Raw genomic sequence first — 287,496 nt, forward strand, 5'->3', positions numbered from 1 at the left:
GAATTTCTGTAGGTCAGGAATATCGAAGCCTCTAGACTCGGTGGCCCAGGATTTCTTGTGAAGTTGCATTTGAAGGCTCAAACCATACTGGAGGCTCTCCTTCCAAAATGGCGTGCTCACGTGGTTGCTGGCAGGAGGCCTCAGTCCTCAGTGCATGGGGCCTTCTGTAAGTTAGCTGAGTGTCCTCACTGCATGGCAGCTAGCCTCCTTCCTGAGGGGAAGAGTGTCAAAGAAAGTGTGGGCACCTTTCAAAGCACCACTGTTCAACGCAGGGTGGAGATTCTGCCAGCTGTTTCCTGCCCCCGCCCTTCACACCTGTTCAGCTGGGTCCCCGACCCCTCTCTCATCGTGCGGGGACCACATGATCGATGAAAGCAAGTGCAGAAGTAGGCATGGCTTGTCTCAAGAGTGGCCACACAGGTCACGCAGAAGAACCAGGAAGAGCGGAGTGCTGCGGGCTGTGGGTGGTGCCCCGGGTGGGGAGCCTGAGGCATTGATACTACTGTGCCTCAGATGGCTAACAATCCAGGGCACATTGTGACTACATTTTTGTACTGCACATCTGGGTGTCCTCCATGCTTCCAGCACCCATGGTTGCGCAATCACAGGACAAAGGCTGTTAAACTGCCTACCCTAGTGGCTTTAATGGGCCCTGCCGGCGGCTAGGCTCAAACTGAATGGCTCCTATGCTGAGCAGCATCATGGGGTTGTCAGCTCAGAGTTAAAGCACACGAGTCCCAGTGGTTCCCAAGGGTAGGCAAGCTTGGTCTTATAAGGAAGAAGTTGGTAACAGTCTCATTTTACAGAGGAAGAAATTGAAGCTCAGAGAGGTTGAGCAACTCACCCGAAATCACACAGCCAGTAAGTAGCAGAGGTAGGCCTCAAAGCCCAGCCATGCCTCTTGCACTAAACCGTTTCTACATTGCATTTAACATCATTTAGGGCAGGGCTTCTAAAACCTTGTCCCCAAAGGGCTCTAACAGCCTCCTGAGGGTCTCAAGTTTGAGCTTAAAGTGGTACCTCAGCAAGTTGGGCATGTCTTTGGAGGTCCATGTTCAGCTATGACATTGATACTTCTCTTCATTCTATTCTATCAGACAGCCCTGTGCCTGTTTTAATATAAAAGCAACATTGAGAGGCACTCAAAATCAAATAAAATCGATCCTCAGGAAGCACTGTCACCCTGACCCTGCAGTTCCAAGTGCCCGGGCATCCCTGCATAAACCGGAATACAGGGACCACAACTTAAAATCAACAGACGGAGGCCCCAAGGGTGGCTGCTCTTCCTGCCCCCGTGGCCTGAGTCCTGCCCAATGCTAACACGGCTCCCTTCCCTTTTGTCGCCACCATCCCTGGGAGAGTCCCAGCAGCTCTAAACCGAGGCAGAAAGAAGGAGGAAAGGATTGGGGGCCCCTCTCACCTTGCTGTTTCACTCACACACACCCTTCCTCCTCTTTTCTCTTCCAGCCCCGCAACAGAACTTTGAACATTCTGGAACTGAGTGGTTGCAGCTGCCACCGACACCTGAGAGGAAAGGGTTAAAAACATCTTTCATCTCTCCGCAGCGCCTTTATATAGTCTACGTGTGACTCTGAATGGTTATGGCTTTATATAGAGCGTTCTCTGTGCAGAGGGGAGAAACCGCCGTAGTCAAGAGAACAAAGACGATTCTAGTCTGATGACCTGCTTTTATTTTGTAGGGACAGAGTCTCCAAAGGGCAGCCTTCAGGTGACATCTGCCATGTTGAGTGGGTGCCTGAAGAATTATACCGACAAACGCTGGGGATGCAAATAGAAGAGGGTAAGAACGTGCACAAATAAACTAAAGCCACTCCTGTTTATTGTTTCTGGAAAAAAGGAGAAATCACACGCTTGCCTTTGGATGTTTTCACACATAGCCAAACCTTCAAATGTCAACTTCTGCAGGGTGTTTGACCTAAAAATAGTATAATTTTTGTGTCATTTGAAAAGCCGTTTAAAAGGACAGACTTAAGCCTGATTTTTCAAACATACATCTAGGATGAGAAACCGAAGTTGCATTATTTGGGGCACAGTCTCTGAAAGAAGCAACGATGCCTTCATTTTACTGAAATGGGCCTGTTCCTGTGGTTTCTCATAGGTAAAATCTGCTTGGGATTTTTTGCCGCCAGGTCTCTTCTTTGTCCCTTGGTGATTAAGAGAAACTGGGAAAAAAAGAAAGAAAGGAACAGCTTGGGGGAAGTGGAGGGAGCTGGGGCCCCACACACATTTGCATCTTAGTAAAGCCAGCCTCTGCTCGCTCTGGGGAAGCAAAGGCTGGCGCTCTGCATTCATGCTCCTGAGCTCTCCAAATGAGCCAAGCCAGGAGTTCCGCCCGGCCCACCTCGCCAGAGGACATCACACGCACCCTGGCAGGCAGGCCGCCAGAAGCTCGGGGTTTGTTTAGACAGCACAGGTCATTCCTGTCCACACCCCAAGCTGACACGGCTTTATAAACACAGAGCGCAGAATGCAGTCTGTGAAGTAACCGGGTCAGAGATCCGTGCTCCAGACAGGCCAGGGTGCTGGGGACAGGTTCAAGTGTGAGGGGTCTAACCTGTTCTGCTCAGAGAGGGTCATTTCTACACACACACCCCACCTGATGCGAAGTGTACCAGGCGATGCTGTCCCCGTTCCACAGCCAGCAGGGAGAGGTGAGCACCGTCCCAGAGAACTGTTCTACATGCAACCTGTAATCCTGGGGCTGGAACATCTCTGGAGGCAGGGGCAAGCTGGGCACCTTCCGGCAACCCCCACAAACCCAGAGAGCACAGGACTGTAATGCAGGAGGCCAGAGTTCAAATCGTACACTGCTGGTAACTGGCTGTGTGACTTCGAACAAGTCATTTAACCTTTCTGAACCTTCGTTTTCCAAACACAGGGCTTAAACTAGTTCCAGCTCCAAAGTCTGATCATTCTAGTGGATCTTCAATTCACAGTCATTAAATGTATGAATGAACAAATGAATTAATGAATAAACAGTCTAATAGGGGCCCCAAGTCCAAGTCACCTCTGCCCTGCACCCAGCTTCACACTAGCTGTCTGCATCTCCCTGAGGGCCTCTCATCCCAGAAAAGGTAACCACTAGAAAAATGTTTCCTATGAACATGAATTCACAGACACATTTTCAATGTTCCAGCGCCCAAGCCTCCCCACAGACACACAGCCCTGGATTTGCCCAAGGCTGTGCTCCCACCACTTTCTCCCCCCCGCCCCAGGGAGCCCCAGAGAGCCGGGAAGCCCCATCCCACGGAGCTGCAGCACAGAGCTCGGGTGCAGAAACAAACCCGCCACCCTCCCCCTCCTTGCACTTCACCAGTAGGTTTGTTTCAAAGCCTGTGGGTGTATTTCAATGAGAACAACATGAAAACATGGGCGGATTCTTTTATCTCTAAAACAAAAAACCTGGAACAATAGCTGAAGTAATACTGCAAAATGTGGACATCTGCTCCCCACCCTGAATAACTCCCCAGCTCACTTCTTTCTGGCCTTGTCACATCCCCTGCCCCCCCCAGGCACAGATTGCTGAAAAGTCCAATTTAATTCACCTGCATTGAGTAGGCATTGCTACCTGCTAGTATGTCGCTTGTTACTTATTTGTTCATTCATTAAACTAAAATGCAGTGCACCGTTCCTAGGTGCGGGGTGCTGTGTATGGGGGCTTTGGAGGCTTCATTCTGAATGAGACTTTAAGGAAGCCTGCAGTCTAATGGGGAAGCAGAGACAAGTCCATTAATAACTATGATACAGGAAGAAACGAGGTGCAGCATAAATGCAGAAAGTGCTGGCGAAGAAAAAAGAACAAGAACATTTATTTATGTGTGTTTGGGGCTGGAAGTGATAGGCAGGACAGCTTCATGAAGGAGGCAGCAGCTCCCCAGGGCAACAAAGTCTGGGTGAGGTTGCACAAGCATTGCTGGAAAGGAAAGACTTCTGGGCAGAAGACACCGAGTGAAGAAGGGCACAGAGGTGGCAGATGTTAGCAGCAGGGGTCCCAACATCATCTATACTCAGGGTGAGTGTACAGGGACAATGGCAGAGAAGGTCAGCAAAGCGGACAGAAGAGGACCCAAACTATGTGTTAAGACTGAGGAGTTTGGAGTTTATTCAGTGGGAAAAGGGGAACTACCAAGTCTTCTTTGCCAGGGACTGTGGATATTCATTTGTTTGTCTCCTCTCAGATCCACTCCTTGCCATTCTCTTGCTCTGCTCAGTTTGGCAGGGAACTACATCTCCCAGGATGCTTTGCAACTGGCCTTTCTCTATCTAGGTTCAGCCAATGGAAGATACTGGTGGGAGATTGGAGGACAGCAAGACAGAGAAACCAGGGTATTTGTTCCCACTCTCTTTGCCTTGGGCAGCATCTCCAATATCAGTTGCTTCTCCTTCATCTTCTCTGTGGATCCGGCTCCTGTTGGCTAACTACAGCTCCCAGGTTCCTGTAATACTCCTCCCTTTGTCCCTCCAGCCCTAGGGATGCTAGCAGCTTCCTGCTATTACTAACTTCTAGGTCTCTAACTCTGTTACCTCACTGTGCCCTCTTTGGCTTTTGGGTTCCTTGAGCCTCTGTGAGGCCAGTTTCCTGGATTAAATTCCCTATGTTTAAATACCTAGAGTGGTTTCTATTTTCTTGGCCAGACCCTCACTAATACAGGGTAATTGGATCCAATTTGGCTTCAGAAGAAGGCTCACGTTGACTGCAGAGCCCTGTGTAACAGTTTTTGCAATCTTCTAGGACAAGGGTGAGGAAGGGTGAGGAAGGCCTCAAGCAAGGCAGTGGCATGAGAACGGACAAGGCGAGAATTTCAGGGAGCCTCCAAAGAGGCAATGCAGCTGCACCTCACAGGGACAGGGGCAGCGCACCGCAGTGGAAACCGATCTTCAGCCGGAGCACCCCGGGGACCCGCTGGGCCGCCAGCAGAGAGAGGAAGAGCGCGAGAGAGGCTGATACGGAAAGGAGCTGAGAAGCCGGACTTTTCTTTATTCTTTTTCTCCTTTTGATTGCTTTTTTTCCTTTAACTAATCCATGCACTTGACTCTTGGGCTTTTCCTCGCCGCTTCTCAATTGAGGAGATAGATGGAGGAATCTCTAAAGGGGAGAGCGCCCAGAGACACAAGGAGAGGAGGCTAAGGATACGTTCAGGCCAGTAAGAGGGCTAAGCCGTAGTATGGGACCTGAACAGAAGTGGGGAGGGGAGACACAGGAGCTGGAGAAGAGCCACAGGAGTGCAGGGCTTGTGCACGGACAGACCGGGCAGCGGCCAAGGAGACGAAGTGGGGAGAGCAGCGGGGCTGGGCGCGCAGGCTGTCGGGGCCTGCGGGAAGCAGCGTCAAGAGTGCGAGGGAGGTCACAATATGGGAACTGGGAGCACAGAGGGGTCTGGCAGGGGAAAACAGGAAAGGGAAGGCAGGCGAAGGCTTGCTCAGGGACAAAGTAGTTTTGAACCTACGGGAAGGGGCCCAATCATGTGGGCCCAAAAATGCCAGAGTAAGTGTGCTCATTCATTTATTTGTTCATTCACTCAACAAGTATTTATCAGGTGCCTTTATATGCCAGGCACTGTTTGGAGCTCTGGGCATGGAGCAGTGAATCAAAGAGCTGAAAAGCCCCTACCTGCTTAGACCTTGTAGTTGGATGAGAGAAGATAGATGATAAACAAAGACACACGGATGGTGTTGCACTGAGATGGTGGTGACGGCTCTAGAAGGGGACGTGCAAGAAGCAGGAGTGGGGGAGGGGTGTTTGATTTCAGGTGGGTGGTGCGAAAGGCCTTCTGGAGAGGAGACTAAGGAGGTGAGGAAGCAAGCTCTGAGAATCTCTGGAGGGAGCACCTGCCAGGCCCTGAAGTAGAAGTGTGCCTGAGGTGATCCAGCAATGACACCCTGTCAGTGTGGCTGGAAGGCAGGGGAGGGTTGGGGTTCAGGGAGGTACGGAGACCTCGTCAGGCAGGGTAAGGGCTTCACATTGTATCTGAGGGGAACGGGGAGCCACAGGAGGGCTCTGAGCTGTACAGAGATGGGGTCCCACTAGGGGTAGTGACTGAGGAAGGGAGGTGAGCAATCTGAAGACTAGGAAGCTGTACCAATGAGGACCTTCCTGTGGGAACTGCTGTTGCGGAGGCTCAGGTGGGGAGAGGGATGGCTTTCCTGAGAGCAGGCGGGGAGGGGACAGAGCCAGGAAGTACCTGAGGCCTTTGCCACGACTGTGACCATGGTATGCGAGTGCCCTGGGATGTGACAGATAACAGGAACCTCCCATCCCGTGAACACCCTTGAATCCCAAGCTCATCATTTCATGGTACAAAGTGTTCATGAGCCCTACGGTCCTCGAGCCCTCTGGACTCCTCTGCTTTCCAAAGCCCTGCACTGAAGCCTGCCCTCACATCTGCCCCTAGGGTCGCCAGGCCCCCCACTGGCCTGTCAAAGAGGCATTCTGCAGACCAGGGTAACTTCAATGCACTGCCCACAGCCTGGCCCTGCCCCCAGAGCTGTGCCTTCCCCCTACACCTGCCCACCAATGTGTGTGAGCCTTAATAAGAAGACCCATCACTCCTCACTCCTAAGATGATCTGCCTCTGGGAAGGCCCTGACTGTGGCTTCTATAAACCTCTGATCAGCAGTGAAACCCATAGAGCCAGAGCAGTCAACCTTGTGGCCTTGGCTGGCTCCATTTTATTCTAGAACTTCAGCCTAATCTCTTCCCCCTGCCCCAGTCTTTGGGCATCCACAAAAGTATATCTCTCTGTGCTCTACTGGACCACTCCTTTATAAGAGTGGCTCCTCGCAGCCTGAGACAGCAATTTCCCCTCAGAACTCTGAGGGCAGCAGCAGTCCCTGTGGGTACTCAACAGCACTAATTGGCAGCCATTTTGGAACTGGTAGCCATGCTGGAAAAGGTACCTACAAAAACAGGCACTGAGATCTCATCTCTGTGGACCTGGAGCTCTTTGTAGAAATGCTGCTACTACTCTCTGTCCTCACGACCCCAAACTGTCTCAGGCAGTTCAGGTGTACTCAGCTGAGTGTGAAACGCACTGCCTTCGACTTTAGAGTCTGTTCCTAAACCCTCCGAAACAATAAAGTTTAGTCTCCTTCCTTGCCTTATGAAAGTCAACACTTTTATACTTTCATAACGTACATAAAGGTGAATGTTAAAAATAATAGCTTTTGTGTTGGGGTATATACACTTTCAATATTCATTTTCCACACTGCAAGATAAAATATGTGACCATTAAGTGACTACAATAAGTTGAAAAACAAGATTACTGCTTTGACGTCCTGTGTGAGTTGCTAATAATCTTGCTGTTATCCTGACGTTATGGTCAAAAGATAATTGCTTTTAAAGTTCCTGGGACAGAATGTGCCCAACATGATGCTTTTTTGAAAGGGAAGACGGAGAAAGGGAGACTGATTTTACTGGGGTGAGTGTAATGTCTTTTAAAACTTTTATTTTGGAGAATTTCAAACATATGCAAAATTTTTGAGAATCCTATTAGGAACTGCTGGGGCCCATCCCCAACTTCAACACCCTGCAAGCCAGGGCCAGTCCTGCCGCACTCTCACCCCGGCCCCAGGATGCTTTGAAGCAAGTCCCAGACACCAAAGACTTCACTGCACAGACCGGGTTTTGTTAATAATGTAGAGGACTATTGTCAAGGGTAAGACCTCTGTCTGTAGCCTTTCCTCTCTACTTCCACGAAACTGAGAGATGAACTTTTCAGCCCGGCCAATCCCCAGGAGGCCAGAGACGTGGGTTTCCAGACCTGGACCGCCTGGACCTTTGCAGCAGGAACAGAAGGCGTGTCTTCAACTTAATGAGGGCCGAGAGGGGAGCAGGGATGGAGGGCTGCATGCAAGGCCTTGCTTCAAGTGCCCCCCTGGATCCCTGCCGCCGGTGGGAAAAACACTCCATCTGTAAGAAATGACCTTTCAAAAAAAGCTCATCTGATCTTGTCATTTAATATCAGCTTAAAATTATTCCTGAGGCTTTCCACTGCCCTCAGGAGTGAACTCGGACTTGTCTTGTGTGCTCCAGCTCCGACGGTCTGCCCCACACATCACCCCTCCACCTTCATCTCTCCCCAGGGCCTACACACACACACGCACGCACGCACACACGCACGCACGCACACACACACACACGCACGCACGCACGCACGCACACACGCACGCACGCACACACACGCACGCACGCACGCACACACACACGCACGCACGCACGCACACACGCACTGACCAGATCACTCCAGGCACCAACAGGAGGCTCCCTGGTGGGTCCGATATTCTAGGTCCGTTCCCCTTCATACCCTCTGACCTCTCCCCATCTGGAATACACAAACCTCTTCTCACTGGTTATACATCTGATCCTTAAAAGCTCAGCTTTTGTCACCTCCTCCAGGAAGCCTTTATTGGGCTCCCAAAGAGAGCCACCCCTGTGCTCACAAAGTACCTCATATTGCTTATCACTGAATCATTTCTTTTTAACAAATATTTACTGGACTCCTACTATCTTTCAGGTACTGTTCTAGCCATTAGTGATATAAAAGTGTAAAGAAAAAAAACATAAATAAGTATGTGCCCTCCAGAACCTCTGTCCCAGTGGAGGAAGAGAGAAAAATAAGTTTGTAGTAAATTAAATAAGATAACTTTAGGTTCTCATAAGTGCTACAAAGAAGATAAAATGAAGTAACGTGGTAAATATGGAACAGGGGCTACTGATTTAAGTACCGTGGCCTGAGAAGGACATTTCATTTGTATAGTTCTTTAAAAAATGGCTGCAAAATTCTTTAATATCTTCTTTTGAATTGAGCAGTGGTATCTATGTCCCCTCCCCTTGAATCCGGTATGTTTGTGGCTACTTCAATCAACAGAGCATGGCAGAAGTGACACCAAGAGAATTCCAATGCTAGGTGACAAAAAAATACACAGTTCTTCTTTTTTTTTTTTTTTTTAGAGATACAGGGAAAAGGGAGAGAGAAAGAAGAAACATCAACTCATTGGGACACCCATTGGTTGCTTCTCATATGTGCCCTGACTCTAGGCTTGAGCCAGCAACCTCAGTACTCCTGATGACACTCTATCCACTGCACCACCAGCCGAGGCACTGTGGAGCTTCTGCTTGGTTCCCGAGAATGCTCACAGTGGAGCCCCAAGCTGCTATGTGAGAAGTCTGAATAGCCTGAGGCTGCCATATTGTGAGGAAGCCGAAGCAACAAAAGAAGCCACACAGGCCCTGGCCGGTTGGCTCAGCGGTAGAGCGTTGGCCTGGCGTGTGGGGGACCCGGGTTCGATTCCCGGCCAGGGCACATAGGAGAAGCGCCCATTTGCTTCTCCACCCCCCCCCCTTCCTCTCTGTCTCTCTCTTCCCCTCCCGCAGCCAAGGCTCCATTGGAGCAAAGATGGCCCGGGCGCTGGGGATGGCTCCTTGGCCTCTGCCCCAGGCGCTAGAGTGGCTCTGGTCGCTTGCAGCAGAGTGACCCCCCGGAGGGGCAGAGCACCGCCCCCTGGTGGGCAGAGCGTTGCCCCTGGTGGGCGTGCCGGGTGGATCCCGGTCGGGCGCATACGGGAGTCTGTCTGACTGTCTCTCCCCGTTTCCAGCTTCAGAAAAATACAAAAAAAAAAAAAAAAAGAGGCCACATATAGGTGCTCTGGTCAGCTGTGCCAGATGAACTGAGGATTTGACCTTTCCCAGCACAGGTGCCAGGAGACTCCAGAGAAGTCCAGTGCCCAGCTGCAGGTCACCCCCAGCCTTTATGCCTTCTCAGCTGAGACTCCAGTCATGGTGGAGCAGAAGCAAGCCATCTGCTATACCCTATCTGAACTACTGACTCCCAGAACCCACACATAATAAAATTCTTGTTTTATGCCCGAAGTTTTGGAGTGGCTTGTTATGCAGCAACAGTAATGAAACACACTGAGTCTTGAATGATGACAAAAGGCAGGCATGCAAAGAGCTGGGTGTGAAGATCACAACGAGTGCAATTAGCCTGAGACAGGACAAAGCCTGGCCTTTTGAGGAATATTAAGGCCCTGTAGGCCATGTAAAGAGCTATGTACTTAGGGTATAAAGTAGAGCATAAGAAATACAGTCAAGACTGACCATTGGTGGTGCAGTGGATAGAGCATCGACCTGGGACACTGAGGTGCTTGGTTCGAAACTCTGAAGTTGCTGGCTTGCATGCGGGTTTGTCGTTGTGAACATGGGGTCACTGGCTTGAGCACGGGATCATTAACATGATCCCAAGGTCACTGGCTTGAGCCCAAAGCTCTCTGGCTTGAGCAAGGGGTCACTGGCTCAGCTGGAGGCCCCTGGTCAAGGCATGTATGAGAAGCAATCAATGAACAACTAAAGTGATGCAACTACGAGTTGATGCTTCTTATCTCTCTCCTCCTTCACTCTCTCCCTTTTTGTCTCTCTCTCTCTCTCAAAAAAAAGGCCTGGCTGGCTGGCTCAGTGGTAGAGCGTCGGCCTGGCTGTGGAAGTCCCGGGTTCGATTCCTGGTCAGGGCACAGAGAAGCACCCATCTGCTTCTCCACCCTTCCCCTTCTCATTCCTCTCTCTCTCTTCCCCTCCTGCAGCCAAGGTTCCATTGGAGCAAAATTGGCCCAGGCACTGGGGATGACTCCATGGCCTCTGGCTCAGGCACTAGAATGGCTCCAATTGCAATGGAGCAACACCCCAGATGGGCAGAGCATCACCCTCTCCTGGGCATGCTGGGTGGATCCCAGTCAGGCACATGCAGGAGTGTGTCTCTCTTGCTCCCTGCTTCTTACTTCAGAAAAATAGAAAAGAAAAGAAAAGAAAAGAAAAGAAAAGAAAAGAAAAGAAAAGAAAAAGAAAGAGAAAGAAAGAAAGAAAGAAAGAAAGAAAGAAAGAAAGAAAGAAAGAAAGAAAAAAGGAGGGAGGGAGGAGAAGGAGGAAGGGAAGGAAGGAGGGAGGGAGGGAGGGAGGGAAGGAAGGAAGAAAAGGAGGGAGGGAGGGAGGGAGGGAGGAAGGAAGGAAGGAAGGAAGGAAGGAAGGAAGGAAGGAAGGAAGGAAGGAAAGAAGGAAGGAAGGAAGGAAGGAAGGAAGGAAGGAAGGAAGGAAAGAAGGAAGGAAGGAAGGAAGGAAGGAAGAAGGGAAGAAAGAGAAAAGAAAAAAGAAATACTGTCAGCTTGACTAGGCAGTGAATTAAGTGTCAAACTGGGATGTGGAGGACCCAGATTCAAAGCCCCGAGGTCACTGACTTGAGCACAGGCACACCAGCTTGAGCATGGGGTCGCTGGCTTGAGCATGGGATCATAGACATGACCCCATGGTCGCTGGCATGAGCCCAAGGTTGCTGGCTTGAAGCCCAAGGTTGTTGACTTGAGCAAGGGGTCACTCACTCTGCTATAGCCCCCAGTCAAGGCACATATGAGAAATCAATCAATGAACAACTAAGGAGCCTAAAGAGCTGCAACAAAAAATTGATGCTTCTCCCTTCCTGCCTGTCTGTCCCTCTCTCTGTCACACACACACACACACACACACACACACACACACACACACACACACAAGAAATACAGTCAATGATATTATAATAACTATATGTGGTACCATCTAGGTACTGGAAATATCAGGGGGACACTTTGTAAAGTATATGACTGTCTAACCACTATGCTGTACACCTGAAACTAATACAAAATAATATTAAATGTAAACTGTAATTGAAAAAAATTAAAAATTTTAAAGAGTTAAGTATTTTATTCTAAGCATAGAAAAAGGGTTTGAGCAAGGCAGAGATATGACCTGATTTATGCTTTAAAAAGGTCCTTCAACCAGACCAAGTGTTGAGAGGATATGGAGCAAGCGGAACTCTTTCTTCCACTGCTGACAGAGGTGTAAATTCTCTCCGAAAGAAATGCCATTCTGAGTCAGGGAAATTGTCCAGTGTCATCTCTCTCACAGTCTCATGAAGACATTGGCTGTGAGGGGCAGGCCACCCTGCATGGCTTCTCCCTCCGCCCCTTCCTAGTGCTCATGGGACCTCCCCCACTGCGCTGGGAACCTCTGAACACACTTACCATCCCACCAGTGGGGCTAAGCAGTCTGCCTTTTCCTCACTCCCTGCCTTCCCTGCCTCCCTCTCCCCTTCAAATTCTCACCTGTAGCCCAGGTGAGCAGCTTCTACCTTCACCTTATTGCCTCGTTACTCACCTGGACTATGGCATCAGCCTCCTCAAAAGCTTGCCTGCCTCTACCCTGATGCCACACCCATTCTCCATACGACAGCCTAAGGGAGTTTTTGTAAATAAACTTGCACTTGCAGCAAAATGTACAAGAAAAGTGCACATGTCATAAGTGAAAGCCTGGTGACATTTCACAAAATACACTTACACCTTTGTCACCAGCATCCAGATCAAGAAGCCAAGGAGCACGACCAACACTCCAGAAGCCCTCCCCATGACTACCTACGTCCCCAAGGCTAACCATTGTCCCGGCTTCCAACAGCAGAATTTAGTTCTGCCTGGCTTGGAACTATGTATCAGTGAAATCTACAATATTTGTTCTTTTGTCTCTGGCTTCTTTTGCTCAATAGTGTGTTTCTGAAAGTTCTCGTGTGTTGCGCTGTTCGTTCGCTTTCATTTCTGGCTACTCTTCTATTATGTGACTAGCGTGAGTTATTGATCCATTCTACTGCTGATGGGCACTGGTGTCGTTTTCAAGTTATTTTGTTTGTTTGTTTGTTTGTTTGTTTCTTTTACAAGTAGTACTGTAATCATCTATTGACCCCGAAGGAAGTTTTCTTGAGGAATAAGGTGGCATACACGCAAAAAACAAGCCAAGAGATTGCAGATAAATAGAGTTGGAACTATGATCACACTGCACCGGAAGCTCATCCAAAGGCTGGATTTTTCAGTTACTCAAACCATTACATCCAGGCTGAGCTGGATTTTGTCACACGCAGTTGAAATCGTTCTAATTGGTACAGAAGGCTGAGGAGGTAAAAGGAGTGCCGCAAAAGCATATATAGAATGGGAAGAAGTGAGAGGGCTTGGGTAAGTCAAACAGGAAAGAGAGTATGTGTGTTCGTCCCAAAGCCAGCGCTCCTCTAAGGCAGGGGTCTCAAACTCAACTCAGCATGTGGGCCACAGAGCAAGATCACAGCCATTCGGTGGGCCGCACTAGGTCTACAAAAGGCAACTGTTACGCAACACTTTTCTCACTGCAGTTGAAAACAAAAAAAAAATCAGTACAACAAGCACAATCATACATGCAGTTTACTCAGTGTCACAAAACGACCAGAAACTGTAGTTCGCATCACAACTGCTGTTAACTAAGCTAATATCTAGCTAGGATGCTAGAGAAATGAAAAATACAAGTAGGCCCCTAGGCTTACTTAATTTTATCCAAACTATTTTGAACTTCGTGGGTTAGTCTGAGGGCCGCACAAAATTGTTCAGCGGGCCGCATGCGGCCCGCGGGCCGCGAGTTTGAGACCCCTGCTCTAAGGGGAGTAATGTGAGTTACAGTTCAGTAAATATTCACCCCCTTCCCTCTCTCTCTATGGGTCAGAGTATACTGCTGCCCCCTCCCACACCCCTGCATTGATGTTGTGCTGGACCACAAGACCTAGTTCAGTCAAAGAGGTGTTAGCAGATTCTAATGCGAGCAAAAGTTTAAATTGTGCTGGCGTGACTGGTGTGCAATGTCACCATGAGAAAAAAAAAGTGTCCCAAGTGGCCTGACAGTCTAGTAAGGATGCGAGATACACAGAGCAAACCTGAATCCAACCTGCAGCCTAGATCTAAACCCAGCTGACCAACAGATGCATGCGTGTGAATAAATGCTTGTGGTTATATGCCATGGATTCTGGGGGTGGCTCGTTACACAGCTCAATTGCACTAGCTGATACACAAGGCAAGAGGGGTGATCAATAAGAACAAGAGAAACTGACCTAGGGCGACAGATTCGTTTTCTTGAGTTGCTGTGACAAGGTACCACAGATTGAGTGGCTTAAAAAACATAAATTTATTGTCTCACAGTCTGGAGGCTGGAAGGAAGTCCAAGATCAAGTTGTCAGCAGGGTTTGTTCTTTTTGAGGGCGGACCTGTCCAAGCCCCTCTCCTTGGCTTGTAGATGGCCTTCTTCTCTGTGTGTCTCTTTATATCATCTTCCTTCTATGAGTATCTGTGTCCAAATGGCCCCTTCTTATAAGGGCACCGGTCATAGTAGATCGGAATGCACACTTGAACTTGAATATCTCTATAAAGACTTCATTTTCAAATAAGGTCACACTTTGACATACTGAGGGTTGGGATTTCCAACATATGAAATGGGGGGATGGGCACGATTCAACCAGAACAGAGAGCATGTTTGTGATCATAGCAAAAACACTAAACCCAATGGCAGGGGAAATTCTCACTGCTACTCATTAGCTTCATACAAAACATCTGTGTCCCACTCCATACCTTAGGTGGGTTTCTACCACTGGGCTGGTGTGGTGGGTTTTTTACTGAATGGAAGGAGGCAGTACAGAAAGTTTTCGGAGTCAGATAGTCCTGCATTCAAACTCTAACTCTGCAACTAACTAGTAGTCTGACCTTGATTAATTGAACCCCCTGAGCCTCAGTTTTCTCATCTGTAAAAGAGAGCTCAATTCTATCCCACTGAGTTGTTCTGAGGACAAAATCATGTGTGTCATTTCGATTCACACTTGGTAAGTTACAGAAAACCCAACAAGCCATAGCCTACACAAGTAAAGGATGTGTCTACTTAATACAAAAAGAAATGAAGAGGGTGGCTATTTAGGACTAGTATGGCAGCCCAACAATATCTCTGAAGACCAAATTTCTTCTTTCTCTCTAGCACTGTAAGCATGTGGCTTCTGTCCTCACAATCACAACATAACTGCTGTACCTCCAGGCATCAAGTCTGCATTACAGGTAGGAAGATGGGGAAGAGGAAGGACAAAGAACTAAAGGGGTGTGCCAGCTGAGCTGGTCCTTTATCAACTGCTTCTTCTAACATCCAGTCGGCCAGATTTGGGTGACATGGGCACCACCGGCTGCAAGACCCACGTTTTTGCCTTCCAGCCTCTATCATAGAAGAAAGTAAGGGAGAAGGTAGTATGTATAGACAATCGGCCACGTCAGAAAGGCCAAAACTCTAAGCACGGTACCAGTACCAACAGGTATTTGAGAAACGTTTGCCCAAGTTAATTTTGTGGAAGAAAATATTCCAGATAAAGCATGGGATCTCACGCGTCTCCCCACCTACTCGAGTCACTGTGATTGTTCTAAATCCCACACCAGCCTTTCCCCACCGCCAGTGGGCGAGACAAGTGCGAGCATCCTTGAGTCTGATCTGACTGCTTCCTCTCCTTCAAGCCCAGGGTCACCGGCAGAGAGTCTGGATCCTGCAGGGCATTGTGAAACCTGTCTCAGTGCCCCGGGACTGCATCCAAAATCTGCAAATGTCAGCCAAGAGCTGGGGACATTTGAAGGTGCTGGGCTGTGGCAGAAGTGGCCCCAGTTGCAGAGAACCAGCTGGCATCCCAGAACACTCTCTCAGACAATAGCTGTCGCCTAACCACAGAAACATCACGGTTCCCAACTCAAAGGGGTCAGCTCTCAGAATGCTGCTTCCCAACCTGCTCATACACAAGGCCCTCTTCTTATAAAGTCCAAACACTTCTCCTTGCGGCATTTTTAGACCTGTAAAAAACAACACACAATGACATAAAGCAACTGGGAATTCTGTAAAGCTTAGTAGTACCATATTTTACTCCTCACAACAGCACTGTAGACATTTGGAAAATAGTCGTATTACTACGTGCAAAACAGAATGTTTATTCAGCCTTTGTACATACAGACTGCCTGGCCCAGATATGGATCAGAGGACCCTTGCTCTAACCAGACAGTCTACACACTCAGTAACAGAAGTCAGATGCCACGGAATCCCAGGAGCTGGAAAGAGAAGACTCTGCGGCAATGGACGAGAAAGGCAGACAGGCTCTCAGAAAAGCCAATGTGTGTTGGGACGAGGCTGCAGCAGGGCGAGGGATCGCATCGGAGAAAATGTCCTATGAAAGCCTTCTCAGGAGAAGTGTGAGATTGCACTAAATATGTCAGAAAAGGTCAGAAACCAAATAACGAGGCTGTGGCACACTGCATTTTGTAGCCACTTGATTAATGAACATCCCCATCTCTAAAATGTTCTGTAGTTACCCCACCACCACCATGTCTTGAACTGTTTTAGGTCTCTAAGGCGGCTGGGCAAGTCAACGCTTTCCACTATGTAGTTTGAGGCCTTGACTCTGGGGAGGGCAGCCACACCGTCCCTTTGTGCTTTGCGAGCCAGACTCTCTCGGCTTCCCTATTCTCTTCTTTTTTTTTTCTTTTTTGGTGTGTGTGTGAGAGAGAGAGAGAGAGACAGAGAGAGACAGAGACAGAGACAGAGAGAGTCAAGGAGAGAGACAGACAGGAAGGGAGAGAGATGAGAAGCATCAATTCTTTGTTGCAGCACCTTAGTTGTTCACTGATTGATTTCTCATATGTGCCTTGACGGGGGGGGGGGGGGGGGGTGTTCCAGCAGACTGAGTGACCCGTTGCTCAAGCCAGCAACCTTGGGTTCAAGCTAGCAAGCCTTGCCCAAACCAGATGAGCCCGCGCTCAAGCTGGCGACCTCAGGGTCTCGAACTTGGGTCCTCCGCGTCCCAGTCCAACGCTCTATCCATTGCGCCACTGCCTGGTCAGGCCCTTCTTCTCTTGATTTGGTCATTCTTGGGGCCTATGGTTCAGACAAGCTTCATGCTACAGGGGGCTTCTTCTCCTTTTGCTCAGATCAGCTGAGGCCGAGTTGGAACTAGCCATTGAGTCAGCAAGAGAGAGCCAGGTAACCATGCAGGCTGCAAGAGCCCCAGGGCACACAGCCACCAGCCACCCAGAAGCCCTTTTGCATGCTGAGGTGCAGCTGGGTCTCTAGACTCTAGCACTTCCCCTGTCTCCCCTCCCCACCATGGTCCAGGCCTCTTGGGCCTCCTAACAGATCTCTCTGCTTTCTGTCTTTCATTTTCCCAACTGTTCTCTTACAGTTACTTTTAAATGTACAATTTACCACCTTACCTCTTTCTCTAAAAACTTTTTGGTGGCATCCCACTGATAAAGCCATAAACTAAAAAAAGCCCTAAAATCCCCCCTTCTGTGTATTTCTCTATCCTGCCCCAGGGCCTTTGCACCACCCCTCCAGAGCCCTCTGCATAATATTCATCTAGTTAACCCCATCTCACTCTTCCCATTTCAACTCAAATATGGCTTCTGTAAGACAGACTTCTCAGAGGCCCCAGACCAAGTCAGGGCCTTTATACCCTCTCAGATGCCCCAATGTCCTGGCCACGTGGGAGATGGCAAGTTTATACACTCATAGGTCACCTGGTGACTGTGTCTCCCTTAGGCTGTCAGTTCCAGGAGCCCAGTCACTGGGTCTATTTGCTTTTGCTTTTTTTCTTACTGTGTAGTCCCAGTGCCAATCACTGTCTCTTACCTAGTAAGTGCCCAAACCATATTTATTGAAGAATTAAAAGTAGAAATAAAAATACATCCATTTTCAATTGCTCTTTTCCTAATTTTAAAAAACAACACATTCCTTTAGAAAATGTTAAAAAAAGAAAGAAAATTAAATCAACCATATTTCTAGACATAGCACTGATAATAATTTTGTCTTTTCCATCTTTTATACTTTTTGTTTTACTAAACTGAGAGTCTATTGAATACACAGTACAAAGCATTACAGAACAATTATCTCTCAAAAAAACGTGAATGTACTATTCTATTCTCTGTCACTTTTTTCTGATTTAACAATACCATGTAGCCACTGTAGAAAATTTGGAAATTATCAAAAAAGTATAAAAAAGAAATGTAAATTACCTATAATTGCAAGCTAAGGATTCTCCCCTGCTAACCTAGCTCTATGTTTCCTTTCAATATTTTTTTATGAATAAATTTCACTGCCTTTATTTCTGATAAAAATCACAACAACACATTTCCAGGGGCTTTCCACCCAGGGAGAGAAAAGGGACATTTCAGGTGGGATTTTACCTAGGCCCTTCCCCTCCAAGCTGCTTAAAGTACAGGGTGTCCCGGGGTGGGCGCCCCTCGGGCCTCATTGGAGTCGGCTTCCTGGCCTCAGCCCCACACCCACCCCACCCGCCCAGGCCCGGGGGCGTTTTGTGTGCCCCAGGCCTCCGGTGAAGCCAGGGAGGCTTGGTGTGCTTTTGTAACCTGATCACCTTCATTCCCCCCTCCCATTCCCGCAGGTTTCTTAACAAGGCCAAATTTATGTGCCCTAAAGGGAGCAGGAGCTGCCAGCCTCCCCTGCCTGGAGCCCACCCACCAGCACCCCCAAAGCCACAGGGCGTTTACAACGGGGTCGGTGGGCTTTGATAAAACTGAAGCAGTCCCCGTTGTCAGGTCGGAAACTCCACCTCTCTGAGTTCTAGGGACACAAGACAGGGAATCATAAACAGGAAGCATTTCCACCGCGCCTAGTGGGAGGTAGGCGGGGCTGCCGGGTGGATTTGAGTCTGCAAAATAGAGAGGCGCTGGGTGAGCGCTTGGGGCCACCTCAGTCTGGCACTGCCAGAGTTCCGGTTGTCACTGCTACGGGGATTCGGCAGGCCAGGTGGGGGAAGTCAGGGCCGCAATGGTGCTCAGCTCAGCTGGAGGACAGAGAAGGGGCAGGGGGACAGCCCTCGAACCCGGGAGGCAGGGCAGCAACACAGGTATCCACATAGGTTGGGAACGAGAGTAACCTCAACCCCCAGAGCTCTGTCTTCAAGGTCAGGAACTCGGCCGCCAGCTAAGCCCAGGGAAAGGCAGGAGGCACCATGCCCATGCCAGAGAAGGCTGTCTCACACTCCAGCCTCCGGAAAACGCCTTCCTGGAGTAACGGAACACAGGAAAAATGAATTTCCGGGCCCAGCCATACAGTTCCTAGAACTACGCCTCTCCAGGAAGTCATGCTTCCAGAAGGGTCTGCACACCACTAACAACAGTTGGACAAAAGATTGGTGGTCAGAAGAGGTGGAGGTGAAGAAGAGGGCCATAATGGGAACAGCTGGTAGGGAACTTTCCTGAAGGGGTCTTCCCCAATGGAGTGTGGTAAGTACCTGCCTCCAGTTACACCTTCTGCCACCTCTGGTCAAATCTCATCCCATCTGCCTGATCCAGATTTGCTATCACCTCCTTCCTGAAGCCAATCAGGGTGCAGAATCAGAGTGTCAGAACGTCAAAGAAACTTTAAGCATTGCTTATGTAGTGTTTCCCAAAGTGTAGGTGATGAAAGCCAGTCGGTTGCACAAAGGAGTTCCTTAGTCAGGTGACTTTGGGAAGCAGTGCTACAGTACCTTGGTGACCCCAATTCTTGATGACCCTTCAAGAATCCACACCCTGTTCCCTGGAGCCTTGCAGTACCCTCTCACTGCAGGCAGGGTGACCTGGCTGGCTGTTGGCCAGCTGGCCAGTAAGATACAAGCCGACCTTGAGGGAGCGGAAGCTTGCAGTGGCTGGGACTTTGGAGCTTGTTCTCTTGAGCCTCTGCCATTGCCATGAGAACACGCCCAGGTGGCCTGCAGGAGGATGAGATACAGGTGGGACAGAGCAGACCTGTTGTAGTCATCCCAGCTTGGACGCTCTTCCAGCCAGCCGTGGTCAGACATGGGAGTGTGCCCAGCCAATCCCCAGGCGATTCTAGACACAGGAGCAACAAATCCATAATGTAGGCTCTTGAAGTTTTGCAGCATTATTGAAGCTAAAGACACTGATACAGGCCCTGGCCGGCTGGCTCAGTGGTAGAGCGTCGGCCTGGCGTGCAGAAGTCCCGGGTTCGATTCCCGGCCAGGGCACACAGGAGAAGCGCCCATCGGCTTCTCCACCCCTCCCCCTCTCCTTCCTCTCTGTCTCTCTCTTCCCCTCCCGCAGCCGAGGCTCCATTGGAGCAAAGATGGCCCGGGTGCTGGGGATGGCTCCTTGGCCTCTGCCCCAGGCGCTAGAGTGGCTCTGGTCACGGCAGAGCGACGCCCCGGAGGGACAGAACATTGCCCCCTGGTGGGTGTGCCGGGTGGATCCCTGTCGGGCGCATGCGGGAGTCTGTCTGACTGTCTCTCCCCATTTCCAGCTTCAGAAAAAAAAAAAAAAAAAAAAAAAAGACACTGATACAACACCGTATACTAGAAGTCACAATGCACATTCAAGGCCCTGGGAAGTGCCATAGTAGAAATACCTGTTTACCTTTGCTGAACCCAAACTTTCCCAAATTCATTTGCTCACAGAACCCCGGTCTCTCAAGTTACACTTTAAGGAAGTAATGTTCAGAGGAATGTGCAGCAGGAAACACTAATGAAGTCCTACCCCTCATTTTATAATGAGGAAACCAGATCCAGAAAAGGGGCTCTCCTGGCTCTAGATCATTAATTTCTTCTCCTTGATGACGTTGCCATTTGGTGGTATCTCCCTTTACTGAATTCAGGTCTGAACCACACTATTCCTCATCTGACTATTTACCATATGTTGTTTTCTAATCCAAAGAGAAAGTTATATTGAGTACCTACTATGTGCAAGGAACTGCGCCAAGAAAAGACAACATTTACCTTAAAGCTGCTCACAGTCTAGTGGAGGAGAAAAGCAAAGAAAAAGATGGTGACCAATGGGAAGCCAATCCAATGTGAAAAGTGCTGTGAAGGGATGCATTGGGTGCTATGAGGCACACAGGATGGGGAGGTGACATACAGGTTAGGGAAATCTTCATGGACGTGACATCTGAACTGAGTTATGAAGAATGAGTAAGAGTTACCTACACAAGAGTTATCGGATGGGGTGGGGTGGGGTGGAGGCATAGGGGGAAAACTGGAGGCAGTGGGGGTAGAAGAAGCAGGAGTGAGCAGAGCTGTACTCTCTCAGGGGTCAGTTAGAGAAAAGAGAATTCACTCTAGCTAGTTTAAACAAAAAGGGATTCCTTATAGGCTATTAAGAGGCTAATAGGATTATTTGGAGGGCTGAAGAGATCCACTCAATGCTGAGCTTGGGGACTCAGATGAGTCCCCCAAGACCATACCATAGAACTGAGCTGTCATGATCGAGGAGCCAGTACAGAATTGGAAGCCACCACTGACGGCTTGAGAACCATGTGGCCTCAGTCATGATCCACATCAGCAAAATGCATGCCTCTTCCCTCTTTAACTGAGATCCAAACTTTCACACAAGAACATCTCATTGGCTGAATCTCATCATAGCTGGAACCCTAGCTGCAAGGGAGTCTGAGAAATGTGCTATTTAGCTGTCTAACTGAAGTTCAAATAGATGCTGAATGTCAATCCACCATATCTCTCTCAAAAATGTACTTAAGGAAAGCAACTTCAACATGTATGCAGGGCTTATCCTCTTAAACTATTCTCTGCTCTTAAGGCTTCTTTTTTGTCTCCCTCATGGCACCTCCCCCACTTATGGGCATACCATAGGTGCTCATTAAAGACCTTTAAAATGCCTGAGCTTATTAACCAGCCTCCTCACTGCTTGATACCTGGGGTGGGCAGGCATCAAGATGAATAAAGGAAGCCTTTTTTTTCCTTTGGTCCTGGAATAAATTGCTACTTTCTTGAACACACAGAAGGTTGTATTATTATGAACATGTTCTGTATTATTACTGAGAACAATTATTCAGAAGCCAGAAGCCTAGCACTGACGAGGCTATATTCTCTGAGGAGAAATCCCAGAAACCATTCATTACTCATTAACTATTTTGCTTGTGAAAATAACCTTTTCCTTCTCTTGACTGGCTTTCCACCCAAAGAAGGACTCAACCTTCCATGTTCGTACTGCATTGGTAAGCCAACAACTAAGAAAGCAGTAGTTTCCATTCTGATGCCAAAGCTAGTGAGTAGTCACCCTGGTGGGGCTTAGTTGTAGCACTTCACAGAGGGGGACTCTGGAAACGAAGCTTCAGCTTGGGAATACTGAACAAGTGTGTCTCCATAGAAATCCCACGATCTCACCTAACGAGTGAATCCCATCTGCTCAGCCTTTTCTGGCAGTGACAGGTCAGGTGGGCTGGTGCTTTCCTCCCTGTCCAACTAAACCCCTCCCACTCTGCTCTGATATAGGGACGACAGGGCCCCTGGAATCAGACATCTGTCCAAACCCCACAGGAGGCGCGGGAGGCTTAATTAATTAATGTCTGTGGAGCACCTGTACAGCCTCAAATGAGAGGTGTGAGGCGACCAGAAGCCCAATTAATTACCACCACTGATGGAGCCTTCCAGCCCCACCTCTTCTCACTTCAGCCCACATGGCCTCTCTCAGGACAAAGTCAAGCAAGGGCTGACGGGGCTGTGGAGCGGGGAGAAGAGGCAGCGAGGAGAGATCCTGCCAGGGCCTCCGCTTCCCACTGCTGAAGGCCCTGAGCTCCTAGAGTCATTGGAGGTTTTCTGGATATGACCTTCTTCCTCAGAGAAAATAGCTGCATTCTTCAGAGTGTATGAGTATCTTCCTCAGATTATGTGCCTTTTCTCTCTGACCAAGGTACTAGTGCCAAGTGGAAACACTTACCTAAAACTCTGGCCTCTTGGCCCTGGCCGGTTGGCTCAGCGGTAGAGCGTCGGCCTGGCGTGCGGGGGACCCGGGTTCGATTCCCGGCCAGGGCACATAGGAGAAGCGCCCATTTGCTTCTCCACCCCCCCCCCCCTCCTTCCTCTCTGTCTCTCTCTTCCCCTCCCGCAGCCGAGGCTCCATTGGAGCGAAGATGGCCCGGGTGCTGGGGTTGGCTCCTTGGCCTCTGCCCCAGGCGCTAGAGTGGCTCTGGTCTTCGGCAGAGCGACACCCCGGAGGGGCAGAGCATCGCCCCCTGGTGGGCGGAGCATCGCCCCTGGTGGGTGTGTCGGGTGGATCCCGGTCGCGCGCATGCGGGAGTCTGTCTGACTGTCTCTCCCTGTTTCCAGCTTCAGAAAAATACAAAAAAAATAAAAATAAAAAAAATAAAACTCTGGCCTCTACTTCAGAGTGGACTGGATCCTCCAAGAATGTCTGCAAAGCCTGACCTGTGGTGGCACAGTGGATAAAGTGTTGACCTGGAATGCTGAGGTCACCGGTTCAAAACCCTGGGCTTGCCCAGTCAAGGCACATATGGGAGCTGATGCTTCCTGCTCCTCTCCCCTTCTCTTTCTCTCTCTTCTCTCTAAAATCAATAAATAAAATCTTTTTAAAAAAAATGGAAGTGTTTATCATGTTAAAAAAAAAAAAAAAAAAAAGAATGTCTGCAAAGACCGTATTTAAACTCACCACAGTTAAATGCAGATTCCAACACCCATCTAGTGCCTGCTCTTCTGTTTCACTCCTCCACTCTACCCACTCCCCCTGGGGAGAGCACAGGAGGAAAAGGAGAAAATGTACAGACAGGAGGATGTGATTTTATCAAAGAAAAGTGAATGCACGATTGTCCATAAATGGAGTGTGGAAAATGAGAGGCTATTTTACATTGGAGTCCTTGTACACGTTATTGCATAAGAGAGCACTGAGTGTTTCATTTCCCAACTCCAAACGCAGGCTTCAGCCAGCCCAGCTGCCTGGACATAAGTTCAAGGCTGCCTTGGCGTTCCTTTGTGCACAAGTCACCACAGCTGAGCAGGCCTGGCAGCTAGCGCGGCCGACACTGGAGCATGTGGAGAAGCTCGGGATGCCCTGCAAGGTGGGGCTTAGTGAGGCCAGAGCCTGTGTGGCCCAGGACTGTGTGGCACAGACACTGCCAGCCCTTTAACCAATCCAAGGCCTCCTGACCCAGAAGAGGGAGACAGGAGATGCTGCTCAGCTTATAACAAAGCTATAAGCCCTGGCCGGTTGGCTCAGCGGTAGAGTGTCGGCCTACCGTGCGGAGGACCCTGGTTCGATTCCCGGCCAGGGCACATAGGAGAAGCGCCCATTTGCTTCTCCACCCCTCCGCCGCGCCTTCCTCTCTGTCTCTCTCTTCCCCTCCCGCAGCCAAGGCTCCACTGGAGCAAAGATGGCCCGGGCGCTGGGGATGGCTCCTTGGCCTCTGCCCCAGGCGCTAGAGTGGCTCTGGTCGCAACATGGCGACGCCCCCTGGTGGGCAGAGCGTCGCCCCTGGTGGGCGTGCCGGGTGGATCCCAGTCGGGAGCATGCGGGAGTCTGTCTGTCTCTCCCTGTTTCCAGCTTCAGAAAAATGAAAAAACAAACAACAACAACAAAAAATAAACAAAGCTATAAGGCAACCATAGTGGAGAGCACACTGGGGAAGTGTTGGGTTGTATCTGAGCACCCTCAGGGAGACACGTCCGCCCCTCCACTATCCACCGGAGAGGGTTCCCAGCCCCCCTCCTCTTTAGTCCAGAAGCTTCCCCCCAGCTGTCACCTCGCCACTTCTGACACGAGGCAGTTTCTGTTCCCCAGCCCCTGCGGTCAGTTCCACCTCCCGCGTCCACCTCCTGCTTTCCTCTGGCCTCCGGCACTTTCCTGTGTCGGGAGGACGGTGAGCTGGAGCAGGCAGAGCGGCCCAGGGAACCAATCTTGCCTCTGGGTGACAACCGAGGCTTGTTTTTCTTACCTCCCCTGACCTCAGAGAGCAGGGGGTCCCAGCCACATTGCTCAGGCTGGGGAAGGGCCTGGGCCTGCTGGCTTTGCAGGCTGGGAAGAAACACGCTCAGAAACACGGCGAAAGGAACTGTCAGCCTTCATTATTAATGCCCAGTGTTAATATTTAATGTCAGAAAACTGCAGCTCGCTTCCCTGCACTGTCACCGGACCTGCACGGGTCATGCCAGCCCCAGCCCTTCCATCTCAGCTCTCCCAGAGCCGCGTGCCAAGGCCAGCAGAGCAGTTTAGCTTCGCCTAAAATACTAGCTGTAAAGTGAATTTTTAAAGAAAAAAATTAAATGAGACTAAAAAATGATTTTATTGCTTTCAAAATCAACCATGCTCTTTAAACATCTCTAATACCCTGTTCAAATGCCAGAAAGTTTCGGAATGAGGCAAGGCGTAAGTGTAACCTTTAAGATAGGGAAGATTTTTGTGTGTTGTTGATACTCCAGCCGTATTTCTTCATCAGCACCAGCAGTACGGTATGGGCTTCGACCAACAAACTCTGAGGGATCTGATGAACACCCTAAGATGAATTCAAGCTATTGAAGGAATAGGAATATCTGCCACTTAAGCAATCAACTAATTCTTTTTTATTTTATACTTTTTTTTTTTTTTTTTTTTACAGAGACAGAGAGAGGGATAGACAGGGACAGACATACAGGAATGGAGAGAGATGAGAAGCATTAATCATCAATTCTTCGTTGTGACACCTTAGTTGTTCATTGATTGCTTTCTCATATGTGCCTTGACCGTGGGGCTACAGCAGACTGAGTGACCCCTTGCTCGAGCCAGCGACCTTGGGTCCAAGCTGGTGAGCTTTGCTCAAAATAGATGAGCCCGCACTCAAGCTGGAGAGCTCAGGGTCTCAAACCTGGGTCCTCCGCATCCCAGTCCGATGCTCTATCCACTGCGCCACTGCCTGGTCAGGCAGCAATCAACTAATTCTTACCTATCAAAACCAACTTCTTTCTCAAACTGGGATACAGTAGTAGCATTTGGAGAGGGACAGTCCTTCATTGCACAGGGTTGTCCCACACAGTCCCTGCTCACTCATCCCAGATGGCCTTCTGACATCATGACCAGCAACAACAGGCTGAGCCATCTCCAAACACCCCAGGGTGGTGGGGAGCGCAGCCCTGGGCTGGGGAACCCCTGGTCCAGGTGAATTGGACCACCAGCATGGGTTTTGGGCAGGCACAGAGGTTTAAAGGCTAATTCAGAAATGACCAAAGCACCAGGCCAAGCTAGTAGAGCCCAGCCATCCTCGAGCTGAGGCCTTGGAGAAGGCAACAGGGTCTGGAGTTTGCCTCCACAAGGTGAGACGAGGGGGATCCTCTCCCCAGTGCATCCCGCCCACACCCCACCCCTGCCCTAGGGCAGTGGCATCCACCCTCCCGCTAAGAGTGGGCTTCCATCTCCATCTGCAGATGGGGAGTGGCCACAGCTTACAGAGCTTTCATCTCCATGACTTCAAAGAACAGCCTGGCAAAAAAGAGCCCAGGGCACAATTTTCCAGGATCCCGGAACCTGGATGACTCACCTATCCTGGCAGCAGTCTGGGGTCCCGGCTTGCTTCCCTCCACTTGAAGCGCACCTCCCAGGACCAAACGTCACCTGCCACCGGCAACACCTAGGCATTTTTTAAAAATGTTTATTGCATCGATTTGAGAGAGAGAGAAAGTAAGAGAGGGAGATAGAGACAGGAACATCGATCTGCTCCTGTATGTGCCCTGGCTGGGGATCGAACCAGCAACCTCTGCACTTTGGAACAATGATCTAACTCAGTGGTCCCCAACCTTTTGGGGGGCACAGACTGGTTTACTGTCAGAAAATATTTTCACAGACCGGCCTTTAGGGTGGGATGAATAAATGTATCATGTGACCGAGACAAGTGTCAAGAGTGAGTCTTAGACAGATGTAACAGAGGGAATCTGGTCATTTTTTAAAAATAAAACACCATTCAGACTTAAATATAAATAAAACGAAAATAATGTAAGTTATTTATTCTTTCTCTGCGGACCGGTACCAAATGGTCCATGGACCGGTACCGGTCCGCGGCCCGGGGGGTGGAGACTACTGCTCTAACTAACTGATCTATGCAGCCAGGGCTCATAGGCATTCTTAAAGGGCCCATTACCAGAGCTGGGTCTCTGACTTGGTTGAAAAAGCCATTTGGAGGGATAGAAATGACAGATGGTTTAATTTCAAGGAACTCTTCTCCCTCTAAAGTTTTTTATAGTATTTTATTGAGAAATAATTTACATCTAGTAAAAGGCAGAAATCTTAAGTGTACCACTTGATGAATTAAAAAAAGAAATTTTAATTAAAACACACACACACACACTAGCTGAAATAGCTAAAATGCGAAAGAATGAGAACACCCAATGTTGGCCAGGAGTCAGAGCAGCACAAACTCCCATTCATCTTTCGTAAGAGTGCAAAATGGTACCACCACTTTGGAAAATGGTTTGTCGGTTTCTGATAAAGTCAAACAGATACCTACCATACGACCTAGGAATATTCCCTCCTGGGTGTTTACCCAAGAGAAAGAAAAGTATACGTACATGAACATTCACAGAAGCTTGATATATAAGAGCCCAAAACTGGAAACAACCCAAACATCTACCAAATAAACAAATTGTGATATATCATACAATGAAATACTAAGCAACTAAGGGAACAAACCCCTGCTACACATACCCTAAATGAATTTCGAAATAATCATGCTGAGTGAAAGAGGCCAGGGAGTACATACTGCATGATTCTATTTATATGAAACTCTAGAAAATGCAAACTATTCTCCAGTAACAGGAAACAGATCAGTGGTTGGTTGCCTGGGGGTGGGGGGCAGGGAGAGGCAGGCGAGAAGGATTTACAAGGGCACACGAGGAAACCTTGGGGGGCAACAGATATATTCACAATCTTGATTACAGTGATGGTTTCACGGGTGGATGCATGTGTCCAAACAGATCAAATTGTATAATTTCAATATGTGCAGTTTATTGTATGTCAATTATAACTCAATAAAGCTGGGTGGGTTTTTTTTTTATATGTTTTACTGTATGAAAATTATACTACAATTCTTTTTAATGCTGGAATTCTCCACTATTCTCTCCTTCAAACAAACAAACACATACAAGAAATCAGGGATCTGAAATTCCATATATCTTCTTGTCTTTGGGATCAGGCAAGAGAAATCCTACTTAAGCCCAAGGCTGTATGACAGGAGGGTGGGCAACACATTGCAGCAGCGGCGAGGAGGCGAGTCAACGTGCCCGAGCCCAGACCTGCCTGCCCACGACGTGGCGCCGGCTCTTGTTTGCACGGTGAAAACCAGGCCATTATTCCCAGGGTGAACCACGTATAGTACACACATTCCCACCTTTTCCTCTCCGTTTCTTCCTTCTCGGGTAACTATTCATGGCTGGAGCACGGCAGGAACTCCAAATCAGCCACCAAAATACTGCACCGTGACAACTTCATCTCTTAATTACAGTAAACATTTACATAATGCTCAGGCCCAGCCAGCACAGAAAGATTCGTTAATGCAGAAACATGCCCTTTAACCATCCTGTTTTATTACACAAACCCCCCGGGGACCTGAGCAGCCCAAGATTTGCAAAAGATGATGGAGAAATTGGCTGAGATATTAAGCCCCTTTCCAGGTGCAATTAAAAGTGGGATGGAGAACCTCCTGCTCTCACAGATAATATATTTTTTTCATTCTGAATTCACACTGTAAGGATTCCAGGTACCTAGCTGCCGTCAGAATTCTACCATTCGCTTGAAAAAGGGTTTTGTTTTTTCCTCTCATCTTCCCCTCTCTGCTTCTGAATTGACAAGCCTTCAGGTTTTGCTGGGAGGTCTAATATTTCCACGGCTGCCCAAGCACAAGGCCAGTTGGAAATAAACCCAGCTGCAAAGACCCCCTAAACACTATGAACATTCTTGCTTCGAGCCTTTGATTATTTAAAACAGACCCTCTCTGGAGAGACCAACTTTAATCACATTTCCTCGAGCCAAACCCAGCTGGCTTGGAGAGGGACAGCCCAGGCCAGGCTTATGATGGGTCAGGACGCGCTGGAGGGCCACCGCGGGGCTCCCCACTTTCCAGAGGACTTGCGCTAGTGGACAAGGAAGGTCGCCGTCCACTGGGAGGAGGGGGAGGAAAGATACTGGGTTTGGGGAAACAAACCTGAGTATCCTCCCAGCCTCTTCCTGGCTGTATGATCTTGGAAAAGTGACTCTGTGCCTCAGTTCTGTCATCTTTAAAGCAGGGGTAATGGTCCCTCCTCTGTAGGGATGTTGTGTGGTTTTGGTGAGGGAGCTCTGTACAGCTCAGCACCACACATGCCATGCTCAGTAGCCACTCACAGGTACCACTATGATTTTCTCGCCATCGCTAGCATCACAGCTCATTCGGCTCAAACCTGAAGCAGCAGAGGTCCCTCTGACACCTTCCTAGCAATGAAATGGGACTCAAGCGTTTTTGAAGCCCTTCCCCCCCCCCCTTGTGACGGAAAATAGGAGGCTTACACTAAATCAGCTTGTGCAAGCCACCTCCAGGGTTTCCACTCAAGGTCAAGAAAGGCACCGGCCGAAGCTGGGGATGGGACAACGCTGAGCAGTGAGCAGCTTGGGGGCAGGCAGGGCTACCAGATAGGAGAGTGGCCAGATGGGAGCGGGGGAGGCAGGCAAGCTGAGGACAAGGCCAGCCAGGAACCTAGAGAGAAGTTCAAGATCCAGGAACAAGAGACCTGAGACCCAAGGCCAACCCTGGGGAGAGGCAGGAGCCCAGGTGTGGGTTCTGCTCATGCGCAGACACATACAATAGCAATATCATACCCGATGACAACTTTCAGTTATGTCATTTATTCCAGAGACATTTATAAAGCACTTTGACTGTGCCGGGCACTGTTTTAGCATTTTAGAAACATTACTTCACTGAACCCTTAGAACCACTCTGTGAGATTAACTCTGTTACGATCCTCATTTTACAGTGAGACAACGGAAACTCAGAGAGGTTCATTAGCTTGTCCAAGGTCACACAGTAGATGGCAGAGTCAGAATTCAAATCCAGGGAGTGGGGCTGCAGAGCCCACACTCTTAACCACTGCGGATAATACGTGCTGTGGGGTCCACAAAAAGCAACGACCCAGTCAAGCTTGAGCTAGCGCTTGAAGAATCTGATAGGGCAGATGGGGAGAGGAGAGAAAGGCAAAGGGCTTTGCAGGGAGGGGGCAGGAATGTAAAAGAAGACTCAAAGCAGAAATGAGGGCCACATGGCTGGTGGGAAAGAATAGGAAGAAGAGTTTGTGTCCCTGAGTGGCAGATGGAAGGAGAGGGTGCCATGGATACTTTCAACTACACGTTACAGAAAACCTCAACTCCAACTGGCTTCAACCAGTGGCTTTAGAACTCTCAGGCCACGATCCACAGTAAGAAATGCTCTTTCCGTGTTGGCTGTGTACACCCAGGTCTGTATCACCCTGACCAGTCCGTGGAGGCTGGTTCTCCAGAACAGCCTGGACACCAAAGGACAGTATACACATCAGAGGTGGGGGGCAGAGGCACGGGGCCAGTCCTCCCTCAGGGTAAAACCAGCAGGGGTCACCCAGTAGAGGCAATAGAGCCAAGTGTCAGTATGTGGGCCGTTGAGGGCAGGAGCACGGTCCAGAGGAGCCAGGCCTGGAAAAGCGGGTGCTAAGAACTAGACTGAGTTTGAAGTGGGGCTCAGTCTGCAAGGAGGAACACGGAACATGATTTGAGTGGTTCCCCCAGAGACAGGCTTTAAGACAAGGATTCCAAGGCCAATAGTTCATGTGTGTTTCACTTATCTACTGCCTCGCTCATACGCGGCGGCTTAAAATAAATAACAATCATTGATTTGCTCACAATTTTATAATTTAAGCATTAGCTGCAGCAGCTCCCCTGGGGCTCGAAGACCCATTTCCGAAAAAGCCAGGAAGTTGATGCAAGCTATTATCTGCCAACTCAGAAATTCATTCTTTCACAGGTCTGGGGGCCAAAAGCCCAAACTCAGCGTGGCAGCAGGGTTGGTCCTTCTCAGGGGCTCAAAGGGAGAATCGGATCCTGGTTTGTCTCTGAGCTTCTGGAGGCTGCTGGCGATCCTTGGCATCCCCTGGCATCTGCCGCATCACCCCGACCTCTGCCTCTGCTGTGACCTGGCATATCCATGCATCTGTCTCTTTAGCTTCATCTTCTCTTCTTGAAAGGACACCTGTCATTGGATTGAAGTCCCACCTCATCCAGTATGACCTCATCTTAACTTGATTACGTCCGCAACCACCCCCTTTCCATATTCATAGGTACCAGCAGTTGGGACTGCAACGTATCTTTGGGGAAGGGAGCACAATTCAATCTGTAACAACACCCAACGTGAGTCAAGGACATGACAAAGAATTTGCAGCCATCTTTAATCCACCACAATCTCAGTGACGGTAACAGGAAGGGAAATGAGGAAGTGAGCAGGGAAGGGAAAGAAGTCGTGAAATGTATGTTATCAAAGCAGTTGTTACTGTGGGCAACTGAGTAGAACTCAGCCTCACTGGGGACCTCTGGGAGACAGTGTAGAACAGGGGTCCCCAAACTGCGGCCCCCTGAGGCCATTTATCCGGCCCCCACCGCACTTCCGGAAGAGGCACCTCTTTCATTGGTGGTCAGTGAGAGGAGCATAGTTCCCATTGAAATACTGGTCAGTTGGTTGATTTAAATTTACTTGTTCTTTATTTTAAATGTTATATTTGTTCCCGTTTTGTTTTTTTACTTTAAAATAAGATATGTGTAGTGTGCATAGGGATTTGTTCATAGTTTTTTTTATAGTCCGGCCCTCCAACGGTCTGAGGGACAGTGAACTGGCCCCCTGTGTAAAAAGTTTGGGGACCCCTGGTGTAGAACATGCCTCAGGTTCCCCAGCTGAGGGAGGAGCTGCTGAACTATTGATACTCATCCGCTGATTCCGCCTTGTCGGCGCAGCCCTGCTAGCCTGCCCTGTGCCCTGAGCCGTCCCCTGAGCACAGACACAAGGGCTATACAGGCAGGTGGGTGGGGCACCCCGTGTCTACTACTCAAGACAGGTCAAGACACGCCAGCAGGAGGAGCAGAGCTGCCCCATGGCAAAATTCCAAGCCCACCCTAAAAGTTTAGTCACCAGTAAAAAGAGGAAGGGTATATGGGACTATATAGATGAACCCCAGGAGCCATCCCCCGGGTGAATGAGACCCAGGGAGCCAGCAAGGGCGTGACCTCATCACGGTATGCCGCTGGAAGCCAGGTTAGGGGCAGGTCTAACCCTGCCACTGGAGAGGAGGGGTTCAGGCTGCGGCCTCAGCCAGGAGCTGGAGCAGGCCTGAGGCTCCAGGCTGAGCCTTGGGGGAGGGGGAGAGAGGGGAAGGTTCCAGGCCTGGGAAACAGAGGTGGCAGTGGGGAGAGGACCCGCCACAACCACTCCAGCTGCGGAGACGCCTGAAGCTCAGCACGCTTCAGATCGAAGCGTGGTCAACCAAGCAGCTTTCCCTGGCCAGACCAGCAGCTCTTTGGTTCCAGGTCTCGGGAAAAACTAGAAGAGATGGGAACGTGGGCAGAACGCTTTTCTCCCGTCTGCTTTTTACCCCCACTACCAGGTGCTCGTGGCCTGCAAAGCCGCCTGCAGAAAACACAGCCATGAGTCTCTCATGAATGATTTTAAATGATTCTTGTTCTGTCCATGGGGGGAAATCACGTATTGAAAATCCAGCAAAAGCATAGCCAACTGAGAGCTGCTCCGGATGGCTGCTGAAAACCAGACAGCGTGGCCACCGGCGTTCAAACTGCAAGGGGTCCTGGGAGAGAAACCGGTTCCTCAGGCCAAGGCAGGCATGAGCCCAGGGCGATACCCTCTGAAAATCAGACCGCTCTGGGCCTCACATGCATGGTCCTATTTAATCCTTCCATCGTCATTCACTCGCTCATTCATTCATTATGCAACAAATAATCACTAAGTACTTGCTATATGTCATTCGCTCTTCTAGGCCCTGGGAAACTGTTGTGAACAAAACAGATTTTTTAAAATCCCTGTAGTCATGGAGCTTACATTCTTGTGGGAGAGAAAGGTAGAAAACAAATAAACAAAACATTCAGTGTGTTTTATGGTGGGAAGACGGAAAGAGGAAAATAAGGCAGGGGAAAGAATAGAAAACATAGAGCCGGGTAGGGGGAAGGTTGCAGGTTTCAAAAGCGTGATCAAGGATGTACTTCCTGAGAAACTGACACTTTAACAAAGACTTTGAAGAGGTAGGGAGGGAACCCTGTGGATTATGGAGAAAGAATAGGCCAGGGAACAGCCAGTGCAAAGGCCCCAAGGTGGGACTGGCCCAATGTATTCCAGGAACTGCAAAGAGGGCAGGCTGGCTGACATGGAGTGGGGGCGGGGGGGGGGGGGGGGGGCGGGGGTAAAAGGCCATGAGCTCCGAGAAATGGGGAAGGCGGACACCAGATCAGGCCGCGTCTTCCCAACATCCTCAGCTTTCATTCTGATGACATAAGAAGGCTCTGGAAGATTCTGTGCCAAAAAGGACAGTATCTGACTCAGGTTTTAGGGGACGTCTCTGGCTGTTGTTTTCAGAGCAAACTGTAGTGGGGTGAGAGCAGAAGTGGTGACACCAGTGAAGAGACTATACAAGTGACTCTCCATACACAGATACTGAGAACCACAATGGTAGTAAATATGATTTTAGCAGAACTTGTTTTTTTGTTTGTTTGTTTGTTTTTGTTTTTTTTTTGTATTTTTGTATTTTTCTGAAGCTGGAAACGGGAGGCAGTCAGACAGACTACCGCATGTGCCCGACCGGGATCCACCCGGCACCCCCACCAGGGGGCGATGCTCTGCCCATCTGGGGCGTCGCTCTGTTGCTACCAGAGCCAGTCTAGCGCCTGAGGCAGAGGCCATGGAGCCATCCCCAGTGCCCGGGCCATCTTTGCTCCAATGGAGCCTTGCTGCGGGAGGGGAAGAGAGAGACAGAGAGGAAGGAGAGGGGGAGGGGTGGAGAAGCAGATGGGCGCTTCTCCTATGTGCCCTGGCCGGGAATCAAACCCGGGACTCCTGCACGCCAGGCCGACACTCGACCACTGAGCCAACCGGCCAGGGCCAGCAGAACTTGTTTTTAACTTCATCAACAGCATTCTGCAAAAGCCACTTCTGCCTGGCCTGTGGTGGCGCAGCAGATAAAGCATCAACCTGGAACGCTCAGGTGGCCGATTCAAAACCCTGGGCTTGCCTGGTCAAGGCACATATGGGAGTTGATGCTTCCTGCTCCTCCCTCCCCCTTCTCTCTCTCTCTCTCTCTCTTTCTCTCTCACTCTCTCTAAAAATGAACAAATAAAAAATATTTTTTTTAAAAGTCCACTTCTTTTATTATTCTCAATTCAAAGATAAAGAAACAGAGAAGTTAAGTAACTTACTCAAGTTACCCAGCCAGTAAACACTTTGATCAGGAAAAATCTGGTCTAGGTTTCCCATGAGGCCTACTCATATTAAAACCCAAATTTACATAACTCCCTCTTTCTGCTGTTTCCACCTTCCTAGGAATAAAACAAAAGTGGACAAAAAGCCCTGTTTTGTCCACTGGTCTCTGGGTAGATGCCTGACTCCTGGGACTTCTCATGCTTTCGGTGTTTTTCCTCAGGAGACAAAGCGACGTGAGCAGGGGCGGAGGAGTGGGGCGGGCTGGGCCAGTCCGGGCTCTGATGCTCATCCGGCAGGCCAGTTTCCAGAAGCCCATGTCTGCACTTCACCTCCTCCTGCTGCGGGTTCCCTTTCCCTCCGTGGCCCAAACAGCAGCCAGGCCTTGGCGTCAGCAGCCTTTGGACTTCTGTGGGCAGGGCCGCACCAAGTTGCCAGGCACCCAGGAGCCAACCCCCTCCCAGGCTTTTGTTTTGCACTGAAGGCAAAGCGATGAAAGGATTATATGGGATCAGCTGTTCCCGGAGCCTGTTTTGTATACTGCTGGAGGTACACAGACCCGTATTTTTAAATAATTATTATGTATTTTGATGTGCTAGGAAAAAGAGAACCGACCCAGCCAACCCACGACTTCATGAATATTATTACCCCGGAGAAAGCTAAAGTATTTAGGGTTGTTGTGTTGTTGTTTTTTAAAGAGAAAAGATGATTTAAATAAAAAATATTATGTTAATAATAACATAGGTGGTACAAAATACAGGAAATATCATGGAGGAGGTATGGAATAAAGCTGTGGTGGGTTGTCTCAGGTGTGGAGAAAATGGAGGGGAGGGCTTTCCCCCCAGTAATCTGAAAGCTTTTTAAAAATATCCTTTTACTATAACAGAAAAACAGGCACACTATAAACCGTAAGAAAATACAGACCACCAAAAATGTTAAAATAAAAATCTCACACTCTCACTTCCCAGATATCACCACTATTTTAACACCTACATACATATCTATCTTGGTTTTCTACTGCTGTGTAACAAATTACCACAAATTCAGCAGCTTAAAACACCACCCATTTATTACCAGCCACTTCTGCAGGTCCGAAGGCCGGGTGGATTTGGTTGTCTGCTCTGGGTCACAAAGCCAAAGTCATGGCCTCAGCCAAGCTGGGCTTTCTCTGGAGTGTTAGACCATCCACTCTCAAGCTCCTTCAGGTTCTTGCCAGAACTCAGGTCCCTGTGGCTGTAGGACTGAGGTTCCCATTCCCTTGCTGGTCATTCTCTGAGCCATGCACATCTTCAAGCCAGGAACAGCACACCTAACCTTCTCATGCTTCGAATCTCTCTGACTTCTCTTTCTGCCTTCATATTTTGCCAACAACCAGAGAAAACCCTCTCCTTTCAAAAGACTCCTGTGATTAAATTAGACAGACTAGAATAATCTCCCTATTTTAAGGTCCACAGTGCCATATCACATGACACAATCACAGGAGTGAAATCTCATCACATTCACCAGTTCCAGGATGAGGGTGTAGAATCTTGAGGGGCCATGTGTTTAGAATTCTGCTTCCCACAATATTTTTCGGGACCTTTCTCTGTATATAGATATTTATTTATAAATACATATTTGTATCATAGATGTAATAAGCAATCTGCTTCTTCCAAAGATCTCCACCTTGCCATTTCAATAAATACTCATCTCATCGAAGACCCAGAACATATTTGGATTTCCTCAGTGGGCCCAGTATCGTCTAGGCTGACACTGCTCCTAGTTATGTCACTTAAGTCTTTCTGGCTAGTCAAGTCCTTTTTTTAGTGATCCAGATGTATTAAAGAGAGCAAGCTAGCTTTCTCAAATGTTTCCACTTCTAAATTTATCAGATAGCTTCCTTGTGATGTCATTTATCCCAGTGGTCCCCAACTCCCGGGCCGCAGACCAGTACCGGTCCGTGGGCCATTTGGTACCAGTCCACAGAGAAAGAATAAATAACTTACATTATTTCCGTTTTCTTTATATTTAAGTCTGAACGATGTTTTATTTTTTTAAAATGACCAGACTCCCTCTGTTACATCCATCTAAGACTCACTCTTGACGCTTGTCTCGGTCACGTGATACATTTATTCGTCCCACCCTAAAGGCCGGTCCGTGAAAATATTTTCTGACATTAAACTGGTCTGTGGCCCAAAAAAGGTTGGGGACCACTGATTTATCTTACTTCTCTAGCCCCGGTATCTCCTCTACATTGGAAGTTATACACTGGTGTGGGGTCAAATGTTTGACACCTAGATCTCCAGGGGGAAAAGCCCTGATCTGGGGCATTGGCCAATTTCTGTGGTGTAAATCCTTTCACCCTGGCCAAATGCAAGCTATCAGAGTGATACCCCTGAATTCAGAGTAATAAAGAGATGCACACCATCCGCCAACTCAAACCACGGCAAACTAGTTCCAGCACACACTGCCTGATGGATAAGATAGAGGAGGAGGTGGGGGAGGCTATAAGGAAAAAGACTTGAAGAACCTTCCCACTCTCACCCCCATAATACCAAGGAGACGGGATGATATGTGCTCCAGGAGTGGCAGTGACTGGCACCCTCTCACCTCCAAAAGGAATGTCTGAGGTGAAATGAGCCAAGCAAGCTGTTGTCTCAGGAATCACGGCAAAGATCCCCATCACGGAGCCCGGCCAGGAAGCAAGCATGGTAGCTGAATCCGCCAGCGCCCTGTTTCCTTGGGTGAGTCATCCCACTGACTCCCATAAGTCCCCAGCAAGACCGAGCCTCAGCTGCCCACAGTAACAACTCGCTTGATCACCATTCCTTCATTGGTTTCCTTTCCTTCCCTCCCCTGGCTCTTCTCTGCACCCTCCTACTGGGGCTTCCTGGGGCTCCCTCCCAAATAAAGGACAGGCCCTCGGATCCTTGTGTCAGGCTTCTTTCGGGGACCCAGGCTGAGACAGAAGGCCACAGGGGATTAGAATCAGCATGAGGTTGTTTCAAGGTTTTACATATTTTACAAAGGGATGTATTCATTTATTATTAATGCAATTAAAAAGCAATTTTAAATAATAAATTTTTAAGAGGAAAACCTATGGCTAGAAGACCCAGAAGACTCAATGAGACCACAGCCTGCCTCTCTCTCTTCTTGCCCTAACTGAGAAGCCACTGTCCCCTGCCCGCTACACCTTTCTCCACACACCCCAAGACATGACAACGGCAGGTGATAATTTTAAGAGGAGCTGACATTTGTTGAGCAGATACTGTGCAGAATGCGTGTAGATTATCTGTTTTACATACTCAGAGCACACGGACTTATCTCCCCTTCCTCCCAAGCTCCCTTTAATATGATCGCTAAGGAACAAAAAAGGTAGAAACCCACAATAAGGAAGGAGGGGGGCGGGTGTGAGCAGATGAGGGATTTCAACACATTTCTGGAAGACAGAGAGCAGAAGGAAGGGTGGTGACAGGTGGCGCAGAGCAGAGTGAGCCGCAGCTGGGATCTTCCCTGGAGGGAGGTGCAAGAAAGAGGTTCCAGGCTGAGGCTGGGGGCGGGGTGCCTGAGGACAGGAGTGGGAAGTGCAGCTGGAAGCGGGAAGCGGGATTGACTGAGGGTCTGCAGCCCAACCTGCTGGCCCCCCCTCCACCAGCCCCAGCGCTGGGGTTAGGGAGGCCAGGAGCAAACTTTTTGGTTTCTTAGAGTCGACACTGGAGTTCCTGCCTGCACTTCCCAACAACCACAACTAAAGTGGTGAAGACTCATTTCGGAAGAAATGGAATACATTTCTGAGACCTGGAGCAGCTTGTGTGTATATTATTAGCATTTTGGAAGAAAGCCCCCATGGTCCATCGTTTGGGAGACCCCGTAAGTGGAGTTCCCCCACCACCAACCCCCACATGTGCACACAACGCTGATGGTCACGTTCCTGGGCTACATGGAAAGAGGTGGACTCTGCGGCTGTTCATCCAGAGAAAGCCTGCAACATCCAGAGAACAACAGGAAAATTGATCCTAGAGTAAACAGATAATTTAGTGAACAGAGGTGAACTTTCAAAAGGAGGAGGGCGGGGAGGAGGAGGGGGAAGCTTTACCTGGTACCCTCAGAGAGATGTGAGAAGCTATTGCAACCATAAAACCAGAAGGCGGTACAAACAATTAGAGAAAATAAGAGCACTTGGAAATTAAAAATATGGGGACAGAGTCAAAGAAATCGATTGAAGGTCTGACAGAAAAATATCAAAAGATTTTTCCACAACATGAAGCATAAAAGAAGAGACAGAAAACAAGAAAAAAAGACACTTGGAGAATCAGTCCGGGAGATCCAACAGGTGAGGGAAAATGTGATTTTCAGAAATAAAGACTAAAAGAGGCCAGAGGGAAAGAGCCTGCAAACCATCCCAACCCTTGTGGCTTAGGACGGGGCTGGAAGAGGTAGGCTCTGTGAGGCTGTGTGTGACCCCGCACTCCCTAAGCCAGGCTGCTTTAGGTTTCGTGTATCCTGTATCGATTTCCCTTTTGGTTTTTTTGGTTTTTTGTTTGTTTTTTGTATTTTTCTGAAGCTGGAAACGGGGAGGCAGTCAGACAGACTCCCGCATGCGCCCGACCGGGATCCACCCGGCATGCCCACCAGGGGGCGATGCTCTGCCCACCAGGGGGCGATGCTCTGTTGCGACCAGAGCCACTCCAGCGCCTGGGGCAGAGGCCAAGGAGCCATCCCCAGCGCCCGGGCCATCCTTTGCTCCAATGGAGCCTTGGCTGCGGGAGGGGAAGAGAGAGACAGAGAGGAAGGAGAGGGGGAGGGGTGGAGAAGCAGATGGGCGCCTCTCCTGTGTGCCCTGGCCGGAAATCGAACCTGGGACTTCCGCACGCCAGGCCGACGCTCTACCACTGAGCCAACCGGCCAGGGCCTCCCTTTCATTTTTAAAAGTCTCAGAGAGCCAAGGGGAGCCAAGTGAGTGAAGAGGGTGCCCATGCAAGGGACCCAAGGGTAAAATGGAGAGGTGGTAACATGGGGGACTAGTGTGGTGAAAGCAGTGGAGCTCTGCCGCGGACCAGCGCGGCTCCTAATACTAGTGCAGAATTAAGGAAACATACTCATCAAGAAAAAATGGGACCGAGAGGACTCTTCAAATGCTGATGGCAATATCCGAGTGCCCCCTAGCCCCAGTTTGCTTTATTATATAGCCATATGCAAATCAAGGAAGTTCTTGATACAAAGTTACACATCCAGGCTAAAACGAGAATTCTCCCAAGGCATAAACAGGAATCCCCCTACCATGCATAAGTGAAATCAACCAACATCTGAGCAAACAAAGAGTAAGGGGAAGGGCACGTAAATTGCTTCCATCAACTTAAGGAAGCAAGTGAAGTGGGTGCAAATACTCAGCATCATAGCCAATATGGAGGTGAAGGGAGGAGAATTTAGCCTTTTGCTAAGCCTCGAATCTACAAAGGCTTTTTGCCATTTAAGGTCCACAACAGACCTCAAATGACAGCTTTCCAAGGGACGGGGATTCTGGGAGGCACGGGGTCAGAGCCGCTGCTCCCTGCTCATGCCACTAAGAAATTGTCTCTCCAGAGCTAGATCCTGGAGGGCCCAGGTTTTGCTTGAAAAAGGCCTGACATCTTCTCTTACAGTTTATTTGGGGAGGGGGGGAGAAGTCAACTGGTTTGAGAAGTCTTCTATCCAGAGGTCAGAAGACAAGCCTAATGGGAGCTGATTGGGGCACACGTTATAAGAGACTTGTCAATACACGGTTTCAATACTGAAATGGGATGCCTGGCAAAGGAGTGAACCCCATCACTGAAGGTATTTAAGCAGAATTCAGGCAAACGTGTCAGAAAAACTATAAAAAGAATTGATCCTGTATATAAAAAGCCCCGAAGACTCCACCGAAAAACTATTAGAAACAATAAACCAATATAGTCAAGTCGCGGGATACAAAATCAATATACAAAAGTCTATTGTTTTGCTATACACCAATAATGAAATTTCAGAAAAGGAATTTTTAAAAAAATTCCTTTTACAATTGCAACAAAAAATGAGATACCTATTAATAAACTTAACGAAGGATGTGAAGGACTTACATACTGAAAACTTCAAAGTATTATTAAAGAAATTGAAAAAGACACAATGAGGTGGGAAAATATTGCACGTTCATGGATTGGAAGAATCAACATAGTTAAAATGGCCATATTACCCAAAGCAATATACAAATTTAATGCAATACCCATTAAAATTCCAATGTTGCCTGACCTGGTGGTGGCGCAGTGGATAGAGCATTGGACTGGGATGCGGAAGGACCCAGGTTCGAGACCCCGAGGTCGCCAGCTTGAGTGCGGGCTCATCTGGTTTGAGTGAGGCTCACCAGTTTGGACCCAAGGTCGCTGGCTCCAGCAAGGGGCTACTCGGTCTGCTGAAGGCCCGCAGTCAAGGCACATGTGAGAAAGCAATCAATGAACAACTAAGGTGTTGCAATGTGCAATAAAAAACTAATGATTGATGCTTCTCATCCCTCTCCTTTTCTGTCTGTCTGTCCCTGTCTATCCCTCTCTCTGACTCACTCTCTGTCTCTGTAAAAAATAAATAAATAAAATTAAAAAAAAAATTCCAATGTTATTTTTTAAAGAAAGACAACAAAAAACCACCAGATTTGTATGGAACCATAAAAGACTTCGAATAGTCAAAGCAATCCTGAGGAAAAAAAGAATGAAGCTGGAAGTATCACACTACCTAATTTCAAGTTATACTACAGAGCCATGATAATCAAAACAGCGTGGTATTGGCAGAAAAACAGACACACAGACCAATGGAACAGAATCCAGAGCCCAGAAATAAAACCACTATATGGACAAATTTTCTTTGACAAAGGAGCCAAAAATACACAATGGAGTAAAGAAAGCCTCTATAATAAATGGTGCTGGAAAACTTGGAAAGCCACATGCAAAGGAATGAAATTTGACTACAGTTTGTCCCCCTGCCTATAAATTAATTCAAAATGGAGCAAAGAACTAAATATAAGACCTGAAATCATAAATTACATAGAAGAAAACATAGGCATTAAACTATGGACCTTGGCCATAGAGAACAATTTTATGAATTTGACACCAAAGGCAAGGGAAGTAAAGGCAAAAATAAATGAATGGGACTACATCAAATTAAAAAGCTTTATGCCTGGCCTGTGGTAGCACAGCAGATAAAGACCTAGAACACTGAGGTCGCCGATTTGAAACCCTGCGCTTGCCTGGTCAAGGCAAATATGACAAGCAAGCAATGAACAACTAAAGTAAAGCAACTATGAGTTGATACTTCTCACTTTTCCCTACCTCCTCTCTTTGTAAAATCAATAAATAAAATATTTTTAATTTAATTAAACTTTTTTAGGTGAGAGGAGGGGAGATAGTGAGGCAGACTCCCACATGCACCCCAACTGGGATCCACCTGGCAACTCCATCTGGGGCCAATGCTCGGGTGCTGAACTACTTTTAGCACCTGAGGCGGATGCACTCTAACAGAGCTATCCTCAGCACCTGGGGCCACGTTCGAGCTACTGGCTGAAGGAGAGGAAGAGAAAGAGAAGGGGGAGAAGGAGGAAGGAGAAGAAGAGGGGGAGAAGCAGATAGTTGCTTCTCCTGTGCACCCTGACCAGGAATCGAACCTGGGATGTTCATACGCCAGGCTGACGCTCTATCCACTGAGCCACTGTCCAGGGCCAATAAAATCTTTTTTAAAAAAGCTTCTGCACAGCGAAAGAAACCAACAAAACAAAAAGACAACCAACCAAATAGGAGATAATATTCACAAACAACAGCTCTGATAGAGATTAATATCCAAAATTTATTAAGAACTCACAATGTCCAGCAACAAACAAGCAAACAATTCATTTAAAAAATGGGGAAAGGACGTAAACAGACATTTCTCCCAAGAAGGCATACAAATGGCCAACAGATATACAAAAAGATGTTCATCTTTGCTAGGCATTAGAGAAATGCAAATCTAAACAATGAGATACCACCTCACACCTGTTAGACTGGCTGTTATCAACAAGACAGGTCATAACAAGTGTTGGAGAGGCTGTGGAGAGAAAGGAACCCTCATTCACTGCTGGTGAGAATGCAAACTAGTACAACCATTATGAAACACAGTATGGTGGTTCCTCAAAAAATTAAGAATAAAATTACCGTATGGCCCAGTAATCCCTTTACTGTGTATCTACCCAAAAAACTCCAAAACATTGGTACAGAAAGACACATGCACCCCCATGTTCATCGCAGCATTATTCACAGTGGCAAAGACATGGGAACAACCAAGTATCCCTTGACAGAGGGTTGGATAAAGAAGATGTGGTACATATGTACCAGGGGTCCCCAAACTTTTTACACAGGGAGCCAGTTCACTGTCCCTCAGACCGTTGGAGGGCCAGACTATAAAAAAACTATGAACAAATCCTTATGCACACTGCATATATCTTATTTTAAAGTAAGAAAACAAAATGGGAACAAATACAATATTTAAAATAAAGAACAAGTAAATTTAAATCAACAAGCTGACCAGTATTTCAATGGGAACTATGCTCCTGTCACTGACCACCAATGAAAGAGGTGCCCCTTCCGGAAGTGCAGCGGGGGCCGGATAAATGGCCTCAGGGGGCCGCATGTGGCCCGCGGGCCGTAGTTTGGGGACCCCTGATATATACAATGGAATACTACTCAGCCATAAGAAATGATATATTGCCATTCACGACAACATAGATGGAACTTGAGAACATTATACTAAGTGAAACAAGTAAATCAGAAAAATTGAGAACTGTATGATTTCACACATAGGTGGGATATAAAACTGACACTCATGGACATAGATAAAAGTGAAGTGGTTACCCGGGGGAGGGGATACAGGGGGGCAAATATATGGTGATTGAAAATGAGTTGTCTTTGGGCAATGGCCACACAACACAATCACCAGTTCAAATGCCATGGAGTTGTTCACTGAAACCTATGTACTCTAACTGATCAATGTCACCCTATTAAATTTAATGTCTAAATTAAAAAAAAATAGAATTGGAACCCTACAACAGGTAAATTCGTCAAGACAGAAAGTAGAATAAAGGATACCAGGGGCCGAGGGGAGAAGGGAATGAGGAGTTAGTGTTTAATGGGTACAGAGTTTCTGTTGGGAAGATGAAAATAGTTTGGAAATAGACAGTGATGATGGTTACACAACACTGTCTATGTTCTTAGTGCCACTAAACTGTATGCTTAAAAATGGTTAAAATGGTCACCCTGGCTGGATGGCTCAGTTGGTTGGAGCATCGTGCTGATACTTAAAGATTGCCAGTTCAGTTCCTGGTCAGGGCACATACAGAAACAGATAGATGTTTTTGTCTCTCTAAAATCAATCAATTTTTTGTGGGTCATGCTTTTTTTTTTTTTTTAACAGAGACAGAGAGAGAGTCAGAGAGAGGGATAGACAGGGATAGACAGACAGGAACGGAGAGATGAGAAGCATCAATAATTAGTTTTTCGTTGCACATTGCAACACCTTAGTTGTTCATTGATTGCCTTCTCATATGTGCCTTCAGCAGACCGAGTAACCCCTTGCTGGAGCCAGCGACCTTGGGCTCAAGCTGGTGAGCTTTTGCTCAAACCAGATGAGCCCTCGCTCAAGCTGGTGACCTCGGGGTCTCAAACCTGGGTCTTCCACATCCCAGTCCGATGCTCTATCCACTGCACCACCGCCTGGTCAGGCCAATCAATAAATTTTTTAATGGTCAATTTTATGTTATCTGTATTTACCACAAATTGTAAAATTTTTTTAAAAAAGGAATTGGAACTCACATACACTGTTAGTGGGTTATAAAATGGTGCACCCACTGTGGGAAACAGTCTGGCAGTTTGTCAATAAAGCTAACCATAAAGTTACCATATGACCCAGCAGCTCCACTCCTAGGTATAGATGCAAGAGAAATGAAAGCATACGTCCACAAACGTTCAGAGCAGCCTAATTCATAGAAGCCAAAAGGTTGAAACAACCCAAATGTCCACCAACAGATGAATGGATAAACAAACTGTGCTGTATCAATACAGTGGAATATTATTCTGCCGTGAAAAGGAACGAAGTGCCCACCCGTGCTACAACAATGGATGAGCCTTGGAAACATTGCGCTAAGTGAAGGAAGCCAGGCTCAAAAGGACATGTGTTACATGATTCCATTCGTATGAAATGTCCACAATAGGCTCATCTTTAGAAACACAAAGTGGTTGCCTAAGGTTGAGGCAGAAGAGGGGAGGTTGGAGGGAAATGGGGAGTGACTGCTAATGGATATGGGGTTTCTTTGGGGGGATGATATAAAATGGTAATGGTTCCATTTCTCTGTGAATATACTAAAAACCATTGAATTGTATGGGATGCAAATTATGTCAATAAAGCTGTGTGTGTATGTGTGTGTATTTTATATATGAGGAATAGAGGCTTCCCATCAAGATGGAGCTGAGGCCAGATGACCTCTTGCCATTCTAAGCCTTGGAGACCTTCCGACACCTCGCTCCTCAAGGTTCAGCCCCAGAGGGCTTTCTCAGCAGCCCCCAGACGTGCTCCCCCATTGCGGTGCCTGCTCGTGGCTGAGTCAGAAGCTTCGGGCCAGCACGGAGAAGACACCCCCTGCATCACACTGTCAGCCTGGCCCCCTGGGTTGGTTTGTTTTTCCAGGGCATAAACGTATTTTATGGAGAAATAAAATGCACGATAATAAAAAGGGGGAGGGGAGTGTTTCCACAGGATCACATTTTATCCAAAGGGGTGGTGATTTGGCATCCCTGGCTCGAATATGAAATTATTACACAAGAATTGACTCTCGGTGTCGCCGATGCTCCCTGGGATGATTGCTTCTATAACTTATGGAGACAGCTGAGCGTTTGTATTCAAGTGATCACATAAATTAATATCCATATGTGGAAATGGTGTGCGGGGAGCAGGCCTGGTTTAAGAATGCATTCCTTGTAATGATCCTTGCACCTGGAGAAAAATGCCCATCGCGGGCTGCGAGTGCGGGTCTGGAATGCTCTAGTCGCGGTTCATAAGGGTTGGAAGTAAAATACAGCCGCAGAACGTCTTCCCTCTAAAGTGGCGAAGAACTGTGTGCTGTGTTCAGCCGTGATGTCATTAAATAAATAAATAACTAAATAAGCATGTGCCTTAAAATGTAATGTTTTGCTCCTCGGGGATGGGTTTAACCCAAAATTCTAATTATACGTGTGGCAGTAAAGGCCTCCCAGGCTTCGTGCTTGCCAAAAACTTTTTATTTTGCTACGTGACAGGAGACAAAATTATTCCTTTCCCCTTACGAGATTGCCGATACCATGCCAAAGGCTTGACAGAGGTGGCGGTGGCACCAGCAGGAATTAATGATGGGTTTTGTGGGGGCAGACAACCTACACCCTGCCCTCCGATCCTAGGCCACTGATCACATAGCTGAGGCTACATGCCCCAACCAGCCGGGGCCCAGGGAGTCATAGTTGCTCGGTGTCCTGCACAAAGTGGATCCTCAAAAACCATTTGCTGAATGAAAATACAGAAGGATAGGACCAGAGACGCACAAAACTACTTCCGCCTTCACCGACTCACTGACTCATTCATGCATTCATTCGTTCAGTAAATGTTTCTTGAAGTCTCATTGTGTGTTGGCAGAGCCCTAAACATCTGAGGAGAGATGCAGAGAAATCAGCCAGCAGAACCCTCTCACGTGGCACACATTTAATTCCATTCAATTCATTCTGGGGCTTTTCAACACTGGGTAGATTTATAACCTTTTCAGGTGATGGATGACAAACGTGCGCTCAATAGAAAAGGATAGATATGGACGGCGCCTGCAGATTCGGCCACTTCCTCCCGTCCTTCCGTCACAGGCCTTCCTCTGCCGAGCAGCAGCCGAGCGGCCTCACGCAGGACTTGCTGGATTTAAAAATAAAATGTTTGAAGGCCCTTTTCTATATTAAGAGCTGCACAAACACGGGACAGTACAGTTCCTTCATTTGCACACACACTCCATCACCCCTTGGTTCACCTATCACATGATCGTTTTGCCTTTGCAAGGAGGACAGTAGACTTCTGAGAAACCTCGAGAAAGACTCTTCTATGGTTTCGCTTATCCCTCCGCAGAAGTGATAGGCTGGTGACTGACAACCGACTCTGGGGGTGGGGGTAGGGGTGGGGTGGGGATATCTGCTTGCAGCGTTTGCTGATTTTTGTGGTGTAAATCCTCCCACCATGGCCAATTTCAAGCTACCAATTTGACATCACCCACTAAAGAGGTGGGAAGAAATGTGTGTCATCGGTTCTCATCGGCTGGTAAGCACTGGCTCCCGCAGCCTCCTTCAGAAGAGAGCCCTGAAACGAAGGCAAGGGGCAGAAGCTAAGGGGGTGTGCGAGTGTCTCCATCAGCAGCCAGAGGGGCCAGTCTCTCCCTCGCGCCATACTGACTGTGAGACACGGTAACACACTCAGCCGCCTTGCTCCTCCCTAGACTCTGTTTCCATGAGAAGCAGCGAGGAGAACTGGAAAAATCCCAGCAAAACCTCAGCTATTCCCCCTAACCTAGAGAAGCTTCCTGGCTCCCCTATCTTCCGGCTTGCCAAGGACTCACACTGTAGACACATGAGAGAAAAGATTCCACACTCCAGAGCTTAATTGTGATTTCTTTTAAAAGGTTACGGCTTCCTACAATCCAATATTTCATAGTAAGAAAACGGGAATCAAAATTCTTCCCCACTAAGGATGAACAGTGGAATGAGAGATGGAGAAATCACTGAAGGGGAAAAATTGATTTGCAATATCCGCAGCAGTCAGTGTCCTTACCTGCACCTGGATGCATCCTCCACTTCTGCCAGAGATTGGATTTTTTCAGAGCAGTGTGAAGTTTTACTATGCAAGCCATAAAGGACACCCAGCAGGTTGTGATACCACCTCGTCCTCACTGAGGTCCCAAGAATAGCCCCTACCTATTACTCTTTCCTTCCAGATCTTCTGGAAGCAGGTCAGTTCCACCCCCTCGGCTTCAGGCCTTTGTAGCTGGGCCCTCAGTCTCCGCTTATGCACTGTGGTAGACTGTATTATTGCTCAGCAAATATGCCCTCCCCTCCTCACTCCAGCCCCTCCATGGAGGAGGACATCTGGCCCCACTGAGGTTGGCTCCAGCCATATGATTCTTTTTGCTCCATGAAATATAAGTAAACATGATACAGAGGTTTTATAAATGTGCTCGCTTGGTTTGGCCTGGCCTCCCGCCCTCCCAGCACCACCCGAAAACACACCTCCAGGCAGCTGCTGCTGCTGCTGCTTCAACCTGGGACCCCGGAATGAGAGATGCATGGAGCTGACCTAAATTCAACCCCTAGCCTGGAGCAGAGAAGCCACAACCAGCCGTGGGTGAGAAATAAGTGTTTGTGGTAAGCCACTGGGATTTGGGGTCGTTTGTTATGCAGCTGGGCTACAGCAATAGTTAATACATCCACTCCAGGTTATGTTTCAATAGAGAGTCTTTATCAACTTGTTTGTACAGAAGACTTGGCTTCCCACCAGTATGGTGTCAGAGACCTTCTTGCAAGTCAACTTCTAAGTATTCCGGTACCCAAAGGATGCTGGCATCCTTTTGGCCACTCGTGATTCCACACACATGTGACTTCCTGAATTAGCAAGAGTTTGCTTTGTTCTTTCTCTCCAGTGATGATCATTTTACAAGCTATCTACTGTATAGCAGACATTGTGTGCCAGGTACCTGGAACGCATAATCAAGAAGGCACAGTTATGCCCTGGGCAGGTAGCTCAGTTGGTTGGAGCGTCGTCTCAATACGCAAGGCTTATGGGTTCCATCCCCAACCAGGGCACATGCAGGAACAAATAGATGTTATTCCCTCTCTCCGTTCCCCCATCCTCGCTCTCTAAAATAAAGAAATATAACTTAAAAAAAAAAAAAAGAAGGTGGCCCTGGCCGGTTGGCTCAGTGGTAAAGCGTCGGCCTGGCGTGCAGAAGTCCTGGGTTCGATTCCCGGCCAGGGCACACAGGAGAAGCGCCCATCTGCTTCTCCACCCCTCCCCCTCTCCTTCCTCTCTGTCTCTCTCTTCCCCTCCCGCAGCCAAGGCTCCATTGGAGCAAAAGATGGCCCGGGCACTGGGGATGGCTCCTTGGCCTCTGCCCCAGGCGCTAGAGTGGCTCTGGTCGCGGCAGAGCTACGCCCCGGAGGGGTAGAACATCGCCCCCTGGTGGGCGTTCCGGGTAGATCCCGGTCGGGCGCATGCGGGAATCTGTCTCTCCCCGTTTCCAGCTTCAGGAAAAAAAAAAAAAAAAAGGAAGAAGGCACAGTTATATAAAGCCCCAGTGAATGGTAACAGAGTGAAAGGAATTCAAGAGGGAAAGAACGCTGAGGACTGGAGTGAGGAGCAGTGGAAACCAAGAAAGTTTTCACCAAAAAAGTAAGAAACTGGGATCAATCTTTTTTATTTTATTTTATTTATTTATTTTTAGAGAGGGGAGAGAGAGAGAGAGAGAGACAGAGAGAGAGAGACAGAGAGGGAGAGAGAGGAGAGAGAGACAGAGAGAGAGAGAAGGGGGGAGGAACTGGAAGCATCAACTCCCATATGTGCCTTGACCAGGCAAGCCCAGGGTTTCGAACCGGCAACCTCAGCATTTCCAGGTCAACGCGTTATCCACTGCGCCACCACAGGTCAGGCCTGGGATCAATCTTAATGGAAGAGTCGGTCTGACATGCAGGCTGGGGCTCAACCTTTCAGGCAGGCAACCATGAGTTTAAGTTTGTTCATAGAAGGTGTGAGGGACAGTGCCCAGGACAGACCAGTTAGAGAAGATGGTAAACTCAGCTCACAGATGCTTTCAAGGTCAAAAGACAGGATTGTCACTCTACCTGATGTGAAGGCTTATTATAAAGTGACAGTAATCAAGACAGTGTGGTCCAGATAGAGGAACAGACACATATAGCAATGTTGGAAAGAATACATAAGCCAAAAATATAGCCACACTTTGTGTAAATGTTGCCTGTATTCTTATGTCAAAACATAGTATTTTATCCTGGTCATTTTCTATGAAGTCCACCTTACCCTCATGCAGATGCTATAAATATGCTTCTATTTACTTCTAGTGTTTTTGTTGTTTATATTTTTACTTTGTTTCTATATTTAACACTAACCCATCCGGAATTTCTTTTTTGGCAGGGTCTGGTGTGGGATACAAATTCAAATGAGCTCATGGATAAGTTCTCATAATATTTTAAATCTCTTTCTACTCTTTCTTTCTTTTTTTAGAGAGGCAGAGAGAGGCGGAGACAGGAACATCGAGCTGCTCCTGTATGTACCCTGACTAGGAGATCAAGCCCAGCACCCAGCACAGACAACACTCCAACCAGCCGAGCCATCCGGCCAGCGCTTAATTATTATTGATTTATAGAGAGACAGAGAGAGGAAAGGAGAGAGGGGAGGGAAGCATTTGTTGTTCCATTCAGTCATCATGCTTTTTTTTTTTTTTTGGTTGCTTCCTATGTGTGCCCTTACTGGGGATCAAACCCACAACCTTGTCATTTCAGGATGACACCAGTAACTGACTAAGCTACCCGGCCAGGGCCCTGGAATCTTTTCTACTGAAATGATCAGTTCTTCGCTTTAGAGACATTTTCAAAGGATCTTGGTTATTAGAGTGGTATCTTCAGCTTTTGACATTTGTAGGGAATAAGAAAAAAGACTCAGGACTCTGTTTCATGGCTAAGAAGAACCATGAGAATTTTTTAGTATAGCCTGGCCTGTGGTGGCACAGTGGATGGGGCATCAGCCTGGAATGCTGAGGTCGCCAGCTCAGGAGCCTGGGCTTGCCTGGTCAAGGGACATGCAACAAGCGAGCGATGAACAACTAAAGTGAAGCATCTATGAGTTTATATTTCTCGCTCCCCACCTCCTCCTCTCTCTGTAAAATCAATCAATAGAATTTTTTTTAAAAAAAAAAAAAAAAGAAGAATGTTTAGACTGACCAGGTGGTAGCGCAGTGGATAGAGCATCAGACTGGGACACGGAGGGCCCAGGTTCGAAGCCCTGAGGTCACCGGCTTGACGGGAGCTCACCAGCTTGAGCACAGGATCACTGGCTTGAGCATGGGATCATAGACATGACCCCATGGTCGCTGGCTTGAGCCCAAGGTCGCTGGCTTGAACAAGAGGTTACTCACTCTGCTGTAGCCCCCCTGTCAAGGCACATATGAGAAAGCAATCACTGAACAATTAAGGAGCTGCAGCAAAGAATTGATGCTTCTCATCTCTCTCCCTTCCTGCCTGTCTGTCCCTATGTGTCCCTCTCTCTGTCTCTCTCTCTGTCTTTGTCACAAAAAAAAAGAATTTCTTTAAACATTTTTTGTTATTTTTTTTTCTTTTTCTTTTTCTTTATTCATTTTAGAGAGGAGAGTGAAAGAGAGAGAGAGAGAGAGAGAGAGAGAGAGAGAGAGAGAAGGGGGGAGGAGCAGAAAGCACCAACTCCCATATGTGCCTTGACCAGACAAGTGCAGGGTTTCGAACCAGCGACCTCAGCGTTCCAGGTTGACGCTTTATCCACTGTGCCACCACAGGTCAGGCCAAAAAAGAATTTTTAAGTACAACAAAGCAATCTTCCTATATTTTGGGTTAATCCGGCGGTTATGTAGGAAACTGGGAAGATAGAGCAGACCTGGAAGCTAGGGGACTGGGCGGCAGTCTGAAGTGATCTACACAGGGGCAGAGACAACAGGGGAAGATACAAGCTACATTTATAAAATCAGAGTATTAGTTATAAATGTCTTCTAAAGCATGTTTTCACAAATATTCACTCGATGAATGAGGAAACAGCGGTCCAGAGAGGTGAAGTTAGTTTTCCAGGGCCACACAGTGAGTTAAAGGAGAGCTGGGAACAGAGCAAAACTGTGTCGATTAAGAATGCTACAAGTGCCCTGGCCGGTTGGCTCAGTGGTAGAGCGTCGGCCTGGCGTGCAGAAGTTCCGGGTTCGATTCCCGGCCAGGGCACACAGGAGAAGCGCCCATCTGCTTCTCCACCCCTCCCCCTCTCCTTTCTCTCTGTCTCTCTCTTCCCCTCACGCAGCAGAGGCTCCATTGGAGCAAAGATGGCCTGGGCACTGGGGATGGCTCCTTGGCCTCTGCCCCAGGCGCTAGAGTGGCTCTGGTCACGACAGAGCTACGCCCCAGAGGGGCAGAGCATCGCCCCCTGGTGGGCGTGCCGGGTGGATCCCGGTCGGGCGCGTGCGGGAGTCTATCTGACTGTCTCTCCCCGTTTCTAGATTCAGAAAAATACAAAAAAAAAAAAAAAAAAGAATGCTACAAGTAATAGAAATCCTGAAGAACATGCCTTGAGTAAGGACCCTGTTTTTCTCTTGTAACCAGAAGTCCAGAGAAGCACACAGAATCCAGGGCTTATGCCTCTGCTCAAGTTTTCAAGGACCCAGACCCTTTCTCTATTATTTTTTGTTTTGTTTAAGTGAAAGGAGAGGAGATAGACAGACTCCCGCATGCACCCCAACCGGAATCCACCCCAAAACTCCCACCTGGGGTGGATGCTCAAACCAATCGAGCTACTGGCTGCAGGAGGGGAAGAGGAAGAGAAGGGAGAGAGGGAGGGGAAGAGAAGCAGGTGGTCACTTCTCATGTGTGCCCTGACCAGATATTGAACCCAGGACTTCCACACGCTAGACCAATGCTCTATCCACTGTGCAAACCTACCAGGGCCAACCCAAACCCTTTCTATCCTCCTGCTCTGCTGTTCACTGAATGTGGGTTCCATCCTCATGGTACCAAGATAGCTGCTGCACCTCCGAGCACAGCATTCCTGTTCTAGGCAGGGAAGACAAAAGGATTAAAAGTCTTTTCCATTCAAGATTTTGTACTCTTTGGAAGTCACATGGCCATTGCTAGTTCTAAAGAAGCCTGGCAATTAAGGAATATCACTATGTAGCCTCTGTGGTAGAGAATGAGAAACTGGAAGGGAGTTGGAATGGGTGTGAGTGAGGCTAACTAGAGTCTGACACCAGGTCTCTTATCTCCTGGCCCAGGGCTCTTGGTATTTTACACTGTGACAGGGCTGGCTGGCTGGAGGAGGGAAGAGAGAGGACCACACAAATTTATCAAGACCAGAGCCAAGGAAGATGGCCACCTCTTTCTCAAATACAGATAAGGCTTGCAAAGAACTGCTCAAAAGAAAGGAGACAAAGTATCAGTGTCTGGTGGACAAGGAGAAGGAAGCAATGTACTTCATACAACAACAAACTAACAATTGCCAGATACTTACCCCTGTCTGCTAAGCTTCCAGACACAGGCCTGGGAAGTATATTTAAAGTAGAATATAGAAAATCAGATTAAGGGGACAGATGGGAGTCAAGAAAATGTCCTTGGAATGAGGGCAAGAAAATAAAACAGAAAACCAAAAGAAAAGAAGTTAATCTTGGGAGAACATCTTAGGAGAGAGTCTGGGAGCAAAGCGTGAAATCCTGGGCAGGCTCCACCAGAAAGAAAAGCAAACACTCTCCCCCGGCACCAACCAGGCTGGAGATGCCCTAGCACACCAGGTTCACTTCTGGGCGGGTCCTTCGTAAAGATGTATATAGATGGTCCAAGCGCTCTGGTAGGACAGATCTGGGTTCCCATCCTAGTTCCGCACCTTCCGGATTTAACGTCTCTCAACCTGTCTGGGGCTAGTGACCTCTATGCAGGTAAATCAAGACTCTCTCCACGGCAAGTGACAGAAAACCCAGGTCAAAGTGATTTAAGCAAAGAAAGGGAATTTATTGGCACACAACTGAACTCTCCTGCGGCAGCGCTAGCCTCGGGTTCAGTGGGATCCAGGAGCTCAAACAATGGAGACTGTCACCTGGCTCTGCCCTGCCTTTGTTGGCTCCATTCTCAGGCAGCCAGCCAGCCCAGGCTTATAGCCTATCTTTTTGGTAACCCCAGTAGAAAGCATGATTTTCTTTCCCACTAGAAACAGCGAGTTCTGAAATTGTGTCTCTGAGATCCACTTGGTCACACATCCACGTCTGAACCAATCCCCAGGCCAAAGTGGGGGGAGGGGCAGGTTCAAATGCTCCATTCATCCGGCCTCTGCAGCCAGGAGATAGAGTCAGTCCCCTCCCACAAAGCACCGGGACTGAGCGTCAGAGAGGAGTGGTTCCCCCAAACAAGATGTGGGTGGGACTGAGCGTCAGAGAGGAGTGGTTCTCCCAAACAAGATGTGGGTACTGAATCTGGAAGACGGAGCCAATGTTGGATAAGCAAAGCTCAAACTCTACCATAGTGTTCTGAGGAGCTGCCAGCAAAGCCATAAACACATCCGGATCAACCAAAAACTGCCATTTCCCTATATCTAGCTTCTTCTAACCTTGTTAAAGAAAATGCCAGAATGTCCAAGCTGAAAGGGCCCTTTGAAACCATCTTTCCCACGCCAGGGCGCAAAGAGGGAAAAGGGCCTGCCTAAGCGTGTAGGGTTAGGTCAGCGACAGAACAGAATGAGAAATCACCTACAAAAATTCAGTTCAGGCCCTGGCTGGTTGGCTCAGCGGTAGAGCATTGGCCTGGCGTGCGGGGGACTCGGGTTCGATTCCCGGCCAGGGCACATGGGAGAAGCGCCCATTTGCTTCTCCACCCCCCCCCTTCCTCTCTGTCTCTCTCTTCCCCTTCCACAGCCAAGGCTCCATCGGAGCAAAGATGGCCCAGGCGCTGGAGATGGCTCCTTGGCCTCTGCCCCAGGCGCTAGAGTGGCTCTGGTAGCGGCAGAGCGACGCCCCGGAGGGGCAGAGCATCGCCCCCTGGTGGGCAGAGCATCGCCCCTGGTGGGCATGCCGGGTGGATCCCGGTCGGGCGGATCCCGGTCGGGCGCCTGCGGGAGTCTGTCTGACTGTCTCTTCCCGTTTCCAGCTTCAGAAAAATACAAACAAAAGAAAAAAAAATTCAGTTCAGCATTCATTTACTTCCTCCTGCAGCTTCTCTGGGGCTTGGCGTATAAAGGACTAAACAAACCTTAGAGAATGTCACTAGAAATGGAACAAGCCTGGCCAGCCCACTGTGATAGCTCCCTGGAATTTCTTCAGAGGAAAAACATCCTCTTGGACTGAAGGAGGCCAGGCTGCATACAGGGCTAGGATGTCTGCTGCCCTCGGGCCCGGATCAGGGACAGGGTGGCTAGGAACAGACGTGGGAGCAGAGCACTTTTCCACGGCAGGCTGATTTGGGCACCAGTGGGAAGGTCAAAGGCTGAAGGACCCCTTGGGGAAATCATGCAACAGACACCAATAAAAAGAAGTTGTCTGAAGGAGTTCCAAGAAACCACACACCTTTCTGATTCCAATAGCCAGGTGTCTTATCAGCAGAACCTCAAAGGTCGACCACTCTGACCTGCTCCCCACAGTGAGATACGCTTCTCCCTGGCTTCCCAAGGAGGACAGGTGTGCCCTTCATGTTTTCACCAAAAGGGAAAATATGGCCCCCTCACCTGGCTTCCCTTTGATCTTTCTCTTCCCTGTCAACACCCAGGCCTGGCGGTACCATTTCTCAGAAACTCAGGACACACTTAGTAAGTTTATCTGGGCAATATAGGCAGGTCAGGGAGGAAAGTTTTCAGAGGGATATGTTGCAATGCTCTTTATGATAGGCTGCCTTTTTCTCTCCTTATCTTTTTTTACAGGACTCAAGTGGGAACACCAAATGGCCTCAGACCCTAAGGAATTTGAAAGGATTATCGTGATTACTTACGCAAGGGTTTTTCTGAAACTCCCAGCCAAGCAGGAGAAAGAAACTTCTAAAGTTATACCCTTTCAGGGACTGGTTAGATAAGTGTGGGGCCTGAGCAAACAGACAAACCAAGAACAACATTTCTCCCATTAACTCTTTCAAGGCCTAGATAACACACACTGGAGGCCTCCGGATGGGCCCCGGGGCCCCTGTACTCTGTAATTTACCAAGACAAGCCCTCATTCCTCAAATAAAAGCTCATGAACCAATCCTTTCTTCATGTGCTCTTCCTCCTCCCAGTCCCGCAATCCACTACAGCTCCAACTGTGTCAGGTCATCTCCTTCTTCCAGGTAGAAAGCAGCCCTTTAGGAGAGAAAGCCTCCATCTGAGGGGTTAGCAGGGAGCTCTGCATTTGGGTCGCAGGAGCACCCAGCCCTGCCCTGCTCCTTTCTCAGCTGCTGGACGGTTGGGCAGAGACTGTCCAAGAGGCCTCACATCTGGTGGCCACGAGAGGCCCCCCCACCTGCCAGTCACCCTGGCAGCAAAACCAGATGGAAGGCTTGGCCTGGTGGCCTTTCTGCCTAGCCTCCAAGATGGTATCATATGCCCACCTGGGTCTGAAGAGTACCTAGGAGGGAACCCCAAGCCACATACATTATCAGGGCTTTTGCTGGAAAAAGAAAACTGGAGGAGACAGATCTCCCCAGCTCCGCAGACATCAGCAGGGACCAGCACTAGTGAGGTGGCTGCTGACCTGTACTCGGGCATGCTGACACAGAGCAGGGCCCCAATGTCAGAGCAAAAAGGCAGGGAGCCTGACTGGTGGGGAGATTGTTGACCTGGGACGCTGAGGGCCAAATTTCACAACCCCACCTTCAGCCCAGGCTTATCTGGCTTGAGCACAGGCTCACCAGCTTGAGCACGGGGTCACTGGCTTGAGGGTGAGATCACTGACATGATCCTATGGTCCCTGGCTTGAGCCCGAAGGTCGCTGGCTTGAGCAAGAGGTCACTGGCTGGGCTGGAGGCCCCCCCACACACACACACACACCGCCAAGGCACATATGAGAAGCAATCAGTCAACAACTAAAGTGATGCAACTACGAGTTGATGCTTCTCATCTCTCTCCCTTCCTGTCTCTTTCTTAAGAAAAAAAAGGGGGGAGGCAGGGAACCTCTGCTTTCAATTTTGCCTAGAATTTGCAAAAAGGAAAAGGAAAAAGAAATTCCACAAAAAGTGAGCTGAATCTATGTAAACCCGAGGGTTCAGGACGCAGAGCTCAGGCCTGCTTGGGTCTAAAAGGCCCTGGCTGCTTCACAGGATGGGTCTTATGTCAATGAGGACAGGGCCAACCCTGGAAGCTTGGGCAATTGAAGGGAAATGGGTACTATAAATTACCTTAAAAAAAATAAACGGGTGCCATTGAATTCTGGAACAACCCTTACAACTCAGGAGTGCACCAGGACAAGAAGGAGTAGTAAGTTTCCCAGAAACTGGCAAACCCTGTGGGTACTGCCAATCCCGGCCCGGAAAGGAGGAGGAAGCTTTATCAGCCCCTCTGCAGGCCTCCTGTGACTGCGCCCACCAGAGTTAGCCCTTAACCTCCACAGACTGCCTCAAGCCTCAAGTCCCACCGCCCAAAGGCCCCAGGACCCACCCCCACCCCATCTCCAGTCCTCCGGGCAAGGTGGTGGTGGGGGGGTCAATGTCGTTCAAGTAATTTTTCTGCGAACACAAGATGGCAGCCTTAAATAAATGCAACCCTGCGCAGCTTTTAATCTTACACATCATTAAATTCCTAATTTACACATTATGTTTTCGTGGGCCAACCCATAACTCATTAGTGTTGAACTCACGAGGTATAAAGACCAACGCACGACGGGTGCCGAGGCGCCGTCACCTGCCTGGGTTAACAGGCAAGAAGGAAAGAGCGAGAGAGACGCCAAGACGGCCGCGGGTCCGAGGCTGCAGCGCGGGCGAGCCCCGGGAGCCAGGCCCTGTGCCGCACGACGCGCTCGCAACACTGCCGCGGGGAAGTACCGGCCGGCTCCCTCCTTCCTCTCCAGAGTCGCGCGCGCGCGCGGGCGCACACACACACACACACACACACACACAGGCGCGCGCATATCCCGCACACTCACACAAGCGGGTGGCCGCGTGGGGCTCCGAGCTGCTCAGGCCTCCTTGGCAGATATCTTCCTGTGGGAAGATTTCAAACGAGCCGTAAAAGCCAGAAACTACACGGGTTACAAACCCCGGAATCCCCGGCCGGAGCCCCATTCCCTATCTCGGATCCGGCCCCTTCTGCTCGGGAGCCCGGAACCTACCAAAAGACCAAGCACACTGGCCGAAGGTGCGGGAAGATCAGAGAGGTTTAGGGACCTCCTGAAGTCCCATCTCCTTTCGGACCCGGGGACCCTTGCTGAGCTGAGGAGGCCCAGGACAGTCACTCGAAGCGCGCGGGTATCAGCCCCCTACACACACACACACACACACACACACACACACACACACACACACACACCAGGCCGAGGGTGGAGTACAGGGTCTCAAAGGCCATACACACACACACACACACACACACACACACACACACACACACACACCAGGACGAGGGTGGAGTACAGGGTCTCAAAGGCCATCCGCCACCCGAGGCTGGCCGGTTTTCTGGGAAGGACGTCACAAGGGCGCAGCTGACTGCCTCAGGCCATGGCCAGGGCGCAGCCTGGAGAGAGGGAAAGCTGGTGTCTGAAAGGGCCTGGCAACCAAAGGAAGTGGTCTGCACGCAGGGGGTAGGCCCCAGGGTGCGAGGGATTAGACTGGCTTCGCCTTGCGTTCAGCCCGCCAGGCCCTCAAGGTGCTCCACACCCTCCCAGCCAAAACCAGCTCCGTGCCAGCCGCGGAGTGGGAGGGAAAAGGCCGGGCGCGCGCCCCGCCCTCGCCGCCCGCGGTCACAGGGGCAATTACACTCCTCGCTGCAGACGGTTACCAGCTCGCCCGCGCATCCCTCTCCCCGCTCCCCTCCTCCCCTTCCCTCCTCTCCTTCGCGGAACTGCTAGCTCCATCTTAGCGAGCGTCCCCGGGAATCGCAGCCGAGGCCAACTGCCTCTGGGGACCCTCCGAGGTTTCTCGCACGCTGCATTCCGCCCCGGGTCGCTGGGGCGAGCCCTCCGCCTCCTGCAACGCGTCCTACGAGCGCCACAGCCCTGGAAGCAGCTGTCGTGATACCTAAGGTTTGAAGACAGGACCCTTCTGCACGCGCTGCAAGACCCCCGCAGCAGCTATTTGCCCCTCAACCCTGCCCCCAGGCAATGCAACCACCCTCGCACTCCAGATTCCAGGCGCGCCTGTTTCCAGGGTCTCTCCCGCGTCCTTTGGTGTGCTTTCCAACTCCCAACTCCCAACTCGACGCCTAGATCACTGGCCTGAAACCGCCGAGGCCTTTGCGCTGCCAGGCGTCCTCTGCTGCACGAAAACCTCTCCCCTCCAGTTCCTCTATGGTTTATGATATCCTGGAAGGTGTCTTTGAAGCTGTGGATGAAAACTCAGGTTTGGGGTTGAGGACTTCATTTCCAATTAACTGCGTGATTTGAGCCAAGTTTCTTAACCTCACTTTCCTTATCTGCAAAATGGGAGAAATGAGGCCCATATAAAAGCGTGGCTGCTGGGTTTAAAGAAGACATATGTGTATGTAAACTGCTTGGCACCAAGTCCTGGCAGTTAGCATCACCATTACCATATGGCCAGAACTGTGGCAGCATTGAAAGTAAGGAGGCCTTTTTTCAAGCAGCTCCCGCGGAGTCCAGGGCCACATCTCACAAATCGAGGTGAACCCCAGCCATCGGCTAGGCCTGAAGGGAGGACAGAGGAGTCGCGGGACAGCCAAGCGAGCGAATCACTCACTCAGCCTTCCGCCTTTTCAAATGAATAGGGCTCTGTCTCCGGCTTCCGCCATTCCTGCGCCAGGTCTGCAACGCCTTAGGCTGAAACCTGGCGCGGCGGTAAATTTAGCCTGAAGGCAGCGCCTCCTAAGGGGCGGGAATGTCTCCTTGGAAGAAGGAAAGGCAACTGGATAAGAAAATGGAGTTGCCTCTAGGAGGAGGAATCAGGGATAGAAAACATTCAGGGCCGCTGGCGGACCACTGACAAAAAGAAATCTGACGCAAAAAAAAGGCTCCCCAGAAATTGGGCCACCGTGGGAGCGGCGAGACAGACTTTCCATCTGGGAAGGGCTGCCTACGGGTAATTGGGTTTACTCGAGTTGCCTCTATAATTAATAAGTGATTTGACTTGGAGATTGGAAATAGTCGTTGAAAGGAAGCCGCAGGCGTAGGGGTGCGAAGCCCGCGAGCCTCCCTCCAAACTCCAATGACCGCGGAGGAGGATGGTTTAAGGAACACGAGGAATGTGATAATATTGGCATCTAACCTTCTAGTGTTTGAGTAATTCGTTGCTTAGCTACTTTGGATAGGCCATTATTTTGCAAACTGGAAACATTTGCAAGTGGTGATATTTTGCTCCTGCCTGACGCAGGGGCTGCAAACCTACCCCGGCTCTGCTGAACTCTTCGAAATATATATGCATAAATTGTTCCTAATGAGACCATCTGTTTTTTATGGCCCCTCTGGAAGCAGGAGAAACCCGAAGACTGCTCTGTCTTGCAGAAATCTGTGGCCAGGCAGGCCCAGGAAATAAATAGAGAAGATTAGAAGGGTGTGCGTGATTTAACAATATGCCGACAAGGGGGTTCGGTGGTCGAGATGTGTGCTTGGGTTCCCAAAGGTGCAGGCAATTCAGGATGGCTCTGGGCTGCTTGGGGCATAAAGGATCCAGCCACTGGGCCTCCTAGGGACTGTGCGGTGTTTCACAGAACACACAAACATCACTTTTCCATGCCTGGAACATAGCCAGAGCCACCACGCCAAAACTCGAGTCTGCCACTGCTCCTGGGGTCCAGGACATGTACCCGGCGGTGGGTGGCCCGCGGTGTCGCCCTAGAAGAGCCGAAGCCTCCCCTGATGCGGAGGTGAAGGGAGCCAGGCCTAGGGCACAGAGCCCGAGAACGTGCCTCACTCTACCCCACCCCCCGAGCCGGAGCGCGGCGCTCACCCGGAGCCTGTTCCAGAGGCTGAGTTTTCCGCCCGACGCGCGTCTGGCAGGCCCAGCGGCGCGGCCTGAGCCCTCACCGAGGGTGGCAGGGCAAGCACTTTTCACATTACCCGGCGACTATTAATTGGGGCAGTGCAAAAGACGCCGAGCCTACCCCTTTGTGGCGGGGGGAGGGGGTTCAGGAGTGGGCAGTGGGGGCTGCTTAATAACAGAGGGGCTGCCCTGGGGAGCCTCAGATATCGGTAACCCCCATGATTAATTCATAACTCTCCACTGCGCCTGGCACCGTCTCGGGTCTTTAATCGGTTCTGAATGTCAGCGAGGCTTCCCCGACAGGCTGAGCGCAGCCTTTTGAATGTGTTGAAAGTCGCTGCGCGCACACCAGGAGACAAAGTTGCCATCTGCTCCGGGGACCACGGCAACTGGGCGCTGGGAGGGGCCTTTCTCCCGCAACTCCGGCTGCCTGGGCAGCCTACTCTTCTCGGCCAGTCCCAATCTTGCCCAGAGCCAACACGGTCCCCCACGGCCTCCCCGCCCCCGGCCCAGGGCGCAAGCCTGCTGGAACCTCCGGCTAGCTGTGAAGCCGAGCGCGGCGCCGGGGTGCGCAGGGAGCCTGGCGGTCACCCAGACCTAGGCCTATGCTAATGAGATTATGAACCGGGGTTGTTTGTGTGCGCAGACGGGAAGGGGGGCAGATAAAATGTAGGGACCGGGATGACTTAGAAGGGGGAGGGGGAAGCCCCGGGAGAACAAAGCTCCAGGCCGTCGACCTCTAGAGACGAAGTGACTGCTACTCGCTTGTACACAGGCGGAAGTGGGGGGTGGAGAGTAGGGGGTTAGGCGAAGGGGAGAGGCCGGACCTAAAGCGCCCTCGAGGCTTTAGAGAACGCAGAAGGGGCACTGGGAGGTGGGGAACCTGTAGCTCAATGTTTGGTCCTTAGGCTATTTTTAAGGAAATGGCTCTTAAAGGGGGGGGGGGGCATCGCTCCCCAGAGAGGTAGGCAGGAGAACCTGTGTCCTCTTTCTACCCCGCTCCCTCCCGCAGCCAACAGTAGGTGTGCGGTGAACGATCCTCCGGGTTTCGTACGGGGGGTGGGGAGGGACAGAGCCGCAGGGGACCGACTGCTATCAAGAGCTGGCCGGGTGTCTCGCCGCTGCGGGCCTGTGCTTCCGCGCTCCTCGGATCTGCGCGTTGCCTCTCGCTGCAGCACCTCGCCTCCCAACTGTAATTCCACCCTCCCGCGGGCGCTGGGGCTGTGGAACCGTCTGACGGAGTTGGAAAGGCATCAGATGAGCACACCGGGAGGTGAGATCGAGTAGGAAATACCGAAACTTAGAATGGTGCGCCGCCGCACCCCCATACACATAATTTCCCCTCCCCCTTCGCAGCCGCCACCTCCCCTCGCTTCTTCCAGGTTTGCAGCCCAGTCCTGTCATATGGTTTTGTTTCTGTGCTGCTGCTGCTTTTTTTCAGACACGAAAATTGGACACGTGGAAAATTAGCCCGGCTGGAGAAGCGCTGGGTGCAGACTCAAACAATGGTTTCCAGCAGCGAAGCTCGGGCAGCACCTTCTTCACCTCACTCCCAAGTGTCAGCGGCACAACCCATTCCTGCCCACCCCTCCCCCAGAGCCGGGTCAGCGACCACCGTGGGCTGCACGTTGCACAGACGCGCTGGGAGAAACACACCCCTAGGTGGGCCCATACCGCTGGCTCCGATCATTGTGCCTGAGGTCTTTGGGGACTGAACAGTAGTAAAGGGCCTGCTATTTTTCCGTGAGAAGATGCTGTCTCAAAGATGTCACCCCAAGTATTAATGTTTAAAACCCAACCCGGGCTCCAAGCTCTCCGCCCTTTAGCAATTCTACCCTTCCTCGCTTCCTGGAAGGGAGATTATAGAATTTCCATGAGATTCTTTTTCTTCTAATTGTTTTTATTGTGGCTAAATACACATAACATACAATTTACCATGTTAACCATTTTTATGTGTACGGTTCAGTACATTTACATTGTTTTGTAACCATCACCACCATCCATATCCAGAATTTTTCACAGTCCCAAACTGAAACTTCATATCCAGTAAACAATGACCCTATTCTCCCCTTTCCCCAGACCCTGGCAACCACCATGTCACTTCCTGTCTCTGATTTTGACTACTTATGTTCCTCATATAAGTAAAATCATACAATATTTGTCCTTTTGTGACTGGCTTATTTCACTTAGCATAATGTCTTTAGGGTTCATCCATGATGTATCATGTGTCAGAATTTCCTTCCTTTTTAGAGATTTTGTAAAAAAAACAAACCCTGTACTTTCCTAAGATGCTTGGAGCCCCTCCCACCCCCATCTGAGGAGCCAGTCTCCAGGTGGCTGGGCCTCTTAAAAGCAGCGTTCTTTACTGATTGTCTTCTTGAGAGGCCCGATCCTTTGTGACAGCCCCAATCTTGGCCCCCAGCCTCTATGAGGCCCTCCGGACTGCACTGCACTGGCAGCAACCGCAGCCCCCACAAGCAGTTCCTCTCATGCCTAGACGCTTGTGCTCTCGCCTGAGCACAGACACACAACACACAGAAGCTCTCTGCCTTCTGGAGCCGGTTTCCTCTTACAGGCTCCCGTCAGTGCTGCTGGGGCTGTGGCAACGCCTGCGGCTCCCTGTGCTGCCCTAGGTCTCCCTGCAGCGTTTCCAGCTGTGAATCGGCCATCACTTCCCTTCCTGCAAAGGTCAAGCCAGCTCCCTCTCTTGCTCGCCACAGTTCCATCTGACCTGCGGAGCTTCTGCACTGAAGCTTGGGTATGAGGATGGGGTGGGCATCCCTGTAGGGTAGAGTCACCCCCAGGCCAAGGGGCAGGGACCAAAGGGTGTGCGGAGTCAGTAAGGGAAACGCTGCAAACAAACCTCAAAGAGCAGTTGAGAATTTTCAGCCAGAGACTCAAGAGAGGGAGAGAAAACCAGGCAATGTCAGGCCTTAGCCTTAGCTCCTGCAGGGGAACCTTTCCCTTCAGGGGCTGCCCCAGGGAAAGGCCGGAAAGGGCCCCAGTGTCTGCACTGTGTCCCTAGCAATTCCTAGGGCTGGAGCACCAAACAAGAGTCAGAGGCAAGCACATAGGCTGCCTTAGAGTTCAGTGGCCACCAGAGATCAAGTCAGCTGCCATTCTTGCAAGACCCACGATAGGCCTTTCTGCCACCCCAACCTCAGAGACGCTACCGAGCTCAGCAAGCAGCAGTGGGGACGATTGCAATTTCTCGAGGTGGAGAAAAATGAGAGGAAAGGCCATTAAACTTGCTTCCTCTAAAGAGCGAGCGCTACCTTAGTTTTCTCTGAACTGTACCTAAAAAGTCAGGAGAGAGAACTCGTTAACTTGTGTTTGGTTTAACATTGCCAGCTTCAAGTCAACCGTAGGCCCCCCGAAGGTTTTGTAAAATATTTAATCTAGTTCAGACAATTTCCTGCAGTCCCTAACCGGACCACCCCACTTACTGAGCTGCTGCCAAAAAGGAGGCTTGGCTGCAGGTTGGCCACCCCAGGCCTTCCAGCCGCCTAGCTGGCCTGACTCAGGAGTCAGGACAAGGCTCTTTCACAGACCCAGGGAGCAACAAACTGGTAATGAAGAAACCCAGGAAATGGAGTAAAAGATGCTTTTCTCGCTAGGCTGGTGTTGTCTGACCTGCATCTCTCGCTCTCCCACAAGTCTGTAAAATGGGCATGCAGAAGTCCCACCTTTCTCGAGGTGTCATGCATTTTGAAGAGCACACTGTGGGAGTGGATGACCCCTCTGTACCGCCTCCAGCGCCCTCCAGATCCACCCATTCACTGTTTTCTTACACATCATTGTACTAGGGAACATAGCAAGCAGGAGTGGGATCCTTCGACTGCGCTGAGCTTCAGCCCCTTCCAAACGTGAGGCTCACAGGGAGAACTCCTGCTCTGCCCAGTTTCCATTCCCGCCTCCAAAATAACGAGCCGAAAACATGTGTACTGTAAATAAAGCCTGTCTAAATAAAGCATTCGGGTAAAGGCTGCCGAGAAAACACTCAGCAGCGCTCGGCGCTCAGAGCGTGAGTCAGCTTCCCAGCTCCCGGGGAACAATGGGGACCTTGCCAAGGGTTCCTATCTGCCGACCCCTGACGGCCCTCAAATCCATTTAGGTGGTGGAGGCGCCTGCCAATTGGGACCTTCGGCATCCGGGTCCGAAGGGGTAGGGGTGCTCCCGACAGCCAGAGATTGGGGTCCAGCCCCAGGATTAGCGTGGCCAGGAATCCCTCTACCCACGGTTACCGCGGAGGGGTTGAGGGTTAAACAAACACGGGGCAAAGGAGCGAGCCTGGGTCGCTGTGGGGCTGCGGCCCGCGCAGCACCGGGTTGGGGGGAGGGCAGGGGACGCTGGAGGCGTTCGCTACAGAGCCTCCGGGAGGGAAGACGCCTCCTCTCCGTTCCCAAGCCAGGCTCTCGCCCACTCGGCTGGCCGCCTCTCCTCCGCGGCCTCTTAGTCTCAGCGGAAACGAACGTAGCTGCTGCCACAGTCACCCCACTAGCCACACACACACACACACACACACACACACACACACACACACGTGTGCTGGCGATTCACCGAGGCCCGGGCCCAGCGCTCGCTGTGTTGGCACCAAGGCCGAGTGAAACGGCCCCTCTTTGATGGAGGGCAGTGTTGGGACTTGTGGTGGCCTCCGTGCTACGTCTTCTGTCGTGTCCTCTGTGTTCCCTTGAGGAACTGTGCACTCCTCAGTAAGGTTCCGACTGGAGCAGTGGCCTCTGCCCTGGCGTGGGCCGGTGGTTTCCTCGCGCCCGATGACCTTGAAGGTCAGTGATCCACCCCGCAGGTCCGTGGTTTCCGGAGTCGCGCGGCCAGCCCCTCCTTCCCGCTTCTCCAGCCAAGGCCGCCCCCGGTCGCCTCGTCTGGTAGATCTCGGGGAAGGGGCGCCCAGATGGAAGCACCGAGGGCTTCACCTACGCCCTGCGGACACGCGCCCCACCAGGGCCAGTGTTGGCGCTCCGGCAGCCAGAAATTGCCAAATCGTCGGTGGGCAGGGTTGGGAGCGAGGCCTTGAGAACCGGGTTTGAGCTGGAGAAGACGAGGAAAACAAGTGAAACGGGAGGGGCGGGGTAGGGTGACGGCTCATAAATCACCCAGCCCCACCCTCGGGCCTCACCGCACAGGCGCCCCAGCCCCGCAGGGGATGGAGGGTCACCCGGCCACTTCTGGCCGACCTCTGAGCTCTCCCGGAGCCAGCGCCCCACCCTAGGCTCAGGCCTCGTTAGGACCAGCTCCGGCCCAGATCGTAAACCACCCGCCTGATTCGGCGGGAAGCCGCCCTTGGACGCAGCGCGCATCCGCCCAAGGGGAAGTTTATTTATAGCTTGTAAACGTAAAGGAAACCAGACCGCGCTGGCTCGCCGCGCTCGGGCTCCTACGCTCCCCACCTGCCCACCAGGGAGGGCGCGGCTGGAGGCGAGAGGCCGCCTTGGTCTTTCCCTCCCCCGCCCCCACCCCCGCTCAGCTCCCGGGAAAGAACAAAGTAGGGTCTTAAGAGGCTAGCAAGCCCTGAATTCCTATCCAGTGCCGTGAAAGCTGGAGAGGGTGGAGGACAGGGCCGGGGTACTGGCGTGGTGAGGGTAGGGCGGTCGAGCTGTCCCACTTGGCACGCACCGTTGGGCAGCCCGGCAGTGCGGCGCGAAATGACGCAGCTCCCGCTCCGGGCCCAAGAAGTCCTGGAAAGCCCGGGATGGGGGTGCTCCGGGAGCCTCTCTTTGGATGCTTCCCTATCCCTCCCAAGCACGTGTCTTCAGCAGGGCAAGCAAGAGCTGCGCGCCTGGGGCTGAGATCCTCGGGTGACAGCGACTGAGAGCGCTGCCGCCCCAACCGCCACCCCCGCCGTCGCCGCCTCTCCCGGGGAGCTCTAGGCTCCGGGGTGTGCTCGGGGCAGGCCCGAGGAACCTGAGAAAAGGAAAAGAGCAGGGGAGGAGATTAGGGAGAGAAGACATGAAAGAGCCCAGCCCTGAATAGACAAACAGCCGTGCTTAAAGACGCCTACGAGCCCCCCCCTCACCCCTCCCCCGCCCCAGTGGCCTCTCCCAGTCCCGGCGGAGCGCACCCACCCCCGGCCTCGGCCCGGGCGAATTCGGATGTGTGTGTGTGTGTGTGTGTGTGTGTGTGTGTGTGTGTGCACGCGTGCGCGCGCGCGGCGGGCGGGCAGTTGCGAAACGGGCTCTTGGCTGCGGCGCGGCATAATGGAGATGGCTGGAACAATGCGCGCTTTGTGCGCGCGGTGAGTTGTTTTCCACCCGCCTCACCCCCCTTGCTCCGGCCGTATGGCACTTTAATCCCCGCCACGGCTCGACACAAATGCACTTGTGTCCTGCAGGTCACCGGGGCCGGGCGGCTGGAGCCGACCCCCCACACCCCCGGACCCCAACGCTGGCCGCCACATCTCCTTTCCTGCGCACCCCACTACCACCACTACCTCGATTCCCAGCCTAGGACAGTGAACGGGTTTGGAAGCTTCCGGGCCCGCGGGCCACTTTTATTTTCCGTGGAGATGACGCACCCCCCACCCCTCGAGCTCACACAAACACACTCAGGCCAACGCAGGCCCCACACTCTCCGCCCTCTCTCTCCTCGCTCGACCGCCCCCGCCCCGTGCTCCGGACTCCTGCGAACAATAGTAAATGTCAACAGATTCCGCGCGGCGAGCGTCTGACTCGGCCGAGATAAGGGTGTGCGGTTGGCCCCGCGCTCCGCGCTGCCGCGGGGGGAGCCTGTCCTGACCCCAGCAGGACAGAACCGGCTGTGACGAAAGCCGTACCGGAGCGGGGTGGGTGGGACGGGAGGCCACTAGTCCCAGCCGGGTGTAAGAGCCTCGCCGGGAGACCAGGCCCCGCCCCGCCCCCCATCCCATTAACCCGGTGCTGATAGGGGGGCCGCTGGACACAGTGAAAGCGGCGGGGTAGACCTGGCGCTCGGGCCTGCTTTCAACTCACAATTCCAGTGCTTTACGGACGCCAGAAAAACGCTGATCCCGGGCAGGACACGACCTACTGAGAGCTGGCCCCCGAAAGACGCGAAGGCTTCCAGTGCTTATTATCTCCAGAAACTCCTTGAAATACATTTTTAAGCGCGCACATACTTTGGTCCTCCAGAACCCAACCGAGTTTAAAATTCGCAAATTGATTCTCACGCGTTGGTATTAATGGGTTGCTCTTCTTAAATTGTTGCCAACTTTGCTAATGGATTATTATTTAAATGATTTCTTTTTTATAAAGTACGTGTTGTTTTATAGATGCGTATTTACTTAAAGAAATCAACTGCATCTATTAACATATTAAAGAGAGAATAAAGCATCGGGGCCAGTGTAATGTACTGTTCTGCCTTACTTTGGGTGCTCGCGAAGATAGGAAAATCTTATTTGTTTAATAATAAGTCACTCATGAATATGCAAATGACCTCAGTGCAGTACCTCACTTCTGTCACTATTAATGAGTTGCAAATTAATGTGACAACAAAAGGAAAATCTATTTAGTGGAGGAACTCAGGTTCCTACCTGGGGAGATCTCAAGCCAGCGTGGAACCTGCCTCTCCTGGAAGGAGAGAAGTGGGGATGGACATTTCCTCATCCAGTCTTTTCCTGGAACTTCCGCTATTGTTTGGTCTTAGGGACTTGCTTTGTCAGGAGCCCCTTAAAATTCCTACTCCAGGCCTAAGGAAGAAAGGCTGCTCCAGGGTAATTAGGGCCAAGTGTGATAAATGGAAATCAGCCCACAGTTTGAAGTAAACAGTTGGTGAAGTAGATTTGGGGGGGGGGGGGATCTCCCTGCCCAGTTTACAGATTCCCCAAAGCCTTTTGGCCTCAGTTGCTTTGGGCAGCTAGGACTGTAAGTAGGAAATCAGGCCTCAGAGGCCTGACCCCAGGAATTAAGACAGCACCCTATGCACTTGCACTTTACGAGGTGACTCTGTTGATGGGATGTTTAAGAGCAGATCAGCTCATTTTCCTGCCGACCTACTTCCCAGAGGTTACAGACTGAAATCTGGTTGTCTTCCATTTGAGCCTTCGCTTATTTCTGGCCCACACATCACAGCCTGTTTTTATTTCATCAGTGGATGCTAGAGAGAATGTTTCTAATCCAGTTAAGTTTGGAAACGTCTCTGAGAAAAAATAAATGCTAGATGCTGAACTGCCCAGAGCTGTGAGCTAATAGTTCAGGTGTCATGTATCTCAAGAAGCTGTTCAACTAGGGACACTTTGGGTGAGATGCAAATATTCTCTATCTAACCTGAGTGATGGCTACATGGTTATATACAAAATGTAAAAATTCACTAAGGTTTGCACACTTTACTATGTGTAATTAATATCTTGTTTTGGTTATCTATTACTGTAAAAACCACCTTGAACCAACCATCACTGCACCTGTGATGGTGCAGTGGATAAAGTGTCGACCTGGAACGCTGAGGTCGCCGGTTCAAAACTTGTCTGGTCAAGGCACATTTGGGAGTTGATGATTCCTGCTCCTCCCCCTTTCTCTCTCCCTCTCCCTCTCCCTCTCCCTCTCCCTCTCCCTCTCCCTCTCCCTCTCCCTCTCCCTCTCCCTCTCCCTCTCCCTCTCTCTCTCTCCTCTCTAAAATGAATAAATAAAATAAAGTTTAAAAAAATAACTTTGAGCCTGACCAAGCGGTGGCGCAGTGGATAGAGCGTCGGACTGGGATGCGGAAGGACCCAGGTTCGAGACCCCGAGGTCGGCAGCTTGAGCACGGGCTCATCTGGTTTGAGCAAAGCTCACCAGCTTGGACCCAAGATCGCTGGCTCCAGCAAGGGGTTACTTGGTCTGCTGAAGGCCCGCGGTCAAGGCACATATGAGAAAGCAATCAATGAACAACTAAGGTGTTGCAGCATGCAATGAAAAACTAATGATTGATGCTTCTCATCTTTCTCCATTCCTGTCTGTCTGTCCCTGTCTATCCCTCTCTCTGACTCACTCTCTGTCTCTGTAAAAAATAAATAAATAAATAACTTTGAAAAAAACAATAGCTTTAAAAAAAAGAATCTGAAGTATGGCAGGGCTTGGCAGAGATAGCTCACCTCCACTCCACAGTGTCAGCCGGGACAGCTGAACTGGGGCTCCAGGATCCATTTTCAAGATGGTTCACACACATGGTTGGCAGGTTGGCGCTGGCTCTGGTTCTCCTCCATGTGGGCCTCCCACAGGATCTCTTGGGCTTCCTCACAGCATGGTGGCTGAGTGCCAAGAGTAAGTACCCAAAAGAGAGAGGAAAGAGAAGCTGCCATTTACATAAGGCCTGAGCATGGCAACTAAGAGTGGCATTTCCACCATAATCTATTGGTCAAGGTGCCACAGACCCATAATTCGAAGGGAGAAGATGTGGACCACTCCATCTTATCTCTCAATGGGAGGTATGTCAAAGAATCTCAGGGCTATGCTTTAAAACTGCCACATATCCATTTTTAAAGACAACAGAATATGTGACTTCATTTTTGTTTTATATCCCACCCCACCTTTACCTCATTCCACATCTCTTTCCTCTCAGTCATCAGTCGGAATTATCTGATATTCCAGTATATTTGTGTGGGTATATATAGAAAAGATGATTTACATTGAGGTTTTAAATTAATATTAATTTGTTAAAGTACCAGATTTTAAAATCTAGACTTTCACAAGTCTTTAACTTCTGTTTATTTACCTTGTTATTTTTATATAAAATCAAAGCAATCATTTTTAAAGAGGGCTTTGATTAAGGCTTAATTAAAACAAGTTGAATGGACTACATGTTCTTAAACTGTTGCCCTCATTTATAAATGTAGCTAAATTTCCCTAAATATTTTAGACTGCAACATGTCTATTGAATTCATTTTATTTTCTTTTTAAGGATTTAAATGCTTGAGTGGACAAACTTATGACCCTACGAAGCAAAACCTTCTCAAGGACTTAAGCATTTGTAGGTCGAATAAATTAAATTTATGAATATCCTGTTGTCTTAAACATTGCAACTCTGCTTTCCAAATAAAATTTTAATTTCTTTTACCTTAAAATTGAAAGCCTCAAGTCTATTATACAATTTTAAGTTGGAATCACAAGGCTAAGCTGTCTGATTCTTTACTACCATCATTTTCATAAACACTACAAATTAAATTACATTCATAGATTCTTTCTGAACTTAACACCAAAATATCACCACAGTATATTTGATTGATTTCATCTTCTCCATATTCAATTCTCAACCTTCTCAAGGTTAAAAGGACACCCTCTGAAGAATGTGTTTTGCCATCTCAAGGGAGTGAGGTTACTCGCTATAAGGAAAAATTTAAGGCTTTGGAACAAGCAAAAGCGATTACTGGCTCTTCTTTCAATGGAATGGTGGATCCTAAGGAGGGAATGGGTTGTTTGAACCTATAGTAACACAACCCATTGTCTGTGCCTTGGCTATACAACTCTATAAGGTGTGGCTATCTAATATTATTGTGAATATTTCTTGCCTATGGATAAGCAAATAATTTCTATCTGGGGAAAGGACCACCCCCCACTCCCACCACAAAGGCCAGTTTTGCTTCCATTTGCAAATTTATTTCAATATCCTCCTGACCTATAAATATTTTTGTGCTTGGGATTCTCCTTTAAACTATCTCACCTATTCCTTCACTTAACTAGTGAGTTAAGTAAAACCTTTGTCATGCGTTCATTTTATATTTGTGTGAGAGTCGTGATTTTGCCTTCTTTTGAGAATTAGGCTTTAACATTGGTCAATGGTTCACCACACTATATAGATAATATTTGTGGCCAGCTAGAAATTGAAGGCCAGCATGCAGGATATGGACTCTACAAATCTCCAGGGAGAATTTGCTTATACCCCAGATAGACCCACAGAGCCCTTTTTAAATCCTGTTTATAGTTGCTATGACAACTGAAAATCCAAGGCCATACCCTTCCACTGGAATTTTTTTTCTCAACCTCAGGTTCCAAGTTCAAGTTAAATCCTACCCTGATTCTTTTTTAATCTCTTATCTCTCTCCACTTTGTCATTTAAGTAGAGGAGACAGAATTATGTAACTACCACCCACATTGACCCAACACTTGATTGGGTTCAATTAAACTATTTTCTACCTGTGGTAGTTTTTAAAAACGTTAACAAATTCTTTGATTTTGCACACTGCAAAAGGTGGAGCCTGATTTTCCTTTCCTTAGTTGTGGGCAGTGCTTAATGACTCAGTTGTAATGAACAGAATACGACGGAAGTTAACTCTTTCTGACATCCATTATTAGAATATAAAAGGCGTTGTGGCTTTCTCGTTGCTATCTGGGGGAAACCAGATGCCATGGCATGGGGACATTCAAGCAGCCCAGTGGAATGAGCCATGTGTCGAAGAACTGAGGCCTCCTGCCAACAGCCATGTGAGTAAGCCATCTTGGAAGCAGATCCTGCAGCCCCAGTGGAACCTTCAGATGACTGCGGCCCCAGCAAACATCTTGACTGCAACCTCACAAGAGTCCCTGAGCCACAACCATTCAGCTAAGCAACTCCTGAATTCCTGACCCCGTAGCAAATCTGAGATAATAAATGTGTGTGTGTTAAGCCACTAAATTGTGGGCTGATTAAGTTATACAGCCATAAATAACTAATACAGGAGTCAATCTTGCATTTGGACATAGCTCTGAAGCATTCTAATGACACCAAACACATTTCTATTTTGTCTAGATGGGTAGATGTGCCTCTGTCAATCCCCAAAGGAAGACACCCATTCATTTTTCTCAGACTTGAGAACCATTTTCTAAAAGCCATGAGGACTAACTTAAACCACATTGCGGGGAGTAAAAGAGTGAACTAAATATATATGGCAAAATAATATTTCTAGCAATAAGAGTGATGATAAACTAGCAGGAGCAGTAAAACAGTTTCAAATAGTTCTTTTGATCACTTTGTAGTTGAAAGTCAGATCTTTGTAAGAATTCATTACTGTTTAACTTACAGAGACGGACCATTCTGGGAGATAGAGTCAAAATGAAACAAAACACACATTCAGTACTTTACAAGAAGCCACCAAAAGTGTGAAAAGCAAAACTGGAATGATTAAGTTCTGGAGGAGTGAATCTCCTCTAGGTATGCCCCAAAGTGCTACTTAAAGATAAAATAACTTCCTTTCTATCTGCGTGGTATTTTTCAACAACTGAAATGATAAAATTTTTGGAGTGTGACCTAGATGACTCAGGTTGCTTCCTGTCCCAGGAACAGGGACTTGGTGTTATAGCTAAGACTTTCCTCGAAAAGAGTAGTAACTTATCACATATTCAAATGACTTAGTGAGCTTAGATGGGAAAAGGGAAACCGTGTATATGTGTGTGTGTGTGTGTGTGATCTCACGTTTTTCTTACAAAGGATTTGTGAACATTTATAATAAAAATGTAACAAACTGATAGAAAAATATAAATAGTAAATAACCAGAATCCAGAAGAAGCTAAGAATAGAAGGATGAGACAATATGAAGGCCGTAGGAGGAATACTTTTTCTGAGCAATTTGTTAGTATTCATTCATTTAAACAATGTTTCTTGAACAGCTACTATAAGCTAAGTGGTGATGAAATAGCCCATTGTTAAAGATGTTCCCAGTCTAGCAGAGGGAAACAGCTACACAAATTATAGTGATGTGTAATAAAGTTGTAGTTGTTTCAAGAAGTCTTTGTAGGTTACTAAGTATATTTGCAACCAGAGTTATGTACCCACGGTCCCCAAAGCACAGGGTTCCCTGACAGACTTCTGGTAATGGGCCCAAACTGGAAACTACTCAAATGTTCATCAACAGGAGAATGGCAAAACTATGTTGTCTTCACCCAGTGAAATATGACAGAGCAGCGAAAATAAACATCTATAATCACATATAACAATACGAAGGAATCTCACAAATATGATATCGAGCAGGCGAAGCCAGACATCAAAAGGCACACACTGTCAGAGTCCAGACCAAACTAAGCTTTGCAGTAGAGGTCAGGACAAGTTACCCTCTGGGGGGTGGAGCGTAGTGACTGGGCGGAGGAACAGAAGGACCTTTTGGAGACCAAGAAGGTTCTGTTCCTTATTCTGGGTGCTGCTTATTTGCAAATGCAACAAGTCCCTTCAGTTTATGAAGATCCATTGAGCAATACACTTATAATACAGTTTTCTTCACATCTGCTGCCCTTCAATAAAATGTGTAAGGGAAAACGCCCACCCTTCCAAAGAGCGGGTGGGGCAGTGAAGAAGGAACGGTTAGTTCATCTCAGGGTGGGACGTTTAGGAAGAGCGTCCTGGAGGACGTGATATGGGTCTTTTCTTCACTTGTAAATCAGTCTTAGCCTTGGGGGATGAATGTACGAAGGTGTTCAGAGAAAGCAGAAGTGCAAGAGCAAACCCGGAGAGGCCTGAACTGTAAGGGAGGTGCACAAAATCACAGTGGCCAGGAGAGAGGGGCCTGCTTCTGGAATGTCTTCTTCCTAGAAGCTTTTCTCCCTCTTGCTCACCAGTATGCACTTGGCAGCAGGAGCTAGAGAAAACGAGATGACATTTGTGTTCTAGGACACTCCCTCCAGCAGGAGGGCAGTGGGTGGGTGGCGACAGGCACGACTGAAGGCTGAGAGAACCCTCTCTTTTGTCCAGGCTAGGGACAAGGGGGCCTGACCTGCTGAGTTCGGGGACGAGGAGGAGCAGAGAACACTAAGAGGCAGCAAAAGCTGCTGTAGAAGAAAAATGAGAAAGAACATCAGAGAGCAAGAAGAAGAATGAAAGAAGGGGTATTTTTAAAGCTTCTGGTAAAACACATTTAAAAATACAGTCTGTTCTGCTGCCTATAAAAGCGGCTTCCCTGAATTCTTAAGAAGGATAGAATCAGTCATCAAAGGGATGCCCCGATTTCTCTCTAAAATAGGGCTTCTTAACTTGGGATAGAATTCTTGGCACTTGTGAACTGGGATGGGAAATCATTTTACTTTTCTTTTCATTAACCTTTAACTGTAGTTTAGCATGAGCTTCAGTCATGCACGTAGGCAATTGCGTTAGCAGCACCTGACATCTATGACTTGGTCACTAATCAAAATCACACATATTTTCATATCATATTACAGTTGATGCCCATCTCTCAATGTATTGATCACATCACTCATTTGAAATTATATCTGTTAGGTCTGCTGCTAAATCTTATCATTTATTTCATAATTTAGAGACACATTCGTTAATGTTCTGGTTGCTTATGGTATGTAACAAGTTGCCTCAAACTTTAGCGGCTGAAAGCAACTGTTTCTTTTGCTCTTGAACCTGCACTTTGGGCAGGGCTTAGCAGGCTGCCTGGTCTCCGCTCCAGGCAATGGCAGAGGCCTCAGGTGGCATGATCCAAACGACTGGGAGCTCCTTAAGCGTCTTCATGTCTCTGTCCCTCCAGCCAGTCTCCCAGCCTGTCCATCCAGTCAATGAATGAAATGCCTTATATGGCCAAATGTAAAATGATCCCGTTTTTCTAGTAAGAAGCCCCCTAAATACCTTTTGTGTCTACCTTTTAGTTTTAGGCCTAAAATATTAGATGCAGCAGACCAGGACTCCAGGGCTGAAGGGGCCGGGGAATCATGCAGTTGCTGGCAGGTCTCAGCTCCTCACTGGCAGTGACTGAAGGCCTCCCTCGCTCAATCACCACATGGGCCTCTTCATAGGGAAGCTCCCAACATAGTAGCTGGCTTTCCCCAGGCAGAGTGAGCCAAGAGGAAAAAAGACACAGAGCAACCAGATGTCCACAGTGCCTTGCCTCAGGACCTAGCCTCCAGAGTCACACATCATTATGTCCCTTATTCTATTCATTTTAGAGGCCACAGACAAAGGAAAGAGAATTTGGCTTCACTTCTTTAAGGGAAGTGTCAAAGAATTGAGGACATATTTTTTAAAACCATCACTCTAGCCTGACCAGGCAGTGGCGCAGTAGATAGAGTGTCGGACTGGGACGTGGAGGACCCAGGTTTGAAACCCCAGGGTCGCTGGCTTGAAAGCAGGCTCATCTGGTTTGAGCAAGGTTCACCAGCTTAAGCCCAAGATTACTGGCTTGACCAAGGGGTCATTTGGTCTGCTGTAGCCCCCCCCCCATCAAGGCACATATGAGAAAGCAATCAATGAACAACTAAGGTGCCGCAACGAGGAGTTGATGTTTCTCATCTCTCCCTTCCTGTCTGTCTGTCCCTATCTGCCCTTCTCTCTGTCTCTGTCTCTGTCACAAAATAAAATAAAACCATCACTCTATCTATCTCTATCTATGTATATTTAAAAGCACATATAGTCCTGGCCAGATAGTTTGGCTGGTTCAAACATGGTCTTGAATCACAGAGGTTGCTGGTTCAATCCCCAGTCAAGGCACATACAGGAACAGATCGATGTTCTTTTCCTTCTCATTCTCTCCCTCTCTCTAAAATCAATTTTTTAAAAATTGTTTAAAGCACATATAACTAGGCCCTGGCCAATTGGCTCAGTGATAGAGCATCAGCTGGCATGTGGATGCCCCAGGCTGGATTCCCGGTCAGGGCATGCAGGAGAGGCAACCATCTGCTCCCCCCCTCCCCTTCTGCGCTCTCTCTCTCTCTCTCTCTCTCTCTCCCCTTCCCATAGCCATGGCTCAATTGGTTTGAGCGCATCGGTCCCAGGTATTGAGGATGGTTGTGTGGAGCTTCCGCCTCAGGTGCTAAAAATATCTCGGTTGCCAGCATGGCCCCAGATGGGGATTGCCTAGTAGATCCCAATCAGGTGCATATGGGAGTCTGTCTCTCTATCTCCCCTTCTCTCACTTTGAAAAGAAGAAAAAAAATTAAAGCACATATTACTAAACTAACCTATTAGTTGAGATTATATTACCTTTTCCACTCTCACAGCCCAAAGTTATTTTCTTCAAGCTTCCCGCAATCTTTGACACTAGTGATTTCTTTGGCACTATACTGCATCTGTCACCTGACAAGGCTTCCCTGAGCATGTCACCTGCCCTGCTCACTGAGTAGTTTAAGACTTTACTCTTTCTGTGTGGAAATTTTATCTAAAGCTATAAGTACTTATTGCCCAGGCTCTCTTTTTCTTTCATGCTTTCTTTCTGTGTACATCTCCACAACAGAACCACTGACTTGTTTTTTAAAGCAAGCATTAAAGAAGTTATTAAAGCCTGACCAGGCGGTGGCTCAGTGGATAGAGTGTCGGACTGGGATGTAGAGGACCCAGGTTCGAGACCCCGAGGTCACCAGCTTGAGCGCAGGCTTATCTGGTTTGAGCAAAGCTCACCAGCTTGAGCCCAAGGTTGCTGGCTCAAGCAAGGGGTCACTCGGTCTGCTGTAGCCCCCTGGTCAAGGCACATATGAGAAAGCAATCAATGAACAACTAAGGAGCCACAACAAAAAATTAATGTTTCTCATCTCTCTCCCTTCCTGTCTGTCTGTTCCTATCTGTCTCTCTCTCTGACTCTCTGTCTCTGCCACAAAAAAACCCCCACAAAACTTATTCAAGACAATATTCAATATTTGTGTTGGAACCAGGAATGACAAAATCTTAGTTAACTTGCTTTGTCTTTCCAATAGACTGAATGTTTGTCTTTCCCCACCCCCACCCCACCACCAATTCCTATGTTGAAATCCTAATCCTCTGTATGATGGTATGTGGAGGCGGAGCCTTTAGGAGGTGATTAGGTCAGGAGGGTGGAACCCTCCTGAATCAGATTAGTGCCCTAAAAGAGACCCCAGAGAGCTTGCAGGTCCCTTCTGCCAATGAGAACACAGAAAAAAATGATGATTATCTATGAAACAGGAAGTGAGTTCTCTCACCAGACACCAAATCTGTCATTGCCTTGATCTTGGGCTTCCCAGTTTCCAAGACTGTGAGAAATAAATATGTGTTCATAAGCCACTCGGTCTATGGTATTCTGTAATAGCAGCCTGGACATACTGACAACATTCTTTTATTCTCTTCTTCTTTTCTTCCTTTTTGTTTTTGATTTTTTTCTTTTTCTGTTTTCCTTTTGTAAACCAATTTTGTCAGTTGACCTTTCTAAACATTATAAACCAGCACTGATTAAAACCATTTCCAGTTAATGGGTCTTCCCCAAATACCACTTTGTTGTTAAAAATCAAGTCATTGAAAGTGTCCTCTAAAGCAAGAGATTTTGTTGGGACTCAAATATGATACTATAAGGCAACTGCCACCAGTCAAATGGATCAATATGTAGTGGACTGTTCACAGAATGGAACACTACACAGCAGTGAGAGTGACAAACTACAGCCACGCAAACCACACAGGTGAATCTCACAAATTAAATGTTAAGCAAAAGCAGCCAAACACAAAAGAATATGCCCAGTAGGATGCCATTTATACAAAACTATTAAACCCAGTCAAACTAATTAACGTGTTAAAAAACCAAGCTAAGTGTTAGGCTTGGTGGGGAGGCGACTGGAAGAGGGCAGTCATCAAGGGTCTTCTTGGTGCTAGTTATGTTCTGATGCATTGGGGTGCTGATTACACGAATGTGTTCAATTTGTGCAAATTCATCTGTTCATCATATATATATGATTTGGTACTTTTTTATATGTTACATTTCAATTAAACAGTTTTTATGGAAAAACTCTAAGGTAACATCTTTCTGAAGGAAAATACATATATCTGCGTGGTACTCAGGCCTGGTGCTAAGGCAGAGGGAATACAAAGAAAGCTCTCTCCAACCTCAAAGGTCTTGTTATTTAGTGACAGACAATACAAATTCCTACAGGTAGATTGCCCGACTCTGAAGGAAAAGCCATTGTGTGCAGACAACTAAGGAGACTCTATGCTCAGGTGGGCTGCTGTCTTCAAAGAATTTAGGATATCACAGGGAGGAAATATAGTATGCCTGTCTTGTTCCAGGGACCGGAAAAGAAATGAGGCCCTCCTGGATCTCTGGAAGTTTTATTTTAACTATGGATTTTGGGTGCTGACCTACATTTGACTTCATCTTGTTTGTTTGTTTGTTTGTTTGTTTTTTCATGTAAATTGTTTTATTGATTTGAGAGAGGGAGAGGAACATCAATCTGTTCCTGTATGTGTCCTGACCGGGGATCAAACCAGCAACCTCTGCAATTCACAACAAAGCTCTAACCAACTGAGTTATCCAGCCAGGGCTGTTTTATTTCTTTTTAGAAGTGTGATGTCAAAATTAAGACTCACAGACATAGATAAGGGTGCAGTGGTTACCAGGGGAAGGAGAAGGGAAGGGGGGGTGAGGGAGGGGAGGGGCTTAAAGAGAAACAAATACAGTACTGGGTGATGGAGGATGATTTGACTTCGGGTGGTGGGTATACGGCGTAATTGACTGTCCAAACGATGTGGAGATGTTTTCTCTAAATCTGTGTACTCTGGTTGACCAGTGTCACCCTGTTAAATTTAATTGTTTAGATTTAAAAAAAAAAGAAGTGTGATGTTGAGGGAGGTTTCTGAAAGCACTAAAGGAGGGGGCAGGTGTGAAGGTGAAGCCCCACCTCTGGGAGGAGGGAAGATTTGGGAGGGTTGGTGCCGAAGGGTGGGTGGTGGCGGTCTGACAGGAATTGGGAATGAAGAGCTCTGAAGGCTTTGGAGGGAAAGAGTGCTGGGGGGAAGGGGTGCATATATTTGAAGCTACCCAGCCTTGCCGCCGGGCACTGAATAGCCTGGCTTCTGGCCTTTGGCCTGGGGGAATAAGAGGAGAGCAGTTCTGAAGGGCATCACAGCCAAGCCCGGGTTGATTTGGAGGGACAACCTAGAGGTCCTCAGAGAAGGAAGAGCTATGAATGGAAGCTGACAGGTGGTGGGGGGAGTGCTGGGAGAGGCGGAGTGTCTGACCAGGGGTCTCAGTTATCAGATAGGGCGGGTTGAGCTGGAGACTCCGGAACATGACATGGGCTTCGGCCAGGGAGAGATTGGAGTCAGAAACGGGGAAGTGGGATCAGACTGGGCCTATTCTGTGGAAAATAATGCTCCTTCAGTCTCCAGAGAGTTCCTGGGAGTGAGACTGAGTGCTTGCCTCACCTCGGTGTTCCTGGGCACCCAGTCTGCTCAGAACAGCCGCCTCCCCTCCTCAGTGAGCCTGTCGTGAAAGCCGTGTTCTGAGAGAGGCAGAGCCAAGAGATGGTATGCGGCCATCGACATTTCCCCGATGTGAATGAGATCGAAACCGCTGTCTTACTTAAGCCACTATTAGTTTATTCATGTGTGCTTGTTCACTTTTGTGTGTTTGGCCCTCAAGTCCAAAGCTATTCCTGACAGGTACCGTAAGGCATTAATTAAATAAATCCTAGTACAGCCCTGGACGGATAGCTACGTTAGTTAGAGCATCATCCTGATGCGCAGAGGTTGCTGGTTCAATTCCCAGTCAGGGCACGCACATATAGGAACAGATCAATGTTTCTTTCTATCTTACTTTCTGCCTCTCCCCCCTCCTCTCTCTCTCTAAAGTAAATAAATAAATGCAATAAATAAATAAATAAATCTTAGTACAGTAAATTACCATGTGAACCATCAAAAAGAATAACAGAAATATACTTATTAACATGGAACAGTGTTCACTATATATTATGTATAACATGCTACTTATAAAACACCTGTATAAGAACCTGACCTGTGGTGGCGCAGTGGATAAAGCGTTGACCTGGAACACTGAGGTCGCTGGTTCGAAACCCTGGCTTTGCCTGGTCAAAGCACATATGGGAGTTGATGCTTCCTGCTCTTACCCCATTCTCTCTCTCTCTCTCTCTCTCTCCCTTTCTCGCTCTCTAAAAATGAATAAATAAAAATCTAAAAAAACACCTGTCTGAAATGAAAAAACGAAACAGATACACACACTCATACACACGCATGCGCGCGCACACACACACATATACACGCATGCGCACACACACAGGGACAGAAACAGTTGAAAGGATATTCACCAATACCTGGCATCCCCAACTCCTATGGGCTTGCTTGCAGTTCATTTGTGTAATAAAAAATTAAAAATGTTTAAATTAAAAGAATTTTTTAAGTTCATGTTCTGCACTGGCTTCACTTATTTAGTTACCAGGAAATTAAGCAGGACCCCAGGCTCAGTGGTCTCACTGCACTGTTTCTCTGGGGAGCATTTGCGCTGAAGCTCTTGATAGGGTCTCTTTGTCCCTGCAGTGGGGGTGAATCATCCGGATCAAAGGGGAGCACAATTCTGATAACTTTTATTCCATATTTCTGTGCAAGTGAAAAAAAAAAAAATCTCCATGAATTAACACCAAAGTTTGCAAACTGGTGGGCCCGGACCTAACTGGACTGGGGTTTTTTTGTTGTTTTTTTTTTGGCCTACGTGATGTTTTATCAATATCATGAATGATTGTGAGAGTTCACATACAAATCCAGATCGCCGGCTTCTCTCCTGAGAACGCAGGAGAGCTGGCAACCCAAAGATCGGTGCAGCAACGGCCTGTTCAGACAGGACACTGTTCGGTTGGCACAGCCCCTGCCACCCTCTGGGTAACCCCAAGACATGTGCACGTGAGCATCTGGTCCAGACTGCTCCCTTACTTTGCCCTGTGGTCTCGACAAGCACTTCAGTGTGGTCCCTTGGTTTACACTCACAGAATGATTTCCTGTCTGTAAAGTTTTGGAGCCTGTGTGGGGCAAATGGAGTGTGATGGCTTTAAAGCAGGCCTCCCAATTCTTTGACCCTCTTCCTGCAGAAAACGGAATCTAGTTGGTCTCTTCTTGAACACGGACTGGCCTCAGTTACTCGCTTTCTAGCACACAGAATGTGGTGAGAGTAACAATCAATGTATGACTTTCTGAGGTAGGTCCTAAAAGGAAAGAGGGCTTCTGCGTGGTCCCCTCTCTTCGAGGGATGCTTGCCCACGGAAGCCGGCCACCATGCAGGGAAGCATCTCAGGCCACATGCAGAGTGTAGGTGTTCCAGCTGACAGCCCCAGCTGGAGTCCCAGCCAGCAGCCAGCATCAGCCGCCAAACCAGACAAGTGAGTGAAGGAGCCTCTGGACGCTTCCACCCCAGCCTTTGAGCCACCCCCGCACACGCCAAGTGGAGCCCAGGTAGAGCTGTCCCCAAAGAGGCCTGTTCAAGCTACGGATTCCTGAGCAAAATAAATGTTGTTTTGAAGCAAGAAGTTTCTTTTTGACATCTTTATTGAAATATAATTCACATACCATAAAATTCACTCATTTAAACTGTATAATTCAATGGTTTTAATATATTCAAAGTTGTACAACCATCACCACAATTTGAGAACGTTTTTATCACCCCCCAGAAAAGCTCCATACTACCCCTCCCAGCCCCTGGCAACCATTCATCTACTTTCTGTCTCTATGGATTTGCCCGTTCCAGACATTTCACACATGTGGAATCACATATGTGATCTTGCGTGTCTGGCTTCTTCACTCAGCAGAGTGTTTTCAAAGTTTATCCAGGTTGTAGCATGTGTCATTACTTAGTTCTTTTTATTGCCAAATAATATTCCATTGTATGGATAGACTACATTTTTACATTTATCAGTTCATCAATTGATACACATTTGATTTCTATCTATTTTTTGGTTTTTATGAATATTCGTGTACAGGTTTTGCTGTGGACATGTTTTCATATCTCTTGGGTCTATACCAGTGGTCCCCAACCCCCGGGCCGCGGACCGGTACCGGTCCATGGGCCATTTGGTACTGGTCTGCAGAGAAAAAATAAATAACTTACATTATTTCCGTTTGATTTATATTTAAGTCTGAATGATGTTTTATTTTTAAAAAATGACCAGATTCCCTCTGTTATATCCGTGTAAGACTCACTCTTGACGCTTGTCTCGGTCACGTGATACATTTATCTGTCCCACCCTAAAGGCCGGTCCGTGAAAATATTTTCTGACATTAAACCGGTCCGTGCCCCAAAAAGGTTGGGGACCACTGGTCTATACCTAGGAGTGGAGTTGCTGGGGCACTTGGAAAATTCTCTATTTAACATTTTAAGTGCTGTCAAACAGTTTTACAAAGTTGATGCTTCATTTGAACTCATCTCTCATTGTGGCTTTGATTTGCATTTCCCTGATGACTAATGATGTTGAACATATTTTCTTGTACTTATTGGCCATTTGCATATCTTCTTTGGAGAAAGGTCTATTCAAATCCTTTTCCCTCTTTTTTTTTTTTTTTTTATTTGAGCAAGGAAGAAACAGGAAGAGAGAGAGATGAGAAGTATCAACTCATAGTTGCATCGCTTTAGTTGTTCATTGAGGCTCTTATGTGCCTGGACCAGGGCAGGGCGGAGGGGGGGGCTTCAAGCTGAGCCAGTGACCCTTTGCTCAAACCTTAGGCTTCAAGTCAGCGACCTTTGGACTCAAGCCAGTCACCTCGGGATCATGTTGATGATACCATGCTCAAGCCAGCAACCTCAGGCTTAAGCCGGATGAGCGAGTGCTCAAGCCGGCAACCCTGGCGTTTTGAACCTGGGACATCAGCATCGCGGTCGACACTCTATCCACTATGCCATCACTGGTCAGGCTCGTTTTTTCCCCATTTTTTATTTATTTATTTATTTATTTTGTATTTTTCTGAAGCTGGAAATGGGGAGAGACAGTCAGACAGACTCCCGCATGCGCTCGACCGGGATCCACCCGGCACGCCCACCAGGGACGATGCTCTGCCCACCAGGGGGCGTCGCTCTGCCCCTCCGGGGAGTCGCTCTGCCACGACCAGAACCACTCTAGCGCCTGGGGCAAAGGCCAAGGAGCCATCCCCAGCGCCCAGGCCATCTTTGCTCCAATGGAGCCTTGGCTGCGGGAGGGGAAGAGAGAGACAGAGAGGAAGGAGGGGGGGTGGAGAAGCAAATGGGTGCTTCTCCTGTGTGCCCTGGCCGGGAATCGAACCCGGGTCCCCTGCACGCCAGGCCGACGCTCTACCGCTGAGCCAACTGGCTAGGGCCCCATTTTTAAATGAGTAATTTAATTTGTCCTTTTATTATTGAGTTGTAAGAGTTCTTTATATATTCTTTATATATCTCCTATCAGATATATGACTTGCAAATATTTTCTCCTAGTCTGTGGGTTGTCTTTTCATCTTTTTTTTTTAATTTAAATCATTTTTTATTTTTCAATAACGGTTGGCATACACAATATTATGTTAGTTTCAAGTATACACCCCCGTGATTAGACATTACGTAACTTACTAAGTGATCATCCCAATAAATCTCGCACCCACCTGACACCATACATAGTTATTAGAACATTCCCTAGGCTGTGCTTTACATACCAATTGTACTTCTTAATCTCTTCACCTTTTCATCCATCTCCCCAACCACCTTCCCATCTGGCAACCATCAAAATGTTCTCTGTATTTATGAGCCTGTTTCTGTTCTGTTTTTTATGTTTGTTTGTTTATTTTGTTTATTTTTAAAGACTCATTTGCCGATAAATATATATTTATATTATTTTATTGTTCATATTTTTTCTATTTTTTTTTATTTTTATTTTTTACAGAGACAGAGAGTGAGTCAGAGAGAGGGATAGACAAGGACAGACAGACAGGAATGGAGAGAGATGAGAAGCATCAATTATTAGTTTTTCATTATGCGTTGCGACACCTTAGTTGTTCATTGATTGCTTTCTCATATGTGCCTTGACCGCGAGCCTTCAGCAGACCTAGTAGCCCCTTGCTCGAGCCAGCGACCTTGGGTTCAAGCTGGTGAGCTTTTGCTCAAACCAGATGAGCCTGCGCTCAAGCTGGCAACCTCGGGGTCTCGAACCTGGGTCCTCTGCATCCCAGTCTGATGCTCTATCCACTGCGCCACTGCCTGGTCAGGCTATTGTTCATATTTTAAACTTTTCTTCTTCTTTTTATTCTTTTTATTATTAAAGAAAATCCTTTAACATTTTATGTAATGATGGCTTGGTGGTGATGAACTCCTTTAGCTTTCCTTTGTTTGGTAAGTGCTTTCTTTACATGTCCTTTGATTCTAAGTGATAGCTTTGCTGGGTAGAGTCATCTTGGTTTAGGTCCTTGCTTTTCATCACTTTGAATATTTCTTGCCAATCCCATCTGCCCTGCAAAGTTTCTGTTGAGAAATCAGCTAACAGTCTTATGGGAGCTCCCTTTTAAGTAACTTAACTGCTTTTCTCTTGCTTCTTTTAAGATTATCTGTTTGTGTTTAACCTTTTGCATTTTAATTAGGTTGTGTCTTGGTGTCAGCCTGTTTGCATTCATCTTGTTTGAGACTCTCTGTGCTCCCTAGACTTGTGTATCTATTGCCTTCACCAGGTTAGGGAAGTTTTCTGTCATTATTTTTTCGTATTTTTTTTTTTTCTTTCTGAAGTTGGAAATGGGGAGAGACAGTCAGACAGACTCCCGCATGCACCCGACCGGGATCCACCCGGCACGCCCACCAAGGGGCGACGCTCTGCCCACCAGGGAGCAATGCTCTGCCCATCCGGGGCGTCGCTTTGCCGCGACCAGAGCCACTCTAGCGCCTGGGGCAGAGGCCAAGGAGCCATCCCCAGCGCCCGGGCCATCTTTGCTCCAATGGAGCCTTGGCTGCGGGAGGGGAAGAGAGAGACAGAGAGGAAGGAGGGGGGGTGGAGAAGCAAATGGGCGCTTCTCCTATGTGCCCTGGCTGGGAATTGAACCCGGGTCCCCCGCACGCCAGGCCGACGCTCTACCGCTGAGCCAACCGGACAGGGCCTGTCATTATTTTTCAAATATGTTTTTAATTTCTTGCTCTCTTTCTTTTCCTCCCACCACCCCCATGATGAGAATGTTGATACACTTGAAGTTGTCCTGCAGGCTCCTTACACTACCTTCATTTCTTTTTTGGATTCCATTTTCTTTCTGCTATTCTGATTGGGTGCTTTTTGCTTCCTTATATTCCAAATCACTGATTTGATTCTCAGCTTCATTTACTTTATTGTTGATTCCTGTAAATTATTCTTTATTTCAGTTACTGTACTCTTCATTTCTGACTGGTTCTCTTTTACAGCTTCCATATTCTTTTATATATATATATATATATATATATATATATATATATATATATATATACACACACACACACACATATATATATTTGTATTTTTCTGAAGTTGGAAACAGGGAGGCAGTCAGACAGACTCCCGCATGCGCCCAACCAGAATCCACCTGGCACGCTCACCAGGGGGTGATGCTCTGCCCATCTGGGGCGCTGCTCTGTTGCGACCAGAGCCATTCTAGCGCCTGAGGCAGAGGCCATGGAGCCATCCTCAGCGCCTGGGCCAACTTTGCTCCAATGGAGCCTCGGCTGCAGGAGGAGAGACACAGAGGAAGGAGAAGGGGAGGGGTGGAGAAGCAGATGGGCGCTTCTCCTGTGTGCCCTGGCCGGGAATCAAACCCAGGACTCCTGCACGCCAGGCTGATGCTCTACCACTGAGCCAACTGGCCAGGGCTCCATATTCTTTTTTATGTTGTTAAAGTTCTCTCTAAATTCAACTAGTCTTCCCCTAAGTTCACTGAGCAACCTTATAACCTGTATTTGAACTCTGCATCCTTGTCTCCCTTTTGTTTAGTTCTTTTTCTGGAGTTTTGTTCTTCCCTTTGGGATGTATTTCTTTGTCTCCGCATTTTGGCAGCTTCTCTGTGTTTGTTTCCGTGTATTAAGTAGAGCTGCTATATTTCCTGGGCTGGGTAGAGTGGCCTAATGTAATAGGTGTCCTGTAGGGTTCAGTGACACAGCCTCCTTCATCACCCAAGCTAGACACTCCAGTTGCACCCCCTACCACCACTATGTGGTCTGTATATACCCTCCTATTGTAATTGAGCCTTGATTATTGCATAACTTTACTTTACTTCCACGGGGTACCGAAGTAATCAAAGTCAGAGACAGAAAGTGAAACCATGGTTGCCAGGGTCTGGGAGAAATTACCTGCAGGCCGGTCTGCTGCAAGGGCTGCTGCAACCACTGAGCGCTGTGCAGAATCAGCTGCGCAGGGGCCCACTCCACGGAGTAGGACTTACTTTAGCAGAGCTCTGGCGCTCACTGCGTTTGTCATTGTGGAAGTGGTTGGGTGGCGTTTTGATATGGTCTGAAGCTGTCCACTGGGCGCACTAGCTCTGGGACTTCCTGGGAGGTGCAGGTCAAGGTCAGCTGCTGTCTGTGTTTTTCCCAGGGCCACCTGGCTTGAGCTACAAAACAATCTGCAGCTGGCTGCTACTTGTACTGGTCTTGGAGGTGCCCAGGAGAGCCAAGCTGCGATCCATGGCTGGCCGCAGCCAGTGGCGGGTCTGGGCACACTTAATAAGAGGTATGGGGCACACTGAGGCCAGTTGCTGCCTGTTTGAGAGGTTTTAGGGAAGTCTGAAGCGTGAGCCAAGACAGGCCATTCATATGGAAAAGGGCTTGGAACAGCTTGGGTGGAGGTGGCAGGGTCTTAGGGGAATCATCAGGCAGGGCGAACAGTGTGAACCAGGCTGATGGAGAGTCAGATATGGGACTGCCTGCTGTCTCTGTGGGGAAGAACTCATCAAAAGAACAATGGCCTCTGCCAGCACTGTTGTCTGGGAGAAAGCTGCCCCCAGCCCTTGTCCTGGTGCCAGACACTTCAGTACTTCCCTGTATGTCCCTGGTGCTTTTTTAAAAAAACTTTTATTTATTTATTCATTTTAGAGAGAAGAGAGAGTGAGAGAGAGAGAGAAAGGGGGGAGGAGCAGGAAGTATCAACTCCCATATGTGCCTTGACCAGACAAGTGCAGGGTTTTGAACCGGCCACCTCAGCATTCCAGGTTGACACTTTATCCACGGCGCCACCACAGGCCAGGCTGTCCCTGGTGCTGTTTGAGCTGCTACTCCAGTGCTGGAGCTCAGAGGGAGTGAGTCTGAGGAAGTCTGAGTAAGTTCTTTACGAGGAACTGCTTGGGACTCCAGCAGCCTTCTGTCTCACTCAGCCTCCATTCCTGCTGTTTTTACAGCCAGAAGTTATGGTGATTTCTCTTCTCAGCACTGGAACCCTGGGCTTGGGGGCCTGGTGTGGGGCTAGAACCCCTTGCTCCTAAGGGGGGTCTCCTCAGCCAAGATATCCCTCCCAATTTTTATCCGCCACACATGGGTGTGGAACCAGCTTGTTCTGCATCTCCATCCTTCCTAGCAGTCTCGATGTGGCTTCTTTTTGAAATCCCTAGTTGTAGGACTTCCATTCAGCCAGATCTCAGGTGGTTCTGAACGATGGCTGTTCTGTAGTTTAGTTGTAATTTTGGCATGCTTGTGGGAGGGTGTGAGTACTGCGTTTACATATGCCCCATTTTGACTGGAAGTCTTGTCTCTGTCTCTTCACTTTCTTAATGGTGATTAATTGCAACACAAAAGTTTTTAATTTTGAAAAAGTCCAAATTTACTCAGTCTCTGGTTGTTCATGCTTTTGTTGTCATACCTATGAAACAATCACCTAATTAAGATTTGCTCTTCTGTTTTTCTCTAAGAGTTTTATGGATTTAGTTCTTACATTTAAATCATTGTTCCATTCTGAGTTAATTTTTTGGTATTTTGTGAAATAAGTGTCTAATTTCATCCTTTGTATGTGGATCCAGAGTTTTTTGGGTTTTTTTTTTTTTTGTATTTTTCTGAAGCTGGAAATGGGGAGAGACAGTCAGACAGACTCCCGCATGCGCCCGACCGGGATCCACCCGGCACGCCCACCAGGGGCAACGCTCTGCTCACCAGGGGGCGATGCTCTGCCCCTCCTGGGCGTTGCTCTGCCGCGACCAGAGCCACTCTAGCGCCTGGGGCAGAGGCAAAGGAGCCATCCCCAGCGCCCGGGCCATCTTTGCTCCAATGGAGCCTTGGCTGTGGGAGGGGAAGAGAGAGACAGAGAGGAAGGGGTGGGTGGAGAAGCAAATGGGCGCTTCTCCTATGTGCCCTGGCTGGGAATCAAACCCGGGTCCCCCGCACGCCAGGCCGACGCTCTACCGCTGAGCCAACCAGCCAGGGCCTGGATCCAGAGTTTTACCAACAGCAGTTGTTAAAAACTGCCCTTTCCCTATCGAATAATCTTAGCAACCTTGTTGTAAGTTAGTTGACCATCTATGTGAGGATTTCTTTCTGGGCTCTTTATTTACTCTATTCCATTGGCCTATATGTCTGTCTTTGTGCCAGCATAAGCCATGAAATTTGGGGATGACTTTTATGCAGCCATCATAATTGGAATAGAGAGGAGGAAAGAATGGATGGGAGGGGTTAAATGAAAGATGGAGAAGGAGAATGGCTGAAGGAAAGAGAGAGCTCCTTTTTGAGTCTTAAGCTTATTCTTAGCTTAAATTTGTATACCTTAAAATGTCCAGCCTAGGACATGGAAAAGCAACTATCTTCTGATCCCAAGGAATGGGCCAGAAGGTTTGCTCATTTCTGGAGTAGTGAAATCTAGCGGCACAATAGAACAACTAGGCCAACTTTGAGAAGTTTCAGACTTGTCATTCTCGGCCCCGCCCTTTTAGCCTGAGTCCTTCGGTTGGGGACAGTGTTAGAACTTGTATGGAGCTTGCAAATCTCTCAGAGTTGGGGGTGGGTGTAGCAGAAGCAGGAATTAAACCTTGGACCAATCAGCCAGCCTTACAGTTGCCTTTAAAATGTGTTCAGGGTCACAGACCCACCCACCAGAAAGATTAATTTATAGAGGAAAACCAGGCAGATAGGAAATCATTGCAAATTCTTGTGATTTCCCTTCTAAGGGTTGTACATAGGATGTGCCTTGTAAAGCCAGTAGCCACGGCCACCATTACAGCTGCCTGGCCCATGCAGGTTCGCATTTGATTCGGACAGATGGTAATGAAACAACAGAGCCAAGAACTGGTGGGCCATAATCCTAGTTTGCACCTGGCGGGGCAAGCAATACACACAGTGGGAAGACACTTCCCTTTCCATTCAGGGCTCCTAAAGCCACTGGCTTATCCAACTATTCCTAGAATCAAAAGTTTCTACCTCACCAGCCTTATTCACCCCTGTTCCCCATCTCCTTCTCTCCGCACAAACTCTGCACAAACTGACTTCTCCTTCAGCTCTCTGCCATCTTGGCTGCCTCTCCTATGCCATGCTAATTTCAGGAACCAAGAGAGAGCAAGCCCCCGGTCTGCCCCATTTTATAGTGTAGAAATCCAAACCTTTAAGCCAATATACAAATAAGGAAGTCTCTGATACAAAGTCACTTATATGAGGCATATATGGGATTCCTCATAAGAGTGCACCATCCCACATCATGCAACAGTCAAAGGTGTGGGGAAAAGCTTAGTGTTGAGAAGATCTTGGTATTAAAAGGGTGGGAAAGGCTTAGTCTTAAAACTAAGCCTTAGGTTATAAGGATCCTGCCTGCTTACAGCCTGTCCCCCACGCCCAGTGCAAACTATAAGCGAGCAAACATATACATCATATTTGCAAACTTATTTGACCAACATGCCTCAAGACCAGAAATTGTTTACTGTTAAATTTTAAGCATTGTACAGGCTTCAGTCAAAAGAAACTTCTGCAAAATTTGTATCCTTGGCATCTCTGTCTCTATATCTATTTTCCTCATTTACCTTCTCTCCCTCCCTCTCTCCTTTTCTTCCTTTCTTCCTTCTTTTGGTAACTATATTTCTCTCTCCGCTGCCCCCCCACTACCACCACCACCTAGAGGTAACAACTATCCTGAATTAGATATGTATCACTCTTGTTCTTGCTTTTATACCTTTAGTATCAGAAACCCATTTAGAATACAACACAGTATTTTACCTATTTGTAAATGTTGTATCAATGTGTCACACTATATACATTCTTTCTTAATTTGCCTTCAATTTTATTCAGTATTGTTTGTAACATGCATCTGTCTTAGCTGCTGTGGCTGGGATCTAGCACCTCGCTGGTTGACTATAAGCCGATTTACTTATCCACTTGCCTGCTCAAATGCCACCTCCCCAGAGAGGCCTTCTCTGACCTGACCACTCATAGAATGCTGACCTTTTCCCTTCTTCTTCTTGATCTTTCTCCCTTTAATATAAACACACTGAGGGAAACCACCAGCTTTCAGAAGCAAATCTGGTTTCTGCTAATTATGGCTCTAGTCCTCTCTTATAGTATGTGTGACAGAGGAAAAGTGTGTGTGTGTGTTTGGGTCAGCCAAGAAGCAGATGCTAAGATGGGATTAGACCAAAAAAAAAAAAAAAAAAAAAAAGTGAGTCATTGGAGGAGGAAGCAAGAAGAGATAAGAAAAGCCATTAGACCTTGATCAGGTCTGACACCTGTGGATGGAGAGGGGAAGAAGGAGCAGATAGAAGGACTCTCAGATTGCAGTGCAGTTCCAAGGTAGGTTCAGCCAGGCCATGAGTCTTGAGCCAAAGTTTCCCACGGGAGGAGCCCAACAACTTGCCAGAATGAACCAGCCTCAGCCCCGCTGCTATGCTCAACCGCTGGCTGTGGACTGCCCACAGAAATTGTGGCCTTAAAAAAAAAAAAGAGGCCCTGGCTGGTTAGCTCAGTGGTAGAGCGTCAGCCTGGCGTGCAGGAGTCCCGGGTTCGATTCCCGGCCAGGGCACACAGGAGAAGCGCCCATCTGCTTCTCCACCCCCCCCTCCTTCCTCTCTGTCTCTCTCTTCCCCTCCCGCAGCCAAGGCTCCATTGGAGCAAAGATGGCCCGGGCGCTGGGGATGGCTCCTTGGCCTCTGCCCCAGGCGCTAGAGTGGCTCTGGTCGCGACAGAGAGACGCCCCCGGAGGGGCAGAGCGTCGCCCCCTGGTGGGCAGAGCATCGCCCCTTGGTGGGCGTGCCGGGTGGATCCCGGTCGGGTGCATGCGGGAGTCTGTCTGTCTCCACGTTTCCAGCTTCAGAAAAATACAAAAAAAAAAAAAAAAAAGAAAGAAAAAAGAAAGAAAGAAAGGAAGGAAGGAAGTGTGGCCTTAGCCTGAACATGGTGCTGGATCCAAGGAGGAAGGCAGCTGGGCCTTCCATGAAATCTAGTCCTCAAGGCAGATCTGAACGGTAGGTTCTCATGGCCCCCACAGCAACTCTCGCCAGCGCCTTGGCTCTGCCTGCCTGCAGAGACTTAATAAGGGCCTACTCGCTCAGGTTGAAACTGAGTTGATCAATCCTTTTATTTGTCCAAACCAGAGGGCTCCAGGAAAGAAGGTGTTATGGACTAAAAGTTTGTGTTTCTCTAAAACTTAATGTGTTGAAGTCTTAATCCTTGATGTGCTGGTATTTATATTTATTAAGAGGAGTGGTCTTTGAGAGGTGATTAGGTCACTAGAGTGGGGTCGTTATGAATGGGATTAGTGCCCTTATAAGGAGAGGCCATAGAGCTAAGTACCGTATTTCGCCATGTATAAAATGCACATTTAAAAAAAAAACAAAAAACCCTCACATTTTCCCCCCAAAAAATTTGGGATCTAAAAACTGAGTGCATCTTATACAGCGGTTGTAGATTTTTTTACTTGCATTTCCTGCTTTTTCACGCTTGTTTTTGCGCTCATTGTTGAAGACAGTGATTCGTCATCAGACACAGATGAGGACAAGCTAATGGATGGGAGTTTTGACAGTGATGAGTTGTATGAATTTTATGATGATTAAAACTTGAGTTCAATACCTTTATGTAATACTTTTTTTTTTTCAAATTTTGGGCCCCAAAATTAAAGTATGTCTTATACAGAGGTGGATTTAATGGCACGCGCCGTGGGCCCCGACTTCTGAAGGGCCCTACAAAACTCCAACTTTTACACTTTTTTCTAATGTAAGGGGCCCAATATTTTCTTCTGCACCTGGAGCCTCAACTGACCTTAATCGGCCTCTGGTCTTACACATGGGGAAATATGGTAGCTCCTTTTCCATCATGGGAGGATACAAGAAGCGGGCAGTCTGTAACCCAGAAGAGAGTTCTCACCAGAACTCAGCTATGCTAGCAGCACCTTGGCCTCAGACTTCCAACCTTCAGAACTGTGAGAAATACATTTCTGTTGTTTGTAAGCTACCCAGTCTGCGGTCCTTTGTTCTAGCAACCCAAAAGGACTATGACAAGTAGTGACTCCAGGGTGAAGAGGAAAGACACCCCCCTACCACCAGACCAAACCTAAACCCAAACCCCGAACTCGGAGCCTGGGCTTTCAGAGGGGCCTTGGTGGGGAAGAGCGGGAACACTTCGTGGGCCTCCTGTTTCTGACTGATTCTTCCTAATACCTTTTAGAAAAGGGAGAAGAGTGACAAGGTAATAAATGTTTTAACCTGTCTTTGTTTCATCTTTCTCTGTGGAAGCACTTATGAGAAGCGATGAAAAAAGTCTGAGATGAAAATTACATTTTTGCCCCTCAACTTATTATTTTGAAAAACCTCAAATAGAAAAGTTGAAAGAACAGTTTAATATCCCTTTTACCAAGATTCACCAATTATTAATATTTTGCCATACTCGTGTTATCTCTGTGTGTATGCTCTTTCTACTGAGCCATTTGAAACTAAATTATAGACATCATGATAATTCACCCCTAAGCACCCCAGCGCACATCTCCCAAGAATAAGAACATTTTCCTACATAACGACGATGCCATTATCACTCCGAAGAAAATTTACATTTATTCAATAATATCCTCTAATTTATAGTTTTTATTTCAATTTCCCCATTGACTCTAGAGTGATAGAAACCATATCAGTGGTTGCCTGGGGTGAGGGGTCGTTGAAAGCAAAGAAGCACAAAGGAAATTTTGGGGTGATGGAAAATGTTCAATTCTTGATTGGGAATGGTGGTTACCTGGGTGTAAAAATTGTCAAAACTTATATAACTGTACACTTAACATGGGTGTCTTTTATTGTATATGAATTATATTTTAATGAAATTGATTTTAAAAAACTTCCCCAGTAGTCCCCAAAGTGTTTTTATTTATTTATTTACCTGATCTAGGATTCTATCAAGGTTCATTCATTGTATTTGGTTGCCTTCTCTTCAATCTTCTCTAATCTAGAACATTCCCTTCTGATTGTTTTTTTTCAGGCCATTGATTAAAAAATAAAAAATAAAAGGGCAGGCAAGTTTTCCTGCAGAATGACCCACATTCTGGATTTATCTGTCTCCTTATGGTTGGATTCAAGTTACACTTATTTTTTTTTTTCGAGAGAAAGAGAGACAGACAGACAGACAGACAGGAAGGGAGAAAGATCAGAAGCATCAACTCGTAGTTGAGGCACTTCAGTTGTTCATTGATTGCTTCTCATACGTGCCTTGACCAGGGAGTTCCAGCTGAGCCAGTGACCCCTTGCTCAGGCCAGTGACCTTGGGCTCAAGCCAGCGATCTTGGGATCAAGCCAGCAATCTTGGGCTCAAGCCAGCAATCTTGGGCTCAAGCCAGCAACATTTGGGTTCAAGCCAGTGACCATGGATTCATGTCAATGATCCCATGCTCAAGTCAGAAACCCTGCTCTCAAACTGATGAGCTTCTGCTTAAGCCAGATGAGGAGCCCATGCCTAAACTGGTGACCTCGGGGTTTCAAACCTGGGACCTCAGCATCCCAAGCTGATGCTCTATTCACTGAGCCACCACCCATCAGGCAATTGACACATTTTTGACAAGAACACTGTTACAGGTGATGCTGTGTCTTTGTTCATCGTGCTGGGAGACAGATGCCAGTATGTCGCACTCCGGGCAAGGCTCACCTTGTGTGTCCCCTGCCACAGACTCAGAGTCAACCATTTCTTCAAGGAGCCCCTGGTTCTTGAAAGTGGAGAATGATATTTAGAAACCAAGAATTTGGTGTTTGATCTGCTCATTACTACTGGGCTGTCAATGTTTCTTAGGTCCTTTTAGTGAGCAAAGCTTGGAAAATTCACATGGTATATATATATATTTTCTTTAAATCTTAAGTTGACAATTCAAACCAACACAAAGTTCTTTCTCCCTTCCCCACATTCCATATTTGTATCCTCCTTACATAGTGGTTTCCAACATTTCCAATATACTTATCATTTGCTCTATCTTTACAATGCATATAAAATGTTTTCAGAATTACAATACAAATAACACTACAAGAGATTTGCTAAATAAAGTTCAAGATATCCTCACAGTTATTTTTGTTCTTAGAATATATTCCACTAAGGATGTATACTCTGTGTACTATTGTCAAAACTTACGCTAATTCTTTTCTGTGTGTAAATATCAGTGTGGTATGAAGTTTCATTTGTTCTTATTTATATTCAAATTCAGCATTTTTATTTTTGGTTTTTGGTTATTTAAACCATTAAAAACTATGTAACTGGCATATATAGAGAAGTATTGTCCATCCCTGACTCCTCTAGCCTTTGCCATTGAGAGCTAACATGTGCTATGTTTTCTCTCTCTTCCAGTTTTCCCAGTGAACAGGTCATTACCAGATGCTAGATAAGAAAAACGCAAATCTGACCTGGCCGGATACCTCGGTTGGTTATAGCATCGTCCTGAAACACAGAGGTTGCCGGTTCGATCCCCAGTCAGGGCACAGACAGGAACAGATCGGTGTTCCTATCTCTTTCTCCCTCTCTTCATTCCTTTCTAATATCAATAAAATAAGCATTTTTTAAAAATGAAAACAAATCTAGTTCAAAGGAACTTGCAAATATTGTGAGGGGACAGAGTCATTTCAGGGTCTATTTTTTTAAAAATTTTTATTTATTCATTTTAGAGAGGAGAGACAGAGAGTCAGAGAGAGACAGAGAGGAGAGAGAGAAGGTGGGGAGGAGCTGGAAGCATCAACTCCCATATGTGCCTTGACCAGGCAAGCCCAGGGTTTCGAACCGGCGACCTCAGCATTTCCAGGTCGACGCTTTATCCACTGCGCCACCACAGGTCAGGCCTCAGGGTCTATTTTTTTAAAGCACACAACTTTTAAAGTATTTATTTATTTGAAAGAGAGAGACAGAGACAGGAAGGGAGAGAGAGAGGAAAGAGAGAGATGAGAAGCATCAACTCATAGTTGCTTCACTTTAGTTGATTGATTGCTTTCTCATATGTGCCTTGACCAGGGGGCTAAAGCTGAGCCAGTGACCCCCTTGCTCAAGCCGGCAACCTTGGGCTCAAGCCAGTGACCTTGAGATCATGTTGATAATCCCGTGCTCAAGCCAGAAATACCAAATTCAAGCCGTCAATCCCGCACTCAAACTGGCGACCTCAGGGTTTTGAACCAAGGACCTCAGTGTTCTAGGTCAATGCTCTATCCACTGTGCTATCACTGGCCAAGCAATACACAACTTTTTAAAAAAGGAATAACCTAGCCTTGGCCAGAAGGCTCCATTGGTTAGAACATCGGCCTGAAGTGCAGAGGTTGCTGGTTCGCTCACCAGTCAGGGCACATACAGGAAGGGATAGATCTTCCTCTCTCTCTCTCTCTCTCTCTCTCTCTCCCCCTTCCTCTCTGGCTAAGATCAATAAAAAAAAAAAAAAGGGATAACTTACACATTTACCTAGTGTATAATACCTGTTGGGTGTTGTCCTTGGTGCTCTGCATGCATTATCTTATTTAATCTTCACAACTCTAAAAAATAGGTGTTAATATTCATTGAAAAAAAATTGTGGAAAATTTCAAATGTACTCAAAAATAGAGATTATAAGTGCAAATAAACCTCCACATGCCCATCACCCACTTCAACAATTACCAAATGATCGGGCTTGTTTAATCTATACCTCCCCTGGATAATTTTCATGCAGATTCCAGATACCATATAATTTCATCCATTGCAGCTCATTTTATTTTGAGAGAAAGAAAGAGGCGGGAGGGAAGGGGAGAGAGAGAAAGAGAAGCATCAACTCGTTTCACTTGGTTGTGCCACTGATTGCTTCTCATATATGCCTTCACTGTGGCTTGAACCAGTGACCTTAGGATTGTGCCAGTGCCTTCAGGATCGAACTAGCACTCTTGGGAACCAGTGGTGCGCTTGAGATCAAGAGGAAGCCCTCAGGCCTGACCAGGCAGCGGCGCAGTGGATAGAGCACTGGACTGGGACACAGAGGACCCAGGTTCAAAACCCCAAGGTTGCCAGCTTGAGCGTGGGCTCATCTGCTTTGAGCAAGGCTCACCAGCTTGAGTCCAAGGTCGCTGGCTTGAGCAAGGGGTCACTCGCTCTGCTGTAGCTCCCCTCCTGCCCCATCAAGGCACATATGAGAAAGCAATCAATGAACAACTATGGAGCCACAACAAATAACTGATGCTTATCTCCCTGTCTGTATCTGTCCCTCTGTCTGTTACAAAAAAAAAAAAAAAGAAAGAAAAGAAAAAGAAAAAAAAGATGGAGCCCTCAGGATTGAGCTGGTGACCTGGGATCAGTGGCCCTGGGAACGAACCAGTGATTTTGGTGCTCTAGAACGACACTCTACCCCCTACCCTGGTCCACAAGACAGGGCACTCTTGGTACTTCTAAACCTCTTTTAGTAGGCTCCCCCTCCATTTATTTCTCTTTATAATTTATTTGAAGAAACCAAGTCATGTGCCTTATAGAGACACAGTCTGGTTTTTGCTGAATACATACCGATAGTGTCCTAACATTATCATCTGTCCTCTGTATTTCCTGTAAATTGTAAATCTAGACCTGCACCATCTAGTATGATATAGCCCACTAGCCACATGTGGTTATTCAGCACTTGAAATATGACCTGTCCAATCAAAAAGTGATGTAAGTATAGCCTGACCAGGTGGTGGCGCAGTGGATAGAGCGTTGGACTGGGATGTGGAGGACCCGGGTTTGAGACCCCGAGGTCACCAGCTTGAGCGCAGGCTCATCTGCTTTGAGCAAAGCTCAGCAGCTTGGACCCAAGGTCGCTGGCTCGAGCAAGGGGTCACTCGGTCTGCTGTAGCCCCACAGTCAAGGCAAATATGAGAAACCGATCAATGAACTAAGGTGTCGCAACAAAAAACTCATGATTGATGCTTCTCATCTCTTTCTGTTCCTGTCTGTCCCTATCTATCCCTCTCTGTCTCTGAAAAAAAAAAAGTGACGTAAGTGTAAAATATGCATTGGCTTATTTAGAACTGTAGTACCCAAAAAAGTAAAACATCTCAATAATTTTTATAGATTGTGTTATATAGTAATACTTTGGATATATTGAGTTTAAATATAAAAAGGAATTTCACCTGTTTCTTTTCACTTTTTAAAGTGTTGCAACTAGAAAATTCTAAATTACATGCATAATTCACATTCTATTCAAACTCTAGAAGCTTGATCAGTTTCAGGATAAATCTTTTTGGCAAGACTACTTACTCCATAGGTGTTTTCCCATCAGTAGGTTCATAATACCTGGATGTTCCTTTTAAGAAATTTTTCTTATTTTTGATAATGTTGGCACTCGTGATCATTGCTTAGATCCACTACTTCATTAAGGCTTGTCAATGGTAACATTCTAGTACTTCTTCAGATACTGGCTGGGATACTGTTGTACAACCTAACATTTCCTTTCATAAATGAAAGGCGGGGAGAAATGCTGATTCTTCCCATTTGCCGGCTGTCAATTAGTTTGTTTTGTGTACCTTTATTAACTCATAGATTTGAACATATTTTGTGTTTATTTATATTCGTTGCAGTCGCCCTCACTGATGCTCAGAGCAGCCCATATATCCAATGGGGACTTCCCCAATTCAGCGGTCCAGTCTTTTTTGACACAGCCCCACCAGCTTGTGTATATTCATACTCTCCTCAAACTCTCCCTCTTCAAACTGGCATCAATTTCTCAAAACAATCTCAATTCTTTTTAGTGGGAAAAGGTATTTAGAAACCACAGTCTGAGAGCTAGTGGTGCTCATTTCCACTGGTCATTGTTTCTAAGCCTTTTCCGTGTATAGAGTTGGGAGACATTTTTAAAAGAGATTCATTTTTATTTTTTGAATTACTAATTTTAGAGAAGGGAGAGAGAAAAAAACATTGACTAGTTCCACTTATTCATGCATTCACTGGTCGATTCCTGCCCTGACCGGGAATCCAATCTTCAACCTCGGTGTAGCAGCTTCAAGATGAAGCTCCAACTGAGCTACATAGCCAGGGCCAGGAACCACTTAAGAGAAAATTCATTGTAGGTTCACAGTAATACTTTTAACTCACTAGATGACCAGTTTATTATAAAAGGATATACCTCAGGAACAGCCAGATGGAAGAGATGCACAGAACAAGGTGTGACGCTCCCACGCTCTCTCCAGGGATTCAACTTACCCTCTTCTCCCCATGTTCACCAAACCAGAAGCTCCCACACTTCTAATTCAAGTTCAGCACCGCATAATTGTAATTCAATCTTACCAGTCATATTTGTATCTTTCTCCCGAGCCGAAAATTCGTTTTCAACAGCACCATGTACTTTTCCTTTTATCTCACAACACAAAAAGGACAGTCTCGGCATAATAAGGGTAAGATTATTGAAAACAATTTAAAATGCTTTTGCATTTTTCTGTCTTTAAAGTAAATCCACAAGGGATTATATAATCAATTTATTGTGTTTTCAAGTCCCTAGAAACGGTTCCTCCTTCTGTGTGGTGGTCTACCAAATGGATACTTAGGCTTCTTTCATTTTGCCTTTGGATTTATACATTGCTTTTGGTTTATAATTATGTAACCTCTAAAGTAAAATCTTTAAGAACATTCAGAGAAGTGTACTTTCATCCTTTTCCCTCACAGCCTGTTCTTTCCCCAGAGGTAATCATTTTTTAAGGTGTTTACTCTTTCATTTTAAAAGCAGATATATGTATGTGCTTAACTCCCCATTCCATGCTTAAATAGTAGGAAATCACGCATTCTTTACTTCACCTTGTTTTTCATCTGATATATTCTGAAGAACACGACAGCAATTTAGGGGGCTAATCTTCGACTCCCTGTACAGCTGCACAGTGCACACTGTGTGGACGTACCATTGTTAGTCCAACCAGGGCCTGGCTGAGGGAGCTTTGGATTTTCAGTTCTTTGCTAGGACAACTGTTGGCCAATTTGGCAAGAGGAAGAACAAGCTGAAAGGGTAATGTGCCCAAGTTCACAAAATTGGTAGAACATATTAAGATTCGATTTGGCTGGAGTAGTAGAGACATTCAAAGTCGCAGTGGCTTCAACATAATCATTTATTTTTCTCAAACATAAAAGGCAGGCAGGGCAGAACTGGGATGGTGGCTCTGTTCCACGAAGTCTTCAGGGATCCAGGCTCCTCCGAACACGTTGAGTGCTTGACCTCCATACTTGGGTGGCTGTTCTGGCAATAGCTGTCAAGAGCCACATTCTAGCCAGGAAAGAAGACAGGACAAAGAAAACAGGTGTGCCCTTGACCTTTAGGGACCCCTTTAGAAGTTGAGTGAAGCATACTCTGCTCTCCAGCCGTGATGAGCAGTATGAATCTACGCCTGTGATCCCCTGCTACAGCCAGTGTGACCTCACTGATACCACCCCTTCACCGTGCAGTGGTCTATACCTGTTTCTTCTATTCCCATGAGTGGACAATGCTTATACACCTACATTATCTCCTTTCTACCCTTGGGGAGTTTCTTGACATCTAAACTTTTCCAGGCCGTGGTCATCTCATCTAAACCCCACCCCAGGTCAGTTGTTTAGTTCTTCATCCATTTTAAAAGACTCTGATGGGTTCTTACAATGTTTTTCCTAGCTCTCTAATAGCTCTTCCAACTGCAGGAACGCAAACTTCAAATGCTCCTAAACCGAACTCATCACTCCACCTGCACCCCTTAAACTTGTGGCTCCCACTTGTATTCTTGGCTGAATTAACAGGATGACTTTTAATGTTTTCAGGGTTCAACGCAGGTCTAGAAAGTTCTCTGGGCATTCTCAAAACAAATGGATTTGATACGAGTCATCAGATACTTACCAAATCTTTGGGAGAGCCAGAAGTGACAGTAGAACCATTGGGTTCATGGGCAATCAATTGCCTGAGGTTGCCATCCGGGCACCAGAATGCTACTGTCACTACTACCACTATTGCTTCTCGTCACCTTCAAAGCTGAAGACCCAATGTTGGAAGGCTAGTCTAGTCACTCCAACCGGCCAGCTCATCTCCCTGACCTTTCTTATTAGCAGCCGCTAGAGTAGGAAGATGCCTCTACTTCACCGTCTTGCAAACATAACAGTTCTTAGCTGCGAAGGGAGTTTAGTAGTTTTTAGCTTTCTAGCCTCTGCAGTGAAGGAAGGAAATAAAAGGAAGTGGGCCAGAAATTAATGGCAAATGGACAGTGCCCAATATGGATACTGATCAAAAAGTAAGAGCAGTGGAGGAACAGAATGGTCAAAGGTATAGGCCTTGACTTATTAGGCCAGGGGTCCCCAAACTTTTTACCCAGGGGGCCAGTTCACTGTCCCTCAGACCGCTGGAGGGCCGGACTATAAAAAAACTATGAACAAATCACTATGCACACTGCACATATCTTATTTTAAAGTAGAAAAACAAAATGGGAACAAACACAATATTTAAAATAAAGAACAAGTAAATTTAAATCAACAAACTGACCAGTATTTCAATGGGAACTATGCTCCTCTCACTGACCACCAATGAAAGAGGTGCCCCTTCCAGAAGTGCGGCAGGGGCCGGATAAATGGCCTCAGGGGGCCGTAGTTTGGGGACCTCTGTATTAGGCCATGCCAGTTTGGACCTGACCTAGATAGAAAATGACTGACAAACACGAGGTCTGGAGGGAGAACTGACGTAACAAAAGCCTGGTGTCTGGAAAGCTGGCCATAACACAGCTACTGTAGTCAAAGTCAAAGGGGATGTAAAACACAACCAGGGTTTCAAAGAAGATGGGAAGACATGGATCTGATAGAGTACAGAATATGTCCACAAATTGGGCTTTCAGGATAGAACTCGAAATCATATTCTGAGTATAACTCCCCTTAAACCCTCCAGCCTGATTTGGTTTGAAGAGTATAAATTGCCCTAAAGTTATCTATAGGGAACTGACCATCAATACCACTTAAAAAAAATCTGTGACATTTTAGGAATACATAGGACACAACGTACTTCAATGTTCTCCTTTCCTTAACAGGTTTATTGCCTTTTAAGAAAATTTTTGTAAAATATAAATACAAAGGCAGAGAATTTACTTACAAAGTTAAAACACAGATTTCAAACATAAACACACAATTCAGAAAATTTTAGTTTTATGTACATTTTCAAGCAACCGCAACATATTATGTTAGTTTTCAATATTTTACAGGGTACAGAAAAAAATAGCTCAAAGTCTTCTTTAAATAAGAGCATAAAATGTTTAAACATATAAACAATCCGGTTTGATGCGTGAAAACTAATTTCACAGCTTTTAAATTAGGATATAAAAGTTTCATACAATTAGTTGTTGTGTGTGGATATGGTTTGAATTTATATTACACGCTACTGGATTACATCCAATAGCATTTACCTGACCCGAGCAGGTAGGTACTCTGTAAACAAAACATAAAGTTACAACATCGCCAAGTGCCTTCACCAGATTCACTCCCCTAAACCAACCAACCACACAGTTCCGACCACACTCTAAATGGTTTCGGCCTCCGTCATCGGAGCTTTGTATGAAATTAAATGAAAGTGTTGCGCTCCCTTTCCTCATTTTTTTCCTTAAAAAAGAAAAGAAACAAATGTTCCAAGTAAAAACAAACATATCCCAAAACATGTGTGCATTGAAAAGTAAAGAAACATTATAACAACTTCATAAAAACTGACTTAAAAGTTTAAAAAGAAAAAAAAGCATGTTTCTAAGTCCTTCCGACTGGAGTCATTTCTCTTATATAAAGAAGAAATATTTTCATATGTAATAGTGTCCTTTCTTTACAGAAATAGCCGTATTATGACACATATGCACAAGGATTAACACTATAACACACTGTACACGGCAGGCCCGGCGAGCTCACCAGTAGTCATCTGAGATCACGTCACTGGGGTGCAGCCACTCCATGGTCGAGCCCAGGAGAGTCTGAATCTCGCTAGTGAACTCAACCAGATCCAACAGCTCCTTGCTTTCTGAGTTAAAGGCTTCCAGGTCTTTGGAGCAAGAGAACAAGAGACTTGCTGAAACTTGCCGGTAAAACTCTGCCTCTGCAATGGTGACAATTTCCACATTTGGGAAATTGCAGCGGAATATACGGGAGGACATTTTTAATTTCTTAAGCACGTCCGAAAGCAACAGCCAGTTTCGAGGCCTACAAGACAAAGGACAGTGGTTCGAGTTTCTGGCAAAATTAAAAGTGCTTTCAAGTATTAAATGCCATCCCCGTGATCTCCGTCCCTAGCCGGAACAAGGGCCACTTCCTGCTGCTTTGACATCACTTCCCCCCACCATTTCCCACTCTACCTAGGAGAGAGGATCTACTTCTAGTGGTGCTAACTCTGGACTCCTCCTGATTTATGACGAGACCACCTAGGGAGGACCACCCGACTCAGCTGGAGCACATCACAGGCTGCGGTGCCGATGGAAACCGACAGGCAAGGACTTGCTCACTCAGCTCTGGCCACAACTCAGGTCACCACTCTCCAAGTGACTGCCCTGCTACAGTCACAAACGCCTCTTTGATTTTTCCTCTCCTCCACCCCTCACCAATAGAGCATTATAAACAGAACGCTGGCAGGTTCTTCTCTCCTTTCCCACACCTCCACCCCCGGCCCTCGCCGCCGCTTTTGAGAAGGTGCACGACATAAACCCTTGCCACACTTGAAGATGTCTATTACTAATAAAATGTCACTGTGATGACACATGTTTGTTGCCTCAGAGCCCGCAGAGGATGTTCTTACTCATTAGGCAGCATGCTCAACACACAGCAGAACGGTCTCCTGACATGTACACCCCAAGGCCTTGGTCACAGGGCACAGTGGCCCGACCACGGAAGTCAAACTGGATCTAACCTAATCTGATGACACACAAGGTCCCAGGTGCCACATCATGCTTCTTCTAACGAAATATGAGATGGGGGTCTATCATCAGTCTAGTCCAGTGGCCCTCAGAAGTGCCTTGGAAGGAAGGCTCCTATGGTGGCCTGTTGGGAAGCGCTTGAGGACCCCTCGTAAAGAGTTTAATGACCGAAGGATCCAAGTTGTGTATAATTCCAGTCGCTGACTTCAATGTCCTTTGAGCTCTGGGGGTGTATTCTGAGGAGGGCAGTTACCCCATGCTGTGCTCCCGCTACTTTTCTGGAAAAGACCCGCACTTTCTGAGGCTCACGGACACTTAGGAGCTCACTCACCCACCCATCCTCATGGTTTCAACGGTCTAATTCCCGCCACCCCGAGAGCAGCTGAGCTGGTTCTCAACCACGATAGCCATGCTCACCCCTGAGCGACGGACACTTGGATGTTGTAACATGGTAGGAGGGGGCTTTCTGAAAACTCAAATTCAAACACATCACTGTAGGCCTCATCGTCGTCGTTCTGGTCCTCTGGCCCCGGGGGGTTTGCTAAAACATCATATCCGCTTTCATCATCTGGATCTAATGGAGGGCAAACAAGAAAGAGGACTGGAATCAGTCACAGCAAGACTTCAGCTGTTGTTCAAAAAAGGACCCTTTAAAGATTCTTTGCCAACCGAGACCTGCTTACAGCACCCACCACCCCTCACCCACAGCACAGAGAAATGTTCTGTAACTCATTCACTTCCCACCGGACTAAAAAGAACAACGCTGCTCACCACACACAGAGCTGCCATAAAACTCCCAAAAGCTGTTGGAGTCCTCGTCACTGCGACCCTGAAGGTCTTTTAAATAGTCTGGAGAGAGAAAACAAGATAAAACCTCCTGGTGAGGATCGAAGGCTGGCCGAGGTGGGGGCATCTCACTGCCCATTGACCCCATGGCACGCCCTCTGCGCCCTTTCCAACACGGTTCTCCGCCGTTTCTGACCAAAACCCACGCGCCTGCTCTCCTGCCCTCCAGACGGATGGGCCACCCTGGCCCTAACCGTCCCCTCCTCTACCAAAACAAAAGCTAGACTGTTTGAGTAAGACCACTTCTTGAGTTTTGTCATACCTGTTAAGAACTTTTCCATAAGTTCGCTGTGTGTCATTTTCATAATGGTTCTACCTGAGTACGTAGCCAAAGTAGGGTCAGCACCATAGGAGAGGAGCAAGCGGACAATTTCCAAGTGATCGTTCTCGACAGCATCGTGGAGAGGCCTAGGAGAGATGCGTGGAAGGATGCAAAACTCACGCACACAATGCTTGCCTTTAACAATAGGCAACATTAGGCGTGTGTGTCAAGAATCCTAGGAGCAATATTTACTGAGGAAGACTGTAATGTCACTGCCATTCCAGATAGGGAAACTGAGGCAGCAACTGGCCCAAGGTCAAGCAACATCTCTTTACTATTTCAGGCCTGATTCTCAAATGCAAGTCAATCTTAATACAGGGTCTAGGGAGGACCACAAGCCAAAATGAGAACATTTTCAATGAACTTTAGTTAAGATAACCTATAGGAGGAAAAAACCCTACCATCATGAAGGTTAATACGCAAGCAATTGATAGCCACCTTAAAAAAAAAAAGTCTACTCTGTTTTTAAAAGAAACCAGGTGCAAAGTGGAGACTTCCTTCCAGAAAGCTGGACCCCAGAAGCCTAGAGATTAATAATCAACCTTTTAGCCCAGAACCAGTGTCACGAAGGGGAGTTCGTTCTCAAGAGCCTCCTGCCAGTGTCCACGGGGGCCCGAAACACTGCCTCCAGGCCCGTCCTTGAGGGAACGCTAGTTGGAAACCTCAAAACACCAAATACATTTCACTTCTGTTGATGTTAGAACTGTCAGAGAAGGCCTGGTGCCCCGCCTCCTGGTAGTACCCCATGCACACAACCAGGAAGATGTGCGGGCTGACTCAGACCCAGCCTGACCCATGAACCAAGGTCAAGGGCAGGGTGTGGGGACAGGGCAGATCTTAAAGCAAGCCAGTGGCAGCTGGCCCTGTTCGGATTCCTGGGACTGTCAGCGCCAGTGTAAATACTATGGAATAATAGATGTTGATGAAGAGTCCAGGGTCTTAAAAGCAACACCTCCAATTAGACAGGCTCGACATTTTCACGGACTTCTGTCCATAGGAACATTGCAAACTTTTAAAGTTCTATCTAAATTTACCAGAAAGAGCTGGTTGATTGCATTCTAGAGGACCAGGACCAGGCTGACAGTAAGAGCCGCAACTGACCTGGTTCCATCCTGGGCACTGCAGTTGACATCAGCACCATATTCAAGAAGGTGTCGCACAATGTTTAGCCAGCCCCTAGCACAAGCTTCATGCAGGGCACAGTATCCGGCGTTGTCTCGATGGTTCACATCACAAATCTTATTCTCCAGGCAGTACAAAACCACCTCCTGTGGGGAGGGAAGGGGGCATGCCATCAGACCACCACGCAATGAACCTTGTACGGGTAACCTCTTCACAGCTTGCAGTGCCTGCTTTCAAAGGCACACATCTTCGGGTGCAAAAGCCAACGACAGCACAGGCAGGTGGTAGATGCCTTGGCGATGGAGACAGTGTCATCTGGGCTCTGCAGACTGGCGGCTATACGCACAACCTGGCTCTGCTGCCCCAGCAGCCTGGCCCTGGGCAAATTACCCTTGAACTCTCCAGGTGTCCATTTCTTCCTCTGTGAGGCACGAGAGTAACAGGTGGCCGAGAGGACGCAATCAGATAGCTAAGAAAGCCCTCAGGCCAGGACTCGGAACGGCCAGTACAGCGGTGTCCGGCTTCTACTATCTTAGATGACACATTGACAAGTACAGAGCATTCTCAAGGAACAGAGCGGTGGCGCAAACGCTCCTGTTCGCATGGTAAGTAGAGCAGAAGAGAGGCTCTCGCTATGCATCACATACATCAAGAAAAGACACAGAATGCTTCAAACAACCCGCCCCTCGCTCCTCTGCCTCACCCTCACCCCACTTTCGTATTTTCATATTTACTTAAGTTGACAGGGATCTGATATACACCTTTCAAGAACTAAATAAAATAAGTCCGCCCTTGCCCTTTCTTAGGTGTTCTATGTCAATAGTTTGCATTAGAATCACTGTATTATTTTTACTCCTTTAGTGTATTAGAACATTAATATGAACTGCTCCTAGTAAGCAGAATACTAATTTATTCAATGTTTGATTGCCTCGATTAAGAAAGTTTTCAAACACACAGAACAGCATTTGCCACCAGAAAGCACGTTTTCCTCTTTTCCTACAAGCTATGCCCGGCAGAGCTGCCGGTTTGGAGAGTTGGGGGAGGCAAACCCTGCAGATGGCCCAACACATGCTCCGCTTGGTCAGGGGGAGCTGGATGAGTCACGCAGGCCTCTCTGTGACAACTCTTATATACCCTTTTGAGGACCCATCACTTGGGAGCTAACTAGAATGTTCCATATGTGAACGTAATGTTGCATGCTGGTCAACCCGGCCATCGGTGCCCAATTCCTTCAGGTCACTGTGGCAGCTCCCTTCCTAACCTGCCAGAAAGCCCACAATCCTCTGGGCTCCCGGCCACCTGCCCCAAACCCTGGTATCCAGGATACCGCATGAAGCTGCTGCTCTTTTAGCAGGCCCTCACTAGCCAGACTTAAGTGGACGGCTGTAAGTTAATGAGTTGTGTGCCCTGGCCAGGGAGAGGCCCCATCACGTGGCTCTGGGATCAGGTCTGAGCGCCACCGACTGCGGGTCCCCAGCGGCCTGTCTGGTGTCCTGTCAACCCAGGGTTTATTTGCTCTGACAATTATGGCTTTCACCTGGAAACCTTCATCGTTACTAAGACTGATCTGAGGGTACCTAGAAATGAAAGAAAGAAAGAGCTGATGGCTAGGCCCACTCTTCCTGGAGGATGGCAACAGAAACCCAGTCAGGTCGGCCATTTTGCCAAGGGCTGTCCTGACTCAGCCATGTTCTCGCGCTATTATAGAGCCCTTCTCATTTCCCCATCCGAGTTGGGTCTTCTGTCGTTCCACAGCAACCTATGTATGAGGTATCATCAGGAAAGGAAGGGGGTCCTGTTCTCATCCCACATTTGGAGAAACTGAGGCCCAGAGAAGTTCAACCCCCAGTACTTAAGCATAGAACTTCGGTTTTTTTGGTACCTGGGCAGCTAGAAAGATTCAAAAGACCCCAGAAGAATCAAAGCTAGAGGGATGCAATCCAGCTGGGACAAGGACCCCACAAGCCTTGCTAGGGTCAGGTGGGTGAACTGCCTTCCCCTGCCGGGAGGCTGATGGCTTCTGAATGGATGGCAACCACTGTCACCAACAGCTGGAGAGAATGGCTAAAAGGCCAGCCAGGTCTGTCTTCCCACTGCCTTTCTTGGTGTAGTTTCTACCCTAGAAATGGCACTGCTTGAAGGGCAGCCCACCCGTTTCCAAACAAAATCACACTGTTTTTGTTGGACAGTTCTCTGTTAAGCAGCTATAAGTCGAATGCCATTAACCACAAAATGTAACCAGGAAGGCCATAAACCCAACATTGTTAATTAATTAAATGCCTCATTAACTTTTTTAAAAACATGATTTATTCAATTCATAGAAAATTTAACCATCACCACTAAACGCACAAGCATGTGGTCGCACAGTGGCCTTTTAGCCTAAGAAACAGAAGCCTTTTTACTCGAAGGAAAGGTTTGAGTGTCTCTGGCCATACAAGCCATCAATTTAACACAGGCAGTGTTTCTGAACCTCGGGAACCAGATTAACATGACAGAAAAGCTCAGACAGCCTTTTTACTACACGTGGTATCTTTAAGCAGAAAATAACAATGAGAAAGACTAACTTCAGGAAAGACCTCCCAGACCTGGGCGATGAAACTACACCTTTACCCTTTTACCGGGTTAAGCAAATTGCCCTTCAACTTTAAAAGGTTTAAATTGCCACATCTCCCACCCGGCCATCATCCTGTGTAAATTGTGCCTACAAAAATCCTAGAAAGTTTGAGTTCAAAGTTGAAATCTCTCATCCAGTAGTTAAATGTTCAACATCAATACTGGTGACCTGTGCAACATACACACTGCAATTTACATTCGAAAGGGTGGGGGAAGCAGCTGTCCTGGTCGTAAACATTCCCAAGGCTTCAGGTGCGATCAAAGGCCGAGGAGCCTAAAAGTATGGATCAAGTGCTCCTTGGTCCAAGCTTCAGACCTACCAGCTCTACAGAAACCAAACCGGAAACATCCTGAGGAGGGCCAACAAGGGCCTCTTAAGGTCTCTGGCCCCAAAGGGAGACCAGTGGGAAGGCTGCTAAAATCAAAGGCAAGGCCGGGAACCCTGAAACCCGCGCAGGTGGACCAGGCTGCCCGCTCGCTCCCCTCATCTCTGCTGTGTGCTGGAAACACAAGTCTGTTTTCTCAACCACGACTAGTGAAGAGTGCACACTTGGCACCAGAGGTCTAGCTCGGTGCCACATGCAGCATCATGAGAAAGCGACTGGCTGCCACTTGGACTTCATGAGTTACCTACCAAATCTTTCCAGGAAGTTCTCTCCAGGTAATCCGGAGAGCTCTAGAACACACACGCTGATAAGGAAAGCACATACAACCGACAACCCAAAATATCCCCCCAAACTAAAGAAAATGCTAGTGCTTCCAACCTCCTAACCACAGTCACACCTCTCAGGAGCTGGGATCGGAGTCAGGGCAGTGAGACCCGGAGTCAAGGCAGTGAGGCCGGGAAGGGCTCACTGCGCGCTGGGCAGCGGCAGGGTGCGAGCTGGGTTATAGGAGCCCGAGCTCCAGACCAAGCCGAGGCGCCCTCAGCTGAGCCCAGCCAGCATGGGGCCTGCGGCCCGCCACCCCATCCGCCACCAGCACTTAGCCACTCCTCCACTCTCAGCCTGCTGAGCTGCATTTTATTTTCACCATTCAACTCCCAGAGGGCTGATGCCAGCATAAAAAAATGCCTTTGCCCTGTGGGCTATTACATCACAATTTCAAATGACAAGCATGGTGGGGGAGCCGCACAGGGCAGAGGGAGTAATCTATCTCAGAGGTTTGGAACTGTACAAAGGGCAATTCCAGTCTGGGAGAGGAGTGGGGCGGGGGAGGGGCGGGGAGGTGCGTGGACTGGGCTCGGGAGCCAGACTGCTGGGACACTACCTGGACAAGTTGTCATTTAACCCCTCTGGGGCTGTTTCCTCATCTGAAAGCGGGATAATACTAGTGATTACCACACAAAGATGTGGAAAGGGTGAAATGAGTTACATTGGATCATATGGGCTTAGAAAGATATATCTTTCTATCTCTATTGCTGTAGCAATATAGGCTATGCCAGGTGGGGATATGCAGCAAGGACAGGGAGTTTGGGGCAAAGCCTAGTCCCTCCTCATCCTCAGCCCTCGGGCTCTCGTTCCCTCTCAGAAAGCAGGCTCAGGTCTCCCCCCTCTCCTACCGGCACAGACATTTCCTGCCCGCAACCCAAAATAGAGCTAACAACTTCTCTCCCCCTTGCTAATCAGAATCCAAAAGGGCTCATTAAAATTCCCCCAGTCGCCAAGCCCTGGGTTATGTCAGATTTTATATCAGAGATAAGTGAGCGAGATGGGAGGATGCCAAGCAGCCCTACCTGCCTGAACATGAACTGAACATCACAGAAGCCTTTCTTTTCATACCGTGATTGAACAGGCCACCAAAGAGACGGTGGTGGAGCGGCGCTAACACAAACATCCTGTGGGACAGCAGCCCAGTCCCCTGATGCAGAGGGGCTGAGCTCTAAGTCCCGACCTTTCTCCCCCCCCCCCCACGAGATCGCCTCCCCCTCCCAACAACTTCAAGGCACTACAGCCTGTCATTTCTGAATCCAGGGCATCCCCAAGGACACTCACCTCATAGCCAAGCCGGGCGGCACGCTGCAGGAGGGTCTCGCCTGCGTTCTTATTGACAATAAGTCTCCGTGCCTCTGGGGGCATCGGGCGCGACTGGGTGGTCTCCTGAGGGGAGCTCGAGCGTGGCAGCTGGGAGGACTGAGAAGCTGGTAACAGTTGTTGCAAACGCTCAAAGGGCTTCTGGTCCTGCTTAGCTGGTGACAGATCATAGTCGGAACTGGGCTCAGGCCGCTTTCGGAATCTCCGGACAGTGACCTATCACAAAACCAGGCAGCGCATTTGTTTAAGGTAGGCTTCCACAGCTGCCTCTTCCCCGAGTTACAAACCCAAGTGGAGGCAGGCACTTTTTTCCTCTTTTGTTTAGGGGAAGGGGGTTGGGGGCAGGGGTTTCATTCTTACTAGTTTGAAACTTCACTACCACCCACGAGACATGCCCCCTATGATAGGGGAGCGCCATTTGGGAAAGGAGTCCAGGAAAAGGAAAGCTTTGTCTGTAGAAACACAGCAGCTAGCGGGCGGGACGTGCTCACCCAGGCCCAGGGGAGAGCGGGGGGCCGGAGGTACCTTGCCATCGGCATTCTCCACATAGTAGTCCCCAGTCAGCGGCAAGCCCCGCCTGGGCTCCTGGGGGATCAAATGCTTGGTTTTGCACAGTCTCTTCCCGGATGGCTTCTCGCTGTTGTCGGTGTATTTCTGCAGCAGGGAGGCAGCCTGGCAATCCTCTTCTTCGTCTGTGCACAGCACATCTGTCTTCTGGCTTTCTTTAATTTTCTGATGTTTGGCAGGCGGCCTCGAGGCTGGCGTGCAGCTTGGCTGAGTCTGCTTTTTGCCGCTTGCATTGGTGGATGAAAGGCTCTTCATGGGCGGAGAGCCCGAGAACACAGGCAAACCTAAATCCGGAGGGGGTGGCAGGAGGGAGGGAGGGAAGGAGAAAGGGAGAGAGGGAGGGAGGGAGGGAGGGGGAGAAGAAGCAGGCGTTACATAGTTGTAGCCAGTGTGGAGAGAAAAGCCCATTGTTAACACTGATCACTGGAGCGGCTTCAGTTTTTAAAGATACACCAATTATGTTTTCAAAGCATTAATATTTTAATTATCCCACATTCAAACGGCAAATAGGCTAACCCACAAAACACCAAGTGGCAAGTTTCTTCAAAGGCCCGGGACAGGAGGGCAGAAGCCAGCCGTTGGTGCTCGCTCGCTCCCACCGCACTGGTCTGGGAACTTAGGGTCTTCCCAAGGATGGCCAGTCTGGGTCTCAGAACCTGGCGAACAGCGCAGCCTGAGGCCGAGGGGATGCACTGGCTAGCCCTGGGGTCACCCAGACTCCCCTTCCTACCCCTCACCCCCGGGCTGCGGTGAGGAGCAGCCCAGAAAGCCCAGCTGCCTCCTCTCAGCTGTGCTCCCCACTGTACATTCCAGAAGGAAGTATGGCTGCTGGACGGACATCATGAAAGGACTCCCCACCTGCCAGCACTTCATCAGTCAACTTCTATGGCACTCAGGTCCCCTCTCTCAAGGGCCCTTTCGCACAGAGGGAGGGTGGCCCACCCTCCAGGCGTGGGGCAGGCAGTTCCTCGGCAGCCTCTGCCTCTGCGTACCTTGTTCATTGTCACTGGACTTGAGGGCCTCTTCTGACCAGCTTCTGTTGCCTTTGGCCTCTGCCCTTTTCCTGCCGGGTTTCTCTTCGGAGATGTTATTGCCCTGGGCAGTGGCCTCAGGCTGAATGGCCTGGGTCACTTCCTTCCTGCCCTGCCGGCCAGGTTTGCTCTCTGCTGCTGACACCTGCTGCTCCCACCGTTCTCTAAGGTGCAGCAAGTGGCGTTGTTTTTTAGGATGGAGCCCTGTTAATTCAATGCACACCTTCAGGTTGGTCAGCTCATTATAATGTGGGTCTTCTAAGTGGTTAGAGGAATTGTTTGTCATTTCCCTCTCAGGCCAGTCATCTAATGAAAAAATAACTACAAATTAATCAAAAAGCCCCCTGGGAGGGGGGAACAAACTATCTTATGCATTACTAATGGGGGAGGGGGAGGGGAAGGGTGTGGTCACTGTCTCTGCTGGAGCTTCTCACCAAGTCTTGGGAGGGGGCCTAAGTTGTCTTTCTCCATCTTTGGGCCAAAAGATCTTTCCTGCCTCTGGCTTAGGGGGAGGGAGGTATGAGGGGGTTCCCAAAGGTTCTAGGTTAGGAATGGAAATATCCACTGCACCACCCTGTGACTTCCCCGGGGCACCCTGTGGCAAGGGTGGGCACACACCTATCCACCTTTGGCCACTAAGTAGGCAGCCGAAGCTGACCGAACTCACCTTTGGAGACCCGTCTCCGCTTGGCTTTCAGCATAGGGTCCTCTGGCAGCTCTTCTACAGCGGTCTCAGTGTGGGTACTATCACCTGAGACTTTACGTTTTCTGTCCAGCTGGAGGGCGGGGCTGCTTGGCATATCCACAGCTGCCTGCTCGGTGGGTGGCTCACTTACGGGCTGCCTGTCCGCAAAGTACTTCTCCATAGGCAGGTCTTTGTCCTCAGAGGGCTCGAAGGGGTCATGTTTGTTTCCAGCACTACATTCACCTGGGGGTGGGGGACAGTACACAGAAATGAAGGCCCACGAGAAGACAGGATTTGGGGAGCAAGGGCCAGGCCCTCCACGCCCAAGGTAATCTGCAGACCTCTCTGTGGAGACTGGGGGCCTCACACACTGGAAGCATAAACCTGTCAGAAAGAATGTCCCACAGGAAGGGCAGCTGGACACAATCAGCAAGTAAAAGCAGAAAGCGAGGCGTGTCACTCGCAACTTTCTCTTTCTACCTTTTTTAGAGTGGGAGCACAAGAGACTCGAGGCGATGAGGCATTGACACTCTTTTTTATAAAGCACATGATCAAAGAACTTCCCCGTTGGTCACCTTCCATGATGCTCAGGTCCCCTCCAGGGCCCTTTCCCACAGAGGACGGGTGACTCCAAAGCAAGATCCAACCAAGCCAGGCCTGACCCTCTCTAACAACGCGGGCTGAAATCATTATTTTGAAATAAAAGGAAGGCTGGTGTAATAAAAGAGACCAAATAGCCCACAAATGTCATCTACAGAAGGGGGTGACACCAATGTTCGCTTGGGCAACAGGGGAGATAATGAAGTTAGAGGGACAGGACTGTTGGGAGGCAGTGGCAATGTCAAAGAACTCAACCTGATCACGTCCCCCGGTCCTATCACACCCATGGGAGGAGAAGCGTTATCACTGCCACCAAGGAGCCGCTCCCATTTCCTGTGCAGACAGAACTCCCTTGAGGCCCGCCCGGCACCTCAGTGACACCACGCACACCCACAAGGACGTAGTCACCCCTCCTGGCAGGCACTCGTTCATGCCTTCCTTCACATGCAAGAATCTAAGGACATCATCAACACAAAACACCATCCCTTAACCATCAAGTGTCTTTTCCACGCTGGGCCAGCGCGTGCTAAACGGCTCACTCCAACACGGCCTGTGCCACGTCAGCTTTCTGCTCAATGTGGCATTAATGTGGGGCCTTTCCTAAAATCATCTCAACCCAACATCTCTCCTTACTGTTGTTCTCACTTAGAAAACAGCTCATCGACTGCTTGGCTGCTTGCCATTTTTCTAATACACAAATAATTCCCAAAACCATCATGGTGATTTTCAGTTGTTCCCCCGCCAACATCGCCAGGCAAAGAAGTTAAGCACTTTGGTAACACTGAGCTAAGCCACCTATGTCCATTTCCAGGTGAGGTCAACACGCTTCCCATATGCTGATCCTCTTCCTCAGTCCATTCAAGTATCACCTCCATTCGGACCAGGCCTGCCGGTTCCCCGGTCAGCCTTCTCCCGGGGGCATTCCCCGGGTTGAGTGGTAGTCAGATGTGGGGACAACTATCACTGTGGCTTTGGCTAGCCTGTGCTCTTAATGGTGGAAGAAGTCTATTCAACTCCTCTCCAAAAGCACCCTAGGTGGGACAGAAGAGGCCGCGTCTATCCTTGCCAAGGATTGGTGGAGCTGCCCCGACCACGCGGGTCTTCCGTCATGGCAGCGTCCCAACACGAAGCTGGCGGCTGCCAGAGGAAACCCACGGCTCGCTCTACTCCCCGGCCTGTGCAGAGTGTCTGCCACTCTCGCTCTGGCTGCTCTGTGACCCTCTTAACCGCTCTGGCAGTAACGGCACCACTTTACAACTCGGCCCCCTTCAGCTGTAAAGTGGGAATATTACTGCAAGCCGCCTCCTGGGGTGGGCTTCATAAACAGACCCATTCGGCAAAGGGAAATTCAGGAGAAATAGCTTTAACAAAAGGACACCAAGACTCTCAAACCAGCTGGAAGTGTAGCCCTCATATGTATGAAATTTAAGGATATGACCTCTCCTAGTTACACCATTTGACTTCTCCGGTTCATTCAGCCATACCCGAAAGCCCCACGGGAGGGACCGGGTAATCAGTGTCAAACTGTTAAGGGTTATCTTAAAAACCACCATGTGCAATTTTAAAATTAATTTTTAAAGTGTACGCAACCTCCCCCCGTTGAGGTAGGAAAGATGGTTCAATCCAGGTGGTTTGAAAGCAGACATGACTGATTAATTACATGCCTTCCGGGGTCAGAGTCAGGCGGCGGCTTGGGCCGCGTGGGGCCGGTCCAGAACCGGGCTGCTCTGCCCGGACACCTCTGCTCACACCTGAGACGGTCCCTCATTTACTTCCACATTTTACGTCTCAGCTCCAGGTCCCCTAGTTACCTGACTGACTAACGAGGCATCTTTCTGAGGGCGCCGGTTTTCCCCTTAAGTTTTCACCCTCATGGCAAGCTTCCCTCCTAACGGTGAAATTAGTTTGTATCTCTTCCACCTGACCTTTTGCCACAGGGCCAGCTCTGCCCACCATAGAAAACCACCTAGAAAACCCGTGATGACTTATTTCACAGGTGTTGGTAGGCAGTGACAAGGGGCTTTGTCTCCCTGCTCCTCACTGGACAAGAGCCCCCCTACAAGATGAGCCCTCCCGGTCTTTCCCAGGCTTCCCACGTGGTCAAGCGGCCTGAGTGCAGAGGGTGCCCTCTCACCTTCTAGCCGGGAAGCTAGCCACACATGCCTGTCATTCCCGTTCCGCCGAGGATGGCACTTCCAGGCAGGGGCCCTGCACTGTGATGTCTGCGTTACCAGGGACCCGCCATTACTAAAGCCGGGCTCACTGAAAGCACCCACCCAGTTTAGTTGCTTTCTTCCCCATTTTGTATGAGTATCTTTTCCCAAACTGGGTGCATTCATCCTTCCCCAACTCCTGAGCCTCTCAAGGCACAGATCTCAATTTTCCTCAGTGACTCGAAGACCTTCCCCAGGCCTGTAACGATCCTGCAGAACACCCACCTCAACCGCCCAAGGTACACATGGCCACCAGCTATGGCGCAGAGACTGCAGGCCACATTCCTGCGCACCCGACTTGGAGCTCTTCCATGAGCATATCCAACCACAACCCACAGGATTACCCTTGAGGGCAAAGGAGATGGAGAGGTAGATACAAAGGGCTCTAACCCACACGCTCCTTGCCCCTCCACTGTTGCTACTTCTGGCCCTTCTAAAAATGGGAAGCCATGTGCCCTTGGTCATCTGATGTAAGCAGATGTGACTGTGGCCATGTTGTTTGTGGTTTAACACTTGATCCTTGCAGCCAGCCCGGTCATATGACTCAGCACATACATCCCAAAATTTATCACTGTTATGCCATAGCATTACTTCACAAAAGCATCACCATGGCAACATTTACGAGTCACCGTGGCAACAAAGCACCCTCCGCACTGGTGAGCCATGCCCAGTGAGCCCTAAGGTGGGAGGGGGGTTACCCATGATGGACAGTCCCCATCTGCAGAGGTACCTGTAGCACCTCCTGCAAAGGCTAACCTGTAAAAACCTACACCCTCCACAGAAGAGAGGTGGGCACTCTCTGTTCCGGACTCCAAGGATTATACGTAGTTTACAAAACACGACGTAGGTCCTCAGCCAGAAGAGAAGCTTCCCGAGCTAGGAAGTTCTGTGAAGCCCTTGGACTTGGGCTTCCCTCAGTTCCTGCCCAGGCATTGCCACTGAGCAGGTCCTGGGACCGCATTGCCACTGAGCAGGCCCTGGGACCGCATTGCCACTGAGCGGGTCCTGGGACCGCATTGCCAATGAGCGGGTCCTGGGACCGCATTGCCACTGAGCGGGTCCTGGGACCGCATTGCCACTGAGTGGGTCCTGGGACCGCATTGCCACTGAGCAGGTCCTGGGACCGCGCCAGCCAAGGGAGATGGTCACTCCGCGCTCAAGAAGAAATGGATCCATGCCTTCCGTTCCTCCCAACCCTCGAAATGTCACGGATGGCTCCTATGACTAAACTTCCACATCAGAGAAGGCTCCTGACTCATTTGTTGAACTTCTAAAATAAAAATTTCACACAGCCACCCCTACTATTGGAAAGAGTAAAGTGAAAACCCTGGCCATTGTGTTCAAGTTAATTCACCTTTCTTAAGCGAGCCCCTCCCGACAAGATGTACACAGCATCTTGGGAGTTCCCGGGGCGTCCCGGAGGAAAGGGCGGCCTCAGAAGGGGCAAGGCATCGAGAAGGCGTCCTCTGCCCTCTTTGTGATCCCTGCCTGACCCAGCTCCCACGTGCCCAGAGCTCTTGGCCACACTCACCCTCACGAAAAAAGAACTTGAGAAGGGAACCAATGTGGAACAGGGTCCGAACCCATGTGGGCTCAAGACCCAAGGGCCAAAAAGATACCAAGGCCCACTAATTTGCAACTGAATGAATTCAGCCCCTACTGTCCCCTAGATGACAGGTGGTAGCAAGGACACAGGCTCCTCCTCAGATTATTCATTCCTGTTAACCAACCACAAACTACAAGTGTCCAGAAAACCGGGCATGCTACCTCACCTACCCCTTTCATTGCCCCAATCTTTAAAGCCAAGTGAGCCTTTTCACCTTCCCCGGCCCATTCCTGCCCTCAGTGCTATTTATGGCTCGCTGGGCTGTGTCCTGCCGCCCCGGGAACAGAGCAGGTCTGAGCTTGGAGAAGCTTAGGGAAGGCCTTTCTGAATGAATCCTCTAGGGCTTGGGCTCTGCTCCACACTGGCCACACCAAGTTCTCCTTTCTAGGTTCAGCAGAAAAGAGGGGGGAGGACACAACGTTCTCTGGGAGGAAGGCCAGAGTTCGGCAACTGAGGCGTGAAGGGCATGAGCTGCCCTGGGTCTGGCCCTGTTGCTGGAAAACCAGAGAAAGGGCAGGAAGACTTGAGGTTGGCTAACTTCCTGCTCCCTGCCCCCAGCCTCCCTCACAATCCACGCAGAACAAAGAGGGATTCTCCCTCGCAGGCACCTTTCCCTCCTCAGAGAAGCACCTACCCACGAACCGGCCTTGCCAACTTCTACCAGGTCCTCCCAAGAAACTTCCTCAAGAGCCAGCCCTCTAAGGCACCTCAGACGGGAAGGTCTGTGTGCCCGGTGCGGGCATCAGCGAGGCAAGCCTTCTTCACTGCTTCATTCAAAAGCCACTTGGACCCTCCATTTCCCCATCTCAATCCCATGAGGTAAAGGAGTAAGGACACCTCCACTTCAGCAACACCAAGAATCCTTGCCACTCACTAGCAACAGATAGAGTCTCTTCTGGGACAACGTAGAACTAATTGGTCCTGGTGTGGCCTACCCGGAACCCTAGCCACAGGCCGCTGTCTAACCCCAAGGATGAGCTGGGGAGGAGGAAGAGGGGGAGGTTGTGCTCTAGTCAGTGAGAAGCACTCTCCTGGACCACAAATCCCCCCCAATTCCAAACTAAGTGTGGGAATGGCAAACCTATGACATCCGATGGCACAGGGCTGGCAACCTCGCCCATCATCCCGGAGCACCCTGTCTCAGGAGGATTTTGCAGCTGCTCTTTTGATGTTTACCCAAATGCTCTACCTAATTCACCATCACCAATGAGGTTTCTGAGAGCTGGAGTGGGCTTCAGGCGCAAGCATGCACATTTAAAAACTGAGGAGAGTGGTGGTAGCGCAGCGGATAGAGTGTTGACCTAGGACGCTGAGGTCTCAGGTTCAAAACCCTGAGGTGGCGGGCTTGAGCGTGGGATCATTGACACGATCTCCTGGTCACTGGCTTGAGCAAGGGGTCACTGGCTCAGCTGGAGCCCTCCAGTCAAGGCACATATGAGAAGCAATCAATGAACAACTAAAGTGTTGCAACTACAAGTTGATGCTTCTCATTTCTCTCCCTTTCTGTCTCTCGTGCGTGGGGAAAAAAAAAAAAAAAAAAGAGGAGAAAGACCTCTCCCACTTGCTGCCAACAAGTCTCATGATCAAACCGCAAAGTCTACCACAGCAGGGGACCATGGCGGGATTGAAGGGTGACTTGAGGAAAGCACAAACTTTCTTTCCACATTCTGGCTCCAAAACATAATACACCCTTCTCTGGTGGGGAGAACCCTTCCATTTATGCAGTGTCTTCTGATTGTGCTGTTGACTCCCAGCTATTATAAACAAACCCGCCACAGAAAATAGCTACGCCCATCTTCATAATCTTTCATACCAACTTAAACAAAACCTCTGCCTTTGGCCGGAGAACACCTTCCACTCTAGACTAGACTGTCACTGTGGGGGATGGGAGGCACCTCTGGCTGGAAGTGTCATTCCACTTACCAACAGGAAAAAAAACAATCTGTCCCTGCTACAGAATGGAACATAGATATGCCACACTTATCTCCCACTGCCATTCCTCTGCTTTACTGCATTAGACTGTTACTAACTATAAGAACAATGTTTTCCTGGGAAAGGAGATGAGTCCCAGGAAATAACCTTTCACAGGTGCCTCACTCCTGGATGCCGTAATGTTCAAAAGGCCAATCAGCCCTTCCCTCCACGGACAGCAAGAGCGGTGTGTTCCTTCAAGCAGCCACAAACCGGACATCAGGCCGCAGTAAGTGAGTGGCTTCCTCACCTCCCTCAGCTCCCATAATGGTGGCCCCATTTCCACTAACATGGCACCACACACGAGCCTCCTGGGTTTACTTACATCTCTCACTGTCATTCTGGTCGGCAATGGCTTCCTCTAGGGCGACCGACTTTGGCTTTTTGTCCTGATTTCCTTTTAAGCTTTCCCACTCGGCAGAGCTGAATTTGCACACCTCGGAGTCTTTGGTTGTTGGGTGGCCACCTTCTCTCTCTTTCATCTCCAACTCTGAGAAGCGCATCATTGCACGCTAGAAAGAGAACGAAGATGGGAAGAAAAAAAACACAACACCTTACCATAAAAGCTATTTCATTTACCTCACCTTAAAGGAAAGGATTTTCAAAGAAGAGTTTGCCCAAAACCAACCACAATGTGATACAACTGAGATATTTAAAAAATGTAACAGATAAAAATTTAAGAGTATCTACATGTAAATAGTCACACATTCTTTATCCATAAAGCCATATGTATAGATATATATGCGCTGTGTATGTATATCCATACATACACTACTGCATATAGACAGACATTCTCTTTTGAAGGTAAATAAAACAAAACAAAAACACAACGCAAAGGAAACAAAACAAAAACACAACAGAAAAGAAAACAAAGTGCACAATGAATAAAGACGACCATGGCCCACAAACTTCCCTTTGTATATTTGGAAATGAAATTTAACTCAAAAGGTTTATGTAAGATTCTAGTAATAAAAATTTGAAGAACTGACCTCACAGTAAGCAGCGGGTAGACATAAAATACTGTCCTCTTGTAATCCTTCCATCTATGTAATTAAAATGGGCACTCAATGGATCATTTAGATAACTTCATCCATTTTTATAAGCATAAACTAAATTTTTTTTCTTAACATTGCAAAAACAATTTGGCTTTATTTATCTTTTAATTAAAAGTAAAATATCTTAAGGAAATTCCTATACAACATCTATCATTCACTAGCAAGTTAAATACATATTCTATCCCTTTAAGCGAACTTTTTTATTTTTTTTTTGGTGAAAAAAAAATTGCACGAATCCCACAGACATGCGGCTGCTACACACCACCAAATATCATGTAAGGCATTCTAAGCAGCACTTCTAGATATATTTGTTAACGTACAGTAACGGCAGAGAAATTAAAGCAATTGATAGGTAAACGTCATGCAGTCTTTTGATAGCCTTCACGATAATTAAAACTTCCTTTTATCAGCATTTGAGTGGAGTTCTTAAAATCTACAGAATAACTTAAAATAACCAGACACATGAACCTAAGTGCTACCACTCATGTCCCCATACTGGCCACATTTCATACATTTAAATTACCACAAGCTTCATTAAGCAAATCTGCCCGGTGTCCTGCCCTATACCATACTCCCCCAGTCCTCTTTACACATTACAAAAGCTGACAACTGGCCAAATGACTGAGATTCGGGTGTGGGGCTCACCTGCAATGCCCGCTGCTCCCGGCTGAGCTGACTGGAATCTGCGTACAGTTCAGTAGTGACACACTTGAATCTGTCACCCACATAACCAGCGGAGTTGGCGATTCTCTTTGCCAGCTTAGATGGCTTCGGTTTCAGCACTTTGCCATCATTTGAGTCTGCCTCATCAGCTCCATCTTTGGTATAGGTGGGGGTGACATCCACACTGGGTGGGGCACCGCCCACACAAAATGGTTTGGGATCCTCTTGGGTTTTACCAAAAGTTACAGCAGGGCCATCATTCCCTAGTGCTGGCTCCAGGAAGGAGGTGGAGACCGGCATCCCCAGGTTCTCCTTGTTGGTTCCTGCTGGAACGTTCTCCTTGCTTAAGCTGAAGACTGACTGGCCCGGAGCCTGTTTGAAAGTATAAGTTTCATGGAAATCAGTGATACGGCCCAACTCGTCTCTCAAGGTGATGTAGTCACGGTGCGGCTGCAGGGCCTGGTCAGTCAGGGGCTTGCTGGGCTCAGTGGTCTGGCCAACACTCTCGGCCGCAAAGCCGGGTTTGGAAACATTTGTGTCAGTTTTAGCATCTGACTCTTCCCGGAGAAGGTCTACATAGACAAGCTTGTCACTTTTTACAACAGTTTTCCCTTGATTCCAGCTGGGGCTGGGCTTCAGGTTCTTGTCAGTGGGAACGTCTGGATGTAACTTGGTACTGCTAGCTTCCAACATTTCGGAAAAGCGGTTCCGGAGGGTTGGATCCTCATAGCGGGTTCTCTCGTGGGACCGGGACCTCCTCTCGGGCTTCTCCTCCTTTGTGATCTCTAAGGGCGTGTGAGGAATCAGCATGGGATGTACCATGCCCAACCCCAGAGCGTCTTGGTAGGTCACGAACTCTGGCCGGCCAGTGGGCAGCCCGTAGGGCAGTCCAGGCTTGGGGGCCAGGTGCCCAGGAAAGAGACTGCCATTGGGCAGCAAAACTGGGTGAGGGTAGACAGGTCCCTTGCCATGTAGGGAGAGGGGACTTATAGCAATGCCCTCAGGTGCCGGGTAAGGGAGGTAACTTCTGGGGTAGGGAATTGGTGGGGACCTGAACGCCTCATTTGGAGAGAGAAATATTGAGCTTGGCGGGAGGCCATTCTCGCTTGCTTTGAAGCTCGGTTCTGGGTTGCTGGCTTTGGCACCCTTGCTGCTGGTGCCACCGCTATGCTTGGCAGGCGTGGTCGGAGGCTGGCCCACGTGCTGAATGACGGATGGCGTGGTGTCCACGGAGCTCCTACTAGTCTTGCTGCCATCTGCATTGGCATTTGGGGCTGGCGATGCAGAGGCTGGGCGGCCCGCACTGGACACTGCCCCCGACACGTTAGTGACCACGGCATCTGTGCCACCCATGCGAGGACATGAAGAACTCCGCTGTTGTGGTATAGCCCAGTCCAGTGTCTTATTTTTCAGCTGCATGCCCTTGCCATTGTTCTCTTCGTTGGGACTTGGCCCGGGCACCACCCAGGACGAGGGAGCCGTGCTAATGATTTCAGATCTATAGATAGCACAGCCGTTTCCTGGGGGAGATAAGGTTTCTTTTGGAATTTCACTTCCAGAGAGCACTAAGCCACTTCCAGCTCTGCTGTGAACCAGGACTGTGGGAGCCATCTTTTTCATGTGCTCAGCTTTAGAAGCATCTACATCCACCACTTTAGAAGACAAGTCTAGTGGCTTATCGGTGACGTCTTTGGTAATTGTCTGCTTCTCCAAGAGAGGAGGTGAGCCGCTGTCTTTCCTGTCTTGACTGGCTGTTTTCCGAGTGTGCCCAGAAACTGGCTGGGCACTTTCGGCCCCTTCCGGAGCCTTCGGATACTTGCTGTTGGAGAGCCTGGCCACGGGGAACTCGCTGCTGACTGTCATGTATGGCTTGGACAGGGTGACAGAGGGCGAGGTGGAGATCCGGGCATAATGCTTGTGGAATTCAGAGTAGGTGTCCGCGGTGGGCTGGGAGGGAAGGTGGACACGGGGTGAAGGCCGAGGAGAGGGCGGCAACAGGAGAGCTGTGTCCCCTGGCAGGCCACTGGTGACTGGCTTGGCAGAGGGCACCCTAGGTTGTTTACTGTTCTGGATGTGGGGATAGGCATGGGAATCGACAGGGTTCCCAGGATTGACTCCCATCTTCCAGGGCAGGCTTTTGTCTGCACAGTGGACTAGAGGTGGGATGGCTGGGGAGGCTGAGGGTGTCGAGAGCCTCATGGGTGAAGCCAGGGACGATGGGATGTGGGGACTGACGTAGTGAGGTGGCGGTAGGTAGAGAAAGCGCTCCCCATTGGTGCAGACCGGAGAATACAGCGGCTGGGCCAGGCTGTAGGACTGCTGAGGTAGCAAGGCCTTGTACATGTTCAGAGAATACTTATTTGGCGAGTCAAGGAAAGGGTAGATAGCTGGCGTGGCACCCTCCATGTAAGGATTGACCCAGGGCAGCCGCAGGTAACTAGCACCATTGATGTTGAGAGGACTCTGTTTGTCACTGGCAGGCCTGTCCAAGCCCAGTGTTTCTGCTGTGGGCACAGCACTTTTTTGTATTCCAGGTGGTGTTTTGTATATAGCACTGAAGCCATTTGGGGGTTTTCCAGAGACAGCGGAGGCCTCCACTGTCTCGGGTGTATTCGGTTTGAATTGCACCTCTGGGTTTCTTTCAGAAGAAAACCCAAGACCACCTAGAGTGCTTGTGGCAGCCTCCCGACCTTTCTCTGAGCCCAGTCCACACAAGCTAGAATACACGATGTTGCCTGGGACGCGCAGCCCTTCCCGAATCAGGCCACTGCGGTCCATGCTCAGCGCTGTCAGGCCATCGATCCGATGGGCCGTGGTCGCGTCCACCTTTGCAAAAGAACACGGGTGTTAGGACACTCCTTCAAAGCAGCGCTGCCCGTCCCAGAGAGAAACTGCAAGCTAGTTCAATAATGATGTCAGCCTCAACATCTCAGCAGAAAGGGTTAAGAAGAAAAGGGCTCACAGGGTCTCTGTCCCCCCCCCCAAACTCAATCCAAAACCCTTTGCTGCCAGTTCACTAGTATCCAGAAAGCCAAGAAAACAGTGAGATCCCTTTAGACTTGAGGGCCATCCATTAACTCAGTCATCTATTAACTTTGGGAAAATTCGCCTTCTCAGCAAAAAAAAACAATCCAAAAAAACAAAAAACTTTGCCACAACTGAGACAAACCAACTCCCCTCCTCTCAGTACCATCCTCACAGGGTCCAGGACTCACACTGACCCTTCTCTGGGCATGTTGGGTTGGGGGCAGGGTGGTGTTTACTGGGTTTTTCCTGGATGTTATTTAACATAACAAGAAACAATCTTCAGTGGGATAGGAGGAACAGAAGACTTTAGCTGTCTCATTTCTAAATCAATAAAGAGGCCATGGGTCAAACTGTGGTTGCATCTTTTGACTTCCTCTCCCTGGTGTCTGAAGAAGGTTCTGCGTTTCATATTTTACTGGAAAAGAAAACCCTGAGGATCTACTTGGCGGCTGAAAATTTATCCAACTGGGAGCATTGAAGTGGCATGTAGCTTAGCAAAAAAAAAAAAAAAGGCAGCACATATCCCACCAGTCACTAGGGGATGTGAACAGAAGTGGCAAGCGTGTCAAAAGGAGTGGCCACGGACCTGAGGTGGGAAGAGCTTAGGCGAGCGAGGGCCCTGTCCTGTGGCAGACAGAGGCTTTCTGCTCAGCCCTGCCCTGAAACACCCCACTCCACCCCCTCCAAAAGCCCTTTAATAGCATGCAAATTAATGCACTATTGATTATAGATCACTGAGATTCAGATAGCACATCAACAGAAGCCATTAATCTCTTACCACGTTGTGGTTCAAGGGATTTTCTTCCCTTAGTTCCAGTCTGGCTTTTGAAGCGTCACCATCATTTACAGGAATTTTCCTATTTAAAAGGACACACCAACTTCATGAAAGCATTCCTCACTTAATCCATCTTTCACAGATCACCCCAAGACCATTTCTAAGAACTTCATTTTTTCAATTGCCCTTTAAAAGAAAAAAACAAAAATTTCCTCCTCGATGGCCTGTATTGAAAGTTGTCCCCAAATGGTGATTTAACTGGACTGGGAAAAACAAAGGAAGGACAACAGGGACGTGAGAACAGAAATATGACCCCAAGGTAGGTAAGCCAGAAATTAAGCACAACCATTCCTTTAGCGCCATCTTTTCTTGAGAGATGCCAAAGTAAGCCAACCTGGGCTCTGCTGTCTAGAAGACCCTTATGAGCTGTACCTGAGGACAGACATTAAGTAATACAATGGCCAAAGACTAAAGCAGGGGACAAAGGGTTTGAGCGCACTGGCTGGCCACTCAGCCGCTTCTGTGTTACCCACAAGGGCAGGCTTTCAAAACTTTTCCCCAAACTTAGGCACCAGGTCCTCTGAAACTGGTTTCCATGGTGATAACGAAGCCGTATTTGACTGCCTTTATCAAAATGATGAGGGACACACACTAATATCATACAAATGTCAGCTGCTCCAGGCTCCAGAGGAAGCTGCACATCTGTGCCAGGCTGCTGCGGCTGCCCTGGGACTTGTTATCAGAGAGCATCGATAAAGAAAGTGCCTGGTGCCAACTTCCAAATCCCCAGGATAAAATCGCTGTCAGGCAGCACAGGAAAGTTTCATCATTACCCCGAAAACCAGCTTCAATCATCTACTGCTTAGATGCCTCTATCCCACACCCCAAAATTACTGATTAGGGAGCCTAACAGAGCTGTTAGGTGACTGAAACCAGGAGCCAATGGCCTCACAGAATGAATGGCAGAGGACGCCTAGAAACCCTGGGCTTAAATGAAGTAAAGGGTGGCTATCTCCTCAGTTATTACTGAGCAAACTATTTGTTTTAAAAGCACATCGAATGCTGATCCACCTGGGCCCGCACTCCTGACATTTAGAGTTAAAGCGGCATATAGACTGGGATTAATTCTCCTTCATAAATATGAAATAATAAATTAAGGACGAAAGTGCACTGAAAGGCCGCTTTAGGGGCTAATCTTTTAAAGGGCGGCAATGCTTCGCTGAGCTGGGTTGCCTGTTAAAACTGTAAATCAAGGGCTGCCAGTGAGGCAGGTCTTTCTCCCCCACCCCTGTCTGGCCCACTGTGGCTGTGAGAAAGCGAGGGGGGCCTCAGCTGTGCTCAGGGGCAGTGGGGAAGAGAGACCAGCGCACCCCCGCCCCCGGGCCTAAGCCAGACAGGCACTCACCTGTCTTCGTTGATCCCACACATGCGGACCCTTTCGCTGTTCATCCAGCTGTGAACGTTCCCATACAGGGGGGTTGCTGAAAGCATGTCGTCTTCTTGGATGGCAGCTTTTCTTCAAGCGTCTAGTCTGTTTAAAACAAAACAAAACAAAACAAAACAAAATCCCAGGAGGTTGAATAAAGAAGAACCAAACAGGAAACGAGAGAAGCCCTCTTTCTAGGCAATCCCTACAGAACGCAGTTTCTAGGCAATTTGTACAGAATGCAGATTTGGGAAGGCAGATTGTGCTCCGCGTTCTACAGATGGCCAGGAGTGTTAAGTACACACACGACCCAAAAGTCCTGGAAGGGGAGATGGCTAAACTGCTACCCTCACACCATCCAAGATATAGCGCTGACCCCTAACACTCCCCACACCTCCCCTGCTTCACTCCCTGGCCAGCCTTCTTGTCCCTTTCCCAGCCTTTGGAGAACACTTTGGGAAGGAACAGTGCTGGACGCTAGGGAGCTGTGCACTTATTCTTCTTGGGGGTCGAAAGGATCAGGGCAGGTGGGAGGCACAATGGTCAGGTGTGACCCACACCCCCATGAGTTTCCAAGACTGTGATGTGTGTAACTTATAGCTCGAGGGTTAAAAAGAGCCTGTGGGCTGGTGATCCACTCCACCCCAACCCTAGATTAGATTAAGCACCAAACCCGGGTGGTATAGTCTGAGAGCTGCAGAGGGAGGTGGCTGAGTAATTCAATGACGCCTGCTCGCTGGGGACAAGAAATCATTAGTGAGCGCAGAAGTCTTAGCAGCCCAGCCTGCTGGGCTGCAAACCACTGGCACACTGAGAACAGCCAAAAGCCACCCATTTTCCACCTATCAGGAGGGAGAGGGAGGCTGTCAGACAGAAGAGCGGAGAGCACCTCTCCCCACCCCCACACCCTTACCTCCTCTGCTCACCCCCCCCCACCCAAGTCACATTCTAGTTTGCTGCATGAGTGAGAAGGGTCAGGACAAGCTGCATTTTATTAACAGGATTATCACGGCGCGTGATTTATCCTCGTGCAGGATTTTAATTGCTCTTTGGAGGTTGAGCCGTTTCTTTTGACTGCGCTTCAGCCCATATCCTGCTGTTAAATGCTGGGTTAATAAGTAGGGGAGCCTTTAATGCTTGGGACCGATGGCCCTGGGCAATTCCCTGATCACAATCGCATCGCCAGCTCCCTTGTCCGGACTGGCCACAGCATCTTTACAGGCGACCCAAACCCGAACGCAGAATCACTGGCGTGCAGATTTACCAGGGGAACTTTGCTTTCTCCCCCTCCCTCACACACACACCCACACAGTTTCCGAAAGCCCAAATGTTCCCTAAGTCGACACATTTCCTTTGTTAGCAGGAAAAAATATGCAAATGATCGTTTTTTTTACACTTTAGCACACGGAGCCTGCCTGGTCCTGGTCGCAGGGGTTGGAGGCACCAGGTCCGGATCTTTCTCTGTGAGTAGCAGAGGGTGGGGATGGGGGAGCACCTGGGAGACCCGAATCCAAAAGCCAGGCTGTCCTTGGGCATTTCTTTGTCCGACTAGATCTTTTGTCCACCAGCATCCCCCATCAGCCCCTGGTCCTAGAACACCGTCTGTTAATCAAGAGCCACGGGCACAGACACACTGCACACAGTCAGAGCTCAACAATGAAGCCAGAGAAGGAAAGAGGAGGCAGACATCTGCAGTGTGGCAGGCCTGGTGGGATTCTGAAGAAGCCGTTTCTTTAGGAAACATCTTTCTTCAGACAGACAGGGGTGTTTCCGATGCGTGAGCCACAATACTCAACCAAAAGACGGACTCAGGTGCTGAGGAAGGTTCTGTGGAGGCTCATGGGATTTTGGTCCATCTTCCAAATATACAAATCAAGTTGGGCAGGGGAAGGCTACCACTTGTGCTGGGCCGACCACAAGGCACATTCACGGGAGGGTCTCCTCCCCAACCACTGCAGCCCCTTCTAACAAAAGAAAGACACTGTGAGTGGCCTAATGTAGAAGGTGGAACAACACTGCCCTGATCACTGGCTGCAGCGGTGGGGCCGTGTTATGCCGTGCCGTGCCCTCTCTGTGCGCCATGATGAAATGCAGAAATAAGAAAGAGCAAAAGGGTCACTGAATCCAAACCCTAAGAAAAGGATGAGGGAAGAGGAAAGTGTGTGCCTATGACACCTCAATCTCCCATGAGCCAGTCTTCAAAATCGGCTTCCTCTTAAACAGGACCCCTTCCCACACACCTTTCATCATCACTTTGTGACAGGGCCCTCTCAACACCTGACTGAGGAAAGAGAAGGGAAGGGTGCCACCTCAACCATCTTCCCAGGTCCCTTCCTTTGAAAGGGCTTTCTGTTCGAAAGGACAGCATGGACTCAGCAGGAAGGTGAATGTAGTTTAGAGATGTCTGGAACCATTGGGTGCTTTCAAAGCTTCTCCCCCTTTCTAGGGCTTGTCCTGTGGGGTTTTCAATATTAATGCTGCACAGGTAAATGACACCGGGCGTCAGAATGAAGTGTTCTCACATGCATGGGGTCAGATGGAGTGTTGAGGCCCAGCGCAGGAACGATTCAGTGTCATCTGTGTGTGTGTGTGGGGGGGGGGGGGTTGGCGGGGGGATGGGCAAGGCTGAAATGAAGCAGCAAAAAAAGGGGGGTTACATTGTTACATCCTGCTGACCACACACACACACACACACACACACAATCTCTAGCTGCCCCATGAACTTTTTGTGAACTGTTTAAAAGTGGAGGTCTGTTGAACAAACAGCGGCGCCACTGCCAGCCATAATTTCATTGCAACAAGCGAAAGACTTTTAACTCTTCAGGTTCCTGGCCAAAGATGGAGCTGTGTAGAAAGGACCAATGAGCAATGGCCCTGCTTGGCACGAGGCCCCTCTCCAGGGTGACAACAAGAGCAGCCCAACTCCCCGGCAGGAACACCCTCAGCAAAGGCCGCCCTGGGCACACCCCCCCACCATTACAGAAGGACAGGAAGTCCCCTCCGCCATCTCTCTGGGATGTGTTACTAAGGGAGTGTGGGGATAAGAAAGAAGAGACTGAAAGGCAGAGTCCAGCTCTCACCCACTCCACATCTAGAAGCAGCTGTTGAAATTGTTAGGATCTTTTCTTTTCTTTTTTTCTTTTTTTTTTTTAAATAACCTCTAAAGGAAGTGCTTAAAACTGGCTTCGCTGACCCTTGCCGGTGGGATGCGGTTGAGAGGGCAACAATATGATTTGGATGGCAAACAGGGCAGGCACTTTGCTGCTATATATGAGACTCATTTGCCCTTATTTCTCTCTCTCTCTCACACACACACACACACACACACACACACACCCCTTCTTCCACAGGCAGGCTCTGCTTCTAGAGGTGCCAAGATGTGTGAAGTCACTCATGAAAAGCACTTTACAAGCACCAACCTGTTTGCAGTGAGCTGCTAAGCTACACCCAGGCTCTGGAGTTTAACCCTTTCTTCCAGTAGTGGAGAGAAGGGGGCATGGATGCCGAACAGGGACGGAGAGGGAAGAGAGCTGAGGGAAGAGGTCAGACGGGGAGCCGGAGGGGTGTCTGGTTTCTAGACAGATGGGAATTGTAGTGGCCGCTGGCTGAAACACCATTTCGGGGCCGGGGGAGACCTGGTTCACAAAATGCAGACACACACCATGGGGGTCTCCCCCTCTGTTTGGCAGTAACTGAAAGAACAGGAGAGCTTGGGTCTTCCTCAGTAGACTTGGGCAGTCATCTGCTCTGGAAGCAAGAGCTATGGTTAGTATCTGAGCTTGGCCTGGACACTGAGGAAAATGGCCTGATTGGCAGAAAGAGGTCAGAGGGACTGAGATTAGGAGCTGTCACCCATGAGGTGTCTTTTCCATCCTCTGTGAAAAGACATTAAGGGGGAAAATGGGCCCCAAGCAGCACCCACCACCACTACGGACTGAGAAGGAGAGAATTTTTCTTTAAAGGTGAGTTACCCTAACAGAGAACAAAGAGCAAGCTGGAAAAGAAGGAGCAGTGGCCTTCAGAGGCTGGGATGAGTGACGGGAGGGGACGCAGCACCACGCCACTGTTGGCACCTCTCCTTTCTCTCCACCTCGGCTCCTCCTGGCACCAGGCCACTTTCCACTGCCTCCACCCTTGAGGTGCAGATCAGTTAAAGTCTGCGTATCACGCTTGACAAGTGGTACAGACAAAATGAGAAGCATCGCCACCAAACCATCCCGACTCCCACGCTCCACACCAGCACTGACGGTGCACCCTTCCTACGGCCTCCCGCAGTAGACATCCCTTGCCCCATTCAGGCAGTCATCCAGCTAGTAACCAAAAAGGCCAGGGCAGGTTTGTGGGAGCGTCTGGCTCAGAAGGCTGAACAGCCAGGGTGCAGTGGGACCGCTTTGGGGAAGGGGTCCCCTCACGGCATGGCTCGTTCTCTGGAGAACCTGTGAGAACATGGTCACCACGCCCTCCCAGCTCTCACTCTCATGCACAGTGTCTCGAGCAGGTGGCTCAACCTCTTCCACCTTGGTCCCCTCATCTGTAAATATTTGGCACCACGTTCTCCAGAGGATTAGACTGCACTATGAACTCGAGTTTTGCCTGGTACTAGCTGGTACAGGCCACATTTAACCCCATGAAACAGCATCTGACTCCTACTACACATACTGTGTAAGAAACCTCAGAGCCTCAGCATAGTTTCTTTGTGGCGGCAGGAAGGCTGAGGCAGGGACACAGAGGGGGCCAGGCCAGGGAGGGGTGACCTTCAGCAGAGTTGTGAGGATTTCATCGAAGCCGAATCTAACCACACGGGAGCCCTTCCTGGGGCAGTTCCAAGGGCAGACTGAGTCACACTCCGCGCTGCTTCTCTACTGGTGTCAAAGAAGTGGGGGGAGGGAGAAGTTCCTATTTTAGGATGAGGGGGGCTCTGTAGGGGTGGGAGACGAGAAGAAAAAGCTCTCCCGGATGTGCAGTGTTAGGAGTGGTCTTCCTGGGCTGCTCTTCTGGTTGTGCAAAGCAGCAGGGAGCTGGGGACTCCAAGGCTGCCCCCAAAGGTCGGCCTCGGGCTTCTAGGGGTGTGGTAGAAGGAGGTTGGTCCCCCTGCCCTCCCTGAATGGTGGGGGGTAAGGGGGGAGTGATCTAGCCTGCCCAGGCACTGCCTCCTGGCACACTCCAAGCCCCAGCAGTTGCCTCCAGGGACCTCTCCACCCATGCCCCAAGTTTTGCATTAGCAATAGACTGAGCTGCAAGAGCAAGCAGTGGGGAGATAGGAGGACAGGGAACTCGCGCAGCCCTGACCTTTTCGAGCAACCAGAACCTCCCCTGCCCCCTCCCAGGGCTGGTGGGTTAGAGAAGAAAGCCACTTGGGTCTGTCCATAAGTCCGGGACTGAACTTGGCCTCGGCAGCTGCAGACGAGAGGAGAAGGGCGCTCCCTCCCCCAACTGCGCCCTGAGTGTGATCAGTGGGCAACAAAGGGATTTTCTCTCTCACCGCACACATCTTGGTGGCTCCCGGCTAGCCCGCCCCCCATCGGCTAGCCAGCCCCCCATCTCGTGGCTCTACCGCCACCACCAGCCACCAAGGTCCCAGGCAGGCAGCTTAGCACACCCACTCTTGTGGCCCCGCCTGGCCTCCCAGAAACCTCCAAATCCCCTGACCAGGGTTAACCCCTTGGTCTCCCTCCCCCAGATGCACTCCTCTCTGGTCCCCGTTCCTGAGCCCCTGCCCTCACCTCCTGTCCCTGCCACTGAATCTGACAAAAAGGACAAAAAGCAACTTTGGGTGGGCGCCCAGAGAAGCCAGAGAACGGGCACTGCAGACTCCTCCCCCAGGCCCGCCCCCCTCCAAGAGGCAAGCCTGCAAGCCAAGTGTAGCGAACTGTAAAGACGGATGGGGTGGGTGAGCACCAGCAGGATGATGGGGAGAGTTGCCCTCTAACGGGCTGGCCACCTTGCACGCAGCCCCCCCCCCCCCCCCCGCAGAGCCACGGCCAGGGGTCAGCTCAAGGGACCAACATCGGACACTTCCCCTTCCCCCTGCCGTCCGTCAGTGCCACGGCTTTTTGTTCCTTTCACTTTCTTTCACGGTTGTGCCACACACAATCACGTGTGTATGCAAGAGGGGGGCCCATTTGGAAGCAGGGGGGCCCTCCCCAACAGGAGGAGGCCCAAGACAGGGAACCTAGGTTGAGTAATTAATCATCCTTCCTTTCCCCCCAAAAAAACTCACACTCCTTTCTGTCTAGTCTCTACATGGCCTTTACACAACGTGGAGGCAGATCCAGAATAAACAATTCACACAATTCCACAGGGGGTGTCAATGCACTATAGTCTTCCCCAGGGCTCTGCAGGAAAAAACCCACACTTAATGCCCCCCCAAAGGAAGAGCTATACCATAAGACAATTAAGAACAGCTATACCATTAGTACACACAGGAAGCACAAAGGAACTTTTTACAAATAAAAGATGCATAAAACACAGGGTCCTGCAGTCTGCACCCGCATTCCTTGCTGATTGTATGCTGCCTGGGGATCCTGGGAAGGCTGGGGATAAGGGTCAGAGGAGGAGAAGGGTGCCCACTTTCTTTAAAAGGAACAATGGGAACCCCATGTCCGCTACTCAATCTTGGAACTCGGAACATCCCAAACAAAGCTGTGAAACAAGTGTGGCATAGATGGGGGCCCGTGAATTTTTGTAGCTGTTCAGAGCTTAATTACTCCTCCTTGATCCGTGGGACTAGACACGACACCGCCAAGGTTAAAATGCCCCGAACAGCGCCGAGCAGATGTGTGCGAGCTGGCAGACGCGCAAATGAGGCCTGCCTCGGAGCACGATAACAAGTGACTAATACATTGCATATCGTTGAAAGAAAATTATTTTTCTCTAATTTGCATTTGCTTGGGGAAAAAAAAAAAAAGGCAACCAGAGTCCCTCCTCACAAGCACGGAGTCTAATCCTGGAAATACAGCCCGGCTGCTTTAAGAGAGCTGGAAGGAGGGAAAGACTGCCAGTGTTTTGGCGTTGCAAGCTTGTTTATCTTTCCGCCTTTCCTCCAAGGCGAAACTCGTTTTGCAAGCAACATTCCTACAGAAAATGGCACACGTCATAAAAAGAGACCAATTTATAGAACTGGCACTGAAGTTCATGTATCACTCCAGAAGCATCTCCCAGCTCCCCACTGGGGAACCCAACTAAATGTAGAAGTCCACATTAAAACTCAGAGAGGGTAGACCAGGCAGGGTGGGTGTGGGGGTGGCGTGATGAATTCGATTTGCAGACATGCTGTAGGCTGTACCTGGGACCAAGCAAAGGGCATGCCAACGTCGAGTTAAAAGTCATCTCTAAATGATCCTCCCCCAAACCCTAGGGGCCAGGACTGAGAAGGCTTCAACTGGGATGGGTATGGAGGTGGGGATGGATTTTTTTACTCGGCTTTCTCCAAGACGGCCCAGAGGCAGACCCACCTTCCCGGTCATCCATGAATGTCCAGGACTGGCCGCATTGGTGATTGTTGCCACCAACCGCTCTCCCTCCAGCCCTGGCACCTCCCTGCAGTGCCTGGCGGAGGACCAGGAACTCGGAAGGCCCGTGGCTGTGGGCCTCTAGTTGATTAAGTCAGAGTGGGTGGCACTGTGGGCAAGACCTCGGGACTGCACATCTGTGATCTGCAGCTGAAGGCAAATGCGCTCTTGAAAATGGGCAGGCTTGGGAGGGAAGGCTAAGGGATATGGGAAATCCAAACCCAAGCCGCACCCCTTCTAGCCAAATACACCGCCCTTTGGTCCCAAACCTACACTTGGGTTTCCAATCCGGGACGCGGTGCTGAGTGCAAAGCACACAGAGCGCCCGCCTGTCTAACTTGTCTGAATAACGGGGCCATTTCAGAGGGGGAACAACGGCCTCCAGAGCCTAGGAGTTTCCAGAAAGCCTTCAGTTAATAATACATTCTTTCCAACAAGCTTAAAGCTGAAAGTTAGTTCCTCAAATCTTAAAAATCTTGTCATAAGCAGCTAATGAACCAGGTCCACAACAGATCCTGGCCAAACCCTTCTAGACAGGGACACTACGCTCATGACCCTGTGGACCTTCTCCCGCCACCTCTTTCTAACAAGTTCCCTGAACCACAACACACAAACCATTCTACACCTCCATCCCAATCCTGGGGGCCAGCGGCGGGGGAGGGGGTGCTGCTGCTGTGCTCTCTCATCTGAGGACACTCTGACCAGAGAGTGGTGGCCACCTCTGCAGTTCTGGGCAGGCTTGCATAGTATGCGCTTTGTGTAAGTGCCGAGGAGGCACAGTGCTGCTCGTGCACCAACAGCTGTCACATTATTTGCACTCGCTGTAAACAGCCTTCACATTCCCCCCTTACCACATAGTTAAAGCCAGACTAACAATCCACAGTTCGAGATCAAACCAACAACAGCAGCATTGTGTCTGCCTCCGCGGCCTTCGCACCAAGCCCAGCAGCTGGCAGGTTTCTCCGGAACAAGGGACCCCCCCTCCCTCCACCCCTCCAGGCTCCAGCCAAGGCTAGCCAAGGCAGCATGCATTTGTCGCTGCCGATTGTCAAAGCAAAGGAGCACAGCCATTTCGCCAAGGTTTCAGTGGTTTATCAGCCTGCTCCCAGAGTTCCCCTCTTGGTGGCTTGGGGAACCACCCCTCCCCAGTTACTCAGTTGGGAATAAAGGTTGCTCAGGCTCGCAGGGTCGGTTTCCATGCTCAGCAAAGCATGGGCCAGCCTGCCTGGGCCACGCTTGGGATCTGGGCAGGAGGCGTACAGCTCTCCTCGTCACAGGGGCCAGGCAGCTCTGCGCTTTCTGCAGCCCCTTGTGTTTCAGAAATTGTCCAACTCCCTGAATACTTACTGGTCGTCCCACTGATCAAAATGTCTCCTTTATGATTTTTGGTTAAGTTGAACATTTCCATAATCGTCATTATTAGCGCAAATTACACGCCTAATCGGTCCTTAAATAGATTTTAATTAAATAATCATACAAGGCTCATTTTATGACTTAAGAAAGGCATTACTTTTCGTTATAAACTTTCCACCAGGATATAGAATAACGATAGCAGACAAATACTTATTCTTTAAAAATCATCAATAAACGATGGGCAGAGTATGATGAAACAGACGCGGTTTCACATTCTGGAATCAAAGCGGAGACGAGACATACCACATCTGCACAACTTTCCTCCCGAGAAGGAAGAGGGGATGTCCTTTACCATAGCACTACTTTGTCTTCTCTCTTCAGAGTCAGCAAAAACCATCCCCAAATGCTACTTTTCCTTCCCCATATGAAGAGCTTTCTCCAGCTAGAAGTCTTTCCGGAGACCACCCCTCCCCACCCCCAGCCATTTTCCACCCCTTCGTCTGCTGAGAGTGCAAAGCAGGCAGGCTGTGCTTGTTAAACGCTGTGTAAAATGCTGTTAATAAAATAATAAATACAAAGGGTGGAGGCTGCTTGTTCCACGGGTGTTTTGACTGGCAATGCCTTGGCAGTTGTCATGTGTCTATGGGAGGGCAGACAACTCAAGGACTGACATAGTTTGGACACTTCTGTACTTCATTTATTCTTTCTCAAATGACCTAGGCCTAGTGCTATTTCAAATTTGCATTAGTGCAGAACTGGCAAATACCTAAGAGTTTCTCCAATTAAACCAAGTTTTATACCCAAAGCTAGAACATGCATACTCTCCAACTTGCCCCACTCTAAAACAAACAGACCCTCAACAACAACACCCAGCCCTGCTCCTCCCAACCTTCACCCCACTCTGGGGGTATCTAACGTTGGGATGCCTTCAGATGACAGGCAAGGCCCTGGCTACTCACTGCGGAGATCGCCGAAGTTAGGGGCATACCGGCCACACTCTACCTCTAAAATAGTGAGCTAAGATGGGGGCAAAACTGCTGGCCTGGTAAAACCCACTGTTCACGAAACAATGTCAGCAAAGGCTGGAAGGCGTTCTTCAGAGGGACCAGGGATTCGTGCCTACTGAAGCTCTTTCAGCACAAAGGCTTTTAGGGGAAGAAGGGAAAAAGGGAGGAGGGGGGGAAGGAGGAGAGAAAGAGAGGGCTCCTGTTTCAGAGCAGGCATCCCCTGAGAGTCAAGAACCAAGTGTAGCTTCAATCAAACGCTGACTTCCCCTCTGGGAGTCGAGTAGGAAACCTGATCACAGTAGCTTACTACCGGCCTGGATCCATACAGGTCTGGTTTTCTTCTCATGCTAGTAATTTTTTTAAATACATATCGATATAAAAGAAGCAATCCCTGGCAGACTTTATTGAAAACCACATTGAGCCCTCATAACATCCGGACTTAATCCCTATCAAACAAACCACAGCACCTCTGGCTTCTGCAGCAGGCCACCCCCTCTCACCTCTTCCAACCAGGTCTCTCCCCTCTAGTCACGGCAGTTCCCTCCCCACCCCAAAAGAATGACTGGAAAAGTAGCCAAAGAGCACCCAGATACAGGTTCTGGAATCAATTCCTAACCATATAATGATCCCACTTAAGGGGGGGGGGGGGGATCCAAGTCCTTTCATATGGAATCCTTTAAAATGCAGAATACAAAGAACTGTAACAAAAGAAGAGAGGAACCCTTGGAGGTGTACTGGGAAAAATATCCTTGGGGATACCTGGAGAGGGAACTTAACCTGCTGGCTGTCCCCAAACTGACTTCAGCAGGTCTCAGGGGGGAGCAGAGACTGGAGAGACAACCTATAGGAACACGACCAGTCATTCAAAGCAGACACTAATCCTGGGGCCTACTATGTGCCAAGTATTCTTTGATCCTAAGGTGGATAATTATTCCCAGTCTTACAAATGAAGAAACTTACCAAGGCTCAGAGGCCATAAATAACTTGCCCCCAAGGTCACACAGCTAGTAAAAATGGGCCACGGTCAAACTCAGTCCTGGAGTTGCGGAGAGGAGCCAATTATTGGTCTAATTGTGCCATTCAAAATCCCCAAGATATTCAGAAAGCTTCCTCAGGCCTTCTTACTCAAGGCCAGAGTAAAAAGATAGCCTTTAACGCCAAGGTAATTTAGTCCACAAGGAGCCTGGAACCCAGTTCCTTCTACACCCAGTTATCTTTCTTTTGGTCCATTCGAAGCCTTTTGTAATTTCCCCTACATCCTGTCCATCTCCCCCCACTGGAATACCTTGGTGTGAGGCCGGGGCTCCAACAAGGCTCCACATTCTCCTCCTCCAGGATCTCAGAATAGGCAGGGGTAGTTGGGGGGTTGTTACTCTTAAGTCTCTGCAGAAAGTGCTGACTCCCGGCACTAGAACGAAGCTTGCCACCCTAGTTTTACTACATAAAGCAATAAATCAAATTATCTAGATAGAGCAAAAGGCCTTTGGAAAGACTGGCTACACCTATCATTCCTTGGGTTTTAAGAAGAAACCCCTGGGACCCAAGTGTGTGGGGGGTAGGGTTGGGAGCGGAATGAAGATGGAAGCAGCTTGCAAGAAGCTGTGCCTTACTGGACCCCTGGGCGGGGGCAACACAGGAAGCCTTTCCTTCTCCCAACTTCCCATGCCAGAAAGGTGGGATCAGCGCCCAACATCCCCTCTCTACCCCATCCCAAATTTCTAGGTCTGCCCCAGGCTTTCAGATGCTCCTGAAACTACCCATACCCGACAGCTCAGACAGCTCAGCTTGGTGGGACTTGGTGGGGGCAGGGACCAGCAGGGGCACCGGACCAGATGCTTCTCCAGAAGCGGAGGCTCCGGATGTGCGAAATGGCTCCAGGGGCCACTGGGCGGGAAAGGGCCTGGTCTTCGGGAGGGATTGAGGAATCGAGGCGTTAGCGATGATGGCGACGGCGGGCCGGGTCCTCACCCTGCTAGCCAGCCGAACAGACCCCCTGGCCCGGCCTCTCCTCCCTGCCAGTGGCTTGCTCTTATTTTAAAACTTTCTGGCCCCCGCAATTGGGGCAGGGTCTCCAGCCCCCCAACACCGCCCTCCCCACCCCACCCCCGGCTCTGTGCAGGCCTTTCTAAACACAGGGGAGGTGAACCCCGCCCAGGCAGATGCCCCCCATCCCACTTGGGCCACCAGCAGGAAGGTTCTCCAAGCGATGGGCATCCCGCTGAGCCAGAGGCTTGGTCCAGAGGAACTCCGCAGCCTCCAATGGTCCGAGCCTGCCTGCGGCGCCCGTGCTGTGCCCCACACTCGCGCGCTCCCCAGAAGGAGCTAACGCTCGGGGAGGGGAGGAGAATGAGGGAGCAAGGGTTATGGGCCGCTTTAAAATTTTTTTTTTTTTTTACTCTTTCAGATGGAGAGTTCTGAGTGTCCCTGACTGGATTGCGAGCGCTCGCTTGGGCAGAACAATAGAAACGGGGAGAGTGCCGGAAATGGTGCTGGAATACCCCTATAAACCTCTCCTCCCCTTCGCAGTTACCATTGGCATTAAAAGACTCCAGTGTCTTCAACGTAATAGTGCCTGTTTATAACTTTATCGCTGGGTCCCCACACCCTAAACAAGTCCCCTCCTCACACTATGAAATCACAAAGGCAAACATCACTCCCATATTTGTGGCCTGAAACTCTGTGGCCTCTCACCTGCTCTGCCCTAGGCACCCTGACCCGAACCCCCCCCCCCCGTAGTTCTTCTGTTTTGCACCTAGACAATAAATTTAGTTTAATTTAGCTTCCGGTCTTTAATTTTAGCAGGTCTCCTTTTTGCATGCAAATCAATATGGCAATTACCATCTAAAAGCTCGCCCAGCCCCGGGTCAATGTAAATTGATCATTGTCCGCCTTCCACAAAATAACACCGGGAGTCTGTGGTGCATAATGAGATTATACTGGAAACTGTCTTTTAGATCACAAATTATATTTTATGCTGTCAGGATCTTCTAGCGGACTTCCCCGCTAGTCTAATCACAGGGAGCTGAGCCATACGGGTGCTGAGGGGCGCTGTTGGCGGGGAAGACATGGCTAAAAATTAACCAAGTCGGGACCCCCATTCCTGAGACCCTCCATTAGGGCAAGCGGAGACGAGCTTCTGCTGGGAAAGGCCTTCTACAGAAATGTCAAGGAAAAACATCATTCACTAATTTCCACCCAACACCAAGTCAGATCTCCCTTCCAAAGGAACACACTGGGGACAACCACAGAAAGCCATGGGGCAGGGCAGGTCTGGAGGTCTGTGGACATCCCAGGTCAAGTGCTAGCACGACCAGGCAGCTTGGTCACCACCACCCACCTCTGCCGAGGGTGGGACGGCCTGAGGAGGCCACGCACTCCTGCCCCAGCTGCTTCTCAACCCAGCCTCGGCCACCAAGGACCCAGCAGTGCAGTCGGCTTTGCACACAGACAGAATCTTGCAGGCCATGCACATTGGCAAAGCAGCCGGGGCGGGCCTAGTCCTCCCCTCCCAAGGCTGGGCGAGGTCCCGCAAGGCTCAAACCTAGTGATCAGACAACTAAGCCTCCAAGCAAGGTCTTTTCTTGCCCACAGCACCGATCTCCCGCCCCTCTGCGGCCCCCAGGGCACGGGTGTGACCCTGGGACCTAACAAAGGGCCATCTAAGCTACTTTCGGCCTCGGGCTGGCGGGGGGGGGGGGGGGGGGGGGGCGAGGCGCGGCTGCCGAAGTGGGCGGGAGCGGTCTCCCACCCGGCCGGGTCGGTGCCCTCGAGGAAACCACCAAGGTGGCATTGTCTGGGCTGTCAGGCACTCCTGAGGACCTTCCTGGCTGTCCTCGGTTTCGGGCGGCACTGTAGCCTTCGAGTCTCCCGCCCAGCCCGCGGCCCACCCCTGCCCCGCCCGACCTGGCGCGGACTCCACCCGAGAGTGCGGTCTTCCCAATAAAAGCTGGAATTCCCGGCTGGGCTCAGACAAAGAGGGACCGCGGCAAATCGACGCCGCGGGCAAACCAAACCTTAGCCTAGGTTAGGTGCGGTCTGGGGTCACAGAGACGCCTGCTAACCCACCCTACACAGGCCATCCCCATATGGTCTCCCTCCAAAGAAAAAAAGAAAGAAAAAAAAAACATACCAAAATGAAAGTATATTTCCCCTTTATTCCTCTCAGAGGCCGAACTTCGCAGTTCCTTCCGTTGTCTTTATCAGTCCACTGGGCCCTCGGCCACCTTAAGGGTTGAGCAGTGCAACATCCACCCCTTCCTAGTGACCCAAAGTGTAAAGCTACTCTTTTTCCTCCGCTCAAGGTCAAGAACTCAAAATCTCTTCGAAATCCTCCTACCTGCTTAACACATACCCTCTTCATCCACTCGAGATGGGAAAAAACTGTAACCAGGAGTAATCTTCGTAATTGAGGGCCATCCACCCTTAGGCTGCTTGGCCGCAAGTTCCCTTCTAGCCAAACACATTATTTCCCTGTGAATGAGGGTGCAAAAATGGTGGTGTGGTTCACAGCGCGGTGTCCATCAGTCTCACTCCGCAGGAAAGTCTACATCAGACACTGAGTTGTTGTCATTCAGCCCGTATATCTAAGCATGGATGTATGCTTTCTATGTTTTCAAGTGACCCTCTTCACACCTTTAAATGGGTTTTTGTCTGTGGACCTAAGTTACAGAAATTCTGCTCCAGTTCCCAACTCAACAAAGTCTAGAATTTTCTCTTAGAATATTGCTATAGGTCTCTGTATTTGCAAATCCATGTTTACATTCCTCTTGGCCAGTTCTTTATCTTTTATGTATCTCTTGTTCCTTGTGGGCATCAGAGCCCAAGTGTCTTGATCTGTCTCAGCACATGTCATCCAGGCACACATCTTAATCTGAGCACTCCCATCGAACACATACACCTCTCTACTACTTACATTCTTGCCTTGCCTCCGTGTGGCTCATTTTCAGGCCAGACCAATATGGGTTTTCAGTTTAAATGTAACTAGAAGATCCCCTAGATAACAATCCTAAGAAGAAGAGAAGGATGGAAACAGGAGTGCTACTGTAACTTATTTATATACAGAGTAACCCACCCACCAATTTCAATCTCTGAAAAGAACTAGACCAATGCCTGCAGAGTTGTATGATTGGCCCCACTTATGTGTATACAAATGACTGATCTTGTACACATCAACTGTCCAACTCCTGTTTGGATACAGTCTCCCTGCACATATCCAATACTAACTTCTCACAGTTCAGTTACAAGTGTATCTGTTTATACAGACAACTCAAGGACCTCTTTGCTTTGTGCAATACATACCTGTACACAGGGGCCTGGCATTTCAGGCTCAGGTCTTCCATCTGCAGCAGCCTCGCTCAGAGGCCCAAACCGACTACAGCTCTAAATAAACCTTCCCATTCTGGATTGCTAGCAACAGCTCTGTTCTGGGAACCTTGAAGTCTACATCTGCATGTAGTCCCAAACTCAGTTCCGTAAGTGAGGGTGATCTTTGTGCTCAGACCTTCCCCCAATTGAGAAATATAGGGTCAAACAAGATTATCTAGCAGCCTCTTTTGGTTTGCGGAAGAATCAAGCCCAATGCTCCAGAACGTGCGCGTGCAAACAAGAAAAAAAGAAAACCCTAGGCCCAGACTCCTGCCCCTCCCCCGAGGGGCTACTCTGACTCCAGGAATTTCTGCCAGGCTTCTGGCCCCCCGCCCCGCCTCCCCCACTCTCCCAAACGCCTTTTTAAAGGGTTAAGACAAACCCTCGCAGCCTTCCCCTCCACCCTGCTTGCTGGGCCGCAGGCTGGTTCGCTCACTCGCTGCTCACGGGAGTCGGCCGCCGCCTCCGCGCCCCCCCCTTCCCGTCCTTCAGCCGGGAGGGAGCCAGCATGCCTGTCTAGACCGATCTATCACAGGCACACCAACAACACCCGCGAGAGAGCGGAGACCCGGCCCAGGTCCCCCTGCCTGCACGGATCCCGGCGAACAGAACCCGGAGAGCGTGACCGCGCCTGCGGGGTGGAGGGAGAGCCTACCGACGCGGGCCGCCCCAAGCACTCCGCGGGTTCTCCCCGGCCCCCGAGCTCCCGCCAGCCAGGCTGCCGGGACAGTCACAGCTCTACGCGCTGGGCAATCCTATTTTTATCTTGTCTAATCCCAAACTGGGCGGGGAGCACAGGCGTCGTGCTTAGAGAACAAGAGATAGGAGAGGGAGGCGGGGAGGAGCAGCCAGGCAGCGACGCGAGCGGGAGCGAGTTAAAGACACAGTCGAGGCGACCGAGGGCAGGAAGAAAGAACGGGCTGCGCGGGCCTCGCGGCGCCGCACGCAGCGCGTAGCCCCGCTAAGTTACACTAGCCTCCCCACCGCCAGGCCCGCCCTACTTCCCAACGGAGCACTCCGCAACCCCGGCCACGGGGCCTCGGCCTGTGTGGGAGGCAGAGGCCGGGCAGGCCCTGCAAAGGGCTGGAGAGAATCGCTAATGAACTGTGCGGCCCATTGATCTGGAGAACACTTCCTAATTAACTCTCAGTCACCTACTGGTGACAGCGCCTCAAAGGACGGCGCTGGGGCCGTCGGAGCCCCAGCCCCAATCTGCCCGCCAAGCGCCAGGCACCCGAATCCCGCGCACTCCCCTAACTACCCCAGGCGATCCAGGTGAGCAGCGAAGGCCAGTCTTGGATTAAACCCGGACGGCATATTAATCAACATCTCTACTTCCTCCACGCGGTGAAATCATGACCAAAATAAACACGAGAACCAACACTGCAAAACCCAAACCAGATAACAGGTCGGGGTTGGAGTGGGAAGGGTCGAGAAGCAAATGTATTCTCCAAGTGTCCTCGTACAGGAGTCTCAGAGGCCGACAATTAAAATGCCTTCCACACAAACAATTCTGTTGGCAAAACCGAATCCAACACCTCGTAAGGATTGATTTCGACCCGCCGTGTCCGTTTCCAGTGCCACAGGAAGTGTCAGATGACTAGAAATACCCAAGTCTGTCTGGGTTCACCACCCACCACCTTCTGGGGTGGGCCATTTCCTCCCCATTTTTTACTCCCAGGCCATTTTAAGGATCTTTCTCCAAGAGACTAGCCTAGAACATAACATCACTCCACTCCCTCTCCCCTAGCCTTCTCTCGAGAAACAAAAAGGAAAGAAAAAAAGCTAAAATCCTGAACTGTCTGGTCTAGACACAGCGAGGCTATGCGAATACCTATTTGAAGCGCGCTCGTTTCTTTTTAAGGTTTGTTTTTAAATACACATAACCCTCCCCTTCCTTCCTTCGCTCTTCTATTCCCCCAACCCCCACCCTTCAGACGCCGGCGGCGCGCGCCCTCGCGCGCGGGCACTCACAGCTTAGCCGGAGATCTTGGACTTTCTGGAAAAGATTCATTAACAGCAAATTAGGGTTCGTTCGGCTTCGGCCTACACGCGGCCAGACTCCACCGTCTCAGAGGCTCGGGGACGTACCCACTCGAGAGAGCCAGCAGTGGGAAGCCCGCGGGGACCACGGGTGCCTCGAGCTGCCCGGCCCCGCAAACGGCGCCTCAGGGCTTGCTTCGTAAACAGCAGGCTCAAGTCGCCGCGGTCCGGAGCCCCCGAGTTGGCGGAGGCTCAGCAGCGCAGACGCCCGCCTGCTCCGAGCACGGGCCCCGCGGCGCGGCGGCGCCTCGCCCTCCCCGCCTTGGCCGAGGATCCCGCCCGGGTGCGCAAGTTCCTCTTCAACCTCCACCTCAACGCCGCACACCCTCCGAGTGGGACCAACTTCCTCCGGCCGCAGACTCGCACACGCCCAACAGGGCTTCCCACCAGACTCCCCGCAGCCCAGCGGGAGGGCCCAGGTCTTGCCACCCCCGCCCTCCCTTCCCGCCGCCGCCCCCGCATTCTACCCCCACCCCTGGGAGCTCAGAACTTAAAACCTACACGGCAGAGTCCGGAGTAGGGTGGAAATGGGAGGGGGTCACGGGTTGCAATTTTACAAGAACATTTACAAAACAAAGCGTCTGACCTGGCGGCGGGCGGACGGCCCAGTCGGAACCCCACGCTCTGGTCGATTTCCTAGTTTTTGTTTTTTTTTTAATCCACGTGATTCGTGCTTTGGGGCAAGCCAAGAAAAAAAACCCGGGACTCCCCTCCGGAGTTGCGCGGTGGCGGCCGCAGGTCGAGCTCGGCTCAGCCGGGGCGTCTGCACACACCCGGGCGCACGCACACGCAGAGTTCCACTTGGAGGAAGGAGCGGCCCCCGGAGAGGCGAGACTAGGCGGCGGCGGCTGGGGGTTTTTACAGTTCTTTCCCGAGTCGAAAAAGAAAGCAGACGGGAACCCGCCGCCCTCCCCTTCCTGCTCGCGAGCTAACGCCGAGCCGAGCTTCCCAGCTTCCAGCCCAGCTCCCCCCGCCCCTCCCCCGCGCACGACTCGCGGCGCTCAGCGGCAACCGCGCTCCCGCGCACGCAGACATAGAGGCTGCAAACTTCCACTCGGCGAACTCCCGGCTCTCCTCACGGCCCCCCGGGAGACGGCAGGCCCCCCGCCGAGCCCCTCCCTGGTGCCCACGCGGGGCCGTTTAGGTTGGCTGCATTTTTAATAACTTAGAGAGCTAAGAAATAAAAACGAAAGCGAACACAGCAACCAAAGCGAAGAGGGAGGCAAAAATCATCGCGGGGTACACCAGAGTCAGAGGTGCAGCCTGCAGCGGGCGGGGGCCCTAGGGAGGGGGCCGACTGCAGCCCGCGGCGCGCCCGTCTGCCCGCCCGCACGGCCTCCCCAGGGAAAGGTGTTTTAGGCACTGACCTGAAATCCCCGGCCGGGGAATAAGCAGGGAGCTTGCGATCCGGAGCTTTGAAGTTTTCCTCCCCACTCCCCGAACAGTGTCGAGGCAGCGAGGAGCCAGGGGCGGCTGGATGGTTGAGGAGAGGTGTGCGGGGTGGGAGGAAAGTGAGGTGGCGACGGTAGCGACCGGAGATGGAGCTGGGCCGGGGAAGCACGGCGAGCAGCAAAGTTTGCCGTCCCCGGCTGCCCACAACCCGCTCGCAACGGCGCGCTCGTTCGCCTCCCTCGCCTTCTGCTGCCAGCCGGCTGCCCTCGGGCTCGGTCCCGCTGAGGGGTGGGCTCTGGACCGGGTGGGGGCGGGGCGGGGCGGGCTCAAAGCCTCCAGGCAGGTGGCGACAGCCCCGAGCGATTCTCCGGGCTCCCGCGGCTGGGCCGGGCTCGGCCGGGCTCAGCAGCTCCCGCGCCGCCGCTGCTGCCACCCGCGCTCGGGCAGGAGCCCCAGCGCCATGTTGACGGATCGCCGCGAGCGCCCGCTCGGGCTGGGTGTGTGTGTGTGTGTGTGTGTGTGTGTGTGAGTGTGTGTGTGAGTGTGTTGGCCAAGTCGTCCCTGCGAGGCGACAGCGCGGCTTGGGCTCCCCGCCTGGCGGCTCGCGGGCTCCCCCTCCGCCGCCCGCTTCGCTCTAGCTCGCGGTCTGGGATCCGACGCGTCTCCCCCGCAGCCGCCGAGCTCCGCCGGCGTTCAGCGAGGAGCGTAGCTCAGGCTCACCTTGCCGCTGGGAGCCCGGGCTCCGTCTGCCGCCGCACGCCGCGATCCCAACGCGTCCCCCCTCCCCGGTTCCCTCCTCTTCCTCCTCCCCCTCCCTTCACCCGCCCTTTCTCCCTCCCTCCCTCCCTCTCTGCCTCCCTCCCTCCCAGCAGCCGCCTCCCCTCCCCCCGCAGGCGCAGCGTTCGGGCGACAGCCGCTCGCCCGCCGCCGCCTCCAGCTCTCGCAAGTTTGAGCTCCCCTAGCCTCCGCTCACCCTCCGCTGCGGCGCCTCGGCGGTGGGCTTTCAGAGGGTTGATTCCGCAGGAAAGGCTTGTCCGAGTTGCGCTGGCTGTTACCGATAACCCGCCGGGCACATTTCGTCTCTCCGGGTCCGAACCCCGGACCACTTGGGTGGTGTCCCCCTCGCCCCTGGTCCTCCCCTCCCCCGTTCGGACCGAGTTGGCGGCGCACACCCGGTCTGGGAGCGCGTCCTGGCCGAGCCCCAGACCGACTCAGGCGGCGGCGGCTGAGAGGGCGGCTCGCAGATCCCAAGCCCAGGGGATGGGGGGCAGCGGGGGTGGCTCTCCCAGCCGCGCGCGGAGACTCTCCTCGCTACCCAGAAGGCCAGTGGAGGACCGCAATTACCATAAAGCGCCTCGCACTCAGCTCAGCCAAAGCTGTCAAACCCCAGCGGCAGCCACTGCTGCCTCCTCCCGCCACCAGCGCTGCGCTCTCCGGGTCGCCAGTCCCCTTCGAAACCAAGCAGAGCATAGAGATGCCCGTCGGCGCCCACGCCCAGCCTGGGGCTCCCCTTCCTCCCGGAGGACCCCTTTCCTATTTCGCTGTCAAGAGCTACCTGAAAACATCACCCCGTGCACCGGTGGCCGTTCCGCCCGAACTCCGCGCCCGAGTTCCCGGACATTTCAATTGTGTGGGAATTGTTTAGAGAGGCGGGGGGTAGGGGGGGTGGAGGAGACAGCCCTTGGGGCACAAGTAGGCGGGAATGGGGGGGTGGGAACTGTAGGGGAGTGGGGATCCGCCAGAACGTCTCCCAGTTCGCGGGCATTTCACAGTCTGCACCTCAGATGGCTGGAGGGTCTGTCCCCCCCACCTCGGGAGATTATCTCCCGCGTTTTATTTTCCTTGGCAGGGAACAACTTTTGGCTTACACCATTCGCCCCATAAATTTCCACTCGGTAACGTCTTGCTGATCGTACAGCCCGCGCCCGCAGCAGTTAATTCAATTGACACGTATTGAGCTTCTCCAGCGCACCCGGCGCGGCGCTGGGCGCGGGGGCGGGGGAGGCGGGGGCAGGTAGGTGGGAGGGGGAAGCGGAGAGGCGAGGTTCCGGCCTCCCCAGAGCACAGAGCCTCTGGGGAGAGCCGAGAAGCCCCGGTTCGTGAAGCTAGCGGGAAGGGGTGGGAGTGGGGGATGGGTATTCTGGCCTAACCGCACCCAGATCGTAGGGTCGGGACTCGGCAAAAGAGCACCCACTGCACTGCTCACTAGGGTCTTTTTATGCTGGAGGTGGGAAGTCTCTTTCTGGTTAAGGACAAGATGGTGCAGGCTCGATGAGAACATCAATCCGAAATGGAGGTGGCTTGTAAATCCACACGGAAAGTTTTAAAATATCCTGGAGTGTCTCTCCATGCCAAAAATAATCAAAAGCATCTCAAGTTGATTACTAAGTCAAGGTCAAGGCCAAAATCAGCCCTAGCTAGCAGATCTCTTTTAAAAATTAGACAATACTGACTTCAGGACTGGGGTTAGGTGCGATTTTATTTATTCTGTTTTAGTTCTCAGCAGTTATAAAAACAGCCCTTTCCAAAGCAGAAGTGAAACAGCTCTACCGTTTGAAACCCGAAACTTCGGGCAGAATTAAATCTTCATGCTCCAGAGCTGCTTATAACAACTGATGCAAAAGACAGACAGGCAAGTGCCCCAGTGAGCAGTGCCCAGCTTTGCTGGGCCGCCTCTGCTTCCAGGACCCGCGCCTGCATGATGGAATGCACGCCTTTTTCTTCCCCTCTTTCTGGAGGTGGCTGTCTCTGAAAGCTAACCCACACATTTTTTTCATCTCCGGTAACAAGCAGAAAGACACCTGGACTATTATGCCGTAAAGCTATTTTTTATAAAGACATTTTAGGGCCAGACATTAAAAGTTATTAGACTGAACGCATGCGAGTTACAGACGCAGCTGGAGAAAGGCCTCTGGTTGTGTTGTAGCAACATTTCTTTTTGAAGCGACTCCTTTTATTCAAAACAAATCTAAAATAACTGAGAAGGCTGAAGTTGGGTACTTCGGGAAACTCTCTGAACGTGGTTTCAGGCAAAAAGACCGGTGTGCCACTGTGGGTACTTGGGAGAGCTGGCCTTGGTGAGTGGGGAGCCGGGTCAGGCTCTTCGGGCTTGGTTAGGCCGCCAGAGAGACCCTGGCCATGTGCCCAACCCCCTTTTTTCCCCTTCCCAAGCCTCCCCAACTCTCCCCCTAGGCACAGGTTTTTCCTGGAGCTAAGAATTGCTTGTATCTATCCAGAATTTTTGGAAAATCATGGAACCAAGCGAAAGCTTGGAGCCTTTCGTAGTCCTGTGGCCTCCTGGGGCTGCTGACAAAGGGGCCTGTTTGTCTAACTTTAAAAGTCCTAGGGTTAAAAAGAATGGGGGGGGGGAGGTGTGTGTTATAAATGTGAAGGGGCCTCAAGGAGACCCGACTGTGGGAGAAATTTGATGCTGGAGACAAACAGGCCAGTAAATCGCCTTTGACGTAATTTGCAGCATTTCATACCCCCCCCCACCCTTTTTTAAGGAGTCTCGCCTCCAAGGTAGCCTCAATTTGGGCTGGTGGGATTTAAGGCTTTCTCTTCCATCTCTGAGGGGCACATTTGCTAACTGTGGGATTTTGAAAATATCTTATTAAGGGAATCCTAGGAGCCATGAGTGTGTGTGTGGGGGGGGGGAATGTGTTCATGATTCACTGAGAATTAAAATGTGTTTTTCCCGAGGTGCTCCAAGGCAGAGGGGGAGGGTAAGGAGTTTAAACCTATTGGCCCGGTTATCTGGAATTGTTCCAGGGAGAAGCAGAAAGCTCAAGGGCAGTCCCATCATGGGTTCCCACTCAGGAAGGGGATCCTAGGAGCTAGGGACACCACAGGGGCTGCAGCGTGTGTGGGCAGCCAGGGCCTTCCTTGGCTCCCTCCTCACCGACCCTCCCAGGAGCCCCTCAGGAGCTGACCTGGGGGTCAGGCCGCTATACCAGGCACTCAGTAAGGGGAGGATTTCAATGAAAGCAGAGGAGGCGGAGAGAGCAAGTGAGTGCAAGGGAGGAGAGGCCCCACAGGCAATGGAGAAATAGGAGGGGTGCTTCTGATTGAGCTGTGGAGGGCCATCCCTCCCCTACCGGCCTCTTGCCCCTTTGGAAGGGTCTCCTGGTTATAACATATACCTGGACCTCAGGCACTCTCCTGCTTTATATTCAGTCCAAGCTCTGTAACTGGGCAAGCAGGTTGGAGCTTCAGGGAGCAGGCCTGGAGCCTGGCCACCCTGTTCAGCTAGGCTGACTGCAGGATCTGCCAGGACCTCTTCCATACCTTCAACCTCCTCCTGATGTTCGGGGGAAACTGGGATCCCAACATTGTGTGTGTGTGTGTGTGTGTGGGGGGGTCATTTGTAACATGTGTAGGCTCTAAATAATAAAACTCTGTAGGCCCCATGGCTCTCTTCTGAGGCTGTTCTGAAGTTATGGCAATGGTTATTGTAATAGATGGAAGTTGGGTGATTTCAGATCATGTATTTTTACTTTACATAGTGTGAGCCAGCCTATTAACGTTAACTATTTTTTAAATTTCTGGTCTGGATTAGTGTCAGACTCAGAGCTCCCCAAACCTAGGGACAGTGGGTGTACTTCCATTTACACTGAGGGGCCCGCTGGGCAGATGAGTGGCAGCCAAATAAGCATAAATAAATGCAGGCGGCTTCGGGGAGGTCCTGTCTTGCACTCCACCTGGTCCCAGCTTAAGAGTCCTTGAAACAGGCCTGCGTTGGGCCGGATGCTCCTGCAGATAAATCGGGCCGCCGAGTCTTGCCCTGGCTGCTTATTTAGCAAGGCGCCTCCAATTCAAATTTTGCCAGACTGGGGGTACTGAGCGGGAACCGCGGGGAGAGAGGCAGAGAATCACCAACTACTTGTCCGCGGACCTAGCACGCCGGCCTTCAGCCCCAGCCATTTTGGATCAAGCCTTCCTCCTACGCTCCCGCGGAACCCCTGCGGAGACACCACCCCGGGACTGGAGGGATCTGGAAGGCCCCGTCAGCCCCATCGCTCTGGGCAAGAAAGAAGTGCGGCCCAGAACCTGAAAACACAGTGCAGATCTGTCTCAAACTACCTCTGAGGCCCCCGCCAAGTCGGGCACAGAGGTGAGTGGAGCTGGGTGGTTGCTTCGAGAAGGTCGCTGCTGGGAGCAAAGCCGAGGGTTGATGCAGAGCTGGAGAGTGCAAGCGGCTTAATCCGCAGCACTTTTACCCGCTCCCATTCTCCCTCCGGGCCCACTCTGCTCTGCTTTTGCCCCCCGGTGACCCTCCCATCCCTGCGTATCCAACGCGTTAGCAGCCTGCAGCCCGCAGCCCCGGGCCACGAGTGCGGGGGTGGGGGGCGGGGGCGCAGAGTGGTTTGTGTTGCGAGGCCTGACAGAACCTTCTGTGTGCGGCAGAGGGAGGAGGCTAATGCATAATGCACAGCGCCTGGAAGCCCGGCCATTAGCGGCCTGTCGGTGACACAGACAAACGACTGAGAGGGAGGAGATCCAGCTCGCTCTGGAGTTTAAATATACCAGCGTAGAGGGGGAACGCCATGATTTAAAAGTGTGTTTGCAGACACTCGCATATATTTTAATGATTTCCAGCAGGCCGTGCGTCCCAGCCTTGCATCCCCCTTCCCAAAAGGGGGTGTGTGTGGTTGGGAGGGGGGGAAAGGAAAGCAGAGAGGCCTCTACGCAGACCCACACCAGCTTTAGCGAGGTGAAGGGAAGAGAGGTTGGGAAACTCAGAGAAACCGGGGCCTAGGGAAGCCACATGACCCAAGGCCATCCCAGAATTTTCCCCAGAGATCTGACCATCGAACCTTCCACCCTACTGGCCCCTTCTACGTTGTACCAGGAAGGCCTGTGGGAAAGAATAAACCCGCAAACCTTGCTTTCCCCAGGCACTCACATATTTGAATCTTCTTTTTCCGCTGACGATCCAGAGACCTCCTTCCTCCTGGTTTAACACAACAGTGTTTTTTAGCAATTAAGGCGAGAAGGGGGTGGGGATGAAGATAAGCCAATTTTTTTTTTCTGCCATGCAAGTGTGAAAGATAAGATAACGTTAAGCTGGGGCAAAGCGGCTGCTTACAACCTCCCCTCAGCGATTTTGATCGGTCACTTCTTATCTCACCAAAATGCTCCTTTCAAAAACTGTATTAAAAAAAAAGAATGAAAGAAAAAAAGAAAGAAAAAGAAAAAAGAAGAGAAGCATTTCCATTTGGAAGTGACATTTAAAATCTACCTCCTCTGGGCCAGCAACCCTCCTTTCCATTGGCAGGGCTCCCCAGAAAATGTCGCACCTCAACTCCAGGGTTTCAGGCTTTCTCATGGGGGACAGGATTACTAGTGTAATTAAGTTGAATAAAACCAGGGATGCACGATGAGGATTTATTCTGCATCCAACCCCAAGATCGCAGCCAGGTTTTTCTTCTCTTAGTTACTGATCAGTATATGTGTTTCACCATCGCGCTGGTGTGTTGAAACTATAGTTATATTTGCGAGGGTCATATAACTATGTCAACACGAAGTGGTTGTTAATGCGAAATAGTAAGAAACTCTGCTGATTTTTACAGGCCTTGCAAAGGAAGGAGGAAGCGTCACACCCCCTAGTACCCACGAACTCTCAGCTGAACTGGACTCTAGGGAGTTTTATAAAAATCCTCTTCTCCCACACAAAAATCTTACGAAGGGGTTTCTGGAAGACTTTGTATTGAGGGCGGTTTCGGTATTGAACCTCCAGGCTCGCAGGGTGGCCTGTAAATTCCCCCCAGCCCAGCGCTGGACCTACTGTAGATCGCAAACGTCCAGGCGGATGCCCCAGGCCAAGTTGACAAGCCTATGCGCCCACCACCGACTCAGAGCTCTGAATATCCCACCTTTCTTATCCCCCTATCCCAGGTTCGCACCTCGACGCCGGGCGCACACCGAGTCTGCCCCTCGGGGCCGGGCTGTACGACCTAAAGCCCGGGGCCAGCTGCGGCCGGCCGGATTGTCCCCGGGGAGCCGAAACCGCGGAGCGGGGAAACCCCTCCTCTCGCCCTTCCCCGAAGAGCCTGACCGCGGCGTAGGCGCCGTGCGAGCGGGCATCCGCTGACAGCCGGGCCTCACGTAAGGCCCACAAGCGACCCATTAGTCAGCCTGAGTTCCCCTCGAGCGAGCCGTCTGGCGCGGCCCCAAAGGCGGGCGGGGAGGGGGTGCAAAGCCACTGTGAACTGGGAGCGGGGCGGGGGCGCGTGATCTGCGGGGCCTGGCCGGACTCGGTTCCGCGTTCCTGGGCCCGCGGGTAAGCTGAGCCGGCGGGGCAGGCCGCTCCCTGGCTGGCGCCGAGGCACCGAACTGCGCTTCACGTGCCCGCCATATCAGCGGCGGCGACGAGGGGAGGGGGTGGGGAGGCGCGCCGCAGTTCCCGCGGGGTGTCTGCCCCCCATCCCTGCGGGGGCCTGGGCCGGGACCACCACGCAGCCCCCTAGCCCCGCGCGTGCCTAGAGCCGCGCTGCCAGACGCGGAGAGGTTCCTAGGGCACCGCTCCGAAAACTGCGCGGCGGAGGCAGCTAGGGGAGGGTGCTCCTCGCGGCCGCCCCGGGAACTTCCCGGCCGCCCCACCACCGCAGTCACCGGGACCGGAAGCCCTTGCGCCGCCCAAAGGGGCCTCCGCTGGCCTCCAGGGCTGTTCCAGACGAGGACTGGCCGCGCGTCATCCTCGATCCCTCTTGGCCCCAGCGGCAGTCCTCGCCCTGGGTATATCCCTATTGAAGTCCGTAGGACCCTTCTCGCGCTCCCATGAGATCTCCTTCTACACCGCCATAGGTGCCCCCCCACACACACACCTCCTAGCCCCGCAGCTGGGACGGGAGGGGCGCGGAGCCGCCACTCCGGCCGGACAGGAACACCTGCTCCCAGGCCCTGCAGCTGGGCGCGTGGTGCTGGTAGAAACTGCCTACTGTTGTGTGTAGAGATCGCCGAGAAAATGGGTCTCTGAAGCTCGGGGCCAGGCGCTGCCGAGCTTCAGCCGCCCCCATCTCCCACCCCTTCTGTGCGATCAAGCCCCAGTCCTGGGGACTCCGGTCTTCTGAGGGTCAAAGGGCCGTCTCCCCTGGGATGGGGCTTCTGGCCTTAAGTGGTCGTCCGTCCACAAGACAGATGGGGCAAAACCTGTTTTGGGAACCTTCCCCGGTGTTCGCCCCCGCTCTCCAAACCAAACAAACTCATCTCCTCTCGGCCCCTACTCTAGCCTCGGGCGGAGGACGAGAGTAGGTCATGGCGGCACCGTCAACCCCCCCCCACCACCACCACCACCCGCGCACACACGGAGGGTCTAGTATCGAGTTCGGACCCAAGATGAGGAGGGCCGATGGACCCTCCTCGTCTCCGTGCTCCGCGGATATCGGGCGGCCGACGTGACCTGCGCTGCTCGCTCTGCCTCACCACCCCCTTCCCTGTCCCGCCCTCCCTAGCAGCCCTGGCCCAGGGCCCGGCCGGGGAAGGCGTTGTTTTGCCAGCGGGAGCCGAGCGAGTGCGAAGAGAAAAGCCTCCCTGCTCTAATGAGAGTGCACACAGCGCTGCAGCGAGGAGGATGATTACCCGGCGGGCGGGGAGGGGGGGGGACGCTGGCCGGGGCCGCGGGCGGCGTGTGCGGCGGCCCCGCGGGTCTGGAGTCCCCGCCTGTCTGGCTGCTAATCGCACGCTTTCTGCTGTTACGGAGGCAGGCGGGAGCCGGCGGCCGAGCCCAGCGCCGGCGACTCGGCGGGTGACACGGAAACATGGCGCAGCGCCCCTCCCCCGCCGGCCCTCCCCGCGCTCCCGCCTCCCGCCTCGCACTTCCTCCCGCCCGCGCGGCTTTTGCAGTTCTAATGCTCTGCTGTCGGCCCGGCACCATTACGCTAGCAGCCGCTCCTAGGCGGCTCCGCGCGTCTCTTTCCCCTTTGTTTTCGGGGTCTATAGAAAACGTTTGCTTTTGTCCCAAGCTCTCGTTAAACCAAACTTGTGGTGGCAACGCAAGGCGGTGCGGGCGGGGAGGGGCCCGGGGATTTTGGCAGCAACCGACCAAAGCGTGGTGGAAACTTCTCTCGCTGGGTTCCCCGCCACCCCGCCTTCCCTTCCCTCCCCTCCTCTCTCTCTCTCTCTCTCTCTCTCTCTCTCTCTCTCTCTCACACACACACACACACACACACACACACACACACACACACACACACACTCCACAAGCCAGCAGGCCTCCCGAAGCTTCCCCCTTCTCCCCCGAGAGGCCTCAGCGCTCCAGGAAGGCGGTCTGGGCCACGGAGACTCTGACCAGGGGTAAACAGCCTAGGGTGCGTGTCTAGAGCCCCAAGTTTGGAGCACTTGATGACCTGGCTGCTGGCAGCCCAGACTTGACTCTTCCTCCCCTTGGTTATTGGGGCTTTGTATCACCCGGTGGAAAAAGAAGGGGACGGAAGAGAAAAAAGTGGTTCCTGTGCGTGTGGTTTATATATTTTTGTTGAAATCTCTCGCCCCCACTGTAGTCTCCTTTAGAGGATCGAGGTGGAGAAAGGGGGACCGTGGGCTCCACGGGAAAAGGGTTAGAATCTTAGGCCTGGGAGCTGGACTGTACTCTACAGGCTGGCTCAGCCACACATGCAGAGTGGGGGATAGGCAAGGCCAGGTCCCTCAATCCAGGAGATGCGAAACCTCCCTCCCCTGAGCGGGAGCGCAGGTCCCTCCTGGCGCACTCTCCAGCCCAGCGCGCACGCCCGAGGTTCTCCGCACCAGATCTGCTCAGGCGGCAATTTTTTAAGCCTGCAATTAAGTGAGGCGTCGCCGTGTCCTCTGCTAGTGTCGATCCTGTCAGTCGCACATGGCCTTGGTGCTCCGGTCCGAGGCCCCGCGATTAGTCACAGGCTCGCTTCGCTCTTTCCCTAATCCGCCTCTGCAGGCAGCCTGGGGACGCGGCCGACTTGGCGGCGTTGGCAGGGAGCCACCGCGCGCGGGGCGGGCCGCCTGGCCAGTACCAACCCTGCTGCGCCTGAGCCGGAGCGGGCCCCGGGGTGCAGGCTTGGGACTCCCTTCCCTCTCGCAGCCCCCAGGCTGGAACTGCGGCGCCCTTCCTTCTCTCGCACCACTCCCGGGCCTTCGAGAGCTATTTGTGTGGTGTCATTTGCATAAAAATAGGACAAGTGTTTCAGTGCGTTCGAACGCAGGAGGCGAAATCCTTATTGATGTGTCTGTGTGGAGCCTTCGGTTGTCGGAGCGGTTTGATTTAAGGTGTTTGTGTTGCCTTCTGCGAGAAATGAGAGGAAATCCTGCGCAACGCCTTCGGCGGTCCTGGCCCCCCAGAGGATCCCCCTCTGCGCAGCGCGGAAAGGTCCATCGCCTGGACCCCGGCGCGCCGAGTCCACAGCGAGCAGGTTGAGGGCCAGGCGGGCGGCCCATTATGACTCATAAAACCAGGCGGCCTAATCACCAGCTGCCAACCCGTTTACGTGTGGCGCTTCCCAATGCTCCCTTCGCCTAGTCCGGGCCTCCAGCGGGTTCTCCCCGCTCGGTGGGGGCTAATTAAGTGCTGCTCGGCCCCGTGGGCAGTGCGGCTTCCCTTCCCGGATGACCCCCTCTCTCCTGGCCTTTGCACCACTCGCCAGAAACTCCTCAGCTTGGACAAACAGCTTGGAGGGCGCCGGCCGTGCGGAGCCAGTAAATCAATCATTAACTCCCCAGCAAGACCTGGCCAAGGGAGGGAGTGGCGGCCAGTGGAGAGGCCGCGGGGCGAGCGCCAGACCCCCTCCCGGGTTGGGAGCCGTCCACGCGCCAGCGGACAAGGTGCGTGAAGGCTGGCCCCCCCCCAGGGCCTCTCGATCGCCTCCCGAAACCTCCGCCTGCCGTGCCTTTCAAGCCCGCACCTCGCCTCGCCTGGCAGGTCGGGTTACTGCGCGGCCCCGGGGAGGGCTTGAACATTAACGAGCCGCCCCGGGCCTCGAGGCCTGCTCTCCCCGGGAGAGCCTGCCGCGCTTGGACAAGCTCCTCGGATCCGGTTGGGCTCCTCCAGACTCCAGTTTGCCAAACTAAACTGATCGTCCCCGTGTCGACCAGCCTCCCTGTGGCGTCCTCCCCACGGAGCCCACCGTGGGGCAGCACTCAGAGGGTTAAAAGCTCCGGTTCGCCCTCGCTCCTCGGCGGCTCAGAGGAAGCGCCGATCAAAGTGCTTACAGGGAAGGAAACACACAGGCACACTCGGGCTTGGGTCGAAGCAAGCCGACTGGGGAGACAGCTCGGAGCCGCCTGCCTCGACCTGCTTCCCATACTCCCGGGAACACGGTGGCGGCGTTGCCCCGCGCGATTCTCTCGGCTGAGCTCGGCGCTGCGGGGCCAGGAGGACCGAGGGAAGGAGGAGGGACTGGGGGTTGGAGGCGAGCCCGGGCTGCGCGCCAAGAGGCCCAAAGCCGCAGATTAGTCACCGCTCGGCTCGGCGCTCAAGGGTGCGCCCGGGAACCGGGAGAGCAGGCGTCGGCCCCGCTCGGCCCGGCTCCCGGGGCCTGGGAGCTGCGGCGCGGAAACCCCCGCCCCCATCCCCACGCGCTGGGATGGGCTCTCGGCGACCCGCACTGCCGAGATCCACTTGTCAGTTCAAGGGCAGGACAGAAACTCTGCAAGCGGAGTCTTGAGAACAGGAAATTTCTCATTGACAAGGTGCTGCCCCTCCCCCACGCCCGCTTCAAAACAAAACAAAAACCCAGCGCCAGCAGCGGATGCGCCCAGCCTGGGCCGCCGCCGCCTGCGCCCGTCCGTCGCCTCGGCGACCTCTGTGTCTCGGCCCAGGCCCGGGAAGTGGAGTTCGCCGGGTCCCGGGCCCCGATGGCGACAAATAGGCCTGGAGGGCAGGCTTGGCTCGGGCTCCGCCGAGGGTGCTCAGTTGCCACTCGCCGGGGCCTGGGCAGAGTCGGGCGGGGGCGCTGAATGCGGGAGGCTCCGCGCCCTCCTCGGTGATGAACGCCAAAGAGCGGCTTGGCGGAGCTACAGAAGTCGGCCAGGTCAGCGGCTCCCCAAGGGGAGGGGGGCTCGGAGGCCGCGCGGCGCCGCCGACTTGGCGAATCCCGCTGCGGGGACGCGGGAGGGCTGCGAGCTCGGCCTGGCAAAGTTCCTTGGAAACTCCATGTTCAGAAAGTCCCGCCGCGGTGCGGGAGGGAGAAGGAGAACGCGCGGGGCGCGTGGGGGCTGCCGGCACCCGCCTGTCACTTCACTGGATGGGAGGTCAGCGACCCACCCCCAGCCTACTGGGAAGTCGAGAGGGCAGGATGGCCGGTCCACGGGCTTGTTCTTTTTATGTTATGTCCCTCTCTCCTCTCCATTCTAAAGGAAATTTCTAAACTATTATTTATTGAATTCAGCTAGGGGAGAAAGGCTTTTTAGGGACCCTGATACCCAGGGTAATTTCGTATTTGACACATGTAAATACGTAGTTCTCTCAGGTAAGGTCAATTTATTTATCATCTTAATTTATATTTCAATAGGCCTACAATTTAGAGGCGTGAGATGCCTCCTTATGAATCATTATGGTCTATTAGGGGAAGTAATGTATAAACAGCACTATTTGGGAGGGAATCACTTATGTTGACATTTAAATGACTCTTCAATAGTTAAAAAAAAAAAAAAGACATTCGAGTGCCTTTGATTAAATATACAATTTACAAGACCATCAGCAAAGCCACCAGGAATATAAATTCTTCTTGAGATTTATTTATTTATTTATTTATTTTAAGTCTTCCAGGGCACACATGTCATTTAATCCCTTTGGGAAAATCTACAAATCTCAGGCAAAATGTCATTCTCCTCTCCCCCAGTTCATGTGGAATCAGGAACCCAGGGAACCACTGGAAATGTGTGCAAACTCCACCAGCAGGCACCCCAGGGGGAAGTTTGTAGATCTTTGTGCCTCACTAATAGAATCAACCACTTTCTAACAATATTGCCACTGATTTGTGAAACATCATAGCTTCCCTGCTGGAGTGGAACCTTCTTGAAGGCCTGTGTTCATCCATCCGTCCTGGTGTTCCCACAGTACCCAGCACAGGGCCTCAAACCATTTTAAGTCTTTCTTCTACACTTGCTAAAATATGATGCAGCCCTGGCCGGTTGGCTCAGCGGTAGAGCGTCGGCCTAGCGTGCGGAGGACCCGGGTTCGATTCCCGGCCAGGGCACACAGGAGAAGCGCCCATTTGCTTCTCCACCCCTCCGCCGCGCTTTCCTCTCTGTCTCTCTCTTCCCCTCCTGCAGCCAAGGCTCCATTGGAGCAAAGATGGCCCGGGCGCTGGGCATGGCTCTGTGGCCTCTGCCTCAGGCGCTAGAGTGGCTCTGGTCGCAACATGGCGACGCCCAGGATGGGCAGAGCATCGCCCCCTGGTGGGCAGAGCGTCGCCCCTGGTGGGCGTGCCGGGTGGATCCCGGTCGGGCGCATGTGGGAGTCTGTCTGATTGTCTCTCCCTGTTTCCAGCTTCAGAAAAATGAAAAAAACAAACAAACAAACAAACAAAAATATGATGCAAAGTCTCTTCCTGGATGTCCCCTCCCCCAACCCCATGCACTTTTTATTGAATTGCTCTGTGTATTCGTTCCCTTGAAGCATCTCCCATCTAATGCCCTTCCCTGACCCCACATCTCCTTCCCGGGCTCCCTATTTATCTGTTCCCTTGCACAACTGTACTTCTCACCTGATGTGTACTCTAAAAGATCAGCTAGTTGTGGAGTTTTTAAAAATTTTTTTTATTGATTTTAGAGAGAAAGGAAGAGAGAGAGAGAGAGAGAGAGAGGAACATTGATCTGTTGTATGTGCCCTGAACCAGGATGAAACCGGCAACCTCTGTACTTTGGGATGATGCTCTAACCAACAGAGCTATCCATCCAGGGCAAGACCAGCTAGTTTTGAAGTTATTCTAAGATGTTGGGATAAATGAAGCTTTGTTTGTAACAGCGTAAGATTGGAAGCAACCTAAATATCCAGCAATGACATTGATGGTACATGCACACAAAGGAATATTCTGTAGCTATTTAAGAAATAAAGATCTGCTCTGTGTACTGATATGGAATGACCCCTAAGATCTATTTTTAAGGGAAGGACGTAAGATGCAGAATGAATGGGTATGTATAGTATGCAACAATTTGGGTATATTACAAGTAGGGGGGAATGTAGACACGTTTACTTGTATGTGCATTAAACATCCTTAACACTGCTGGGGAGCACCCCCCCACACATGGCTTTCTTTGTACATATATATGCAAGTCCTCAGTTTTATTTTCAGAAATGGGAACACACCACACAAGCTATTCTGTATATTCCCTATGAAGCATATCGCTGTATCTTACAGATCGTTTTCCATCATCACATAAAGATGGGCCTTGTTTGTATAAATACATCATTTATCATACTCTTCAACCCACACCTCCATTCTCGCTGGCCATTCTGCAGAAAGCGCTCAAGATCACAAGTTACTTCTTGTTGCCAGGAGTGCAGCGGAGGGGTGTCCAGTTCTTCCATTGGCCTAGGAAGCACCCAACACCCCTGACCATTCCCCCACTGAGTTGCTCCTGGCTTCCAGATGCCACACACACATGGTTTTCATCTTACCTCTGAGCCTCTTCCTGGGTTTTTCTCTATGCTCTACTAAGTTGCTTTGTGCCTGGATCCCCTCCCCCAGCCCCTGCCCCCAATCTCATCCAGGCCCCTATACCACCCACTTGCTAATGACTCAAAATTTTTTTCCAGTTCCAGACCCCCATATCAAACTGCAGACCTGACATCTCAACTGGGCAATTTATGTCCGGCTTAATAATAACAATAGCTAACATTTGCATAGTGCTGGCAGCCCTATTCTAAGCACTTTATAGAAACTAACACTATATAATAACACTATAAGGTGGGTAGAATTATTATCCACATTTTACAAGTGACGAAACGGAGAGAGAAGTTACAGAACATTCCAAGGCCACTGAGGAAATGGTAGCAGTAGGATTCGCACCCAGGCTGTCCTAGCTGCAGACCCCATGCTCTTAGCTATGCAGCCTCACTACCTCAGGGCACCCCTAAAACTGAATTCTTAAAAAAAATGAATTGGCCTATAAATATTGGGGGGTATTTACTAAATGCCAGGCCCTGCAGTGGGTGCTGAAGAAACAATGGTAAGCAGGACAAACTGTCCCTTAAAAAGGGACGAGCTCTTCCCTTGGAACCTGCCCTTTGTCACAACTCCCTTCCGTATCAGAAAAATAATGTCTCAGCCACTCAAGCGCTTAAAACAGAATGGGGGAGAGGGGACTCCTATCTTGACCTGACTCCTTCATCTGGTACCTCACCTTCCTCCAGTCCACAGGAAAGGCTAACTGATTCTACTTCCAAATGTTCTATGCAACAAACTACTCTTTCCCATGCTCCCAATCCCCCTGAGACTGGGCCACCATCTTCTCTAGACTGGATTAGCATACAGGATTATTATTCCAGCTGGTCTCTGTGCTGCCTCACTCCCCCCCCCCCCCCATGTCCTCCGCAGGGCAGCTAGAAAGGGCTTTTGAAAACGTCTCATGTCACTACCATACTAGTTTACTAGTTCCCACTGCACTTGGAACAAAACCCAAACTTCTTAACAAGGTTTACCATCCCTGCCACATCGTGGCTTGTCACCGCCTATTTCAACCTTTGAGGGCCAGCACACAGGCCTGCCGTCCGCTCCTTAATAGGCTCTGAGTGTCCCTTCATATGCTGTCACCTCCCAAAGACTGTATGCTCTGTTAGAACAGGATGCATCATCACCGTGAACTAAATTCACATCAGTGTCCAGCAATGAACTTGTATAAACATAATGTTCACGGTTATATCCCACGGTGCTTAGCACAGTACCTGGCACATACAGATGTTTAAAAATACTTGATAAACAATAAATGAATAACGGAATGCCTAATACATTTTTTGCTAACTGAATCAATATTCTCCACCATGGCCAGAGGAAAAACCAAGTTCAAGAGAGCAATAGGCCCTGGCCGGGTGGTTCAGCAAATAAAGCATTGTCCCAGTGCACTGAGGTCATGGGTTTGATTTCTGGTCAGGGGACGTACCAGAAGCAATCAATGAGTGCACAACTAAGTGGAACAAATTGAAGCTTCTCTCTCAAATCAATGGAAAAATTAAAAAGAGAGAGAGCAAGACAATCATGGGTGTGTGCCAAAGGAACGGGGAATGCCTGGGCTTGCGAGGGGTGGCTCCGCAGATCTGCTGAGGATTGAGGCAGAAGAAATTAGGAAAGTGAAGCATGAAGTCGGAGGTGCCGTTATCATCCGGGGAGGTCCAAGAGAGGCCCATGGGAGCTTGGGGTGCATGTATACAGGGCTTTGTCAAAGGAGCCAAGGTTCCTGGGTGTACACATTGCAGGGAGGTCTTGGACAACCCATCCTTTCTAAGTGCCACAGAATATTATTCCCAGGAGATGAGAGAGGGACATCCCAGCCAAGAGCAAGACAGAGCCAAAACCAGAACCTCCTTAGAGTACTTTGTCAACTGCCAACCATTTAGTTCTTACCTGGTGGCAAAAGCTTAAGACTGCCCCCCCCCCCCCCCCCGAGACACTCAGAAATCAGAAGAGTAGGCTCTGGTCACAGTTGACTTTAGGCAGTTGGAGTTCTCTCAATCTCATGGCATCTGATTTCTAACAGTAACTGTGTCACTACAAAGCAACTCATTTTAAACAAATAATTCTTGCAACAAATAATTCTTGCAAGATGAAAATGGCTACTGTTTACTGAAGGCCTTCACTCTTTTCAGTTACTTTGAGGCCACGTCCAAGTTACCTCACATAAGCTCCCGAATCACCCTATGGGTGAGGTATTACAATTTACATTTTATATTTGAGGAAACATTTAAGCTCTTACAATTCCCTTCCCAAAATACATATGTAATCTTACCCGAGTTTGGATACAGAGATTCTGACTCCAAATCCGGGCTCTTTCTAGTTCAGTTTATTGTTTGCTTCCCACACACATGCACTGTTCCCCTTAAACCTGAAACTATTTCTGGGATCAGATCCTACAGAGCTTCTTCATTCTTGTCTCTCTGAGGTCGTCGTGGCAACTCACCAACTGCAGTAAATATTGCAAAAGGAGTTTGTTTCTTTCTGGGATCAGCAGGTCTCAGCTGATTTGTTGTGTTCACCATGGGAACCTAGGAATTTATCATCTGAAGGAAGAGTTGCCTTCCTCCCAGGTAAGCTTTGAAAAAGTGTGGGGCCAAGTTCAAGGGAAGGGCTTCCTCCTCAGAACAAGCAGATTCTCTGGGTCTGTTTGTGAAGTTCTACACCTCCACCAATACTAAAGATTATGGCTAAGCCTTTGGCGAGATGATAAACCAGTCGCCCTTTCATATTTCTGAGCAATGTTTCTCCCTGCTTTGAGTTTCAATAATGATTACTCTGCTCTTACCATAGGGAGAGCTAGAACAGGGAAGAGATGACAGGGAAGAACTCACCACACAGCCCTTCTGAAGCTGGACAGCTCTTGAGATGTGGGAAGAGGACGGTCACTAGCTTTATTCAGCTCTTAGAAGAATAGCTAGGATTTATAAGGGCTCACTATCTGCCAGGCACAGTTCTAAACACTTTATATGCATTAATCATTTCATTTCTTATAGTAAACGACCCTATAATAAAGGCACTCTTATATTATTCCCATTTCACAGATGAGGAAACTGAGGCTTGGAAGATAATTAACTTGCCTTCTTGCCTGGACACTCATTGCCCCATTCCTAGAGCCCAAACTTTTATCCACACAGCCTTTTGGACTTTACAGACACCTGTGGTCAGCTTTTTGACTCTGCCAATTCCACAGGCTCGTCATAATTGGGAGCTTTATCCGGATCTAAAGGAAATGGCTTTCCCCGCATCCTGGCATGCAAGTGATGGCACCTGAGGACATGACGGCAGGGAATTTGTCCCAGAGTCCCTCTGAGATGCCACTTCTGTTCAGTAGCTTTCCAAGATGTGGCCCATTCTGGGCATGGAAGCTCTGGTATGATCCCCACAACAGAGAGCGAACATCCGTACCCTGCTCTCTTTGACAAAGCACACTGGTCATTCGGAGGACACCCTCGCCCGTTCAGTGCCACTAGCTGTGCTGGGACCTTTCTGACCCGCTGGCTGGCAGAGAGTGTGGAGGAGGGAAGATCAATCTCCAAGATAATTTAGGTCTGTCTTTCCTCAAACCGGCCTCCGTCCTCCGCTCTAGGCCTGACGACGATGATTAATGTGCAGCCGAGTAGTTCCTCTCTTCGGCTTCTTCCTTGCTCTGGGGTTTATTTTACAGCCGTTGCCAGAGTTTCCCCTCAGAAGAGAGTAAATACGCAGAGACTGGAGCACAGCCCTTGGTGTTACTCAGACAGCGTCACAAGCAGCAGGTGGCACTGGGCCATTTCTGCAGGAGGTGACGTGACTGTTCAGGGCTTCGTGTTAACCTGCCACCTCCATCAGTGGAAGCTTAATCTTTTAATTATTCAGAAAATAGCAAAATAATGATTGCAGGGAAGGCAATTAATAGGGTCACATGGTCCATTCCTTGTTTGTAATTACATATTATCATCCCCCCCCCACTTTGCCCCAATGATTTAAGGCTGCTTCCAGTGATACCCAAAACGAAGCAAAGAGAAATGAAAGAAGTAGGACATGAATTATAATGTCATGTCTGCTCACAACATCTTTGCCCCAGTCCACATAATAGAACTGAATTAATAACGCCTTTTGAAAATGATGTAATTCAGCTTTCTTGGTGGCAACACTGGGCTCTTTGTAAAGCAAGGAGGTGGTACACAGTAATGGAAAGAACGGCGGAGGGGACAAGCGAGCCAGTTTCTAATGTTGGCTCCTTTGGTGTGTGACCCTGTGCAAGTCACTCACCCATCCCCTCGACTTTGAATTCTGAAATTCTCAAATGTCTCTGCCCACCTCTAAGCCCCCCTCCTCCCTCCCTCTAACTCCCACCATCACACGGGGGGGAAACCAGCACTGCCCATCTGGCGTGAAGCCCCCTAGGAATTACTATTAGAGAAAAGGGTTCCCAGGAAGCACATTCTCTTTCCTGCGTCCCCCCCCCCCCACGCACACACACATACGCACGCACGCACACACGCACGCACACAGAAAGATCCTCCCGGACACTGGGACAATGAAACCTGAATTGCCTCTTCCCCCATGCAAGGACCCCGCTTCCGTCTTGCAGGGTAGCCTGGAGGATATCCTTTTGGGCGGCAGGGAGCCACGCCCCTCCAGATCTTCTCTGTCTCCCTCCTTCAGGTGTGAGCTACTTTCCTTCCTCTGGTAGTTTAAGACCCTCTTCTGACCTGGCCCAACACCCTTGATCCAGTCTCACCTCCCCTTCTCTTCATCTAACCGCATCTTCTACTTTGTTTTTTCCTTTGTAGCACCAACACAATGCTTTGCAAACATTTGCTTCAAACACCCATGTTGTCCTCCCCGGACCCAAAGGCCCCATCAGCCGTCTGCTGCCTCCTACTAGGGCTTCTCCAAGTTTTTCTTGAAGGAGTCCACCGGCCAGAGGGTCTCTGGAGGCTCAACCCTCATCACTTGTCTCAAGTGGGAGGCTGAAAGGCAGTTTAAAAAATGCAAGCACATCAGCAACATGGATACTTCCCACGAATGAAATTACACAAAGGAAGGCCATTTCAAAAAACATGCATAAGAGGAGCTACCAGGCTGGTGAACACTTGGAGATTTGGGGAGAATGGCAGGTCCGGAGAGGGTGCGAGTGTTTCCCAAATCCTTTCCGGGTACCTCTTCCATCTGGCTGTTCCTGAGTTCTATCTTTTTATAATAAATTGGTGCTCTAGTAAGTGGGGGAAAAATGCACAAGATGATTCCATTTGCATCAGATTTTAAAGTGGGCAAAGCCAATGTGGGTGTGTCAGAAGTCAGCATGATGATTCCATTTACATCAGATTTTATTTATTCATTAGAGAGAGAGGAGAGAGAGAGAGAGAAGGGGGAGGAGCAGGAAGCATCAACTCCCATATGTGCCTTGACCAGTCAGGCCCAGGGTTTTGAACCAGCAACCTCAGCGTTTCCAGGTCGACGCTTTATCCACTGCGCCACCACAGGTCAGGCCCATTTACATCAGATTTTAAAGTGGGCAAAGCCAATGTGGGTGTGTCAGAAGTCAGCACGGGACTATGGTGGAGGAAGGGGGACAACAGGGCGGTGCGCACCAGGGACTTCTGCGGGTCTGGGAATACTCCGCATCTTGATCTGGATGCTGGCGGCACACCGTACGCTCAGCCAGTAAAAATTCATCAAGCTGTACAGTTAGGATTTATACACTTCTGTCTGTTTGCTGCACTTCAATAAAATGTTAACAAAATAAAAAATACAATAAATAAAAAAAATACATAAACACACCGGGGAAGAATAAGGTTCATCATTGCAGGCGAGCTCTGGGCAGGAGCCCTGGCTGCAGGAGAGTGGGGATACCCGCTCTGGGCGGAGGCAGGTTGCGTGGGGAGGGCAGTGAGGTTGTTCTAGAGACAGCCAGGAAGCACAGGTTAGAATCACTCGAACAGAAAGAAGCAAATGTTCTGCTCCTTAATAGAGGCGAGCTGTTCAGAGGGATGCCTCAGGCACAGGTGCCGTGTTAGGGCTGAGGCTTCACAGCTAGCTTCCAAGCAGCCCCGCCCACAGCCCAGGACTCCAGAGAGAGGGTGGAAGGCAGGCACATTAGCAGATCCTGCCTTTCCTCTTGCCTTCTCTCCTCTGCAGGAACTTCCTTTCACTCTAATCAAAATGGACTTCTTCACTATCCCCCAAACAGGCACAGCCTTCCCCACTGTGGCACATGCATGGTCTCCTCCAGCCGCCCCCGCCTCCCTTCCTCCTCATAACCTTGCTTCTTCTCTGGTCCCCACCAACCACCTGGTCATCATATGTAGCTATGCATAAAGTGCCATCCAGGAACCTGGAAGTCACCTTTGACCTCTCTCTCTGACCATCTCGCCGCTCCAACCAGATCCATCCACAGATTCTGTTCTCCTTCCCCTTCACAGCTCTAGGACTAACGCATTCCCTCTGCCTCTGGCACTTGCCTAGCACAACCTCTCACCGAGCCATGGCCATGACCTCCTAACTGGTCCCCTCGTCCGCTTGGCTCCTCTGCAGTCCACTTCCGGCACAGAAGCCAAGAGCAGCGTGTACCCCTGCAAAGATCCTCTGCTACGGGGTGCCAGCAGCTCTTCTAGGTACTCGGTCCTGGGGAACAGAACGGTACCTGTCCCTGAGGCGCTTATACTCCAGCCAGAGAGAGATGGGGTGATGATTCAAAACAAAGGTGAACAGTTCCACTGCGGAAGGTAGACAGTGGTGTGAGCCCTGGAAAGAAAACTGTTAGCAGGTAAGGGGTGTCAGGGAGGCAGGGAGAAGGTTGCGAGATTCAGGGGATAATAAAGGGAGGATTCTTTGAGGTGAGGTGTGAGCAAAGATTCTAAAGGAGGTGAGGGAGTGAGCCCAAAGGATTTGTGGAAGAAGAGAATTTCAGGCAGACGCACAGCCAGTGCCAAGGCTCTGTGGCGGGAAGGCGCTGTCAGGAGTAAAGAACAACCTGGATTCCGGGGTGGCAAAGGGAAGGAGGGGGAATCAGAGGGGGAATGGGGGGCAGTTCCCACGGCCAGAGTCACGGCGCTCCCGCAGCTGTCACTACAGGAAAACCCTCCGCCAGCTCAACAGGCTGGGCGCTGTGCACCTTTGCTCTTGGATTCGGTTCCAGCCCCTTCCTACACGGAGGCCTGGCCAGGAGCTGGCCCAGCTCCGTCTCTCCCCCAGACTCTATTCATAGCTCCTTCCGAGCTCTATTAAAACAGCACTTCCTCCCGGACACCTTTTCCAGACCAGGCTAGTCCCCCAGCCTCAGCCTCTCACCCTGCCCTGCCCTCCCCTGTATACCGCAGGCCTCACCGGTTCACAGCCATCTATCATTGAGTCTATAATTAGCTCATTTGGTTCATCGCATCTGTGACAGGTGTTTACTCCGTGCCTGGGTGCACTGTCCTGGGTGCCAGGGCACTGTGAAGAGCAGGACCCACAGGGTCCCTATCCTATGGGAGACAGGTCATAAACAGAAAGCAAATCAAGATGACACTGCGCACCACAGAGAGGATGAAACAGGGCAGTATGGCCTCAAGCAGCTGCGAGGGGCACCTTTAGCCAGGATGGCCAGGGGGGTCTCATTTAGAAAATGACTCTTTAGCTGGGAAGTACCAGCTGTACGAGTCTGAAGGAAGGAGTGTTCCAGGCAGCCAAGGAGCAAGTGTACAGGCCCTGAAGTCAGACTGACCTTGAACTATTTAAGGAAGAGAAGGACGGCCTGTACGGCTGGAGCCAAATGGGCTATCTGTCCAGATAATAACGACAGTCTCACAAGACGCGAGACCCCTTGTCTTTTCTTTGCAGCTGCATCCACTGTGCCGGCTCACAGTTGATGTTAATTCCATCTGTTGAATGAGGGAGGAGATATTTGAATTAGGCTCCTCCTTCAATCCCACTTTTTCTGTGAGCTTTTCCCAGCCCGCTCCAGACCTCCGAGAACACAGTTCCTTCCCTGAACCAAAACTTCAGAACCTTCACCTGAGATCCTCGGATGGTCTGCTTGGGGCCAGGCCACCCCTTGAAATGGTATGAAAATGGTAGTTTTGATGCCCGTGTCCGTGATCCTGGGGGAGCACACATCAGAGTCCCAGAGGATCTGAGACCTTCCTCTCAAAAGCGTTTCTGGAACAGCGATCCCAACCCTTCCCTTTGCAGATGCAGAAACCGAGGTCTGGAGGAGGGACTGCATTTCCCGGGCCGCCCGTCAGGCTGCCAGCTGCCAGGTCACAAAACCCAACCAAACTGGCCGCGAGAAGCCAGAGTGGGCTCTGTTGTTTGCACTTAACAGTCTCACAGCCCCATGTGAGGTGGTGTGCCTCTGGCCCCTTCTCTACGGCTGTCCTTGCTTTATCTGTAAGGTACAGTAAGTCCCTCGGTGCAGGAATGTCCTCCCTCCTTAGATGATATATTCCTTGAAAGCAGGCTGGGTTTGTTGGCGTTTTGAAGATCTACTTATTATTGTTGTTATTCATTGACAGATTTTAGAGAGACAGAGAAAGGGAGAGAGAGAAAGAGAAGCATCCATTTGTTGTTCTACTTGGTTGCGTATCCATTGGTTGCTTCCCTTCCATACATGTCCTGATGCGGGATCGAACCCACAATCTTGGCGTTTCAATACAACACTGACTGAGCTAACCAGCCAGCGCTGGTTGGCTTTTTAAAAATGTTACTTTACCTGATTCTTTACTTCCATGTTTACACAATTCCAGTGGAGGGACTCCATGAGCATCGGCTGTCCATTAAGCTCCTTCCTCCCATGCCCAAAGGACCACGGAAGCCGCCATATGGGGCGTTAACTGGCTTGTGGTCAGGCCTGTGGCTGGATATTCTTAGCAGCCTTTGGCCGCCCATCCTGAGAGCTTCAACTCCCCTGTCACCAGGGCTTAGATCCCTCACCACCGGGGCAGAGATGTTCTTTCTTTCCAAGCAGGCAACTCCGAGTACAGAGGAAAGTGTAGTGTGTTTTTTAAAAGGCCCACAGCCCAGTGTCACACTTAGCCTGTTGCTGCCCCAGGCCCGACTGGCCAGCCAGACTGTTTGGAAAACATGGTCTGGCTTAGCAGAACTGCTCAGCATGGCAGGAGCTTTTGCCCCCAGCCTGGCAGTTAGCATGTCTGACCTCTTTCCTTGGCCCTGGGGCAACTCTGAGGCCTGGGAGTCTGGGACACTTGCTGACCATCTTTTATAGAGCTTTCAAGATGTCCACTGTGGATCAAACAGCAACTTAAAAAAAAAAAGGATGGTGGGGTCAGAAATCCTCATTTTGGTCCTTTCCTGAAATCAATCCTTGGATAAATCCTTCTTCTAGATGAACCTGCTTCTCCTGCTCTCGAGGGGATGTCATAGTTGGCCTGCCAGCAAGCCGTGTGTGCAGAGGTGGGGGTGGGGTGGGGATTGAGAGGGGACCCTCCACCAGCGTATCATGGCGGGGGCTGTGTAGAGTCAGCAGCAACGGTGCAGTCAGTCACTGCACATTCACCGTCAGTTCATAATGGTGCTCAGGTTCCGTTGGGCTGCCATCCCTGCTGTGTCCCTGAGCTGCATCCGAGTAGCCAATAATGTAGCGCTTGACCTCTCCCAACTCCACGCCATTTCTTCTTGCTTTCACCCTCACTCTCTCATGTCTCCTGGGGTGTCTTTCCTTCTCTTCTCTGGCTCTGGAAGTGCAGGGCCACTACCTGGAAGGAAATGTGGGTTGGGGCATGGGACAGCTCCCTGGTGCGTGTGTGCGTGTGTGCGTGCGTGCGTGCGTGCGTGGGGGGGGGAGCAGAAATGCCTCTGTCCCAGCGCCACCCTTCTGCCAATCCATAGCAGGTAAAAGTCAGGTTCAATGTCAAACCTCAAGCCTTTGAGGGTGCCTCGTGGTAAGGGAGAGCAGCTGTGGAACAGACTGGGAGGGGGAATAAACACCAAGAAGCTGTGCTGAGAGAAACCTGCGGAGTCCCCGCTGGGCTTTTTGTGACTTTGGGATTTGAAGTCTCGGGGGAATTGTTGAGCTAGGGGCTTCAGGGGTCCAACGAAGACTCCGAAGTCAATTCTGTTCTACAAGCGCTTATTAAGGAGCCCTTATGTGTAAGTCAGGTGCTATGGGAACAAGTATGCGTGCTCCCCCATATTGGGGGCAGTGTCAGGTCAGAGGGTCGGACGGACGATGGAGGGGGTTTGTATGGAGGGGTGGAGGTCACAGCGTGGGGGTCATAAAGGCAGGTGAGGCCAGTCTGGTTTGTCCTGTTCTGGGAGGCTACCCTACAGTCCACTCAAGGCCAGCTGAGTAAGAAGATTGGTAGTAAGGGCAGGTAAGGTCCCCGCAGTCTGCTGTGTTAAGGGTATCCACCGGGAAAGGTGGGTGTTTGCTAGAGAGAGTGAGTCTGGAGGGTTTAGGGGCTCAAATTGGAGTTTTTCTTGCTAACCCCACAATGAGCTGGTAATAAAATTGCAGAAATAGTAATAATAGAAGCTAGCATGTTGGAGCACACACTATGGTCGGGCACTATATAATCTTTCATAGTAGATTAAACTTGGGTCACAGCTTCCTTGCAGCTCTTCATACCAAGTGGGCGTGCAATGGGCTGATTGTGCCTCCCCCAACCTTATGTTGAAGTCCTAACCCCTAGGTTGAAGTCCTACCTCAGAATGTGGCTGTATTTGGAGACAGGGTCTTTAAAGAGGTAATTAAGTTAAAGTGGGGTAATTAGAGTGGACCCTAATGCAATATGAATAGGGTCCTTATAACAGGAGGAAATATGGACACAGAGACACACACAGAGGAAAGACCATGTGAGGACACAGGAAGGACGTGGCCATCTACAAGCCAAGGGGGGAGGCCTCAGAAGAAACCAACCCTGCGGACACCTTGATGTCAGACTTCCAGCCTCTAGAACTGTGAAGTGCTAATACAGGGTGGAATCTGTGCCCCCTCCTCTGGAATCCAGGTTGCCCTGGTGACTTGCTCTGACCAATAGAATATGGCAGAAGTGACACTGTGTAACTTATGAGGCAAAGCCTTAAGAAACATAGTAGCTCCCTGCTTCACCCTCTCAGTCATTGCTAAAACTGCCAGGTAAGGAAGCCAGTCTCACATACTAGGATGCAAGGTGACAGGGAGAAGAGCCACATTTCACCACTGTCAAGAGCTGGCACCAACTGCCAGACTGTGCCCGAGGACATCTTGGGCCTTCCCCGAGCTGTCCTCTAAGCTGACTGAAGCTGTATAAGTGAGCCTACGCAACCATTATTAAACAGCGAGAAAAAAGAAACTATTGTTCAAGCTATGTTTTAGGGTGGTTTGTTACACAGCAATAACAAACTGATACATCTCATTGAAACATCCTATAGAAAAGTTTCCATCCAAAAGTTTTAGAAGAAAGTACGCTTTTGTGAATATTGAGCAAAGCCCTCCATTACATGGGGAAAAACTTTATCGAGAGCTATTTCTTCCCTCAGGGCTTCCCAGCTACCTGAGTGGCCCCCTCACTGTGTCTGAGCCTGCTCTTTCCAATTCTGGGGCACAGAGTGGGGTACCTATCAGGAGGGAAAGGGGGCAGGGGGCACTCTCCCTGAACCATTCAGGAAGAGGACCTCCATCCTTTTCTTTATCCACCCTCTAAGGACAGCAGCCACCTATACCAGTCAAATCCCCAGATGTCAATCATCAAACACCTTCTGGATACACAGTGTAGCATCACTATGGAAACAGCCGCCATTTAGAAAGCACCTAGTAAGTACAAGGCATACATTTAACGCACTCCCTTATTTAATCCTCATGGAAATATGGCCAAAAGACATCACTATCACAATTATTGCCCTCTTCTGTAGATGAAGAAACTGAGACTCAGAGAGGTTAAGTACTCTTCTAAGGTCACAATGGGAGTGGGCCTGGACTCCTAAACTGATGGTCTCTTTTCCCCAAAGGTTGGACAGTTAAGGGAGGAGGGTCACATAAAAAGAATGGAGCCTGACCAGGTGGTGGCGCAGTGAATAGAGCGTCGGACTGGGATGAGGAAGGACCCAGGTTCGAGACCCCGAGGTTGCCAGCTTAAGCGCAGGCTCATCTGGCTTGAGCCAAAAAAAAAAAAAAAAAAAAAAGCTCACCAGCTTGGACCCAAGGTCACTGGCTTGAGCAAGGGGTTACTCGGTCTGCTGAAGGCCCACGGTCAAGGCACATATGAGAAAGCAATCAATGAACAACTAAGGAGTCCCAACGAAAAACTGATGATTGATGCTTCTCATCTCTCTCCGTTCCTGTCTGTCTGTTCCTGTCTATCCCTCTCTGTGACTCTCTCTCTCCGTCCCTGTAAAAAATAAATAAATAAATAAAAATTAAAAAAAAAAAAGAATGGAGATTTCTGCCCCAGTGAGGAGAAATGCAAAGAGTTGGATCAGCGGGTAGCTCAGTTGGTTGTAGTGTCGTCGGATATGCCAAGGTTGTGGGTTCGATTCCTGGTTGGGGCACACATAGAGGTCAACCAATGAATGCATGAATGGGTGGAACAACAAATTGATGTTTCTCTCTCCCTCCCTCTCTAAAAATCAATAATAATTTTAAAAAATTGATAAATAGATAAAAGCGGGGCCAGGCTTCAGTGGTGGGGCTGGGGCCAGGCCAGGTATGTGAGAAGACAGAACCATGGGTGGAGCCGCCAGAAAACGCCTCAGGCAGAAGGTGAAACCAGTCTGGAGGGAGGGAAGGGCCGGGAGGCTTGGGGCCATTCAGGTAGGGGTGGGAACTTAACACTGTCCAGACCCGGAGGCAGACACAGCCAGTCTGGTGAACCCACCCCTGGAGCAGGCTGTTCCCCCACAATACCCCACCCCCTTCTAGCTTCTCTGGGACTGTGCCCTGCCCCGGCAACTCCCCAGGTGCCCCGGGCGCTCTCTCCCTCCTGCTTACGCAAATCCCTGCCATGTGAAGATCAACCTGATTAAAGGCTGACAGTATCCGGGCTCCTTCTGAGTGCTTATCAGCGCCCCCTCATTGCAAACTCATGGAGACACTTTGAGGCGGGGCCTTCATTACCGGCATCTTCCAGATGGGGAAACCGAGGCACGGAGCTGTGAGAGGACGGGCAGCCTGCAGCATGGAGGCCCCTCTTGGGCTCCGCAGTCATCCGAGACCTGTCCTGCCACGGACTACTAAGGTGCTCCCGCCCGTGTATAACTCACTAGGCACGTGGTGTGTGCCCCTCCACCTGCACCATGGAGGTCTGTGGACCATTTCTCACCCTCAGCACGGTGTCAGGCACTTGGAAGGGACTTAATAATGTGAGCTCTGGCAGCTAAAGTGTCGCACTGCTGTGCGGCTCCGAACTTCATTCATCCCACCCTACTTTGAACAACACCCGCGCCCAATGTGAGGCCAGTGGTCGCGGCAATGGGGAAAGTGAAGGAGTCCCAGAAGGAAACCAGAAGCAGGAGAACCAGAGAGAGCAGCTTCCTCAGACTGCCAAACCCAGGCCCTACTGCCTTTCCCCGGAATAAGAGTGGGTGCAGAGGGTAAATGGACCTCTTCCTCGGGGGGAGCTCTCAACCAACGCCTTCCCAAATGACAGCAAATTGTAGCAGCCACATCACGGCTCCTCCCTGTGCTGTCCTGCCTTCTCAGGGTAGCCAACTGGGCGACTCCCACTCACTTTGTCACCACCTGGAGCCCAGTTTTCCTTTTAATGCTGCCTCAGCCAGAAGCAACCCATCCTCCAGCTTCCTTTGGGACCCTGGAAGCTGGCCCTAGCGGTCTCCCTCTGACTTTTCCTCAGCTCCCAACGCTCTCCAGACCTAGGGCAGAACAAAGTCAGAAAAGGGACCCACTCCTGAATGTGCGGCGGAACAACCATGCCCACAAAAGCCACTCTCACCGCCTTCTCTCCAGCTGCCAAGCAGTTCACCATCCTAATGAAGATGGGCCCTTGGGAGGCCCACACCAGGGTGTCTTGTCCTGATGCCATGTGTCCTCAGCCTGGTGTCCCCGTTCGGGGCCCAAAGAGCATCCAGTTGAAAGTAGGCACATGGCAGGGTTAAATGGGTGGCAGAAAACCATGGGATATCTATCTTGGGGGCCCAACAACCACCATCCAGGAATGAAAGGGTGCCCCACTGCTGCCTTGTACAAACTACCCAAAGGGACAATACGTGACCAGAAACTGAGAATGACTGTCCCTTCACCCCAGGGAAATTCACATCTGTCTAGCACTTCAGAGATCATCTCACTTAATCCTCAACGATCCCATGAGATACTGTGGCAGTTTTAAACATGTCCGCAGATTATTTGACAGTCCTCCCACCAAGAGATGGGATAGATGCCTCTACTCCTAGAAATCTAGGTGGGCTCGTCTGGCCAGGCAGTGGCACAGTGGATAGAGCATCGGACTGGGATGCAGAAGACCCAGGTTCAAAACCCTGAGGTTGCCGGCTTGAGCACAGGCTCACCAGTTTGAGCATGGGGTAACTGGCTTGAGTGTGGGATCATAGACATGACCCCATGGTCACTAGCTTGAGCCCATGGTTGCTGGCTTGAGCAATGGGTCACTCGCTCTGCTGTAGTCCCCCCACCCCCATCAAGGCCCATATGAGAAAGCAGTCAATGAACAACAAAAGTGCCGCAACGAAGAATTGATGCTTCTCATCTCTCTCCCTTCCTGTCTGTCTCTCTCACGCTTAAAAAAAAAAAAAAAAAAAAAAGGAAAAGACATCTGGGTGGTCTCATGACTGCTTTGAATGCAACAGAAGTAATCCTGTGAGACTTCTAAGGCTAAGTCAGAAAGATGTCATGTAGCTTCCTCCCAGCTCTCTTGGGACAGCCATTCTGGGAGAATTCATAAAGAAGTAAATCGCCATGCTAGGGAGTCATAGATAAATGTCCCAGTTGGAAGCCCAACCAACCTCCCAGACAACAGCCAGCATCAACTGATAGCCACGTGAGTGTGCCATCTTGAACATCCTTCCAATCGCTGCAGCAATCATTGATATTTAACTGAAACCCCAGGAGAGAACCACCCAGCTGAACCCTTCTCAGAAATCCTAACCCACAGAAATCCTAACCCACTGGTGGCAACACAGTGGATAGAGCATCAACCTAGGACACTGTGGTCCCAGGTTGGAACTCTGGGACCAGCCCTGAGTTGCTGGCTTGAGCACAGGCTCATCAACATGATCCCATAGTCACTGGCTTGAGCCCAAAGGTCGCTGGCTTGAAGCCCAAGGTCTCTGGCTTGAGCCCAAGGTCACTAGCCTAAGCAAGGGGTCACTAGCTTGGCTTGAGCCCCCACCCCACGCCCACCCCTGGTCAAGGCACATATGAGAAGCAATCAATGAACAACCAAAGTGATGCAACTGTGAGTTGATGCTTCTCATCTCTCTCTATCCTCTCTTTCTTCCTTCCTGCCTCTCTGCCCCTCTCTTAAAAAAAAAAAAAATCCTAACCCACAGAATTGTGAACAAAACATTTTTTTAAAACAACTTTTTAAAGTGGTAATTTGCTGGTAAATAGCCAAATAAATCAGAAGTCATTTGTTGCACCAAAGCAGATCCACGGCATCTTCAGTTCACAGAAGAGGAAACTGAGGCCTAGGGGGCTGAGTGACTTGCCCATGAACACATACCCGGTAAATGGAAGAGCTGAGACTCAAACACCAACTCCCTAAATCTAGAACATTATATTACAGCCCCTTCTCACGGTACCTCCTGAGATTTTCTCACTTCCTAGAAGAGAACATTCTTTTCAGACTCAACTAGTTTCCAAACGTGGCTGTGCATCTGTCAGCTGCGGTGACAGTCAAAGATAGAGATTTCGCAGGCCTACCGAGTCAGGCTGTTCAGGCCTGGGGCCAGGGCATTCCACACTGACACCCCAGGTGACACTGAGACAGTCAGCGAGGGAACGAGCCAGAGGACCCCACTGCTCAGCCAGGTTATTAGAGACCAGGGGTCCCCAAACTACGGCCCGCGGGCCACATGCGGCCCCCTGAGGCCATTTATCCGGCCCCCGCCACACTTCCGGAAGGGGCACCTCTTTCATTGGTGGTCAGTGAGAGGAGCATAGTTCCCATTGAAATACTGGTCAGTTGGTTGATTTAAATTTACTTGTTCTTTATTTTAAATATTGTATTTGTTTCCGTTTTGTTTTTTTTACTTTAAAATAAGATCTGTGCAGTGTGCATAGAGATTTGTTCATAGTTTTTTTTATAGTCTGGCCCTCCAATGGTCTGAGGGACAGTGAACTGGCCCCCTGTGTAAAAAGTTTGGGGACCCCTGTTATAGACAATTAAAAGGAACCAGCAATCGTTTCTTCAAAATATACCCGGTGTTAGGAAATCACTCATAGTATGTGCTCATCTGATTGAATTCAGACTTTCTTGATCCTAACATCTGAGAAGTCTTTCCCAGCCCCACACAACTAAGAGATGGCACCTAACGGCAGTGCGTCCAATCGGTAAGTACATCATGGGCTACACGGTGGACAAGATGTGCTAACACCTTGAGAGGTTCTGCGGTCCCTGCCCTCTAAGAACTTACAACTGAACGGAGAAGATAAGCTATCACTCATTTCAGAGGGACCGTAGGATAAGTTTTGTGGCTGTGATAATAAGTACAAAGAAAACAACAAGTGAGCCTGGAGCCGGGCGTCCTGGTGAGCAAGGTCACTCTGGTGGGGGCCTAGGAGCTAAGGCTCCCTTGGAGGGCAGAGCCAGCAGGGGGTGGTAGGTGGGCAGCAGGGAAGCACCTGGCTGCCCAGAAACCAGAGAAGACCAGGTGGTGGGGGAGGGGAGTGGGGGGGGGGGGTCTTGAAGCTTGATCCAAATTTTTATTCTCTCAGTTTCCAAAAGCTATCATCATTAAAGATCAATAACTAAATTTCAGATTTTCTTGAAAATAGAAACCAAAACAAAATGCAGGCTTTAATTTCCCAGGGCATCAGCTAGCATTTTTCCCATGATGATTTTATAGGAGACACTTGGGGAGAATTTCCAAGGAAGGAAAAGACTTTGTTTCTGCCCTTTAAGAGCTTGAAATATAATAAGGTCCATTAGAATGCCTAAAAGTGAGTAAAGAAAATTCCAAGTGCTGACAAGGAGCACTATCATGCTCAGCTGTGTAAATACACATCGGCACGACCACTTTGGAGAACTCTGGCACAATCTATTAAAGCTGAACACAGGCCAATCTATGGCCCAGCAAGTCAACTCATGGCTATACATACACCCAGCAGGAATGTGTCCATTTCTTCACTAGAAGGCATGTCCACAAGTGTTCATAGCTGCAAGATTAGTAACTGTCCCAAAGAAAATTTGCCCAAATGCCCATCAACAGTAGAATAGTAGAGAAATAGAACTTGTTGTACTCACACAGTCAAATACTACACAGTCAAGAATGAATGAGTCACACGGCACACAATATGGATGGATCTTATAAGCACAATGTGGAGCAAAAGAAGCCAGACACACAAATAGCTCATAATGTAGATTCCATTTCTATAAAGTACCAAATCAGGCAATGTTAACCAATGCTATAAGTTATGATAGTGGTTATCTTTGGGGCCATAGTACCAGGCAGGGAGCTTGAGTTCATTTCTGGGGTGCTGGTGATGTTTGGTTTTCTGATCTGGGTACTGGTTATATGGGTGTGTTCATCAAGCCCTACACTTATGATATGCGCACTGTTCTGTACAGCTATTTTGATTCAATAAAAAGTAAATCATCATCATCGTCATCTAATGGGAAACGAAGGCTGAGAGCACAGAAGGGCCTCTGGGAGACAGCTCCGAAGAGATTTATGTTGAGAGTGACAAAGAAAGCTGAGATAGGTTCAGACACGGATAAGTTCAAGATGGACCCAGTGAAATCAAGCCAAGTTGCCAGGGAAATCAGAGACCAAGTTGTAGTTTCAGGAATCCCTGACGCACTCCATAATGGCAGCTGGTCTAAGAGGCGATTGCATCTAGCTGGTCCCCCTTCTAGGTCTAGGCTAGGATTCGTTACAGAAGATAGTTATAGAAGACGGATCACCTCGAACACCTTTGGAGACAGAAGCCAGAATTCCTCCAAATAAGAGATGGTCTGAATCCCCATGGGGCCTCACCATTAAACATTTCCCTCCACGCTCCATTCTCTCTGCTTACAAGATGTAAATCTTGGTGCTGCCACCTTGAATTTTTATACAGTGGATTCCTTTGATTGGAATCACTCTGGGCAAAGGCGATTAGATTCCATTAGCCATTGGAATCAATTGAACAGCGAGCTTTCCTTCCTAAAGGGAAGGGCCAGGTTCCAGTACTTGGCTGACTGACTAAACAGCCCTGGAGGAATTCATGGAAGGGAGGCCTGATTTTAAACATCATCACATTCTGAAGAGACACTTATGGATCCCGCCCACATTATTCAACGATGGCATGAGAAAGGCAGGGCAGGACTAGAGGAAAAAAAGCTGCAAGAAAGAGCTGGAAACTTCACCTACGCCCTTCTAGAACACATGAAGGTATGTCCTCGACAGCCAGTGAGATTGGCTATAGGTCTACTTGGTAGTAGAATGAGGCCTAGTGATGAAACTTCCTGGGTCCTACTGTCGATTTATGTCACTCAAAGACCTGCTCAGAGGCCAGCAAGGACACTTGCTAGGTGTGGTCTGGGGTCTCCTGGGGTCTTTCCAACAGCACCATCCCTACGTGGGCAGCCCGGCAGGAAGGAAGCTATCCATCATGGTCTTCTCCCTCAGCGTTGGGATGGCCTGTGGCCCACCTTCCCAGGTCTCCTAAGGGTGGTGGCCATGACCCAGAAGCCTCTGGTCCCATAATAAACCACCTCAGGGACACTAATGTGTAATTATTGCATGGTTTTATTTAAATTTAATTTAAAACAGAAGATTTTAGCAAAGGCAGTTATATCATTTGATATATGTATTTGTGTATATAAATGTCATAGCTAGAGATACATAGTTTTGGTTTGAACCATCTGTTTCAGATTGCATTACTGTTCCCAATTCTTCACCTTGCCCTGTATCTATGCCCTTTGCCATATGACTTTGCAATTCATCCTGCTAGAGGTGGAGTGTGCCTCCCCATCCCGTTGATGTCAGGCCACAGAGTGTCTTTTGGCTAATGGAATAGAAGCGGAAATAACTACGTGAGAGTCTAAGCCTAGGACTTAAGAATCATGGTGTTTCCACACTACCCTCTTGTACATTTTCCATTGCTGTGAGAACATGTCCCACGTAGCCCACTCGTCCATGGAAGACAAGGGCCACATGGAGCAGACTGGACCCAACCCACATTTGGAGTCAAGTCCAGTTGAGCACAGATTAGATCAGCTAATCACAGGTGACTCACAGAACACATATGTGAGAAATAAATGCTATTGATGTAAGCTGCTCAGTTTTGTGGTGATTTGTTATATAGTTATCGTGGCAAATACCAACTGATACGCCACCTAAGCATTTATTCCATCAACCCAAGACTTATAATGCACAATCTACCACCTAAAAGAATATTCCATCTCTCTATCCCCTTACCCTTCTCTTATAAATTTATTTTTAATTTTTTAATTTTTCTTAAGTGAGAAACGGGGAGGCAGAGAGACAGACTCCTGCATGTGCCCTGGCAGACATCCACCCAACAAGGCCTTTATGGCCATTACCGTTCTTAATTCTTTAAAAAAAAAAATGATTTCAGAGAAAGAGGAAGGGGGGAAAAGAGAGACAGACAGAAACATTATCTGTTTCTGTATGTGCCCTGACTGGGGATTGGACCCACAACCTTTGTGTATCCAAATGGTGCTCTAACCAACAAGTTAGCTATCTGGCCAGGGCTCTCTTCTTAATTCTTTATAGCATTTATCAAACCTGAAGAAGTGTGTGTGTGTGTGTGTGTGTGTGTGTGTGTGTGTGTGTGTATTTATTTATTTATTTATTTATTTTATATATATATATTTTTTCACTCATGTATTTATTCTCTATTTATTCTCTTTCTCTAATAAAATGATGTTTTATGGTGGCCAAGATACTGTTTTGTTCCTTGCTATAAATGAATGTCCAAAGCCATGGCATGTAGTGGGTAGAATGGATGTAGATAGTCCTTTTAGTCCTTAGGTTAAATGTCTCTTATCTAACTTATGTTACTGCCCTGGTCAGATAGCTCGGTTGGTTGGAGCATCGTCCTGAAGCACAGAGGTTGCCAGTTCGATCCCAGTCGGGGCACACACAGGGACAGATCTATGTTCTTGTCTTTCTCTTGCTCCCTCCTTTCCTTTCCCTATAATCAATAAAATAAACATTAAAAATATAAATATTAAAAAATCATTTATGTTCCTGTGTGTAGCTCAACGACTTGGCAATAAGCAAAGTTGGGGAAGGCCCTGGCCGATTGGCTCAGTGGTAGAGCGTTGGCCTGGCATGCGGGGGACCCAGGTTCGATTCCTGACCAGGGCACATAGGAGAAGCGCCCATTTGCTTCTCCACCCCCACCCCCCCTCCTTCCTCTCTGTCTCTCTCTTCCCCTCCCGCAGCCAAGGCTCCATTGGAGCAAAGATGGCCCGGGCACTGGGGATGGCTCCTTGGCCTCTGCCCCAGGCGCTAGAGTGGCTCTGGTCGTGGCACAGCAACACCCCGGAGGGGCAGAGCATCGCCCCCTGGTGGGCAGAGCGGCGCCCCTGGTGGGCGTGCCGGGTGGATCCCGGTCGGGCGCATGCGGGAGTCTGTCTGACTGTCTCTCCCCGTTTCCAGCTTCAGAAAAATACAAAAAAAAAAAAAAAAAAAAAGTTGGGGAAGAAGAAAACATTTCATGGAGAAAAATCTGCAAACAAGAGACCTCCAGGCCCTGGCCAGTTGGCTCAGCGGTAGAGCGTCGGCCTGGCGTGCGGGGGGCCCGGGTTCGATTCCCGGCCAGGGCACATAGGAGAAGCGCCCATTTGCTTCTCTACCCCACCCCCCTCCTTCCTCTCTGTCTCTCTTCCCCTCCCGCAGCCAAGGCTCCATTGGAGCAAACATGGCCCGGGCACTGGGGATGGCTCCTTGGCCTCTGCCCCAGGCGCTGGAGTGGCTCTGGTCACGGCAGAGCGACGCCCCGGAGGGGCAGAGCATCGCCCCCTGGTGGGCAGAGCGTTGCCCCTGAATCCCGGGCGTGCACATGCGGGAGTCTGTCTGACTGTCTCTCCCCATTTCCAGCTTCAAGAAAGATAAAAAAAAAAAAAAAAGAGAGAGAGACCTCCACATGTTGTCCCTGATGAGGGATGAGTTATTCTTCCAGCCATTCCTGGTGGTTAGGGCCATCAGAAACCACAGCAGGCCTCCAGAGCTGTGACAAGTCAGCAGGTGGCTTGGCCAGTGCTATCCGGTGTAACCACAACACAGCGACATTTCTGTATTGGGGGCTGTCCTCCACCTTAGCTTTCTCCATGTGTCAATTCCGTGGGGGAAACTTCAGAGGGACTCATGTGGCTTCCAAGAGCTGTCAGAACATTTGACTTTCTGGCATCATGCCAGCATCACACATTAATTTAATTACATGGCAGAAACACCACAATGTCAAGGTCAGATATTACAGCCGTCAAAGCCTAACATTAGGCGCAGTATTTTATAGCACAGAGCAAAGTATACCTTGAAACAAATTTCTTTATCTTTCCCGTGTCCTCTCTTGCCTCTGGCTCTTAAAACATCCACCATTCCTATGTGAACAGCATCCCAGAAAACTTTGTCTGGAGAGTCTGTAAGACCTTCTCTGGCTTGTCAGACATGGGGACTCCTGGGATTGCACCCACTTGCCCTTGTGACCCCCGACTCAGGCTTGAAGCTGGTGTTTCTGAGACTGGAATTCCCTGAGGGGGAAGGATGTGTTCTTCTTGGTCCTGTCTCTGAAGTAAAACGCTAGTTCTTTTTTCAAAGATAGTTCTATCAGCAGGGCAGGAACTAGCCAGGCTAGAAAATAGGATGGAACCCCGCCCCCCAAAAAAAACAACAGACTGGTCCTGATGGGTTTGCTCAATGGATCAAGCATCGGTCAGGCATGCAAACATCCCAGGTTCAATCCCTGATCAGGGCACACATGAGAAGCGATCATCTGCTTCTCTTCCCCTCCCTTTCCCTCTTCTCTGTCTCCCCCTTCTCCGTCTCCCCCTCTCACAGCCAGTGGCTCGATTAGTTTGAACGCCGGCCCCCCAGTGCTGAGGATAGCTTGGTTGACATGAGCATCGGCCCCAGGTGATGGTTGCCGGGTGGATCCTGATTTGGGAACATGCAGGAGTTTGTCTCACTATCTCCCCTCCTCTCACTTAAAGAAAAGAAAAGGAAAGAAAAGAAAAGCCTAACCAGGTGGTGGCACAGTGGATAGAGCATCAATCTGGGATGTGAGGACCCAGATTCGAAACCCCAAGGTCACTCACTGGCTTGAGCGTGGGCTCATCTGGCTTGAGCATGGGCTCACCCAGCTTGAGCATGGGGTTGTTGGCATGAAGCCAGGAGGTCACTGGCTAAGCTGGAGCCTCCCGGTCAAAGCACATATGAAATGCAATCAATGAACAACTGAAGTATCGCAATTACGAGCTGATGCTTCTTATCTCTCTTCCTTCCTGTCTGTCTGTCCCTGTCTCTCTCTCTCACACACACAAACAAAACAAACAAGAAAAAAAAACCCACAAAAACTTTCCCTCCATATCTTTATTTTTTATTTATTTATTTTTTCTATTTTTTAGAGAGGAGAGGGAGAGACAGAGAGAGAGAGAGAGAGAGAGAGAGAGAGAGAAGGGGGGAGGAGCAGGAAGCATCAACTCCCATATGTGCCTTGACCAGGCAAACCCAGGGTTTCGAACCGGCAACCTCAGCATTTCCAGGTCGACGCTTTCTCCACTGCGCCACCACAGGTCAGGCTCCCTCCATATCTTTTTAATAAACAGATAATAGAAACTCTCCATGAGTGTGGAAACTGTCCCCAGGATGCCCCCTCACTTAGATGCCACTCTGCCTCAACTGGGAGGAGAGCTGAGCTCGGGTGGTTCTCTCAGGCAGGGAAGGATTATGAAGCCACATTCCTGGTTTCCTCGGGCCTCTCTCGTGGTTACCAAGGAAAACTTGCAAGCCAAGAACTCAGGGCCAAATGACTCACGTGCAATCACCAAAGCAAAGTTGATACCAAATGTATTTAAGTCTCCCCAGTCCCTATTAAGCACCTTCCATATGCCAGGCACAATTTTAAGTACTTTATGTCCATCAACTAATTTAATTGTTCCAACATTCTGGAATCTGTTGTATTGTTACCCTCCATTTTATAGACGGGCAAAGTGAGGCACCGGAGTCACAGCCTGAGGCCACTCAGCTAGTCAAGTGGCAGAGCCAGGTTTCCAACCTGGGCAGTCTGGCTCCACCCTACCAGCTACCATGCAGTCTTTGTTATTGAATCACAGCTTCGTTAAGTGCCTACTGCGAACAAGGCACACTGATAAGGTGTGGGGGCTGGGAGGCGGGAGGTCGCCCAAGCAACAGATCTACCAGGGCAAGGTATTCCTAAGTAGCATTTTAAAATAAAGATACATTGATTCAGATCTTTGAAGGGGTTTTGATTTCTTTACAAAGGTAGGCATGTTGAATAAATATAGCACTTTTGAAAGTTAGCCTTAATATACGGGGGTTCATTGTACCGTTCTTTTGAATTTGCTGTGGGTTTGAGATTTTTAAAAACGAAATAAAAATCTTTGAAAGAATTAGCCCTAATAGACTATCTTGGAGAGAGTAAGCCAGAAACTGGGAGCAGTGATTGTCCACAGGGGCAAAGAGGAGAGGAGAGGAAAGGGCTTGCTTCTCCTTAGCACACCCTCTGATATCCTTAGAACCGTGCGCTACGCACAGGTGTGACCCATAACATCTGCCTTTACGCAGGACGCCGTCTGTGTGGAACCTCAGAGAAGCAAGCAGAGAATTTCCAGTTCCCGGGTTCCTATTTAGCAGGTCAGTGCTCAGAGTTTGGGGAGTCTTTGGTTATACAGCCGTAAGCGGAAAGTGGGTCGAAACACCAGCTGCCCTTTGGTTTGAAAAATATATGCCTGAGGAGGAAAAGCGAGGGCGGCTGTTTCTCCTGGCTTTAGTTAGTGTGAGCACAGGGAGGTATTCAGCCATGTGGGGCTTATATCTTTCCGTGAGACTGTAAAATCTCTGAGGGGCCTGGGGTCTTCCCCAGCCACCCCCAACAGGCACAAGCACAGTGCCCAACAGACAAGGGGCCTGAATCGGATGCTCGTTCAATTAATGACTGAGCCATAAAGGGCCATGTGGCCTGATGCTCTTCACCCTTTATTTATGGGTACTTCTTGGGCCTTGCATGTCACACTTATCACGAGTTAGTAATGCTTCCCAGCCTTGACACACACAGAAGGTGATAATATCTTTATGGCACACAGTGACCAAGTGTTCATAACTGCCCAACATGGCTGCTCAAGGCCTGAAGCTATCAGCCAGGGGACTTGGGCCACCCCCAGACCCACCAGGCCACCCTGAGGGGCTGGCCACCTGGTAACCCACTCATTCTCAGGAAGCACTGGGTTAGGGGACCGCCGAGTCCTCTGGCTCTGGAACTAGCAACCTAAATGGGGAGAGGGGAGGCTGAGAAGGTGGCTAAGGGGCAGCAGGGCTTCCTGGGGCCTGGGCTGGGTGTGAGGGTGTGCCCAGGTCTGGGGGGCCACTCAGGCCTGAGTGGTGGGCTGGAGGGCACGCTGCCAGCTCCGGCTGGCCCCCAGCCAGGAAGTCTGACTGAACGTGGGCCAGCCCTGTTGGCCCACAGACTCTGTAAGCTGAACTGCTCCGGCACTCCTTGGCCTCTTTGTTTTCACTTCCCCACAGCTCTCCCTTAGTGTTTAGGAATGTGCTTTGAAGGTTCCAGCATGTTTCGCCTCTGCTTAGGGAAACCAAGAGCAGCGGCTGGGCTGAGGCCAGATGGCTGCAGGGAGGGCACCTGTGATCACACTGCGAACTCCCCAAGGGGCAGGTGGAATCTGAGGGGCACAGAGTGGGGAGCAGTGAAGCCAGCCCCTCTTCTCTGCTGGGAGACTCCATTTCCAGTGCTAAACCTTGGAGAGTCTCAGGTTTGTTTTGTTGAGGGAGGCAGTATTCCCTTACCAGCTCCCCCAGAGAGCCTGCATTTGTCCGGGAGCTTTGGGGATAAGCTACACTCTTGTATTTGTCCAGGGCAGGAGAGAGACTTCAATGAGCGCTCGAGCTAGACAAGCAGCCTCCTCAATTTGCATTAGACTCGTTTTCCTGGCTGGCCTTGGGAAACAGGCCCTCCAAGGAGGGGGTGCGAAGGGCCCTGGCCCAGATGGCCTCTCACACCTCCACCTCTGGGAGAACAGTCTTACAGCCAGTCTGCCCTCCCGTAAACCTTGCAGCGGGCTTCAATAAAAAGCAGACTCTACGCTGCAAGTGGTCGGCTTCCTTCCCTTCTCCAGCCTCCTTGCCCACTGCTGTCCTTCATGACCTTTGTTACCAGGCACAGGAGGACTGAACCTCCCCTATCCAGTCCTTTGAAGACTCAGCACTGTGGCCTCATATGCCCAGCATAGTGCTTTGCACACAGCAAGTGCTTAATAAATGCTCAATCACTAAAATACCAGGCCTCTTCAGTGACCAAGAGCACCCTGGATCTTTCTCTAACATAAGTTGCTTTCCTCCTCTGATTTGTTACCCAAAGCGGGGAGCTCTGGGTTCTGGTCTCACTTTTGCCACCAATGTGTCACCTTGAGCTAGTATTCTCACCCTCTGTACCGATTTCCTCAGCTGGGTTGAATGGGGGCTCAGAGTCCTGACAGCCATTCTGTGAGATCTGCGCACACTCCCGTGTGCCGGCCGCAGCTTTAGCCCCAGGTCAGGCCGTTTCGATCCCACCCAGGCCCAGGTCTTAGTGGGGTCCTTGACCTTCAGTGGAGTGTTCTGCCTCTGCTTTTCCACGGTCTGTTTAGCTTCACAACACACACCTGGTCCTTGGGCTCCTGACATATCCGTTCCTTTCTGTCCTTGTAGCCATTTATATAGCTCTAGCTCCTGCATGTGACGGGGCTGTGGCACATGAGCAATAACTCCAATGCCACAAGGGCACCCGAGTCATTTTTCTGCAGCCAGCATTGTCTGTTCAGAGCTCCGGGAGACCTCCCTCTTGCCTAGTGGTGACACAGGCCCTGTTAAGTGTGGGCTATGGATTTTTTTTCCTTGCTAATTTCCATTTCTCCTTGATTTCAGCTCAGGAGTTAATGTGCACTCCGGGGCTCTGCTGAGGGTAAACAGAAAGTGCCATCAGAGGGATCCCTTCCTCCTCTCTCTCAGAAGAGTCACTTTTTCTGCCCAGGTAATGACCGCCTTTTCCTCCCAGCTGCCTCTCAGCCTCCGTATATTTAGTGCACGTTGCCCTGGATAGAGTTTAATTAGGCACCAATGCACCCAGGGGCAAGAAGCAAGGACCCCTCTCGGGTTGAGCAAATGGGGCCCAGCCCCGGCGCAGGAGCCTGCAGCCAGCCTCCCCTGGCTGGTAAGTGATGGGCTGCCAGCAGGTAGAGGAGGTTGTCCATTCTCAGCTAATGATCGCCTTAGGCGCCAAGTGATGGAAAATCCAGGCGGGCTGGCGAGCTGCAGGGCGCAGCCAGGGACAATTGTATGGACCAGTTTAACATGGCTGGGGGAGGGATGGCAGAAGGAATGCGGGTGTGTGTGTGTGTGTGTGTGTGTGTGTGTGTGTGTGTGTGTATGTGTGTATGTGTTTCCTGGTCTCTTTTCTCTCCCCTCCCCATTGCCTTTCCCTCGTTCCCGCTCTTGCTTTCGGTTTTCTCTTCTGTTTCTAGCCCACGCGAGTTGAAATTAGAAAGGTCTTTGCATTCATTTATTTGTTTTAATAAAGACAGCATTTTTAAGCAGCATATTTGCAGCAATTGAGTGTTAAACTAAACACCAAGCCAACTAAATGTGTTAGGGGGAAATGAAAAGTCAGTTTACAAGAAACATATAATTAACACGTTCTTTGACTTTCCCTAAGCCTTTGTCTGGCTGAGGACAAGAGAGAGGAACCGTAATCAACTCTAATAAAATGAAAGATGGTATTGAGGCAAAAAGGGGAACCAAAAAGTTTGGAGTGGGAAACAATCCTCAAGAGAGGATTCTTAGGTTATAATAAATATGTTAGGAAATGAATCTTTTGTTGCCTTATTTGTAGTCAACAGCCATTTTCTCTTTCCAACTACAAAGGCTCCAGAAGGCTTTAGTTTGTCCTGTACCTGTTAACAACTACTGAAGCTGAGACCCAGAGGGGGAGGGGGAGGGTGGTACAAGGGCCAGCAAGAGATGCATGGGAGTTTCTGGAGACTGATCTACCCAGGCGAATGGAAATTGCTATTGCTCAACACCAAAGTCTTCACGTGGCCTGACTTCCAATAAACTGTTCCCCTCTTCACCCCTTGGAGAAAGTGAAATAAGACATTAGACTTTCAATAATCTCATATGGTGATGATCAATCAAAACCCAGAGGAGAAGGCCAATTTATAGAAATTCTGTCTGCTTCACTGGGCAGCTGGAACCAGGGAGCTGAAAAGAACAAGGTGCTCACCTTTGATGTGTGAAGTTGCCTAAAACCGAGAAATGCCAAAAAAACATTGCCTGTACACACGGGAGCTTTTCAAAGGGAGGGGGTTCTCCCAAGAGCCCTGTGTCAGGCAGAGAGAGCACTGTAGGGACCTGCCTGCCCAAAGGCATACACACATGTTTAGACCACATCAAAACTATTTATTTTTATTATCCTTCGGCTATTTTAAGTTGGCCTTTCCATCTTTCTTGTTTGTTTTATCACCAATTAAGTTTATTTACTGAATTAACTTTTAATGGATCCACTACTTTGTTCTTCAGAGTTGGCTTCTAGGACGTGGGCCTTTTTAGCCAAGACCCCTCTTACCTTTGTGCCCAGCTCTCACCACCCGCCCTCCACATCCCATTTCTGGAGGTGAACGGCTCAGCCTCTGTTAACTCCTTGCCTGCTGGTGTCTTTGCTCTGTAGCTACTAATCACCTCCTTTTGATCATTGCCAAGTTCTCGGGTTGAAGGAAGGAGAAAGGACCTCTTGACCATTCTGGCTGGCTTTCCACATGAGCCTGAAAATGTCGACAAATTTGAAACATCTGCCGGGTTGCTTTGGTCTGATTGCTAAAATATGCCGACCTCAAGCCCCCTCCCCCCGCCCCTTTTAATCTGTTTCATATTCACAAATTAAGCATTTAGTCTGGGTAATAAATCAGAGCGGTTTACGAGACTCACAAGAGACAAACAAGCGAGTAGGGCGCAGCACAAGCCCCTGGAAGCAGAGTGCACGGAGCTGCCAGGAGTCGGGAGCTCCACGCGCTCGAACGCGGACAGCAGCCCTGGCGCGCCCTGACACGCCGCCGGCACCCACACTTTGGCGGGTCACCGAGCAGGCAGAGCAGAGGGGTGCAGGGCAGCAGCTCCAGCCTCGACTCACCCCCCCCCCCCCCAGCCTTCCGCGCGAACCCGCGGCGCCCGGCCCGCCCCAGCTCTGGGCAACTCGGCGCCCCGCCCCGCCAGGGAGGGGCTGCTGGCAAAGACGTCAGCCTCACCCAGCACACACCCTGTGGTGGGCCCATTAAGCCTCTCCCAGCCGAGAAGGCTGGGTACCCCCTCCCCCACAACTTCCATCCGGCTGGGCTCGGCCTTAAAGATCCCAGGCCCACTGTGGCCAGAGAAGCAAACGATCTTCCTCCACATACACGTGTGACCTCCACTAAGCCTCGGCACTACCTCCCATCTTTCCGTGTAGCCTCCTTCCAGGTTTTGGTCCCAGCAGCCGCAAAGCTACTTTCCGGTTCAGAAGGGGGGGGGGGCTCTCCTTCAGAGTGAATTGAGGCTTCAGAGAGGCATGGGGAGGAGAGCAAAGGCACAAACAAGGCCGAGGCCCCCGCTGCGGAAACCCCGGTCTGGGCTTCAGCGACCACCCAAACTCAGAGGGCTTCAACCTGTGTGTCTCCCGTCCTCCCCTTTGCGAGAAGCGGATCTGGACCTGAGGTCTTGGGCCAGTCCCAGCCTAGGACCTTGGAAGAAGCTGAAGGGGAGAGTGACTCCAGGTCGCCTCGTCCGGGTCTCCGTTGCCCTGCCATGCTCAAGTTCCCTATCGACTGGCGTTCTCGAGGCTACGGTGGGACTCGGTGGCAGAGGTGGAGGGCGGGAAGTCGGGAAGACCGAACATGCTGCCCACCCGGACCGGGGGTGGGCACTGGCACTGGAGCAGTTCCCCCACCTCGCAACACAGTGCACATATCGCCCTTTCTCTCTTCTCCTAGCACACATTCCGACTGCGAAAGCCATTACCGCCGGCGCGCGAGAGACTTTTTAAATATTTACAGCCCGCTCTCCGCACGGTAGCCTGATCCATCTTGTGGGCGCGGAGGCGGGGCGCGGGGCTCCGCTCCCGGAGAGGGGGCGCCAGCGGCCTCCCCCGCCGCCCCCGGGTCCTCCCGGAGCTCCCCACCTAATCCCTTCCAGGTAGGGAGGGGGCGGCGGACTGCGAGCAGTGCGCCCAGGGCCCTGACGGGGCCTGAGCATGGGGGGGGGGGGGGGGTAGCGTCTGGGAGGAGGGAGGGCCGAGAGGCTGATTTAAAGGTTCTCACCGGGAAGCGAGTGAGGCACAGACCTGAGAGCCGCCGCGCGGTGAAATCCGAGGAGCTCTCTTGGCGAGGAGGGGCTGTCAGAGGCCATTTATCTCTCGCCAGAGAGGAGGCTCGGCTCCCACACTGCCCGCGAGTAACAATGGCAGCGATCAGCAGCTCTGCACGCGCTCCAGTGCATGAATGGATTGCGGAAGATGCCTGCGCTCCTCTCGGCTCTGGCGGCTCTCCGAGCGCCCCCTCCCCGCCCGCCGCCCCCGCCCACCCCCGCCCCCTGCCACCTCCCGCCCGAGTGCGCGCCTTGCGCCTTGGGGTTCGCAAGTCCGGCCCCACCGCGCGGTCACTCTCACCCCGACCCCCGCCGCTGTTTTCCCAGGGCCTTGGCACCTTGCCACCCTGTGTCATTTGGGGCTGAAACTTGACACAAACCTTCCCGACACAGACACCCCCGCGAACCCCCTTCTCTCCTTTGCTTCCCTCGTAGCAAGTTTACTTTCAAGGAGTTGGACGAGGTTTCCGCATCAAAGGCCAGCCTTGTGCAGGCCCAGAGTGAGGGGGCAGGCTCGGAAGAGTGTCTTCACCTGCCCTGCGGCCTAGAGTGTTCGAAGGCCCCGGGTTGGCCCCCAGCCCGTGCGCCCGAGGGCAGCGCCCCCTGCAATGGGCACATGCACATGCACTCTAGACACTCCCACCCGATCCATACGTCTGGCCAGTTTTCGGGTCAGCGGCAGAACCACGTACTCAAATTCTTCTCGGCGGCTTCCAGTCTGGGGAATTCAGAGTTCAGAGAACTCCACAGACCACGCAAGGTCGGTGGCATAAGTATTTCCCCTCAACCCTGCAAAGTAGGTCTAAGAGCCTCCCCGCCCCCGCCCCACCCCCCGCAGTTGCTGCCCAGGGCTGGGACTAACGCGGACAGCAGCGAGGGATGCTCTGAGCCCTCCTGAGTTTGCATTGGTGGAGCTAAAGCAGAACCTGGGAGGCGTTTCAGCCCGGCCATCGCAAAATTCTGGATGCATCAACCTGGGGCGGGGGAATGGGTAAGGGGGAGACGGGGCTCAAGGGGTGGCACTCGCAGCAGTCCTAAGGCAGTGCCTAGTCGCCTGAGAGAAGAGGCTGGGCCGAGTCCGGGTGGAGGGAAGGCGGCCACTTGTGCGCAAAGAGCGCGGCAGCGTAAAAGCGGAGACGCACTCGGAGAGAGGCAGAGCACGACCTGCCGACCCAGGAGACTGGGGAGGGCAGACTCGAGAAGCTGGCAGCGAGACAAAGCGGGAGGAGAGAGCCAGGGAGGCTCGGCCGCAGACCCGGAAACACAGGCAGCAGCAGACGCCCGGGCCCCGACACGGAGACTTGTGCAGCCAGGCCTGCCTGGCATACCCGGGTTGGTGCGCCCAGGGACGACTCGGGCTCCTGGCAGGACCTACTGCCACAGCTTGTCTCTGCTGGGCCTGGGCTGGCTTGGCGAGTCCGTTTAAGCCTTTCCAGCAGATGGCGGGGTCCCCGGGGTGGTCTTAACTGATAGGGACCCCTCTGGTCTCCGCCCCTCCCAGAGCCACGGACAAAGGTAGTGGGGTTAGAGGAACACAGCCTGCCTTCTGAGAGCTATAGCCTCCGACCTGGGGGCCTTGAACAACTGTTTATTTGACTTGAAGGCGCTGAAGAAGCGCCACCTTCCACCGAATTAACATTTGGGCTTCCTAATTGCAAGCCCTTTATGGCACAGCCCACACTCTGACTTTCCAATAATTGGGAATCAAGATGGGACTTCCCTCAAAGAGGAACAATGTAATGTGTGAAGAGGCCCCTAGCTTCAGGTTCTCCACGGCTGCCTCCCACCACCCGGCACAATGGACTCAGCAGCACTTCCCCCCACTGGGTCAACAGCGACCCCCACTCACTGTCCCCACACAGCTCTGCAGCCCCTGGCAGCCGCTGTGGAGCATGCCTGTCCTCGAATGAAGATGAAGCCGAGCGCTTTCCCTTGGCTGTAGCCTTTGCGCACACTCGCTGCTCTCTCTCTCTCTCTCTCTCTCTCTCTCTCTCTCAGCCCTTCCTGTCTCCCTGCTGGGCGTCCTCAAAACCTGACTGCCTGGCTTCAGCGCAGAGTCCCAGCAGAGTGGAGATCCTCGGAGATCAAGAGAAGGTGGCCAAGAGAGAGGAGAGGACCCATAATGAAGGACTGGGCTCGTGCCTGAGAGAGAAGGAGGCCAGCAGGAGCCAGAGCCTGCCAGAGAGGGGGAGTATAAGGGAAAGCCAACACTAATCCCTCAGCCTGCCTATGTGGGGCCTGACAGTTTACAAAAGCCTTTCCGTGAATATTATCTCATTTGCACCAGCCTCACCACAGGGCTGTGAGGGAGGTAGAGCAGATAGCATTACCCCCATTGGCAGAGGAGGGAAATGGGGCCCAGAGAGGTTGAGAGAGGTCTGTACCAAGGTGGCAGAGCTAAGAGTGGTGGAGAAGGCCTGAGGCCTCCTGTCCCCAAGTTCACTTTCCTGTTCAATAGGTGTGTGTGTGTGTGTGTGTGTGTGTGTGTGTGCGCGCGCGCGCGCGCGTGAAGATCTGTGTGGAGGGGAAGGGGATGGCCAGACAGGAATGAACAGTCCAGTTAGGGAAGTCCAGGAAGGAAGGACACAGCCCCACGCCTCTTCCTCTACCCAGGTCTCACACAACAGCTCCCCCTCTTTCCACACAGCCCAGGAGCACTATGCTGCCTGTCCAGCAGTGAGTTATTGGTGCCTGGCTTTGCCTTCTGTAGTGGCCATTCCAGAGGTCTTATATCGCACCCCCCCCACCTCTGCTGAGCTTTCTTCTCTGTCTATCATCCCTGCCCCCAGCCTCAGTTGCAGGATGCCTTGCGTCCAACTGTGGTTTCCGGGCAATAAAACAACTATTAAAGTCTCAGGCACGGCTGGTGATTTGCATCACATCCTCTCGTGCATGGATTCAATATTTAATACACAATATTGAATAGGATATTAAAAATCAATAGCTAAGGACCCCTGGGGAGGCGGCACAGTGCACTCCTGCATTGGGAACACAACCAGCTCCTCTAAGAAGACAAGGATGGCAAGTTCAGCCAAGCTGAGCCCAGCACCAGGGGAAGTGAGGAGCAGTGGATGCCTCTCAGCTTCCTGATATGCTTAACTGTGCCATTCTCCTAAGCCCAGCTAAAGGGAAGCCAAAGGAATATGTCCCCAGGCTTTACTGGGGGGCAGAGGGGGGGAGGGGTTCGATTTGCTTCCCAGCAGGCCACCAGGTGGATGGAGCTCCTTTTTTGTTGCTGTTTGCACTTTGGTTTGGTTCAGGTCTGAGTCCTGCAGGTGAACACTCAACTCTTCCCATCATGATGGTTTCTTCCCTGGGCCTCAAGACATCCATCACCATAGGCCCCATGGGGAGTTCTTGGCATAAGCTTTCAGGAAGATGGAACAGGAATTCCAATGGCTCACAATATTCTTTGCACACTAAAAGAAATGTGAATGCTTGATACCAGTCTCAGGGTTGCAGGGTGTTCTGAGGCACCACCAGCCTTCAAGAGAGAAATCTTCAGGCCATGTGACCTGCCCAAGGGCCTAGTGATGTCTGGGTGCTGACAGAATCTACAGGAACAACAACTAGAAGGAGGCTGGGAATCAAAAACACTCCTGCTCCAGAACGAGAATCTAGATTGTCTGTTAAAGAGCTAGGAGAAGAGCAAGCTCCTGGGATGCAATTATCTTTTCAGGACTGAAAAAGAATACAAATTACTCTCTTTATCGAAACATAGAAACACGCTTTACCCTACCCAGAAACCAGGTTCTCATAGACCGATCGGGTATTGGTAAAGGAGAATAAACATCTTTGAGAAGATTCATTTTTTTTTGCCATGACAGAAAGAGAAGAGAAGCTAACAGTGGGAGAAACATCTATAGGTTATCTGACTAGAAGGGACTGAGGGCTTTTAGGTGCTAAAGAACTAGGTGAACTTGCCCTATGGAAGTGCCATTCTAGACACCAAGTTAGAATATTAATTTTACAGATTCCTTTTTTTATCACAGCTTAACTCAAATATGGATTGAGTTGGAAGTCTTGCTCTGGTTATGAATAGTTTGAAAGGATACCTCAGGAAAATTCCAAAGTGACAATTTGGGTAAAAGTTAGAAGGGAAGGGAGGTGGTGTTGGAAAATGACAGTTAATGAGCCAGTGGCCTTGCCTCTTGCATACCCTAACAGTTGTCAAAGAACCATCAAAGGGAGGGAACAGGCACCCTTCCTTCTCAGAACAGTCACCGGAAAAGCTGACACTGGCTGCTACAGATCCTCTCCGTGGTTCTCTGCCCCAGCCCTCTGGGAGTTTGCCTGTGTGTATTTATGTGTTTCTGGGTTGGGGTGCAGCCACTTTTACAACACTGGGCTCTGGGCTTGTGAAACCGACCACTAAAAGCTCGCCTCAGAGGAAAAGACATTCTAAGGTGGATGTTGGATACAGAGCAACTACACCAACCTTTAGTAATGTCTTCTTGAGTCCTGAGTCCTTCAGCACTACCAAACTGCTTTCTTCCCACCTTGGCCATCATCGGGCCAGGCTCTGGGCCTCCTATGGACCTATGCAGGCCTGACAGTTTGCATCTAGCGGAGACATGTGCCCAGGGTATAAGACAGCTGGCCAAGGGAGTAGCTCAGCTCAGCTGGGGGAGTCAAGGCCCAGGAGAGCCTCCTGGTACAAGCTTAAAGCTGACTCAACTTGGAGGCTATACACCTCCAGAACCCACTAAAGCCAACACATTACCCCCTGGACCCATCTGGTATTTCAAACCTAGAGAGAAAGTGGCCTTGTCCCGTCTGGGTGGGCTAGTCCTAAGGTGAAGGAAGAGTGGTTCTGCGATAAGGACCCACACATTAAGTCCCAAATGCAAGAGGGACTGGGGACATAGCAGGAGAGGAAGTATCTTTGTGCCTCCCACCACCCTGCCCTTCTATAACGTTTTTCCTGGAACGAACTGAATTTGCTAGTGGAGTTATTCCTGAAGCCTCTCAGGGACTGTCACTACCTCCTGGTGCAAGACAGCGAGGAAGATGGCTTTCTGCCGAGAGGATCCCCTGGATAGTATTCACACTGGATAGTATTCACCAAACAAGCCTCAGATTCTGGCGCAAAACCTCGCAGTTCCGGTAAGACTCTAAGTCCCCAAGAAAAACACTCTCGAACTGCTGGGGTGAACACGGAGCCTGAGGCCAGGGTCAGCGGAGGGAAGGTCCCCACCAACAAGTTGCCAGCCCAGATAACAGCTGTGGGAGGGGGAGGGGAGCCACAGGCAGCCACGACTGAACGGTTGCGATCTAGAAAATTCAACAAGAGGCCGCCGCAGTGGCGGCAGCGGCAGCTCCAATTAGCTGAGCCAACTGGGAAGGCAGAGAGCGAGGCGGCGGCCCCGTCGATCGTGCCCGGGGCGAGCAGGCAGGCGGAGGCGCGGGCTCTCGGAGCTGCCCTGGCGGCCCTCGTCCAGCCCCTCCCGCGGGCTCTCGGAGCGCGCCTGGTGTTTACACACTGTCCTTCCGACACGGGATCAAGTTTCAGGCCGCGCCGGAGGCGCCGGGGGCCGGCCACAGGCCCGGGAGAGGGCAAGAGCTGGAGCAGAATCTGAGGCAGCGCTGCGCTGATACCAAGGCCCGGCGCGCGTGGGCACAGCTAGTGCAGCGGGCTCCCCGGGGGTGGGGCGAGGGGAAGCCCATCGGGTAGGGTGGGCCGGATAAGATGGGATTACGGGGCACGATCCCGAGAGTAAAGCATCTCAGAGTCTCAAGAGTAGAGTGCTTTTGCTCACTCTGACCAGAGAACTTACCCCTGGGAGAGGAAGGACAGCTCAGAGCGCCCCTTGTGAGCTCTGCCACCCTCCCCCCAGTGCCTTTGATATACAACCCGATCCAGGCCATTGTTGGGAAGGGGAGGAGGACGGTCTGTGGGCCAGAGGAGGAATGCGCGGTAGGAGACCTCGAGCTTCCCGACGTGCCTGGCCCCAGGGCTGCAGAGGCCTCGGGCGGAGTGCTGGAGGGCTCACCAGTGCGCGCCTCCAAGGAACTGGAAGCGCGCGGGTGCCCCACGCCATCAGGCGGCGGCGGGTGAGCTCCCAGCAGCACAGGCACACTGTAAACAGCTGCGTGCGCGCCCTCCCTGCCCGGGCTGAGAACCTCACCCAAACACCCTGTCGCTTTCTCTCCAGCTCCTGGCCGAGGCCAGGGTGGGGGTGGGGGTGACAGATTGTGGCGCGGGGGACAAGGCTTTTGTGGCCAAGTCCGGGGAAAGAGAACCCCTACACCCAGGCCACCGGGGCCCGGGAGCCAGCGTTCTGAACCTGCAGGGGTATGGGGTGCTGCGGGGAGGGGAAGGAGCCAGCGCCTGCCCCCTCCCCACTGAATGTCTGCTTTGTTCCGGAAAACAAGGGAAGCATTAGGCTGCTGCCCCCGGGGAAACACAAAACTTCTTTTTGAATCTCGCGAAGGGCGGTTGACTGCGCTACGGGGCTCCTGAGACAGACCGAGGAGGGGAAAAGCTGAGGGCGGGCGGAGACAGGGAGATTCCGGAGAGGGCACGACGGACAAAATGTGTGTTGGGGGGGGGGGGGGGCGCTCAGGGTGAGCGGGCGGCAGACCCGGGAACCCGACTAGGCGCGAAGGTGCCGCGCGAGTTCCAGCGAGCAGCCCGCCCGGCCAAGTGGCGCCGGCCCAACCAAGTGGCCGTGCCAGTTTCCTGCCCTGCCCAGGACCGCGGAGCAGTCGGGGACGCCGCCGCAGGCTGGCCCGGAATCTCAGGACAGCGAGGGTGGTGTGGGGGTGCGAAGCCACAAGTAAACCTCGACTAGAACTTTCAGCACCTTACCGCCCCCCCTCCCCGCCCCCCAGCCTCCATAGTGGACCCGGGCCCCGGGCCTGTGGGTCGTCTCGGGGCTTTAAACTTTGGAGGGAGGAGGCAAAGGCCCAGGGAGCTGCCCCGCGCGGAAGGTGGGGGGCAGTCTTAAGTGTCTTCGGTCTCATTTGATGACCGCTAATCCGATGGACTCCCAGGCTATCGGTGCGGTTCCGAGGGGTCGATTCAGTTGTATCCTGGCTGGTTGAAGCGGGCAAGGGTACTAACGAAAGCAAACCTGGAGATCGCTCGCTCTCCAGCTCCCTGTCCTCCCCTGACTGCCACCCCTCACTCTCCCTCCCCGCACCTAAGGAGGAGAAGGGCACCTAGGCTCCACTCCACCCCCGCAGGGTGCTCCCCTCTGCCTCGGAAGCTCTGACCGAGAGCGAGGGTTTTCCCCCTTTCCCCTGGGCTCGCTGTGTTTCTAACTTCCTCTAAACCTCCCTCCTCGCTCCGAAAAGCCCCGAGGAGAGGAGCCGAGAGGAAACACGCCGCTAGTGTGCGAAATGAAGACCATGTGTGGGGACGGCGGCATCAGAGTGCAGCCGCCGGGGCTGGGGGGTGGGGTGGTGAAGGCCCCCGCGCGGCCCGAGGCTCGGGGAGGCAGCAGCCAGCGCCTCTCCTCCGCGTTGGGGACGCCGAGCCGCAGCGAGAAACGGTGAAGCGGTGAAGCGGCTGGGTTGGCCTCGTGGCGGGCGGCAGGGCGGGGGCTGCCACGCCGTGGGGGGTGGGGGCGGGGACGAAGCCCAGGCTTCCTGGGCCGCAGCTGCGACCGAGGGCGCAAGAGCAGATCGTGCTCGGCGGCGGTCGTGGCGGCTCGGGCCCGCCGCGCTCGCAAGCAGAGAATCAACAAAGGGAGGCGGCGGGCGAGCGGGGGAGGGGTGCCGCCGAGTGTTCGCTGGCTGCCGTGGAATAATAAAAAATAATTAATAATGATAATAAGAGAAAAATCCCCAGGCTTTCATGGCTCTGGGTTTCCGAGTGGCTGCAGCGGGAAGCGCGCTGTCCTTGAGGTGGACTCTCTCGCCTGGCCTGCCTGTCTGCCCCTCCCCCTCCCTCACCCCCTCCCCTCCCCAAGAACCGGGAAGAGAAAGGTCTGCAGCTGACAAATATTATCCATTCTCCCCATCGATCGCAGAGTGTACAGATGTGAGCGCTTGATGTGCCCGCGGAGCTGCGGATCCTCCCTGCTCGCTCGCTCTCGCCCAGGCTCCGCTCGCCGCCCCCTCCTCCCCCTTTGTTCTCCTCCCCTTTCCCTCTCTTTAAATAGATTTCAGGGCGCTGCCTGTTGGAGAGCAGCTGGCGATCTCTCCAGAGAGAGGGAGCGAGCGCAGCCCGAGGTGCCCTGTCACCAGCCTCCCCTCCCCCACTTCGCCTTCCCGGTGTACACCTACCCCCCCACCTTTTTCTACTTTCCAAAACAGAAAACACCCGGAACACCCACGTCCACTGCACCGCGAGTCTTTCGGAGGCTTTGGAGCCCTCACGCTGTTCCCTATGTAGGTGTCTGTCTGTGTGGGGGAGGGAGGGAGGGGACGGGGACGTGCCGGAAGAGCCGAGCGTCGGGATCTGTCCCCGGCAGCAACAGGGACGCAGCCCCAGTCACGCAGAGAGGGGACAGTTTACCCATTAGGGAAAGTCGATGGAGGAAGCCCTTTATCCCTCTTTTGCAGATGGCAAATTAAACCAGCAGCGTCCGGCCTCAAAGGGGCCGGCCGCTGGGCTAAGGGTTAACCCGTCGGCCAGTGATCGCGGGCGCGCGCACGGCGCGCTCTCCCAGTCCGCCTGAGCGCCCGCCACAGCCCGCAGTGCGCCCGGAGCTGAAGGGGGGTTTCGGGGGGGAGGGGTGGGGCGGGCTTAACCAGGCCGCTCGACTGAGCCGAGGCCACCTCGCCGTCTGTCACTTAAATGATTGTCCTCCGCTCCGCTCGGTGCGGTCAGTAAGGGCTGTTAACAGGCAGTTGCAATCAGTTTCCGAAAGGTCAGCCAAGGTCCTCCGGCTCTCGCAGACGGAAGGCATTACGAAACCGCTTTTGTATCTGCAGGCACTTTAGAAAAAGAGGCGAGGAGGGGCGCACCGCAGCGCCGCGGTGCTGCGAGCCCCGGGAGAGGGGCGGGGGCCGCGGGGTGGGGGACCTCGCCACCCCACCCCTGGCTGCGGGGAAACCATTCGGCGAGCGACCCAGCCCCTCCCTCTCGGTGTTGATGGGGAAGCAGGAAGGAAGGGGGGAACAAGCGGCAAGGGAAGGAGGAATGGGAGGAAGTGGGAGAGGCGTCCTGGCTCCTTTACTCTCTCCCGGCCTGCGGCCCATAATAGGACCGGGACGGGGGCAGGCGGTCTTGGGTTCGTCAAGACCCCGCTCGGACTCTCAGGTCCTCTTGACGCCGGAAAGTGGGGCAAGCCGTAGTTGGGGAGAAAAAGAAAGACCCTCGCAGAGCAAGCGAGTTCCCGTGCAGTGTCTGAAGACGCTGCTGCCGCCGCCGCTAGAAGTCGTCCATCAGCAACCAGTCCAACCTGCCAGTGATAATGTGCGATCAACACCAAATCACCCCCGCCAGGCGCGATCCATCATCGCTGCGCGCCGCGGGCCTGCGTGAGGCTGACTCCGGGCTGGGGGCGGGGGGCCGCGGAGCAGGAGGCGGTCGCCTAGCGCACTAGGACTCTCGGCGCACCACGCTGCCGCTCCGGGAGGCCTGTAACCCCGCGTTCATAACTCTCCCAAGTTCCCTACCCGCGGAGCGCAGACCCGGTGGCTCCGAGTTCCGGCACAGGTCACTTAGGAGCCCGCGCGTCCTCCGCACCCTACTATCCAGGTCACACCCTACAAAGCCGTCCCTTCTTCGGAGCTACTCTGCCTGTCCCTTCCCCCTCCTTCGAGAAAGCCTGGCTGGCGGGAAATTAATATTTAATATCGTGAAATTGATTAAAGGGCTGGAAGCCGACGACGGGGTGGGGGGAGGGTAGGGGCGTAATTAAAGATCTGAGAGTCGTGGCCGTTCCTCATCTGCCCCAGCCACACGCGGCCTTTGTGAGGCCGAGGCGGGGTCTCTGGGGTTGAGCCCTTTGGTCCCAGGGCGGTGGCCGGAGGGCGGAGGTCAGGGACGGCCGGCAGGGGCGGAGTGTCCCTTTTAGCGCACCTGGGCTGTGCGGAGAGCCCTGCCTCCACTGCCTGCCTGTATAGTGGACTCATCTCGGCCTCAGGAGCCTGAGGGTTGGTCGCTGAAGCTCCTCCCTGCTAGTTCTAAGTAGAAGCGCCCTCCCTGACCCCGAGACCCTAAGGGCGCACCTCCTTGGCGACTCCAAAGTCCCCAGTGTGGCTTTCCACTGGACCTCGTTCCAAGGCAACCTCCCCAGCCCCTGACCCCTGGTCTTCCAGGCCTGCCGTATAGCCCCTTCGGAGTCAGGTCCACCTAGTTCCGTAACTGGGGTATTCTGAGGCCGAGGCTGCCCAGAGCTCCTGCTGGTTCTCTCGTCCGGGCCGCTTACGCTCGGGGCAGCTTAACTCGTTCAGCTGCACTGCAGATGGGGCCTGTCGCTCGAGGCGGAGGTCTCTTGGGAGTCGTCACCGAACCAGCTCGGCCGGCCGCTTGTCCTACCGTTTATCATTACTGCACCTTCTGGGAGGGGCATGGGGTTGAACAGGACTGGAGGTGGGTGCGACTGGGCCACTCAAGCTAGCGCTACTAGAGAAGGAATTCGATGGGCACAAGGTCAGCGGTAACCCTTTGGGGCTGGCTACAGTTTAGAAATCGGATGGCAGGTTCCAAAGGGCTTTTTTGAACTTGTATATAAGTTATTTTTGGTGAAGCAGTCTGTCTGAAGAGTACCAACAAAAGTGTGCAGATGGGAGAAAACACATAAGCACAAGCAACATTCTGGGTCCAAATCAGTTGGGGGCTAGGAGGCCCCACCAGGCTGAGAATCGCTAGAGGGAAGGTCAGGACCAGGGAGGATTAGGCCCAGTCTTGGGTTTATTGCTGTACTTGAACAAAGCACTGAGGGCTGCCTAAACTGGGGCAACAGAGAGGTAATTAAAAGAGGGGCTGCAGAAGAAAGGAAAGAGGCCGGCGTAGCTGCAGCCTGAGAGTAGAGGAAGTGTTCTCCATTAGAATAAAAAGCTTGTGCAAACGTTAGGCAGAATGACTTAATTTCACCAAAACAAAACCAGAAATGTTCCCGTTCAACCTCATGCTGAGCTGATAAGCAACTTGCAAACTTTGGATGGGACCTTGAACCAGAGGGAGGTGTCAGCTGCAGTTTACAAAGGGCAATGGGAAGCTTTTCCGGTTACTTCTCTCTCTCTACCATTGTGATTCTACCTGCAGCAGCGGCTCCCTAGGGAGGCCATTCTGACCTCCCAACCTGAGCCCCAGGCGAGATCACTTAGAATGCACCACATTCATCAATGCCATTTCCGGTAAATTGGACCTTGGGTTTTGGAGTGTCCTAGGAGAAAGGCAGCCTTCAAAGTGCACAAACCGAGGTCAGAGCAAATGTGATGGGCGGCACTGATTCTGTAGCTTCTACTAGATAATGTTATGGATTTCACAACCAGATGTACCAGATTTTCCAACGCATTCCTGATTTCAAGAGCTCTGGGCCCACTCTTAAACAGGCATGATCCTCCAACATGCAGTCAATGGTGTTGTGGACTTGAGCACCAAAGATGCCCCAAGGCTTACTGGCCAAGCTGCCAAGGCAGGAAGAAATGGCTTGGGGGTGAGGCCTGCACCCCGCATACCCGCTGGGCCTCTGTTCACCGTGTGTAGTCAGGCAGCCATCCTCCTTGCTGTCCTTACCTCAACCAAGGCCTGTCCCTACCTCCTCACACAGGACTCTGGGGGAGTTGAGTGAAAACTGCCTTTAGGGCCCATCCAGATAGGTCGCCTGTCTGGGGAAGTCGCAGACTTCCTGGGGGCGGGGGGGCTGTGGGCTAAGGAGGAGCGGCTTCCTCCTCCCCGGAGGACACAGCTGTGAGTACTGGCTGTCCCCGGGCGCGGGCGGCCCGCGCAGCTGCACGCCGCCGCCATCTTGGCCCGGGTGGTGCGGGTGGCACTGCCCCCGGCGGTGGGACCGAAGAGCCGCAGCCGCTCCCTTTGCGCCCCCTTCGTGCGGCTCTTCACCGTGACGGACTAGACCCGGGGCAGCTGCTCCTGGCGAAAGCGCAGCCTGTCCTCGCCACAACCCCAGAGCGTATTTCAATCTCAAGAAACGACCTCCTGTGTCCGGACTCCTGCACGAGTCGACACGTTATCACTTCTCCCGCGCCTAGTAGCGGGTCTGCGCACCCTGGAACTTGGGCTGCTGTCCCCGAATGCCACCTGCGGAGGCAGCTCCTAGGGGGCAAGGGCTGCAGTTCAGTCCCCACCATGCAAGGGGGTTTCTAAGTAGCTTGTAGTAGGGCAAGGGAGGATTTAAAAGTTACCTCTCTTTAAGATCTTGATTGGAGAAGACTGTCACTCTATTTGTCCATTTTGGGTATGCGTTTATGTAGACCTTGTTAAAGGCAAAGCACTGCGTTAAGTCCTAGGGGAATCCAAAAGTACAAAAGTGAATTTTTTAAAAAAGATACCCCTGGCCCTCAAGTAATTTACAATCTAGCTGGGAAAGCAGACTTGTAAGTGACTAACTAAACACAAATGAAAAGCAACATGAAATGAATGTAAACAACGCGCATGAATCCTGCAGTAAATGGTCTGGGGGAAGGGCCAATTAATTATTTAAAAAAAATAACCTTCTGAAAATGCAGAATCCATTCTGGAAGGGAAAGGAGGATAAAAATTTACTAACACTGGATAGTTCTAGGATTCCAGGGAATAATAGTCATCACTTCTGAAAGGTTGATGTTTAGGGAAAATGGTGAAAGTTTATTTAAACTAAGCAAAATACCAAGAATCAGAAACACTGGATTCCTTTCTCAGCTCCTGACATTAGCTGAGTGGTAGAGATGCAAATTCCCATCAACACAGTTACCTCTGTTTGAAAGAAGTAAAACTCCCACCACACCATAAAAAGAAAAGTTTTAGAAAATAAAACTAAAGGCAAGATTAGAAACTTCTAAAAAGATTTCAGACTTAAAGAGAATGGGAAGTAAAAAAAATACACAAAACCAAAAGGATCAGCCTGTTTACAGATGGTCTCCAAGATGTGAATATGCAGAAAACTGTCCCAAGATGATTTCTACAGAGCTTGGAGAGTGTGGGAAAATTAGTCATAGGTCAAAGAAAATTAAGCAAATAAAAAAATGAGGCAATTATTAACTCCAGGGGAAAAAAGTGTACAAGAAAATAAATACAATCAACTGAGGCTCATTTGCCCTCAGCAATAAACAATATGTATGTGGCCACAAAGTAAACACTGGATACAAATTTAATAAATTATGATATGCCCTGGCTGGATAGCTCAGTGGGTTATAGCGTTATCCCAAAGCGCAGAGGTTACCGGTTTTTTCCCCTGATCAGGGCACATACAGGAGCAGCTCAGTGTTCCTGTCTCTCTCTCCCTTCTTATCTCGATAAAATCAGTAAATTTAAAAAAAATGTTTTTTAATTATGGTATAGCTCTATTGTGAGAATGGGGGAGGGGAAGAATGATACAAAGAATGAAATCCTCCTCTACCATACTAGGAAGTCAATAGATAATAGTCACCATGGATTAAGATAAAGCCACATCTACATATGACTTAGAAATACCATGGTATCTTCCAGAAGAAACAGGCAGAACAAGGGATGGGGGTGCCCACAGGGGACTGCTTTTTTTGAACCAAGCCTTTACATATTATTTGGCTTCATAAACTTTGGGTAAATATTCCTCTGTGAAAAATACAAATTAATGTTTAAAACTAAACACAGAAGAATGAAACTGAGAACTCCCAGTCACAATGACATAATTAATGTTCTTTGAAACTCTCGTCCTTCAATATACCCAACTCAAATTACCCAAAGTGTGGAAAGAAACAGGCAGTGAGGTGAATGGATTTGGGGCCCCTGGCCTATATGTTACTGATTGTCAGGGAAGAGCAAGTCATATCGATTTGCCCTTCCCAGGAGAGACGCCATTTATGGCTTTACTGGGAAAATAACTTTCCAAGTATTAATGGAATTCTGAATAGCAACACAATCCTCCATAGAGTGAATAAGGGCAATCGGGCTTATATATACATACAAGGCTTCCACAGGCTTCCCCTCACCAGCCTATTGCTGGTACCAGAAAAGTCCCTCTTTGGAGTTAATTTGTATTAGGAATTGCTTTCTCTGGATGATCCTCCACTTTTAAATGCAAATTCTCTTCATCTATTACACATTAGTGTGAATTTTAGTTCACAGGTAACTTGTCAGGATGTCAAACTCTATTGCACCACCTGTTAGGGTCTCACACTCAAACACCTTAAACCCAGCACTTAAAAGCCTCCAGTTAACGACATCCCTTAAAGGCTTCCATTCAAAACCAAAGAAAACATACTCCCCCCACCCCCAAATCCCACCTTGCTGGCTAAACAAGACACCTAGGTAGGGTGACATCCCTGTCTTTTTTTTTTTAAACGCCAAATAAAGCCTAGGAGGGACCCAGTAATTTATGAACCCTGGGCCCTGCAAATGAGAGGTGACAAAACAAAGAGCAAGTCAACGGGCCTATTGCGCCAACCTGTTGGGTCAACACTGGCTTGGGCTGCAGCCCTAGGCTGGCCCACTTTGCTTCCAAGATGCCCTTTTGACCCTCATCCTGCCCTGTGTCACCATCTCTTTTCTTCTTGATCAGAGAGAAAAATCTGTTTCTCCTCTGCCCTTAAAACAGAATTGCTGCTAGCCCATTCCGTGACTTGGTGAGAACTGGAGAACGGCGCCCACGGGCCTGAATTCCAGCCCTAACTCCCTGTCTTGGCTGGAGACCTTTGTGTAGTACACGAACTGCATGACCCGATGCGTTGGTCCTGCCAGAGAACCCAGCTTATTTTCAGAGGCCACTCTGAATATCACTTAATTTTGACCCACCAGGTTCCGCTGAATCTGGGTTTCCTTGGTGCCCAGCACAGAAGCAGTTGGTCCTGCATACCCAAATCACCTGAAGGAAGTCTGGGGTACATCCTGGGAAGTCAGGGTGAGGTCAGGAGAGGGACAGGTAAGTCAGAGTTCCCCTAGGAGTTCCCCACTAACTCTGGGACTTCTATTTGCATTAAGATCTAAAACATAAACCTCATGCCCCAAAGCATGGCTGCAAATGCAATCTTCCTGAGTGACAAGGAAAGCAGGCCAGAGGTGCACATGCCTTCTGGATTTTCAAAAACGGGAAAATGATTAAATTTCACATTTAGGGAAGATGTGTCATGTTAAGGGAGCCAGAGAAAATAATAACTGCTGATTCCCAAGCAAAACAGAATCATGTTTTTCTACAATGTTTCTATCTCAGACTCCTAGTTGAGCCACAATGAAATAGCAGATCAAAGGCAGAGGCAAATACAATTATGTTGCCTGTGAAACCCCTAGCATGAAATTAGAAGTCAAATTCTCCATTCAGGGGTTAGAGACACGGATAATGGGAACCTGGGGTCCTAGAGATGTACCCAGCCCCTTTCTGTCAGAACGCTATCCATGCTGGGATATTTAAAACCACACCTGGGCATAAGGGACAAACATTAAGTATTAGAGTAATGTATTATTTTTCCCACACTTCCTTTAGGAAATGCATTGACTACATTTCCAGCTTTGTACCACGTAAAGATATTCCGTCTGTTGGGGGGAAAATGTGATTTATAAGCAAATAGTAAAAATAACTGCATGGAGCAATAAAGGGTTACCATAGATTCCCCCCAAGATGGTGGGCAAAGGGGGGTGGCAGCAAGGTTTCCAGTCCTGCCCTCTACCTCCTTTCCCTTTCGATGCTGAAGGGCCTGAAACCCACCCAATCTCATCCCTCACTTCTCTAGTCCTTCCCACACTTCACAAACTCATGGAGAGAGCTGTCCTTTGATCTTCTATTTTTCATAAAATCCATATTTGCTTTATGACTCTATTCCTTTTACCTTGGCCCAATTTTAGCTCTCTGCCAGCCCCCCATAACTTATGCGGCCTCTGGAGGGTATAAGCTCCTATTATAACGTGGACTATTCTGTTTAGAGCCACTGCTAATTAAGCTTAGCTCTCAAGTGTGCCTGGCATGGCTTTCTTTTTTTTTTTTCCAATGGCCACGAGTGCTTTGACATTCGTCCCATTCAGAGGTAGGGTCTATGTCCCTTCCCCTTGAATTTGAATGGGCTTGTGCCTTACTGCAACCACTAGGATATAGCACCAATGACAGACACTGCCGTGTGTGACTTCTGAGGGTGGGTCAGAAGAGGCGATGCAGTTCTCATCTTGTTTGCTGGCATGCTTTGTGGTTTTTGTTTTGTTTTTTTGTTTTGTTTTTTAATTTATTCATTTTAGAGAGGAGAGGGAGAGACAGAGAAAGAGAGAGAGAGGACAGAGAGAGAGAGAAGGGGGGAGGAGCTGGAAGCATCAACTCCCATATGTGCCTTGACCAGGCAAGCCCAAGGTTTCGAACCGGTGACCTCAGCATTTCCAGGTCGACGCTTTATCCACTGCGCCACCACAGGTCAGGCTGTTTTGTTTTTTTGTATCTCTGATCTGTCAATAACTTCAAGTCCTACAACCCTTAAGCCACCATACAGTAAAGAAGCCCAGGCCACCAAGAGAGCCCATGCTGGTGCTATGGGTCCCAGCTGAGGTCCCAGCCAGCAGCCAGCCATGGAGATGAGGTCGTCTCCAGAGTCCAGTCCCCAGCGGTTCAGTCTTTCCACCAAAAATTCCAACCCACAGAATTCACGATCAGAATCCAACAGCTTCCGAGCTAGCTCCCTTGCCGCTGACGCGCTCTGACCCTTCTTTTCGTGATAGTAAGTAGGGGAGATAAGTTTTATAGCCTGTTGCTAAAGCCACAGAAGAAAGTGAGCTGGATTAAAAACAGAAGTGCGGCAGGCAGAACATTTTTTGATCAAAATCCAAATCTTCCACCTCTGATGACACAATGTCTTGTTCTTTACGGAATCCCTGTTAGGACAGTGACCTGTCTCCTCTTCAAATCTGATCTCACATTTCCCCTAAAGGATCTGGCCGAAAGGACTCTGTTTGTTGTTCCCTCTGACATAACACTGGCTGCACAAGGGAGCCAGTTCACTGGGCAAGAGGGAGAGACCAAACATTTTCATGGGATTTTTCTCTCCCCTCTGTTCTCTCCTCTCCCCACATTCTCCTTGCTGCTTTTTGAAGGTTCTCATGTCAATGATGGGGAGGGATGGAACATGGAGGGACTGTCAGTTTACTCCATTTTCTTCCCAATCTATCCCCCCACCCCTGCCGCAAATCCCACAATTTCCTGTTCCCTGAGTCCAACTACCCCGCTTGTGTCATTCCCCAGACACACGCGTTTCCCTTCACAGTCCTCAGAGTCACACTTCGGGCCATACCCACAGAATCGCCCAGAAGTGCCGCCGCTGCCTCCTTCTCCGCCTTCCTTCCCTAAAGCGGGCACTAGCAGGCCCCTGACTCACAGCTTGCCCTCCTGGGAAGGCGGTGAGCTCAGGACTGAGCTGGGGAGGGGCCGCAAGGTATCTGGACTGAGGCGGGGGGGGGGGGGGGGGGGGGGGGGGGCTCAGGTTCTAACTCTTACCCCAAGCAGGGCAGCCAGGGAGCAAGAGAAAAATAAGCCAAATTGCGTGTGTGTAAGTTACCGAACAGGCCAGAATGGGACGAGCAGCAAAGAAACGTAGGAAACACCCCTTCCCTGCCCTTCCAGATGCCAAGGGATGTACTTGCCAAAGACCAAATACAGGCATGTGCCCGACCAGGCAGTGGCACGGTGGACAGAGCATTGATCTGGGATGCTGAGGACCCAGGTTTGAAACCCTGAGGTTGCCAGCCTGAGCACCGGACTCACCAGCTTGAGCGTGGTAACATATATACGATCCTGGGGTCTGGTTTGAACCCAAAGTCATTGGCTTGGCTGGAGCCCCCCGGTCAAGGCACGTCTGAGAAGCAATCAATGAACAACTAAAGTACTGCAACTACAAATTGATGTTTCTCATCTCTCTCCCTTCCTCTCTCACTAAAATAAATAAATTATATATATATATATATATATATATATATATATATATTTGTAGGTATGAACTGAAGTAGAGGTCAAGCTGAAGGGACAGCCCCCTGATCAAAGAAAGCCAGCACCAACTGGGATTATCTGCCAGCCACTCATCTGCGGTGGCCTGTCCCTCAATGCACAACCAGGGCTCCAATGCAAGTCAGTGCTGCAAAGGAAAGCTCAAGGGCTTGAGACCTGCCCCTTCCCCAGAGCTTGAATCCAAAGGCTGGGGTGGCACTCTGAGCTCAGGGCCTCAGGGCTGCCTGTCCCTGCTGGAGAGCAGGATCCTGCGGCCCCAATTCACAAGGGCAATGGGAACACACTTCTCTGAAGCAAATTTCTCTTCAGACCCATATCCCAGCTAGGCCAGTAACACCTGTCCCCAAATAGGGCCTTGCAGGAAATTTCCTTCTGACACTTCAGACACTATCAGCCCAAACCCTCCCTTGCTCCTTCCAGAACCAGGACACATTTATTAAAATTAAATTATGGCCTTCCTGGTGTTTTACATTGCGCTAACTTCATCGGCTCTCTCCCCAGTCTTGTTATGGGGGCCTTCTCATGCCCATTTTACAGACAAGGAAACCGAAGTTTGAAAAGGTTACACAACCACTGGGGCAGAGCTCCCGTCTTGAGCCTAGATATGTCTTGCTCCAGAGCTTTCCACCATACCCGTGATCTCCAAAACATTTTGATACGTATTTTCTGCCAGGTCCTGTGCTGGGCTTGTAAAGATAAATTAGACACACTCTTTGCCCTGGGGAATTTGTAGGCTAGTGGGAGACACAGAAATACTGCAATACATGGGATGGGGACTCTGAGTGCCCTGACGAATATCTTGATCATCATTGTCCTCCCCCCTCCCCTCTACTCTCTTTGCCCCTCTGGTTTCTTCTCACAAGGTTGCTCTTCTTGTTCTTTCTTAGGCACTAGCTGCTGGCTTCCTCCCATGCCCCTCCCCCCCACCGGGAATGGGGTCTATACCCACACAGCTGGCAGGGATCCTGGTACTCTTACTTGTCTGGAAAGGCTGCCTTGGAGGGTAGATGTCCTTGGCTACTGAGTCCCCAGGGACAAGGGAGAGACTGACTGCAGCCCTACACTTCCTCAGCTGGGAAATGGGCACAGGGGCCGGGACACTGAGCAGGCTGGTAGGCCCTAGCAAGGCTTTTATTGAAGCCTGTTAAAGGGCTTTGGGCTTCCTCTGATGAAAGGCGCTTAAGTGCATCTGGTTTTGATTACAGGGGAGGAGAAAGCCAGGCTGTCTCTCGGGGGTTAGACCAGTCATTTGGCTCTGCCTTCCTCAGGGCAGAGCTGGCTGCTGGTGAGGCCAGGAGGCCAGGTGTGGGGGGCAGGCAGGAAGCAAGCCAGTACAAAATCCTCCAACTCTCTAAGGCTCCTGACCCCAGCCCCTGGTTCTACCAGGTGGCACACCCAGAAGCAGCATGGTGGCTCAGAGATGTCAGACTCCTTTGAGAAAGTCAAGTTCAGAGTGGCTGCTGCCTGCCCCTGACCCACAGCTCTTCACTGATCTCCACCCTCAACTCCAAAATATCCTCCCAAGAAGCTGACCCTCCAACAACCTTCCCTACCGCTCGTGTCCCTCGGTTGAGGTTAAAATAGGCTTCTTCTGCCTCAAGGGTTCCGAAAGTGATGAAAAGAAAGAAAATGCAGGCTTTCAAAAAGTTAAAAAAAGCACAAACACAACATTTTCTTTTTCAACTAGCCGGGTATCCTTTTCCATAAAACAGACATCGTTAAGGATTTCACGTCACTGTAACTGACAACCATGCTGAATTAAAGGAGGAGATTAATATTAAAACAAGGTGGCTATCCAAGACGTCATCAGGGAGACCAGAGCAGCTCAGCGCCCCGCACTTGTCCCTGCGTGGGACTCCGTATGGGCGCAAGAAGCTCTTGGGATCGGATGGGTTAAACACAGCCCGCGCTGTTCTACAAAGGAAAAGGTATTTTCTTATGCCCACCCAGATTTAATCCTGCTGTGTGTTATTATCGTCAAGTTTCTTTGCACCAACCTTTCTGAAAAGAAAACCGTGGATCCGCGCGGCCCTTTGCCGCCTGCATGGCTTTTATTGTGCACGCAGCCTGGTCTGTCTGCGTGGATCTAGCACGTTGTGACTGCCTCGCAGGCGCGCACGGACACCCTCGGATTGGCATTTTGATAAGAGCTGGGCGCATTGTCTCAGTGGCCACACACACACACACACACACACACACACACACACACACACACAATAAAGGGCTACGGACCCCTGGCCAACCCTCCTCGCAACCCATAATTAGAGATGACCTTTGCGAAAGGCAATTAAAATATGGTAATGATCGATGCGCTCGCCCTTTTCCAAAAAAGAAAATACACAGGTGTTGGCTTCAGGAAGCTCCACCTGGCCTGGCCAGGAGGCCTCCTCCAGCTCATGAATGAACTCCTTCTCCCAGGAACCTTCGATTCCCCGCTACCTACGCGAGCGCGGCTCCCTTCCTGCCTCTCCCCTCCCCCACCCGTGCTCGGGCTGGCAGGAGCTTGCTGGCGGCGGCGGCGGCGGGGCTTTGTCATCCGAACGCACACACAGACACGCTCACGCGCGCACCCGGCCACCATGGGACCGCGGCGTCCGCTGCACCATGTCCTTCCTCGCCACGCTCCCCTCCCCGCCCCCTCCTTTTAAGAGCTCCTCCAAACCCTTTCTTCTGTCCTTTATGTGTATGATCCTTTTAACAGAGAAGCTCGGAAAGCATTTTAGGGGGCCTCCTGCGGGGCGCGGGACGTCAGGACTCAGGATGCTCGCGGAGAGGACCTGTGGGAAGCTGGCCTTTGTTCTGCCCCTTGTCGAGGTCCCGAGGGCGGAAAAAACTCTGTCACGCTGGGGCCCACCGGCGAATTGGCGGCAGCTGACACCAGCATCCCCCACCCCCACCAGACCGAAACATGAAATCCCCTCCAGAGTTCACTCCGGACCTGGGGGAGAGGGGAGGAGTGTGCGCATCGCCTCGGGGAGGGTCTCCTGGCCGACAAGTGACTCTCATACAGACAAATGTGCAATGTCGTTACGGCAGCTCCTGTTGCTCGAGGTCCCGGGGTGCTCCAGCGGCGCGCGTGCACCCCTCTTACCCCGCGCGGAGGGCGAGAGGAAAGCCCAGGGACTGGGGCTCCCCGGGGCGGCTGCCTGGAGGAGACGCCGCGACCGGCCCTCCCGCACCTCCTGGCTGCCTTGCGGGACCGCGAGCACGGAGCCAGGGCGGCCTCTCGCCTTTCATTACTGGGCCTACGAAAGCAGCAGCCCAGGCAAATATGTAGCTATTAAAATTAATCGCCCTGCGTTGTCAGCTGAACATAATGCAAATTATTTATGGGCTGTCTGCGCAATATTTATCATCGTGCAGGCTCCAGGCGCTTCGTGCCTCCCGGCCTCCCCCGCCCGCCCCAGCCTGCGCAGGGCGAAGCTGCGCGCAGGCTGCAGCGGCCGGGGGGCTCTGGGCACCGGAATGGGGCTCCGAGGGCGAGGCCGCGCACCAAGCTGCCTCCCAGGCCGAAAGGCTCACTTTAGTTCGTCATTTACTCCACATTTGCTGGCCTACTACGTGTAAAATTAGGTCTGCGAAACTGGGGGTGTAAAAACCAATTTGGAAAAATCGGAACCGTACTAGCTCGGTCTCGAGGGGCGATGCAGGTGAAGGCACCTTGGCTGCCCAAGTGAATTTGCTGTAGCTCAAGCCTGTTCTCCACCCTGGAAACCCATTCTTCCGGAAGGTGGATTTACACTTAGAGAAACAGAGAGTATTGGAGGTGCCCCACAGATCCTAGTACCATGCTGCCGACTCGAACCGGAATTCGGTGTCCTTCGAGCCTCAAAACTTGTTTGCAGATCTCAGATAACAGATTAACTGCTAATTGTTGAAATCCGCCAACCATTTAGTTTATCGCTGTTGGGGGCCCCCGTGGTATTCACTGCACTTTTTATATGTAAAAAACAGCCTTAGTACCTCCGAAACAGCTTTTGTGTGGCTTTTGTTTCCCTTTCAAACACCGTGTTTTAAAAACAGCAGCAACATGCCACCCCACCCCCTCTCCTACCGAGCTTTCTCGTTAAAAAAAAAAAAAAAAAAAAAAAAAAAAAAAAAAAAAAACAACCAAGGAGGGGAAATAATCTATAGGACAATCCCCCCCCTACTGGTCGGCGCCAGCGTTAGGGCTTTTTACGCAGCTCGAGTCGCCCTGGGCTGCAGAGGTAAACAGGCTTTCTGCGCCGCTGCTAAATGAATCACGAGGGGAAGAGGGATGACTGCGGGGCGGGGGAGGCCTCGGGATCCCGGCTTGGTGCCAGGAAGGGGAGGGTGCAGCACGAGGGGCAGTGGGGTGGAGGCGAGTAGACCCTGCCGTTAGGCCTCAAGGCCGGAAAGGTCGGTGGGCCGTCCAGCCAGAGGCCTGCGTTCACAATCTGCGAGTCTGGGTGAAGGTGCAGCTTGGGCCTCTCTCCCCAGTGCGCCTGGGCGCCACCTGGGGCCAGTCACGCTGTCGTGAGTCCATCTGTAGGGAAAGAGGTCACGGGGCGCTCCTTCCCACACACAGTTTTAGCAGCTCTGGGCCTTCAGGGCGCAGAGACAGTCCTACATCTTTCTCATGATGTGCATTTTAAGCAAATTATTGCCTTTCGTCACTGTCCGTGCCCTGAATGACAACTGTCACCTTGCACTTAGCTGACCAAGCCTGAGTCAGGGCCTACTTCCAGGGTCCTGGAGTGGATATCTATGGCACCTGCTCTCCAGACTAACAAAAGGATACTTCAAATAGCCAGAAAGCTACTTCAAATTTACATTCTTTATCCAGTTTCCTTCTTAAAATGCAGTTTGACCCAATTTGGAGGTCCTTTCTCTTTCCCTTCAAACCCCAACTTTTGACAGGGAGTTCTCTTAAAACATTCCAAAGATTTCCCCATTACTTCAGAAACTTAATCTGAAGTGATATAAAAGAAAAGGAGGTCCCAAAGATTAAGTTGCTTTTGGATTCCCTTTATCTCCTACACTCCTGCATGGCTTTGAGGAAGGGCTGGTTTTCACTTGGCTTTGTTTTGTTTTTAATCTGCAAGTCAGTTTTCTAGGGCGAGACTGAACATTAATCACAGTAAAGTGCAGGGGTCATGCCCCATTTACAAAGTGCTTTAACACTTTGGCCCTCAGAATCCTACCTGAGAGGGGCAAGTAAATATTCTTGTTGCCATTGTAGAGATGAGGGGACTGAGCGTCCCCCCCCCCCCCCAAGACTCAGGAATCTAGTCTTCCTCATTGAACTGGGGCCACAGCTCCTTGAAAGTGGCCTGCTCCTTCCCTCATCCACCCTCCTCCAGTTCAATGTCATTTAGTAAATGCTGCGCCCTTTTCTGAGGTGTATCTACTGGGGCCCAGGCCACCATCCGTCTCGAGGCGGCCCCCACCACTCACATTTTAGGTCGCTCCTTCCACAGCCTGCAAACCGCACAGAGACGCAGGGTGTCTCTTACAAACCGTCTGTTTACTCACTTCCCTCCTAATTCCGACACCAGGGCTGGGAAGACAATTTTAAAGTGTTTCTGCAGACAGACAGACCCTCTGCCCGCGCCGGAAGTGTTTTATGGGCCTGTGAGCCGAGTTAATCCCAGGAGGGGAGGCAGGATTAGTCCCTGGTGTGGGTGGGGGGATTCCTGTGTTAACGTTTAATCCCTTAAGAGATGGGGGTCGGGTGGCTTCAGCAATGTGGCTTCTCTCCATTAAACTCCCAGATTTGGGCTGAGGAGAATGGAAACTGATGCATGTGGCCCTGGACCCGCAAAGCCTTGATCCTTCGCGGGGCATGGTGTGGAGAAAGGGTCGGTGAATGCCCCGCGTGGACACACCCTGGGAGATCAGTACTGACATGGAGTGAGAGTGGAGAGCGCAGTTGTGTGTGTGTTTTTCTCCCAGGTTTTATTCTTCCAGCCCTGCGGAAAAGAGGAGAGCCGCAACCGGGGAGGGAGCCGGAAAGAAACACTTAATCACCGGCGTCTCGCTGCTCGTCACGCGAAGATGGCAGCGGCTCCCCTGGGTTTCAAGGTTCCGGGAAAGGCGTGTGTTCTGCCTGGAGGCGCGCGGGCTGCTGCGCTCCCTCCCTTGGCTTGGCAGCCAACCCGGGCTCACCGAGCCCCTCTCAACGTCAGCAAGTGCGTCTATGCCAGCCAGCGGCCCCTCTGCGGACCCTGGCGGGGCGAGGGCAGCTTGTTCTATGGTCTTCTCGAGCTAAAAGTAAAGGTTCCAGGAGGTGGGGAGGTGATCATCCAGCGCCGCCTCGGATCATGACGCCTCCCTTCCCCGTACTCTCATACACCCACACTGGGTCCGGGAACGCGGGGTGACAAAGCTGTGGCCAATACAAGACATGCCGGCCTAACTCCTAGCTGTGGCCAGAGGCCGAGCCAGCATTCGCGGGAGAGGGGATTTATCGCCACCTATCTACTCGCAGGCCCTACAGTCTGACCCTCCTCTTTGACACCACCCTCCCCCCCCACTCCCCACCCCCCACTCCCGGCCATCAAGAAACACAGCTCATAGGTTCCTGCCAGTCGTGGCCACAACCCGAAGGGGAGGAAGCGGTGGAATCCCCAGGCCTGGCTCCACGCCCTAGGGGTGCCAGCGTGCTCCGGGACGCTGTGGAGCAGCCCGGCAGCGCGGACCCTCGACCCTCGACCCTTCCCCGGGCTACGCGCCGCGCAGGGAACCCGTGTGTGTGTGTGTGTGTGTGTGTGTGTGTTCCAATGTGAGCAATCAAGAACCAGCAGTCCCAACCGGCGCTCTAGCTGGTCTCTCCAGCCCCCCCCCCCCCCTACCCCGCCGCGAGGCTCCGTGCTCAGGGCTGATGGCTCCAGCCAAGAGGGGGCCCCCAGCTGCGGAAGGCGCAGCCAGGCGTCCGGCCAGCTCTGCGAGAAGGAGCTCGGGGCACGTCCGGAGCCCAAGGATCTGTGTGACCCAGCCGCCCCCGCAGGCAGCCGTTTAGCTCCGCCTCCCGGGACCACTGACACTAGGCGATAAGGAGTTCCTAGGCAATCGGCAGTCCCCAGTCACCTCCGGCGGACATGACCGCCGGATGCTTTGTGGCTAGGTGGGGCCAGGGGCCTTTGCAGTGCCTTCCCTGACCCTTCTCTCCTGCGGAGCCATAATAACATGCTTCTTCTAAACGAGGCTCCGGAAGTATCCTTTGCAAAACAAAAGCAAAATGTTGGGCCTTATAGTTTCTTCCCATAATTTTTAACTTCGGAAGGTGTGTGTGGGTAGGTGTGTGGGGGTGGGTGGGGGAGGGGCACAGGCTGTCCTTTCCAAATACCCTCAAACAGCTTGCCTTCACTACTTAACAGTGGCATGGTAACACCACTCTCCCCACCCTGTTCTATCCTAACCTGTGCAGCTTTAGGCAAGCTGCTTAACAGTCTGGGCCTCAGAGTTCTCATCTGTAAAATAAGGCCTATAATAATAGTATCCAACTCATAGGGTTATTTTGAGGATGAGTTAATACACAAAGCACCTAGTAGGCTGCCTCGGACACAGTGCTACAATGTGTTAGGATTTGGTACTCTCTTACCTTTGGGTGGGGAGACTAAGAAAAAGGTCCACGTTTAAGTTCTTGGGGGCCAATACGGAGTTGAGTTTGGGTGGAAAGGCACTATCACCCACAAAAAAAGTTAAAAAGGCAAAATGGGTTCACAGTCTCCACTAGACTTTTCCTTATAGGCCTGCCTGTGTGGTGGTGATATAGGGGGGAATATGGGCTTTAATGGCACTCATTTAGAGTAGATTAATGGGAAGCTCCTGCCAGGGCTCAGGCACCATTACCCACCCTCTCCCTGAGGCCTTGGACAAACAGCACTGGTGTAGAGGACCTCCAGTCCACTCTACGAGGCCACACTTTTTGATGGCTGAAGCCCCTCTCCTATAAATCAGGTTTTGGATGCACTGGGTAAAAGCTACATCCTCTGGGGCTAGAGCTTAACAGTGCTGTGGAGCTGGCCTGTGGCAGGCCTAGTCCCTGGGCTGCTGGTGGGCCTCATTTTAGGGATACACAAATGCACCAATATTTATATAAATAGAATACATCAGATTTCCACTTTGAAAAAGCTTCCCATTTCTTTTGAAATGGGGTCTCCTGTGCAATGGGGAGGAGTTGGAGCAAAGAAGGTCCTGAGGAGGCCTCTCCAAGGTCACTCATAATTCATGAGGTAGGACAGCCTTTTTCCTTTTCAAAGACAATGCAAATGGCCTTTCCCTTACGTGGCTGCCACTGAAATGTGCTGGCAGTGCGCACTCGCTCCCAGAACTGTGCGCGAAAAAACAATGACAGGAGTTCCTCCAGGTTTGCTCCAGAAGCCTTGGTCACCTCCGGGACTTCCCCTTCACAGCCTCCGGCCCCTAAGCCAATGCAGGCCAGCCTCCGGAACAAACCTGCAGCCCCTAAGTCAGAATTTCAGTTCTCGAGCGCCACCCGGAGAGTTCACATTTCCCCTCTTCCGGCCCAGTGGTGTAAGCAAGACTCCGAGGGCAGCGGCACATGTGTGTCTGTGGGGGTGGGGGATTGCCCGCACCCAGAAGCACATAAGTAGGAAAAGAAAAAGCCAATAGTAAAACATGGACTACAAAAGCCAAAGTCCTGGGCCATCTGCGACATAGTACAATCCCAGGCAGGAGTTTGCAAGGAGTAAGCAACCCCCAAATAGAACTAAGACTAAAATAGATCCTTTTAGAGCTCTGTCAAAAGTCCTCCAAGGTGGAGTGCAAAGGACACCACGCCTTAGGACACACGGGTAGTGTCAAGCTGCATCCTTATCCGGCATCTCTTGCACACTCGTTGAATACCAGGCAGAGAGGAAAGTCCTCATCTACCGATTCACCAGTTGTCACAGTATTCATAACTGACTCAACGTGTACTTGATTAAAAAAAAATGATTGATCTTGCTGGAAAGATACATGGACAACCTGTATTTAGATGGACAGCTGTTTGACCATGTTTGTCTGGTCTCTCTAAGAATCCACGTTTTCTAGCCTGGGAAGGGGCAGGCGGCCCTCGTGGCTCCTCCTTCGGCGGTTTCCTGGCGAGGCGCCCATCCTCCCAAGCACGGGGAACGGAGGCGGCCGCATTAATAGTCGCGGGGGAGCCTGCTCTGACCTATACTGTCATTTTTTCCATCGGTCAGAATCGGGCGGGTGGAGGGGATTCTCCTCCGAGGGGCTCTGCACGGATCATTGGGTTTTCCCCGGCGAACTTAACACGGAGGCAAAAGGGGCAGATGGAAACCAGGCCTCGGCTGGCCGGGCGCGCGTAAGCGCCGCACTCGGCAGCTCGACGCAAAGCCAGGGCTGGATTTTCGCGGCCGGGGCCCAGCGGCCTCCCCGCGCCGGCGCGATCCTCTTTCCCTAGGGCTGAGCGAACGTGCTCGCTTAATTCCGCCCTGGAGACAGCAGCTGTGCAGCGAGAGGTGGTGGCTGGGGGGCGGGGGGACGCAACTTTTCCAACAGAAAGTGTACACGCATAGGAGAGGTGAAGGCCCACCCCGATTCTGTGCACGTACCGACACAGCATCTAATCAGTGTCACTGCCAGGAATACGCTTCCGCGGCGGGTGACACCCTCGCCCCCGCCAACCTGCAGGAGGGAGGGGGGATGCAAATGGCGTCTCGCGTCGTCCCAGAGTCTGCAAAGCTCAGGCTGCTGCGACTCCGAGCAGACGTCGCAGCGTGCCAAGCGCCGACACTCTGGAGTCGCAAACACGCCCGCGGCCCGCGCCCTATCCTGCGCCGGGGTTGCAGGAAAGGGAACTAACACCACTCCTTTTTCTGAGGCCATTCCCCCCGCCGCTACCTCCGGAAGAGCTGCCCTTCCCGGGTGCGGGGTGGGGGGACGCGCGGGAAATTTTGAGACTACTGTTCTGTGCCTTCCCCGCGTGGCGCGGGAGAAGAACGTGGGTGGGTTTCTCGTCGGAGACCTGACCACACTCTCCAACTCCCAGGCCTCGGACCTTAACCTCGTGGAGTATAGGGAGGCGTCACACCAAAGTCAAGCGTCCCCAAGGGCTCTGGCTGGTGGCCAAGTTTGTGTCCTTTCCCTCCCACGATGGAGTAGCGTGCGCCACTTTGGGGAAGCGTGAGCCTCCTCATCCGTGGCCACGAGGCCACTCCTGTCTTCCAGGTGGGGCCGATGGTTTCTCTCCCGCTCTGCGACCCCCACAGCCCATGGGAGCCACCACAGATGACCCGCACCTTCCGGGAGAGGCTGCCTGTGCACCACGGCTCTGGCCCGCACCCTCCGCGGAGCCACCTCCGCAGCCCTCTCTGGCCCGGGCCTCGGCCGATCCCGCCCCAAGTCGCCATGTGGGATGCAGCCTCCCCCAAGCATAATGGGGCGCCCCTGGGACGCAGTCTGGTATGGCGGTTCCGGTTGTTCCGGGATTTGCGTGCAAGACAAAAACAAGGCCGGCGATTATAAGAGCGGCGCCTCCCATTCTCTGGGGTTCAGACGCCCGCGCAGTCTCCGCGTCAGTCCCGCTACTGCCGCTCTAGCTTGGGGGGCCGGCTTCCGCACCTCCACGCAACCCAACAATTCCCCAACCAGCCTGTGCCGCACCGCGTGGAGCTCCAAGCACCCTCGATCCCACCCCAACCCCTCCATAACTCGCGTGCCTCCCTCGCCCCGGGCTCGGGGCGCCACTCACTCTCAAGCGCCCCAAGTAAGCCGGTTCCACCCTCGGCTGCGAAAGCCGCCGCCCCGCGCCACCCCCGCCCGGCCCGGCCCTTGTCCCAGCCCGGCTCCCCCACCAGCTGCGCCGCCACCGCCGCACGTGACCCGCCCCCGTCGCGGCTTCCGCTGAGCTGCCTGTTCCGGGGCACAAACAATTTCTGCTCTGACGCGGGGTCTCTCGGGCCCTGGCGTCCTCTCCTCCCTGCCCACCCCACCCCCTTCCGGGTACGAGAACTCAAAACAACTCGCTGACCTTCGGGCCGACCAGCTCCGGCTTCCACAGACTCCCGCATTCCGTTCAAACCCGGCAGCAGCAGCTTCTAAGATTTCACTCCGCGCTGGGTTGGGGGGAGGGGGTGACTTCTCAGGGAGGGGGTGTCTCAGATCGAAAGAGCCAGTCCATGCTCCTTCCTCTCCTCCGAAGTGAGTTTTTAGACTACTCGGAGGTCCTGGGGAAAAGCAAGGCTAGAAAAGAAATCCCCCCACCCCCACTCCCGAGCCCCACGCAGATGCCGCCTTAACTAGTGTCTGACCTATTTCCAGGGTCACAGCCCAGCGGCAGAGGGCCTGGCCGGCCTTGGAAATACCACCAGGCTGTAGTGTAGATTGTACTGGGCAGAGCTGGGATGGGGTGGAGGAATGGCATTAAGTAATAGTAGCTTTCACTCTCGTGCTCTGTGCTGACTACTTCACACAAGTCCTCTTAACATTACAGATCAAGAAACTGAGACATGGAGAAAGGTAAATTACTCATTCAGTCACCCAGCTATAATAGTTAAATGACTTAGTGAGAATTTGAACCCAGGTCTCCCAGAATCTGGGGTGGTTCAACATTATACTATAGTGCTCAGGACTCACAGTACAGACCCTTGTACAAAACTTAGTGTTCGCTTGAGGTTTATGTGTTTTGCGTGTTGCATTGTGGCAGACACATAGTAGGCACTCAATAAATATTGATGGAATGAATGGGTGATTAAATGATTGACAGTGGTTTTAGGGAAAGCAGCCTCAACCATTGTTCCTTCTAAGTGGATTGCTTTACCTTAATAAAATGTCTAGCTGTTTTTTGAATGTTTGCAGATAACAGGAAACTCCTATTCAAAATACATATTAACCTCCCACCTCTGCCTTCCCTCCAAGCCAATCAGCATGGCAGCACTTAAACTTGCTGAGGCACATACCCAAAGCAGCTTTTATTTGGTCTCAGTTATTTCCCCCCATCTTGTTCCTTCTCTGTAGGGCTTCTGCTCAGGGCCAGGCAACCTAGAACTGGATTTGAAGTGATTCTGAACATACAGCTAGAAGAGGAGTGTACCAGACATGCCTCATTGGCTTCTCTTCCACAGGCTGGTGGTGGTAGGGTAGGGCAGAGGGTGGCTTGCAGCTTAGTGGCTAGTTTTTAATTCATTGTCCACAGAAGGAACACCGCCATCAGTGCAGCTTGCTTCTGAGTCGCAGTCCTCACCAGCTGTGAGGTCACATCTCTCAGAAGGCAGCCATTTACCTTAACCAACAGTTGGGAGATGCTGGTCAGTGGAACCACATCTGTGATTTGGAGACCTGTCACTGGTGCTCTGTGCTGTCCTGCTTCTTCTGGGGCCCCAAGAGAAGTGGTGATTAAAAAACCCCTAACATTTGTACATTTAGATAATCCAATACAATGTACTTCTATACCATATTGTTATCTTTCCTTCCTTCATTTTCCAAAACGAATCAGTTGTCCCTTTCGGTCACTTATTGAGCAATCTGAAATGACAAATTTCACTTCAGGTTATCTGGAAGTAAACTTTCTCCTTTCCAGTTTGATTTCTCCAACATCTGTTGAAAGAATGCCTCTGTGGTGTAAGTCACGCTATTAGGAGGAAAATGCCTGGTCTCTGTTTTTGATTATTGATGTAGTCTGTCCTCCCTCCCTCTTTCCCCTCCCACCTCTGACAGTTGTCTGTTTTGTTCATGTTCCTATGATTTTTTTGTGTGTGTGACAGAGACAGAGACTGAGAAGGACAGATAGGGACAGACAGACAGGAAGGGAGAGAGATGAGAAGCATCAATTCTTCGTTGTGGCTCCTTAGTCTCCTTAGTTGTTCATTGATTGCTTTCTCATGTTCCTATGATTATTAACCAAGAAATGAAAATGTTTATTTTCTCTTTAATTAACAACCCAATCTTGATTATAAAGCAGGGGTCTCAGCTGCCTCGTTTACATTCTGGTCTGGAATGACCAGCAGGACCCTGTGACCTCAGCCTGTGGCCCGCCCAGAATAGAGGCATCAGATGATTTCCAAAGAGGCCTCAGGCCTAGAATTCGATGTGGCCTGATGGTAACTGAGAACAGCCTTGCTGACACTCATGTACCCCTGTGTAGGGGGGACTGGTGACAAGTGATGCTGCGCCAGAGGTTCTGGATGCTAATTTGATTTATTATCTTTGGATAGCCCGGGGAGGAGAAAAGGCTCATAAAAGTGTTCTAGGCTGGTCATTCTGAATGTGAGCATTTATTTATCTGCAAAGCTGCTGAATGTCCCTGCAGGAAGTCGCAAGCGCAGCAACCCCTGACTGCACAGACAAAAGTCTCCCCTTTACACAGGCTGCTTTTATTGTTTCCAACAGCTTTATGCTCTCCCTGGGGACAGAGGAGCGTCACATAGCGAGGTTTCTTCCTCTTTTCTCACGCTGCGGAGGAAGTGATGTTGTGGCATTAACTCGGCCGACGAACCACATCAGAGACAGAGTAGGGAGAAGCTCAGTAAAGGGTGGCATGCCTGTGATCTTCCTCCTTCAGACCCCAAGGAACCCCAGCCTGGGTCTGAGTCTGAGGGTGGTGTGTGCACAAAGTTGGCACAAAGCAAGGGAAGCCATACCTGGGAGTCATCTCCTGGGTATAAGGGGCTCGTAAGGGTTGGATGCTCCTGATCCCCTGAGCCTGCTTCCCATTAGGAGTAAAGGCCCCCAAAGGACTTCTTGGACACTTTTCATTCATTCTTCATCCATTCGTTGGACAACATGCAGGGATTACCCACTTTTTGCTGGGCATTGTGTAGGCCTGTATACGCAATGGTAAGCCAAAGACATGGTCCCTGCCCTCTTGGAGCTTACATTCTACTTTGCTTGGCATTCAGAAGGTTCAGGATATGGTCCTGATCATTCAAATCCTGTAGGTCTTACCTCCTTAACATCTCACCTGTGCTCTTCCTCATTCTACTTACTGTCTTAATTCACGTCCCTGATGATTTTTTTTTGGGGGGGGGTATTTTTCCGAAGCTGGAAACGGGGAGAGACAGTCAGACAGACTCCCACATGCGCCCGACCGGGATCCACCCGGCACGCCCACCAGGGGCGACGCTCTGCCCACCAGGGGGCGATGCTCTGCCCCTCCGGGGTGTCGCTCTGCTGCGACCAGAGCCACTCTAGCGCCTGGGGCAGAGGCCAAGGAGCCATCCCCAGCGCCCGGGCCATCTCTGCTCCAATGGAGCCTTGGCTGCGGGAGGGGAAGAGAGAGACAGAGAGGAAGGAGGGGGGGGGGTGGAGAAGCAAATGGGCGCTTCTCCTATGTGCCCTGACCGGGAATCGAACCCGGGTCCCCCGCACGACAGGCCGACGCTCTACCGCTGAGCCAACCGGCCAGGGCCACGTCCCTGATGATTTTTTCAAGGGATAACTGAACGCATCCTTCCCAAACTCACCTCTTCCGTCTGCTCATGCCACCCACAGCTTTAAATCCTTCAAGTAGCAAGAAGGGAAGGGACAAGGGGCACCCCCCTCCAGCTGAGTCAGCCTCCTTTATAAAGATTTCTCGGAAGTCCCACCCAATGGTTTCCACTTATGTCTCATAGGCCACCTCTTGCTGCAAGGGAGGCTGAGAAATGTTACCTTTGAGCTTGGGTACATTGCTGACTCAAATTACTAAGGGAGGAGGGGTGGCTATTGGGGTAGGTAACAAGCCACCTCTGTTCATACTCTCACAGACAGTATGTGACAGTATGAAAACACTTCCTAAGCGGTAGGAAAAGAGTCAGTAGAGGCCCTTGAGGTCATCCCTGTTCTCTGAGAACTGCCTTCATCCCTCCCCCCCCCCCCGGGGGGGTAGGGATGCCAGCAGCCTCTATGTTGCTATAGCTGCAGGTGAAGCCTGTCCCTAGCTGAGCCACTTCTGCTCCCTCCCCCTAGGAAGGGGAGATGGGGAGAGAGAAAGCTGGTTAGTCAGGGCTGGACTGGCTCTGTGGTGTCTGTCTAGTATAGTCATATGGCCCCATGTTCCACAGGACTCCATGCTTGAGGCTTTAATGTTCTGTAGCAGCCATCTTGACATTCTGAGTAATACCGTCTTTGAGTTTGTGTTTGGTAGGTAAAGACTGATGGGACCATAGAATATGCACAGGGCCTGAAGCCTCAGCTTATGCACTGACCCACCTCCTGCCACTTCCTCACTTATCTCCCTTTGATGGGTTCTCAGGGAGAACTTCCCACCTCCTGGTGCCCCAGGCCCTGCCCGGCCTTTCACTCACCATCCTGGTCTTGGGAGTGCTGCTTCCTTCTGCCCCTGGCAGGGGCCTGGTTGCTATGTTTGGGGAGGTCAGGGTTGGGGTCAGGTGTGCCTCATGACAGCTTGGGATGGGGCAAGGTGTCTCTGCTGGGCTGGCAGGGCCAGAGCACATGTGCCTGGCCACTTGACAGGGGCCTCATGCACCATGGATCCAGGCACCTAGTGTGATCCCATATGGAGATTGTGATCCTTTGGAGGCCACTGACTGCCATGGGCTAAGGCAGTGGGCATGTGGGAAGGGGAGACTGACTTTCCTGCCCCTGGTCGAAGCCCTGCATTTTCATTTTGTTTTGGGCCATGCAAATTATGTAGTCAGCTCTGCCTGACTGCAGGGCTATTGTGTTTGAGCCTGTGTATGGCAGGCCAGGGAGAGCTCGTCTGCAGAAAGGCAGAGAATAATAAAGAAGTTCAATAAGTAACAGAGTGCCTTCAGAAATGCAGGGCCCGGAGAGGGCAGAGACGGGCTCCTGAAGGGGGTCACTGTCCAGGTCCTGCTCCCTGGGGAGGCCTGGCTGCACTTTTGCTCCTGTGTTCTTCTGATCAAGTCCCTTCTGTTCCTTGTGCTACAATGAATGGATTTTCCTGATTGCCAACTCAGAGTTCCCAACCAAGACCAAAAAGAAAAAAAAAAAAAAAAAAGAAAGAAAAAGAAAAGAAAAAAAGAGCTCAGTTTGCAGTTCATAGTATTGGGCTTCAGTCCCAACTTTGCCATTTAACTAGCTGTGTGATATTGAGCGACTTAGTTATTCTGTCTGAACCTTTGTTTCCTTAAGACACGACTGGGCATCGTGCTACCAACATTGGAGGTTGCTATGAGAATTATCTGTTGGTGCCCCTTCTCGTTAATAGAAGGACTTCAGGCACAAAAGCATGCTGGGAACTTAGAGTGAGATGACTTCCTTCTCTCACTGTTTTCTCAGAACTTAAACACTGCTTATTTGGACCTGGTTAACTCAGGTGGTTGGCACAGGGTCAAACAAGATTGACGTCATAGGTTTGAGTACTCAACAGGTTTCCTTAGCACATTTTCACGGCTAAAGACTAAACACATAAGGTAGATCTTCTAGTTATCTATTGCTGCACAGTGAACAGCCCCCAAACTTAGTGGTCTAAAATAACAATCATGTTACTATATCTCATGATCTTGTGGGTCAGGCATTGGGACAGATGTAGGGTGAGTGATTCTTCTGTTCTGAGTGGGATCAACTAGGGTCCCTCAGTGGTACTCAGGTGGTGGATGTGCTGGTGTAGATGTGCTTGATGGTCCAAGTCATCTTCATGCACATGTGTGGCTCTTTGGTGGGGATGGCTGAAAGGCTAGGCTCAGCTGCGAGTGTGGGATATGGCTCCTATCTGTGGCCTCTCCAGTATGGTGGTCTTAGGGTGGTAGTACTTCTTCCTTGGTAGCTCAGGTCTTGTAGAGAGGGTGTTCCAAAAGACCAAGAGAAAATCTAGACAGCTTCTTCTGATTTAGCCTCGGACATCATGAGGTACCACTTCTGCCAATTAGTTACAAAAGAGTCACAAACTCACCCGGGTTCGGAAGCAGGGGACTACACAAGGGCATGAATTCCAGGAGGCATGGGTCATGGGTGGCATCTTTGGAGACTAGTTATCACAGTGGACCAGCTGCTTTCATGTTTGTGCCCTCAGTCCTGGGAGGCAAGGTGTGAGTATGTGGATGGAAGAGCTCAAATCCATCCCCATACATCGTCAGAAAGGTTCCAGGAGATCTTGAGTAGGAGACGGAAAGGTTCTTAGGAATAGCAGCCTCTGCAGAATATCCAAGAGCTACATTGGGTGTCAAACCCTAGTCCTGCTTCAAAACCGGCCTTTTGGGTTTTTGAGTTTACAGTAAAACAAATCTCAGATTCCTATAATGGATTTGCATTTTCCATATAGGGAAACAGTTAAATTGTTTAGAGTCATAGCTAGAAAATGGTATGGCTGGAATTTGAACCCAGATACATGAAATACCAACGTAGTAGGTCATTTTACAGTTTAAGTAACTTTCCCAGAGTCCAGAGAAACTAGAAAGACAATTCAATACCCATGGTAATGCTTAGCAAACTTAGAAGAGAATGGAAATTCCTTCATCTGATTAAGAATATAGACAAACAAAACTTACAACAAACTTTATCTTTAATGGTAAAATATTGAAAGATTTCCCCCAGAGATCAGGAACTTCACAAGTATGCTTGCTATTACTGCTTCTCTTCATTGTTATACTGGCAGTCATAACCAGTGCAATAAAGCAAGAAAAAGAAATAAAAAGCACCCAGATTGGAAAGAAAGAAATGAAACTGTCACTATTTGTAGATGACACGGCTGTGCACATAGGAAACCTAAAAGGACCTGCAATTCAACTCAGAATTAATAAAGGAATTCAACAAGTTTACTGAATTTAATGTAGGGTCCTTGTGAAGATTCAATGAGAAGCTTTTATCAGATACTAAACTCTTACCTATTTAAACCTCACAACAAGCGCTCTTTGGCCTGTGGCACTGGTGACACTTCTTCCTTGACATTCCCTTTACACTGGCTTCCTTGACACTATCCTCCTTTGTGTCCCATCCTCCTCTCCCTCTGGATTTCTCTCCCAGCCTCCTTTTCTGGTACTTGTTCCTACAGTGTTTTCCGTGCTCCAAGTTCTGTCCACGAGCAGTGCTGTGGTGAACAAATCCGCTGTGTTCTATGCGCGTGGTACCTCCCATGGCTGTTCGCATTGTCATCATTTCTTTCCTGGACTCTCTTACTGACCTAAAATACACAAAACAAAACTTACCATTCTAACCATTTTAAGTATTCAGTTCAGTGGTATTAAGTACATTCATACTGTTGTACAATCATCGCCACCATCATCCTGCATCCCTTTGCATCCATCTGTCACACAGCCACTAGGGTGACCTTCCTAAAATGCAAACTTAATATTGCCATCTTTTCCCTGCTTAAATTCTTTCAAGACCTTGAGACACCTTGATTATGTTCAACATCCTCTGCATGGTTTAGTAGCCTTCCATGTCACCTGTCCTGCTCACTCTTGATACACTGTGCATGCCCTCTCTGGCTTCCATGCCTGTTTTAATTTGAGTACCCTCAGAAACTGAGCCTGAGCCAAGGATTTTGATGCATAAAAGAGGTGATTCCAGGACATACAGCGAGGGAGTGGGAATTGAAACAAGAAAGGAAGGCCAATCAAGGGTGCAGTAGTGAGCAGGTTGCCGATGTGGGCAGCTGGGGCTCGCTCCTGCCGGACCTCTCTAGAACCCTCTGGGACACAGCCCTCGGCACTGCCGCAGTGAGGGGTAAAGAACCGGAGTCTATCCACTGACTCGCGTTCAGCAGGGTGCTGATGAGCCAGCTTTCTGGGGAAACAAACGAGGACGCCACCATATGTAGTGTTTGCCAATTGCCACAATGTAAATATTCCCACTGTGGCTTATTTTAAGCTACCAATGATTTAAGAATTAGATTGCAAATTTTCTGAGTATGTAACAGTCAGGATCTCCAGAACTAGTACCACTGCTTCAGCACATCCCTGCTCTCATTCTCTATTGAGGGTTATTTCTGGAAAGCTTGGCACATAGGACTTCCCTCACACATGGTGGCCAGCTGAGCAGGCTTCCGGGCCAGAGAGCAGCCACCAGTGGAGTATCAGGAAACCCTCATTGTATTTGGGAAGTCTTTGCAGGTGTCTTCTGGGTAGATGGAGGGAAATGGGTGGCATACCAACTGAGCTTGCTATAAGGTCCCTGCAGGGCTCTTCCCCCTTGTTGGAAAGGCCTGCTACTTCTTAGCCCTTCTGCTGAGCTTCTACTCATCCTTCAATACTCAGCTCTATTGTCACCACCTCTGTGAAGCCCTCCCTGCCTTCTCACAAACAGTTCCTGCTCTCATTGTAGCCCCAAAGCACGTCCTTGGCTTATTAATTGTGACCTGTCTTTCTCCTTCATTAGACTGCAAGCTTCCAAGGCCAGGGATGTTGTGTATTATTTTCTTTAACTGCAGTCTTTAGTCCAGTGCCCAGCACCAGCTTAGCTACTTCATAAATAAATAATTCACCCTACCCCACTCGGCACATAGTAATGGTTGAGTCAAATTAGCACTCTTCCCTCCCCTGTTTATATATCCACCGCTCAATCAATCAATTGGTCTCTCTACAGTTTTATTGCATATTCCCATTCGTTTCCAAAGAGATCTTTAGGCAGCAAGCAGGTGCTTCCTTTCCCGTGAAGGTGTGAGCGACCATATTTTCTGAAGCAATGATCAGGACACGTGATCTGACACATGTTCCAACACATGGTCTGACAATGGGATAGAATATTTTAAATCACCACCGTCTCAGAAAATCCGGGCTGCGTGGTTCTGTGTAGAACAGAGCCAGGAGTCATGGCCTCATAATGCATACCCAGAGCAGGCAGGAGTTCTGTTTTAAAGAGCTCTGTGATTTTTAGAGCGGCATGTAAAGATAGCTGAAGAGAGAAGTTGATTTCCGTGGCACTCTAGCCGGAGTGATCATAGGGAGCAGGGAAAAATTTGTGGCAGAAACAAGCACTCATTAAGACCATATGCTGTATTTCTAATCGATGGCTCTTAGAAGTAATTCCCCGACATTTCATTCATTTTTACTGCCTCCCCTTCAGGGGCAGGAAGAACAGCGTTGTTAGCCTGCGTTTATAGATGAGGGTATTTAGAAACAGAGAGGTTAAATAGCTCAGCCCCAGTCACAGAGTGAATCAGAGACACCGCCAGCCTCGAATCCAGAATTCCGACTTGCGCTTCTGTGCCAAGATCCCTCGGGGCACATTTCCTCTCTAATTTGCATAAATCATCAACATTTTTTTTCCCAAGCTTGTGCTGAGAAAGCCCCTTTTCAAACAGCGGAAACTCCCTTTGCCTTCTGTCGCCTTAGTTTTATTTTATGAACCAAATTCTTTTACTTCAACACGTAGTCTTGCCATTTTCCCTTCCACTGAGCCCTTTGCAAAAGAGGTCGTGACCTTTGCTCCTAGATGCAATGGAAATGGCGCGCCCAAATGAAATAAAACAGATGAGCTGGGACCATATAAAGTGTAATTTCAACTAATGTTTAAAATCCCATGCAGTTGATGATAAATCTTGGATCCTGGCAGGTTATCAGAAAAATAAGAGTGGATAAATGGTGCTATCAGGGTTTGAACCCTGTTGGGTGTAAAACGTGCTTCCAACTTTGGGAGCAGATTCGTAGGATTAGAAATAAGAAACTAGATATACCAGGGCCATGCAAGTTTTCAATTTGAAAATATGTAAGGAGTCATACCTGAGATTGATGGTAGGTAAACTCAGGCTTCTAATCACCAGCATAATTACAGAATTACTCAGTGCTTTCACAGATTCTTAGCTCATGACCTCATCTGCTTGATGGTCCTTAGGTGACTTCAGTATCCAAGTTTCTGGGCATGAACTGCACTGCCTGGAATCCCAGGTCAGCACTTAGCGCATTGCTGATGCTCACAAAATAGTAATATTTCTCTGGAAAGTAAAAACATATGCAATGTGTTTGAGAAAAACTTCCCTTCTTTGTCAAGTACATTAGATAATCAAAATAATTTATGGCTTGTCTGTTTCACCATTAGGAATAAAAGGAGCTATCTCTCTTCAGAATCTTTGGTAAAATAAAACTCTGCATATTGAAAAAGCTTTTTGTCTACATGGTAGAGTAATTTACTTTATTACTTATCACATTAGTCAGCTATTGCTGCAATAATGCTGTGTAACAAAACTTTGAAACACACCAAAACTCAGTGGCTTAAAATGTTTATTTCTCGCTCACGGGCAGGTGGGTGGACTGGTATTCTGTTGATCTCAGCTGGTTTGGCTGCACGCTGCAAGTTGCATCCACGCCTGCTCTACATGTTCCTCATTCTCCCTGGACCAGCAGCTTCCTGGGACATTCTCATTTTATGGCAGATTGCCAGAGAGCAAAAGGCAGGCCAAATAGTGCAAGCACACTTAAAGCCTTTGCTGGCATCATATCTGCTCACATTCCATTGGCTAAAGCAAGTCACAGTGTTAAGTCCAAAGTCATCGGGCAGGGGAGCATTCCAACCCAAGAGGGAGAGGGAGGTGACTGAACATTTGATGAACAATACTCCAGTCTCCCACAATTACCATCCCTAATTGACTGTGTTATGAGTTGCATTGTGTTCACCCCCAAATTAATATGTTGAAGCCTTGACACTCTCCCACCTCAGAATGTGACTACATTTGGAAATAGGGCCTTTAGCCAGGCGTGGTGGTGTGTGCCTATAGTCCCAACTACCCGGGAGGCGGAAGCAGGAGGATCGCTTGAGCCCAGTAGTTCTGGGCTGTGGGGCACTATTCCAATCAAGTGTCTGCACTAAGTTTGGCATCAGTACAGTGACCTCCTGGGAGCGGGGGACCACCAGGTTGTCTAAGGAAGGGTAAACCGGCCCAGGTCGGAAATAGGGCCTTTAAAGGTATCATTAAGTTAAAATGAGGTAATTAAAGTGAGTCCTAATCCAATCTGACTGGTGTCCTAATCAGGGGGAAATTTGGACACACAGAGAGACACCAGAATTACAGGCACACAGAGGAAAGGCTATGTGAGGGCACAGCAATAAGGTGGTCATCTGCCCTGACCGGGTAGCTCAGTTGGTTCGAGTGTCATCCTGATACACAAAGGTTGTGAGTTTGATCCCTGCTCAGGGCACATACAGAAACAGATTGATACTTCTGTTTCTCTCCTTCCCTTCCTCTCTCTCTAAAAATCAATCAATAAAATAATAATAATAATAATAATAATAATAATAATAATGTGACCATCTGCAAGCCAAAGAGAGAAGCCTCAGAAGAAACCAAACCTGCTGACACTTTGACCTTGGGCTTCCAGCCTCCAGGACTGTGAGAAATAAATTTCTGTTGTTAAAGCCACCCAGTGTGTGGTATCAGATAATTCAGCCTGAAAGCCATTGTTGGTGACTCGGGGCTGTGTTTCACTCATTGTGTTGTCTCTCCACAGTACCCAGCACATTACCTTTTATCCATATTTATGTAAATTAGGTGAATAAATGAAATGCTCTCTCAGTTCCAAGATCAATAATCGTTTATTTTATCTACCAGAACACATGGTTGCAAGTGTTAGAAACCCACTTAAAGTTGTTTAAGAAAAAAAGGAAATCTTTTGGGTCAGATGACTAGGGTAGCTTCTAACATCTAAGTAGCAATTTCAGGAACCAGGGCCTCAGGAGTTGGCACAGGGGACCACACACCTGCCAGGTAATTCTCCCCGTACTCTCTCACTGCGGCACTTGGCTTTGTTCTTCAGAGAACGTGGTTTCCATGAGAATGGCAGATTATATTTCCCAAAAAATGTAGCAACAGCATCTCCCATCCCAGACACTCATCTTACAAATTGACTTTGTCATTCCTCCCATCGAGAGGTGGGATCTGTGTTTTCTGCCCTTAAATCTGGGTGGGTCTGTGACTACAGTGAAAGTGACACTGAACCCGGGATCTGTGTTTTCTGCCCTTAAATCTGGGTGGGTCTGTGACTACAGTGAAAGTGACACTGAACCCGGGATCTGTGTTTTCTGCCCTTAAATCTGGGTGGGTCTGTGACTACAGTGAAAGTGACACTAACCCGGGATCTGTGTTTTCTGCCCTTAAATCTGGGTGGGTCTGTGACTACAGTGAAAGTGACACTGAACCCGGGATCTGTGTTTTCTGCCCTTAAATCTGGGTGGGTCTGTGACTACAGTGAAAGTGACACTGAACCCGGGATCTGTGTTTTCTGCCCTTAAATCTGGGTGGGTCTGTGACTACAGTGAAAGTGACACTGAACCCGGGATCTGTGTTTTCTGCCCTTAAATCTGGCTGGGTCTGTGACTACAGTGAAAGTGACACTGGAAATAACTTGGGTTATTTCCAAGGCTAGATAATAAAGGACCATACAGCTTCCACCTTGTTCACTGGAACATTGCCTTTGGAGTCCTGAGCTGCCATGGCAGAAGTCTGAGGCCGCCATGCTGTCGGGAAGCCTACGCTATATGAGGAGGCCACATGAAAGTGTTCTGGCTAAGAGCCGCAGCTGAGGGTCCAGCTAACAAGCGGCATCAACCACCACTTGTGAGTGAAGACGCCTGCAGTGATTCCAGTCCCAGTCATCAGGTCACTCCTGGCCGTCAAGTCCTCCCTGTGAAGGCCCCAGACATTGAGGATCGGAGCCAAGTCTGCTACTGTACCTGGTCAGGTTTCCTGACCCACCGAATCTGTGAGCATGATAAAACAGTTGTTTTAGGCTGCTGTGCTTTGACATCATTTGTTACACAGCAATAGTAAGTAGAATAAAGAGCCCAGAATTACATCCTTTCAACTACCCTTTGCTGCTTCTTTAGAATATTCTGGGAAAGAGCTCCAGTTGGCCAGGCTTGGGTCACATGCCTACTTGGAGTCAATTGCTCAGTTCAGGAGGAAGTAGTATAGCTCTAGCTGAGTCTATGTGTTCATTCCTGGGGGCAGGTGGGGATGTCACTACTGCCAGCTACACCAGGGGTCCACGGCTGGAGTTATTCCCCAAAGCTGGGACGGGTGGTATCAGAAGAAGGGCTATGAGAATGTGTTCTGGGAAGATTAAAGTAATAGCTACATGCTATCACCTTTGCTTTATTAGATAACTTTTTTTTGGGGGGGGGGTTCTTTCTTTTTAAAAGAAGACTGGAGGCCCTAGCCAGTTGGCTCAGTAGATAGAGCATCAGCCTGGCATGTAGATGTCCCGGGTTCAATTCCTGGTCAGGGCACACAGGAGAAGCAACCATCTGCTTCTCTTCCCCTCCCTCTCCCCCTTCTCTCTCTCTTCCCCTCTCGCCCCCAGTGGCTCGGTTGGTCCGAGCGTCAAGCGTTGGCCCCAGACAGAGGTTGCCAGGTGGATCCCAGTCAAGGCGCATGCGGAAGTCTGTCTCTCTATCTCCTCTCCTCTCACTTAAAATAAATAAAAATAAATAGAAGACTGGAGATCAGACTCTATTACTTACAAGCTATGTGACTTTGGGCAAGTTATTTTACCACCTACTTTGCCACTGTGAGCCTAATAAGGATATGTTTTATATTTCTCTAGGAAGTTGTTAAGAACTTGCTAGAATCGCTTTTCACTGTAGTCAAAATTCATGTTGGGTCAGTCATCGCTTAGAAGCGGGGACTTCAACATCTTGGGAGAAGTGTCCGTGGTATTGTATGCATGAATTTCCACACAATTGTCATTTTCCCTGTTTCACCCCCAAATACTCATGCCCTCACATCAGTCACATGATGTGCATGCTCACACATTAAATATGTATTTTTTATGTATTCAAAAAATAACCAGACTTTTCTTCTTTTCTGAAAACCAGTAATATTTTTGCAGCCTAGAAATATTCCCAGTGCTCGCTTTGACAGCATGTATACTAAAATTGTAAATATTTCTAGGGTCGATATTCTCTACCAGGGATTGGCAAACTTTTTCTGTACAGAGTAGAGAAGCAATATTTTAGGCTTTGTGGGCCATAAGGTTTCTGTTCCAACTATTCAATTGTCATTGAAGCAAAAACAGCCACAGACCATCTATAAGCAACTGAGCATGGCTGGGTTTCAATAAAACTTTATTTGCAAAAACAGGTGGCTGGACAGATTTGGTACATAGGTTATAGTTTGCTCTAGAACAGGGGTCCCCAAACTTTTTTTTTTTTTAAAGATTTTATTTATTCATTATAGAGAAGGGAGAGAGAGAAAGAGAAGGGGGGAGGAGCAGGAAGCATCAACTCCCATATGTGCCTTGACCAGGCAAGCCCAGGGTTTTGAACCAGCAACCTCAGCGTTTCCAGGTTGTCGCTTTATCCACTGCGTCACCACAGGTCAGGCGGGTCCCCAAACTTTTTACACAGGGGGCCAGTTCACTGTCCCTCAAGACTGTTGGAGGGCCAGACTATAAAAAAAACAACTATGAACAAATCCCTATGCACACTGCATATATCTTATTTTAAAGTAAAAAACGAAACGGGGACAAATACAATATTTAAAATAAAGAACAAGTAAATTTAAATCAACAAACTGACCAGTATTTCAATGGAAACTATGGGCCTGCTTTTGGCTAATGAGATGATCAATGTCCGGTTCCATATTTGTCACTGCTAGCCATAACAAGTGATATGATGCGCTTCCGGGGCCGTGACGCGTGCATCCCGTGTCACCGGAAGTAGTACTGTACGTGAGCGACGCTGCTACATACAGTACTCCAGGAGCACAGGATATGGATGCTGACCACCAGTGAAAGAGGTGTCCCTTCCAGAAGTGTGGTGGGGGCCGGATAAATGACCTCAGGGGGCCGCATGTGGCTCGCGGGCCGTAGTTTGGGGACCCCTGCTCTAGAATCTATAGCAGCACTGTCCAATAGAAATACAATGCAAAGCACATTTTTAGTTACAGGGAGGGATGTCTCTCCAGCATCAATTCTTTGCATGCAGTAGTAGTACCAGCTTCCTTGTTACAGGAGAAGGTACCCAGGCAGAGCAGCCGAGATATGTGGATGCTGGAGGAAGGCAATTGTCAGAGCACAGTGAACTGTCTCCTGTACCTGCAGAATTCAGGCAGGCCGAGGGGATTAAGAAACAGGACATCAATCGTGTCTGCGCAGGGAGCAAAGCCTGCTCCTTGGAAGGCGGGAAAGCGAAACACAGAAGTACTAGGGCACCGGAGATATTGCCGCGTTGCTGGATCAAGGCTTGCTCTAAGCTAGCTCTGCCTATGGACTTTAAGATCATGTGAACCAGTATATCCCCCACTCAATATTTAAGCCTGTGTCAGTAGAGGGTACTATGTCTTGGAACAGAAAGCGGTTTTTACTGCTCTAGGAATTAGGTGAATTATCTCAGCAATTATTTGGATGCTGAATATCCTTACTATGAGAATTGAACTTGGCAACTGCATGTGGTAGTCTGGTCACTACCAGGTCCAGCCTGTCAGCAAAGTGCAAACAGAAACCACACCATCGTTAAAGAATATGAGGTGTATACATACAATGGCATATTATTCAGCCATAAAATGAAGGCAATCCTGCCATTTGTGACAACATGGATGGATCATTATACTAAGTGTAATTAGTCAGACAGAGAAAGACAGATACTCACTGATCTCACTTGTATGTGGGATCTAAAAAACAAACAAAACAAAACACGGAGCTCTTGGATACAAAGAACAGCTGGGTGGTTGCAATAGGCAGGGTGTGGGGAAAATGGGTTAAGAAGATCAAACGATACAAAGTTCCAGTTATAAATAAGTCATGAGGGCGTAATGTACAGCGTGGTGACTATAGTTACTAATACTATGTTGAATATTTAAAAGTTACTAGAGGAGCCCTGGCCGGGTGGCTCAGTGGATAAAATGTCAACCCAGTGTACGGAGGTCACGGGTTCAACCCCCAGTCAGGGTAGGTAGCAGAAGCAATCAATGAGTACACAACTAAATGGAACAACTAAGTGGAACAATGAGTTGATGCTTCTCTCTCTCTCTCTCTCTCTCTGTCTCTTCTTTCCTCCCTTCCTCTCTCTCTCTGAAATCAGTGGAAAAAAAATGTTTTAAAGTTACTAGGAGAGTAAATCTTAAAAGTTCTCATCACAAGGAAAATATTTTGTAACTAAATATGGTGATGGATGTTAACTAGACACTGTGGTGATCATTTTACAATGTATACTAATATCAAATGATTACATTGTATACCTTAAACTAATATAATATGTATATGTTATATGTCAATTACATTTCAATTTAATAGACACACCATCAGTCCAAAAGAAATCAGGACAGGTATGGTAGATGGCTCCTTAAACACTGATTTCAATTACTTTTTCTTAAAGTCCTTTAGAGCCAGAGCCCATAATCCACTTTCCTAGACATCTGTGCAGTAGGGCTGGCCATGTGACTCTGTTCTAGCCAGTGGGACACAATCAAAAGTCAGCTGGCATGGCCTCTTCAGCTGCTTTCTCCTTTCCCTGGAGCGAGGACCTGGGGCTGGGGATGCAGCCACCGTTGCCAAGGCCAAGGGCAGGGGGTGGAGGTGGGGAGATAGGCAGGTCTGTGCTCCTTCTGGCCTTTGTGGGCCACCCTTCCAGATCTGGACTGTATTACCCTGACTTATTCCTGCCTGAGAAAAATCAGTTCCTTTTCCTTTAAACACTGCAGTTGTGAGCTTCTATTATGGGCAGCTGAATGCAGTCCTATATGATACAGAATTCTGTAAGCCTCTTTACTTTGACCAGAATGTTCCCTTACTACCCTTCCAAGGATCATGGGCATGTGGAAGATGTCAGAAGGCCTAAACTGCCTGACCTGTGGTGGTACAGTGGATAAAGCGTTGACCTGGAATGCTGAGGTCGCTGGTTTGAATCCCTGGGCTTGCCTGGTCAAGGCACATACAGGAAGTAACTACTATGAGTAGATGCTTCCTGCTTCTCTCCCCCTCTTTCTCACACTCTCCCTCTCTTTCCCTCTCACCCCTCTCTCCAAAAATCTATAAACAAAATCTAAAAAAAAAAAAAAAGAAAAAAAAAAAAGAGGCCTAAACTGTGGCCAGGGCTATAGATCCACATCAGGACAGGTTAAGTGGGCATAGGAGAGCTAAACGACCATGGGAGGATTTATGAGAGCTTATTTACAAAAATCTTCAGGGGGCTGCCTCACCAGCGGTGGCGCAGTCAATAGAGCATTGACCTGGAATGCTGAGGTTGCTGATTTGAAACCTGAGATCACTGGCTTGAGTGTGGGCTCCCTTGCTTGAGCACGGGCTTGCCAGGTTGAGCGCAAAATCGTCAACACTATCCTAAGGTCGCTGGCTTGAGCCCAAACATCACTGGCTTGAGCCCAAGGGTCACTGGCTTGAGCAAGGGGTCACTGGTTTGGCTTGAGTGGCCACAGGTCCAATCCCAGGTCAAGGCATGTATAAGAAGCAATCAATGTACAACTAAAGTGAAGCAATGTCAAGGTGATGCTTATCTCTCTTCCTTCCTCTCTCTCTCTCTTAAAAAAAAAAAATCTTCAGGGAATGCAGAGGAGATAATACAGGGTTGGCTGGTGAATCCAGAGCCAGTTCTTGCCCCACATTGATGAGTAAAATTGTCCAGATCTCAGTTCCAACTTGTGGGAGTATGTGGGGGGTTCCCCACACCACAAACAAGCAGTGCTCTGGACACCAGCAGGGCTTCCTACAGTTCAACCCCAGTCTGACACTCTACGCGGAGGCGGCATCGAATCCCACAGATGAAGGGCTCAGTCCCACAAGGCTACCCCCCTTCACATGCCAGTTGCAAATCCAGGTTGTCACCTATGTTTCTGAGCAAATGGCTATAATCAGAGGTTCTCACGGCTATCTCCTCAGTTTCGGTTAATTCATCAGAGTGGCTTACAGAACTCAGAGAAATATTTTACTTACTAGATCACCAGTTTGTTATAAAAAAATATGACTCACTCTGGCCGGTTGGCTCAGTGGTAGAGCGTTGGCCCAGCATGTGGAAGTCCTGGGTTCAATTCCCAGTCAGGGCACATAGGAGAAGCGCCCATCTGCTTCTCCACTCTTCTCTCTCTCCTTCCTCTCTATCTCTCTCTTCCTCTCCAGCAAAATTTGGCCTGGGTGCTGAGGACGGCTCCATGGCCTCCGCCTCAGGTGCTAGAGTGGCTCCAGTTGCAACAGAACAACGCCCCAGATGGGCAGAACATTGCCCCCTAGTGGGCATACCGGGTGGATCCCAGTCGGGCACATGTGGGAGTCTGTCTCTCTGCCTCCCTGCTTCTCACTTCAGAAAAATACAAAAAATAAAAATAAATAAAAAGCTATGACTCAGGAACAAACAGATGGAAGACATGCATAGGGTAAGGTGAGGGGAAGAGCTTCCATGCCTTCTCCAGGACTTCATTCTTCCCAAATCTGTCCTTTTGGGTTTTTATGGAGGCCTCAGTACATAGGCATGGTTGATTTAATCATTGGTCATTGGTGACCTGTTCGACCTCTATCTAGCCTCTTTCTCCTCTCCAGAGGTCGGGGGGTGGGGCCGAAAGGTCCAATCCTCCAATCACATGATCGGTTCCTCAGCAACCAGCTCTCCCCCATTCTTATTCCAAAAGCCATCACATTAACATAACAAAAGATACAGTTATTACTGTCCTCACCTAAATACCAATCGCTTTAGGAACTCTGTGCCAGAAATGGGAGTGTATGTGTGGCCAGGCAAGTATATACATACACCATGGGGCAAAAGTAGGGTTACAGCCTGACCTGTGGTGGCGCAGTGGATAAAGCGTCGACCTGGAAATGCTGAGGTTGCCGGTTCGAAACCCTGGGCTTGCCTGGTCAAGGCACATATGGGAGTTGATGCTTCCAGCTCCTCCCCCCTTCTCTCTCTCTGTCTCTCCCTCTCCTCTCTAAAATGAACAAATAAAAAAAAATTAAAAAAAAAAAAAGTAGGGTTACAGTTGTGACTACACAAAACAGTTGATTTTATTTTTAATATTTTTTTATTGATTTAGGAAGAGGAGCAGGGAGAGAGAGAGAGAGAGAGAGAGAGAGAAATATTGATTTGCTGTTCCACTTGGAACATACTAGTTGATTTTTTAAAAAATATTTTATTTATTGATTGATTTTTTTAGAGAGAGAGGAGTGAGAGAGACAGAGAGAGAGAGAGAAGGTGGGGAGGAGCAGGAAGCATCAACTCCCATATGTGCCTTGACCAGGCAAGCCCAAGGTTTCAAACCGGCAACCTCAGTGTTCCAGGTCGACGCTTTATCCACTGCGCCACCACAGGTCAGGCCACTAGTTGATTCTTATATGTGCCCTGACTGGGGATCAAACCCAAACCTTGGCGTATCAGGATAATGCTCTAACTAACCGAGTTTCCTGGCCAGGGAAGAGTTTATTTTTGTATTATTATTTATTAATTATTGTGTTATTTTCCATGCAAACAATTGTAAACCTGCTTTTGCCACAGCCCGTATTTCTTATTATAAATCAGAATATCACAGCGAGTATCCCTTGGGTTCTACCAGGAGTGAGCGAGTCATCAGAGGCTAAACAACAACCCTAAGCATCATGATCAAGAACATCTTACATTTCTCTAGGACAGAGGTCCCCAAACTTTTTACACAGGGGGCCAGTTCACTGTCCCTCAGACCGTTGGAGGGCCGGACTATAAAAAAAACTATGAACAAAATCCCTATGCACACTGCACATATCTTATCTTAAAGTAAAAAAACAAAACGGGAACAAATACAATATTTAAAATAAAGAACAAGTAAATTTAAATCAACAAAATGACCAGTATTTCATTGGGAACTATGGGCCTGCTTTTGGCTAATGAGATGGTCAATGTGCTCCTCTCACTGACCACCAATGAAAGAGGTGCCCTTTCCGGAAGTGCGGCGGGGGCTGGATAAATGGCCTCAGGGGGCCGCATGTAGCCCGCGGGCCGTAGTTTGGGGACCCCTGCTCTAGGATCTGGGTCGTCACCAAGCCCTTGTCCCTCACGAGAAAGGCCTGTCATTTTACCTTTTTGCATTTTCAGGAATTCTCATCATTTTCTCCAGTTCTCCTCACTGGTATTTTATGGCATTAAAAAAAAAAAAAAAAAAAAAAAGCAGCCATCACAACAAATTTCATTTTCTTCTTGCCTTTCCAGAAAGAAACCTAAGTGCTGGTATTACTTTCCACTTCTAATCACGGCTTGACAAAGATGGAAAGTTAAGTCATGTAATTGCTTTTGTGTTTTGTAGTTCTTTTCACTATTTTGGAAAAAAGAAATAGTTCAATGGATAAAATGTGGGTTTACACCAAACCCCAAACATCACGAGCGTTAATGGCAACCATGTGTTATTCCTGAGAATATGCACCTAATTTGTTTGAGGAGGGAAAAAAAAAATACCACACTGTTCAATTTCTACACGGAGTGAGCCAAAGAGCTCCAAAGGCGTGTTTGGGGACAGATAGCTGTTTCAAGCATCTCAAAGAAAAAAAAAAAAAAAAAAAAAAAAAAATATATATATATATATATATATATATTTTGTAAAAACTTAAGATGTAGATTACAATACGAATACTTGAAGCAAGATTGCCTTCCCAAAACTCTTGAGTCATAAAACATCTGTCTCCGAATGGGAAGGCTGGGGATGCCTGGAGGCGCCTTCTGCCTGGATTGTTCACAAAGTGACTAGGCCGGCATGTGACCCTCTGAGCAGAGGCCAAGCAGAGGGGATGTTAACAGGTGGGGCTGCAACTTGACCATGAGTGCCCACCCCTAAGAATGGAGCCTCAAGGGGCTACCTCCTCACACGAACCCTCCTCTTCTCTCCCATTGCCAGAAGCCTCCGTTGGGATAGGGATGGTAGGGAAATGAACTTGGAGACCCACTTGGTTCCAGGACCCATGACTTTATTCCGCTAAATCATGATTTCCTGCTGGAAAAAGCCGTGCAGCCTTCGTCTTTGTGTGTATAAATCTAGTGCCTGTGCAGGATGTTGGAATAGCTGGAGTCAGAGCTGTGGTTAGAAACACCCCAGCCCCAAATTGTAAACTGGGTAGGAATTTTCTGCTTGGTCACAAACTCTGGTGTGCCAAAGACTAGCGCTCTTTATTTTCCTGAAACTAAAATTACCTTGGCTCCGGAGATCTCATTTCCACTGCTGGTGAAAAACATCAGCATGCCAATTCAAACCACCAGCTCAGGCACTTCCAGTTTAAAGGTGGTCCCTTTTAGGGTCAATACGGTTTTCCCTCATCCCCCACATCCTTCTGCCCCTCTCCCCAGAAGTAATCAAGGGCTGACCCCCGGACCTGGCATGAAGAAGGGGCCCACATGCCACCACTAGTGCTCACTGACCTCTGCCCATCGGGTGATCTATCTCCAGCTGCAAATCTGTCCAAAACTTAAAGCAAGCACAACATTGACTTTTCCCATAAAATCTGTGATTTGAGCAGGGCTGGGCGGAAACAGCTATCTCTGTTCCAGTTGGTGTCAGCTGAGGTGGCTCAAAGGCTGGAGGTTGGGAACAGCCCCAGACCCCTTCTGACAGCTGAGTGTCATCTAGGACCGCATCTGGGGCTGTCAGCTGGGACACTTACACATGGTTTCGGCCTGTGGCCTGAGCTTCCTTACAGTGTGGCAGCTGGGCTCTCAGCAAGGCGAGAAAACTGAGGGAGAGAGGTAGAAACAGAGAAAAGACAGTTTGCCTTTCACAACCTTCTCAGAAATTGTGTGACATCACTTTCATCACATTCCATTTGCCAAGGTGGTCACAAAGTCCTGCCCAACTTCAAGAGAAGAAAGAAATAGACTTTCATTACTTGAGGGGGAATCTGAAACAGTACGTGAGATCATAAACACTGAAGCCACTTTCAAAATGCAATGCGCTCCACCCTGTCTCCTTGATTCATTGACCGCTCATCTTTTTTCAGAGCTGCCATGGTCTTTGGTTCCCTGAGTTCACTCTGGTTCCCTCACCGCTACCCAGAGGCCGGTTGGTATTCCAGCCTCAAAGCCATTTCTGAACCCATCTTCGGAATGGGGAACATTTTTAGATCTCTATTTCCGCATGCTTGAGAACGCTGTTGGCCTCCAGGCCTCCCGGGTCATAGATGCCCTGTGGTCTGGCACCATGTTGGATGTGAGGCTTTTCTGCGTAACTTATAACCACCCTTGGTCCCCTTAATTTGAACTCCAGCCTTCTAGTTCCCATTTCAGCTGGCAGGGAAGAAGCAGCAGGCCTGTTGAAGGCAGACTCCTCATTAAGTATACACTGTGAATTGTCTACTCACCTTCTTTTCCACCGTACTGGCCAGAACTCTGTCCCATGGCCACATCTACCTAGGAGTACAGACCTTATTCTGGCCAACCACGTGTTCAGTGAAAAATAGGAAGTTATTTATCAAAGGAGAAAAGGATAGATTTTTAGGGAGAACACTTATCTTGACAACAAGAGGCAACATTTGATCTGAGGGCTTCAGGGTGAGTCAGAAGCAGTCTGATAGAATCAGGGGAAGAGTATTTCTGGCAGAAGGAACAGTAAAAACAAAAGCCCAGAGGCAGAAAAGAGTGTAGCCTGTTCAAGAAACAGGAATGCTGTCTGACTGGTGGTGGCTCAGTGGATACAACAACCTGGAATGCTGAGGTCCCTGGTTGGAAACACCAAGGTCCTTGGCTTGAGCATGGGCTCATCAGCTTGATCTCAGGGTTGCTGGCTTGAGCGTGGGATGAGTGACATGATCAAAAGGTTGTTGGTATGAGCTCAAAGGTCACTGGCGTGAGCCCAAAGGCTTGAGCAAGGGGGTCACTGGCTCTACTTGAGCCCCCTGCTCAAGGCACACATGAGAAGCAGTAAATGAACCACTAAAGTGAAGCAACTATGAGTTGATGCATCTCACTTTCCTCCCTCTCTCTCCTTTCTTCCTGTTTCTCTCTCTCTCTCTCTCTCTCTCCAATCAATTAAAAATTGTTTTGAAAGAAACAGGAATGTAATTGGTGAAGGATGTGACTGTGGAAGTGAGGGCAGTTAGACAGGAGGAGAGAGCTGAGATGAGAGCACAGGTAGGCAAGTTCCAGCTCACGCAGGGACGTGTTGGCTGGACTCACAGGTTTGGATTTTATTCTAGAACTGTTTTCCTAACAGACCTTCGATGTCTACAGTTTCCACAATTAGCAATTTTTTTCTTTTTTGGTGAAAAAAATCCATTCAACACAAATATTTATTGAATACCCATTTTTTTTGAGAGAGAGAGAGAAAGACAGGGAGAGGGACAGACAGACAGGAAGGGAGAGAGATGAGAAGCATCAAGTCTTCGTTGTGGCACCTTAGTTGTTCAGTGATTGCCTTCACATATGTGCCTTGACGAGGTGTGGGGGGGTGCTACAGCAGAGCTAGTGACTCCTTGCTCAAGCCAGCAACCATGGGGTCATGTCTGTGATCCCACGCTCAAGCCAGCGACCCTGCACTCAAGTTAGTGAGCCCATGCTCAAGCTGGCGACTTCAGGGTTTTGAACCTGGGTCCTCTGCTTCCCAGTCTGATGCTCTATCCACTGTGCCACTGCCTGGTCAGGCTATTGAGTACCCACTTATAACAGGAAAAGAGAAGGCAGGAGGTACGACTAGCTGATATTTGGTGTATGAGCCTCTTAAAGGTACCCTGTTTGGTTAATTTATTAGCTGAATATCCCTGGACAAATTACTTAACTTATCTGAGCCTCCGATTCCTCAATAGGCAATGTTATGAGTTTTAAACAAAATAATGAATGTAATGGTTCATGGTGAACTCTAAGGAGCTGTATACATGTTACTGTTATTGATGTATCGTTACAATATTGCCATAAATAAGTTCATTACGTTCTTTTTGGAGTAGCAAAGGGCCTACTTGAAGGTAGATGGGATAGGGGAGAGTGTGGCTATAGAGAAGGACCCAGCAGGAAGACGGCTGGAGCGAGGGGTCCTGGCAGGGTCACTGAGCCCTGGGCCCTGACGGGTCAAGTCAAGGAGGGACAGCAGAGGACTGCCAATGTGTCACTCTGGCAGTAAGTGTTGGTGACCACAGCAGGCACCATTCATGGATGCCCATTTCTGTCCCCTCAGCCTGCCTCTACGTTCACCTGCAGCTGTGGTGAGCTGTTTCTGGAATGCCGACAATGCTCACTTCTCTTTCTTCTTGGCTGATGAGTTTTGTTTTGTTTTAGCACCAGGGGTCTTGCTGTAAGCAGGCAGTGTGGAAATGCCATAGAGTGAGCACCCTGAGGAAACCCTTGACCAATGGTGAATGGGAATCTGTGTGTAAGAATGGGCCTCTCAGGCCTGACCTGTGGTGGCGCAGTGGATAAAGCATCGACTTGGAAATGCTGAGGTCACGGGTTCGAAACCCTGGGCTTGCCTGGTCAAGGCACATATGGGGAGTTGATGCTTCCAGCTCCTCCCCCCTTCTCTCTCTCTGTCTCTCCTCTCTCTCTCTGTCTCTCCCTCTCCTCTCTAAAATGAATAAATAAATAAAAAAAAATTAAAAAAACTTAAAAAAAAAAAAAAGAATGGGCCTCTCAGGGGGTCCCCAGTGGAATCAAGCTTCAGTTACTCCTAGTGGTCCTTTGCTTGTCAATACCACCTGAATCAGCTTCTCTCAGTCTCATCTACCCCACCCCCCCGCCCCAGCACCGAACTTCCTGGAGTCACCTTCCAAATAAGCTACCTGTACCCAGGTCCTTGTCTCAGGCTCTGATTTCAGGGGAACCTCAAGCCACCCCCATTCTAAACCCCCATCCTCGCTCTATTAAGTGGAAGGGCTTTCCCCTCTTCCTATGTAATCAGGTGGCCATGTGACCCATTGCCAGCTATCGGCTCATAAGCGCAAGTCTTATGAGAGATTTCTGCCCTGGCTGGATAGCTCAGTAGGTTAGAGCATCGTCCCAAAGTGTAGAGGTTGCCTGTTTGATCCCTAGTCAGGGCACGTACAGAAGTAGATTGATGTTCCTGACTCTCTCTCTCTCCCTTCCTCTCTCACTAAAATCAATAAGTAAACATTAAAAAAAAAAAAGATTTCTTGGAAAGCTTTCACTTCTTTATGAAAGTAACCGATATTTTTGGTGCTGCCCCACTTCCTCCTGCTTTTCCCACCTTGACCATGAACAGGTTCTTGGAGCCACAGCAGTCATTTTGAAGTCAGAAGGAAACGCCAAGAAAATCACAGAAACACTGTCCCTAATGTTTTCAGTCGCCAAACTCACGTCTGTAGATACTTAATTCTAGACTTCTCCTGTGATAAAAATAACCCTGAGGTTTGTTCAGGGTGCTGTTCCAGAGTGCTTGGTTGCCTGCACCCTAGCGCAGTCCTAACTGATACAATGGCTCAGGGTGTGCGAGTCAGCAGAGGCTGCTCCCTGGATTTCCCAGTCGTGGAACCAGTGATCCAGGCTTCTCTGTAGCGGGCCTGGCGCTGGAGCCGCACAGCCTCCCCTCCCTGCCCTACCGACTCCCAGTCCCGTTCTCTCCCCTCTCCAAAGTCCATAGCTTCTTCCAAGCAGGAGGGAGAAGACCTTTGGGAGAAGACCCTCCTGCCTCCTCAGACTTAAAGCACACGCTTGTGAAAACTAGGATGACTGGCTTCTTTTGGCTGAATTGCGTAAGGTTGTTAACAGGTACTTTCTGAGAGCCTAGATCGCTCTGGGCTAGGAGAAGACCAAGGAAACAGAAGACCTGCCCTGGCCTCAAACAAGATAACAGTGTAGATGGGGAGACAGCCTATAGTTAGAGAGGCACTGGAGCATGTGATCACATTCTGTAACAGGTCGCCTGCATCTGGCAATATACCTCTCTGTGCTGCAGTTTCTTCCTCCTTAAAATGGAGAGAGTAAACATACCTAATCCTTGCGGTCGTTGGTGCAGATCAAGCTATGATGATGATGATGTTGAAAGTTATGTGTCCATTCTTCATCTCCACAGTGCCCAGGACAGTGCACTGCACACTCTAAGCTGCAGGAATGGTTTCCTTCCTCCAGTGCCTACTTCTAAGTGCTCAGTACACACCAGGCATTGGGCTAGGTGCTAGGTGTCTGCATTGCAGACAATAAGGTTCCTGCCCTCCTGGGCTGTCAGGGACATAGGCATGAAAAGGCATTACAATGTGACAACTAAGGGTTCCAGGCAGAGGGCCCAGCCCAGTCCAGTCCTGGAGCCCAGACTGGGTAGACAGAAGCCGAGGCTGGAGCGGGGTCCTGTGTCTGTGGCCTGGATGCTTAGCCGTAGGCAAACGCTCAATGTCAAATATCAGTGGTTTGGACCAAACTGGTGGGGAATTCTGTCCTGTATAGACCCAGGGCCTGGTGTGTGAGAATCACACGCTGGGCCTCCTTTTGACCTCTTCCTGGCCCCCTGCCGATGGCAGTGTGGAGGGGCCTGGGGCCCCCGGGGGAGCCAGGCGACGATCTCCTGCAGGCAACAGTTCTGATCCAGCCGCGCAGGAAGATTAGCAATGGAAGATTAATTTCTCCTTGTCATTTCCCCAGGGGCCTTAAGCAATCTCGGGAGCAATTTTCCTCGCCTAGAACACCGCCCTTGGGAAGCTGGCGGTGATCTGGGGCGGTGTGGCGCCGGGTGAAGGACAGCCCTCGAGTCCCAGCTCCAGAGCTGGGTGGTGAGCCAGAGAGAAATGTGCCTGCTGAACAGTCATCGCCGTCCTGTAATGGACGCCGAACAAAAGAAAGAGGGGCATATGCAGCGCTTACTCTGTGGGCTCTCCATTTAGCGAGGGAGCATGAGGGATGCCCGAAACGGAGCTCCAGGGCTGTTGGTGCAGCCGGCCACACGGAGACCGGCAGCCTTGGTCTCAAGTGACATTTCTTTCCTTGGTCATGTCTCTGTCTGGAGGGTAGGGTGCTGAATCCAAGGGCACTGTTTCTTCCTCCTGCTAAATGGAAGAAGAGGGCAGGGCTGTTTTGTGCTGGGGCTCAGGGAACACACTGCATTCCAACAGAGGAGTCTGAAATCAGACTTAAGGAAGGACTTCCTAGCTGTGAGGTTAGTTTTCAATGTGGATTTTGATTACAGGCTTTTCAATGAAACACAGAAGACTGTTGTTTGGGATGAATTTGAAGACACTTAAGCTGGACGGTCAAGGAATAGTCCGAGGACCGGGAGAGGGCATGTCCTCCAAGGCTGTCTGTGCCCTTTGGCCACCCAGCTGCGCTTCCTGCAGTCATTCATTCACCCATCCCAATTAAAAAAGAATTTATGGATTGATATTTAGAGAGAGAGAGAAACGGAGAGAAAGAGACAGAAACATCGATCTGTTCCTGGATGTGCCCTGACCGGGGATCAAACCCACAGATTTTTCATATCGGAACGACCCTCTAATCAATTGAGCTATCCAGCCAGGGCTCACCCGTCCCAATTTTACTGGGCACTGATTGTGTCTAAAACAGGGCTGCACCAGTGTAATGTTGGATGTGCTGTTAACCTCTCAGACTCCATTGTTTCATCCTTAAAATGGGCTTAACAATGTCTTTCTCACAGGCAGATGCAAGGTAGATGAGCTAATGTGTATAAAGCAGCTAGTAGACATGACCGTTGCATCCGATGGGGGTGTCTTCAGCTGTAGGAAACAGCAGACCCAGATGAAAGGAGTTGAGCAAAAGGGGGCTGTGTCTCACAGGAGATCTTCCGAGTCAGGCTTGTTCCCGGCTGAGTCTAGCACCTGAGGGGCTTTCCATCTTTCTGCTTCACTATCCTTGGCTTATTGCAGATGACTCTCTTTATAATCTAAAGATGGCTAAAGCAATTCCAGACATTACATGTTCAGCTTAACGAGCTGACACCTCCTTCTCTAGGAGTATTTTATGAGTGGAGTTTACTTCCACTCCCATTGTCTATGACTGGGTCACATGGCCACGCTCAAGCAAAGGAGATGAGGCCGCCACGGTTGGCTTAGACCAAGCATGATTCACCCACTCTAGGACGAGAGAGGAAGTTGTCTCCTCACCACATTGAACAGTGCACAGCAGAACAAAATCTGGGCTTGGTCATCCGGGAAGATGGGGAGAGTTGGGGGCAACGAAGGGGAAATCTGAGCCTTGGAGAGGCAAGTCATAGTTTTGGCCCCAGTTGCTGACCTACTGACCTACCTACCCACTGACCTTTTTATTCTTGACTGTATGTCATATTTCTATTAATAGAGAGAGTCTAAACCCTTGCTGGCAGGAACCCTGATGGTTTTTCTATTCTCCACCTCTAGGCAGAGAGTAGGTACTTTATAAACATTTGTTATTGATGATGATGACATACGAGAATTACTGCAAACACCACAAAGTTTGTACGTCTATTTTTTGAGAGTTGTAAGAAACTTTAGGAAACATGATTTTTGAAGCGGTTCTTAGTGTTATTCTGAAATTCATTATGAGAGAAAGATCAAGGAGGAGATACTACAGAGAAATAAAAGTATGTCCTTGTATTGTGAGAGGAAGTCAGGGGAAAAAAAGAACCAACATCCATCTAAGGCAATATATACACACACACTTATTTTTTTGGTTGAACTTTCACTTCCTGCTTTACCAAAGTAATCTTTTCCCCCCCATAGTAAAACATTTTTATAGTTTGGTTAACGGAACAAATCAATAGTGGCACCCAGTGGCTAGAAGGGTTAATCAGGGAACAGCAATGTCTTTTTGCATCTCAGTTCTACCAACCGTATCCAGCTTTAAAAAGTAAACCAGGCCCTGGCCGGTTGGCTCAGTGGTAGAGCATCGGCCTGGCGTGCGGGGGACCCGGTTCGATTCCCGGCCAGGGCACACAGGAGAAGTGCCCATTTGCTTCTCCACCCCCCCCCCCCCCTTCCTCTCTGTCTCTCTCTTCCCCTCCCGCAGCCAAGGCTCCATTGGAGCAAAGATGGCCCGGGCGCTGGGGATGGCTCCTTGGCCTCTGCCCCAGGTGCTAGAGTGGCTCTGGTCGCGACAGAGCGACGCCCCGGAGGGGCAGAGCATCGCCCCCTGGTGGGCAGAGCTTCGCCCCTGGTGGGCGTGCCGGGTGGATCCCGGTCGGGCGCATGCGGGAGTCTGTCTGACTGTCTCTCCCCATTTCCAGCTTCAGAAAAAAAAATACAAAAAAAAAAAAAAAAGAAAAAAAGAAAGTAAACCACTGAAGCCTGACCTGTGGTGGTGCAGTGGATAAAGTGTCGACCTGGAACACTGAGGTCGCCGGTTCAAAACCCTCGGCTTGCTCAGTCAAGGCACGTATGGGAGTTGATGCTTGCTGCTCCTCCCCCCTTCTCTGTCTGTCTCTGTTTCTCTCTCCGTCTCTCTTCTCTAAAATGAATAAATAAATAAAAATAATTCAAAAAGTAAACCACTGAGTCAAGCCTTTGAAGAAAATGTCTGTTTAGGCTTAGATTCTGCAAGCATTTTGTTTTCCACGCCTGCTTTTCTCTTAGCAGCGGAGATCTTGAAGGACTGGGCGGGTGAGAAAAACCTGTCGTCTGGTGCTGTTACAGGAATTGTTAAAAGTTTATTCATTCCATATCCTCTCTAGAACTGAACGAGTGTAATCATGTGCGTTGCTGAAGTTCCAGGTCTTTCCTCTACAGCAGGGGTCCCCAAACTACGGCCAGCGGGCCACATGCGGCCCCCTGAGACCATTTATCCGGCCCCCACCGCACTTCTGGAAGGGGCACCTCTTTCATTGGTGGTCAGTGAGAGGAGCACAGGATGTGGATGCAAAGTGCGGTGTCACTCACCTACAGTACTACTTCCCGTGACGCGGGACACACGCGTCAGGGCTCTGGAAGTGCGTCATATCACTTGTTACGGCTAGCAGTGACAAATATGGAACCGGGCATTGACCATCTCATTAGCCAAAAGCAGGCCCATAGTTCCCATTGAAATACTGGTCAGTTTGTTGATTTAAATTTACTTGTTCTTTATTTTAAATATTGTATCTGTTCCCGTTTTGTTTTTTTACTTTAAAATAAGATATGTGCAGTGTGCATAGGGATTTGTTCATAGTTTTTTTTATATTCCGGCCCTCCAATGGTCTGAGGGACAGTGAACTGGCCCCCTGTGTAAAAAGTTTGGGGACCCCTGCTCTACGGGGTGGGCTCCCCAAAGTTGCTGATGTCTGGTTCTTCCTGGATTTCAGGAGGCAAGTGGTCCAGGAGGAACTGAAAGCTCTGCCGGTTAACAGGATAACCAATTAACCGGACCGCTGAGAGGGAACACGGAAACGCTGTGTCTGTCTTTGGAGCTTCGTCTTCGTCCTTCCATCAGTTAGCCAGGAGAACATGTGACGTAGGCCAGGCTGGTAATGACTTAGTCACCAGGCTTTGCAAAGTTTTAAGTCCTAATTATTAAGCTGTGTGGACTGTGCCTCTGACTCAGAAGGGAAGGTAGGCCCAAGTTATACTCTGACATAGGGAATGAATTATTTTCTGTTCTAAACAATCTAGAGGCCATTAGTTGTCCCTAAACAGCTCTTTCCCCCGTAAGTAATAGAATTTTAGTTGGGTACATAGCCTTCTGAAGGAAAACAACAAAAACAACTCTATTTCCCATACTTCTTTGCAGCTAGGTATGGCCACATCATTAAGTTCTAGTCGATGGAATATAAGTGGAAGTCTTCATGCAACTTCTGGGAAGTGGGAAGTGTTCTTAAAAAGAGTGCTCTTAAATGCAAATCAAAACTGCAATGAGATACCACCTCACACCTGTTAGATTAGCTATTATTAACAAGACAGGTAATAGCAAATGTTGGAGAGGCTGTGGAGAAAAAGGAACCCTCGTCCACTGGTGGGAATGTAAAGTAGTACAACCATTATGGAAGAAAGTATGGTGGTTCCTCAAAAAACTGAAAATAGAACTACCTTATGACCCAGCAATCCCTCTACTGGGTATATACCCCAAAAACTCAGAAACATTGATACGTAAACACACATGCAGCCCCATGTTCATTGCAGCATTGTTCACAGTGGCCAGGACATGGGAACAACCAAAAAGCCCGTCAATAGATGACTGGATAAAGAAGATGTGGCACATATACACTATGGAATACTACTCAGTCATAAGAAATGATGACATCGGATCATTTATAGCAAAATGGTGGGATCTTGATAACATTATACGGAGTGAAATAAGTAAATCAGAAAAAACCAGGAACTGTATTATTCCATACGTAGATGGGACATAAAAGTGAGACCAAGAGACATTGATAAGAGTGTGGTGGTTACGGGGGGAGGGGGGAGAGGGAGAGGGAGAGGGAAGGGGGAGGGGGAGGGGCACAAAGAGAACTAGATAGAAGGTGACAGAGGACAATCTGACTTTGGGTGATGGGTATGCAACATAATGGAACGACAAGATAACATGGACATGTTATCTTTGAATATATGTATCTTGATTTACTGATGTCACCCCATTAAAAATAAATAAATAAAAGAAAAGAGGAAAAAAAAAGAGTGCTCTTGCCCATATTTCCCTGTTCCTTCTAACATTTGTTTGGAATCTAGTCCTGAAGGCCAGAGTTCAGGCAGCCATCTCGGACTGTGAGGTGGCACAGAATGGTCACCTACCAACACAGGAGAAACATGGGTCCCTGAGTGCCATATCAGTTCTGTGCACCTTATGGACAGGCTTTCCCCCTCACGCTTTCCTATGCAAAATGTGGTCTTGGACCAGCAGAATCAGGATCACCTGGGAACTTGTTAGAAATGCAAATTCTCAGGTCTTATCTCAGACCTACGAGACCAGAAACGCTGGGAGTAGAGCCCAGATATCTGTGCTGTAACAAGCATATGGGTGATTCAGATGCATTTTATGGAAAGAACTACTGCTCTAAGCCCTGGCTTGGTAGCTCAGTTGGTTGGAGCATTGTCCCGATATGCCAAGGCTGTAAGTTCGATCCCTGGTCAGGGCACATACAAGAATCAACCAATGAATGCATAAATAAGTGGAACAACAAATCAATGTTTCTTTCTCTTGCTCTCTCTCTCTCTCTCTCTTTCTCCCCATTCCTCTCTCTCTAAAGACAATAAAAAAACTTTTAAAAAAGAACCACTGCTCTAGACTATTACTTTCCCATTTTTTTTATTAAGGTATTTTTAATAAATTTTTTCCCCAATATCTATTAAGAATAAGTATTTAGTGCTAAGGTATCCTTACAATCTTTTTATCTTCTCTTCTACCTATTTCCCCTGACCAATTTAAGAGGAGATATTATCAATATCAATAAAATTATGGAAATACATAAATTGTGTAGGAGTGAGGGCAGGATTCCTTAAGCATAAAATTTAGGCCAAGCAAGAGCAAGAACTGGTACTACGAGCTAAAAATGTTCGAGGATATACAAGTTGAATTCATGCAGGAGAATGTGATGGTTAATTGTAGGTGTCAACCTGACTGGGCCACAGGTGCCCAGACATTTGGCCAAACATTATTTCAGGTGTGTCTGTGAAAGTGTTTCTGGAAGAGATTAACATTTGAATAGGCAGACTGAATAAAGCAGATTGCCCTCCCCAATGTGGGTGGGCCTCATCCAATCAGTTGAGGGCTTCAGTAGAACAAAAAGGCTGACCCTCCTGGGAGTAAGGGGGAACTCTTTCTGATTGACTGCTTTTGAACTAGGATGTCTGTTTTGTTTCCCTGCCTTTGAATGAAACATTTAGGTTGAAGGCATTCAGACCAGAACTATATCATCTCCTAAGTCTCCAGCTTGCCAACTGCAGATCTTGGGATTTGTCGGCCTCCATAATCACGTGAGCCAATTCCTTTTAGTTAATCTCTCTTTCTCTCTCTCTCTCTCTCTCTCTCTCTCTCTCTCCACACACACAAGCATACATACATCCTTCTGGTTGCATTTCTCTGGAGAACTGACTAATACAGACAGGAAGGCAGTGTGACAGAGAACAAAGACCCAGGGCACCCCATATTTGAATTCTGATTCCATTATTAGATAGCTATGAAGTTGCTTAACCTTTTGAATCCCTTCCTTCCTTCCTTCCTTCCTTCCTTCCTTCCTTCCTTCCTTCCTTCCTTCCTTCCTTCCTTCCTTCCTTTCTTCCTTCCTAGTGAGAGGAGGGGAGATACAGAGACAGACTCCCATATGTGACCCAACTGGGATCTACCCAGCAATCTCTATCTTGAGCCTATGCTCTGCCCATCTTGGGCCACTGGCAACCAAACTATTTTTAGCGCCTGAGGTAGAGGCTCTTTGGAGCCATCCTTGGCACCCAGGGCTGACGCACTCAAACCAATTGAGCCATGGCTGTGGGAGGGGAGGAGGGGGGTAAAGGGTGAGAAGCAGATGGTAGCCTCACCTGTGTGCCCTGACTGGGAATTGAACCTGGGTCATCCACATGCCAGGGAGATGCTCTACCACTGAGCCAGCTGGTCAGGGCCTGAGTCTCACTTTCTTCATCTATAAATGGGGCTAATCATATTCCCTCCCCAAGAATTTGAAAAAATCGAAAGAGATAATGTTTGCAGAACACTTAACACAATGTCTGGCACATAGTTGGATGCTCAGTAACTGATAACAATGACAAAGATGATGGTTGTTATTATTGTAACATGGCTGGCATGAGTACGAGGGCCCATGATCGTCTGACCTACTGTCCGTATGTGTCATCATTCACATATAGAGATGATGAGGAGTTGTGCCAATCAGTCTCCAAGATGGTCCCAATGAGTCATGCCTCCTAGTACTCCTGTTGCTGTGCAATCTCGTCCTCCACTGAATCAGGGTGAATCTCCTCCAAATGTACTGAGACCAATAGTCCCCTGCAGATGTCCTGGAGTGTGACTTTTGAGGTCAGTGATAACACGCACTGCAGCTTGCACTTGCCTGTCTTAGATGGCTCACTCCGGGGAGAGCCAGCCACCATGTTGTAAGGACATTCAAGCAGCCTTGTGGAGAGGTCCACACGGAGAGAGGAACCAACTGGCCAGCACCACCTTGTCACCGTGGGAGTGTATCTCCTAGGTCCCTGACTTTAAGTCTTTTAGCTGAAGCCCCAGACATCATAGGGTAAAGACAAGTTGTCTCCACTGTGCCTTATCTGAATCCCTGACCCACAGAAATCAAGAGATGTAATACATTGTTATTGTTTTTAAGCCACTATATTTTGGGGCTACTTGTTATGCAGCATTAGATAACTAATATGGGGGGGTGAGTTCTCTCAGAGCTCAATGACTGTGTTCATGGAGGTTAATGGCATGCCTACAGGGCCCATGTCTCTCAGCTTCTAGTCAAACAGGAGGAGGTCACAAAAGGACCATCCATTCTCCTTGAATAAATTCCTATTACCATGGCATTTAGGCTGACTTTAAAAAAAATGTATTTTACACAATATTTTGGGGTTTTTTTTTGTATTTTTTAGAAGTTAGAAGTGGGGAGGCAGTCAGTCAAACTCTCGCATGTGCCCGACCAGGATCCACCCAGCATGCCCACCAGCAGGCGATGCTCTGCCCATCTGGAGCATTGCTCCGTTGTGGCTGGAGCCATTCTAGCACCTGAGGCAGAGGCCATGGAACCATCCTCAGCGCCCCAGGCAACTTTGCTCCAATGGAGCCTTGGCTGTGGGAAGGGAAGAGACAGAGAGGAAGGAGAGGGAGAAGGGTGGAGAAGCAGATGGATGCTTCTCCTGTGTGCCCTGACCGAAAATCGAACCCAGGACTTCCACATGCCGGGCTGTTGCTCTACCACTGAGCCAACTGGCCAGGACCTACACAATGTTTTAAGGTATTGTCTAAATAAGAAAACCTGTAGTTACTTGAAAACTAATTCAAAATTAAGTTGCAGTCTCAGGAGAACAAAACCCAGGATTTAAGTTTGCATCAGTTAGGGTTTTGATTTGAGTATAAGAGAGTGGAAACTCTAAATAATAGTGGTTTAAGAAGAAGAGAAGTTTATTTCTCTCAAACATAAAAGAAGTCCAGAGTAGGTAGTCCAAAGCTGGCAGTATAATTTCACAAAATTGTCACAGAACAGAGACTCAAGTTCGTCTAGTCTTGTGGCCATGACATTCTCAGCATGGGTTGTATCTCATGGCACAAGGTAGCTGCAGGAGCTCCAGCCAATATGTTTGCAGGTGTCAGTATGTTTGCATTCCAGCCATCAGGTAGAAGGAAGGGATGAAAAAGAACACACAGTCTTAATGCTTGTATCCCATTGGGCAGAATTTAGTCTCATGGTCACATCCAGCTACAAGAGAGGCAGGGAGGTATAGACTTGGCTTTAACAGCTATAGTTCCAGAATAGATATTTGGGGACTCAGAGTTCATATTTCCACACTGTTCAGTAGGAGTTATTTCAACTAGGTATGATTGATAATCCTAAATAAGAGTGGCTTAAACAAGAAAGAAGTCTAGACATAAAAGTCTGGAGGAAGGCAGGCTGAGACTAGTATGGTAGGTAGCTCTTCTCTATGAAAGGGTCCCAGATTCAATCCTCCGTCACCTTTATCTTATCTTTGGTGTGTGCCCTCTGTTTCTAAAGTCATCCTGTAGTCCCACTTGGCTGCTCAAGCTCCAGCCAGGCTTCGTTACCAGGCTTCGAGATTGGTGTGAAATGGAAATGCAGGGCCCTTGTTCAAAATATTACACAGAATTTCCAGGCCCCCACAGTGAAGTGTTAAACCAAATACAGCATCTTTCTGAGTACCGGGCCCTGTGCAGGCTGCATAGGTCACACAGCCATAGAGCCAGCCCTACGTTTCTGGCCAGAAAGGAGAAAGGAACAATGATTATTGGAGGCCACAGGTCACATCTTGCAGAGCACTTTCTATGGAAACAAAGGAAAAATATGCTCAGTACTATTATTTTCGCCTGTCTGGCTTCCCTTCCCCCTCTCTTTGATAACACAATCTCTTCCATTTATCTATCACTGCGAAACAAACTACCCTAAAACTTTGTGGCGTAAAGTAACAGCTCATGGATTCTGTCATTAGTAATTTGGCAAGAGCGTAGGGGGCACAGCTCGTCTCTGCTCCATGATGTCTGGGACCCCAGCTGGAAAGAGTCAAACAGCTGTGGCTGGAGCTCCCACGATGGCTTCTTCCCTCCCACGGCTGGCACCTGGGTCGGGACGGCTGAGGGGCAGACTCAGCTGTGACTACTGCAGGACCACTAAAGTGGCAGACTCAGGCTGGAAGGATATTTTAGTTTCCCAGGGCTGTCGTAACGAAGTACCACAAACTGGGCGGTTTAAACAGCAGATATTTATTATCTCACCGTTCTGCAGATCAGAAGTCTGAAATCAGTGTTGGCAGGGCTGTGCTCCTTCCAAAGGCTCTAGAGGAGGATCCTTCTTTTCCTCTTTCTGCTTCTGGAAACCCCGGGTATTCCTTGGCTTGTACATATGTCTAGCCAATCTCTGTTACTGTCTTAGCATAGCATTCTTTCTGTGTCATGCCATGCATTCTCCTTTCCTCCTGTGTATCTGTGTCCAAGTTCTCCATTCATATAAGGACAGCAGTCGTATCCAATTAGAGCCCTCCTTATGCCAGTAACCTCACCTTAATTTAGCTAATCTCAGTTTCAATGATCAAATTCTGAGGTACTAGGGCTTAGGACTTCAATGTATCTTTTTTTTTTTCCTGTATTTTTCTGAAGCTGGAAACGGGGAGGCAGTCAGACAGACTCCCACATGCACCCAACCGGGATCCACCCAGCATGCCCACCAGGGGGCGATGCTCTGCCCATCTGGGGTGTTGCTCTGTTGCAACCAGAGCCATTCTAGCGCCTGAGGCAGAGGCCACAGAGCCATCCTCAGCACCCGGGCCAACTTTGCTCCAGTGGAGCCTTGGCTGTGGGAGGGGAAGAGAGAGGAAGGAGAGGGGGAGGGGTGGAGAAGCAGGTGGGTGCTTCTCCTGTGTGCCCTGGCTGGGAATCGAACCCGGGACTCCTGCATGCCAGGCCAATGCTCTACCACTGAGCCAACCGGCCAGGGCAACATATCTTTTTAAGGGAACACAATTCAACCCGTAACAAAAGACTCCTTACATGATGACTCAGGGTCTAATAGCAAGTGTCCCTGCCCCTCAACAAGGCAGTATCTACATGGCTTTTTATTATCCAGCTTTGGAAGTCACAGAGTGTCCCTTCTGCTGTTGGTTGAAATAGTCAGAAGCCCATCCATCAAGGGCAGGTGTCTTAGTCAGCTCAGGCTGCCATAAAAAAATCATTGACTAACTAGGTGGCTTAAATAACAAACATTTGTTTTCTTACAATTCTGGAGGCTGGAAGTCCAAGATAAAGGTGCTGGCAAATTAGGTTCCTGGTGAGGCTTCTCTTCCTAGTTTATAGGTTGCAGCTTTCTCACAGTGTCCTCACGCAATCTTTCTTCTGTGCATGCAGAGAGAGAACTCTCTGGTATTCCTTCTTTTAGCGAGGGGGGAGGGAGAGAGAGAGAGAGGGAGAAGAGAGATGAGAAGCAGCAACTTATAGCTGCTTCACTTTAGTTGTTCATTGATTGCTTCTCAAATATGCCTTGAGGAGGGTGGTGGGGGTGGTGGCTTAAGCTGAGCCAGTGACCCCTTGCTCAAACCAGTGACCTTTGGGCTTAAGCCAGCAACCTTGGCCTCAAGCCAGCAACCTTGGCCTCAAGCCAGAGACCTTGGGCTCAAGCCAGCAACCTTGGGTTCAAGCCAGTGATCTTGGACTCAAGCCAGTGACTTTAGGCTTCAAGCCAGTGACCCTTGGGCTCAAGCCAGTGACCTTAAGATCATGTCAATGATCTCACACTCAAGCCAGTGACCCTGCACTCAAACCAGTGATCCCACACTCAAACTCAAGCCAACGAGCCTATGCTCAAGCTGACGAGCCCACACTCAAGCTGGTGACCTAGGAGTTTTGAACCGGGGACCTCTGTTCCAGGTCGATGTTCTATCCATTGCGACACCACTGGTCAGGATCTCTTATTCTTCTTATAAAGACACCAGTTCTATGGGATTAGGGCTCCACCCATATGACCTTAATTATCAATTAACCTTAATTATCTCCCTAGAGGCCCTATCTCCAAATACAGTCACATTGGGGAGTTAGGATTTCAACCAATGAATTTAGGGGGAACATATCAGCTATCCACATCTATACCAGAAGGTTCACCAATTAGCATTTAAACATGTTAGAAATAAGTTACATTGATAAAATAAGCTCTATTCAACACACGGGATCGGCTAGAACTATTGTACCAGCACCTCTGCTGTTGCCTGAATGGGATCTATGAATCTGATGAGTCCCGGCGCCAAACACCCTTGGTTGTGGCATCCCAGGACTTGAACTTTGTTTACTCTGGTGGCCTGCTGCCTGACAGAGGACATGGTGTCTGTTCTAACCTGAGGAGTGATTGAATCCTGCCACTTAAATATTGTCACTTCTATATTCAGTGTACCTTTCAGCCAAGGTACTTGTTGGCATGCCTAAGGGCAGAGACCTGGCACTTCGCTGAGTTACAAGAGCAGATTGCATAACTGGTTTTCGTGCCTGCTTGTCATAAACGTTTTTATCTGTGAATTCTGATTCAGTTGGAGGTTGACTGTGATTTTAAAGAAATGATTTTTAACAGAACAACTAGGTACTGAGATTATAAGAGGCGGGACCTCAGTAACCTTTATTTTGCTTTAGACCAGGGCTCTTAACCTGAGGTTCAAGGAGAGAACTTACAGGGTCTGTGAGCCTGATGGCCAAAGATATGACATCTCCGTTTTTTCACTAGCCTCTGACTACAATGTAGCATTTCCTTCCATTACAAACACAGGCAACAAACCTCAGTAGTATTCAAAGTAGCTGCAACTTTGTCACCAATTGAACCACAGTCCCATTGTTGCAGATATCTTGAAATATCACACATGCTCATTGATACAAATGATGGGCGCTTTAGATCTGCCACAGGATCTTATTATTGATACTTAATGATCGAAGAAACACAGAAATAGCTATATCACAAATTTGTTTCAATAATTTGATGAGGATTTCAACATTGTTGGTTTCCCTTGTATCTAATTTATGGTTATGGACCTCTGTTTTGGAAGCTTCTTCCATTCACCAGATAGTCCCAATATATGATGTACACTTAGGGTCAGGCTTGTTATTAAAATGGCAGTGATTGGAAACTTGTTTTTCAAATTGTCTCTTGATATTTTCAATTTGGAGGCCGACTTCATGTCATATCTGATTAGATTATGGTTGTTTTGGTCTCATGATGTGGCTGACAAAGAGCTCATCCTGGAAGAAACATCTGCTCTGCCTCCATCTTGTTCGGGCGTGCTTGTATTATTAGTATTATTTTCAACACATGGTTTCTTTGCAGGATTTTTTTAAAACCCTATGGCTCATTTGGGAGTTAAGTTAAAACTAGGTCATATGATGAGTAAATCCGCATCGCTAGGCACCTGTAAGCTGCAATGCGTCACCACATACTGACAGTACCATCTCCTGAAGTCACGTGGATGCTACCTGCTACCACGACTCACAGTTGTTATGGCCAGGTAAGGGCAACTTGCCAGGGGCAATCTGCATGGTAAACTGAGAGACAAGTCACATGGACTTTAATCTACAAATTAAAAAAGAAATTAGGCCCTGGCCGGTTGGCTCGGTGGTAGAGCGTCGGCCTGGCGTGCAGGGGTCCCGGGTTCGATTCCCGGCCAGGGCACACAGGAGAGGCGCCCATCTGCTTCTCCACCCCTCCCCCCCTTCTTCCTCTCTGTCTCTCTCTTCCCCTCCCGCAGCTGAGGCTCCATTGGAGCAAAGATGGCCCCGGGGGCTGGGGATGGCTCCTTGGCCTCTGCCCCAGGCGCTGGAGTGGCTCTGGTCGCAACAGAGAGATGCCCCGGAGGGCAGAGCATCGCCCCCCTGGTGGGCGGAGCCTCGCCCCTGGTGGGCATGCCGGGTGGATCCCGGTCGGGCGCATGCGGGAGTCTGTCTGACTGTCTCTCCCTGTTTCCAGCTTCAGAAAAATACAAAAAAAAAGAAATTAATTTTTATTAATAGTTACATTATGACTTTATATATAACTTTATCTTAAAAAAATGAGAGAAATTTAAATTGTAAAATTGTCAACGCACCCCAGTGGAGTGTCAGAGACCACAACTCTATAGCATAAGCCTTTGGTATTAGCATTTTTTGGCAGTGAAATGACATAAAAATTCAAATGGCATTTACTAAAGCCCCCAAGTCATATTCATCTATGCATTCAATTTGTTCATTCATTCATTCATTCAACAAGTATTTACTAAGCACTGATCCGTGTCAGATTCTAGGTGCTCAGATTCAAAGTTGATAATCTATATTCTTCACCCTCTCTGGCCACAGTTCAAGGGGAGATGGGCAATGAACAGTCCTGGGACACGGAGAAAGGTACCTACACAGATGGGGAGGCAGTGGGGACACAGGGACCGGGAGGGCCGTAGGCCTGTCTGGCAATGAGCCCTGGTCTGAACTGAAGAGACGTGTGGAGGTGGGATCAGGAAGGTGGAGAGGGCCTGCCGCACTCCCCGGAGCACAGCGGATGTGGGGCAGCTGTTCATCGTTGCTGCTGAGCATGTGCCTGAGTGACAGGCAGCAGGGTGGGCCACAGGGTCCTGTATGCCTTTGGATGACTCTTGATTTTGTCATAGAGCAATGGGATAGATTTTTGGGGGTGCAGTTTTGGGGATTGTTTTGGACCCTAGGCAGACTTATTCATTTCAAGTTGTCGAGATACTTCACATTCTGATTAATCCTACATTTTATGCCATGAGAGTTGTAGAATGAGACTATGTTACCTGTCCTAATGCAGATAACTAAAGGCAGCCAATTCCACTGAAGAGAAATGTCTAAGGTGACAGGCCCTTACCCGCACCGCAGCTCTGGGCTAGGGGTGGGGAGGGAACAGTTGAACCACACTGGCTCTCTGTTTTGGTATCATTTTTTTTTTTACAGAGACACAGAGAGAGAGAGAGAGAGTCAGAGAGAGGGATAGACAGGGACAGACAGACAGGAACAGAGAGATGAGAAGCATCAATCATTAGTTTTTCATTGCGCGTTGCAACACCTTAGTTCATTGATTGCTTTCTCATATGTGCCTTGACCGTGGGCCTTCAGCAGACCGAGTGACCCCTTGCTCGAGCCAGCGACCTTGGGCTCAAGCTGGTGAGCTTTTTGCTCAAGCCAGATGAGCCCGTGCTCAAGCTGGCGACCTCAGGGTCTCGAACCTGGGTCTTCTGCATCCCAGTCCGATGCTCTATCCACTGCGTCACCGTCTGGTCAGGCTGTTTTGGTATCATTTTGACTTGAAATAAACCACTGAAAGAAACAGATACTATATGAGTGAAAATCTCTTGTCTATAAAACCTACCATGCCACACTCCGAGGTAATGGCAAAATACTTCTTTATAAACAAGGAGAAAGGAATCGGTGTCATCTACATTCTACCCCAGGAACTCCTGGTTCAATAAAACAACAAACATTGCTGGCCACCAGTTTTCTTTCCTACATGACAGCACTTGGACCCAGACATTTGGATTTCACACTGGAGAGATTCTTGAGATCACTTGATGATGGTCAGTTTGAACTTTGATGATTCTTTTCTTTTAAAAATTTATTTATTTATTTATTCATTTTAGAGAGAAGAGAGAGAGAGAAGGGGGAGAGGAGGAGCAGGAAGCATCAACTCCCATATGTGCCTTGACCAGGCAAGCCCAGGGTTTCAAACCGGCGACCTCAGCGTTCCAGGTCGACGCTTTATCCACTGCACCACCACAGGTCAGGTCCTCTTTTCTTTTTTTAGTATGATAAGATTGGCCTAGATATTTTTGCTTTCCCAGAATGCATGGGGATGTGGCTGCTGGTGGAGGGAGGCAGAGGTGGGAGGCAGGCCTTTTTATCTTTGTGTCAGAAAGTGGAATTCAGGCCAGGCTGTAGTCAGCTTTACCACCACCTTCTAGCTGCCCCTGGTTTAAGAAGGTTGCTGCAGTCCAAACTCTCTCTCAGTTTACTAGATTTCTCACAGTATTCAAACACCCCAAGGCCCCCTCCTTGGCCACAGCTCATTCAGAGGCTTCTGACCAGCTCTTGACTAGACCAGTTGCTTCTTGTGCTTGGGGCTCAGCTGTCACACAGGAGTCACCCTACATCATCGTGGCGGTTCTTACTGATTCTCTCTTCAGTGGCATCTCTAGTTTCCTGGGTTCCATGTTTTCATCTTTCTTGATTTTTTTCCAACATTTTGGTGGACCATCTCCTCAAATAGCTTCCTGAGAAAAGATGCACGAGCAACCATTTTTTGTGACTGTGCATGTCAGAGAAGTAATTTTCTTTCTTTCTCTCTTTTGTTTTAAGTGAAAGGAAGGGAGATAGAGAGACAGACTCCCGCATGTGCTCTGACAAGGATCCACACGGCAACCCCCATCTGGGGCTGATGCTTGAATCAATCAAGCTATTCTCAGTGCCTGAGGCAGATGCTAAGACCAACCGAGCTAACCTCAGTGCCCAGGGCCGACCCTTGAACCAATTGAGTTACTGGCTGCAAGAGGGGAAGAGGGGGGGGGGGAGAGGGAGGGAGAGAGAAGCAGATGGTCACTTCTCACGTGTGTCCTGACCCAAGATTGAACCCAGGATGTTCACATGCCAGACAGATGCTCTATCCACTGAGCAAACCAGCAGGGACAGAGAAGTAATTTTCTATGCTCACATTTAATTGATAGTTTGGCTGGATATAGAATTCTAAGTTGAATTATTTTCCCTTAGAATTTTGAAAGGCATTTTTCCATTTTTCCCCAAATTCTAACATTGCTATTGAGAAATACAAAGCCGTTCTGATTCTCAATTTTTGTGCATAATGTATATTTTTCTCTTCAGAAGCTTTTTAAGGTCTTTATCTCCAGTGTCCTGAAAATTCATGATATATAATTATGTGGGTCTATTTTCATCCATTATGTTAGGTACTCCAATGGTCCTTTCATTCTATAAACTTGTCTTTTAGGTATGGAAATGTCCTTAAATTTATTCCTTTGATGTTTTCTCCCCTTCATGTCTGTTCTTCCTTTCTAAAACTCCTTTATTACTATTAACAAAAATTTTTTTTCCTATTTCTCTTCTCCTTCTCTGTATTTTCTGGAAAATATTCCCAACTTTATAGTCTAATGCTTCCACTTAATCTTTCATTCCTTTTGTCATATTTAAAATTTCTAATAGCTCAGTTATTATCCTCTGGAAAAAAAATGTTCTAATTCCTTAAATGCTTCTCTTTAATACTATTAAAATAATGTCTCTTCTGGGACATTATTGGAAGACAGGTAGGTGTACATGCGTGTGTGTGTGGGGGGGTATGTGTGTGAAGTTTACATTTCTCAGCCTCGTGTCTGTTTCCTTCAGTTTATTTGTTTTGCTCTTGGCGGTTCATATTAGGGATTTTTCTTAGATGTCTGGTGATCACCTGTTATGTGTCTACACTGATGGCAGGACACTAATAAGCTGCTGGGACTCTTATTGCTGTGGATGTGGCTTACCAATTGCAGACTTCACTGTAGAGCAATAGTTTTCAAAGTATGGTCTCTGGACGAGCAGCAGCAGCCTCACCTGGGAACCTATAAGAAATGCGCATTCTTGGGCCTTATGCCAGTCTCTGCTTTAACAAACCCTCTGGGGGTTCTGGTGCAGGCTAAATTTGAGAACCAGTGCTCTATGGTGATCTGACTAGGCCTTTTTTTTTTTTTTTTTTTGTATTTTTCTGAAGTTGGAAAGAGGGAGGCAGTCAGACAGACTCCCGCATGCACCTGACCGGGATCCACCCGGCACGCCCACCAGGGGGCGATGCTCTGCCCATCTGGGGCGTCGCTCTGCTGCAACCAGAGCCATTCTAGCGCCTGAGGCAGAGGCCACAGAGCCATCCTCAGCGCCCGGGATTGCTCCAATGGAGCCTTGGCTGCGGGAGGGGAAGAGAGAGACAGAGAGGAAGGAGAGGGGGAAGAGTGGAGAAGCAGATGGGCGCTTCTCCTGTGTGCCCTGGCTGGGAATCGAACCCGGGACTCCTGCACGCCAGGCCGACGCTCTACCACTGAGCCAACCGGCCAGGGCTGGCTAGGCCTTTTAATTAGGAAATCTCTGATGTCTCTGATGTATTCAGTCTCTTTCCTAGAGGGTCGAAGCTTCAATGTCAAGGTTATAGGAGTTGAGTGTGCAGGAGAACTTGGCTGGGGGCACGATATTCCTAAGAAAACTTATACCAAATTTTCCTGTTTTTAACTGGGCATCCCACTTTCAACTATGTTTCATATCTCTATCCAAAGACCCCCAGCTTTTTTTTAACACTCTCTAGATAATACAAGTCCAGGGAGGTGAGGAGCAGTCACTTAGGTGTGCAGAGCAGCAGAAGACATCCAGACATCTGACTGCTTCTTTTTTGTGTGTGTGTGACAGAGATAGAGACAGGGAGAGGGACAGATAGGGACAGACACACCAGAAGGGAGAGAGATGAGAAGCATCAATTCTTTATTGCAGCACCTTAGTTTCTCATTGATTGCTTTCTCATATGTGCCTTGACTGGGGGGCTACAGCAGACTAAGTGACCCCTTGCTCAAGCCAGTGACCTTGGGCTCAAGCTGGTGAGCTTTGCCCAAACCAAATGAGCCCGTGCTCAAGCTGACGACCTCAGAGTTTTGAAACTGGTCCTCCATATCCCAGTCCGATGTTCTATCCACTGTGCCACTGCCTGGTCAGGCCTGACTGCTTCTTAAATAGACTTTCAGTTGATTCTCCTGTTCTTTTTTTTCTTCTTTTTTTTTACAGGTGAAAGGAGGGAAGATAGAGACAGGCTCCTGCATGCACTCTGACTGGGATCCACCCGGCAACCCCCATCTGGAGGTGATGCTCTGCCTATCTGGGGCCATTCTCACAACTGAACAATTTTTAGCACCTGAGGTGAAGGCTCTATGAAGCCATCCTCAGCTCCTGGGGCCAATGTGTTCAAACCAATTGAGCCATGGCTGCAGGAGGAGAAAAGAGAGAGAAGGGGGAGAGGGAATGGGTAGAGGGAGGGGTGGAGAAGCAGACTGTCACCTCTCCTGTGTGCCCTGACCGGGAATTGAACTTGGGACATCCACATGCCAGGCTGACACTCTACCACTGAGCCAACCAGCCAGGGCCAGGTCCTCCTGTCCTTAGTCTGTTTCACCTCCCCTTCCGGAAGCACCTGGCCTTGGCACTTCTGAGCCGCTGCAGGAGAGAGGTTCTGTGGCACAATTCAGATAGCTCCTCAGCTTTCTCACTGCCCGTTTAAGATTCAGCATTCTCAGCCCTGCTAGAAGGTAGTCATCAAACAGCCTTCTGCTTCCCAGCTTCCAAAACTTGGCTATTTTCTCTTTTCTTGTTCACTTTATATTTTTAGGTGAGTGCCTCTTGAAAATCCCTTTACTATCATTTTTATGAAGTTTTAGAATGAAACAGAGGAATAAATGTATGTGTTCAACCCTCCATCTTTAAGCAGACATACCATTATTCTCTAAAAGTGTTCCTTTTGGGGATGAGGAACTACAAACCATCAATGAGAGGAAAGGGTTTTCAAAATCGCTTACTGCTGCTACTGTAATCCATGTCAGGGCTGTGAGTGTGGCTTTGTTTTGGTGTCTCTGGGCCCCTTAGGTAGAAAGGAAAGGGGACCAGGGCCTACTGACATTCTGGCAGAGTCACCCTCAGAAAATATAGCTTCCATCCCTCTCTCAGTAGCCAATGTGACTCCCACTCCTTACTGCCCGCAGTGTTCAACCCACAAGGGAGGCGTCCGAGGCTTGCCTTAACTGTGCTCCAGCCGGCTTGCCTGGCGCGGACCTCGGCTCCCCTCCTTCCCCCTGACCACAGACACTGCCCGCTGCCCATTCTGTCTCACCTTGCAGAGCCCCCGTGAAAACCCTGCCGCCCCTCCCAGTCTAGCCAAGGGGCTTCTCCCCCTTTAGGCAGCCTGTCTGTGGGTTTCAGCTTCTCTCCATTCCTTTTGTGTGTGTGTGTGTGTGTGTGTGTGTGTGTGACAAAAACAGAGAGAGGGACAGACAGACAGGAAGGGAGAGAGATGAGAAGCATCAATTCCTTGTTGTGGCTCCTTTGTCTCCTTAGTTGTTCATTGACTGCTTTCTCATATGTGCTTTGATGGGGAGGGGCTACAGCAGAGTAAGTAACCCCTTGCTCAAGCCAGCAACCCTGGGCTTCAAGCCAGCGACCTTGAGTTTTAAGCCAGTGACCATGGGGTCATGTCTATGATCCCACGCTCAAGCCAGTGACCCTGCACTCAAGCTGGTGAGCCGCGCTCAAGCCGGTGACCTTGGGGTTTCGAACCTGGGTCCTCTGTGTCCCAGTCTGACGCTCTATCCACTGCGCCACCGCCTGGTCAGGCTTCTCTCCCTTCTTTGACCTCACCTGCTTGTCATCAGCATCACACAAGTAGACCTATGGTTTCAACTCCACAAGGTCACTGTGACCCCTCTTTTGGGCATCCCACAGGGTCCAGCATCATGCTGGGGACACTGTGGGTGTTAACTATATATTTGTGATTAAAGACAGACTGTGCTCGGCCCTGGCCGGTTGGCTCAGCGGTAGAGCGTCGGCCTGGCGTGCGGGGGACCCGGGTTCGATTCCCGGCCAGGGCACATAGGAGAAGCGCCCATTTGCTTCTCCACACCCCCCTTCCTCTCTGTCTCTCTCTTCCCCTCCCGCAGCCAAGGCTCCATTGGAGCAAAGATGGCCCGGGCGCTGGGGATGGCTCCTTGGCCTCTGCCCCAGGCGCTAGAGTGGCTCTGGTCACAGCAGAGCGACGCCCCGGAGGGGCAGAGCATCGCCCCTGGTGGGCGTGCCGGGTGGATGCCGGTCGGGCGCATGCGGGAGTCTGTCTGTCTCTCCCCATTTCCAGCTTCAGAAAAATACAAAAAAAAAAAAAAAAGAGAGAGACTGTGCTCATCTCTTATATTCTTCATTATTAACTTATATTAATACATATTCTTATTAATAATATATTAATACATATGACATATAACACTAATATACATTAAAAAGTGACAAGCATTATCTTAGCTTAGTCCTTAATTTCTCTTTCCTTATGGTTTTTCTCTGTGCAATCTTGCCCGCCAAGCCTTAAAAAAAGGTAAGAGGTTTTGCTATTGTTGATTCACAGTCTGTTTTTTGTAATAGAATTTTTACCTGACAGTGTTTTTCTTAAACACATTAGAAATACATTACATAAATCATGTTTCTCCACTTTTTTTCAGAAATAAAAATGAATCCACCAAACAGTCCTATCATCCTAATGCATTAAACAGTTCATTTTCTATCTTTCCTTTCAATGTCTTCCTGATCTACTTTTTAAAAAATTGAGGTAAAATTTCCATAACATGAAATTAACCATTTAAGTGAACCATTCAGTGGCATTTAGAACATTCAGGAGCTTGTATAACTGTCTCCTCTCACTAGTTCCATACTACTTCCGTCGTTTCTAAATAAAACCCTGGACCCATTAGGAAGATACTTCCCATTCCCTCCTCCTCCCAGCCCCTGGCAATCACCTAATGCAACTTATGAAAAAATGGCCCTGGCCGGTTGGCTCAGTGGTAGAGCGTCGGCCTGGCGTGCAGAAGTCCCGGGTTCGATTCCCGGCCAGGGCACACAGGAGAAGCGCCCATCTGCTTCTCCACCCCTCCCCCTCTCCTTCCTCTCTGTCTCTCTCTTCCCCTTCCGCAGCCGAGGCTCCATTGGAGCAAAGATGGCCCGGGCGCTGGGGATGGCTCCTTGGCCTCTGCCCCAGGCGCTAGAGTGGCTCTGGTCGCAACAGAGCGACGCCCCGGAGGGGCAGAGCATCGCTCCCTGGTGGGCGTGCCTGGTGGATCCCGGTCGGGCGCATGCGGGAGTCTGTCTGACTGTCTCTCCCCGTTTCCAGCTTCAGAAAAATACACACCAAAAAAAAACAAACCCAAAAAAAACTTATGAAAAAATGGATTAATTTTTCATTGTAAAATATGCATAACGAAATTTACCATTTTAACTATTTTTAAGTGCGCAGTGTAGGGGCATTAAGTCACCATCCATCTCTAGAACTCTTTTATTATCCCAAACTGAAACTCTGTCCTCAAAAAACACTAACTCCCCTTCCCCCAGCCCCAGGCACCCACCATTCTACTTTCTGTCTAGTCTTGACTATTTTAGGGACCCCATCTAATGGGAATCAGCCAGTATTTGTCACTATGTGTCTGGCTTATTTCACTTAGTAGAGTGTCTTCAAGGTTCATCGATGTTGTAGCATGTGTCAGAATTTCATTCCTTTTAAGGTCAAGTCATATTCCATTGTGTGGATCCACCACCTTTGTTTATCCATTCATTTGTCGATGGACACTTGGCTTGTTTCCATGTTTTGGCTATTGTGAATAGTGCTGCTATGAACATGGGTGTATCTGCTGGGCCTAATCCACTTTTAACAAACATTAGTTGCAGTGGTACATCAGGCAGTTTGGCGTCCTCATATTTCCTTTAATGTTATATCACACCTGTCTTTTTCCATGTTGTCAAATGGTCTTTGTAATCATCTTCTCAGGAGCTGCGTAGCCCATCTAGTAACTCGATTTTCACAAGGAAATGCAGCACCAGTTTAAACGAGTTCTTTTTTTTAATTATTATTAAGTGACAGGTGGGGAGCCAGAGCCAGACTCCCGCATGTACCCCAACCAGGACCCACCCAGCAAGCCCCTGACCATTTTAGGTGAACCTAATGATGCTCTGCCCATCTGGGCCACTGCTCTGTTGCTTGGCTACCGAGCTATTTTAGCACCTGAAATGATTCCATGGAGCCATGCAGGGGTCGTCAAACTTTTTATAAAAACCGCCCACTTTTGCAGTGCTGGTCAACCTGGTCCCTACCGTGCAACCAAACAGCGCCGCGATTGGCCCATCATGAAAGCTGGAACGCCCACTAGTGGGTGGTAGGTACCAGGTCTACCAGCACTGCAAAAGTGGGCGGTTTTTATAAAAAGTTTGACGACCCCTGGAGGGCCAACTTTGCTTGAACAATTCCAGCAGGGCTGTGGGAAGGGATGAGAGGGCGGGGGGGGGGGGGGGGGGATGGGCGGGCGGGGTGGAGAAGCAGGTGGTCGCTTCTCCTGAGTTCCCTGACCAGGAATCAAACCCAGGACTTCTACACATTGGGCCGACGCTCTACCACTGAGCCAACCGGCCAGACCTACACAAGTTCTTACCACCCTTTCCATCCTGTGTCTTTTGAAGGTTTGAAGCAGGACACATTTGGAGAACTCCCTGGGAGAAGCAGTTCGAGCCTGTAGCTCGGACACCCCTTGCCTCTCTTCCTTTCACTCCCCATGCTCGTCCCCACCAAAGCCTCAGGAAACAGAAGGAGACAGCCATGTCTTGAAAACAGACAACAACAAGCTAAAAGACAAGGAGATGTGCTTCTGTGATGTTCTCTACCGGAAATAGGAGAGGGGAAACGGAGGCGAGAAGAAGCTTAAAGCAGAGCAGAAGTGCATTCTGATGAGCTTGCATTCGGCCTGGGTGTGCAGCTGCAAGGCCGGCCAGCGCTAGGCAGCTGCCAGGGCCTTGGCGCCTCCACCTTCACCTGCATCCTGCATCCTTTGTGTGCATGCTTTGATAACCCCACAATGTGCCAGAACACCGACCTCCCGTGCTTTCCTTGGCTCGTGTCAAATGATATCAGGAGGCCTCATGTTTCTTAGGAGCACGAGCAGGAATACCAGGAGCAGAAAAAGCCTTTTGAGGACCCGGGACCCGCTGCTGACAGCCCTGGGTGCCTGGTAGGGAAAGAAAATGTTTTATTTGGCTTTGTTTTAGTCGCATAGCCTCATCTCCCCACCCCAGTCACCTTTACAGCATCACTTGAAGCAACAAAGCAGCTTAATTATGCCGCCTTTGAAAACTTTGAACTAGGCAGGCTCGGTCCCCTGTGTTAAAAATCCTTTCCCTCCTTTAAGAGCTGAAAGGAGCTTCCCTGCTCAGTCTGGTTTTAAACCCCTCACGCCAAGCATGGAAAATTCTATAAATACCAATGCAAACCTGGAGTTTAACCTTTAATTATTCTAGCCTCCAGCTCCACCTCACGATTCCACCATTTTCTTTCTGCACATATGCTCTCTTTAAACTCTGTCCAGAGCTTGATCACCATTAATAAGAAAAATCGCCTTGGAAAGACTTTTAGAGGCACCTGAAAATGAATAGGAATCGTAAAAGTGGGTGTAATCTTCGGAGAACCGCTCATGTGGATTGATGCCGGAGGCTTGCATCAGTTTGATTGTCTGAAATCACCACAGTACCCTCAAGGCAGGTAAAGCCTATATATTGACTTGGCTCCATATTCTCCCGGTGGTCTCTGGAAGCATTTGTTCTGCAGCCCTCTGTTCTTGTCATCTACCGCTACATAATAAAGCACCCCAAAATGAGTGGCGCTGACCAACAATCACATATTTTGCTCACAAACATCCAGTCTGGGCAAGGCCAGTGGGGACAGCTTGTCTGCTCCACACAGCCACCCCTGGGGCGGTTCAAAAGGGAGGAGGTGACTTACAGCGGGCTGGAATCATCCAAAAGCCCCCTCACTCCCAGGTTTGCTGGGATCTCAGCTGGGGTTGATTGCGGCCTCTCCATGTGGCTCTTAGCTTCCTCACAGCATGGCTGCTGCATTCTAAGGGTGAGTCCCTAGGAAACAAGGTAGACAGACATGCATGGAGTTTTTATGACCTAGCTTCGGAAGTCACATGGCTTCACCTTTGCTGTCTTCTAATGGTTGAGGCAGTTGTGACGTCCTGATTGGGTTCAAGAGAAGAGGACATAGATCCCACCACTGGAAGTGTTGTTGTCATAGGAGTGTCATTGTCACATGGAAGAAAAGCCTGAAGATGGGAGATATTGTGGTGGCTGTATTCCTCTGCTCAGGCTGCCACAGAATACCACAGACAGGGTGGCTTACACAACCGAAATCTATTTTCTCATAGTTGTGGAGGCTGGGAGTCCAGGATCAAAGTGTCAGCAGAGTTGGTTTCTCCAGAGGCCTCTCTCCTTGACTCGCAGAGAGCTGCCTTTCCGCTGTGTTCTCACGTGGCCTTCCCTCCGTGCACGCTTGACCCTGGCGCCTCCTCCTCTTTCACAAAGATGCCAGTTCTATTGGATTAGGGCCCACACTTATGACCTCATTAAACCTTAATTACCTTTTAAAGGCTCCGTCTCCAAATGTAGTCACATTGGGGGTTGGTGCTTTAACATGTGAATTTTAGGGACACACAATTCAGACCATAGCAGTGGACATCTTTGAAAAGTAGAATCTACCACAGGCCATTAGCTGTTTTCCTCTCTCTCTCTCTTTCTGTCTCTCAAGCTGAGAGCATCCTCCGTGAGTAATAAGTGGGTCAAAAGGATAGTGTTGAGTTGGAACTGCAGGTAAGGTTTGGAAGATGCTGACCCACAAAACTCCCTTCATGAGCCGAGTCCACCTGGTAAGTTCGGGGCACAGAAGTGTTTGAGGACCAGCAGTGGCCATCTGCAAGCCAAGGACAAGGACAAGCAGCTGGCATTTCTCTCTGGTCATCGTAGTTTGATGCAGTGAAAGACAGAAGGTGCTAGAAAGTACCAGCTTATTCTTGTTCTCTCCTGTCTTGCATGCAGTTCTGCTTCCTGATTGCTGGCCCCGCTGGGCCACAGCCACACCACACTGGGCCCGCCACCAGACACAGAGACACAGCTTCCCTGGGCACCTCCCCAGGCTCTCCTTCATGGCCCCATGCTGGCTGCAGAAGGACCAGCTATGACTCTTCTCCAGCCGTGCAACTTCCCCTGCAGGCCTTTTCTTTCCCACACGCTCCCACAGAAGGGTCAGGTCTTGCTCCATTATGAAGCCCTTAGTTCATAATCCTCATCACAGTCTGAGTCCTGCTACACTCTGATTGGTCCAACCCTCCTCACCGTGTCTATCCCAGTCTCTTCACGGTAATGCCCCAGCATGAGCCCATGAATTTGATGAGAATTATTCTTAATGGAGACCTCAGCTGCCCGAGGTCTGGCCAATGCCCTAGAGATAAGACATGCACACATGTAACTCTAAGTAACAATACTTGAAGACAAACAGGGTCAGCATTGTAGGGGAGATAGAAATGACATAGCCCAGGGGTTCAAGGGAGTAAGATATTTTCTGGAGTGGAGCACACAGTCAGGATTATTTGACATCTTACTGTTTCATCAGAGTCGGGCATAAGCTCTGGCTGATAGTGACTGCCCAGAGCGAGGTTTGCACGGTGGAGGGAGAGGAACCCAAAAGGTTCAGAACAGAGTTTCTGATCTAAGCGGGACACATCTCCTTGTCCCCACACCCTGAATGGTGGTGTTGGAGTTGGGTCAGGGAAGGAGAGGTGTGTGCCCTTTCAGGACTGTATGAAGCTGGGAGGAACCTTTGTTCCCGCCTTGAGGGCCCTGAGCACCCTCTCTACCACAGAGTACGGAATGCTTCAGCTCCTGGCTCTGGATGGTTCTCATTAGGCCCAGCACCAAGGTGTGTCCTCACTTTTTCCGTAACGTCATTCTCTCCCCCAGGGTTTTGAAACAGTGTGAACACAACAAAACACTGGAGAGCCCATGGTTTCTGCACACAGCACTTCAAGGGGACAGGTCCCTCCTACTTTCAACGACAGCGCCATAATAATTCCTCAACATTAAAAAAAAATTAACCCACCCAACAAGTTAATAAATCAGTTTGATATGGTGAGCTCACTTTCAGGTGACTTTCGAGAGGTCTCAACCCCAAGAGTGAAACACTTTAACACACCCTCCATTCTATATATATTTACTTATAAGTTATGTTCATGAGCTAATTTCTTTTTCCAAGATCACAAGGCCATATATATGTGTGTGAGGTCCATTATTAACAATTGAAGTTGAATATCCACATTTCAAATTACATTCTTATTAAGCCTGAGGTTTTATAAACATGCCCCTTGTCACATCTGATGAGGTTGCCGCCGCTCCTCCTAGGACTAGCTGAACTGCGGGCGCTGTCAGTTTCTTCCTAGCTGAGCTTGCACTCCCACCGTTAACCTTCAAGCCACAGTTTCTTTCAAGGAACCATATAAAGCCTCTTGCCCATTTTGTGATGATTAGTTTAGTTAGAGCTAGATAATATCTGTAAATACACTCAACATGGTACCTGTACTAGGCTATTTACTGAGGGTGAACAATCACACGAGGGGTGCTGTCCCACTGACGGGACTGCCCCTCTTCCCTTGGCATTCCTTTCTTGCCTGCTTCGCTGGACACTGACACACAGCCTCGACGAGGCACCAGGGTCAATCTGCAGGGTGCCTGTTGGTCACTGCAATAGTCAGCTCTTGCTTCAATAATGCTGCAGATCAAACATTCCAAACTCCGCAGCTTACAACAATAGGCATTTTTTGTTCTTGCTCATAGTTTTGCAGGGGTGTGGGAGACTGCAAGCTGACAGGGTCCTTGCAATTTAGATTTTTGAGGAACAGAGGTGTGGGGAAGTGGCAGTAAGCTGACAGGGCCCTTGCTGCCCATCCCCCCACCTCACTTGCTTAAATTGCTAAAGGCTAAACTCTTCCCCACACCTCCACGTTGGCTATGACGCTGAGTGTTTCTACTCCTCCCATCTCCACTTGTTTGATTAAGTTGCTAGAGGCAATTATGCATGGTGGGGGGATTCCTGTGTATGCCTCAGATGTGTGACTTTGTGTCGGAGACTTCCTTATTTGCATATGGCTCTGCTCTATATAATAAAGCAGACTGGGGGCTTTGCTCTGCACTGACTTGCTATCAGCTTGCAGAGACCTCCCGATCCCAGATTTTTTCTCTCTGAGTTTATTTCTTTATTCCACACTGTTCTCACTCAGGACCTGGACAATTACTAGCTGCGCTGGTCTACGGCACAGGGGGTTGGATTGATCTTGGCTGGGCTGGGCTATTTGAGGTTGCAGGTTGGCTGGGCTTGGTTTCAGGTTGCAGATTTTGTGCAGATCTGGAGCCCAGGCTAATGCGATTGCAGCCACCTAAGATCTGTTCTTCTCCTGGTGATGGCAGAAGCTCTGGAGGGTGAACGACACCACACAACACATTGAAAGTGCCTGTTAACAAACCACATCAGGTCAAAGCAAAGCACTTGGTTATGCCCAACCTGACTGGGATGGGGAGAGTGTATGCCACCCGTAGTGCTGGCACTGCAAAGTTACATGGCAAAAGGTATTCATTCTATTGCACACGAGTGATGAATTAGGATCAACAAGCCAAATTATCACAGTGATATAGACAGAAATTCTAAAGTTCCGATATCTTCTTCCTAACTGTATTAGTTTACTAAGATTGCCATAGCAAAGTACCACAAACTGGGTGGCTTATATAACAGAAATATTTTGTATCACAGACTGGAGGCTGTAAGTCCAAGATCAATGTATCAACAGGATCGGTTCTTTCTGAGAGCTCTGAGGAAAGATCTGCTCCTGGCCTCTCTCCACAGCTTACCTCTCCCTGCGTCTCTTTACATTGTCTTCTCTGGTAGCATTTCTGTATCCAAATCCCCCCCACCCCGTTTTAAGGACACTCGTTATATCTTTTATGGCCTACCCTAATGACTTTATTTTAATTCAAGTTACTTCTTTAAAGATCCTATCTCCAAAGAAGGTCACCTTCTGAGGTACTAGAGGTTATGACTTCAACATATGACTTTTGGGAGGACACAAGACATCCCATTAACACTACCCCTGAAAGGATTGTCTTATGTGCCACTCAGGGGGTGTTCCCCACTTTGGAAACTTTCTGGCATACAGACCATTGGAGAAGGTTCTCTTGCACCTAGCCAGGACTGACACCTCTTGGCCCAGGGTTGAGCAGAGGACAAAGGCTCTAGACTTTCAGACTCTACCCCCACCCCCAGGACAATCAGGAGAAGCCGTGACCTCTTTGGTCACACCATATCCAAGCCTTAAGTTCAGCAACACATCTCACACTCAGCTTGCTGGGGCAGGGGGAATCTGTCCCATTGGCTATAAGGTGCCATGGAGGTTAAACTTGTGTGTCAGTCTTAGCACATATGAAATAAGTACTCTGCCTCCCTTTGGTGTGGTATTGTGATGCTTAATGTTTGCCAGAAGGGCTCAGAGGAAAGGGCAGGATAAATCCCACTGATGATTTTATGGAACAACGCTGCTTTTCTTACTCATGTTCAGGAAGGGGTCTGGGACAAATGATAGAACTCACATAAGTTCCAGCGAACAGGGCAGAGTGGGCCGGCATGTACGCATGCAGTAAATATCTTTAACACTTTATAAGAGAGCGCAAGGAGGCAATTCTCTTAGCTGACTGCCCCATAATGTTGGTCTGATGCATTCCTGAGTGATGTGGCCCATATGTGCTCCCTGCAACAGCAGAAACAAGTGTCCTTTCTGCCCTGTCAGCATTTTCTGTTCTGGCGTAAATTAGGTACATTCTAGTCATTTCATTAAGAAACTATGTCTCTGATGTGACGTGTCAGGTTTCCAGAGCATGACAGAAAAACCTGCCTGTGGCTGGGACAGCCATTTCGCCTGAATACAATGACAGCTCCTGAGACACCTGGCCAGTAGGGACAGGAGGAGGAGGGGGAGGCACAAGCATCCACACTAGACACATCACCGCAGACGACGACACGAGATCATAACAGAGTGATCAGCGGCTTCCTTTCTTCCTCCCCACCAGCACGCCTGGTATCCGGATAGTTCAGACATCTGGAATTATGACTGGTTAAATGCAGTCACACACAGATTTCTTTCTGTGGAAATATTCTGATCTAAGACCCAGGGGGGCAAGGATATTGGGTAATTGCTATCTTTGCAATAAACATATTATGGAAGTTTATAAACTTGGCCTATCTCTTGGCTGCTTCGGGCTTCTGGTGTGCTTGGGATGGCTTTGATTTTGAAATCTCTGAGAGGCTAGGCGGACTTGCCTCTCCTTGCATTAACAGTGCAATCTAATAAGCATATCTGTGGAAAGTCCTGTTTGGGGTAATTTGGGGCAGACCAAAGGACAGAGTCCTTTTTACGAAAAGCATGTATGTGACCCAACTGGAATTGGGAAGAATGGGAAATATCCAAGCTATTCTGTGCACACAACATCTAATCTCTCTTTCAGAGAGAAGGAATTCAAATGAGCCTCTGCCATTAAAACTTTGATTATCAGAAGATTATAGAGTCTATAATCATTGGGTCTACAATCTTTATACAACATCAGAGCGGTTAACTCTTTCATGGACCAGGACAGAATTTCTGGCGGACAGGCGCCAGTTCACAGACCGGCGGTTGAAAACCACTGCCCTGTGTGAAACTTTCTTGCCACCTCCTGGTGTCACCTCACCCTCCCCAGGCTACTGACCACTGAAGGCAGAGAACGTGCTCTGTGGGTTGATATGTACTTGGCCGGCTGCTGGTTTTCCTCTTCCCCCTTCTTAGTCACTGGGAAAGATTAGCCTTCAGGAATGTGGTTAGCACACGCTGCACTCATAACTCAACCCAGTCTATCACAGCACACAATCACAGGAAATACCGCATGTCATTACAACGTGCACGCTCACGCGTCAGTCCCCACACACGCCACACGTCGGAATGTGTACAGAACCATATTGTACCCAGACACACGTTACCACACACCCTCCATTCTGTACCCACAACTCGCTGCTGTGCCCGGCATACACTTGGGCCCCAGGGGTTAGGGGAGAAAGTTCTTTCTTTTTTTTAAATCCCTGTGTCTACTTTGTTTCTGATTCTAGGCTCAGTCCACAAGGGTCAAGAATTGTTAAGAAAGCCGATCTTGGCCTCACTCCAAGCACCAGAAGGGTTGGGGCCAGAGATTGTGCTATTCCAGTGGAGGGACAGGAGGTCCACTGTCGCCTGCCTCGGATCTGTTTGTGTCCTGCAGACCGTCTGTGCTAAGCCAAATGTCCACTCAGGCTTCTGCGCATGCCTACCGTGTCCCTTTACCCTTTGAACCAAGCTCTTTTCTGCCACTGGAATGTTCTTTCCCCTTTTCTCTGCCTATTGAAATCTTCCCCTTTCCTCAATGCCGCGCACAAGCTCCACCTCCCCTGAAAAGCCCAGCTGGATATGATCTCTTTTTCTCATTTCAACTCCTTAAAGCTTTATTTTCTGTAGCACTCATTGGACCCAAAGTAAACACTGCCATTGGGCGTTTGGGGGATTTTTTGTGCATGTAAGAGCAAGGACTTTGTTTTGTACTTCTCTGCCTCCCGAGGGAGCCTAAATATGACGAGTTGCACACAATAGGCACTCCGCAGGTGTTCGCAGATGGTGATAGTAATACTAACAGCCACTGTTAATTGAGCGCCTACTGTGTGCCAGGCACCTTATCTAGATGATTTTATTTAACCTTTTTGATTTTGATTAAATACAGTTTGCATATGCAATAGTTTAATATGTTCTCTTTATAAAAGCGAATATTTAATACAGAGTAAAAAGAGAAAGTCTCTCTTTTTCCACTTCCACCCCTTGACCCTATCCCCTTACTTCCCTTTCAAGAGAGAGCCACCTCTAATAGTTTGGTCTGCCTGACCTCTGTCTATATATAGATATAAAAGCTCTGTGGCTAATATACATATAGAGTTTTAAATAACCATATATGGAATGATACCATATGTATAGCAACTCACAGTGTAAGCATTACAGAATCTTAAGAGGTCTTATTATTTTTATTTTAGATTTGAGAAAAATTGAGACAAACCAAGGTGAATGAACTTTCCAAGGTCACCCAGGTGGAAAGTAGAAGAGGCAGGATTATGAACCTGGTCTCTGCTCTTTCATCCGAATCATTGTGGGGTCTCCAGAGTTGCCTCTGGACCGCCTGTGTTGGAACACCTGGGGAGCTTGCTAAACATATAGGCTTCCACCTGCCCCTCAGCCCCGGGGTTCTGACTCAGTAGGTGAAGGATGAGGCTCTGGATGCTGTAGGGTCATGATCACCCACAGGTGATTCTGGTGTATGCTGAGGTTTATAAACACACTCCTTTGAAAGTATCGTGGGTGGTCTCCTATTTTCTAGCACCTGTCTGCCAGCTATAGGGACAGTGAGGGTGGGGGCAGGGGGACAGTGGAGTGGTGGTGTAGCCCTCCTGAGCCAGGCTATGTAGGTTCAAATCTTGGCTCTACTACTTTCAACTGTAACTGGGGCAAATTAATTAACCTCTCTGGGCCTCAGTCTCCTCATCTGTAAAATGGGGATGGTAGACAATAACACCTTACTCATAGGGATACTGTGAAGATTACCGTATTTTTCGCTCCATAAGATGCACCTGACCATAAGACACACCTAGGGTTTTAAGGAGGAAAATAAGAAAAAAAAATATTCTGAGGCCCTGGCCGGTTGACTCAGTGATAGAGTGTCGGCCTGGCGTGCAGGAGTCCTGGGTTCGATTCCCGGCCAGGGCACACAGGAGAAGCACTCATCTGCTTCTCCACCCCTCCCCCTCTCCTTCCTCTCTGCCTCTCTCTTCCCCTCCCGCAGCCAAGGCTCCATTGGAGCAAAGTTGGCCCGGGTGCTGAGGATGGCTCTGTGGCCTCTGCCTCAGGCGCTAGAATGGCTCTGGTTGCAACAGAGCGACGCCCCAGATGGGCAGAGCATCGCCCCCTGGTGGGCGTGCCGGGTGGATCCTGGTCGGGCGCATGTGGGAGTCTGTCTGACTGCCTCCCCGTTTCCAACTTCAGAAAAATACAAAAAAAAAATATTCTGAACCAAATGGTGTGTTAAAATTTTTAATAAAATACCATATTTTTTTGCTCCATAAGATGCACGGGCATTTTCCCCTCCACTTTTGGGGGGGAAAAGGTGCGTCTTATGGAGTGAAAAATACAGTAAATGGTGCTGATAGACATAAAGTGTAACAGACACACAGAGTAACACCTGTACAAGTTGCCACTGTTGTTAGAACCAAACTATTCTGGAAGTTTTCTGGGGCTCCTCAGGCCTCTCCCGCCAGCGTTTAACAGCAGGGTGAGACACATTGCGGTTCTCAGTGACATGCTCAGATTGGGTCTTTTCTGAGGGCACCTGCCCGAACATCCTGCTCGAGTCTGCCTAGGAAGAACCACTTGAGTTGAGGCCACTCCTTGCCATCTGCTCAGGGACAGGCAGCAGGAAGGGGCTCCAGGGCAGCTAGCCACCTCAAGAGGCTTCTCCTTGTGTCTGATCTACTTCTCTCCTGCTGTTTGCTTCAAAGGGCAGCCCTTGGCAGGTGCTGCTCTGTCCAGGTTCTCTGCACTGCCCACAGCACTCGTCCCCAGCTGAGCGGCCCCCAGCGCAGGCCTTCTCTGGAGAACTGCTCTTGTCTAAAGAAACAGCCTCTCGGCCCTGGCCAGTTGGCTCAGCGGTAGAGCGTTGGCCTGGTGTGCGGGGGACCTGGGTTCGATTCCCGGCCAGGGCACATAGGAGAAGCGCCCATTTGCTTCTCCACACCCCTCCTTCCTCTCTGTCTCTCTCTTCCCCTCCCGCAGCCAAGGCTCCATTGGAGAAAAGATGGCCCGGGTGCTGGGGATGGTTCCTTGGCCTCTGCCCCAGGTGCTAGAGTGGCTCTGGTCACGGCAGAGCGACGCCCCGGAGGGGCAGAGCATCGTCCCCTGGTGGGCAGAGCGTCACCCCTGGTGGGCGTCCCGGTCGGGCGCATGCGGGAGTCTGTCTGACTGTCTCTCCCCATTTCCAGCTTCAGAAAAAAAAAAAAAAAAGAAACAGCCTCTCCCAGAGCTGATGGCCTGGGGCCTATGTGCCCTCCTGCCCTCTTGGGGGTGGCCTGCAGTAACTGACTGATTTGGGGGATATAAAGGACTGGCCCCTCGTGTCAAGGACCGTGGTGAACGACTCTATGACGCTGCACTCCCTGCGCTGGAACAAGCCGAGGCTGCCTTTGGCCAAGTCTCCATCTTTGCTTGGCTTCTTGCCCTGTCCTCGTCTGTTCCCCTCCACCCTTACCTTTGTTTCCTGCCTGAGCCCTTCCTCGGTCATTCACCTACACAAGAATCGTGTCTGGGGTCCGCTTCTGGGGGACCTTACCCGAGACGCTGCTGGCGATAATATTGCTGGCAGTGTTCGGGGACCGTTACCAAGCCATCCTGTCCCCTACTTAAGTAATTAGTTCCCTCCAAGGGCCTGTTTTCTAGCCTCTAATCAGAAGCTGGCATGGGGGGAAAGTATGATAAATGAAAGAGGGAGCTGTGGTGCAGTGTGACGCCCGGAAACCTGGGAGCCAGGAACAGTGGAATGTCCCACTCAAAACCGAGCGTCAAGTCCTCTGGCCGGAGGAACTCATTTGCCCTTCCTTCTCTGCGCTTTTGCACCACAAGGTCAGGAGCCCTGAATACCACAAAATAACGGTGCTGCTTGTTGCAGATACATTAAACCTAACACAGCAAAGGCTGTACATGGGAAAGGCAAGACATCGTTACACCTATTCACATCAATGCATTGGAGGTTTTTTCCCCCTTCTTTTTCCAAGAGAGAGGAGAAGAGATGAGAGACAGACTTCTACATAAGCCCCAACTGGGATCCACCTGGCTACCCCTGTCTGGGGCTGATGCTCTGCCCATCTGGGGCTATGCTTGCAACCAAGCTATTTTTAGCACCTGAGGTGGAGGTTCCACAGAGCCCTCTTCAGCACCCAGGGCCGATGAGCTTGAACCAATAGAGCCATGGCTGTGAAAGGAGAAGAGAGAGAGAGAAGGGGGAGAGGGAGGGGTGAAGGAGAAGATGGTCACTTCTCCTGTGTACTCTGCCTGGGAATAGAACCTGGGACTTCCACACACCGGGCCAACACTCTGCTGCCAAGCCAGCCAGCCAGGGCCACACTGGAGGTATGGAGGAGAAGGAAGGTGCTGGAAGTTCACACAGGTCACTAATGTGGACCTGCTTCAGTCTCTTATAAAAACCAAATGGCCACCAGGAATGGCCATGCTACCCACTGCCTTTTGGTCGAGCACTTCCTTGACAATACCCGTTGACATCAGAGCCTTTATGTTTCTGTCTGCGGTGCAGCTCCCTGAATACTGTCTTGCCAGAAACAGGCTGCTGTAATGCTGGGCATTTGGTTTTTAACCCCCTTCCTTAATTCTCCAAACAAAACTGTGTGATATGTAGCCTGTTTCTTCCCTTCAGAGGTCAGGGCTGGAGAAGGTTGGGAAAAGGGAGGTCAGATACAATTAAAGACACTTTGATTCTCTATAAAAATTACTTGTGATTTTAATACAAAATATGAGACACTAGAGAAAAATGTAAAAAAACAAACCCCACAAACACTTAGGGGGAAGTTTAACAACTTTCTGTGTAAATTTTAACTCACAAATAAATGTTTAGTCATTCTTTTAATTGTTCTTTTTCGGCTTCAAGGTGAGCCTTTAATTTACTTCCAACCACGTTTCACTGCATTTTGAAAAATGTCAGGGTAAGTCTTCCTAGCTCCCTCCTAACCGGTGTGTCCATGTGGATGGCCCAATACTCACTCAATTAACCAATAGTATATATGTTTAATAGATTTTATTTTTAGACTACTTTTAGATTTTCAGAAAAACTGGGCAGATGGTATAGAGTTTCCATATCACCACCCACCTCAGTTTTCCCTATTATGGTCTTGCAGTAGAATATTGGTTTGATACTGATGAATCAATATTGGTAAATTATTGTTAACCAATCTCCATAGCAGGGGTCCCCAAACTTTATACACAAGGGGCCAGTTCACTGTCCCTCAGACCATTGGAGGGCCGGACTATAAAAAAAACTATGAACAAATCCCTATGCACACTGCACATCTTATTTTAAAGTAAAAAACAAACAAACAAAAAAAAAAAACAAAACAAAAAACGGGAACAAATACAATATTTAAAATAAAGAACAAGTAAATTTAAATCAACAAACTGACCAGTATTTCATTGGGAACTATGCTCCTCTTACTGACCACCAATGAAAGAGGTGCCCCTTCCGGAAGTGCGGAGGGGGCCGGGTAAATGGCCTCAGGGAGCCGCATGCGGCCCGCAGGCCGTAGTTTGGGGACCCCTGGCCTAGCCAAAGGCATATCTCGTCAGCACCAAACCCAGCTGAAAGAATTCTGCTTTCTGTGGTCAGCACCTGCACAGGAGCTTGTGTGCTTGGTTAAATAAAGTATAGCCTATTAGTGAGTCAGCCTGAGGGTTAATCCCATGACAATGAGCCAATAGCAATCTAGACCAGGGGTCCCCAAACTTTTTTCACAGGGGGCCAGTTCACTGTCCCTCAGACCCTTGGAGGGCCAGACTATAAAAAAAAACTATGAACAAATCCCTATGCACACTGCACATATCTTATTTTAAAGTAAAAAAAAACAAAATGGGAACAAATACAATATTTAAAATAAAGAACAAGTAAATTTAAATCAACAAACTGACCAGTATTTCAATGGGAACTATGGGCCTGCTTTTGGCTAATGAGATGGTCAATGTGCTCCTCTCACTGACCACCAATGAAAGAGGTGCTCCTTCCAGAAGTGTGGCGGAAGCCAGATAAATGGCCTCAGGGGGCTGCATGCGGCCCGCGGGCCGTAGTTTGGGGACCCCTGCTCCATAGTCTACATTAGGGTTAACTCTTGGTGTTGGCATTCTATGGGTTTTGTCAAATGCATAATATCACGCATCCTCCATTACAGTGTCATACAGAATAGTTTCACTGCCCTAAACATCCCCTGCGCTCCATCTGTCCATCCCTTCCCCTCTCTGTCCCTTGAACCCCTGGCAAACACTGATCTTTTTACTGTCTCCATAATGTCATATAGTTGGACTCAGAGTATGTAGCCTTTTCAGACTGGCTATTTTCATCTCATAATATGCATTTCAGATTCCCCTGTGTCTTTTCATGGCCTGATAGCTCATTTCTTTTTAGCGCTGAATGATATCCCATTGTCTGGGTATACATACCCCTCATTATCTACTACACATGGATATGTGAGCTAAGGAGAGCCAAAGGGGGCGAAGAATCAGTCTTTACCTTTGAGAAACTTCTAGTCTAGTCAGGGAGAGAAGACATACGCCATGCAAAGTCAGCTAAAAATATTAAACATGCCGAAAGACACATATGGGATGAAGAGCTGCTGGACCAGTGATGAGGCAGAAAGAGTTCGTGGAAGGTTCGAGGGAGGAAGTGTGATGGGAGTGGGGCAGGTGAGACAGGGAGGACAGAGAGGGGATTGAAAAGCTCTGTGTGTCGGTTCTGCACCCCGTGTCCTGTCAGCAGGCTGCAGATGGAGAAGAGAGATGTGCACATTGCTCGGGGGCCATGCAAATCTTCTCTGCATTGTTCCAACTTTGGTCTATGTGCTGCTGAAGTGAGCACCACACTATGTTTATTTTCTTACTGTGGTGAAATACACATAACATAAAATTTCCCATCTTAAGCATTTTTAGGCCTAGCCTGTGGTGGCACAGTGGATAGAGCGTCGACCTGGAACACTGAGGTCACTGGTTTGAATCCCTGGGCTTGCCGGGTCAAGGCACATACAACAAGCAAGCAGTGAACAATTAAAATGAAGCAACTATGAGTTGATAGTTCTTGCTTCCCCCGTCCCTCTCTATAAAAATAAATAAATAAAAAGACTGGGCACAGGTTCCATCCCTGCAAAAGAGAATATTAAGATGTTTAAGTGTACAGTGGAGCGGCATTGAGTGCATTCACACTGTTGTACAACCATCACCACCATCATCTCCAGAACTTTTTCATCTTCCCCAAACTGAAATCTGTTCCCATTAAACTCCAACTCCCCCTGCCCCCTCCTCTAACCCCTCCGACCACCATTCTACTTTCTGTCTGTATGAAATTGACTCCCCTAGGGGCCTCATATAAGTAATATCATACAATGTTCGTCCTTTCGTGTCTGACTTACTGTTTTCCACAGTGGCTGCACCCTTGTACGTTCCTGCCAGCAGTGTACAAGAGTTCCAATTTCTCCACATCCTCACCAACACTTGCTGTTTTGTAGGTTTTTTTTTATAATAATCATCCTCATGGGTATGAAGTAGTCTCTTGTTGTGGTTTGGATTTCTTTAGCTAAATTTGATTTGTTGGGAAGGAGTTGAGAGTAAGGATTCCTGTACAGGATGTTAATTGTGAGTGGACTCAACTTTGCCCGTTAGTGACCAACCTTCCCACTTCTGGCGGTTTACTCATGTCCTCAGGGGCCTGCTGTATAAAATATGTATAGGCCCTGGTCGGTTGGCTCAGTGGTAGAGCGTCAGCCCAGCAAGTGGTTGTCCTGAGTTTGATTCACAGTTAGGACACACAGGAAAAGTGACCATCTGCTTCTCTACCCCTACCCCTTCTCTCTCTCTCTCTCTCTCTCTCTCTCTCTCTTTGTCTTCCCCTCTTGCAACCATGGCTCAATTGGTTTGAGCGAGTTGGCCTCAGGCACTGAGAATGACTCTGTGGCCTCTGTCTCAGGCGCTAAAAAGAGCTTGGTTGCCGAGCAAGGGAGCAATGCCTCAGATGAGCAGAGCATTGTTCATAGGGGGCTTGCCAGATAGATCCTGGTTGGGATGCATGCAGGAGTCTGTCTCTCTGCTTCCCCTCCTCACTTAATAAAAAATAAAAAGTTAAAATCCTTTTCCCACACTTCAACCTTCCTTCCCCAAGGATGATCAGTGTTATTGTTTGTATGTAAAATGTTCTTCTAAATATTTAAATGTACACAGATATGCACATATAATATAGCTGTGTTTTATCTTCTGTTCATTTGTTTTTCAATGGCAAGCAAGTTAAAATGCAGGGGACCCAATAGCTGGGGTGGAGAGGCCTGGGTAATCCCAGCATAAGAGCATTGGGTGCTGGGTGAGGGGAAGGAAAGAACACAGATTTGGAAGCCACCCTATGTTTCTCCCTTTCTCCCACCCCTGTTAGCAAGGTCTTTGGTTTTGTTTTTGCAAGACATTCCATTGTCTGTTGTCAAGCACACACAAGACTTTCCAGTAAAGCCAAGGCCAAGGCCTGGCTGCTTTGGCTGATAAAGATGCAGTGAGCCACTTTTAGATTTGGGCCGTTTATTACTCGTCCCTGGGTTCTTGTCCCATGCTGACAAGGATGACACTGAAACCAGTGGGGCCGGATAAGCTAGTTCTGGACTGGCAGCGTAAAACCAGGCAGTTCATGGTCTGTAGCTCTATCCTGAGGGGAGCTGTGTGGAAGTCCCAGACCTCATGACAACCCAGGAGCTAAGGAGAAATGGTCTCCTGAAAGCCTCCTAGGGGACACTGGGGGTGTTATGGGCTGAATTATGTCACCCCCCAACCCAAATTCATACTGCTGAGGTCCTACCCCCAGTACTCCGAATGTGACTGTGTGGACAGGCGGTCCCCGACTTCAGGATGGTTCAACTTAAGAGTTTTCAACTTTACAGTGCTGTGAAAGTGATACACATTCAGCAGAAACCGTACTTCAGGTTTGGATTTTGGTCTTTTCCTGGGCTAGTGCTAAGTGCTATGATAATTTCTTGTGATGCTGGGAAGCGGCAGCAAGATGATTTTGCCCAACTTTAGGCTGATTTAGGTGTTCTGAGCACGTTTAAGGTAGACGAGGCTCAGCTATGATGTTCAGTGGGTTAGGTGCATTATATGTGTTTTCACCTTACCATATTTTCAACTTACGATGGGTTTATCGGGATGTAACCCCATTATGAGTCAAGGAGCATTTGCATGTGGAGACAGGGCCTGTAAAGAGGCAATTAAAATAAGATCATGTGGGTGGGCCCTAATCCAGTCTGGTATCTCTATGAGAAGAGGCTATCAGGACACGCATACGCACAGAGGGTAGACAATGTGAAGACACAGGAGAAACCGGCCAATTACAAGCTGAAGAAAGAGGCCTGGAGCAGATCTTTTGCCCTCTGCCCTCAGAAGGAACCAACTTTGCTGATAACTTGATCTTGGACTTCTGGCCTTCAGAACTGTGAGAAGTTAAATTTCTATTGTTTAAACCACTCAGTCTGTGTTACTTTGTTATGGTAGCCAAAGCCAACTAATACAGGAGGCAAATGGAAGATGGCCTCAGAGCGATTCCTCATAGGCTTCCATCTTCTTGTGTTCTGCCAAGACTCAGATTAGTAGCAGATCAAGTCTTTCCTTCCTGGGACATGTGGACATGTGGACATGTGGAAGGTCACCAGGGCGCTATGGTGCAGCTGTTCCTAGGGGAAAACCATCCTGCTTTGCGGATTCTGAGATACTGTGTTACCTGTGACTTCCAAATACTTTAAAGCACACACACACACACACACACACACACGCACACACACACACACACGTGCGCGCACGCACACACACACACATGCACACACACACGCACACGCACGCACGCGCACACACACATTCACTTGTAAACTTGTAATGTATGGTTTTAACTTAAAATTTTTTATTTTAAAGATGGGATTATGCTCTGCTTACTTCTTTGAAAGACTTTTTTACTTGACAGGCAGTATATAGGCTGTCTTACAGTGGCCACTTGACCCTGGGATCACCACTATAATAGTGCACTCTTTTTTTTTTTTAAGTGAGAGGAGGGGAGATAGTGAGACAGACTCCCGCATGTGCCCTGACTGGGATCCACCTGGCAACCCCCATCTGGGGAAGATTCTCAAATCAACAGAGCTATCCTCAGCACCTGGGCTGATGCTCGAACCAATCGAGCCCCTGGGGGGGGTAGAGGGGGAGAAGGGGGAGATAGAGGGGGAGAGAAGTAGATGGTCACTTCTCCTGTGTGCCTTGACCAGGGATTGAACCTGGGACGTCCATATGCCGGGCCGACACTCTATCCACTGAGCAAACCAGCCAGGGCCAACAGCATACTCTTGAGGCTGACATTTCCACAGACCATCCCCCAACTCCCCACCTTCCCAATGGCGACAGAGGTGACTTGAGAGGTAAATCAATAAGGAAACCATTGTGTTTTCAACACCAGAGGGCATGGTGACTTACATAGGACAGTGGCAATAAGGATGGAGAAAAGTAGATGAATTTGAGATGTACAGAATATATATAAAATCTCATCCCTTTTTCTCCCCCACTGCATTCCTCTTCCATTGTTCATATGTGAAAAGTCTTTCCAGATTTTTAATGTGCACAAATCTCCGCATATAAAGTTCTGTTTTGTCTTTTGTTTAGAAAGTAGAGTCATATGATTCTATTAGTGCATCATATTATTATGAAATAATAGCAAGCATAGTGTTGAAATTTTATAATAGCATAGTATGAAATAATAGCATATATATGTGTATATATATAATAGTATATTGTACTATTTTTTGTTTCATACTACTTTATTTAGGGAGTTTCATTTTCACTATTCAATAGATTCTATGTATTTCTCATATGCTTCTTCATTCATTAGGTCATCTATTTCTGAAGGGTCACTCTGTGTCATCTTGATTGCCAACCATCTTCATAACAAGATTTGTTGACAAGTCCTGGATTCTGCAAGAGCTTCATTAATTTCAGTTATTTCTCCTGATAGAGGAGAATAGAGTTCATTAGCAGCTTTCACACTTTCCGATGCACCAAACTCACCTTGTTTGTTCAATTCTGTCCCAATTTCAGGCAGACTACTGTAAACAACATCTCCCAGAACTTCCTGTGCAAAATTACTGCTTCCCATTGTTCCAATATCATTTTCTGTTGTTATCCATTCATGATTCTGTGTGAATGTACACACCGAGAGAAGATTGAGGCAGTGCGCAGCGTCCGGAGGGCCCCTGCCCACAGGCCTTGGGACCGCGGGCAGGGTACAGCGGCGCCAGCATGGCTCCATGCCCCTGGGAGCGCCATGTTTGCAGAGTGTTTCATACTTTTTTTTTTCTTTCAAGATTCTTTTTTTAACTTGATAATGTATGGGCAGCATTAAATATCAGAACACACATATGTAGCTCTTTCTCTTTTTATCAGCTGAATACTATTCTAAGTCAAGATGAAACATTATATTTTTCAACCATATTATCATTAGTAAACACTTTTTTGAGAGAAAAAGGGAGAGAGAGAAGCATCAACTCGTTGCTTCACTTCGTTGTGCACCCATTGATTGCTTCTCATATGTCCCCTGACCAGGGCTGGAGCCAGTAACCTCTGGATCAAGTCTGAGACCCCAGAATGAACCAGCGACCTCAGCGCTTAGGGACAACACTCTACCCACTGCGCCACCAGGCAGGGTAACCCAACTATTTTCTAATGTTACCATAAACACCCTTGGATGTGCAGTCTTGTTCTCTCTGGCGTTTCTGAAAGAATGATTTCCTAGAATGAAAATGTTGTCAGGGCGTATGTACCGGATAGACATGGGCTTCTATGTACACCAAAAGCACATACAAGAATGTGTGTAGCCGCACCGCTTGCATAGCCTCAAACTGGAAACACCCCAAATGTTCTTTATCATAACAACAGAATAATCAAGTTCAGTCTAGTCAGGCAATGGAATTCTATACAGCAACAAAAATGAGTGTTCTGCTTCATAGAACAACACAGATGAAGCTTAAAAATATAATACTCAGTGAAAGACACCAGACACAAAGGAATTTATACTATCTAATTCCATTTATAAGATGTTCAAAAATAGGCAAATCCGGTTAGAAGTTAGGATAGTGGTTATTTTTGGGAGGATTTACTGATGGAGAGAGACACAGGGGGCTTCTGGGTACTGATAATATTCTCTTTCCCGATGTACGCAATGGTTACACGGGAGTGTTCAGTGTGTGAGCCATCCACCATTTGTGTACTTTTTTGTAATCATGCTCTGTTTATTTTTAATGGAATTTATTGGGTTACATTAGTTAGCAAAACCATACAGGTTTCAAGTGTACAACTCAATAAAACATCATCTGCACACTGCATCATGTGCCCATCAATAAGTTTACCTACATTACTTTAAAGATACATGTACAGTGTGTCCGTAAAGTCATGGCGCACTTTTGACCGTCACAGGAAAGCAACAAAAAACAATAGAAATGTGAAATCTGCACCAAATAAAAGGAAAACCCTCCCAGTTTCTGTAGGATGATGTGGCAGCATGTGCGCATGCACAGATGATGACATAACACCGTGTATACAGCGGAGTAGCCCACGGCCATGCCAGTTGAGATGTGGACGGTGCAGTGGAAAGTTCAGTGTGTTCTGTGGCTCGCTAAATTCAAATCCGTGACCAAAGTGCAATGTGAATATCAGCGCGTTTATAACGAAGCGCCACCACATAGGAATAACATTACTCGGTGGGATAAGCAGTTGAAGGAAACTGGCAGTTTGGTGGAGAAACCCCGTTCTGGTAGGCCATCAGTCAGTGACGAGTCTGTAGAGGCTATACGGGATAGCTACCTAAGGAGCCCTAAAAAATCTGTGCGTGAGCCCACATCGAACTGCACTGAATAGGTATGAAACTGGGAGGGTTTTCCTTTTATTTGGTGCAGATTTCACATTTCTCTCATCTTTTGTTGCTTTCCTGTGACGGTCAAAAGTGCACCATGACTTTACGGACACACTGTATTTAAAATAGTGATTAGAACTGTCAAATTGCCCTCCAAAATGGTTGCACCAATTTGCACACTCACCAATAACACACATGAGTTCTTTCCCCACAACCTTGCCAACAGTGATGCGGGAAGGCTTTCTGATTTTTTGCCAGTTTGATGGCATTTGCATTTTCCTAATCACCAGTAAGTTGAGTATCTTTCATGTTTATTGGCCATTCGAATGTCTTTTTCAATGAATTACTGTTTATACTTTTCCCCATTTTTCTATTGAACTGTTCGGTTCTTATTTATGTATAACAGATATTAACTTTTTGTTGGATGTATTGCAAACATGTTCTCCTAGAGCACCTTTTGTCTTTGCACTTTGTTTACGGCACATCTCAGAGGCCTGCTGGGGTTAGGCAAGCAATGCAAATACGTGATGAAAGCTTGGAGGGTGGCGACAGGCCTGGGAGCGTGCACCCTTCTGCTGGGCTCTGCCCAGGCGTTGCCAGCGGGAACCAGTGTGCTTCATCTCATTCTTCAGGGGATGCTGGAAATAAGGATTTTTATGGGAAAACTTCCAATTTTAAAATGCTGGCAACTTGGTCAAAAACCTTTAGCACATGTTTGGGTTGGGTGCAGGATACCAATTTGCAACCTCTGGCTGGTGCTGTATTTCACTGCAAAGGAGGTTTGTATTGTCATATCTGTCCATCTTTTCATGATTTTTGAGTTCTGTGTCATATTTTTTTCTTTTCATCAATTTAACACATTTTTTAATTTATTTATTCATTTTAGAGAGGAGAGAGAGAGGGAGAGAGAGAGACAGAGAGGGAAAGAGAGGAGAGAGACAGGGAGAAAGAAGGGGGGAGGAGCTGGAAGCATCAACTCCCATATGTGCCTTGACCAGGCAAGTCCAGGGTTTCGAA

The 287,496-nt window shown here is 49.7% G+C and overlaps 1 protein-coding gene and 2 non-coding genes across 14 annotated transcripts; 1 reads left to right on the forward strand and 2 right to left on the reverse strand.

Moving 5' to 3' along the window:
- The first annotated feature begins 23,854 nt into the window (after positions 1 to 23,854).
- TRNAG-ACC (transfer RNA glycine (anticodon ACC)) lies at positions 23,855 to 23,930 on the forward strand. Its single transcript has one exon. It is a non-coding gene; the product is annotated as a tRNA-Gly (tRNA).
- Positions 23,931 to 101,475: 77,545 nt separating this feature from the next.
- Positions 101,476 to 217,367, reverse strand: BCOR (BCL6 corepressor). Of its 12 annotated transcripts, none has more exons than XM_066356024.1 (15): positions 217,259 to 217,367; positions 125,291 to 125,416; positions 123,889 to 123,967; positions 120,066 to 122,909; positions 119,355 to 119,408; positions 118,691 to 118,877; positions 111,958 to 112,218; positions 111,252 to 111,596; positions 110,218 to 110,543; positions 109,654 to 109,908; positions 105,026 to 105,192; positions 103,865 to 104,010; positions 103,528 to 103,605; positions 103,174 to 103,330; positions 101,476 to 102,049 (listed from the first exon to the last, which is right to left on the reverse strand). In XM_066356024.1, the coding sequence occupies exons 2-15, from the start codon at positions 125,374 to 125,376 to the stop codon at positions 101,758 to 101,760; spliced, it is 5,277 nt and encodes a 1,758-aa protein (XP_066212121.1). In that variant the 5' UTR covers positions 125,377 to 125,416; positions 217,259 to 217,367; the 3' UTR covers positions 101,476 to 101,757. The 12 variants fall into 12 exon arrangements, with proteins under 12 accessions (XP_066212121.1, XP_066212120.1, XP_066212127.1 ...); XM_066356023.1 differs by lacking the exon at positions 217,259 to 217,367 and adding an exon at positions 144,955 to 145,092; XM_066356030.1 differs by lacking the exon at positions 217,259 to 217,367 and adding an exon at positions 143,957 to 144,740 and having other exon boundaries at positions 111,252 to 111,494.
- Positions 217,368 to 220,557: 3,190 nt separating this feature from the next.
- On the reverse strand, positions 220,558 to 220,633 carry TRNAD-GUC (transfer RNA aspartic acid (anticodon GUC)). Its single transcript has one exon. It is a non-coding gene; the product is annotated as a tRNA-Asp (tRNA).
- Positions 220,634 to 287,496: the final 66,863 nt, after the last annotated feature.

This window comes from Saccopteryx leptura, chromosome X (genome assembly GCF_036850995.1).
Source record: "Saccopteryx leptura isolate mSacLep1 chromosome X, mSacLep1_pri_phased_curated, whole genome shotgun sequence".
NCBI lineage: Eukaryota > Metazoa > Chordata > Mammalia > Chiroptera > Emballonuridae > Saccopteryx > Saccopteryx leptura.

Bases quoted from the DNA above. Each gene is read 5' to 3' on its own strand.
- BCOR (XM_066356024.1), bottom strand. From the start codon at position 125,376: ATGCTTTCAGCAACCCCCCTGTATGGGAACGTTCACAGCTGGATGAAC. The intron at 123,968-125,290 runs GTGAGTGCCTGT...CCTTTTAAATAG, and splicing joins TGTGGGATCAACGAAGACAG to GAAAATTCCTGTAAATGATG. The intron at 102,050-103,173 runs GTGAGCATGGCT...TTTGTCTTGTAG, and splicing joins CAAGTGTCCGTCGCTCAGGG to GCCTCGAAACTGGCTGTTGC.